The following is a 262,214-nucleotide window of genomic DNA, read 5'->3' as shown; positions in this document are numbered from 1 at the left end:
ACCAAATCGTGGCCCAAAGAGTGGAAAAGATCAGTCCATGTCCCGCTTCCAAAAAAGGGCGACACGCAAGAATGCTGCAACTATCGGACCATCGCACTTATACCGCACGTAAGCAAAATCCTGCTAAAGATTATTCAAAAACGCATGGCCTCATCTGTCGAGAGGGAACTCCCTGATGTGCAAGCTGGATTTCGAAAAGGACGTGGAACCAGAGATCAAATTTCAAACTTGCGGTGGATCATGGAGAAGACTCGCGAATATCAAAAGAACGTGTATATGTGTTTCATCGATTACAGCAAAGCATTCGATTGCGTTGACCATGGCAAGTTATGGAAATGTCTGAAGCAAATGGGCGTCCCAGAACATCTAGAACAACTGATAAGATCGCTCTACAAGAATCAAGAAGCCACGGTCAGGACGGCATTCGGCAACACGGACTGGTTTGAGATCAGAAAAGGCGTTAGACAAGGCTGCATTCTATCACCGGCCCTGTTCAACCTATATGCCGAAACGATCATGAGACGATGTAATCTGGAAGAATCACCGATCGGAGTGAAAATTGGAGGGAGGAACATCAACAATCTTCGATACGCCGACGACACGACTTTGCTCGCAGAGAGTGAAAAAGACCTAAAATATCTGGTCCGAAAGGTCAAAGAAGAAAGCGAGCGCATGGGTTTGTACCTCAACATCAAGAAAACAAAGGTAATGACAACAGCAGGCAATGGTACACTCCACTTGACAATTGACAATGAAGAAATCGAATCAGTCCAAGATTTCCTCTTCCTTGGATCCAAGATCGACCGAGGTGGCGAATCGGGACCAGAAATCAAACGCAGAATCGCACTTGGGCGCAGCGCAATGCAGGGAATGGCAAAAATATGGAAGAGCAATGACATCAGCATAGTAACAAAGACTCGCATAATCAATGCAATCGTTTTTCCAATTTCCACATACGCATGCGAAAGCTGGACGCTCAAGAAGGCCGACAGAAGGAGGATCGATGCTTTTGAACTTTGGTGTTGGAGACGATTGCTGCGAACACCATGGACGGCAATGGTCACAAACAAGACGATCCTTGAACGTGTCAAACCACAAACATCGTTAGAGGGAAAAATCACGAAACAGCGGCTCTCATATTTTGGACACATCATGCGAGCTAATTCCCTAGAAACAGCATTAATGCTCGGCACAGTCAGTGGGTCAAGAAGAAAAGGGCGTCAGAGAACCCGCTGGCTGGACACAATCAAGGCTGACACAAACATGCACATGAAAGATCTGAAAGAAGCGGTCAAAGACAGAAATGCGTGGAGAATGATGACCCATAAAGTGACCGAAAGTCGGCCTCGACTAAACGGATTTTAATAATAAAAATATATATATATATATATATATATATATATATATATATATATATATATATATATATATACTAGAAAGAAAAGAAAAATCACGGAACTTGTTTGGTTTACTTTGGGTTTTGACAGACAAGACTTACAAATCATGCTGAATTTCATAATCAACAGGTTTTGAATTGTACTGCGTATTTGGTTACTGTCTGGTTAATGTTTGTGTCATTTACAGTTGTATAGTTTACAGTTGTGTTTGGTATGCTATAATATCTATTTTATAATATATTTAGATGTTTTGTTATTGTATTTTGAATGTGAATCTTCAAGCGAGCTGTACAAGAACGATATGGATGTAACCCTGGTTCCCTGAAATAGAAGATGACCAATAATACGTTTGAGATATGCCTGCCACAGGTCAGGTATTTACTGAACATGTTATGTCAGAGCTGCCGATAGCCCCCTCCCGGGAGTGATGTCTTTGGCCCCGCCTACCAAGGGAATAAGTAGTCACTCTGCAAAGATCATGTTCTCCTTTGCATCGAACCCGCAAATGAGAATGATGCGACCTCGCAAGGTTTGTTGGTCTTCGTCTCTTTCAGGGAACAGGGGTTACACCCATAATCTTCAATCATTCCTTTTCAATTCGAAAACGACCAACAACAATACTTTTAGGAAAATATATCAAAGCTGTCACGAGGGAGCGTGAGCGGAGACAGCAGACAAGGGACGTCTCGCTACCACCAAACTAATGTTTGTGGTTCGAGTGTGCAACCTCAAGGAACCTTGTGCCTGAAAAAGGCACTGAAGAATCTACCACATTGAGTCAGTTGAACCTGATGAATGTATGCAGAGTTGCTCAGTTAGCCACAGTACAAATATCAGTCAATGAGGCTCCTCTAAAGAGGGCCCATGATGTAACCACCCCTCTGATAGAGTACCCGACCACTCTCCTAGGTGGAGGTAGACCGGCATTGGTATATGCAGTTGAGACTGTGTCCACAAGCCAGTGGGACAGTTGCTGCTTTGAGAGGGCTTGACCCAGGGTCTTTTCACCATGACAGATGAAGAGCTGGTCAGACTGACGCAGCGCTATCGTCCTATCAACATAACCTCTCAATGCCCGAACCAGGCAGAGGGAGTTCAATTTCCAATCCTCCTCCTCCAAAGAAAAGCCAGAGAGGAAAGCGGCGTTCGTGCTTAACGATACCCTGGTTCCATCATCCCAAATATGCATACAGGCACTGTGTACTGACAGAGCCTGTAGCGCACTAACTCGCTTAGTGGAGGTGATGGCAAGCAAAAAGGATGTCTTCATAGAGAGATATTTCAGCTCTAGAAGCGGTATTGGCAGGAAGGCGTACAAGAGCATCTCGGGCCACTTGTGGGCTAGGACGTCAACGCCTAGTGGACCGCCGCAGTGGTGGAAGGAGAACAACAGTGGCATTGAGTCGTCTCTGCCGTGGTAAAGAGATTGACTCTTGCCTTGCCGAACCATTGCCAATTGCACTGTACCACTTGAGGGTGGAGTCGCCGAAGCACCGAGGCTCTGGGGCACCGAGGGCGAAAGCACTGAGGGTACTGTGCTGGGTGTCTAGTCTGGATTGCATGCAGTCACACAACGAGGGTAGTGTATAGCTTGCAGCTGTGTGGAGCACAGCCTATAGACAGAATAGAGAGAAAAAGAAAGAGCGAGGCTTTTTTAAAAATGTTATTTTAAGACCCAGTGCACCGAGGTGGGTGGGTCAGTGTATCTATGGAATCTAGTGGGGCTGGAATCAGGCCCAGTGGCGGAAGCACACTTTCTTTTTGTTTTTTTTGTTTTTTTACTGCAAAGCAGTGGAGACTGCTCACACAGCAGAAGCTGAAGGGTAGGGGTTTTTCTTTGGGCCGCATACACTGAGTGGGCGGGCCGAGACAGCCCTGTGGCATCGACAACAGCTGGCATGGCAGAGCTGAGACCCAGCGGAGGAATACACGTCTCTCTTTTCTCTCTTTTTATTTATTTCGCTGCAAAAGGCAGAGAAAAAATACATACAAACAGCAGAGCTGTATGATTAGAAAAGCAGACTAAAGCTGTTAAACGATGTAGGCTGTTGAAAGAAAGATTGAGTTTCTGATTCCAGAAAAGTTATGCCGTGTTCAGTCAATGAATTGCAGAAAACTCTATTGAGAGCTCTTTCACACAGACTCATTCACTCAACTGGAGAGGTTAGTTTATACCTACCTTATCTACCTGATTGTGAGAAGAAAAAGATCTTCGCGGAGTGACTACTTATTCCCTCGGTAGGCAGGACCGAGGACGTCACTCCATGGAGGAGTCCATCCGCAGCTGTCACTTAAAATACTTGACCTGTGGCAGGCATATCCCAAAAGTATTGTTGCTCATCTTCGAATTGAAAGGGAACAACTTCAAAGCTGTCTTTAAAAAGGACCTGCACTTTAGCTAAGGCAGCACTCAGAATTTAGATTTAATCTACCCCCTGGTTGGTAAAGAAGCTTTTGAAGTTGTGGGGACAATTTCACACTTCAGGTGAAATTACCAAGAAAGTGCAACACCATCTGAAAACATGCTTTGCAAAGAGATGTATGGCCTTGTCTCACACACATGGTTCAGAAAATAAAAATAACATTTACATACAGTATTACACGTACTTTATTTAATACATTTTAATTTACATCTTTAAAAAAAGAAAGAAAGAAAGATTGCATTTAATTTTTTTTTTTTTTTTCAGGTCAGGCTGAATGTAAACAATGTGACAAGATGGAACATTCCACTGCTGGAAGTGAAAAATGTGTCCCAAAAAACATGGAGTACTTAAAATGGGATGACAGTTTTGTAATTGTACTGGTATTTTTTGATGTAGTTGGATTCATCACCACACTCATAGCAGCTGTTATCTTTACTGTTTATTTTAACACGCCTGTAGTGAAGTCTGCTGGGGGTTATCTTTGTTATATTATGTTTGCTTCGCTTTTGGTTAGTTTTGGTAGTATTTTTGCATTTATTGCGAAACCTACGACCACTTCATGTCTAATCAGCTATCCGCTTTTTGCCATCAGCTTTGCCCTTTGTGTGTCTTGCATTTTAGCAAACCTGATTCAAATATTTGTGGGCTTCACATTTGAAAAATCAAGGAATGAGAAATTGCAAAGGTTTAACAATCCACTGTTCGTTGTAATTGTTTGCACTGGCCTCCAGGTATTTTTTTGTACATTATGTCTTGTTGTAAGCCCACCTTACATTTACAATAATCTGGACACCTTTCAAAATTATATTTTAATAGAATGTAAGCTAGAATCTATGATCACTGTTTGGGCAGTAATTGGATATATGGCATTGCTTGCTACCGTTTGCTTTATTTTTGCTTTCAAAGGAAGACATCTACCAGATCTGTATAAAAATGCAAAATATATTTCATTAAGCATGCTTATTTACTTTGTAGTGTGGGCCATTTTTATTCCAGTACGTCTCACTGTGCATGGGATGTATATCCCTGCAGGTGAAGGTTTTGCAAGTTTACTGTCCAGCTATAGCATTCTGTGCTGTCATTTCTGTCCCAAATGTTATATCATTCTCTTCAACAAAGAACTAAATAATGAAAAGGCAATTGTGGACAATATCAGAAATCACTTTGAAAACAAGGGCAAATTACCCATTGCTTCCAAAAACTAAGCTCCAGAAATAGGAAGAAAAAAAATCGGCAAAGGTGATGTGCATTGTGAAGGAACAGCATTCCTCCCCACTTATATAATTCAGACAAATAATATAATTACTTTGGTCTGCAGTGGGGGGTATCCCATCAATTTCTCACTCACTTTTCATCAACAACAATTAATCACCAGCGACAATTCATCATGGACAATAACACACCGATTAAGACAACAATATATCATAAAATCTGTGCTAAAAACAAATAGAGATATAATAAATCATAAATAACAGGTACAGTATGTATTCACTTACAAATTACATAAATAAAACCCATAATGTACTAACTTTTACTAGTTCGTGACCACCCAACTAACAAACAAACAAGCAAAAAACAAGTTTGCTTTTCAAACACTAGAAGCGCCGAAATAGCGAACAACAAGCGCCACACCGGTCATTTTCACCGGTAGCGATTTAAGCAGCTGTGATATGATAATGTACTGTGATGAACTCGCTGGTGATGAATTGTTGCTGGTGATGAATTGTACCTGGTGATGAATTGTTGGTGATAAATTGTCATACACTTGCAGTGGGGAGGGGGGCAGTGGGTTAGGTCCTGTAAAGATAAATATACACAAGAAGTGAATAGTTTCTGAATGTTGTATTCATTAGGGAAAGCCACAAAGTAAGATGAAAAATAAAACCAGAAATATTGAAAAAAACTAAATAAATAAAGAGATAATTAAAATGAACTAAGATAGCAGATTATAATAATGCCTTCTACTTTATTTGCTAGACAGAGTGCCGTGTAAAAAAAAATTTAAAAGCGTCAATACGTTAACATATTTTTATTTTTCCCAGATTTAATTTAAATCTTATATTTTTTCCCCAGATGTATAAATGTTGTGAAAAAAAATAAATATATTTTTAAATGTGTACATTAGCTCTTGTAATGCATACTTTAGCTGGTCAGTTAAATATTTAGCTAAATGTTAAATCTTGTTAAGAGATTTAGCTGGCCAACTCCCAATTCATATCAGGAATGCTAGCACAATTTATTCTTTTAAATCCTGTTTGAACACGTATTGGTTTGTGTCTGTTTATTTGTAGCTGGATTATATAATAGAAACAAGCTTTTTTATATTGCTTTTGTAACGCAAACTGGAATGCTTGCATAAAGATCACTATGTAAGTGAAATTTGTATTGCATTGTTGTATTATTATTGCTATTATTATTATTTTTTCATTCAGATATTTTATCTTGTTGTTTAGTGGTGGAGGTGGAGTGCGTTCCTTTGAAAAAGTGGTGATGTAAATCAAGCACATGCCAGATGGAGGATAAGGATGTGTAAGGATGTGAGGGCAATAATTATATCTATTTTTGCTTCAGTGATGAGGTTTTAACCAATCACAGACAGGATTTTCAAGCATTTTTGTAAAGTTGATACGGTTCTGCCGCCAGAAGTGGGTGTGTATGTGTTGTGTATATAGTGTACATGTATATCCATGGACAATGACGATGGATGTCTCTTTTGTTATCTGGAAAGAGTTGCATGTTCTATGTCTCCCCTGATGATGGCAGTCTGCAGTTGCTTGTGTTCTCTGGTTCCTTTGGCTGCTTGTGTTGGGCTGGGAATGGCGAGTTAGGGTTAAAAACCCTAAGGTCACATTTCCTTGCTTTTGTGACGATGATTTCAACCCCAGCTGCTGCATTAACATTGATTTTGTACTAGCGTATGTGTGTGTGTGTGTGTGTGTGTATTGGATACATTTAAATGTTTGTGAGAAATAAAAATGAATTGTTCAAGTGCTGGTTTTTAAATTGACCTACTCTCAGTTTGGAATAGGGGGGGAGGGTTTACCTGGTTAAGGAGGTTATTAAAGGCAGCTTTGGGTCATTTTATAGTTAGAGGCTGAAGGGACTGGTTCTGTGCCTAGAGAAGAGGATGTTATTTTTTTGTTTGTAAGTGTAAATAGTATTTTCTTTGCAGAGTTATTGTTATTTTCTTATTTACTTGTTCATTTTAAATAAAATTTGTTGCAACCATAAATATCTGCTTCTGCCTGCTTCTTTCAAGTTAAATTTTTAAAAGTACATTTCTGTACGCCTAATCAGAAAAAGTTTCCATTGAAATCAATTTCTAAGGAAAAAACAACCTGAGGCTGTAGTTTCTCTAGTGCTCGTTACACATTCTCATCCCCTTGCATCTTGTTGCTTCATGAGTAAAAGAAATTCATTTTTTTTTTTATGGGTTGACTGTTGTTTTATTTGATGCCATTGGTATCAGAAAAAAAAAAAAAAAACATTATTTGATATACAGTATAAGCTACATTAACAAAAGCTTACTACTGCCCAACTGGTTTCGCTAGGATGTTTTTCTTTTTAGTCAGCTCAGAAACTTTAGTTATATTTAAATTCATGCCTTCTTTAAATCATTATATTTAATAAAATATCAAATTAAACATTCTATAAGCAACACAGTTAACAATATTGTATAATACAATGAAAAGTATTTTTTATTCAAGCCATGCAGAAATAAAACTAATTTCTGTTAATTTAATAAACAAAATACTTGGCTCCCAGTAAGTGTTTAGTACTCTTAAATAAAATGAAATCAGTTTAAACATTTTTTTTTTAATTATGCAGTTTTGTAGACTGAATATTTTAAACCTTTTATTGGGTCTGTGAAGAAGTGAGATATCTTGCTGATACACCAATTTCACTGTTTCATAGACACATGCTCTCCTATAATGTATTAGAAGTCATTAGAGTGTGTGCCATCATTGCAGGTCATTTCACTGGCAGCACAGGTCAGGGCAACACAGGTAAGACAGCAAAAGAAAGAAATGCTTGATGTCACATTTTTAACAAAGTATGACCAGAAGCAAACCATGGATCAAATCAAGTTAAAGTGAAACAATTTAAAGCAGAAAGCCACAAAATACAATACCCAAGCTAAATACCCCCAAACTTGAAACAAATCATATCAGCGTGGGGAGTTTATCAATCAATCAATCAATACTTTATATAGCTCATTTCATACAAAAAGCATATCAAAGCGCTGTACAGGAAAAAACTGAAGAAAACCAAACACCGAGGCAGGGGGGTTAGGTCGCCCAGGGTGTCCTCAGCTCACCACTCACCAGCGACCCCTGTAGTCTGGCCGGGCGCCTGTGGGCTTGTCTGTTAGCTGCCCAGGAGCTGTGTTGTCCTCCTACGCTGTAGCTCCTGGGTGGCTGCATGTTCAATCCGCAGTGTGTAAAGAAGAGGGCGGCTGACGGCACACGCTTCGGAGGACAGTGTGTGTTCATCTTCGCCGCTCCCGGGTCAGTGCAGGGGTGGTAGCGGTGAAATGAGCCTAAATAAAAATTGGGCATTTCATAGTGGGAGAAATTAACAAAAATAATTGGCGACTACTAAATACCTACCTAAAGCAGGCATATCCTAAAAGTACTGGTTGGTAGTTGTCTTCGAATTTGAAGGGAATTACAAAGCGGTATGTAATTCAATATGTTAATGTAACATTATTCAGCATGACTTTATGAAGTAAAATGAGTTTGTTCTATAGGGCGATGCAAAACATTTGGGCATAGCTGTAGATAATAATCAGACAAACAAAATGAGAAAATTGTTCGTCTGATCCCTGACTTGCGACATCCAGCTCTGAAGCAATCAGCACAAAAAGTGTTTTCAACAGTGAACACAGAAACAAGCTTACCAGTCAAGGAGCATCAAGGATACTTCAGCCCTCTCAATTTATATATTTTTTTTTTTTTTTTTTTGGTTTATTTCTGTGTTTATAAGTGTTTGGTAGCAACCTCTAATCAAGTTAAGAGTATATTTCTTGTGCACTCGACTTGATTAGAGGCAATCTGTTTTTATAGAACACATGGTTTTAAATAAACACTTGCTGTGAATAGGTTTGTGACTTAATTCATTTTAAAGATTAAAATATTTGCATACATTTGAAATGGAATGGCCCTTAAGTCATTCTTTTTTTTAAATGTTACTTGTCCAAAAAAGATTGATGACCATTGGATTAGAATGAGGTATTTCATACTGCAAATTAACCTGAGTTCTTATAGGAATAAAATCCCCCCATTGCACACTGTGCTTTTCATTTAGAATTACCAAGTAAATATTTTGATGGGGATTACAAATGTTTAGGTAGTCCTATTAAAGCAACAGATGGACAGCCATTAATATCATAATTTCATATGAAAAACATCTTGTTTCTGCAGTGTCAAAATTAAAATACATGACTTCTAAGTCAGCCCTGTAATAAATATGCTGCTGATGGTAGTGCCCTGCTATTACCTTCGGTCTTGCACTCTGCTTGAATAGCAAGTTTTCAGAAAAGCATCTGAATAAGAAAAGAAAGATGACAGACAGAAGACACTAATGAAACAAGACAGGAAGCTGCCTTGGAGAAAAAGGAAGATAAAAATGTGTTAATGGCTGGTGTAATTATAACATACCCTAGAGTGAATGTCTCTTATACAGTAACCCTCCCCGTTGCAGGGGGATGTTACCTGCGTGGGTTGTCACTGATAACAATGATTCAGACACAGCAGTGGATGTTGACATGCTGGATAGGCATGCAGATTTAATAACAACACAGGGCCGATACTAGTGTACCAACAATGGTAATCCTAGTGCCAGATTTAATAATAACAAAACAAAACAAAACAAAACAAAGATAATAAATACAAGTTTGCCCACAAATAGTGATCGCTAGTCCCACTAAAAAGAATGTCCAGAAACTGACTACATGAACTACATGCCCCCAGCCAATCAGGACCTTCCGATCAGACAAGGGCAAGCCTTCTTGTTTACTCGGCAGTGACGCAGATGAACCAGAGACAGGATCCTCCCTGCCACACGTCTATATTAACATGTCTACATTTATTACGTAACACATAGGGTTACATTTAAAAATCTTGTTATATATATAATATATATATATATATATATATATATATATATATTATATATATATCTATATTATAGACAAGAGATCTGTTCCCATTATATATATATATATATATATATATATATATATATATATATATATATATATATATATATATATATATATAATATATACTATATATAGCAATGCAATATCGTTTTTTTATACATAAAATCAATAATTTAGTTAATTAAGAGCGCTGTGGCTAGCTTCAAGATTAAATCCCTCTACTGTTATTTTCCCCGGTGCATTCCTTCTTGTGACGTCTATATCATTTATATAAAATTATTTATTACTGTCTTAAAATGGAACATTTGTCTGCAAAAAAATCTTTCTTTATATAAATATTAAAAAAATTAATAAGGTCAGGTATACGTGGGATTTGATCCTACAACCTTCAGTTTGCAAACGTATTATTTTAACTGTCAGTGATACACGATTAGTTGTGACAACCACCTCATTGTGGTCCCTATTGATGCAAGAAGTATGGTTTCCTCTCGATACTAGTTAATGAAAGTAATGCAATTTGTGGTCCCCACTGGACAAAAAGGAACATTTCTGAGAATTAGCTATGCTGAAGGATAGCCTATACAGTGCCTATAGAAAGTCTACACCCCCTTTCAAAATGTTCACCTATTGTTGCCTTACAGGCCTAAATGCAAAGTGTTATGTTTGGCGCAAACCCAACACAGTGCATCACCCAAAGAACACCATCCCTACTGTAAAGCATGGTGGTGGCAGTATCATGTTATGGGGATGTTTCTCATCGGTAGGGACTGCGGCATTTGTCAGGATAGAAGTGAAAATGAATGGAGCAAAGTACAAAGAAGTCCTTGAGGAAAACCTGCTGCCCTCTGCAAGAAAGCTGAAACTGGGACAAATGTTCACCTTTCAGCATGACAAAGACCCAAAGCACACAGCCAAAGCTACACTGGAGTGGCTAAGGAACAAAAAGGTAAATGTCCTTGAGTGGCACAGTCAGAGCTCTGACCTAAATCCAATCGAAAATGCGTGGCATGACAGAAGATTGCTGTCCATCAACACTCCCCAAGGAACTTGACGAGCTTGAACAGTTTTGTAAAGAAGAATGGTCAAATATTGCCAAATCTAGGTGTGCAAAGTTGGTAGAGACCTATCCCAACAGACTCACAGCTGTAATTGCTGCCAAAGGTGCTTCCACCAAATATTAACTCAGGGGGGTGGAGACTTATCCAATTATCATCTTTCAGTTTTGTATTTTTAATATATAATTTTTTTTATCCTTAACAGTGTGGAGTATGGTGTGTAGATAAGTGGAAACAAATCTTCATTTAAATGCACAAATCTCTGAGGCACTGACACAACAAAATGTGAAAAAAAGGTTAAGGTTATAGGCACTATATATTTGGTCAAAGTAAAACACAAATAAATACATGTATATAAATATTGAAATTAATACATAGACATGTATTTCTTTATCTTGATATTTATTTTTCACTATCATATAAATACTGCCATTTAATACTGTATGAAACTAAAATAAATATTTAACAGTTCTTGTTCAATTGTATATTAGTGAGGGTTTTTGTACATTGTTTGTCATGCTTTCATATATTTTTACTTTCAAATTAAAAAATATATTGTAACGACTCGTCAGACTTGTTGTCTGTTCAGTTTGTCTCGTCTGTCTTATATGTTTGTCACATGTATTGCAAAGGAAATGGGCCACGCCATTAGAATGGAAACAGGGAGTGAGTGAATGAGTTGTGCGAATGTGTGTTGTTTATAAGGGTTAGAGAGGATTTTGAGAATTCAACACCATCTCCCTGAGTTAGAGTTGCCACCTGTCCAGGTTTGACCAGACAGTCCAGGAATTGGTATCTGTGTCTGGGTGGCAGATGCCCTAATGTCCGTTTTTTAAGTTAAACGCAAAAGAAACACCAACCTTCCTAAAATATTTTCTTTGACATACATTAGTTGCTTAAATGATTTCCACTGCTTTATTAGAAATGTACTGTTTTGTACTGATCCGTACATTCTGTTTTGTCCCCAGCATCTGAGCAATATGTTCAGTTTTCAAGTTCACTAAAATTACAGGTAGATGGATGTTGTTTGCAATTATTGTACTTTTAAATATGTTATAAATGATGATGTTTCTGTGATTTCATATTAGTTCTGTAAAATAATACATGTATCATAATGCATTCTGTTAACGGTAAAGGCATATTTTATGTAAGTACTGGGAATTACCAACCTGCTTAATTGTCTTAAACTGTATTACAGTATACTGCAGTTTTGATAGACCAAGGCTGACTGAGAAATATGTCCGGGTTTGGTCTGTGTTAAAGGTGGCAACCCTACCCTGAGTACTACTTCCTAAACATGAACACATTACAATATACTAAATGAACAGATCAAGCATATTATGATAGTTTGCAAAATCAGATGAAAGCTTTCAATACAATCAGGATAATCATTATTTACACAATCAGGATAATCATTATTTACAAAATCTTGTTCATCTCGTTACTTGTTAAAATCTGTAACTTTACTGCAATACTACTTGCAAATGTTTTGAAATGGAAGTACAAACTTTGTGGCGTGAAAGCTACAGCATCTGAATTGCAAGCTACATCAGAAGCTTCGATTCCCACACAAGGTTTATTTGGCAAATAACTTTAACGTACATATGAAACACTTCTTAGATGTTGCTACCGCTGAAGAGACAAGATGGCAAATCCCAAGTGTCTCTCAATTATTCATGTTTTATTCATTAAAATAAGATAAAAAACAGGTCATTCAATGCACCCAGTACTCATTGTCATTTAACACCATTATCTGATTAATAGAAATAGTAAATCTAGCAATCAATGCATTCAATTCACATTCCATATACTTAACAAACTTATTAAACATGACTGTTTATTCAACATCATGCAATTGTCATATTACACTAATCCTCCCAGAAGACCTATTGTTGCAGGTATAGGTTCAGTTATTCAACCACTTTCAATATATAGACCTTTATTTACAACCCTTTGTCCATCAACTCCCTTCATTTGTTTCTGATACACGTCATGTTCTTAACTGTATTAATGAAATCAGGGTGGCACCCGATAATATTCTTCTGTCGTTTGAGGTCACTAGTTTGCACACCAACATCCCACATACAGGAGGCTTTGATGCTCTCACCTTCTATTTAAATTCCAGACCCACTGAGGTTATTCCACCCTCTCAAGTAATTATAGATTTACTTGATTGGTGCGTAAATTCCAATTATTTTGTGTTTGAGGGTCAATATTTTTCCACAGATAAAGGGTACAGAAATTTGGGTGCAGCATTTGCTCCGAATTATGCCAATTTGTATATGGGATTTTGGGAGGAGAAATCCATCTATAATAATGACAACATCTTTTTAACATGAATCTCTCTATGGCTTAGGTACATTGACAATGTCTTATTAATACAGTCGGGATAAAAGTCTCATCTTGATTATTTTGTGGATTATATAAATTCCGCAAATAGTCATTTAAAATTTAAATGTTAATCTGATCTTAATCTGAGCATACATTTTTTAGACTTAGAAATATCTAAAGGTAAGAATATCACCTTACAAGCTACTGTATTCAATAAACCAACGGATCAGAATTCGTTACTGGTAAAAAGATAACATCCTCGCTCACTGATAAGAAATATACCAAAAGGTCAATTCTTACAGGTAAGAAGGAACTGTAGCACAGTCAGAATTTGAAATTAAATCATTTGAAATCCACTCCAAATTTATTACCCAAGGATATGATGTATTCTTAAAGAAACAGTGTACAAAGCTAAAGACTGTGATCGCGAGATCTAAATAAGAAAGTTAAAAACACTACAAGTGATCTAACTGTGTTTTTTACATCTGAATTTAATTACTTGTCTAACAATATAAAGGGAATATTTGTCAAACATTGGCAGGTACTAAAAAGTGATCATTCCTTGAATTCAATAACAGATAAACTACCCCATATTGCTTTTAAACATGCAAAAAACATAAAAGACAAATTGGTTCATTCATTTATTCCAAAAGTGGACAAATTAATTACATGGTTATCTAATCCACTGGATGGTAATTTTAAATGTGGCCATTGTGTCCACTGCTCAAATACTGTAAATACTAAAATTATTAATCACCCACAATCGGGTAAAAAGATAAAACTTCAAGGATTCATTAACCGTAATGCCACAGGAGTAATTTACATGTTAACTTGTCCATGAGGACTGGTTTGCATAGGTCAAACAAAAAGAGCTTTAAAAATAAGGGTCTCTAAACATAAAGCAGCAACTAAAAACCGAAATCAAGAATATGCACGAGCCAAACACTATAAAAAAGCTGGTCACAGATCATCTCCACATTCACTATGATTTGTGGGGTGCAGACAGCATCTATTAGCTCGAGGTGGGAATTTGATACTTTTATTACTATGGAGAGAAGCATGCTGGATATTTGCCCTCCAAATATTAGAACCAATTGTTCTCAATGACAGAGTCAATTTCCATTCTTTAATATTGTAGTATTTCTGCCTGCAACGGATCGTTAAGCAAAAGAGCTCATTATTTAATTCTTGGCAACTCTTAAAAGGGCAGCAAGTCTTTACGAGAGAGAGAGAGCAAGAGAGAGAGAGAGAGAGAGAGAGAGAGAGAGAGAGAGAGAGACTGACTGACTGACTGACTGACTGACTAGGGAAACAAGCAGCACAGAGGGGAAGGGGCACACACGGACTTGACAGCGACATGACCGTGACTGACCTACATTTCAAAAACAGACACAGGGGGTCACAGGAATAATAACAGAAACAAAGCTCTTAAATTTAGCACAATAACATTCAGGAATTTTGATACAGAACCAGGGAAAGGGACCCTGCAACAGCGCAAGTACCTTCCCATAGTCCTTTGCTCCACTGCATGCAAATCAATCTCTTGCAAGTGTACCGAAGCAGTCCGATAGAGGACGGTAGCTATAACTTCAGGCCCAGCTCGTTACACTATGAAATCTCTGATTTTAAGTCAGTCTGTCTCTGTCTCGCTCTGAACCTCCGTTCCGTTCTCTCCGACTGGTTCTCGGTCGTGGACCAGTGCTTCCACATTCTCGGTGTGTTTAAAAGGGCAGACCTGAGGAAACAGCAGAGCATTATTTTATAGGGCTAGCAATCTCCCAAGACTCACCTCTCAGCCATTCAGAGAGGGGGAAAGTCCACACACCCACGTTCCCACCTCCCCGTGTCACTGCCATGACTCACAGGTGGTTGTTGGACGACTGCCGCCCTCTTCAGGCAGTACTGTGAACACGCCAGCAGAGTCAACACAGATCTCTCCCTGCTACAAGGGCATATATCTAGAATAAACAGTCATAAGAACATAAGAAAGTTTACAAACAAGAGGAGGCCATTCGGCCCATCTTTCTCATTTGGTTGTTAGTAGCTTATTGATCCCAAAATCTCATCAAGCAGTTTCTTGAAGGATTCCAGGGTGTCAGCTTCAACAACATCACTGGGGAGTTGATTCCAGACCCTCACAATTCTCTGTGTAAAAAAAGTACCTCCTATTTTCTGTTCTGAATGCCCCTTTGTCTAATCTCCATTTGTGACCCCTGGTCCTTGTTTCTTTTTTCAGGCTGAAAAAGTCCCTTGGGTTGACACTGTCCATACCTTTTAGAATTTTGAATGCTTGAATTAGGTCGCCGCGTAGTCGTCTTTGTTCAAGACTGAACAGATTCAATTCTTTTAGCCTGTCTGCATATGACATGCCTTTTAAGCCCGGAATAATTGGTCTGGTCGCTCTTCTTTGCACTCTTTCTAGAGCAGCAATAGCTTTTTTATAGCGAGGTGATCAGAACTGCACACAATATTCAAGATGAGGTCTTACAAGTGCATTGTACAGTTTTAACATTACTTCCCTTGATTTAAATTCAACACTTTTCACAATGTATCCGAATATCTTATTAGTCTTTTTTATAGCTTCCCCACATTGTCTAGATGAAGACATTTCTGAGTCAACAAAAACTCCTAGGTCTTTTTCATAGATTCCTTCTCCAATTTCAGTATCTCCCATATGATATTTATAATGTACATTTTTATTTCCTGCGTGCAGTACCTTACACTTTTCTCTATTAAATGTCATTTGCCATGTGTCTGCCCAGTTCTGAATCTTGTCTAGATCATTTTGAATGGCCTTTGCTGCTGCATGGCAAGCGATTTGCACTGCCCGTTAATTAAAACAATAACTAAACACAGAATTATAATTTAAAATTGAAGGGCAGTGCAGTATTGGTGTTAGTGCTAGTGTATTGTTGTGTGTGTGTGTGTGTGTGTGTGTGTGTGTGTGTGTGTGCTGTCCCAGCACTGCCTAGACACAAAATGCACTTCTACTCAGACTCAACCAGAGTGACACACAAATGGCAGGGAAGACAGGGGCCCATTTCATAAAGAATTTTGATTGCAAGCAGTACCAAGTGTGCTTGTTACGTCGCAGAAATTCTCGCTGTGAGCGTTTCACTGGTATTAAGTACTATCGCATGAGATCATCTTTTTTGCGATCTGCCATGAGTAAATCATGAACTCAACAATCGACTTTTAAAGCAACAAAGAAAATGGCAGCTACCAGAAAAACTAACTTTACGAAGGAGGAAATAACAACAATTATTGACCTTGTAGGGCAGAATAAAAATGTACTATTCGGCAAGTTTACAGGAACTCTAACGACGAAAAGAAAAAAAAAAGCGGCAGATGATCACAGAGTTATTGGTTATTGTGGGGTATAGCCTACTGTTGAAATGTTAAATTCTTGTTAAATTAATTTTGTTGTTGTTATTAAATCTATTCCCAAAAATGAGTACTAGGTGCATTTAATAGATCTAATCAGTCCTGCTTTCAATCCCCTCTGATGAAGACAACATGTTGAAAATTGTCAGTGTACCTGTTTTTAACTTGTTTTAATTAATAAAGTATGAATACGTGAGACACACGTTTGGGATATAGACTTTTATTTAGCGGGAGTTGCCATCTTTTCTCTTCGGCGGTGGCAACATCTAAAGCAGGGGTGTCAAACTCAATTTTACCAAGGGCCATATCTTAATTTAACGTTTGATTCATGGGCCACAAACTGCACACCTTTTACATATACACATGCATTTTAATAGGTGATATAGAAAACACATGTTTATATTCACAGTTTTTAATACATACACATGTATGTTATGTATTACTTATTAATTTAAAATACATGTTATCTATCTTACCTAGTTGCTGACCTGTGCATTCTCATTTACTGAAGAAATCTAGCATCTTTTTTGTGAGCCAAGCTTGTCAATATCGGGATTCATGTTTTGTGCTGAAGCGATCTTTAGCACGGAGTGTAGATGCTTGTCATTCAGACGAGATCTTTGAGCAGATTTATTAATCTTCATCAGCAGAAGTACTGTCAAACATTGAAATGACGCGTGTGGCCTGAATGCAGAGCTGTGGGAATGTGGCTGGAAGGAACGGGTAAAACTGCTCAGCCGAGACAGAATCAAACTTAGCCTTCAGTGCGCTATTGCACTGCAATTCAATAAATTCTTTCTGGATGTCTTCTGGTGCGGTTTCCACATCTACGCCAAATGTGTCTGGAACTGGAACTGCTACTTGAGAAAATCTGAAAAACGGCGTTCAAATTCCACACGCAACACGTTTAGTTTTGCAGCAAACGCACTACCAGGAAAAGTCAAATCCGCCACATAATCATACACAGCTTGGCACGTTAGGAAATGGGAAAGGTTTCCTTGCTGCTTGTGTTTTTCCCACACATGTAACTTTAGCTGAAGCACCTTAACACCGTCATACATTTCAGTTATGACTTGTTTACAGCCTTGCAGTTTCACATTTAAAATGTTGAGATGTTTGGTTATATTGCAGAGAAATCCCAAATCACACAACCACTTTGCATCTGAAAACTGTCTAATTTCTCTGCTTTTATTGTGCATGAAAATTTATATTTCTTGATGCAATTCAAAGAAACTTGTAAGTACTGCACTGCGGCTACACCAGCGAACTTCGGTGTGGTGCGGCAAATCACCATATTGAGCATAAAGCTCATCTAGCAACGTTTGGAATTGCCGGTGATTCAAACCTTTCGTCCTGATGAAATTTATCGTTTTCACAACCGTGACCATTATGTGATCCAGTACAGTGGTACATTATAAGTGTCGTTGGACAATTCACCTCCTGTAGTTTTTTGCACACCAAAGCAACAAGCCCATTCTTTTCACCACACATGGGAGGCGCTCCGTCTGTTGTCAATCCAGCTAATTTCTCCCACTGTAATTTCATGTTGCGCACACACTTCTCAAGCTGTTGAAATATATTGTTTGCTGTGGTAGTGAGGTGCATAGCTGCAACATCCAAACGCTCTTGGGTAATAGTGAAGTCTGCATCAACACCCCATATAAAAATAAATAACGCTGCGGTAATATCTGTGCTCTCATCAACAGCAAGAGAAAAGGCTATGAATTTGCTTGCTTTTTCAGTGAGCTCTCTGGAAGATCAGTAGCCAGGTCATCCACTCTTTCAGCCATGGTATTTCTTGAAAGACTGGATTGGGAAAACACGCTTTTCTCACAACAGACTATTTCTGTGACTTTAAGCATGCAGTCTTTTACAAAAGCACCCTCAGAAAAGTGATTTGACAACTTTGCGATTAGCTCTGAGGCAAGGTAACTTGCCTTTACTGCCACATCACCTTCACTTTTTGCCTTTTTAAACTTGTTCTACCTCTAAATCAAGGGTTCTTTTTAATTCAGCCAGATTTTCTTGCCTTTGCTTTCCTTCAAATTTGCCATATTTTTCCTTTTGTTTTGTTTCATAGTGTTCACTTACACTCAATTAAGGGGATAATTAGAATCAGGTGTTTAAATAATTAGGTAGATCTTCAGGGGTCAGTTTGGAAGGCCCCGCCCTATATAAAGATCAGAAACTTTGTGACTTTGGTCTTCACCATACAGGTGTGTGGAAACACGTCATGCCACGATCAAAAGAAATCTCTGAGGACCTCAGAAAAACAGTTATTAAGAAAAGGTTACAAAACTATTTCTAAGGATTTGTGGCTCCACTAGTCAACTGTCAGAAAGATAGTCTACAAATAGTGAAAGTTCAAGACCACAGCCATTCTACCCAGGAGCGGTCGTCCTACCAAAATCTCTCCAAGAACAAACTGGAAAATCATCAAGGAAGTCACAAAGAACTCCAAGTAACAACTAAGGATCTGCAGGCCACTCTCGCTTATGTGAGTGTTCATGACTCAACTATCAGAAAAATGGTGTTCATGGAAGGATAGTCAGAAGGAAACCACTGCTCTCTAAAAAGAACATTGCTGCCTGTCTGAAGTTCGCCAATGAGCACATGGATGATCCACAAGACTTCTGGAACAATGTACTCTGGACAGGCGGGTCGAAGGTAGAACTTTTTGGCCTCAATGAGAAACGTTATATTTGGTGAAAACCAAACACTGCGTTCGAACAGAAGAATCTCATCCCAACCGTCAAGCATGGTGGTGGGAGTGTGATGATTGGGGGCTGCTTTGCTGCCTCAGGACCAGGAAGGCTTGCCGTCATTGACAAAACCATGAATTCTGCATTGTATCAGAAGATTCTAGAGGAGAATATCAGGCCGAATGTCCGTGAGCTGAAGCTGAACCGAAAGTGGATCATGCAGCAAGACAATGATCCTAAGCATACAAGCAGATCTACAAAAGAATGGCTGCAGAAGAAGAAATTTTGAGTTTTAGAATGGCCTAGTCAAATTCCGGACCTAAACCTCATTGAAATGTTGTAGCAGGACCTGAAGCAAGCTGTCCATGCAAGGAAGCCCTCCGATGTCACCGAGTTGAAGCAGTTCTGTAAGGAGTAATGGACCAAAATTCCTCAAAACCGATGTGAGAGACTGACCAACAGTTACAGGAAACGCTTAGCTGAAGTCGTTGATGTTCAAGGGGGTGCCACCAGTTACTGAATCTAAAGGTTCACATACTTTTTCACACATGGATATTGAATGTTGAATTGTTTGTGGATAAATAAATGTTGAAAAAGTATAATGTTTTTGTGTCATTTGTTTAATCAGGTTATCTTTATTATTAGGACTTAGATTAAGATCTAATAACATTTTAGGTTTGAAATATGTGAAAATCCTAAGGGGTTCACAAACTTTATATATATATATATATATATATATATATATATATATATATATATATATATATATATATATAGTAACATGGCAGGGAAGGGGTTAAGTTTCCCTGCCCAGAAACATGTGCAAATGCACATTTGTGGTTAATTGTTTAATTTATTTGTATTGTTTAATTATTAGTTATCCCCTGCAGCTGGTGTTAATTGTAAATTAGAGCCAGGTGCAGGGTATTTAAAGAAAGCAGCCAGTCTGTTCAGGGCTGCTGGTGTGTGAAGAGCCTGATTGTACGTGTGCGCAATCGTAGAAAAAAAAAAAAAAAAAAAAAAAAAAAAAAAAAGGTAGTGTGAGAAAGCCTTTTTTGTGTGTTCTGTGTTGCCAATGGGTGTTACAGGTAAACAGCTTAGCTGTCCTGTGTGTAATAGTTAGTGCTCAAGAAAGAGCTAGATGTTTGTTTTGTTTATTTCTTTTTGTGTTTATTAATAGTGCGCGTAAGCACAAGAAAAAACAACTTCTGTGTCCTGGGTCCTGATTTAAAGGGGCAACAAACTGTGAGAGTTGCACAATCGTTTCACTATATATATATATATATATATATATATATATATATATATATATATATAGTAGATGCACAGAAGAAACTCAACACTCAGGTCTAATGGATTTAATCAATATTTTAAACATAGATATCAAACAAAATCACAAAAAATGTGAACAAAAATACAGATCAAAGAATCATGCAAAGTTTTCAGTATAAAACGTTACACACTGTCAAAATGAAAATATTATGACCTCCCTGAGCATTAATACAATCCTGTTAGCATTGACTCATAGACCTGATCAGCCTCTGGATGGACTGCTGTGGGATGTTCCACCACTCTTCCTGTGCAGCTGGTTGTGGTTGTCTTTAAGCGATTATGCAGATGGATCAGTTGGATGGTCACCACACTGTCCTGGGCCAGTGTGGTGACCTTCTACCTTCCAGGACGTGGACTGTCCCTCATAGAGCTGGTTTCCTGGTTTCTATGGACTAATCTACTGATTGTTGAAGCAAAACATCTCATTTACTGGGCAACTTCCCTCAGACAGGACGCCTTCAATCATACCCACAGCAACCAGGTGATCTTTATTACTCAAGCGGGGCATGGTCGCATCTTTTACTGTTCTTGTGCTAATTAAAATCATGTATTTTTGAATGGATATTTATACAGATTGTTAATCAACTCATTTTGGCAAATTTGACTCAACTCAAATAACAAACACTGAGCACCTGGCATTTTTATGAAATTACATGACTTGAGCTCAGTGTTTTGTTATCCCAAGGAACAGTACTACTCAAATAATCAACAAACCTATTTGCTCACTATTTAAAATGTAAATAACATAATGTATGAGCCAAATGAGCTATTGATGTAAAACGTAGACTGTTGTGTTTTCATTGTCCGATACAAAAACGGTTTTGAAGGGGTTAGATATGCCAGTAGAACATGATGTATTTGGAGTAAACATGGCTTGTAGTTCCCACCTGTACTCCGGAAGAAGCAGAAAATGTAAAAAAAACAGACACATACTGTACATGCCAGCTAGAGACTACACTTCCCAGCAGCCCTAGTAAACCCAATTACTGCATGATGAGTAACAGCGGCAACTTTAAAAAGCTGCCAGACTCAATGAACAGGGAGGGCAAGAAGGAGAAGCCAGCAGAGCCAGATCAATAGCGAACCTACCATTCAAGTTCAAAACGAAGTAGAATGGAGAGCATTTCTTGAGTCTGCAGCATGTCCCGTGATAGCGCAGAAGAATAATAGTGAATTTTTAATCTGGTTACAACCAATGATGGAATTGGAAAATCAAGGTAATAACGGAGCAAACACAACATTGCGACTAAAAGCTGTATGGGTGCAGGTTCTGTAAAAGGCAAGTTGGAATACATTACAGAAGGAAGGATTTACAAAGAGCTGCAAGGAGTCAAAGCAGCGGAGCAATATTGGACAACGGAACAACACCAATGAACGGCAAAACCTAATAGTGAATACAGAGCATTTATTTTACATTGTACTCACGGCAGCCATATAAGAGCAGGACTGTATAAAATTAAGAAGGAACCAGGCAATAGTTTTTAGTTTTGTGTGCACTGGAGGACTAAGGAGGATTGAACATCCAACACATTTTTTTTTTTAACTGTGTTTTATGCCTGGGTTTGCAACCAGGAACATAAATAAAAACTCAAAGAGACCAGCTGGATTTTGGAAGGAAAACTTTTATTTACTGTCCAGAAGAGCGTGGAATCTGTAAGAGAGAAGACTGGAATTACAAAACTCCTTTAGTGCACCTGAAACTTGAGCACATAACAGATAATAACCCGTACAGAAGTGTGAGGATGGCAACTTCGAGCCTAACCTATTGTATACTTATCTGATGGTCCTGACCTTGCAGTGACACCTGGTGGGGAACCTAAAAAGGTGACACAAGGACCACAGTACCAAACCAACTCAAGGTATAACTTACCAGGAAGACAGCAACAACTCACCTGAAATCTCTGACAGTGTGGATCCACTTGAAAAGGGGATACGAACCGGAAACCACTTCTGGAATTAATTATTATTAGTAGTAGTATTGTTTTTCTTTTGTCAACAAGAACTGTGTGTTTATTTATTTATTTGGAAAATATTTAAGCAATTATTATTTTCATTCCTGGTCGCTGGCACATCTTTCTGGGTTTGTGTTTTTCAGGCACAATAAAAGTGGATCGAATGCATGAAAAACACAGTTAGTAGAAACGTTTGGGGGAACCTTGGCCCCCATTGGTTTTACAGTTGTGCCTATTTGCTTTGTGCTGTGCAAGGATGCCCCTGTGGTTTCTTGAAACTTGGCTTGTGTTTTTTATATCTCCACTTTAAATAGCTGGGCACTTTTGATAGCTTGGCATTTTTTCACATTTCCAATGTGTTTTTATTTCCGATCAAAATGACCTGAATAAATGAACCTTTGAACAGAATGGGCTTCTTTACAATTGTTTACAAAGTCTAAATGCTGGCACAAATCACAAAGATCCTGTGCTTTTCAAAATATGCAGTGCATTTACCACAGATTGTCTTTGGGCATTTCGCACAGCTATCAACAATAACCAGGCTTCTGGCACCAAATGTTCCACAAGCATATACTAGTACAATGAAAGTGTCTAATTCCTCCAAGGGCATTGAACAGTGATCATGTTGGTTTGCAGTCTGCTTCAGAGCCAGATTAGTCATTGTCCATCTTTGTTGCATCAGTAATTCCAAACACTGCTTTGCTCTCCTGCGTCTTCAGCGATCCATTTGCAATGTGTATTAGGGTAACAATGAATTTCTTAGAAAAACAAGTGACTTATAGTAACAGTGCAGACAGACAGATTGGCACTATGAGCTGTCAATGCTGATTGATGGCTTATCAGGAGGTTCATTGAACGATGCATGAGGACTGCAGACTGAAATCAAACTTCAATACATGGCTGCAAGTCCCAACTGATAAATACAAATAATAATATGTTTTATATGTATCGATCAATTTGACAGCTCCTGGTCAGCATAGATGTGACCGTATTTTATCTCTGTAATTGTTGCAGCAATTCTTTCTTTGTCATGGTAGTTAGTACATATATTTAGGAAAAATCAGGAAAGAACCGCTCCATATCTTAAACACATGCACCACAATTTAAATTTAAATTCCAAAAACGGTCAAAATGACCGCCTTGGTTGTTCTAGTGGTAACAGGGGTCCCTCAGCTAGAGGCAACTCTAACAGCTTTTATCCTCACGAAGTGTGGGCTTTGTTGCTGCACCTAGGTAAACAGTTAATCACGGTTATCATTTTTTCAAATTAAAGGGCTACTACTGCATCACTGATTTCGGGCCCCTCAATTTTAACCTACACACAATGTTCCCTCTAAGCTGCGCGCATGCGCAGCTGAGCAACAATCTGGTAGGTGCTGTGCACCAAAAACATCAGGACAAGCAGCACCGCACATGCTCACTTCATAGAATCTCATGCACAGCAGTCCTCTATCTTTAGAACCGTAAAAAAAATGCTGCACCATCGCGGAAGTATCAATCACCTGTAACGCGTTAGATCAGTTTTGGTCCTCGAGGAAATCCTATTGGTTAAGATAAACAAATAGCTACCTAGCAATAGCACATCGATGTTCTTTACGAACACGTGGTAGGTCCACTGATTTCTCACATTGTTTATATATATATATATATATATATATATATATATATATATATATATATATATATATATACACAGTGCCTTGCAAAAGTATTCAGACCACTGACCAATTTTCTCATATTACTGAATTACAAATGGTACATTGAAATTTCGTACTGTTTGATATTTTTTTTTTAAACACTGAAACTCAGAATCAATTATTGTAAGGTGACATTGGTTTTATGTTGGGAAATATTTTTAAGAAAAATAAAAAACTGAAATATCTTGCTTGCATAAGTATTCAACCCCTGTGCTGTGGAAGCTCCCAGTTTGCACAGATGAAAGAAATTGCCCTAACAAGGACACAATTACCTTACCATTGTCCTCCACCTATGAACCATTAAAGTTGCTGTCACATTTTCTGGATAAAAACCCCACTGTTGAAGGATCATTGGTAAGGCTGTGAATCTGAAGGAAAATGAAGACCAAAGAGCATTCTACAGAAGTTAGAGATAAAGTAATACAAATGCATAGATTAGGCAAAGGGTGCAAAATAATATCCAAGTGTTTGGGTATCCCAGTGAGCACAGTGAACTCAGCGCTCAAACAAGAAGAAGACTTGTGAGAGAAGCCACAGAGAGGCCAACAATCACTTTGAAGGAACTACAGAGTTCAGTGGCTGGGAGTGGAGTAATGGTGCACCAGTCAACCATATCAAGAGCTCTGCATAACACTGGCCTGTATGGGAGGGTGGCAAGAAAGAAGCCGTTACTCAAAAAATACCATCTGAAAGCACGTCTGGAGTTTGCCAGAAAGTGTGAGAGTGACCCAGCTGCAATGTGGGAAAAGGTTTTGTGGTCAGATGAGACCAAGATAGAGCTTTTTGGCCAAAACTCAAAGCGCTATGTGTGGCGCAAACCTAACACTGGCCATGCCTCAAGACACACCATCCCTACAGTGAAGTACGGTGGTGGCAGCTTTATGCTGTGGGGATGCTTCTCATCAGCAGGAACTGGACATCTTGTTACAATTGAAGGAAGAATGGATGGAGCAAAATACAGGAAAATATTGCAAGAGAATCTGCTTCAGTCCGCTAAAAAACTGAAGCTTGGGAGGAAATTCACCTTTCAGCAGGACAATGATCCCACGCACAAAGCCAAAACAACATTGGAGTGGCTCAAGAACAAAAAGGTGAATGTCCTACAGTGGCCCAGTCAAAGTCCTTTGTGTACCATTTGTAATTCAGTAATATAAGAGAATTGGTCAGGGGTTTGAATACTTTTGCAAGGCACCGTGTGTGTGTGTGTGTGTGTGTGTGTATATATATATATATATATATATATATATATATATATATATATATATATATATATATATATATATATATAATTCATTTGAACTGCTTGTTAAGTTACAGAAATGAACACAAAAGAAGGAAGAAAAGGTAGGCGGGTACGACACTGTTTCAAGGTTAAGCTGTATTTTTTATATATATAAAAAACAAAACAAAACAACAACAAATGGGAATAAATTGTATATTTTTTTTAGTGCATAGAAACATAAATCCATACAACACACGTGACCTCACTATCTTAAAACTCAAAGAGATGGCAACATCTTTACAACACCATTTAAAATAAAAAAATATAAAAATGCAGAAAAGTTATAAGAACATAAGAACATAAGAAAGTTTACAAACGAGAGGAGGCCATTCGGCCCATCTTGCTCGTTTGGTTGTTAGTAGCTTATTGATCCCAAAATCTCATCAAGCAGCTTCTTGAAGGATCCCAGGGTGTCAGCTTCAACAACATTACTGGGGAGTTGATTCCAGACCCTCACAATTCTCTGTGTAAAAAAGTGTCTCCTATTTTCTGTTCTGAATGCCCCTTTTTCTAAACTCCATTTGTGACCCCTGGTCCTTGTTTCTTTTTTCAGGCTGAAAAAGTCCCTTGGGTCGACACTGTCAATACCTTTTAGAATTTTGAATGCTTGAATTAGGTCGCCACGTAGTCTTCTTTGTTCAAGACTGAACAGATTCAATTCTTTTAGCCTGTCTGCATATGACATGCCTTTTAAGCCCGGAATAATTCTGGTCGCTCTTCTTTGCACTCTTTCTAGAGCAGCAATATCTTTTTTATAGCGAGGTGACCAGAACTGCACACAATATTCAAGATGAGGTCTTACAAGTGCATTGTACAGTTTTAACATTACTTCCCTTGATTTAAATTCAACACTTTTCACAATGTATCCGAGCATCTTGTTAGCCTTTTTTATAGCTTCCCCACATTGCCTAGATGAAGACATTTCTGAGTCAACAAAAACTCCTAGGTCTTTTTCATAGATTCCTTCTCCAATTTCAATATCTCCCATATGATATTTATAATGTACATTTTTATTTCCTGCGTGCAGTACCTTACACTTTTCTCTATTAAATGTCATTTGCCATGTGTCTGCCCAGTTCTGAATCTTGTCTAGATCATTTTGAATGACCTTTGCTGCTGCAACAGTGTTTGCCACTCCTCCTACTTTTGTGTCGTCTGCAAATTTAACAAGTTTGCTTACTATACCAGAATCTAAATCATTAATGTAGATTAGGAATAGCAGAGGACCTAATACTGATCCCTGTGGTACACCGCTGGTTACCACACTCCATTCTGAGGTTTTTCCTCTAATCAGTACTTTCTGTTTTCTACATGTTAACCACTCCCTAATCCATGTACATGTGTTTCCTTGAATCCCAACTGCGTTCAGTTTGAGAATTAATCTTTTGTGCGGGACTTTGTCAAAAGCTTTCTGGAAATCTAAATAAACCATGTCATATGCTTTGCAATTATCCATTATCGATGTTGCATCCTCAAAAAAATCAAGCAAGTTAGTTAGGCACGATCTCCCTTTCCTAAAACCATGTTGACTGTCTCCCAGTACCCTGTTACCATATAGGTAATTTTCCATTTTGGATCTTATTATAGTTTCCATAAGTTTGCATATAATAGAAGTCAGGCTTACTGGTCTGTAGTTACCTGGTTCAGTTTTGTTTCCCTTTTTGTGGATCGGTATTACGTTTGCAATTTTCCAGTCTGTCGGTACCACCCCTGTGTCAAGAGACTGCTGCATGATCTTGGTTAGCGGTTTGTAAATTACTTCTTTCATTTCTTTGAGTACTACTGGGAGGATCTCGTCCGGCCCAGGGGATTTGTTTATTTTAAGAGCTCCTAGTCCCTTTAACACTTCTGCCTCAGTTATGCTAAAGTTATTTAAAACTGGATAGGAACTGGATGACATGTGGGGCATGTTGTCAGTATCTTCCTTTGTAAAAACTTGTGAAAAGTAATCATTTAACATATTTGCTATTTTTTTTTCTTCCTCTACGATTTTGCCATTTGTATCTCTTAAACATTTAATCTCCTCTTTGAATGTTCTCTTGCTGTTGTAATATTGGAAAAACATTTTGGAATTGGTTCTAGCTCCCTTCGCAATGTTCATTTCTATTTCTCTCTTGGCCTTTCTAACTTCCTTTTTGACTTGCGTTTGCAGTTCCGTGTACTCTTTCTGCGTACTTTCTTTTCGGTCCTACTATGTTATAGTAATACGTGGACTTTTTGCATTGGTGTGCACCTCCTGTGTTTCTCATAGATAGTTACTGTGTGTGAGTGTGATATGTTATTTCTTTGGTTTGGTAATTAATATGAAGGTGCTGAAAGGATGGAAAGTGTGGTCGAACGATGGTAAAACTTGTGTTTATTTAAAATCTTGAACATTTATAGTGCCTTGTTCTTGCTGATATTTTTGAGTTTGTTGTGTGTGTTGTATTTACTGACAATCGCGTTTGCTGGTGATCATTATTTAATTCGGCAGTTTATATTAACTATGACATCACTTAATTAGTATTCAGCAAAGCTACCCTTTGACAGGAAAGTAGTGCTCAGAGAAGTTTGTAGTCCGCTCAGTACAACAAGAAAAAATAAAATAAAATAAGGGAACATTGCCTGCACACATACTTTGTCTGCTTTAATGTGGAGTGGAACTTATACTTCCAAGGGAGCTGGCTGTGTACTGGTTTACCTTTGCATTTCTGTTGCTGTTTAACAGTTCAGTTTTTAGGGAGAGTTGCCCCCAAGGGGTCTTAGTGTGTGTAAGATTCTAAATACCAGCTTTCTAAATATTGGGTTTTGGTCCTTAACTAATTTTTCACAATTTTATTATTCTACATTTTCAAATATATCAAAAGAAATATGAACATAATAGAAAATAAATATGAGTCTAGTTATAAAAATATGCTTTTCAGTTTCAATGTCATGAGAGGTTAACCAGTCAAATAACCAACATTAAAAGTTCATAATATATATATATATATATATATATATATATATATATATATATATATATATATATATATATATATACCATATATTCAATTTGGCGCCTCCCTCGTATTGACGCCGCAGCAAAAAAAACAGAGTAGGATATAATGTAGTCTGTACAGAAATCACACTGATATTCTGAGGTAATTTTTGGTGCACAAAAACATCTACCTTACACTCTTGGATTTAACTGCCACACCACCATTGCCCCGCCCCTTAACAACCAATACACACTCCTGATTCACTGGTACAGTACTCCCCTGATCTTCTAACTCCCACCTAATAGGTTCTCGGTAACTGTCATCGATAAATGTACTGTAGTCAAAGTAGATTAGCCACACACGCTGCTACATACAGGTAGGCAACTGTATTACAGAAAATAAGCAACCGCGATACTTCTAAAATGTCATAAATCATGTAATAAAATATTGCAGCTTTTGAAAATCGTAGTATTATTAATAAAGGTCACCCTCGTATAATCGCTGCCCTCCTTTAAGCGCCACAGTCATTCTGATCAATTTAAAATAAACGCTGCGGCGCCAAATTGAAGTAATATGATATATATATATATATATATATATATATATATATATATATATATATATATAGGTTTAAGGATCTCAAATCAGTCATAAATGCTTACTTTAGTACTCATAACAGCCAAAAAGAAATTCAACATATAAAAATGATTAAGTTTATTAAGGCTCACATAAGTAAGAAGAATATAGAAGTTAAAAATCATGGTACCAGAATTATAAGAATAGACACATGCAGGAATAAAACATTTAAACAAACATTTTCATAAGCACACAGTGTTCCGTATGATTATGTACATGTGCTCACAGGATTCATGCACATTCCTTACAATAACAGTGTGAAGCAGCCTCTGTTGAAGGCTTTGTTATTTTTCAACAAATTCAGTTTGGAAGACATTTAAATTGCATTTAGTAATATCATCAGTTCAGTTAACCCTTTGCGGTCCTATGTTAGACCAGGTCCGACATTACAATTTTCCCTTTCCAATCCAATGTCTGACCTTGTCCGACATCATCAAAAAGACATAAAGCAAAGGTCTCTAGTCGTTTTTTCTCCGGAAAAAGCAGAGAAAACCTTTCAATGGCCAAGTGAGACCGATAGGAGCCAAATGAAGCTGAAGGGCCTATCTGATAGCCCCATGCACTCCAGAGATAACACGAACATAAACAAAGGAGATAGCTGCTTCTGCATCCAAGGCTCAAAGAATATCACAGACATTTGCAGAGCTTTTTGAGATGTTATACTAATAAAATAATGAGTTGGATCGCATTATTGAGGAGTTTGGTGATAAGACGAGTGATTAGGAGAGGATTTATCAGTATGCACGTCTATAAAGAGGTATGTACAAAATACAACGAAAAAAGGGTGGGGCTTGGTTGGAGATACAGTATTGAGTGTCCTTTTGCGATTCAGTGCCTTTTAAACCTGTTTTGCTCTGAAAAAATCATATTTTAAACAGCGCGTGTAAAATAAACAGCAAATGTGAAAATAAATTGGACCTGAAAAGCGCTGAATAAATGGAACACAAAGGGTTAAAGTCTTATCTTGTTCAATCGTTCATCAAAGTACCATTGTTTGTCTTTTTAAATCTTAGCAAAGCGTTACGCTGTATTAAACATTTTTATTGCTGGTTTCCATGTAGATATTTATTTTACTTGAATCTTAAAGTCTTTGAAATGTAATACTTATTCTGGAGATGTGGTCTTTGTGGAAAAACACATTTGAAATGCAGTTGGTCTTTTCCATAACATGTAGAGTTGCAGTTGGATGTTGAGTCGACATCTTGGGAGGATGATGGCATTACGGCGCTGAATTTAGTCTCTTAAAAGCATGATGATGTTTTTCAAGAACAAAAGAGTCCAGAAAAAGTTCAAGGGAACAAGTTTGTGCTTGTTTCTCTTTAAATATAGTGCCCAAGAGAAGTTTACTTTGTTGATCCAATCTCTTCTGAGTAAAACAGGAAGCTAATCCCTGACCGAACTCTGTCCTTTTATTGGCTCAAATAATTTGAATGACACTTCACTTTTACACAAGCAACATCTGTCATCTACATTAGCAGCGTCCTGTCTCCATGGAGAGACAATTCACTGAAACAGTAACCTTTATAGAAAAAAAACTTCATTTTGATATAAGTTTAGTTATAGTGGTCATAGAAGGATATATTCTGTTTTATTCTCCTAATTAAATTACCATTACAAACATGTTAAACACATTGTATAATAATTAAAGGAAAATAATTACTTCATTAAATAATAACTTAATTAAAACACAATAAGCATTTCAATGTTAATGGGAAAACATACTTAAACAGCTTACATTAGTTATTACAATGATTCTAAAACAAATATAATCAGCTAAATTGTTAATTCATTCGACAAACTAAGTTTGACTTTTTTTTAATCATTTCCTGGGAGAGAGTCACGACACCTCATATCCACCTCTATAGGAAGAAAGTTGTATATTGTCTTCCAGATAGACATTCTTAATTAAAAGATAAGAATCAGCTTAGTTTGTTTAGAAAAGACTGGCAGGTCAGCACAGCAAGTAATCTAAACCATTCCCCAATTTAAATCTTTACAACCCTGTACTAATATCTATTCCTTTGAAGTAGACTTAGACTGTTTTGAGGGAAAGAAAGGTTGGGGGAAGCATCTGGCATAGTTTGATTTGAAATGTCATATTATAAAGAACAATCAATTATAACTATGGATTTCTCCCACAAAGCTCTCTAGTTTCATTTTCTTTCTCCACTGCCTGAATACTACCTACCTCAGTCTCTGTCCTGTTTCCTGCACTACACTGTCTAACAGCATTAATTGAATGGGGGGCAACAGTTTCCCATACTAGTCAGGAGCAAGTATGTTATGCAAGTATGCCCTTTAGCACACTGATTCACTGTACCTTTTGGAGCAGCTAATGCAATTAAAGCATCTAACTTTTCAGTTAATCCCTCTTCTAAATCTTGGACATGAGTTTTCTTTGTTTAAATTATCTTTAAACTTGCCAAAGTACTTTCTTTTTTATTGTCTCCCTTATTCTGACAATATGGTATGTGGTCTTTGTTATTATAGGACTGTGAACTTTTATTTCCAGCATCACTATCCTGTTGTCTATCTCTATCTCTAGGCTGTAGAAACTGAGATTTCCCGTTCTGTTTCTGAGACTTTGGCTTAGCCGTGACTTTAGCTGCAGGTAATAATTTCCCTTCCATTTGTAGGGAAGGTTCTGAATCTTGTACAGTGTGAACTCTTTCTGCAGCCTTACGAAAATATATCTCATGTACTTTGTTCACAATAACCTCAATCTGCAATCCCGAGGTCACTACCAAGCTCACCAAGTCACCTACTGTGGGGGGTAAGTTTTTAAGTACAGTTGTTTAAAAGGCGTCAAATTGTCAGCCACTTCACTCTATACAGCTGCCTTATATGTACACTTGAGTTCATCAAAAAAATCTCTTGGATCTTCACTGCACTTACACCTCATATTATAAGCTCTGACAAGAGCCAGCCCTGGGTTGAGAAGTACTCAGCAAATGGTGAGTACTTCTTAAGTATCTCGACACATTTTCTGTGTCTGCAGGGAGATTATTCAACCATGTAGTGGGCACTAGCCTTTGCTTAATATAGTACATCTTGTGCTCTTCATTTTCAGTGATGCAGATGTAAGAAAATCCTTGGTTGAGGATATAAAATCCTTGGTTGGTTGGTTCTTTTTTGACAGGGTGAACTGTGGAACCTTGCCTCTGTGCGTGCTCTGAATCTAAGTCCTGTACTCGGCGAGTGGTGGTGCTGTGTTTAATTCAGTATGTATGCTTTCTCTTCTCTCACTGTTAAGATTGGCTCTCTGTAACTCATATTCTAAATTGGTACATTTGTGATTTAGTTGATCGTTTATATGCAACTCTTTTTATGGTGTCTTTCATAGTTTACCACCATCACAAATCACTTTACAAGATACGAGACTAGGGTGTGTGAACTATGCATCAGCTGCAGAGTCACTTACAACAATGTCTCACCTGAAAGATGGAGCACAAAGAGGTTAAGTGACTTGCTCAGGGTCACACAATGAGTCAGTAGCTGAGCTGTAATTTGAACTGGGGACTTCCTGGTTATAAGTATAAGTCTATTTCTTTAACCACTGGACCACACATAGGCCCAGTGCCACTGCACTAAATCAATCGAAATCACATCAGGGTCATCATTTAATGTCAGAACAATACATTATTTATGCAAAGTTGCATTTGATTAGTTCCAATCCAAGGAATTATAATGAACAATACAATCAAACAAGAGGGTTAAATGAATAGCAGCAGTTTATTGAAAACAGAAACTAAAAAGATAGTAATCATACAAAGTCAGAAATAAATCTTAAACTATGAAGTATAGATCAAATCTATTGATTATCAACCTTAAACATCACAGTCTAAATATAATTGTCTATAAAAATAGCATGAGTAAAATCTAATTGCTAGTTCCTTCAACAATGTCTATGCAAAGCTTAAATATAGCTTAATTAGTTATGCAATTTGTTTTAACACAGCTACATAGAAAACAATTAGGTTTCATGTGTAAAAGTGCAGATCATAGGCAATACTAACAATCCTTAACCCTTTACGGACTGTGAGAATCCTACCTTTTTGAGGGCTGAGTGACATGACAATTTTAGGGCTTGTATATCAGTCCAAATATCTGTTTTGAGTATTCCGTATTATACCTTTCTAAAAAGCTATTGTTCTGCATATTACTAAATAAATGATGGTTTCATTCTATGATCAAGTATACCCTAGAGTGATCTAATTTGAATGTGAAAATTAAGTAAAGAAATCAACTGGAAAAAAAAAAAATCTTTAGAAATGTCCTCATAAGTGTAATTTACTTATCTCCTATTTAAAACATGTAAAGCTATCAGTGGTAGCCACAAACCTCAGGAACTAGAATCTGAAAGATTTTTTTTTTTTTTTTTTAATAGCATTTATGGTCTTGATTTAACACATTGTTTAACAGGTGTGCGTTTTCACCTTTTTGGGACGTGATTGGCAGGGTTTTAGCTTCTTATGTGAGTTAGTGTGCATATCCGTTTAACCCTTTGCGGTCCTATGTCAGACCAAGTCCAACATTACAATTTTTCGTTTCCAGTCTGATGTTGGATCCTGTCTGACATCATCAGAAAGACTTAAAGCACAGGTCTCTAGTCAATTTTTCTCCGGAAAAAAAGCTGAGAAAGCCTTTCAATGGCCAAGTGAGACCGATAGGACCAAAATGAAAGGGTGTATCTGATAGCCCCATGCACCACAGAGATATAAACAATATATACATAAATCTCCTTAAACAAAGGCGATAGCTGCTTCTGCATCCAGCACTCAAAGAATATCATGGACATTTGCAGAGCTTTTTGAGATGTTATAGTGATAAAATAATGACATGGATTGCACTATAGTTTGGGGTTAAAACGAGGACTTATCAGTATGCATGTCTATACAGAGGTATGTGAAAAATACAGTGAACAAGGGGTGGGGCTTGACTGGAGATACAGTACTGAGTGTCCTTTTGCGATTCAGTGCATTTTAAACCTCTTCTAAACAGCGTGTGTGAAAATAAATTGGAGCTGACGTGTCTGACAAGCGCTGAATAAATGGACTGCAAAGGGTTAAAACATATAATGCAGTATTTTCAAAAAACAGCACTATTGTATTGAACTCGTGGTATAGTAACGAGAGCTTTAGTAGCAAGTGATTTTCAAATGAAATGTGTTAATTAAATCAATCCATTAATGCTTTGAAATTGAGTTGATGAAGTCATTAACAAGCGCATTTCTCGTTAAAAAGCTTAATTGTCGCAGGTCACCTACATCACTTCCTATCTCAATGGCTAGATAAGGGGAACTCGTTAATAAAAATACATGTTAATGAGATTGTGGCAGAGCAAAGCTCTGCCCTTTTTAAATTGGCAGGGATGGGGTTAATTTCCCCTACCTGCCTGAGTTTATTATGTTCAGGTGGCTGGGGTTGATTAGTTGATTAGGTTAATTAACGATCAATCAGCGCCCAGCCACCTGACATAAAAGAAGGCCTCTGCTTCTCATTTGGGGAGGAGGGAGCTGAGGAAGCAGGTTGGTGTTTTGTTGGTTGTGATTTTTCAATTTTCTAAATCCAGTGAAGGCATTGCCCAGCCTGGAAACCTTTATTTTGTACATTTTGTTTTTTTGTCTTTCTTTTTGTGTTTCAATCCCTTTGTTTTGGCCCTTGTGCCTTTTTATTTTTGTATCTATTTATAATAAAAGTATATTTTTTTGAACTGCAGTCTGTCTCTGGGCCTCTATCCACTCGCCAACCTGCCACATTTGGTGTAAGAAGTGGGATAGTGCCACCTAGAGGCTCAGAGCAGTATTTTTTTTTTTTTTTTTTTTTAATTTTTGGGATAATTTTTTTTTTTTTTTTGAAAAAAAAAAAAATGGGAAAGAAGAGCAGACAGCGGCAAAGGCAGGACAAGCAGCAGCTGAAGAAATGTAAGCTGCTGCAGCCACCGCTGGAGGACCTGGCCAGCCTCTTCCCTTGGTGTTCCTGGTGTGGGAAGGAGGACCATCGTTGGCGGTCCTGCCCAGATGTGCCACCGGCAAACTGGTGTGGCTGGTGTGAGGAGGACGGCCACAACTGGGCAGGATGCCCCTACAACCAGGCCCAGGAAGAGGTGCAGTATTCACCCTGGGCATCAGGGGCCACCCCACTACCTCCAGCACCACCACCTTCACCACCGTCCCAGGAGATCTGGGACTGGTTGATGCACCCTGAGGCAGACCTCGTCCACGTTCTCCCCATAGTTATCAACACGCTGTGGCATCGAGATGGGGAGAGGTGGGAACAGTGGCAGGAACAACACCACCCAGCGTCCTTCCCAGATGTTGCCCTCATGGTGGTTAATTACCTGGCGGTAGACATAGGAGATGCCCCGGTCACTCCAATAAAGAGGGGTGAGCCGCCTTCCCGGGAGCCAGAGAGGGAGGAGGAGCCGCCGTCCCCCAGAGCCAGAGAGGGAGGAGGAGGAGCCGCCGTCCCCAGAGCCAGAGAGGGAGGAGGAGCCGCCCAGAGAGGGAGAGGGAGGAGGAGCCGCCGCTCCCCAGAGCCAGAGGGGGGAGGAGGAGCCGCCGCTCCCAGAGCCAGAGGGGGAGGAGGAGCCGCCGTCCCCAGAGCCAGAGGGGGAGGAGGAGCCGCCGTCCCCAGAGCCAGAGGGGGAGGAGGAGCCGCCGTCCCCAGAGCCAGAGGGGGAGGAGGAGCCGCCGTCCCCAGAGCCAGAGGGGGAGGAGGAGCCGCCGTCCCCAGAGCCAGAGAGGAGGAGGAGCCGCCGTCCCCAGAGCCAGAGGGGGAGGAGCTATGGCCCAAGGATGCCTGTCTTGCAACGAGCCCAAGGATGCCTGCCTTGCACCCCCCAAGGATGCCTGCCTTGCACCGTCCAGGGATACCACGCCCGCTCCGCTCAGGAATGACACATTTGCATCACCTGGGGTTGCCTGCTGCTTCGCATCGCCTGAGGTTGCCTGCTGCTCCGCATCGCTTGGGACTGCTGGTGTCTCCTTTTTGTTTTCTAGGGTTGCCGAGGGTCCGCTGCCATCGCCGCCTCCGCCACCAGAGGGAACCGGGCCGCCGTCGCCGCCTCCGCCACAAGAGAGAGCCGGGCCGCCGTCGCCGTACTACCTTGGAGATCCGGGGCCCCCTTAACCAAAGAAGGCTTGGGGGCTCCGACATCAACCCCGCCCACCACCACCCACCATAACAGCCCACCCAAGGGACATAATTGGACTCTTGGGGGGGGGGGGGGGGGGGGGTGGGGGGAAGGGGGGAGTTGGCCGATTGCGGCCGGTGTACGTTGTACATGGGGGGAGGTGTGTGGCAGAGCAAAGCTCTGCCCTTTTTTAAATTGGCAGGGATGGGGTTAATTTCCCCTACCTGCCTGGGTTTATGTTCAGGTGGCTGGGCTTGATTAGGTTAATTAACGATCAATCAGCACCCAGCCACCTGACATAAAAGGAGGCCTCTGCTTCTCATTTGGGGAGGAGCGAGCTGAGGAAGCAGGTTGGTGTTTTGTTGGTTGTGATTTTTCAATTTTCTAAATCCAGTGAAGGCACTGCCCAGCCTGGAAACCTTCATTTTGTACATTTTGCTTTTTTCTCTTTCTTTTTGTGTTTCAATCCCTTTGTTTTGGCCCTTGTGCCTTTTTATTTTTGTATCTATTTATAATAAGTGTATTTTTTTTGAACTGCAGTCTGTCTCTGGGCCTCTATCAACTCGCCAGCCAGCCACAGAGATCAAGAAAAATTGAATGGAAGCAAAATTTGCTGTTATTGAAACTACTAGTGTACAGGGAGGTGGCTCTCCCACCAGTGAGCAGCAGCCAAATGGATATAAATAATGGGAATATTTATGTACAATTTGTAAACTTAATTTAAAATTATGCATTTTTTCATGCAGAGTGTATGTTTATTTAGAACACTTCACATATGAAATGGTGATTTGTGATTATCTGGCGAGTGGGTAAAAATTGGAAGGCAGAGATTTTATAAAATAATAAATAAAAATGAAGCCCCACTAGTTATTTACCCTCTTTCTAGGGGATTTTTTGCCACAGCATACTATATTCAACTCTTAATATGCATTTTGCAATTTTTTTTTGGTAAAAAAAATAAAGAAATACTGTAAACCATGTATATATATTGGTTGGTCTACTTTGTCTGTATTTTAGTATGTACAATTGTAGGCTACATTGTATATAATATATTTGAAGTGCCATTTCTGTGTGTAGTTGTTAGCTATATTATACATGTATACCATATATGTAACACTTCATATATTAAGCTTTTAAACAGTACAAGTCAAAACAGAATAATCAAAGCAAAACAGCATAAAAATTACTTGATATATGATAACAGCAACAAATAGTTCATTTTGTTAGCAGGGATGTGACCATTTAGAGCTAACCAGGTAAGGGAGGTTTATTTCCTCAGTGGAAAAATGCACACATTATGTTAAGGTGCTTTATATTTTTTAGTAGTTATTTATATAAGCTTTTGGAGAAGAATACTTCAAAAAAAACATTATTGCAGATATTTCAATGCTGTCCTTTTCTGTACTAATGCTGGTCAATTTTCTTAAATTGTATGAAGGAATTAAGTCGTCATTGAAAACACATGTACTCAAATGTAAGCCAATGCATCTAGCCTTGGGGAATGCTTTTAAAGAATAAAATGGCAAATGTTTAGAAATGTTCTCATAAGTGTAATTTAATGATCTCCTACCCAGTACCGCCCACAGTGGTGGGGTTTGGCCCGGGCATGTCTTTTTTTTTTTTTTTTTTTTTTTTTACAACAGAGGAAAAAATTAATATTGGCATACCGCACACAAAGCTATTATAGTTAATTACCCCTTGCATTTAAAAAAAATGTTGTTGTTGTGAACAGGCTTTTAAGTCAAAAGACCAGCAATAACATCTTGTCTCAGCAATCAGTTACTGATTTCTCCTGGGCCTGAACATTCTATGGGTGGCACTGTATATAAAACAAGCAGTCAATATGTGTAGGGGTAAATGTACTGTAATATTGTGCACAGATGTGTAGATGCGCCAGTTACGTAGATGCCGGCTCTTTGTACTGTCTGCAAAATGAAATCTGGAGTTGGGAAGTCCCGACTACTACAGAAAGTTATAATTTATTCAATTGGAGTAAAATAGAAATTATTGCTTTAAAGTACTTCAGGACAAGACCTCATGCAAGGCAAGCAAGCTGTAGTTTCTCTGTCATATATAAATAGACTTGTATAAATGCATTTGTAAAGGTCCAATTAATTGTCAGGCACTTTACACATCTTAAAATACAAACTTGACTTTATAATTCAGTATGCAACAGTATTGCCAGTAGACAACCAGGCACCAGTGGCAGGAGAGGGCACGTCTGGTCAGAAAATATCTATATGATAGGGAGGGAGACTGAGTTCTCCAAATTACAGCCATTGACAAGGTTTGGGGTATTTTAAATACACTAAGCTAGCTGTGTCGATTACAAGCTTAAACTTCAGCAGAATCAGTCATTTGTTTTGGCAACGTGTTGCTGTACCTCTGAACCCTTTATGATGTGCATTTCTCCCCACTGCTAGTGCAGGATCTCAATGAAAGTATCATTTCATTGGTCACACACACACGTACCCTTGATTTAGTTTCATTGCATATCACTGGCATGCTTACAGCAGAAGTCACTATCTGACTTTGGAAACCAATCTTATATATATATATATAATATATATATATATATATATATATATATATATATATATATATATATATAGAGAGAGAGAAGAGAGAGAGAGAAAGAGACAGAAACATATTTGTTTAATTGTTTGTTAATTGCTTTATTAGTTAATTATCACCTGCACCTGGCTACTATCAAGGCTGCTGTGTGAATAAGCCCGACTGTGCATGTACAGCTGTAGTTAAGAGAAAGTCAGTGTAAAGACTTTTGTTATCTGTGAAGAAACTCTGTGTTTTTGTTTGTTTGGTTTTGTTTAACAGGTAAACAGCTTAGCAATTTCAGATTTCAATTCACTGTAAATAAATTAAAAGGCATCTATAAAACCACATGTAAATATATTTGATTAGGTGGAACTATATGGCAATACAGTTCTATGGTAGAGAAATGTGTTCTACCAAGTAACAATATCTCTGGATTAAACATATAATTGATTTTATGAAAGGTTTAACAGACTAAAAACCATGGGTGATTTTTAGAGCTACCTCCATCCTCCACACGTACCTGAGAAAGTTCAATAGTTTTACTGCAATCAATGTTCAGCTTACTGCAGAACAAGGTTAAAGCATTACATTTTAGCAGTGAACAAATAGCAAAAGTGCCTCATGGTGCAGTACAGTTATTCAATTATTTTAACTAAACAGACAGGAGGCATAACAATCATTTTAGCAGCCCAATAACAAGATAATCAGAGCCTTTCAGGCATTTTGCTATACAGTAGAACCCCAGAGCATAACTGACTGGTCTACCGAACCCCCATTGCAACCAGTTAGGCGGTCCTACATAAGCGACATGCTGGTCATGGAGAAGGCAAAATTACTGTACCAACAAATGCATTCAGAAAGGTGAGGCAGATTTAAAAGTATGGACAATCTTACTGGGATCATTTTAGTTTTAAACAAAGCAAAGCTCCCCCCAATTACTTAACTAAACCCTTAATTGAACCAACTTGCTTAGACTGAATTGTTCTCTTCTCCTAAGAAGTTGCAGAAAGTTACTTATAAATTATAGCTAACTTGAAATCTGCAACTGTTTAAGGGTGGTAAACAAGTAAAAAAGGTCTAGTAATTGTGAGTTCAGTTGGAATGAAAACTGGAAGACACATGGGGTCCCCAGGACCAAGGTTGGGAACCCCTGATGTAGATGAAAACTACTGTTTACACAGGTTCAGCTAATACTTTTGCCATCAAGGCATATCCCAGGTGACCAGAATATAGGGGACAGGTGTGCACAACTGTCAGCGTTTTTATTTACAGAACACTAATGGCACTCAATCTAGGAGTATAAGGAGTGACTTCAAAATGTAAATGGAGATGAGGAATTCAAGTGGGGATAGGTATATTACATCTGTAATATTACAACATTACATTTTTATTACAAATTCTATGTATAGTAGGTGTTGATTGCAAGTTGTGTCTTAGTATAGTGGCAAGGTCAAGCAGCTTCCCATCCACACCCATGGAAATATCCTCGTCCTGGAAATTCTCTATATGTAGGACCAGTGGATTGAGGACTGGGTGTAACCCAGGCCTAATGTGTCCCATCAAAATTTGCCAGGATCTAGGAGGGAGATAGTTATTGCTTTACATTATTCATTAGGAATTCCTGTATAACAGGAAGTGCAACCAGATGGCAATCAATATGGTCAGGAAGAAAATGACATGATCATGGACCTTATGAGCCTGCAAGATTCTGTCGTGTCCAAGCAGCAGACATGTTACTTCTATCTGAAACAAAAACACTTTGGGAATGTGAAAAAACGGCAAATTATCAAAAGTGCCCAGCCATTTAAAGTGGAGATATCAAAAACACAAACATAACCCAATTACTAACTTGGCTTGTGTTTTTGACGCAAGTTCATTCCGCTTTTATTGTGCCTGATAAACACCAGCCAAGTTACAGTTGTGCCTATTTGCTTGGTGCTGGCCAAGGTAGCCCCAATGGTTTCTTGAAACTTGGCTTGTGTTTTTGATAACTTGGCGTATTTTCACATTTCCAATGTGTTTTTGTTTCAGATGTACTTATGCGTGGATAAAACTGCCTGGATTCTTAAAAAAAAAAATCTTTGCGTGTCATGCGTGCGACTAGTCCATTTTAAAATATCAATAAATCGCTTAATATAAATGATACAGACATCAAAATAAATGCATTCCCTAATATAGTTCCATGTTGACTAAACAAGTTAATTATCATTAAACTTGGAGGTCCTCTGATATACATATGTGTGGATAAAAGTGCCTGGGGTCTGCAAAGATCTGCAAAAAAAAAAAAAAAAAAAAAGGAGATACTTTTACCTTACTTTGACGACTTATTTCTCTTCCTGTATGACAGGTTATGCCAAAGTGGCTGAGTGGAAACAGGTGCAGGAGTGATGCAGTGCGGTAATGAAACAAAGGGCCTTATAATCCGGTTTGGAGAGTGCTTTTTATTTTGTATCCAGGTCTGGTGACCAGTAACAATAACCCCCGGCAATGCACAGCAATGTGTACTGAATGGGGCAAACAATAACAGGCTTGCAGACCCAAACAATAAATAATTAACAACACAAATCTATCCTACAATAACACCTACATGGTCACCAGTCCTGGGTGAGTACAGTAGTGCTTGTGGTGGGTGATACAGTTTATTTTTGTGACAGTAGTGCAGTGCTGTTCTGGCTTAGTGCTGGCCCTCGGCAACAGCTCCAGAATCGTGTTAGCCGTCTAGTGTTGTGTTACAAACAAGACGACTACTCACAGACAAACAAACCAAAAACACGCACAGTTTATGGGGTCTCTCACAGTCCTTCTCAGTTTAATGCTCAAAACCAATGCGAAGAAACAGATTACGATTCTCCGTCCCCTTTTATGCTGTCACACATGCCCCTTGGTAAACAAGTGCAACCACCTCTCCAATCTGTGGCTGCCACATCCTTTCCCTTCCGAGTCAATGTGTTATTGCAATGGAGTCTCGCCCCCTTCCTAGCTGGCCGACTTCCCTTGAACCCTGGGAAAGAACTGTCAGGCCAGCCCGTCCAGGGATCTGTTCTCGCTGCTTAGCACCCTCACAGGTCTGGAGGGAGATTTACAACCAAGAATCATTGTATTTCTGTCACACAGGTATTGACTTTTTTTTTTCGACACTTCACCTAAGAGTGTTGGGAACTACAAATTAAAAATGAAATGGTGCTTTTGGCTGATTTCCTTTTGCTTCGCCAATACCCTGAAAACACTATCCTTGCTGTATAGAACATCTCTGGCACTACCGTTATTCTCAATGCCATGAAGGCCCCTATTTTATAATGATATGGGTGTGCAGACATAACGCAGTCCCTCTGAGTTAGCTCACTGCACTCATGTAAAACTGTGCAGTCAGGCGAGTTATTAATTCAAGTTGATTCATTCCACAAGTTAAAGACAGAATAACAGCATAGCATCACTGACCTTATCCAAACAACTTATCCAATCCAAGCTCATTTCACATTCTCATGCTGAACTCTCAAAATGCACATGTAAACTTTTTTTCTTAACTAAAATATGACAAGCTATTAAAGGTCAATTCCTCATGACAACATTTTTTTTTTTCTATGACTTGAAATAAATTCTCCTTCGTTAACACAGAATCTTGAGAAATATCTTATTAAATTGTGTAAATAATTTGTTTACCAAACATTTTGGTAAAACTGAATTAAGCACTACAGCCTTACAGTGTAGGACTTGAAGTTGCTCCAGATGTATTCTATAATTTTGTATATGGTAATGTTTTATTACAAAAAAGTACATTTAATGTTTTTTATATGATATAATATATATATATACTATATACTATATATATATATATATATATATATATATATATATATATATATATATATATATATATGCCTTTATACGCGCGAAAAGACAGAACAGAATACTGTTCACAAAGAAATTTTAAAACAAGTTAATTTGCAAACTATTTAATTTTGAAGAGTCATGACCATTCCAAAGATTAAAACTGCTAGTGAAGATTGCTAGTTGAACCTATCATGTTTTCAGTCTTTTTTCTACACGCTAGAGACCTGCCTGATGCCTGATCTAACTCCCCCATTAGGTTGGTCATTATCGTTGTTACTGCCAGTAACTCCCCTGTGTCTGCCTCCTTTTCCCACTCCTGCAGCCTCTCAGCCAGCTGTGTCTGGTACAGAACCAGTATAGGCATGGCATTGGCCACTCTAGCTGACAGTGCTGTGGATGTGTATGCTTTTTTCTAGCTACAACATGGTACAACGAGTGTCTGTGAACAAGTTTTATGTTAAAGCTGATTTACAGGAACAGACTACTTTACTAAATACTTTAGCATGTAAGCATTTTGCTAAAAGTCATTTTATATCATGAATATAAAAAGTCATAAATATCCCCTTTCTACTTTAAACAAATTAGCTCTTGGAAATATTTACTTAAAAAAAAAAAGTGCTTATAATGAACGCCATGTTCCATTATCTAACAAACAGAAAGACAATCAAACAATCTGTATTCCTGGCAGAAGACACACAAAGCATTTTACAACTGTTCAATGATAAAATTTGAGTTCAATTAAAAAAAAAAAACAACAAAAAAAAAACACCTACATTTGTAACTTAAAAAAAAAATTCTGTATTCGCTCCACATGTCTGCATTTGTTGGATGAAATGCATGCCTTTTATTGATAATTGTTTTTTTTTTTGTTTTAAATTGGAACCTTATTTTAGTTTTTTCAAAAGCATATTTTGGACTCTTAATTTGGATTCGTTTCGGCATACTTATTGGAGTCTGGATTTTGAAATAATTTTACATTGCATTTTTAGTTGGTTTATTTGCACCATGGTTAACTAATTGTATTTTATTTGGTTAGTTTTTAACAGCAGTTTCCCATTTACAGTACTTAATCTATTAATTAGAAAAAACTGTATGTTGTCCTGTTTTCATAGGTACTGAAAACAAGACACATTTACGAGCAAGACATTTTTTGCGAATATCGCATTTATTAAAAATCCGTAAAATTAACGTGCAGTGAAATATATTCCCAGTATTCATAAAATCCATGTACAGTATATTAAAAGATAAAAGAAAAAAGCTTACTCCAGGTGGCGTGGCTTCATGGGTGTCTTCAGGGGAGGGGGGCCCTCTAGAATCCGAATTTCCAAAAATAAAGAAGTTAGATGAATGGTAGATGGAATCCTACCAGCACCAGGCAAGTAAATGACTCCTGAGAAGAATATCAAGTTCATTTAACTCTCTCAGTTACTGGTACGCAGTGGTACAGAGGAGTCATCTATTTGGGTGATAAAATAATGTTTTTCAAAGCACACCAAGCTGATTAAAAGGATAACAAGCTGGCTGTCCTGCTCAAAGGCAGAGTGGACTGTCCAGGGTTTTTTGCACGTTCAGTAGTACAGACTACAGGAAGAGAAAGGCAGTGTGATGTTAAAGAACTTCAGACAACTGGAGTGCAAAGAAATCAGGACCAGTAAGGCACCTTATTAGATAAAATAATCATACTGTATTTGTTGACCTTCTTTAGTCTTAATTTGATAATCGCAGTCAATATGGAGGCACATTTACAGTATTGGTTTCCATCAGATTCTGTTGTTTTATGTGCACATATATGTGCTTTACCTTTCTGCTGAATTTATAAAAATGTAAACTTTGATTTGCTGCACTTCTACTCACAGATTAAATGCTACTCTAAATACAACTGAGTGCGTTGGGTATACAATGTAAATTGAACTGTAAATTATAGTGGTGCGGTACCACCACAGTTAGAGCTGAGTAGGCTTTATTGTTAAACATCAATTTTTGCACTTTAATAATCTGAACCCGTTAAATGGACTGGCACGACATTTTGCATTAATTGTCTTGTAGGGTAAACCTCTCTTGATGTGGTTGAATTCGTTCCAGTCCGACGTGCAGTTTTTGAGATCCTTTTTTTTTGTTTTTTGCTTATTTTTTTTTAAACAATAGCGCTGAGAAAGTCTGGAGTTTTAGACTGAATTTTTTAAGGTAGGAAGGGAATGGCCCAAAGATGGTGCTTCTACTGGTAATACAAAAATATTAATATTTGGTGTTTTAAGAAAGCTGCCTTTATAGCGAATTTCTGTAAATGTAAAAGATGAAACGTCAGGCTACTCTCAGATATGCATTTCTGCGGGAGTCTTAAACAATGCAAGCTCTCAAGAGCTCACAGCACACAGCTCTTCAGGACGTTTGGTGTAGAAACGTATTACATTCCCCAGTTTATAAAGCACAGTTTTTATTCGCGATGTGAAATAATTAAATTAATCTTTTAAATTTGACAGCAGATAGTATGTTTTTTTTTTTTTTTTAAAGTTATTATTATATAACAGTAAACTAGGATTTTTGTGAATACTGGTGGTGTTTTTCTTGAAAATCAGATTGCTCTAGCTAAAGTGCATTTGCATTATGCAGTAATAAGAGGGGCTATTTTGTACTTGTGTTTGTTATTGTAGTGTCAGAGTGTGTCATGAAATCATTCTGTGTATGAAAGTAACAGAATTGAAATATACGGGAGGGGGGGGAGGGGGTTAAGCCATTCTCTGCTTGGTTCCTGTCACAAACTTCCCCACTGACAAAGAATGCTTTTAAAAAGAGTCATAAATTAACAGCTGAACAAATGTCTTATCTTCACAATCGCTGAATGAGTCTTTCGCCGCCACAAGCCAGACAGTTATGGATGCTTTGACATCTAAGACAGGAACCAGTCCATCACATAAATCCAGTGAACGGGGGGCAGAATAGAGGACCAATGGAGAACAAGGGGCTGCATCGTAACGAGAACAACCAATGAAAAACAGTCCACGTAGACTCAGGCACCGCCAAAAATAACCAAACTGTCCAATCACAGTGGTAAAGAGAACATTACAAAAGTATGAGCGAGACATTCAAACAGCACTCCCGTCACAAAATCTAAGATTCTAATACACAAACCAGTCTTTGAATTGTAACAATCTGGAGATCCAGCCTGGAACAGAGATAACATTTTTGGACACTCTCATATCAGATAACTATTCTAGTGTTTGCCTTGGTGTGGGAGTCGGCTGCGTAAGATCCTCAAAGTACTTGTAATCAAATCTCTAACTTAGCCCCGATTGATCACCAGAGAAAAAGTTAAATGAACATTGAAGTCGACCGAAATTAAAATATATTCAATCTATTAGGCTAGTAGTGCCGGAGTTTGCGGTGGAATATCCCAGACATAACATGACGAAGAGTGCACATATTGGTGGAGGAATTGCTTTTTCAGTGGAATACCTAAATAGTTAATGACTGTTGTTCTTTGCAAAAACACATCTTTATACCCTGAAGTGGAGATGAAATGCAAGGAAGGCAGACTCCGAAACCTGGACCTGTCTTTGCCAGCAGGAGAGCCTTTGAGCGCCTGTATTATTGAAGACATGGAACAGCTGGAGGAGGCAGTGCAAGTCCGTTAAGTATAATGAGAGAATAAACAGACCTTAATGAGCACTAGTATTTGTTTGTATGTGATTTTTACAAATTGATGTGGGTTTTACAAGATAAAAACAAGATTTTAATAGATAATTCTCGATAGATTATGTGGATGCAAAGAGTGAGAATTGCCTTCTGAACCAAACCTATATATATATATATATATATATATATATATATATATATATATATATATATATATATATATATATATATATACAACTGACTTAACAATGCTTTGATTATCAAATATTAACAAAAGTAAATATTTGTGTTACTAACGGTACTCCTGCTAAGACTAACCTTCATCTTAAATAGCTGTCAGGAATGCAGTTGTAACCTTAAGAGAATCTCCCACATATTGTGTTGGATCGCTAATCAACCAGTGGGAGTGGGTGTCATTGTTTATGTTTTCTTTTCTGTACTGTTTAGTTAATTCTTCCTTTCTGTATTATTTTAGTTTAGTTGTTGCACCTTAAATTTTTTGTTTATTTAGTTTTATTTTTAATAAAACTGTTCCTTTGTATTCACTAGAAACGTGGTCTAGTCTGATTATTATTAGGTCAGGTTCTACATGACTTGAATTCAAAACAAGGCATTTTATTATTACATTTTAAACTAGTCCAAATACAAATATACCATGCACACTATATTATTCTTCAATGAGTCTGCAAGCAACTTAAAGCATTCTTTCTTTCACAAAGGGCAACATACAGTATACAAAGGTAAATACATTTGTATTCATGCTGTATTTTACCAAAGATATATTTTGTGCATTGCATTTAAATCATCTAATTTTAGCATTTGCTTGAAGCCGTGTATTAACGCTTTACAGTTCATTTATTCAGTGCTTGTCAGGCACGTCAGGTCCAATTTATTTTGACGGGCTGTTTTTTTCCAGCGTAGAACAGGTTTAAAAGGCATTGAATCACAAAAGGAAACTCGGTACTGCATGTCCAGCCAAGCCCCACCCATTGTTCGCTGTATTTTTCACATACGTCTTTATAGATGTGCATACTGATAAATCCTCTCCTAATCACGCGTTTTATCACCAAACTCCTCAATAATGTGATCCAAGTCATTATTTTATTACTATAACATCTCAAAAAGCTCTTGAAATGTGATATTTTTTGAGCACTGGATGCAGAAGCAGCAATCTCCTTTGTTATGTCCGTGTAATTTCTGTAGTGCATGAGGCTATGAGATACAGCCTTTTTTCGGTTTCATTTGACTCCTTTCGGTTTCACTTGGCCATTGAAAGTTTTTCTCGGCTGGTGACCTCACCTTTACCTGCTTGTAGCAGAGTGGTGCTGAGCATTTTTGGCAGTTGAAGTGAGACTCACTGGTTGTTAACAGTTTAAATTCAAGATCTTTCTATAATGAGTGATCTTTTTAAAAAATACCTTTGATAACAGAATAAGGGAGTGTATTATGGCGTAATATCTGTTCTCTTTATTATATTATAGAAATTAACCTGGCAGCCCAAGCAAGCATTCCGTTTAAATTATAAAAGTTGTCTCCAATATAAGTTCTTATCAGGAAGGTAGCGACTTTAATTGGAATGATGTTTGTGTGGATTTTGTATTACAAAAGAAAAGGCAATTGTTGGAGAGAATTACATTTTAAATTACAAAAGCAAACAAATATTTTACTGCAGTAATAAACAGATGTATTTATTTACAGGGGGACTGTAAAGTTTACAAGTGAAAAAATGAAAAGTATGTCTCAGACACATAGTAGAATACTGCAAGGGCATTAGACTTTCAGAGATAAGGATTCGTTTTTGGCACTTAAAAGCAGGATTTATTGTTGGCTCTTAAAAGAGGGATTTGTACTTGCTATGTATCAATCTTGAATGATAACCAAAGGTGCTTTAAGAAAAACAGGAGTATGTAACTCATTATATTGTAAGACAATAATGACAGCTTAGTCATAAAAATTAGGATGTCAGCTTTTTTCTTATCTGAAAAGACACCAGTCCAGGCGTCTCTCAAATCCAGCCAAAAAATGACTTTATGCGGTGAATTTGGAAAAGCGCTTACAGTTGAGTTTCATATTAATTAAGACCAAACTTGGCAGGTAAACACGCTGTTTGAAACCTGCTTGCACAGGGGATTTTTTAGCCTGAATTTAAATAAAAATAATTTGATCAACAATTGCAGAATCAGAGGTTTGTCATGAACCTTTTAACAGTCATTATCCAATATTATTTTGTTGACACATCTATACATGAAGCAAATCCAACCTACTGAGGGGATATATTTTAAACCCAGGTTGGAATGATTAAACAGAGTGGGTGTTGTATATTGGAAAACATCTCTGTATGGATTCTCTCTCTCTGTCTATGATCCACTCACTTTTCACGTTCGTTGCCCCTTTAAGATAGACCCAGGACACAGAAATAGAATTGATTTAGCGCTGACATGCACTTTTAATAACACAAAATTAAACAAAGCAAACAAAAACCTAACTCCGTTTTGGAGCTCTCACTAAACACCAACAGGAACCTAACTAACATGCAGGATGGCTAAGCCGTTTACCTGCTACACAAACACAATACCTTACCGCACGCACGCACGCACGCACGCACGCACGCACAGGCTCTTCTCTCAGCAGCCTGGAACCAACTGGCTGCCTCTCTTAAATACCCTGCACCTGGCTCCAATTTACAATTAGCACCAGGTGCAGGGGATTATCTAAACAATAAAACAATTAAACAATTAGCCCGTTCACCCAAAAGTGCATTCGCATATGTTTTTAGCAGGGAAGGATTTTAACCCCCTCCCTGCTATCTTACAATATATATATACAGCGCCTATAGAAAGTCTACACCCCCTTTCAAAATGTGCAGAAAATGTCTTAAAAATAAAAACTGAAATAGCTTGGTTGGATAAGTGTCCACCCCCTTGTAATAGTAATCCTAAATTAGCTCAGGTGTAACCAATCACCTTCAAAATCACACACCAAGTTAAGTGGCCTCCACCTGTGTTAAATTGTAGAGATTCACTTGATTTCAGGATAAATTCAACAGTTCCTGTAGGTTCTCAACCATGAGCACCAAGGTGCTTTCAACAGAACTCCAGGACAAAGTTGTTGAAAGGCACAGATCAGTGGATGGGTATACAAAATATCAAAGGCCTTGAATATACCATGGAGCACGGTCAAGACGATTATTAAGAAGGTGTATGGCACCACCAAGACCCTGCCTAGATCAGGCCGTCCCTCCAAACTGGATGACTGAGCAAGAAGGAGACTGATCAGAGAGGCTACCAATGGCAACTTTGCAAGAATTACAGGCTTTTATGGCCAAGACTGGTCAAAGTGTGCATGTGACAAGAATATCCCAAGCACTCCACAAATCTGGCCTGTATGGTGGCAAGAAAGAAGCCATTACTCAAGAAAGCCCACCTTGAATCCCGTTTGAAGTATGCAAAAAAACTGCTCTGTATCCATGTGGCAAAAAGTTTTGTGGTCTGACGAAACTAAAATGGAACTTTTTGGCCTAAATGCAAAGTGCTATGTTGGTGCAAACCCAACGTAGCGCATCACCAAAAAAACACCATCCCTACTGTGAAGCATAGTGGTGGCAGCATCATTGTGTGGGGATGTTTCTCATCGGCAGGGACTGGGGCACTTGTCAGAATAGAAGGAAAAATGAATGGAGCAATGTACAGAGAAGTCTTTGAGGAAAACCTGCTGCCCTCTGAAAGAAAGCTGAAACTGGGACGGAAGTTCACCTTTCAGCATGACAACGACCCAAAGTACACAGCCAAAGGTACACTGGAGTGCCTAAGGAACAAAAAGGTAAATGTCCTTTATTGGTCCAGTCAGAGACCCGACCTAAATCCAATCGAAAATTTGTGGCATGACTTCAAGATTGCTGTCCATCAACGCTCCTCAAGGAACGACAAAGCTTGAACAGTTTTGTAAAGAGAATGGTCAAATATTGCCAAAACTAGGTGTGCAAAGTTGGTAGAGAACTATCCCAACAGATTCACAGCTGTAATTGCTGCCAAAGGTGCTTCCACCAAGTATTAACTCAGGGGGGTGGAGACTTATCCAATTATTATCTTTTGAATTTTTAATATATCATTTTTTTCTCAATAAAAACTTTTTTCCCCTTAACATAGTGGAGTATGGTGTGTAGATAAGTGGAAAAATCATCATTTAAATGTATGAAACTCTGAGGCCCTGACACAACAAAATGTGAAAAAAGTTCAAGGGGTTGTAAATTTTCTACAGGCACTTTACTCTGCATTTAAATAAAGTCAGGGGGGTGTTTGTGTTTTGGTGGTTGGCAGAGGCGAGGTTAATTCCTGTTCCTGCCAAAAACATGTGAGAATGTAACTGTTTCCAAATGAGATAATTGGTGTCAATTGGGAACAGCCACATACTATAAAAGAGAGCTTCCAGCTCCATTAGAGAGTGATCACCAGAGAGCTGAATTATGAAGAGAAGTGCTGTTTAAAACAAAGAAATGCATTGTATAAAGTGTTTGTAAAAGAGTTTGTCACTGGTGAACGGCTTAGCCATCCAGTCTGATAGTTAGGGACTGTTTCAAGTGCAGTTAGGCTCTACGTTTGAGCTAGGCTTTTGTTTTGTAGTGTTTATTTTGTATTGTAAAAATAAAAATGCACAAAAGTGCTTAATGTGCAATTCTTTGGGTAAATGTTCTAAAGGGAAAATGAGCCAACTGCAGAGAGGCTGCATATATATGGGGGCAGCGGTAAAAATAAGCCCTACTGACCCAGTGCAATAAATAAATAAATAAATGGAAGAGCTGCGAGAGATGATTCGGGCAATGAAAGATGCCACCGCTGCTCAGGAGGAGAACGGAACGGGGACTTCCACAGCCAGAACCACAAGAGCTGCAGCTAATGTGCCAGAGGTAGGTGAAGTCACCAATGCAACCAGAAGTACCAGCACCTGAGGGAGAAGTCCTGCTGTCTCCACTCCACAACCACTCGATCCATTATTAAGCAATTATTAAACCTGAAGGAGTACTAATACTGCTCTGATTGGTTAAAACTTCAAATTAAGTGAGTCTGATTTTCTTGGTTATTAAAATGTTGTCTGGACATATTTTAAGCCAAGTGCACAAACAATCCACTTACAGGAGTTTAAACATCTCTGGCCTCCTTAAACATCTCCCCTGAGTTTAAAAGTGTGCTCAGAGCAATAAAAGAAGTATGTGCAAATTTGACACTGTCAAAATAATATAAAATGCAGCACATAATATCTCTGCAAACCTATTCAAAATTTAGGAAATCTGCAATCTCATTTTTATGACAGGGGACTAATTTCACATTGATTAAATGGGAATCAGAGTTACAGTGCACTTTAAATATACTGTTTGTGTGCAAGTAAAGGGTAAGGCCTGACATTTAAATATTTACTTGTTTTCAAATAAAATAATACTTTTTTTTTGTCTTGCTGAAACAATATGTTTATAGTCTGTTTATATTATTGTTAAGTATAAACATTTTGTATAAACTTCTGTACTAAATTATATTTTAGCCTTGTGAACTTGTAGAGGGCAGCCAGGCACCTATGTTATTAATAAAGCCTTGCGTAAATTGTGATTTTACAGGCTGTGTGGAAATTGTTAAATTAGCCTAATACTGCAATGTTTACAATATTTAAGAAAAAATAATTTTCATAATTATTATTTATATTTCATACAAACAAAAATCACATCAACGAAACTGTACAGCCTACTTTCAAAGAAACAAAAAGACGAAGAATTCCATGTTTCAAAAGTTCACTGAAAACACAAAATGTTGACCTGTTTGCACAAATATGCGTAATAGTGTAGCAAATGGTGGAGTGATTCCTTCATCAGCCCAGCTGAGAGATGGATACTTACCTAAAGTTGCTGAGTATCACAAGCAGGAGATTATGGAAGTGGCAAAACAGTCTGGCTGCTTATCAGTGGTCACTGACCAGTCGTCTGATACCCAAGATCAGTATGGGTTACACATTGTATTTGCTTTGCAATACCTACATGGTGAACATGCTTCTGACATAGTAGAACTGAAAGCTTTCCTTGCAGACGCACTTTACCTACAGACTGTTAATTACAATGCCATTTCGCAAGCTATGTAAAGTGCTTGAATAACTTTGACGTTGATTTATCTCTATATTTGATGTTTAAAAGATGATGATAATCTGTACACAATTTATAAAATAGTTCTGTGCACATTCGCGAAATACAATATTTTACCTGTACACTGCCATGAATTTTAAAGAAAATTTTCAATGATTTTTACAGAGCCTTAGTTATGAATTCTATCAGTGCAGTGTTTTGTTTGTATGTCATTCAGGTTTGCATTGGAAGCTGAAAAGGGAAAGAAAGCCATGGGACGAGCAGTAAGCACAGCATACTCAACTGTAAAGGGAGCAATTATTGCAGAACTGAGATGTGTTTATTCTAATAGCCGGCCATAATCTTCAGCAGCTGCTTGAATTGAAGGTTCAACATCTATTATTACTATTTATCAAGGAAAGTTGGTTTATAGGGCTACAGTAAGGCTTGTGTAACTTATAGTACTAATTTTGTTTCTGTTTTGCAGAACCGCACATTGTTGGATCTAAGCATTCACTAATGCAAGGTGCAGGCATGTGTAATCATTCAGACTCAGTAAATGGTTTCTACAAAGCAGTAGCTAGGACTGTACAGGAAGGATTTACTCATGGAACTGGAAGCATCACCATGCAAGATGTGTTCTGTTCAACTTGATGAGGATACAGATGTATTGCATAAGAGCACTTTAATGATTTACATTCGATTTATTGATTCCAAAAAGCATATAGTCCAATTTCCTTGGTGTGTCTGAGCCCAGTAACTGTAAAGCTGAGAACATGTATAGCAGTGTCAAAGAAATGATTCAAGAAAAGAAATTGGAAGACTAAAAGTTGGCCGCTCTATCAACTGATGGTGCTTCAGTGACGACAGGCTGCAAAAAAGGTGTAACTACTTTAGGTAAAATGGATCTTCTACCATGTGCCTGGTTTCCACACATTTATCTCGCTCAAAGACTCAGCTTAGCTTCAGAAAAAGCAACAAGCACACTGCCATCCATACCTTGTATCTTACATAGCAACTATAAATCAATTTAGAAAATGGTTAAGTTCTCACCCAAATTCTGTCGCATGCTTGATCACAGCAAAGAGGTTCTTCAAGAGCTGCAAAAAAACTTAAGCAGGTTTTCTTTATTCATTGGCTGTTGTTTTCAGACACTGTGGAAGCCCTACAAGGTTGCACTGGGGCTATAATGCCTGTTCTTGCACAGATGAAAGAGGACAATTACCAGAAGACAGTTGCAACAAGTAGTCTGACAAAAATGTGAACATAAAAGTTTGTGGCTTCTACTGCCAGATGCAGTGGGAATCTTGGATTCTGTCTAAGCTTTTCCAGAAGCGTGATGTTTACAGAGGCTAGACAGCAACTGGATAGGACAGTAAAAGTACTCCTTGCACTTAGTTATTCCTGGACCATACCCTGAAGGATTTTTGGGACAGATGCCAAAAGAAGCACCTGAAGGGACCTGTGAATTGGTGAACACAAGGGAACAAAGAGCCATTTCTCAGCCTTCGGAGATCTTTTATTAATGCCATAGTTGAGCAGTTAACTAAGTACTTCCCTAAAGGTAGCTTCCTGGACAACTGGTCAATACTGGACTCCCGGAAAGCCACAGAAGAGGCGCTACTACGAGACAACTATGGTGACCAGGAACTTGACAACCTCATTGCATACTACGGTGTCGGTAAAGTGTTTGTGCACCCACAGCGGACCAAACTGGAGTGGTCAATCTTACGGAGATTTTTCAGAGCACAGCAAGACAGGAACACTGAAGATTCTTTTGCAAAGGTAGTTCTACCTCAGAAGGATTCATGGCCAAACATAAATACTCTAGGTGTAATTTGCCTTGCAACCCTATCTACATTTGTAGAGTGTGAGCAGGGATTCCATACTTACAAGAAGATCAAATCTGCAGAGCGAAACCATCTAAAAATTGGAAATGTAAACAGCATCATGACAATATTAGTTGAAGCTCCACCTGATCTTGGACAGTTACATTTTGAGACTGCTTTTCAACACATAACTACTGAAAAACACTGTGAAGAACAAGCCATTAACAGAAGTAGAAGGAATTCCAGATGAACTTCCTGAATAATTATAGTAAAAATAAAACCTGATCAAGAACACAAATCAGACTTTACTTTGACTAATCCACACCTCCTGTTTATGTTTAGGGAAACCTGTGATGAGTGTGGTGTTTAGGGTAGAGGGTTGTTAGACACAGCTATAGTCAATATGTTTATTGTATTGTGTACAATAAAATACATTTACCATTTTCTATACTTTGGTGTAGCTTAAGTTTTTCCAGTGTGGCTAAAAAATGTTAAGTTACTTTAGCCACAGTGGCAAACTAAATTAAAGTCTTAGATGGAAAGTAGGCTGAAAGGACTGTGTTTTGAAATAAGTAGGTTTCCATTTAGATGTACTGTATCGGTTTTGTTGGTACAGTAATATATTTTCTACAGAAGAAGTATTTTAATTCAGAACGATATGATTCTAAAAATACCAGTTGCCAAAAGAGATGACACATTGACTGCTAAATTTGGATGCTGTTTTAATTCTGGAAACTGTGTTTATTTTTTTCAAGTATTTTGCTAAATTGCATTTCCTTTTACATTTTGCCCAGTTCTGTACATGGGTGATTTCATTTTGCATTTTAGTCATTAATGGGGAATTTTACATGCTACTACTGGATTTAAAAGTATGTACTGTAATACAGTCTACATGCACAGTCTTTTGGCAAGTGATTTTCAGAATTGTATTTTTCTGAATAAAAATACTACTTCTCTTGAAAATGTAGTACTGTACCAACAAAACCAACCAGTACATCTAAATGGAAGCCTACTTCCATTTAGACAGTTCTTTCAGCTATGTATTTTTGACATTGTATCTTTTTTGTATTCTCTGAAAAATGGTTGGATCGGGCCAAAATGAAATAATCATATATGCATTTAACTGTCACTGAAGTCAACATTTTATAGGGTTGGATATGCGAGTGCTGACTATATATAGTCACCCTGAAAATAGAATGTGTAAAATTATTAAGCTTTTCAAGATTTGAGTTCTTCCATGTAGAAGGAAAACATTATCTACAAAACTCAGGAGCAAATATATGATAAACAGCACACATCTGTTGAATTTTTAGCACAGGGAACTGCTCATAAAAGGTACAAAAACATTGATGCTAAATTTTGAAGTTGCTTGATGCTGGCAAATTTGACTTGTACAGATTTGGTGGAACCATACAAAATCGCAATCAATTCAACAAGTTCATCACAAGTTTTAAAGAAACACTAGCTTTTATTGAAACAAAGATCCATCCATACGGCTAACTATCATTATACACGCACATTTCCTAGGGTGTGACTTGTAAAACTGCTGAAATCATATCATTTAGAATTACACAATTGTATTGGATTCTTTCGCAGGATTTTAGTTGCATATCTGCAAATAAGCTTGGAACATTTGTTCAGTTCTTTATTGAAATAGCAAAGAAGATACTTTTCCAGCAAGATCTTGAATTTTAAATTAGATGTTCAGTTGATACAAACTCCAGTTGGCATATTTACTGGCATACATGTCAAAAAAGAAAGTTTAGGGATTTTGACCATTGCACCACCTGATGTTAGCCCTGTGAGTAGAGATACCACTGGAACCAAGCTTTCTAGGAATACATTTTTAACTGGCATATTGAAAATTGGTATCTCTGCTTTTAGGACTGAGCAGTAATACACACTGAAAGCCTCAAACCTAAAAAAAAAATCTGTACTTGAGTGATCTCATTTCAAATGGCACAACTTACATGTTTCACTTAATTTCACTGTAGGATTTGTGTTTTGTGTTACGTGTGGGTGAGGAAAAGACTGGACTTTTGGTTTTGGGTCAAACCCGAGGATTACAAACAAAGTGATACATGCCTCACTTCTTTCATTTATTGTTTACAGGTGTTTGCCATAAGTCTCTGGATTAAATTACTCAATAAACACCCGTGCACCTGGATATCATTGTTTGTGTGTTTATTCCGCACTGCATTGCATCACCTGTGTTCACTCACCACTTCGTCACAATCCCATAGTTATTTACCTTACATATATAACACAGTACTTAAAACAACACCCTGAAAATAGAATGAAAATAGTTTTCTAGAACTGGCATTAAATTGTAGATCAAACCCACTTCAGGCAACATTCCATATTAATTGCTGCTAATATCATGCAATTTCCAAAAACAAAGCTGAAATACAAAATCATTAAAAACAATTTATCTTGCTGATGGAGTTATGGCATAATGTACAAGTGGTCGCAAGTGGCATCACATTATTTAGCACAGGTTTCTGATAGATATCCAAGGTTGAAAGAACTTGCTGCAGCCATTCTCAGATGGAGTCACATTGAAGACAGTGGAGTATGCAACCACTGAGCCATAAGCCACTCGATCTTGCCTTAAAACAATTTTTAATTTGGTTTTGGTGTCCATGGTGAACAGAACACAATTTGGTTGGTATACTGTATGATTGGCGACCATAGGTGACACGAACTGTGAAGTTCAGTCATGTGGGCTGGGAGTTTAGGATACAATTTATATTGGTACAAGGCAGGTGCAGGTGTGGCAGTTGGAAGAAGACAAACATCTCATGCTGTACTGGACTGAGTAAGCTCTGGTTGAGCCCGTCCACCATGTGGCCTTCAAACAAAGTGTATGGAACTAGACAGTTGCTCCAGATATTTGCTGTGAGTAGAGGTCCCACTCTGGAACCGTGCTTTGAAGAAATTTATTTTGTACTGACATATTAGTAATTGGTGAAAGTGATGTCCTGGTTAATGCTGGCTTGCGCTACAGCTCCAGATTGTGTTACTGACTACAAAGACAGTTACAGCCGACACTTAGCAACACAAAACAAACAGCACGGTATTTCTTCAAGGTCAAATCCAACCATTTACAAAGGAACAGATTATTTTGCTACACCCCTATTTTATTCCCTCGCTCATGACCCCTTGGTTAACGAGCTCATCCACTCCTGCAATGCGCGGATGCCACGGCATTTCCCATTTGGGTAATTGAGTTCGGGTACTGTAGCTCAGTCTCTTTTCTAGCTGTCCGACTTCCACCACCCATGGGAATAAAGTGTCATGCCTTTTACTCCAGGGTATTCTGCTCCCTTTATCTAGCACCCTCTCAGATCTGGAGGGAGATCTAACACCAAGCATCATTCAATTTCTGTCACAATGCAATATAATGTCGAAATTTTAACTACACACTTGTCACCTTTTTTTATTTGACCTCTTGTCCTGCCTAAATTGCATATGTTAATAATCTGATTGGTGGTTGTGTCTGTATTTGAAAATGACTTTTTATTATAATACAACAAATGCAAGACATGAAGATTTCATTGAATTTATTAAGTTTCTTTCCAAGTTTCTATCATACCAGCAGCAGCTTAAGCAGTGACTGCTACTTTCAGTGTTCTCTACTGAGACCTTCGAATTTGGAAGCACAGTCAGCAAGATACATATTCTGCTGAACGACCAGGTACTACTTTTGTGAGTTTGTTGAAAAAGGCATGCTACCCAGCACATATTCTACTTGAGGATTCCTGATAGCTAATGCATTTGCTGCTGGGTTGAATGTGTCTCAAAAGTCAATGCCAGCACAAATGATCTCTAAAAAAGCACTTTCTAGCTCAGAATTGTTAAACTACCAGTAAACAAACAAGCACGCTACAGCAAGCAAATTCAACAATTATATGCCACTGGTATCTGTGTATGCATGGCCTTATAATAAAAGCATTGCTGCAGTATTTAAAAGACAATGCATATACCAATGTCTAGTTTCTTCATATTTACTGGCAAATTCACCCAAATATTTAATTGTCATGTAAAACATGGCTTTTCCATTAATTCAGATTTTCAAAATTAAAAAGGCAGCAAGCTGTAATGGGGTTATAAAAAATGTTACATATTTTGGTCAAACCACATGAAAGATTCACAATGTAGGGCTCCCGAGTGGCACATCCAGTAAAGGTGCTCTGTGTGAGTGCAGGTTGCGCCCTATAGCTGAGTGTCGCTGGGGGGTGGGGGGTCGACCAGGGTGTCCTTTGCTTACCATTCACCAACGACCCCTGTAGTCTGGCCGGGAGACTGCAGGCTTGCCTGTTAGCTGCCTGGGAGCTGCGTTGTCCTCCGACGCTGTAGCTCCTGGATGGCTGCAGGGTGAATCCACAGTGTATAAAGAAGCGGTCAGCTGACAGCACATACTTTGCCATTCCCGAGTCAGCGCAGGGGTGGTAGCGGTGAGCTGCGTCTAAATAATAATAGGGCATTTCAAATTGGGAGAAAAATAACAAAAGTAATGGGCAATGACTAAATAAATAAAAATAAAAAAAGATTCACAATGTAATGTTTTTCATATTCATTTAACTTTTTTGACAATGGCATTATTGGAGTGCTAATTCCTGTGTGGTCCCAGCCAGGAAACCCTTGTGACCCACTCTGCACTCTCTTCTCTAATGCTTTCACTAAGTGAGCCACTAAGGACACTTTGATTAACCAGAATAAGATCCAATTGAAATCTGACTCTTGTTTCAAAGGGAATCCTGGAAGACAGCAGCAGATGAGCTGATAAAATCAGTCTATTGACAAAAGACTTCAGTGTCAGAATGTGCTGCCTCATGTAATTTTTCATACCATGTCTTCTTTTATTAAGGCAGCTTCATTCTTTTATCACCTCAAGCATTTTTAATAGCATCCTCAATACGTCAAATAAAGGTGATGAGTTGAGGCGCACATGTAATCCAGCGTTCACTACAGAACTGAAAGTTTTCCCCAGTCTTCATATGGAAGCAAGATATTAGAGGTCAAAATTGGACCACCTAAACATTCTGAAAGTAACTGTGAACAAGACACAGCCCAAACAGACACTCTGTTTCTTCCAACGCCCTTAACATTTACAAGCAATAAAAGATTTAAGGTGCAGTCTGCAGCTCTGAGAGCCACTTGTCTGCTATATGGAATGTTTTAGAAAAATCGATGCCCTCTAATTATATATAAACCTTTATCTGTCGAAAAATAGATTTCAGTGGAGACTGCAAAACCAAATAACTGAAAAGCAAAACAGATCTGTAAGGAGTTTCTATCTGTTCAACACCACACAATTTCAATAACAATGACAATATTTCTGACACAGTTGGAGATTAGAGGAGAAAGATAGGAAGGTCATAACAGATATACATTGAGTTTATACAAACTCCTGGCTCAGATGATAGCATGCCATGGAGAAGTGTGGTTTAAATTTACTGGGCTCTATTCATAAAAATCTCTCAAATATGTAGAAATATTTTAGAAATCCATATACTTCTACATTTACATTGAATTCATAAAATGTAGATTGTATAAATTATAGATTGTTTGTTTAGTTTATTCAGTTACCCCATTTTTAACCACAGGATGTATATTGTCTTGTCTAAAAGGCCAGACTATGGATCCCCAAACCAGTGGGCTATAGGCCAAATGTTTAATCTTGTACCATACATCAGATCATAGCAGAATATTCCTGCAGACACACCACCCGCCACTGGAACTTATGACTCCTGCAGTACCTGGTTGATGCCAGTGAACACTTAGATATTGTTAACACCACAAAAGCCTGGAGAGCACATAGGATAGCATTTGGGTATTCAGTCTACATTTGCTAATTTGATAGCTGCAATAGGTTTTAGTTACTGGTATTGATATATTGTTAAAAAAGGTGATTTAGAGATGTTCTAGTGGACTCAGCACTGCAAGACCTTGACATTGTCTTCTTAAAGTTGTGCAATTTTAATCCTAGCACTGTGTGGTCTTGCATTGTCCTGCTGGAAAATCGACACTTGAATTAACGGAAACTCGGTCAGTGTATCACTGAGGTTGCCCTCAATCAGCACTAAAGGCATTCTTGTGTTAAAGGAGATTTCTCCCCACCGGTTGGCTTGAACAATGCAACAGTCAGCATAACGCTCACCATGACATTTCCAGCCACGTTGTCTTCCGTCAGCGCAAAACAGCATTTATCAGTGAATAAAACACTCCACCACTCTCTCTTCCACCACCTAAGGTTCTCTGGCCCACAGAAGACAGCGATTTCATCTCTCATCTGTCAATATGTTACCCCTGAACAGCCTCCGAGCATGCAAATCATTTTCATGCAGATGGTGAGCTACAGTCATTCTGCTGATGCATGGGTTAATTCTTCCTAGAATTTCTCGTGCTGTAGCTACTGCTGTCTGAAAATGATGAATCAGTCAGATCTGACAGTCCTGGGACGGTGTGTTGACCCTCTGTCTTCCAGGACATTGCCCGACACCTGCTCTTTGGACCCATGTACCACAAATATATTGTTTTTGGATGTGAACATTCTTGTTTTCATGTCCATTGTTATTTGCAGATAGAGACATTTTTTTTTATTACTTCAAGGTTTGGGTCAGGGCCATCTCAATTTCACTAGCCCTGTGGACATGAACAAGCACCAATCCACTGTGTTATGATAAAGAAGACTCTCTTCTTTCCAAACTTCCAACTTTGGAGCTTGGTCTTTGAGCCACTTTGTTCCTTCTCCTGGAATTTGTTTCAAATTTTATTTATACTTTATCTCAGCTTTAAACTAAGATAAATATTTTCTGACAGGACCTGCATTTGGTGATATTGTACCTAGGCATTGCAAAATGTATTTGGAATACTATAGGAATATTTCAATGTACTGTATTGTAATGAATGAACCCATTTCAGGTGACACAGAAATCTGCACTGAAAAGAATTTCCATAAGGCATCTCAGAAACTGTAACATCTGCAGTTTATTACAGGCTCTTGTGGACATCATAACCCCTCAGGTGAAGTCTTAGTGGGATTTCAGACCCTACAAGATTTTTTTATTTTTTTGCACTGCTCAGTTTGACATTACTAAAAAACTTGAGGGCTTAGGATGTGCCAAGAATTGAATCTGAAGCTTTGGAACCAAACGCAATGAACTTGACTCTTTATTAACACTTCAGGACAGTCATCCATGTTTAAATGGCATCACACAAAAAATAAAATAATAATCTGTCATAACAACATTATATATATATATATATATATATATATATATATATATATATATATATATATATATATATATATATATATATATTTAATTTGGATTCATATGTTTTTTTACTTGCATGTACATTAATGTTGTATGTGTGGATCTTCTCTATATGATTATCTGCCAGATTTATATGTTCAAGCCAGTAAGTCAGTTTTAATGAAAATTAAAACCAACCATGCGTTTGTACTGCCGTTCAGATGCTTTGAAACCTGCACTGCGATTCTGACAAGGGGAGGGGCCCTCATAAATCCAGTACTTTGGTATGTTTTCATCAATTATCTGCTGTTCAGCTAGCTCCACCAATAAAGATGGTTGTGATAGAACATTATGTTCGTTGGATAGAAGTAATCCTGTTCAATTGGGATAGACCTAACCCGCTGTTTCAGTAGCTGGAGGCCTCGACCTCCGTTTTCGACTGGACTACCAAAGCTTCAATGATGGTAGCCGGACGTGACGACTGGACCTCTAAGGCAGGTAACGTCCCCATTTACAGCAATGATTGAAAACTTTTGCCCACTTTAGGCACATCCGTGACGACTCATAGAGAAACCCAGTCATTCCTTTTCTTGAATTAATTTTCTTTTGGGTGGAACCAAAATATATTATATATATATATATATATATATATATATATATATATATTATATATATATATATATAATATAAATTTTGTACTCTAGAAAAATTGAGATCTACTACCTAAATAACAGCCTGGATTTTGTCGGACGGAAAAACTACTTCATATAAAGTTTTGTCACAAGCTATACTTTCAATTTGTTTTGAAGTCTATGTTAAATTAACAACAAAAACATTTGTATAGCATTGTAAACGTATCGTCTTTGTGACACACACATATATATAGATATGGATTTGTATATATATATATATATATATATATATATATATATATATTATATATATATATATATATATATATATATAATATTGGGTGCCAAAGGGGGCATATTAAGGTATTTGGGGGCCCCCTTGGAGAACCCTCCCCCACATAACACTGTACAATCAGCTGATAGTCATCACTCCGTGCTCATGCACAATCTCATACAATACCAACACAACCATGTCATTCGAATAGGCAGTGGACATTGTTACCACTCACATCACAGTTGCTATGGCATGCAAAACAGTATGGTAGTTGGCACTACCACTAGCTCTCATTACCGACCGCATCATTTCAAATGAAATCAATGCTAGTTGTAGTTGGTGGGGCCACGTTAGCAATGCAGCATGATATGACATTAGACAAAAACATTGTGTAGTCGGCACTACAATAATCGTGTGGCCTACAGTAGGCAAGTAGTTGGCGCTACTCTCAAACCTCGTTGATATTGCAAAGTATAAAGACACATTTGACTTACCATTGCTAGATCTTATGCTTTTTTTATTTAAACCTAAGAACTCCTTAATAATCTGCAAAGTCCAGTTGGCTAAGCAGGTTATATTCAATCGACATGAGACTTAAATGATTGAGTCTCTGTTGCTCTATAGTGGACCTAAGCCGGTGCTTAATGAGTGCCAACTCTGAAAACTATCCCCCTGGTGGCATGCGCTCCTCCTCTTTTGACAGCCTTCAACAAGTTGTTATGGAAATCCACACCTTCAAAAGCACACAGAATATATGCTGATATTCTGGAAGACAAGATTCCCTTTGCAAAGCACATAGAAACAACCAATCAGCAGTGACAGTGCTTCGCAGCCTCATTTTGTCAAAATTATCTTTTTATATTTATTTTCTGTGAACATTAGTTTATGTATACTCTTACTTGATTTTAATCCAATTAAATTGTTACAAAACAATTACTATTATTTAGTCCATTCGTTTTAATTTCGTACATGGTCTTGTAGTAGTGCTAAAATATAAACTGCCTTTTTTCTTTATATATTTACCCGAAACCTTGCTTAATATAATTTTAGGAAATGACATGTCAGCACTGTACTTGCATCCAGAGCGTGTCTGCATATGAAAGCAAAAATACCGCTGAAAACAAAACAGTATTCGGTTCAACAGAGACAGTCAGAAAAGAATTGTGGGAAATGTTGTTTTAAAACCTTGAAATATACCTTTGCTACTATGACTCGATCCTCGCACTGAAGCCGGCAGACAGGTAGGTGATAGACAGAATGGAGGCACAGAGACACAGTGCAGTGAAACACGCGAGCATGTCCTTCAGTATTTATTAACAGATACAAACAAACAAACAAAAAAAAAAAAAAAAAAAAAAAAACAGCAATGGTAGCGCAGAGATGACAGTATAAGACTTTAAAAACACTAAAAATAAAACAATACAACAAACTATAAATCAAAGGTGCCGTGAAAACAGCAGGTCTTGCAGCAGCCCCGATCACAGTGGTCGCTTTTTTATACTGACACTCCGCTGAGACACGCCGACCTGCCTGCGCAGACAGGTAATCATCCCTGGCGGAGCTCCACAGCTGTGAAACAATTAAATTAATTTATTTACAACAATTAACCTTCCGCCCTGCCACCGATGCCTTAAACTAACATGTATTGATTGAAATAATATGATATACACTTTGTCAATAATAATATTAATATTGTCTGTACTCTTTTAGAATATATCTGTATGTCAAGTAGGACATATTGCAGGTACAATAGCTTTTGTGTGCAGTTTTTGTGAAGAAGCCTGCTGGAGAGGTCGAGCTGACTTACTCCTGGCAGGCTCTTATCAGATGAAAGCAACTCTTTGAATTAAGTGCCAAACCTTGTTAGTACATTCCAGTTTGATGAGAAAAAAAGGAATAACATAATCTAAACAACTACTTTTACTAGTGTAGGTGTTTAAAGTAGTAAAGAATACAAATCTTATAATAGGGAAACTAAAAAAAAAAAACACTTAGAAAACCAGTATACAGTTTAACTGGTTCAAGAACAGACTCGCAGTCAAGTGTCTTATTTAAAGACAGAAGTGAGTTTGATTTAAAGACAGTCTTTAATCTAAAAGAAAGTATTCTAAAGTAATGGAAACAGAATTCTTGATCAACAACTTAAGTCTTAATAGTGCTACTATACTTCTTACAGTTAAACAAACATATAGTTTAAATAGATTAGCAGTCATGTATCTTGTTTGGAATAAGTAGTAAGACTTGATCTAGAAGGAGCCCTTGACTTAAAAGCAAATATTCTAGACTGCAATAATACAGCTCTTACACTATTATGTTTGAAAAAGCAAGATAATAAGACAAAATAGTGTAAACTGTAACTTTAAACATACAGTGAACCAACTGAAGGAAAACAACTCATTTTGTGATCCGTTTTTGGCTGACGAAGCAGGAATTTCTGGTTATCAGCGATTTAAAAGCCAAGACCCTCTCTATAATGAGCGATCTTGTTAATATTAACAAACAAAATACCTTTAGGATAACAGAAAGCAGGAGTTTATATTAAAATAAGCATTTTTCTATATATCACATAAATTAATTAGAACCTGGCAAGAAGAGATGAGGGCAACAAGCATAGGATAGTTTACCGAGTTAAGCCAAAATGTGGTTTAAAAAATAATGAGTATTAGAAAATGCTTATGGTAGTGTTTCATATTAATCGCCAAGAGGATAAGTTGTTTTAACCCTCCTATTATGTTTAGAATTTATGTTATGTTTTGGGTCATATTGACCCGATGCAATTTCAAACTAATTTAAACAGCCTTAAATTGATTAACTGTCTTTATTTGCAAAGGTTTTATTCTTTAATGCTCCTTTAGTCCAGGAGCTGTGGTAAAACTTCTTTGACTGCCAACCTGGGAGCGTCTCATTTTGGAGTGTCTTTACCAGTGAAATGCTGTTGCAATACTGACAGTGAAAATTAAGCTCTGCCTTGTATATATATATATATATATATATATATATATATATATATATATATATATATATATATATATATATATATATATATATAATATATATATATATATATTATATATATATATATATATATATATATATATATATATATATATATATATATATATATATATATATATATATAGTTTGTTTTTTTGTTTATAAATATCTCCAGACAGGTGCAGCCATTTCCAGAGATAATAATACAAATATAATAATAATAAAATAACAAATTGAAGAAGTTTGTTTTATTCCTGCACACACATCTACATAGATAAATGCCACGGGTCACAGTGACCTGAAAACATCTTATTTGTATACATGTTTGTATACATGTATACAAATAAACATCTCAAAGGTTCTGTTTTCTGTGTATAAATTCATGACCCAACTTAGGAAAAGTCATAAAATATTATACAGAAAATGAAAAGAAAAATAGCATTTAAGCTAATTGGAAACTATTGTCGGGTCAAATAGACCCGAAACCTAATAGGAGGGTTAAAACCTGCTTCAACTGGATTTTGTATGAAGAGAGAAAGAGGTCAGACTTAGTTCAGTCACTGTAAGACTATTACATTCTAATATCTTAACAATAACCTGAATTTAAATGAAAATAAGTGGACCTTCCACTGAAAGCTTAAATAGCTTCATACGATATCAATGGAGTAAAATAAAATTACAATTTCTAGGAGAGACTGCTATATGGAAGTATCTGAATTAGAAATACATGTTATAAAGTCATTTAAAGTTAAAATGTTGAAAGAAAATATTAAAAATGTATTCTAACAGATGCTTGACATTGACAATGATGTAGACAAATTGCAATAATGTTCATTTAATTTAATCAATTTAAGAATTAGTTCAGTTTCTGTCTTCAACCAAACGAAATGTATTTTAGACATTACAATATAAATTAAACTAAAGAATATAAATGTTTAGTTCATATAAAGATTTTACTGCAATAAAACGTTTGAATATAAGACAATAAAGTGTAAACTGTATATAATAATTTTAGTACACAGTAGACATACTAAAGAAAAATAATTAATTTGGTGACCTTGCCTTTACCTGCTTATAGCAGAGCAGTGCCGGGCATGAAAAGTTATTTGTGGCAGTCGAAGTATATATAAAACAACATCTCTTTTTAAAAAAACTTGTATTGTACTTGTTAGCAAAGGATCCTGTGAACTTTAGTTCACCTAACTTTTTAAAGAAAAGAGGGGTTGAAAATGAGACCATGAGGTCATATTACAATATTTTGGAAAGGAGTTAAATCTAATTAATTTTGAATGTTTTTACATAACTTCAATTAATTTTAAAAATAGTTGACTGGATCCTTCTAGAATATATCATTAACTCAAAGATAAGAAATGTTGGGGCAGATTGATGATCAGATTTAATTGGGACTCCTGATGTATTCAATGGAGGGAAAATCCTATATAAGCCCAGAGCAAGACCCCATTCGATACCATTGAACTTGATCTTACAAGTTGATGTGGTCCATGCTCTGAGCGTCTCTGAAAAAGTGATAGCTGTTTGTTCAAAGTATCTGACTTACATACCACCAAACTCAATCAAGCAGGCCTCCCGCCAACAATGTGCAGTGTGCTGTTCTAAGAAAGATGAAACAGAAAAAGGTGTGCAAAGAAAACAGGATTTGGTGTAAGGAATGTGAAGTGGACTGTGTCTTGAATCATGCTTTGAACTCTATCACACCGAAAAAAATTCTAAAAAGTAATATGACTGCATAATAAGTTTTTGCTGCACTGTTATAACAATGCTGATTCCCAAAATTTTCCTTATGCACAAAAAGCTTATTTCTCTTAAATTTTGTGCACTAATTTGTTTACATCCCTGTTTGTGAGCATTTCTCCTTTGCCAAGATAATCCATCCACCTGACAGGTGTGGCATATCAAGAAGTGGATTAAACAGCATGATCATTACACAGGTGCACCTTGGGCTAGGGACAATAAAAGGTCACTCTAAAATGTGCAGTTCTGTCACACAACACAGTGCCACAGATGTCTCACGTTTTGAGGGAGCATGCAATTGGCATGCTGACTGCAGGAATGTCCACCAGAGCTGTTGCCATAGAATTGAATGTTCATTTCTCTACCATAAGCCGCCTCCAACGTCGTTTTAGAGAATTTGGCAGTACGTCCAACTGGCCTCACAACCACAGACCACGTGTAACCAAGCCAGTCCAGGACCTCCACATCCGCCGCCTTCACCTGCGGGATCGTCTGAGACCAGCCACTCGGACGGCTGAGGAAACTGTGGGTTTGCACAACAGAAGAATTTCTGCACAGACTGTCAGAAACTGTCTTGGGAAGCTCATCTGTGTGCTCGTCGTCCTCACCAGGGTCTTGACCTGACTGCAGTTCGGTGTCGTAACCGACTTCGGTGGGCAAATGCTCACCTTCGATGGCCGTTGGCATTCTGGAGAAGTGTGTTCTTCATGGATGAGTCCGGGTTTCAACTGTACCGGGCATAGGGCAGACAGCGTGTATGTTGTTGTGTGGGCGAGCGTTTGCTGATGTCAACGTTGTGAACAGAGTGCTCCATGGTAGCGGTGGGGTTATGGTATGGGCAGACATAAGCTACAGACAACGAACAGAATTGCACTTTATCGATGGCAATTTGAACGCACAGAGATACTGTGACGAGACTGTGAGGCCCATTGTCGTGCCATTCATCCATCACCATCACCTCATGTTTCAGCATGATAATGCACGGCCCCATGTCGCAAGGATATGTATACAATCCTTGGAAGCTGAAAATGTCCCAGTTCATCCATGGCCTGCATACTCACCAGACATGTCACCCATTGAGCATGTTTGGGATGCTCTGGATAGACGTGTACGACAGCGTGTTCCTGTTCCCGCCAATATCCAGCAACTTCGCACAGCCATTGAAGAGGAGTGGGACAGCATTCCACAGGCCACAATCAACAGCCTGATCAACTCTATGCGAAGGAGATGTGTCGCGCCGCATGAGGCAAATGGGGGTCACACCAGATACTGACTGGTTTACTGATCCACGCCAATACCTTTTTTTTTAAGGTATCTGTGACCAACAGATGCATATCTGTATTTCCAGTCATGTGAAATCCATAGATTAGGACCTAATGAATCTATTTCAATTGACTGATTTCCTTATATCAACTGTAACTAGCGTCTATATTTTTGTTCAGTGTAGTTATTTTTTACAAAAGTAGTAAAAAAATAAAGCAAAATTTACTTTGAAAACTGTCCCAGTGGATTTCTTATAGGCTTAGAATAGCAAATTAACAATAAAAAACAGGCATTTTTGACAGGGATATTGACAAAATAAATGGGCAGCTGGGTGGTTAATTGTTGTTTCACAGCAATGGTGCAGATTTCACACTGAAGTAAAGACATTTGGTAAACCCTTTTGGAAAAACTTCACTCAGCCTGTTTTTCTGTGTGTGTCTGGGCAAATATTTCATACAAAATCAATATACAAATACAAAATATACATATGCACCCAGGGGTGGGGTGTACCCCGTCACCTATAATAATTTATTTTCATAGTTTCTCTCTTCTTGCTCTGTTTACACTTCCCCAAGTCATCTATACTTTTGTCTAACCTTTCATTTGTCTCCTCTATTTCCCTGCATTATTGCTGTTTTTCAGACATCAATTTAGCAGTTTCATTCACCTTTGTTTCAAGTTGTACAGTTGTTTTGACTCTGTGCCTCATTTTTTAATTTACATTCCTGATATAAGTTTATCTGTAGCTTTATCTAGCTGTTTTTGTATTTTTTTTTTAAATTTAAGCTTCAGCATAATACAATTTAAGACCTGTTTCCTTACTGTCATCATAAATCATCTATTTTCTAGCTGATTACTCAGTGCATAGCAAAGCCATGTCTTTAACATATTTTTATTATCTTTCTAAAGTACAAATCAATGCATTTAAGTGGTCTACAGTATTTAGGTAATCAGATCCTGAGTTGTATCCATATTACTATTAGTAGGTCTGTGTGTGTCTGAACTGCAAGCAGTAAATCAAAATATGTGCCTTTTAAATGCATCCCGCATATTCTTACTGCAATTTTTCTGCACACTAAACCAAACCAAAGTTTCTTCTCTCATACGTCTCATCCACAGCATCCTCCCATGGCACTGTTAACTCTACCAGATGAACAAAGCGTGCTGATCCAGACCATAAGAGAATGTCTGGTCAAAGGTTAGTAGCGGCAATCTCAAGTGGAAAAATAAGCTGTTGAACAACATCTGCCAGCATTTTTCAGGCTGTAGCAGCTTCCAGTTGTCCTGGGCGAGGCTTGGTTTTAACAACTTTTCTTGGTTGTTGCTCTCCTGGACAGAGGAATATTGTCTTTTGGGTGTAATGCTTTGATGGAACTGGTGGCAACGTATTGGTCATGTTACGCTTGTCTTCCAATGTTAGTGCCAAACATCGCAGCACCTCTGGTGAGAGTGGAGACCTTGTGGGAAAGTTCAGGATTAATGGCTTGTGGCAGGCTGGCGAGTGGACAGAGGCCCAGAGACAGACTGCAGTTAAAAAAAAAAGATATACTTTTATTGTAAATTAATGCAAAATAAACATGCACAAGGGCAAAACAAAGATGTTTAAACACAAATACCTAAACAAAGAAAACAAAACTTACAAAAATAAGGTTTCCAGGCTGGGCAATGCCTTCACTGGAACCAAAAACCCACCAAAAACCCACCAAAAACCCACCAAAAACCCACCAAAAACCCACCAAAAACCCACCAAAAACCCACCAAAAACCCACCAAAAACCCACCAACCTCCTTCCTCAGCTCCCTCCTCCCAAATGAGGAAGCAGAGGCCTCCTTTTATGTCAGGTGGCTGGGAGCTGATTGATCGTTAATTAACCTAATCAACTAATCAACCCCAGCCACCTGAACATAATAAACCCAGGCAGGTAGGGGAAATTAACCCCATCCCTGCCAAAGAGCTTTGCTCTGCCACTTGGCTTCACAACAACTACAGCGCAAGCAAGTGCTGTGCACGTTTGTTCTTTCTTTTTGATTATGTGCTAGACTGTAACTTTGTGTACTCCTCAAATTCAGCGCTTGTCAGGCACGTCAGGTCCAATTTATTTTCACACGCCCTGTTTATTTTATACGCACTGTTTAAAATACTTGATTTTCAGAGTAAAACAAGTTTAAAAGACACTGCATAGCAAGGGACACTCAGTACTGCATCTCCAGCCAAGCCCAAACCCCTGTTCGCTGTATTTTTCATTATTGATCATTATTTTATTACTATAACATCTCAAAAAGCTCTGCAAATGTCCGCAATATTCTCTGAGTGCTGGATGCGGAAGCAGCTATCTTCTTTATTTGTGTCCGTGTTATCTGTGCTTTGTCTTTTTGATGATGTCGATCAGGGTCTGACATCAGACTGGAAGGGGAAAATTGTAATGTCGGACCTGGTCCAACATAGGATCGCAAAGCATTAATTCATCTCCAGAAACCATAAAAAAGGCTTACCCCATTGAAGTTGTATCAGCTTCTCATATCACAGTGTTACCTTTTAATAGACCCTGTGGAGTTTGTTATAATAACCTTATAAATATCCCAATGATTACAGGCCAAATAAAACTACTTCAGTCTAATAATCTTAGTTTGGCATTCTTTAATCTTAGATCACTGTCTAATAAAGCACCTTTAATTCATGACTTTATTGTAGATCAAAAGCTTAATATGTTGTCTCTCACCGAAACCTGGCTTGGGGTAGATGATAATGTCTCATTGATTGAGGCTTCCCCTCCAGACTACTCCTTTATCCAGAAGGCTTGTACCAGTGGGAGAGGAGGTGGACTTGCTACAATTTATAACTTTGATCTTAATATTAAACAAGGAACTATGGACAATTATTCATCATTATTTTACGTAATGAAGTATCTGTGTACATTGGTACTGTATATCGTGCACCAAAGCCATTTGGTGAGCTTCTTTTTTTCCTATCTTCCAACTATGATAGAATAATTCTGTTGGGTGATTTTAACATGTAGATATCGAATCAGACAAGTACTCAAAACATTTTTTTAATTTACTTGACTTTTTAGACTGTCCAGCACATTACAGGTCCTACTCATTTTCACCGGACACACGTTAGATTTAATAATTTCTCATGACCTAAACGCTATATAGTTTAAAATTACCAATATTCCATTTCAGATAATTTTGCTGTTATTTTTTAGGTTAATGTGCCAGTACAGTGATACACACTTTTACAACTCTGGAACTCAACTACTTTAAAGTTTTCAGAGGCACTTGGCTCTTTATTACCTTTGCACTCTGAAACTATGGATGAGCTTGTTGATAATTGTAATATCTTTGATTAAGTACCCTTGATGCTATTGCTCCAGCTAAAGTTCGAAATGTTTCGCTAAAAAAATACTCGCCATGGTTTAATGACGCCACTTGAAAACTTAAAGTGGATGGTCGAAAGTTGGAGCGTAAATTGAGCAGTACTAAACTACACGTGCATTATCTTACATGGAAGGACCATCAAGTAAAGTATAGAGAGGCTTTGGTAGGAGCCAGATCAACATACTACTCAAATTAATTGAAACTAACAAAGAAAATCCTAGATATCTTTTTTCTATTTTGAATTAACTAGTTAATCATCTGTGTAATCCTTCTGCTTCCAGTCTCTTGCAATGGCTTCATTGATTATTTCCATAGTAAAATTATAAACATCAGAAATCAAATTTCACAGATATCTTTGGTGATGAAAGACTTAACACCAGTAGAACCTACCAGACCTATTCTAGTTACTTTTGATTCCTTCTCTCTGGTGACTTTAATAGGTTTAAATGATATAGTCATACATATTATTTATTTTGTTCTCTTATTTCCTGTGTTCTTAATTTTATTAATGGTTCACTTTCTTCTGGGCTAGTTCCATTGACTCTTAAGGTAGCTGTCATAAAGCCAGTGATCAAGAAACATAACTTGGATCCAACAATTCTATATAATTTTATACCTATTTCAAACCTTCCTTTTCTTGCAAAGATATTAGAAAGGGTAGTTGCCAATCAACTACATCAATTTTTGACACAAAACAACATCTATGAAAAATTTCAGCCTGGTTTTCGCTATGCACATAGTACTGAGACAGCTCTTGTTAGAGTATTAAATGATCTATTAATTTGCACTGTCTCTGGTTATTTATAAGTTTTAATTTTATTAGATCTAAATGCTTCTTTTGATATCGTGGATCACTCTATCGTAATCAATTACCTGCAAAATTTTGTGGGTGTATCTGGAGTTGTTTTATCCTGGTTCAAGTCTTATCTTTCTGGTCTCTATTTGTTTTAATTGTGAATGAAAAATCTGCATTGTCTGAATTAGTTTGTGATGTTCCACAGGGCTCTATTTTAGGTCCTTTGTTATTTTCCATTTATATGCTACCTCTGGGTGACATTATAAGTAAACATGGAATAAATTTCCATTTTTATGCAGATGACACCTAGCTGTATTTGTCTCTAAAACCTGGTGATGCCTCTTTGGGGACCAATATAGTATCTTGTCTTACTGACTTTAAGGGCTGGATGTCTCAAAATTTCTTAATGTTGAATGCAGAAAAAAAAAAAAAAAAAAAAAAAAAAAAAAAACGGAGGTTTTGTTAGTGGGTTCATCAAACCAGCTAGATAAGCCTGAACCATTTGACCTAGATTTCAGCCGACTCCCTTCTGTACTAGAAATGAGAAATTTCGGTGTGATCTTCTACACTGCTCTTTTATTTGAGAAACATATCAAAAAGATTATAAAATCATCTTTTTTGCAAAAATTAGACCTATAATCTCTACATCTGACTCTGAAAGACTATACATGTATGTCTTCCTGCCACATACCACAAACCAATCATCTTTTTTTGGGGTGTCAGTATCATGGCTAAGGGTTCGCAATACCGCCCCCAAATATTTATTTTACTTTTTTTAAATGTTCAGATTGTCAAATTTAAATGCTGGTGGTATATAGAATTTGTACATTTTATTAAATGTATATTGTAATATAATTTGGATGAGGCTGGATCAAAATAAGAAGACAGTAATTGAAAATGGCTAAGCCATACACATGACTCGGCATCTAAGTCTCCAAATTCACTGAGCCACCTTAAAAAAAAAAACTTTTATACAATGAAATCTACAAAAACAAACAAACAAAAAAAACAGAATGCAACCTAGGTGAACTTTACAATCAAAATAATTATATTTTGTGAGATTGGTATTATATTTTGAGAAATTATCGTACGGTTAATATGACAGGTTTCATTGTCTTTTGCAATTTGTGGTGACTTTAGAGATCTGTAAACATAAATCCACCAAAACTTGCTTAAATATTTTCTGCAGCAATAATTTCATGAAATATATATCTCTTTCATTAAACCAAGCTACTTACAATGTGTTTATGATTAGAAAGCAAGCCCTTGAAGATGTGTGCAAGTATGAGTGTAACCACTTCCCAACGTGGCAAGGAGTCCGGCAGCATTGTAAGCTTTGCCCAGAGGGATACTCTCATGTGCACAAAATGCAAAGTCCATCTTTGCCTCAATCAAAATACCTTCAGTACCATGCAGAGCAAAATCCTGATTTGTTCCTCAGTGGACCTTGATTTCATATATGTTTCATCCACATAACATACAGTGATAATGTGCTCAGTGTTATTATTATTATTATTATTATTATTATGCTGTTACTTCTGTGGCTTGCTTCAATTTTTTTTTTTTTTTTGTGGACAGTAAATGGAGTGGATGTCCAGTTACTTCATTTCAAGGTCAGAATTGAACCAGGTTGAAAGGCAAATATTGTGCGTTTTCCTTAAAACAACTGTGAACATTTGTCCTCAATATATGATACAATTTATAAAAAAAGAAATTTATAAAAAAACGTTTTTTTGTAATGGGGTTCAAAATATTAGATTTTGGGCCCCATTCTTATCATGTGCATTTGCTTAAAAAGGCTTTTCTTGCATGTTACATTTGCAGCCTGGTTTTAAAATCCAAATCTAAACAGGGCTTTATCCCTCATTATAAATCACCTATAATGCAGCACAATGTCTAAATGTGCAGAAAGATATCTGCTAGGGGGCACTTTATACATTGGAAATTGGTCATAAGAGCTATTTTGATATAAATGAAATGCTGAAGAATATGTGTGTGTGATTGAACATTTTAATAACTTGTCTGTCACACAGAGAGAGTCACCAGGCAGATGGGATGTTAAGAGGTGGCATGAATTATAATCAGGATGCTCGTTTTTTAACAGCAGGCACTCCACTGTTGTAAGATGGATAAAACAATGGATAAAAGGCAAATACTAGATCTGCAGATAACGGTCCCAGAGAAAGCATCTGTTTTAAATGCAAATACAACATATAGAATGAAGTTCAGCATAATGATCACTACCCCTTGCAAGCCCTCTGGCTTTCACTTACTTTGTTTAATACTTGCAATAAGTAAGTATTTTGAGAAATTTTAAAGTGTAAGTATAATTAATACTTTTTTTTAGCAGTGCACTTCCTTTCTTTATCTATGTCCCAAATGTCTGATTTAAAATACACACACACACACACACACACACACACACACACACACACACACACACACACACACACACACACACACACACACACAATTGTAAACATTTGTTTGCATTTGATCTGGTACTACACTTGATAAAGAAACCTCTGTTTGATACCAGTGCATTCAGATTGTGTTGCATTTGCTTGACCATTTCACTGGGAGGGTGAAATTGTTCCCACCACTTCTAATGGTTTCTTTTCTGTTACAGTTTTTCTCATTCGCTAAAGCACAGTTACTGATATTATTAGAACAATTCTTTTAACACAAAACACCAAAAAACTGTTGCGCGATTTGCAAAACATCAAATACAATTGCAAAATGAAGCAAACGAGTCAATTCTATTCGTACATTTTGCAAAATATAATATTTACATAAATTCTTCAAACATTTAGGTTTATATTGTTTAACTCTTCAGCCAAAATAAAACACAACTTTCAATTGTAAACAGATCGTGTAACTCAAAGGCTTATACACCAGTATAAAAACAGTATACATAAAACCGGTAATGTTTTTGTCATTTCATGGGCATTATATTTAGCCATTCATTTATAATTTAAAAAATAATAAACTTGTGTGATTAATGTGTGGTATTACCATTACATTTTCATTCTGCATCACTAAGCCATACAGATCTGTCAGGCCTCATAATTACGTCTACGTGATAGAGGATGCTCTTGTTAGCCACCATGGGCAGCTCTTTTTTCAATCTGACAGTTTTTCTCAATGGCTTAAGCAAAATTCCAAAAACTGTTAGCGCAATTCTCGTAAGAGTTAACACAAACACCTAAACTGAGTTCTAATTTGCTAAACTAGTCACACATTTCACAGGTTTACATTCAAGATGCACAATTCTAAGCAATATATTCAACTACCTATATGCAACTGTTAAACTTTAATGTTTCACATGTGAATGTCTTCTTTGCAAGTTACATTAATCTCATTGCTGTTGCTAAAAATCAATACTTGTTACAGTTTTTCTCAATTGATTTGGCACATTTTTTAAAGAGTTCCGTGTTCTAAAAACAGTTAATCGAAACTCTTCATTTTTTTGCAAAACTATAAGTACGTTTTCATTGTTTTCACACATATTGCAAAACCAAAAATACATGTTTGCAAAACACAAAACTACATTAAGCTAAACATTCATGTGAGATTGCCTAGATGTCACATTTACAATTATTGTACATGTTCTCAGTCTCAAGTACAATTATGTCAGGTGGATACATTCACACAACACTTAAGCAAATGCAACTTGCTTAATTGTTCAATCATCAATCAACCCTCCATTATGTATAAAAGGAGTCACATGTGAACTAAACTTTGTTGGTAAGCAATGGAGCAGGACCAAATACAGCAAGAGAGAGCTGGAAGCAGAGGAGGAGGTAGAGGGCAATTCAGAAAAAGGACCTTGAATGAAGTGAGGGCGACTATAATTGATCATGTCATCAATTTTGGTCTAACCTTGAGAGAGACTGGGCAGAGGATCCAGCCAAATGTGAACAGATCTACAGTAGCTTCAATCATTTGTGAACATAGGTAAGTGGCAATTGCAATGTGTGAACCACTACTGTGAATTGCACATTGCTGTATATTACAGTAAACAATGGTTTTGAATCTTATGTATACTTTACAGTATTGCAGGAAAATTATACAGTAATTTGTTCAGTAATGATTTACATTAACTTCCTTCATAACACATTCGTAATGCATTCATAAGCATTACATTACAGGTACATAGAGCATTATGAATGCTTTATGGTAACAATTTATATTAACTCTACCACATAACTTTTTATGTGGCTATTATGTAATACACAAAAGAACATATTCAAGTATGTATCATGAACCATTCAGGATGGATTCAAAAGCCTATGAATGTAATATGAATGCGTTATGAAGGTAGAGTTAATGTAAATGATTTGAAAAAATGTGTTTTTGGTTTTGTAATTTGTGTGAGAACAATGAGAATGTGCTAACAGTTTTGCAAAAAAAATCAAGTTTCAATGGTTGTTTTAACTGTTTTGAGAACATGGAACATTGTTTTAAAAAATGTGCCAACTCAATTGAGAAAAACTGTAATGTTTGATTTTGTGAGTTTTGCAATTAGGTGAAATAGTTAGATTAAATAGAGATATTTTATTTTGCTTGAATACTTAAACACAAAAGCTGTTATTATTTCTTGATTTGGTGCAAGCATTTGGTTATGCAAGATGTATAATACAATTTGGTATGGAATCTTAGTTTTGTCACTGTGTAAAGCTTTTTCTAATTGAGTGGATGGTTTTAGTGTTTGTGTTAACTGTTTTGAGAATTTTGCTATAGAAATTTTGCTATATTTTGCTTGAGAAAAACGAAAAAAAAAAACAGGATATTGATATACTAATGTACAATCCATATGCACATATTTAATGCATGCAAGCTGCAAACTCTATAAATACATGTTAGGTTACATAAGATACTGCTATTCATACTTACCTATTCTCAGTTCGACATGTACGAATTGTAGATGCAACTGTTGATCGCCGCAGATTTGGTTGCACTGTCAGCCCTGCTTCCCTCATTGTCACACTGCGGTTGATGACATGGTCCACAACTGTTGCCCGGATTTCACTTGTTGCAGCAATACACTGTGCTCTCACCCAGGCTGGCTGTCTCCTGTGTCGAATACCACAACCATGAACACGATAAATCTTCTGTTCACGTCCACGTCAACTTCCACGTCCACGACCATGTCCACCAACTTGTCAACCTTCCCCTGACTACTCCATGTTTCAGCACAATTTGTAACATCAACCTTTTATGCATGTGGCATTTGGTTATAGATTGAAAAGTTGAGGAATGTTTATTTAAAGTAGTGAACATTCATTGTCAGCAACAGCACACAGATATATGTGTTTAGAAAATAAGACTACCTAATGAAACTTGCATTAAAGTGATGGAATTGCATTAAGTGAACCATACAGATGGTTTAGAATTTTGCATTGTGTGTGTTTTTCAGAGGCACGTGTTAGTAGGTTTTCAGATGAGGAGTCTGTTTTGGTGTTTGTGCTAACTGTTTTGAGAATTGTGAATTTTGCTTCAGCAATTGAGAAAAACTGTAATAAGCTGCTTCCCTGAAATAACCAATCAACACTTTAGCTTAAAGTTTTAAAGCAGAACTCCTCATGTACTGTCCTCTATTGCAAGTCACCGGATAATATCTGGCATAACTCGACTGCAGTTTTTTAAAATGTTCTTTATTTTTATTAAAAATTAAATAAATAAATAAAAAAATAAAAAAAATCATATTAATGATCTGACGACGAGAAACATGGCCAGTTACCACCAGTTATGCCAACAACAGACTGGCGTATGTTTGTATCATAGTGAAAATACAATTATGATAGAAAAACACATTATACATTCTAGGTAAGTAACACAAATCCTTATGCAAAGATGAATGAAACTACATGTGTCAGTTAGGTTCAATGAGTTGAAAAATGCTAATTTCAGCAACCAAACGAAAAAAGCAAACAAAATGAAAACAACCTATAATACGGGTTGTGCTGAGAAAGATGTAAATGAAAATAACCAGATACTAAGGGAATACAATGATACATGGGGTCCATCATGATTAGAAATGAAAATATATGTTTGCAATAACATGTGTTTCTTTCACTACTGCATGTTTAAGACCTATATAACAGATATGCAAAATAGATAAGTTTTATGGAATTGTTTTGTTAGCTACAATGACTTTGAAGTATTGCAACCTGTTATTCATGTCTGCATAGTTACCAAAGAAATGATTTTAGTGCCTCTGTTCTTGAATATTATTTACTGTTCAAGATTATGTTTTTTTTGTGCTGTGACTTTTTTTGAAAATGTTTACTTTGAGTGAGTGGATGATTTATAATGGCCACCTTCTTTCTTCATGCAGTATTTTTGTTTTCTATGCATCACAGGACATTTTCTGACATTTAAGTACAAACTTATACTATAGTAATTTCTTACTTGTACTATTTTCCTCTTCAGATTCGATTTGCAGGCTTCTTGTAGTTTCCCAACGATCTTGGCCTCCTCAAACTTACCTGCAAGCTGTCAATGACCAGGTTTCCATGCAGCACATACCAAGCAGCTCCCACACTATAGGAAGTGTGCTACTAAAACATTAAAGGGTAAGCAAATTGTCTTCTCACGCTAAAAAGCTGTACAATTGACCAATAGGAAATATGTCCGGAAGTCATACATTATGCTTATGAGACTTCAACAGTGAAAATCCCATTTGTGACCTAACCTCATGCAACTTTCAACTACACATAAAGGCCACACCACTAAGCAATCCTTTATTACCTGAGAACTGCTGGAAGTAGCCATGTCCAAGTTCTTTAACCAAATAGGAAAACATATGCATACAGTAGAAGGGGTTTAGATATCTCTGCATTCCGTATTTTGGAATTCTTTGGTGATCGGATAGCCGATTGCTTTAAGTTTAGACTTTTCTGTCCCATAGCTATAAGATTAAATACATTGTACACTAGCCTTAAGTAGGATCTATCATGGATACCTACCAAGGTTAAAAACAGTACTCCTATGTATTAAATTAGCATCAGCTGTATTGTATTTTGACATATTGTGTATACAGTGTACTCGGCAGTCTTGTGGTCACAAGATCGCCCAGCTTGACTTGTGGAGATCAAAAGTGTGTGTTCAGAGTTTTTTTGACCATTGCATATTAAAAAGAAAAAAATCTCAAACAAAAAAATTTAAACAAAGCCACAATGCTGAAATAACTGAAAAAAAAAAAAAAAACATCTCTCGCTTAAAAATAGTCTTCACACCCAAATAGGATCTCAAAGATTCTGAAAAACAGCAGAACTCTCAAGTGGCTTATAAAGTGCCCCCCATTTGTAAGGCAGTCCTTTATACTGTGGAACAGGTTATAAGGCGGTACAGTCATGGCTCCCATTTGCCACATAATACCATTACACTAACACTAGTATTTTCACTATAAGTGGCTGTGGAAGGGTGATGGGTAATTCACTGACATGGGAGACAGAACAGGTGTACTTGGCACACCACACAGGTGCCCAGTTTTATTTTCAGTACTTTTTCACTTTTCACTCGCAGAGGGCACTGTTGTCCGTGGGCTGCCTATCAACGATGATAGACAGCACCATAGAAATACCAAAGCTAGTAAGAGGATTACTGCGGGTGCACTCGCAGGTTCTCAAAGAAATAATAATGAAAACAGAAGGTGAAAAGAACAAGGAAAAATAACACAGTAATAAAACTACAAATAAAAGGTGCTGCACTAGACAGCTGCCCTCCTCCTGCAGCACTGTGAATACGCCAGCAGAGTCAGCACAGATCTCCCCCTGCTACATATCCTCCCCCTCAGAATGACACCACCGGTTCATTCGAAAGTCCTACACACCCATGCCTTTCCGAGATAAAAAGTCTGCGTTTTGATGCAGCTTTCCTGCTCGGTGGACTACCCTGAAGGCATAGGGCTGCAAGGCCAAGTACCATCGTGTGATTCTGGTGTTGCTGTCTTTCATTCAGTGAAGCCACGCCAAGGGGGCATGATCTGTAACAAGGGCGAAGTGTCGCCCCAGGAGGTAGTACAGGAGTGACTCGACTGCCCATTTTACTGCGAGACACTCCTTCTCGATGGTGCTATAATTTTTCTCGCGGGGGAGGAGCTTCCTGCTGATATACAGGACTGGGTGCTCGCTTCCCCGAACCTCCTGAGACAACACTGCCCCGAGACCTCTCTCTGACGCATCCGTCTGCAGGGTGAACCTCTTACCAAAATCCAGGCTGCATAGCACTGGCTTACTACACAGCCTCCGCTTCAAGGCGAGAAAGGCCCTCTGGCACAACTCCGTCCACTGAACCGTATTTGGGGCAGCCTTCCGGGTGAGGTCTGTCAAGGGAGCAGCGAGCATGGTGAAGCTCGGGATGAACTTCCTATAATAGCCCGCTAGTCCCAAGAAAGAGCGCACCTGGGTTTTGATTGTAGGAACCGGCCAGTCAGCCAAGGCTTTCACCTTAGCAACCAGCGGTCTGATCTGGCTGCCCCCTACTCGATACCCCAAATACTCTGACTCACTCTTCCCGGTGGCACACTTCTTTGGGTTAGCCGTGAGCCCCGCCTCCCGCAAGGACTGCAGCACCGCCACCACCTTACACAGATGACTCGGCCAATCCTCACTGTGGATAACCACGTCATCTGTGTAAGCAGTGGCGTACTGCTGATGGGGACGCAAGATGCGATCCATCATCCGCTGGAAAGTGGCTGGTGCTCCGTGCAACCCAAAGGGCATAGTCCTAAATTGGTATAACTCTAAGGGAGTCGAAAACGCCGTCCTCTCTCTAGATTCCGGGGTCAGGGGTATCTGCCAGTACCCCTTTGTTAAATCCAGTGTCATCATAAAATGAGCGGTTCCTAGACGCTCCAGCAACTCATCTGCCCGGGGCATTGGATAAGCGTCAAACTTTGATTTCTCATTGATTCATCTGAAGTCAATGCAAAATTGAGTTTACCCGTCTGGCTTATCGACTAAAACGACCGGACTGTTCCAGTCACTTTGGGACTCTTCTATTACCCCCAGTCTCAGCATTTCATCAATTTCCGCTTTTATGCTCAGGTATATGATACGGCCTCTGGCGAACTAGCGCCCTGGCTCAATATTAATGTGATGATGGGCTACTCAACTCTGCCCTGGGACGGAAGAGAACACGTCAGGAAACTTCACCACCAGACCGTGAGCCTGACATTTCTGCATTGGTGTCAGATTCTCTGCAATCTACTGATTCTTTTCTTGCCAACACAGAAAGATCAGGTCCCAGGTCTGTGACGTCATCTGCGTGCACCACTAGCAACACCTCTGGTTGCAACCAAGGCTTTAAGAGATTGATATGATAAATGTGTTTCTCTCTCCATCGCTCCGGCTGGCAGATCTCATACTCCACCTTTCCGACCTGGCGTGTAACCTCAAAGGGTCCTTGCCACTTAGCCAAGAGTTTCGACTCGGAACTGGGTAATAATAGAAAAGTAATAGTACTTTATCCCCCGGCTGAAATGTGCGCAACCGGGCTCCTCTGTTGTACTGTGTCTCCTGTCTGCGCTGAGCCTGCTGCAAATTGTCATGCACCCATTTCCCAACAGACTCAAGATGTTTGCGCAGGTCTAACACATACTGGACGGTATTGGTCGAATTGTCCTGCTGCTCCTCCCACATCTCTCGGACCAGATTGAGCACGCCCCGGGGTCTCCACCCATACAACAGCTCGAATGGTGAAAACCCCATAGGAGCCTGGGGTACCTCTCTGATCGCAAAGAGAAGGGGAGGAATCAGCTGGTCCCAGTAACGCACATCACTACAAATAAACCTGCGCAACATGTTCTTAAGGGTTTTATTAAAGCATTCCACCAGACCGTCGGTCTGAGGATGAAACACTGAGGTCCTAATGTTCTTAATTCCCAAAAGCTTACATGTTCCGCAGATTAGCCGGGACATAAAATCGGTGCCTTGATTGGTTAATATCTCCTTGGGGATCCCCACCCGGGAGAAAAACTTCACAAGCTTGTTTGCAACAGACTTAGCTGACATAGATCGGAGGGGAATAGCCTCTGGATAACGTGTAGTGTAATCCAAAATGACAAGTAGGTGGGTGTATACTGCCGCACTCCTCTCCAGAGGCCCAACTATGTTTATCGCAATGCGCTCAAACGGAGCTTCCACTATGGGCAAAGGCATCAGTGGTGCTTGTGGAATGGCTCTAGAGCTGGCCTTCTGACATTCCCCACACCGCTCACAAAACCGCTTAACATCGCCATCCAGCCCCAGACAGAAGAACCACAACACCAGCCTTGCTTTGGTTTTATCCCTTCCCAAATGACCAGACAGAGGAATAGTGTGCGCCAGCTGTAATAAATCCTCCTTAAAGGGCTGAGGAATGAGCAACTGATGACGCACTTCCCCGGTCTGGGGTAATTTATCAACACGGTACAGCAGGTCCCGATTAATTTCAAAGTGGGGGTACATGGCGGCGCATCTGGGCTCGACCACCTGACCATTAACTACAGCTGCTTGGTCAAAGAGCCTGCCCAGCACATCGTCACGCCCTTGCTCGAGTCGGAAGTCACGGGAGCAAGCTAAGAAATCAGCTCCCATGGCTTCCAACTTGGGGTCAGGTCGATCCCGAGCAGAGGCAGCCAAGCCAAACCCCTGCGCTGGCTCTGCGACCTCCCCCCCAGACTCTTCACCAACCGCCCCCACCTGAAATTTCTCCGACTCCGTCCTTTGCCAGCCCTCTTTCTTAGTGATCCGGCGCTCCCGTTTAGTTTTACATGGTTTAAATTTATGGCAAAACCATGCTGGATCACAAAAAGGGAAAATCTCTCCAATTACTTCCTCTTTCTTAGCCAATAAGGAGGACGGGGCTGTCAGGGCAGCCAACCAATCTTTAAACTGCTCACAGTCCCGTCCCAGAACTACCAATACTGGCAATTGAGGACATAATCTTACCTGCACCTGCGTCACCTGCTGGCCAATAATCATATTCACACTGATTTTGGGATAGGAGCATACATCCCCATGAATACATTTAATATGCACCTGTCCCAATATACGTTTATGCCCCGGTGAGATTAGGCTCTCCTGTGCATGAGACTGACAACACCCTGAATCCAGGAGAGCCTGGGTTTCTGTACCATCCACTGTCACAGGAATAACAAAATCTGTGTGCTGAAGTGACTGAGGTAATTGAACGCGCCTACCTGGTCGGCTGAGGTTACACTCCATCACAGGGCAATCCCGGGCGAGGTGGCCCACCTCTCTGCACGTCCAATGCCTCGGTGGGCTGGTTTCTCTCCCCGAGGCTTCGGCAAGGGGTGGAAAGACTGGAGCCATAAAAGGGGCTCTCCAATAAGGTGTCTGCGTGAGACCCCGGTCTGACACTGCAGCAGCCCGTGGGTATCCCACCCTGCCCCAGTTCCTGGGCCGGGAGCTCCCGCCGACACCCCCCGACCAAATCCTGGACTACTCCTTCCCCCCAGTCCCTTTGGCCTCTCCGGGGCCAGTTGAGGGGACGATCCGGTAGCTGCACTCCTCCCAGGCAGTCTCGCCGGCGTTGGCTCCGCTGCCTGGTACTGTTCTGCCAGTTCGACCGCTCGGTCCAGAGTATCTGGTCCATGTCGTTGGACCCATAGGCGAGGTCCCAGGGCCAGACACTCCAGAAACCACTCCACCACGATTAGCTCCACCAACCTGGCTTTAGTGACAGCATCCGGGTTCAGCCATCCCATGGCGTAATCCTTGAGGCAGTGGACAATAGCTCGGGGGTGCTCCCCCGCCGCAAACTGCTCCTCCCAGAATTTCTTCCGGTAGTCCTCCGATGTGGCCCCCACGCGATTCAGGATGGCTGAATTCAGCATGGGGTAATCCAGCATGCGCTCCGGGGACAGAGTCCTCGCCGCTGCTTGAGCCTCCCCGGTGAGCTGTGGCAACAAGTAGCTACCCCACTGTGCTTGGGACCACCCGGCTGAGGTCGCCATGGCCTCGAACACCTCCAAGTAGGCTTCTGGTCAATCCTCGGCCGTCATTTTTGTTGGGGGTTGCAAGTGGGGGTCTGGAGCTGCTGGTCTAGCCGCCCCCTGCATCGCAGCGGTGAGAGTCTGGTGCAGGAGATCCATCATCGCGGCAAACTGGGTGGCATCCATGGCTAGTCTGTACTGGTTCTGTGGGTGCACTGCTTTTATGGGCAATGCCAGTGAATCCCACTCTGACACCACGTGTGGAAGGGTGGTGGGTAATTCACTGACACGGGAGACAGAACAGGTGTACTTGGCACACCACACAGGTGCCCAGTTTTATTTTCAGTACTTTTTCACTTTTCACTCGCAGAGGGCACTGTTGTCCGTGGGCTGCCTATCAACGATGATAGACAGCACCACGGAAATACCAAAGCTGGCAAGAGGATTACTGCGGACGCACTCGCAGGTGCTCAAAGAAATAATAATGAAAACAGAACAAGGATATCGGTCTTGCGGGTATCGGTCGCCGATACCCGCAAGACCCGGATCACCGACCTACTCTAGCGGCTCCCTGCCTGCTCTAAACAATACTTCGGGGGTCTGCCCACGGGTTCCCCGCTGTCACTCTCTGGCTTGTTCGTTGCTGTATTTCTCTCAGCTTGTTTCTCGGTCCTCGACCAGCTCTTCCGCACACACAGCGCAACTAAAAGGGCAGCCCTACGGAGACAGTAGAGTATTATCTTATAGGGCTAATAATCTCCCCAAGACCCGCCTCCCAGCCATTCAGAGAGAGGGAAAGTCCACACACCCACTTTCCCACCTCCCCGTGTCACTGCCATGACTCACAGGTGATTGTTGGACGACTGCTTCCCTCCTCCTGCAGCACTGTGAATACGCCAGCAGAGTCAACACAGATCTCCCCCTGCTACGGTGGCACAAATAGCATGGTCTCTTAACTACTTAAGTTATTATTTAAAATCAATACTCTGCAAAATGTGCTTTGAATCTGACAGAGAGGCTTTTATTAAAAACAATAGCACATCCTCCATCCACTTGAGAAAAACCCAGATAGCCTGCTCATCTTGTTTTTAAGTTCTTCTTTATTTTACTATTATTTTGATTAATGTTTGGATGACGACCCTTTCTAATGAAATGCACTTGATGCTGAACTCACATAACACTAGAAATAAGAAATGTTACTTCATTATTTTGTTTTATTTATTTTTTCCTTGAGAAAGATTTTTAAATAAATAAATACATACATACATACATACATTATATAATACTATTGTAACTTTGCTCAGACTTGGTCATTCTAAAAAGTCATTTTGGACGTATAATGTGCTGCTTTCTTATGGTATGCCTTTAAACATAACCTTATCTGGAAGATAATCATGCATTTTGAACAATTAAAAACTGGTAATTAAAAAGCAGAACTTTAAGAGTGAGCTATCAATGTGAATATTTGTTATCTTTGTTAACTCTGAGAAGCCTTTATAAAACTGTTGAAACTTAATTACCCACAACTTTACTAATTGTATGTAAACACTGTCACATTCATTAAATGATAGGCCATTAAAAATGTATATACAAGGAAAGCAGCATGAAATGCACCATCTATTAAAGACACTTACCCTGATAAAAATAACTGACCAGTTAGACATAATAAATCAAAATACATCTCACCAATTACTGTATTTGACTAACTGATTTCCCATCTTCTAAGGTTTCCAAGATTTAGTGTATAGTGTTGTTATAATTCAACATTTCCATCTGCACTGCGAAACCAGTCTGTAAAACTATTTCATCTTGTTCCTCTATCACACTCTGTCTGCAGTCTACAATTTACAATCCAGTCTGCAACCAGACCTCAATGTAACACATTTTTTATATTTATAAATGAATACCCTAACCTCTAATGCTGTCTTGACAGTATAAAATACTTCAAAGATTTCTTATTCACCCAACATATATTTTCAGCAATTGGAGATTTTAATACCTCTCACATCTCATTGGGTAACTATCACCATCAATGCAAGTTGGAGAAATTCCCAATTGAAATCAACTTGATCTCAATCTGTAGCTAGCAGAATTGATCAAGTCTGATTTAAAATCACTTTCAAGTCAATCCCAGTTGCAGATGGATACGTGGATACAATTTGGTCAGAACAAGTGTTTTATAATACAGCACATTTAGAATACCTTTTTGAAGCGTAGTTATGCATCTATAAGCTTGATCACCTAAATCCTCTAGGGCCCCTTTTATACTGGCACATCTACTGTGTCACAATCCCATGTAGTGTGATACCACATACTTGGGTCAGACCCAGGTTAACCCGACCCAGCAACCCACCTCAGGATGTGGGTTGACATGCTTTGACCCAGGTTGAGTGAAAGAAAATGCTTGCCGACCGTTTGTGCGCCAGCGCAATAACAAACAGCCACGCCTGCTTAAAGGTTTCAATTCTGCGAGGAACATTTCAGTTTTTTCTGTTTAGCTATATTTGTGTTGATTGAAACACAGCATGAGCCAAATTGCAGCAGGGATGAAGAAACATTTTCTGTAATCAACATTTGGGTCAACAGTTCAATCCAGATAAACTTGGATGGAAGTGTCAGTAACAAGCTGCTTCCGGGGCATTGATAAGAGCATTGTTTACTTACGTATGTCACCCAGTTCAACCCTGCTTTATCAAAAGCAGTGTGAAATTGTGTACCCGACCCACATGACACCAGGTCCTGCCCGGTTAGATTCTGACCCGGGAAGATCATGCCAGTGTGAAAGGGGCTTAGTACATTTTGTATCCTTGGCTGTTATCTCTGAGGTACTACTCTATATATATATATATATATATATATATATATATATATATATATATATATATATATATATATATATATATATAATATATATATATATGACCCATGACAAGCTTCACACAAGTAACCTAAAATGCAACCTACTGTATCTAAAGCAATAAAGAGGATTAGCATTGTTTGCAGGAAAGTCATTCATAAATATTGGTTATCAACACAGAGGGGGATTTTCAAATCTTGTTTGAGTAAATCTCAGTATAGGAATTTCTGTAATTACCTACTTTCCATAATTATTACTTTAGGTTAATATCCAGCTATGTATTTCTTGTTTACTGTTCAGATGACAACAATGTTTTAATCAGCCTATCACTGTGTTTGTACTGGCTTTTCTGTGACCTGCTGTACTGTACGTAGCAGTTGAGACAGTCAGTGCTGTATTGTTTTGATTTAGGTTGCGAAAACCTAGTTTTCATCATTGGATGTAAAATACCAAAGATGGACGACAAAGCTAAACAAGCAAAAGCATAAATCGGCTGAGGATCGTGTCAAGACATTTCCCAAAGAAACTGTACATGCAGATGAGGTAATTGTTTTGCACATCTTGAAAATACGATTGATCGCTATAACACATATTAAACAAAAGGCTACTACAGAGGCTGCTGAACAGAACGAAAAACAAACAGCTTTCAGAAAACAAACTGGAAAGTCAGCGCAGACAAAAAAGTATTCCTGTGTTGGTTGTACCCAAGTTAAATCAACACTACAGATACAATCAAGCACAGCTACCTCGGTTCAAACAACCTGCTGTTTAATTTTTAAACACACTTAGAATTTTAGTCCCGAATAGGCACGCTTTCTTTGTTTTAACTCGGTACTGATAAAATAAATTCCTGAATGGGATAAATAACATGACAACGAACATGTCGCATATATGGACTTTATTAAATAATGCCAGATACCTTAGTGTAATATCAGGACGATCCCGATTTTATCGGGACGTCTGGTCACCCTACATACACTGTGCAGGGATGATATATATATTTTTTTATTTTATTTATTTTTTTAATTATTAACAAAGCTTCTAATTTAGCAATTAGTTTACATAAAATTTAAATTACATTCTTTTACATTTACTGTTTATTTTATTGATTTTGTAATCATTTCGAAATATTGTGGGTTATATTGCTCAGATATCCTATTACCTGGCGTTGAGCTTGCTTTGAGCTTGGCTATAGTATCCTAACTGCCAGTACTGACCAGCATTCCTCATAAACTCTCTTATACTCATATACATATAGCTGTCACATGTTTGTGTTACATCAGAACTGTATTGCTTGTTATTAACATTCATGTATCCGTCCTGTGACATGTGCCGGGTTAATAACAAACAGGAAGCAGCAGGAATATCATTTAATACATAACTGGTTCAGCATCATCTAGTGGACATTTTCATAAAACTGTCACTCTCATTTATCCGTCAGGGAAACCTGAAACGGGAGTAGTCTATATATATATATATATATATATATATATATATATATATATATATATATATATATATATATATATATATATATATATCCATTGCAAAAAAAAATATGTTAATACAACAGTTAGGGTTGAACTAATCACCACAAAAGCAAGGAAATGTGGCATTAGGGTTTTTAACCCTAACTCGCCATTCCCACCCCAACACAAGCAGCCAAAGGAACCAGAGAACACAAGCAACTGCAGACTGCCATCATCAGGTGAGACACAGAACATGCAACTCTTTTCAGATAACAAAAGAGACATCCATCGTCATTGTCCATGGATATACATGTACACTATATACACAACACATACACACCCACTTCAGGGAGCAGAATCATATTAGCTAAACAAAAATAGAACTATTCCAATCCAATTTTTGGAAATATACCCCATTCACAGGTTGCGTTTTAAGAACAGTTTTGTGAAGGAACCCTCAAAACATGCCAATACAATAAATCGATATTTTGACCAAATTAATCGATATTTGACCATTACATGCTTTTCTGGCAGTGGACATCAAACACTGGTACCCAGGAAAACATTATTGAAATCAGCTGGCTCACAAATCAGTATTTCAGCATTTGTTTTGCAAATGTTTTACAGACGATAGATGAGCAGGTCCTGGAGGTGCAGTAAGTGATTGAAAGTTAATCATTAAGTATTACCATCCCAAGTTAAATTGTTTGCCCATTGTGCAGTAACTCAGAATCACCTAAAGAAGACTTGTCTTGTGCAGATGAGCTCATTAAAAAAAGAAAAGATAAAGAAAACTTGAGGTAAAGAGACATCCACAAAAAAATTATTAGATAGTTATTACAGTTTTTTTTTTTTTTTTTTTTAATGTAGAAGAAAATTACCTCTCATAAAACAGTTTTTATCAGGTAAACGACTTTCATACAAATTAAGACTTTCAGTTAAACCAAATGGTAAGTCACAGGCATTTACTGTATTTTATTTATAGTGAATTTTAGCATCTATATCAAACTACAAATGCAGTAACAATGTACCCTTACATAAAGTGTAGTATTTCACCTTTTGAGGAACGTGACTAGAGTTCTGCACATGTCGCGGACAATTTAAGTTGGGCCAGTAAAAATGGTCTCACTCATGAGTTACACCAGACCTCAACCAAGAGATTTTCTTTTTGTCATTTCATGTAGCTCTGATTAGATCATTAATGGAATGTCCCATTTTCTACCACAGACCTCAATCAACAATTCCTCCGTGGCCAGCCCATTTGTGAGTCTCACGAACACGGATTTACAGCCAATCCAAGCTGATCCGTGTTCTCCCGTATTGTTCCTGAACTCCCATTGATAGTCTACCCGAGTTGAGTGAAAGAAACTCTGTTTCCAATCAATCAGAGTTTTCGAAGGATGCTGGCGGTTCTTTCCCATTAAGCCTTGTGGGTAAGGTTGCATTAATTAGTTTACAAAACGCTATTATGAGCGCTATTACTTTGCTTCCAACAATCAGTCTTTTAAGCTTTTAGTTGCTAAAAAAATGATATGAGAATACTAAAGCATGGAGAAACCTGCTCACCCCAGATGTGGATTCAATGTTTACCCCCACTTGTCACTTGATTGGTCAGTGTTGTGACATACTTCCACCCATCCCGCTTTGGGATAGGGTCAGAAAAAAAAAAAAAATCAGGGGCAGCTCGGATTGGCAGCCAATGAGGGTTTTCTAAATTAACAACGCAGTATCAGGGGCAGCAGGGTTTACAGCCTGGATGAGTGGTGCATGGAAACGAGGTATTTTTTAAGCATCAATGTACTTCACATCACGGTTTCCCTTTCCTCCTCCACCATTATAGTAGGCTTGTTGCCTTTGCAAGGTCCAGACAAGTTTTCTTGCTCTTCCTCTTTGACATACAGCTCCTGCCCTGAAGAAGGAACAGAGTTCTCTGAAACCGAGCCATTTTTGACATAACCGGGTAGGTTGCGGTGCCCATTTTTGAAGGCAGGTGCCAGGTGGGTGGTGTGATGCAGTGCTGAAGAGCCTCTTGCTGTTACATTTGTAATGCTGGTGTGTGACACCATGGGTCCATAGCTGTATGTGGTACTGCCACTCCGAGCCTTTCTTTTGAAATCCAGCGCCAACGTCCATCTGCTCCAGGACTTCTTAATCTCTGACTGGACCTATTTAAAAAAGAAAAAGGAGCTAAGTAAATGTAAAAAAAATAAATCTATGTCTGTGTTAAAATAATGTTTCCTTAAAAAATTCTAGCTGGATTGGGATAATTTGCCATCCCCTTTCCAGCCCACAAAGGATTGTTGCTGGCAATGACTTATGGAAAAGTATGTTTGATACAGCATGCCATTTATTTTCTTTTGTTACAAACTTTTAAATACAAACTGGAATAGAAATAGTATTTACCTCACCATTGCAGAAGCAATATATTATAGCAACAAAGAATCCCTATAAAACAACAAAGAAAACAATTAGCACAACAAAGAATTAAATCAAGAAAAACAACTGACATTAATTGCCTGAATAGCTTCATGTTTACACTTGACTTAATCAACAATATGCTAATTTATCAGTTGGATGGGGAAATGAGAATGACTAATTAGATTTGAGCACACTGTACCTGGAATGAATTAATAAGCATCTCATAGTGCATCTGGATCTGCCATGCAATCCCTGAAACTTCAGTGTATGGCATAGCCATGAAGACAATGTAGTGAACTCCAAAAAGAGGCATCAGGACCAGTGTGGACTTCAGCAGCTTTCTGTAGACAGTAAAATAATTTATTGTTCTCCCTTTTTTTTTACCAACTACATATAAAGAATAAGATAATGTATTTTATAATTTGTGCATATATTAGAAAGTGTTGTAACTATAACTTTTGAAGGGAATGTCAAATAAAGTTTGAAATGTACAGCAAGGTAAATGTTGTGTTCATCCTACACCAAAGCACAATACATGTGTATATGGGGAGCTGTGGCATGGTTAAAAAATAGTGAAGAAAAGTAAGGAAAAGTAAACTTACTTGGGAAGACATGCAAAATGGGTTTTAATCAACTTAATCTTTTGTGGCCACAGCAGCCCCTAAACCCACGTACAATCGGAAAAAAAACCTAAACGTCAAAAATTGTCATCCTGTTCATTCAATATTAGATAATAAGTCAAAGCCTCAAAGATACAATGTCTTAAAAAAGGAAAGCAAAATATTGAAACGATAAATACACCTATAAATTAAAGATATAACATTTTTTAAATTGACAAAGCCAATGTTTGCCAATTTCTAATTGCAAATATATATATATATATATATATATATATATATATATATATAAATATATATATATATATATATACACACACACACACACAAAAAAAAATCCTTTCAGACTTCAGAACTAATCAAAATGCAGTTAGTTTTTCTGGAAGATTCACCAATCAAGTACAAAGCTTACCAGAAATCAGACTAAATTAACCGAAATGTTAACCCAGAAATAAATTAACAACATATTTATTACAATTATGTTACCAAGAGTGCTTACCGACCTGTAAGACAGAAGATTTGTTTTACACCTGATGTTGATGGGATGACAGAAGGAGAAGATCATCTCCTGGATAACAAAACTCTTCACACCGATTCTAGTGAAGAATCTGAAGCAGGTGAGCCTGCGCACTGCCGAACCATTTAATGTCAAATCAAAACTATAGGTTGTATTATAGGTCTACTGTATGCAATAGTGGGGTTTTTGTGTCATTGCAATATGGTTGTGGCACGATTCTGTGTTTTGCAGCTGTTTTTATAATGCGAGATAACACTACTTTAAAGTGTGCGAATGTTGAATTTCATTGAGACGCTTGAAATATAAAAGGCTATTGGTCAGTTGTTGAGAGCACATTAATAAATAGCGTTGAAGTATGTTGCTTTTTATTTGTATTTTAACAATGCCCAGCACCAAAAACAATCACATTGTTGAGACTTATAAATTCAGATTTTTCCCAAGATCACTGACTTTGTTTTTTGCCCACTGATTTTCTCTCAGTTTTCAACTGTAAAAATAAAACACCAAAATAATCCCAGGAAATTCTGAACAAAAAAAAAAAAATATGAGCAACTGATACAAGCGTTAAAGTGAAGTCATGTCAGTCGGACCTCAAAGATAGAATTTTTCTTTTATCATAATTATTGATTTGTTAAACTTCAAAATGCTTATCAAGTTCTTTTGATGCCTTTCCTTTAAAATCTCTAATCTGTTTGGTCGCGGCAAGAGCACATGTGAAGCCTCAAACTTCAGTATGGTCAATCAGCAATTCTAAAACCAGGGTTAAGAGGGGTTGTGTTGTATAGATCAAATTAAACTTAATTTAAAGTTTAAAATTGAATGGTTTTTTTTTTGTGAGAATGTGCACTGATGTCTAATAATCACATTTCACAGGTAGTTCGAGAAATTATTAGATAGAAGGCTGTACATCCTGTCATGGCATATCACTTAGTCAACCTATTACTTCATTTAACATTTCCTTTAAAAGTTCATCGTATGACCATCCAACAAAGGCCTATTTTTTCAATGGTATGCAGCAAGCAATTTTCAGGCCCTATATTACCCTTAAATACACCCTTTACTTGAGGACACATCATTACTTACCTATATTGCTGTCTTGTGTCACATCTTCCGGCATTTGTCTCTCTTAATTTTGTTGCTAAGACTCTGATTATGTTTAGAAATAGAACAAAATTTACCTAAAAAAATGTACAAACAGAAATGTTTTGTCAATATATAGTAAAGCTGCATGTCACATTACAAAGTAATTATGTTTCTTATACATGTACTGTAAATGCCTTGCATGTTCTTATAACATTGCATTGCATCTATTTTATTAATACTAACTCTATAGTATTATTTAAGGTTGAATTATTGATTGTTTATAATGTATTCTTAAGCTGCAGTGTTGCCCATAAGGCCTAATGTGATAAAGGCTTAAAAGGGATTGTTAAATTTTGTATAATTTACTCAACGCTGCCAACAGTGCAGAACTGATTAAAACTACATAATCCCATATATCCATAAATGCTGTCAGAAACTAGAAATCAGACATGCAATTTAAATTCATAATTTTTTTTCAGATAACTACACATAATTTTCCGTCATTCAAAAGGAAATTGGTGAGGTTGCATAAAAAATAAAATTTAACTGGAATGCCCGTAACTACTGAATTGCTTCCATGTTTCTTAATCCATGGGTAGGTCAATTGATCCGTGACAAGCATTTATTTGAATATATTCATAATCCTACAGCATGTCATCTTGGTTCCAAAGAGACCCTTTTTTATGCCAGAGAGAGGAAGTGAGCTAAATTAGGATCATTTGGCTGGGAAAGTGACTTAGGCAATGCACTCTTTATCAAGCGACGTGCAACTTAATCCAGAGTTCAAGAATGGGGGTCAATGAAGCATAGTTTCTTGGCCCAGTACTAGCTTATAAAAATAAATTTCAGGAATACGTTTAGAGCAGAATGATTTTCACGTGTACTTTAAACACGGGCAGACAATTTCTGCTTCTATAACGTTGGTCACATTGCGAAAACAAGCTGCAATTTGAAGATTTGCTCCTAGGATTACTATGATGTGTTTTTTTTTTTTTTTTTTTTTTCAGTCCTTTTCTAACAGGCACTTGTACACAACAAGAAAATATATTCAAGTCAGTTGCTTTTTCCCCATAAACCAATGTTAAAGTTTGGTTATCTAGCTACATTTTATCAGCTTATTATAAGGGATATTGTCAGTGATCAATTGACCAAAAAAAAAAAAAAAAAAGTTATCCAAATACTGGCACACCCTACAACAGGATGCTCCTTTGAATCATCTTGTGGAACATCTCAAGTGAAAATAAAGCATTGAATTTCTAACCTCTTGAGGGCTTTCTGCTACCTACTGTTACAGAATGTGTTGTAACATCCCAATGCTCCTTGTATGACTGAGTAATTTCAGTTTTAAAGACCACAAATTTCTTGAGATAACTGAAGCTATATGTATAGCATTTATAAGTACAATGCAATGACATGTGTAATACAATGTGAAATAAAATGTTCGTTATTCACTTAAAATAATAACATTTACATTTTATTTAAATAAGTAGTTAGGCACCTTTTCTTTTCAAGCACTTAATATGTGGCCGTGTCACGTCTTCCCCTATTGACACTAATTGATTGATTGCAGATTGCTTTGTTTAGTTGGACAATTGTAGCTCCAGTTTAAGCGCACCTGAGGGTGTTACATTCAGTTGGCCATTTTAGAGTACACATTGTTGCTGGTCAGAGCTCTGTTTTTTAAATGTGGACCTATTTGATTGCATCTGTATTAAACAGAAGTATTAGCCTGGTATATATCTATGCTAGTCTATCAACTATAATATACTTGTGGGAGAAACATTGGCATGATTTGCCTATTTATTGGCTATTTAAGTAGTTTACTAAAAAATATATTTTAGATATCCAGTCTATATGATTGCTGCTACATTTATTTGAGAATTGCCTTGCCCATAAGTCTCAATATTTGTATACATCATATTGGTGCTGTAAATGTGTCTTTTCTTTTAATTGTACCTGTATTACTAAACTAGTTTTTTGTGTATTTGTCTACTATTGTAAACTTGTAAAACTTTTGAAATAGATATTTTTGGTCTAGTGCCTTTCTTGGGTATTCTGTTCCCTGTTTTTAAGTCAGATTTTCTGAATTATCTTTATTTATGTATTTATTTATTGCTGGGTCCCTTTTGTCCTGTTACATAAGCTTAAGCTATAACTGTTGTTCCCATCCCTATAATATCAGAGGTGAAAGTAAAGGAAATGGCATAAATATACAGGTATCACTGCTGACACAGTAATACTAGCCATATACATACTGTAGGAAACGTCTGGACATTTTGTCCAGTACCTTTTGTTACAATTTAACTTTTGTAGCAATTTAATTTAACTTTTAAAATGATACAAGAAACCACTAACACAAAAATAATAGCAGAGGTTGATATGTTTGATACTTCTGGTTGAATAATTTTGTGATAGAACAACCCAAAGTAATTACTTACCATTATTGCTGCCAGTATAGGGACTTGAACAATCCATTTTAAGTTGCCAGCACTGAGATCCCAGCATCTGTAGGGTTAATCAGAGGGGGCAAGAGTTGGTTACAGCTGGCTCTGTTCTTTTTTTCAATGGGTGTTTTTTTGTTTTTTTTGATGAAATGTAAACCGTAAAACAAAGATTAGAAAAGGCGTTTTTTTAGTATGGTTGAGTTTGGCGCAAGTCAACTGTATATAATTTAAACCAGAAAACCTTTGACAATGGCCAGAATGAGCAATAGTACATTGTACATTTCTGATTAAGCAGATTACTTTACAAAACATACACTATGACTTATAAAATGGATTAAACACATTTTAAAATCCCGCCACAACTGCACCTGAATTAATTTCCATTCCTTAACCATCTCAATCATTGTATAAATTTGAACCTCACACATCAGAGGCATTTTATACAATGACCACACCCTGTCATTGTTTCCTTAATTAGGACCCATGTATTTCAGATTCACTGTAGTCAACGATGTCTGAGTTGCTATTGGAAAGTAATTGGTTATTGAAGGTATTAATGCAGGCCATAGACATGGTAAGTTGTGATTTCTACCCTAAATACGTATGTTAAGACATAAAAAAACTCAGGTAGTCCCTGAAATATCCCCAACATAATGCAACTGCATTAATCTACTACTCATAACACAACATATCAACAACCAAACTATGTGGTTCCCAAGAACATTGTACTTGCTATAATCGATTGATAACATGTAACCAAATACTGCCATTTGCAAATACAATCACATTTTGCATTAAAAAAAAAAAAAAAAAAAAAGTGTTTGTATTTTTTTTAAATTGTCTGTTGGTATAGTTCACAGTATAAATATATATATTTTTGGCCCGAAGTAGTGGTCCATGGAAAAAACTTCCTAGGTGGCCACATTCTTTGAACAGTTTGAAAACCACTTTCCTATGATATAAAACAGTTTTTTGGCAGGTAAAAAATTGTAAATCATATGTCTTTGTTGGTACATACAACATTTATTGCATGTCAGAATAAAAACAACAATATCCAGTCCATTATATAGGCTTATTAAACTTATTTTTCTTTCTTTTTTTTGTAGTGAACTAAAATATACAACTCCTGGGCATGCTGTTGAGGTCCAGCATTTTAACCACCTGCCACTTTAAAAGAGAGTTATGGATTTCCAGAAAATACTTACTCTGTGTCTGCCAGAATTGCTCTCACACTCGCCCATACAGTGACAATCACAGCTGGGACACCTGCAGCACAGAAATAGAGTTCAATTTGAATTTCAATTTCAAAACATTTTGCCTTTTTACACAGTAACTATTGTAAGTGTAGCGTGCATGGGGGAAGGCAGCAGCAGGGCTGGTAGGTGATGTAATCACATACAAAGGCATAAACCTGATATACGCTCCTTGCAAAGGAGCCGGCTCTTTTGTACAGCGGTATCGGTGCTATGCTTCAGTGCAAAAGGTCCCAGGTTTATTGTGAATTTCTGCATGAAGTGAGTTTGTGAACTCATTATATGCAAGGCACACATATTCTAGTATGATTTCATCCCTTTGGATTTCAAAAGATGTTTTTGTTAGTTGTCGGACACCATCGCATCCAAGTCATGCTAGACTGTGTTGACGATTGAAGCAGATTTTACACACCAATCCGACTGCCTCAGTTTCCCTGCAGACACTTCAAATGCAAGTCAGTAATTCAGGGGGTGGTGTCTGGCCTTGTCTTTACCTGCGTTTCTAAGAGTTTTCTTGACTGACAGTTATACATTACTGCTAGTTTTAAACTCACTGTCAGCAGAGATGTTAAAACCCCTACTGTTAAAATATGTTTTTATGTCCAGCTCAGCGTTATAAAACTGGAGACTGAATACTGGTCCTCAGTTAAACTTCTTGCACTGGCATACAATTCCCTTAATGTTGAGATTTTTTAAACTTATTTCCAGAAAATGAATACATTAACCAGCCCGTGCTGTAGTTTTTTGTGTTTTTTTTTTTCAATCTTTGTTTTCTCCTATTTCATTTAGCTGTTCCTCATCTACTGTTGTGTGTCTACTCTTGCTGGTGTACTTATTATTTATTTATTTCAGATGGACTGCTGTCTTCACTCAAAGTTGGTGTTGTACCAGTTATGTGGAGTTTCATCCCCAAATAAAATAAAGGAAATAAGTTAAATTTCACTCATTTTTGGCTGTAGTTTTGTAACTGATAACAAATAAAATGGCAGTTTTCATGTTATTTAGAATGTAGTAGTGCACAGAGCTTTTTTTCAGTGTGAAGCGGCTCATTAGTATGCAAGCTGTGCTATATTTTGATCATTGGACCACATTCTACAACAAGGACTATCTGTATAGACGGGATGGACTGCACTTAAATAACAAGGGAACCAGTCTACTTGGAGAAAAGATCCTCGAGCAGGTTCAGAAGCATTTAAACTAGAAAGGAAGGGGGGAGAAATCAACAAAAAAACAGAAGGGAGACTGCATCAAAACAAGAACAACAACTCAGGTAAGACAACCATTAAATGTATTTATCTAAATGCTAGAAGTATCAGAAACAAAATTCTAGAACTTAAAGCTACTGCACTAACAGGTAACTATGATGTGATAGGTGTTACAGAAACGTGGTTGTCTGAGAGTGATGGGGATGAATATAATACTTGTGGGTATACACTGTATAGGAAAGACAGGCAGGACAGAAGAGGAGGAGGGGTAGCGCTATACATAAGAAACAGTCTTGAAGCCCAGGTGTTAAACCTGGACAAAGAAAATAAAACCGGATCAATATGGGTCAGAATAACGGACAAAAATTCAAAGGGCATAATAATAGGAGCATGCTATAGACCGCCAGATTCAGACGGTGAGCAAAATAATCTGTTATACAATGACATTAGAAATGCGTGTAGCAAAGGAGATGCCCCACTAATGGGGGATTTCAACTTCCCCCAAATAAAATGGGAAAACCCGGTGGGTAGCACGAAGGATGAAATAGAAATGGTGGAAATGACAAATGACTGCTTCCTAACACAATTTGTCAAGGCACTGACTAGATGGGAGGCATGCCTTGATTTAGTCTTTTCAAATAACGAAGATAGAATAACTAAAACAGAGGTCAGAGAACCACTGGCAAACTCAGACCACAACATGGTCTCATTTGAAGTGTTTTTTAAAACCCCAAAAGTATTGACTAAAGCTAAGGATTACAATTTCAGAAAAGCAAACTATGAAGGTATGAAACAGAGACTAACAGAAGTAGATTGGAGTAAAATAGAGAAAACAGATACTGACAACACGCCCCACATGTCATCCAGTTCCTATCCAGTTTTAAATAACTTTAGCATAACTGAGGCAGAAGTGTTAAAGGGACTAGGAGCTCTTAAAATAAACAAATCCCCTGAGCCGGATGAGATCCTCCCAGTAGTACTCAAAGAAATGAAAGAAGTAATTTACAAACCGCTAACCAAGATCATGCAGCAGTCTCTTGACACAGGGGTGGTAACGACAGACTGGAAAATTGCAAACGTAATACCGATCCACAAAAAGGGAAACAAAACTGAACCAGGTAACTACAGACCAGTAAGCCTGACTTCTATTATATGCAAACTTATGGAAACTATAATAAGATCCAAAATGGAAAATTACCTATATGGTAACAGGGTCCTGGGAGACAGTCAACATGGTTTTAGGAAAGGGAGATCGTGTCTAACTAACTTGCTTGATTTTTTTGAGGATGCAACATCGATAATGGATAATTGCAAAGCATATGACATGGTTTATTTAGATTTCCAGAAAGCTTTTGACAAAGTCCCGCACAAGAGATTAATTCTCAAACTGAACGCAGTTGGGATTCAAGGAAACACATGTACATGGATTAGGGAGTGGTTAACATGTAGAAAACATAAAGTACTTGTTAGAGGAAAAACCTCAGAATGGAGTGTGGTAACCAGCAGTGTACCACAGGGATCAGTATTAGGTCCTCTGCTATTCCTAATCTACATTAATGATTTAGAGTCTGGTATAGTAAGCAAACTTGTTAAATTTGCAGACGACACAAAAGTAGGAGGAGTGGCAAACACTGTTGCAGCAGCAAAGGTCATTCAAAATGATCTAGACAAGATTCAGAACTGGGCAGACACATGGCAAATGACATTTAATAGAGAAAAGTGTAAGGTACTGCACGCAGGAAATAAAAATGTACATTATAAATATCATATGGGATATACTGATACTGAAATTGGAGAAAGAATCTATGAAAAAGACCTAGGAGTTTTTGTTGACTCAGAAATGTCTTCATCTAGACAATGTGGGGAAGCTATAAAAAAGGCTAACAAGATGCTTGGATACATTGTGAAAAGTGTTGAATTTAAATCAAGGGAAGTAATGTTAAAACTGTACAATGCACTAGTAAGACCTCATCTTGAATATTGTGTGCAGTTCTGGTCACCTCGCTATAAAAAAGATATTGCTGCTCTAGAAAGAGTGCAAAGAAGAGCGACCAGAATTATTCTGGGCTTAAAAGGCATGTCATATGCAGACAGGCTAAAAGAATTGAATCTGTTCAGTCTTGAACAAAGAAGACTACGTGGCGACCTAATTCAAGCATTCAAAATTCTAAAAGGTATTGACAGTGTCGACCCAAGGGACTTTTTCAGCCTGAAAAAAGAAACAAGGACCAGGGGTCACAAATGGAGATTAGACAAAGGGGCATTCAGAACAGAAAATAGGAGGCACTTTTTTACACAGAGAATTGTGAGGGTCTGGAATCAACTCCCCAGTAATGTTGTTGAAGCTGACACCCTGGGATCCTTCAAGAAGCTGCATGATGAGATTTTGGGATCAATAAGCTACTAACAACCAAACGAGCAAGATGGGCCAAATGGCCTCCTCTCGTTTGTAAACTTTCTTATGTTCTTATATGCTATATATATATATATATATATATATATATATATATATATATATATATATATATATATATATATATATATATATATTTATCACCAATGGTCATGTGATGCTGTTTAACCAATCAGAGGTTGTTATTATTGTTTTATATATTATATATATATATATATATATATATATATATATATATATATATATATATATATATATATATATATGCTTTTGAATATTGGTTTGTAAATTGTGAAATGAAGGTGTCAGGCTTTGTGCCTTTAGATGGTTATACTGTAGCATTCCTGTTTCAACTGTCCGCATTGATTTTTTGGTGAAAAGGTTGTAAAGTATGAGACAGCTAAAGGTGCTGTGTCATAATGACCCCTTTAGCACTATATAATAAGCTGCAGAAAATATATTTTGCATTAAGATTAGAAATCATTAAGTTATTTTCAGCCAACTAAAATATAGCATTTATACACCTTTTTCTTGTCACATTTGACTTTTTATGCATCAATAACAATATATCACAGGAGACAAGAGGCTAAAAGTCTAAGCTCAATAAATATTACAATCTCACTTTCATTTTGACATTCAGTATATCCAGCAATTTTTGATCAAGAAGTTCCAGCCATGCCCTAAAGCCCTATAGAATGTCCCATGTATGGCAAATTTGCAACACATTGCCAAGAATGGTTCGACAAGATACAATACAGTATGTTCCTTGTGATGATGTAGATATTGGACACTACAGCATCCACATTGTATGCGCTGTGCATACATAATTAATACACACAGTGTGTACAATGCAGGAGGTGTAATGCCTGTCTTCCCCAAGTCTTTACTTCTTGACAGAGTTAATAAATGGCATTACACAAAGAACTACGTGTACCATTCATAAGCGATTAGTGAACTACGTGAGAACAGTTTCTGTAGTTTTTGTCTGTCTGTAAAGTTTAAGTAGTAATCCACGTGAGTATTTTCTGTTTTTAAGATTTTAAAGCTGCATTGTCCCACACAGCTATGGATATCTTCGTGACATTTTCCTAAGAGTAGCTTTTTCCTTGGTCTGTAACCAATACTAGACCTACAGTTGAAATGGAAACTCCAGTCCCACTTGTAGCCAATTCACTTTGAATATCTTTGGCAGTCAATCTCGGATGGTTAGTAACCTTCCTCACAATTCTTCTACTTGTTCTTGGTCTTCTTTCTTCCAGACCAAGGGAGTGTTGTGACAGTACCATGACTCTTGTATTCTTGATACTAGAAACAATAATTGAAATTGGGATAATAAAATGCTATTGCTAAAATAATTTTCTGCCTAAGATCTTCATATAGCTCTTTACTTTTTCCCATATTGACTTATTGGTAATGGCAGTAATCATCCTAAGCCTAACCCTTTTATATTCTCTGAAGAATATCACCAATCCAACATTTTCTAGGCTTTTCCAGAATTAGGTTCTGCATTATCATATTGACATTTTTAGCACCTTGTAGACAATAATAATAATACTATCATAGTATCAAAGGGTATGAATACTTTTGAATTAGTATTTTTGGAGTTTTTGAATTAGTGAAATAATTAATTGTAGACATTATTTCTTGTAACTTTGTTCCCTCATCCACAAAAGCAAAATGTTTGTTACACAATATTTTTCCTATAATTCTTTGTTTTTAAGAAATTTCTAGAAATAATAAATTTCCATTGGGGTATGTAAACTTTTGACTACAACTGTATACAAGACTGAACTTTTAAAAATATTTTCAATAATAAATGTTCAGTAATTTCGACTGGATGTATGAAATTGGAGAAAAAATGGAAAGAATATTCACCAAAAAACTCCAGTTAAAGTAGAAACAGCACTTAACTACACTGTAACAGCAATTTCAGACCGCTATATACTGCAATTACTGTAGTTCGAAGATATAACCTGAAATGCAGCTGTACCAATTTATTGCACTTTCACAAATGATTTACTGTATTGCAATACATGAATAAGTACAGTAATTCAAATCATTGTCAAGAGTCCCAGAAGACTGAAATGCATAGTGTGAAGAAAAGAGAAAAACAGCATAACAAGACAATAAACCTGTTGGGCAGTTTGTAATGATGGCAGCTTCATTTTGCAAATGCAAATAGTTATCATGTACTCAGATTGACAGAGGCATAAGCAGAAACAGTAACACTTATTTCCAGGAAATATATTACACAGTATGCACGCTGCAATGACAGTTTAATAAATGTACATTATGTGTTTACATTCTTTAATACTTTCTGTGGATTATGCATATACACAAGATAACATGTATTTATCTAATCAGTAACACACTTTTGAAGGAGGGCAGTTAATCTGTGTCAGAAGTTTTTGGCAAATCACCAAAATTCTGAAGGATGTGGTCCCTGAAAGAATGTATGTTACTATGAAAATGCTGCCTCTGGCATTTGTAATATCGACAATATTTCTATTCTCAAAAACAAACAGTGCCCACATTGAGCAGTCAATGCAATAAAATGTATAGGAGTCAAAGCTACATGAACATTTAAATTAAGATCTGATTTAAAAATTCCATTATAGGGTACAAATCAAGCTATATGGAGTAAAAAATAAAAAAAAAAAAAAAAACCTGAAATAAGAACAACCAATTACAAAGATTTATTGAAATAAAAGGATCTGCAAAACTTGACAATAGTTTCCTACTGGCAAATTGTTATTTTTAAATGAAAAAATATATATCTCTTTGAAAAATAGTGAACTTTACAGTACCGTACCACAGAAGGTTATTTGTTCCAAGAATAATGTAACCTTGGTGATATTTATATACTTTAATTTGAAAAGACATTTGAACTGATCTGGTACAAAAACAGAGCTAACATTAAAGGTTTTAATATAAGATGTCTTGAGGTTGCATTTGACACTTACTGCCTGAAGATATACTTTATAAGAACTGATTTAACCTGCACTGTTCTTTTTTGTTTTATTCTAGCATATACAAATATAATCAAGAATTTAATTGATTTGACAACTGCACTTAACAGCCATTGCATTTGAAACTCAACTGATTAATTCATTACTGACGTCTCCTTCCCCAAGAGTAACCTGTACAAGAATCCCAGATTTTTTTTTTCTGATACTAAAAAAAGAAACTTAGTTACACTCCTAGGTTACGTTCCACCAATCCATTACTTTTTAAATAATATTTCAATGCGTACAACTGATTTATCGTTGGATATGTATAAATGTGTAAATTGAACCCTGTGTTTCTATTTTCTAACTACTTAAGAAACACAAACATGACAATTAAATAGGGGGACGGTCTAAAAACCATTATCAATAGGGGGGGGGGGGGTTTGTGAGATTGTTTGGAAAGTTTGAATCCAGTGAAGGCATTGCCCAGCCTGGAAATTGTTATTTTTGTAAGTTTTGCTTTTTGTCTTTCTTTTTGTGTTTAAATTGCTTTGTTCTGGCCCTTGTGCCCTTTCATTTTTGTGTTTATTTATAATAAGTTATTTTTTTGACCTACAGACTGTCTCTGGGCCTCTATCCACTTGCCAGCCTGCCACAATGGGACACCATGTCTTCACCAGCCATCTGCCGGCAGTGAGTGGAAATGATACAGCCCCCCATGTGACCATTCCCTCATGGCAGCCTGCTTGTGAAACACGTTGTGTGTAAATGAGTTGAGTTTGTTTGATTTTTGCAGGGTCTACTATAGGAAGATGGGTCTGCAAATGTAGTGTCTGTGTCTATAAATAGTGAGAGAATATGATAAAAACTATTTTTTAGGGATTACAAACAAGTTAATAAATAGTGCTAGGGTGGTGTTTGGGCTTAGGTTTACACAGTTGCGTAGCAGCATCTGTTGGACTACAACGACATGGGAATGGATTCAAACGGGATATAGGTATACTGTGTTACTCACACGCAGTGGTGCAGCAAACGCTGATGCAGCAGGTGCAACTGCATATATATTTAACAGTGGTAATATCCTTCAAACTTATATGTGCAGATGTTGCACATTTGTATCATTGTAGCTGCTGATGGGTGTGCTGGTGTGGACAGTGACAACTACCAATTCACTTGTGAACTGCTTGTAGACTAAGCCTAGAATGGCCTTAAGCCTTCAGCATACTACTTTTGTTTTCATTTTTTTTGTCACTTTCCTGTAGCTATACCTACAAATAAAGGTTATGCATTGTTGTTCATTAACATGTGTATCCCATTTTACCTCAGTGGAGTATTTCATTTTACCAACATAGTGTGGGTAAAATGGGAAATTTCAAGGGTTTGAAAAAGTTTTCCCCACTTAATACTTTAATTTTTTATTTTGCAATTTTCTTATGATGGTACAACATATGAGCAATTTTAAAGTGATTGGTGTTCTAGGCTGACCTACAAACCTTAACCCAACCTTCCCTATATATAGGTATACGTAATTATAATAGCACAGTAATTGGTAAAGCATTAAGTTTAAAATGTTTGTTTACATTTTTTGATGTGTACAACGGTTAAGCAATCTTATCAATTAACTTAATTTCACAGTTGTGAGCACCAATTGACCACTGAACTATAATGTTTTTCAACAGATCAGTAGCATGTGAAATCCATGGAATTGCCCGGAATATGATTGACTGAATAGATTAACTGAAGTTCATGCCACATCATGGAAAGACTGTGATTGGGACCAGCCTAACAGTAGGTACAAGCCCTAAGTGCAGTGCAAATGTCAACTTCTGAGAGTGATAATCCATAGTGCAGTTCTCAAAATAAGACCCACGGAAATGTATGTTATTTGTTAGATTGTGTGTTTGGTGCAACACTGGTGAACTTACCCCAACCAACGAGAGTGAATCCCCAAAGATACTTTCTGTAGGAAAAGAATGTCATGAAAATGAGGCTGTGGAGATAAAGTCCTTCCACCAGAATCCAGTAGTAGTTTGTTGCCAAGAAATATAGGAAGAGTGTTACAGCTACCTTGCAGCCAACCTAAAATAAAAAAAAGGATTTAAGAATATTACAATGACAGTGACAGAAAATGTATCTTTCCCATTAAGTCTGCTTTTGCTCACAAAGGCACAAATGTCAAGGTTGTTTAGACAATTAATTTTGATACCAGCATTTCTTTATAAAAACAATTTTGACTTACACTAGGCAAGCTCTGAAACTTCAGTTCCATACACTATTCTGCTGTATAACCTACAAAAAATACTCTAATTGTTAACTGTAGCACTTGATTTGTTTGAACATTGATTGAATGTCTTTGGTGTTTTTAAACCTAGACCTTTCTACCATAATCCAATCGACAAATTTACAGTTACAAGACCTTGAGTTACTTACAAACTGAGTCTTGTCTGCAGGGGGGGCCTCTGTGATGGATTTAAGGTCCTTCACACTAACTTGCTCCATGTCTTCCAGCGCCGACCCAGAATACAACACGGCATCTTTCACAAATATACTGATGGCCCTCAGCATAAACGAAGCAAAGAGGTGCATGTGGATGTAGTTCCTGGTACAGTGCAGTCGCCTGCATGGAGTCAAGACAGTGATTTCATTCTTGTGATTTCTGTATTTATTAGCTTAAGGATGGCTGCTGTAGATGTCTTATTACTCAAACAGATATAGGTCTCTAACTGAAACAATTTTAACATATACTAAACAGTGTAACGTGGGCGTTTAAGCGATTGGAATTGGTCACCAGGAATATCTGGTTTCCAAAAGATGAAAAGTGATTGATGTACAGAAGTTCAAGATGAGATCTAAAATGGCATTCTGGGAAGCATATGGTCTGCCCTGCAAGTTAAAATAAAATCTCTGTGAATGTTGCACGCAATATATATTTGTGACAACTGTGCAATTACTGTATTAGAAAAGTACTTAGAAATGCACCAGCCACCAACCTGCCCTTTTCTTTCACTAGCTGCATCTGACCACTCGCAGACCATTTATTAGTTGTCTTAGGGACATTTACCATTCCTTAGTCCAAGCTATCTGTTTTGCTCCATTGAATAACATTGCCTCAAAATAACCCTACATTTCTACTATGCAGTACTCAAACAGTTCTTGTTCTTGGATATGCCATGTTCATTGCATACACTATATGGTTTTGATAATGGCCATCAAGATCATTATAATTTGTGCACCAAGGTTATGAAAATCAAATGTAACAGTGAATGTCATTTTTTTTTTTTAAGGGAAGATTAAAATGGCCCAAACTATTTTAAGACAGTAAAATATATGTATCTCAGATGGAAAGCATTTTCACATGAAACAAGTTAGGCATTCAATATAAAAAGTTAAACTGTGGTTGAAACCCACTGAATGAAATGTTAAAGATGTGGGATAGTAGAATTTGATGTCATTACTTTTACATGCGTGGGGGTGGATGGGATAAACTACAGTATTTTGCTCAAAACATTTTATTAACTTTTACCGCATTGGGGGGAGGGGGGCAACGATTGAGCAGATGTTTTAATTTTGGGTGTGGCTCTCATTTAGTTTATTAAATATATCTAGCAGATGCTTTGGCATATCCCACCGATATGAATGCTTCTGTGAAATATCCCTACAAAGCAGATACTGTGATTGTACATTATGACAACAGCTTTTTCTGTTTAAAAAGGATGCCCAGAAAAACCCTTTAATCTCTTTTCAATATGAAAGTTTTCTGCCCTTAGAATGACTTAAGCAGTATGTAGTTGTCTTGGGAAGATTGAATCTTTGCATTCATATCATAAGAAATCAATCTATACTAATGAGATTAAGGATATCCTGCATCCTCCACCTTAACTCTTCTATATTACAGGTCACATTGTCTCATACAGTGGACTGAACTTTCAATTAAAATACCTGAAAGTAAAGGCCTTATGATTAAAACATACCTATTAAACCCATAAACATAATCATATACAGTATATGACTTAAAAGCTGTCTTCTGTTACCCAGTTAATCTGCAGAGTATCCATCGTTATTCTGTCATTGTGTTTTTGACTTATTGTAATCGTTATAAATAAAAATAATTTAATTGGTTTAAAATAGTTTGGGACTGTTATCCACTGACAGACAGAGAAAGATACAGAGTGATGCTGACATGCTACTTAGGCCTGCAGGGTTAATCTACAGCAAATACCTAGTAGGTGGACATGTCCCAGTATCGTGACTTGTGATAAAAGGGGTCCAGCTGATACACCTCAAGGCTGCTGAAAGGCCATGATTCAAGGACCAAGACCATTCTTGCTACCAGAACAACAAAACATAAAAGCTGGTTTTCAACCACCATGTGTAGGAGGTGGTTAAAGAAAGGACTTGTTATCAGGAGGTTCCTGTTTCAATCCCAGCTCAGCCACTGATTCATTGTGTGTGACCCTGAACAAGTCAATTAACCTTTATACCTTACTCAGGAAAAAGGTATAGAGAGGAATAGAGAAATGGCATTGTACAGAATTACTGTCTTTCTTGTTAAAGGTTACATTTAACTAGAATAAATAGGAAAATCAAACATGAACTGCCAATAGACACATTAAACGGCTAAATTGATGCTTCATCCAAGATCTTCCCATTAGACAGAATGATAGCACAATGGGCATTCAACAACACCACTCAGAACTTCAATTTAGAAGCAATCAGATATGTCACAAGTACAAAAGGATGAATAAATTGTTGCATTCTAAACATACCCTGTACACATAATCTTGTAGATATAAGCAACCAGGCTAGCTTTTACTGTATAATCTGAACTCCACAGAAAAATCTTACACACAAACATCTGTGTCCATATTTTTGTCAGTATAAGACACTGAAACTATTTAATTTGTTATATTAAGGCTGTATTTCAGTGAAGAAAGTTAACATCCCACTACTATTCTGAAACTACATATATTGGATATGGTATGCTACTGACATATGCAGCTGCAGAAATATGCAGCTACAATCTCCAAATATATTTTGCAGTAATTTTCCAATGAAAATATAGCATAGATCATTTGGTGTATGGGTATCTACAATGGTGCTACAGTGGTTATGTTTTCATATTTTGAAATAACAATGGTATAGCACACTGGTAATCGATATGGTTATTCAATTGAAATACAGTACAGTTGTATCATATCAGTACCATACAATGTGGTGCTATATCAGTTCACTCCCCATTAATGCAGCCTGATCAAAACAACATAAGTAGAACCTTGGTGTGTCATCCCCTGTATCATCCCGCTAAAATATCTGCCAGCCAACCTTTAATTATCTGTCTGTCACCTTATTTAAATCTTAGCCAGCTGTCTAATTCCCATCCCGCTTTTCAGTTTGTGGTTACCAAGCAGACTTGCAGACCGAATCTTAAAACGAAAACTGTTTTTAATCAGTATAAAATGACTACTCATCCGAGGCAGCTTTGGTTTTCATCTGACTCAGATCTGGCTGTCTTTCTTCAACAAATAATCCACTGAAAAAACTTTCAAAGAAATCTGCCCGTCCTGTTTCTCCTCCATATGACAACGCTGCTTCTTCAATCCCTGAACCTGATGACATTTTTTTTACAAGGATTGGCTCATCCACAAACTCATGAAAGCCTTTTCAAAAAGGATTGCTCATTGAAGCAGGGTGCGATTGGGCTGTTTGATTTGTTTCATATTGCAATTCTATATCAGATGAGTCTGTCTGCCCTCCTCAAAGGACTCATCAGACATCCAAACTAGTGAGTTCACGCACCGCCCCCACTACCTTGCAAGCTTCACTTGCCTCCGATTCAGCATCTACAACCCCTCAGCTTTTTCATCTGATCCTTCCTCTAATTTGATTTTCAGATTTTTAACGATATCAACCAATTCATTTATCCTTTATCCACCTCCATTCCTACAGTATCTGATCACTTGATGACAGGATCAGTCACTTTAATCGGCAGCCATTACATCCTCATCAGTAGAGCACCAGTAGCAGCACTCACCTCTCCTGCTGCTTCAGCCACGCCCACACCTGCTGCTTCAGCCACATCCACACCTGTACTCGAGCAGCCAATCTTGACTTTAGCGACCGCCTCTACTTCAGGATCCTCTGCTGTTTCAGTTGTTAATTCTCCTCAACTGAGATGCAATATTATTGAAGGTAAAAACATTAATTTAGTCTCGATTTTTATTGCAAACTCAGAATTTCTGGATCACAGGGTAGGTGACTGTAGAGTTCTGTCTGTTACTCTCGGACTCTCGGGATTCTCCTTATATCTTACATCAGCCTCTCCAGCTGAAGCACTCTTGGAACCCATGTCTCTCTTCTCAGCAGTTGACGTCCCCCTCTTAGGGGGGAAGACTATCGCTCCAGTTCACACTCTTGAGTTTCTAGCAATAAGTCTGGATACTATTCGATTTGAAGCCCAGCTGCTTCCCGATAAATCCTTTCAGATCTTTCTTCTAGAGCACTGGAACAGGCTTTTTCTGTTTTATGATGACTTGAGTGCTGACCCCATAAAATCTCATTCCATACGGATGCTTCTTCTATCGGTGGTATTCTTTTAATCAGTGGTTCTCAGATGTCTGGCACCCAGAAATAAAAAAAAATAATCTTCCCCCTCAGCAAAAATCCACATCTTATTTGAAGAATTCTCTATTGCTGTTGCAGCCTATCTTTGGGGCTCATTTTTGGAAAAAAAATAAAATCTCTCTTAGTCCTTCATGATAATCAATCTACTGTTCATATTATTAATAAAGGCTATTCCTCTTCCCCTCTAATTAAGCAACTTCTCTGCCGGCTAGTCTGGATTTCAGTTACCAATAATTTTATGTTGAAAGCCCAGTACCTTCCAGGTATCACTAATAACACTGCTGATGCTCTTTCCCGTTTTCAGATCACGCAATTCAAACATCTGGCTCCCTCAGCTCAACCTTGCCCTCTACCCATTCCTCCATTCAGTGAATTGGTTTGCAATCTTTTCTCTTCAGCTCATTCTAAAATGCTCTTCCTCCCCAATCACATTGTCCCATTTATCCGTATAGGTGCAGCAACATCAGCAGCCAATGTTAAAATCAACCAGTTCTTCCTCAGGCCAAATATCTTTAACTGTATTTTCCATTCTCCTGCTAATCTATTCAACTTATCAAAGGTGGCTCTTACAGTTGGGGGGGGGGGGGGGGGGGGGAACTACCCCTGGCCTGCTGGCCTGCTGGCCTGCTTTATGTGTTTATTTCTTACTCTTTTCCAGCGCTTTTGTTCTCCCTGCATAGATTGTGAGGCTCTCCATGCAGTCTCAGAGCGTCAGCCGAGTCTGATCTCTCTCAAATAGATGAACCAGTTTGTCTTCCTATCCTTCCTTAGCGGATGTCCGTTGCTTCATGGCCTTCTAGATCGATTGGTTCAGCCTTACCTCAGCTAGGGCAGTTCTCCGCGTAGTCAAGGGGAAACCCCTATTCTACTACTAAATCACAAGCACTTTGTCTTTATTCTAATAGTCCCTTTACGCAGACCTGGCTCCTGCCTCATGAAATACAATTTTAAACCCTTTTTTATTTAATCTTATGAAATTCAGGCCAATGCTCTGTCTAAACCAATACTAGCTTTGTGCTGAATGGAGTGAATGTTGATAATCAAACCTAAGCAAATGAATAATTATTATACACACAGGCAGACACTGTTCTGAATTACCATTCTCACCCTACATCTAGTATGGTGTATTCAGGATAATACATTCCAATTGTACTAAAGGTGTTTTCATTTTGGAAATTGCAAATGAGGAATCCCATTTGTTATCCTAATATAAAAGGTAATTTTACTCACTAGTACTGGGACTGTACTAAGTGTGTGGGAAACAAACTCATTCTCACTCAATTCAACATAAATTAACATACTACACTTTTTTATATGTACTGTAACAGGGGAGATCTGTGCTGACTGTTTGTGCATGCCTGTCGGTCATGCCAGTGACACGGAGAGGTGGGGAAGAGGGTGCATTGGCTTTCCCTCTCTCTGAGTGGCTAAGAGACGGCCCTTGGGGGATTGCTGACCCTATAAGATAGCGCTCTGTTGTTCCCACAGCCTGCCCCTCTAAGGCAGAACGAGCCAGCTGGAGGAAGCTCTGTGGCCGGATCGTGCAAGGCCGGTGAAGAACAAGCACAACAACAAATTAATAAAAAAAAAAATCATTTTTAATAGCAGGGAAACCTTGGGCAGACCCCATGCATGTATAGGAAGCAGGCTGAGGGAGCGAGTGTAGGACAGGGACCCGGGCCGTGTGGGTAGTGACGGTCGGGGTAATGCTGCTGAGTGCAGCACCTTTTCTTTGTAGTTTTTGATTAGTGTGTTTCATTTTCTCTTTTTGATTTTGCATTTTGTTATTATTATTTTAAAGCACCTGTGAATGCTCCAGTGTGCCTGTTTACCTGTGGGTATTTCTGTGGACCTGTCTACCATTGCTGATATTCAGGTCACGGACAACTGCACCCTCAGCGGGCTAAAATAAATTACTTGGGGAAAAAAAAGATAAATAAAACTGGGCACCTGTGCGGTGTTTGCAAATATACTTTATCCCATGTCAGTGAATACCCACACCCTTCCACATGTGAATATTGTGAAGAAGTGTTGCTTGTAATAATCAAACAAAACCAAAATGAATAAACTGAAAACACTGTAGTATATGTTTATTTACAAACAAAATAAGATAGACCAAACAAACACCTGATCCATTTCTGAGGACATAACTCAACACATTGTCCGCTCTCTACCAACAGGACAAGCTAAGCTCGTTCCACTGTAAAAACCAAATAACCGTAACCAAATTGCAAATCTGAACTTTGTCAATAACACAGGTCAGTTTACTGGTAAACCTGCGTTTTTATTGAATTGCTCTCCTTACACATGCTTTACACAGAGTTAACTCACTCTCCTTCCAAACACTCAACTACACAACCCACATCAAACATTCATCCTTTGTTCTACCTCAATCACTCAATTAAACAATTAAACACAATTTTCATCACCCACCACACATGTGCACCCAAGTGCAGACCTTCCCTCTTCTATGTCACAATATGTACACTTTTGAAAAAGAAAATTTCTCTCATATTTCATAAATTTAGGTCCAGAAGTACTGAGATCAATAACATGGACTTGCTTCAGTTGTGTCACATATGTAAGTATCATGGACACCAAATCACTAGAAATCCTAATTCAAAAGCCCTGGCAACCTTTATAGCACTCTAACAGTGCCCAAGGGAACAAATATACGTCACCTTCACTTGGATACTGCCGGTAGAGATTACAGCCCCAGTAAACTGAGGACCTTAAAGCCTTCATCTCCATGGAGCTTTAACTAGCAAAATTAAAATGTCCTGTAAGTGGTCCCTGAGACTAACTGAAATTTAATTATTGGCTGATTAGTTATAAATCTTCTCCTAGACAACAACAGCTACTGCAGATTAGACTTACCTAAAATAGCCCAGGATGACAACAGCAACCATTAACGATCCCAACGAGACAGAGTAACCCACAGTGTAAATCAAATACAGGCGGTCAAAGACTTCCTACAGGGGAAGAGAGAGAAAGAAAATAACCAACACAAAATAACAGGTACAATAGAAACTGAAAAAAGAGAGTCTATGGGAGCCTAAACACCCAAAAACCCCAGAAGAATATTCCTGTGACTATATCACTTATACTCTAATTGTAAAAATAATCAAATTCTATGATAGTTGTAAAATGTTTGGAGTTAATTGATTGCTATTCCCCACAAACGGTAGTGTTGATTTTTAACATGTGTGAGTGAATGACCAGCTGAAATGTATTATGATTGCTCTTGATGCTGTTTAGAGGGAGATGGCTCCTTTGTTCAGAATATCTATTGTGCTCTGAGGCAGACCTACGGGTCGAAACGCGTAAGCCATTGTTGTGGTTTTAATATGTTTAAATAAAGACTATTGCTTTGATTGAGAATTCCTTTGTGATGTGGACTTAATTATAACGGGAGTTGCTGTCTTCATTTTTCCTTCGATGGGATTTCTCACTGGAGGAGACTTGTAATATATATATATATATATATATATATATATATATATATATATATATATATATATATATATATATATATATATATATATTATATATATTATATATATATATATATATATTGTGAGATAGCAGGGAGGGGGTTAAAATCCTTCCCTGCTAAAAACCTTGTGAGAATGCACATTTGGGTGTTATGGGGTTTAATTGTGTAATTGTTTTATTGTTTAGTAATCCCCTGCACCTGGTGGTAATTGTAAATTAGAGCCAGGTGCAGGGTATTTAAGAGAGGCAGCCAGTCTGTTCCAGGCTGCTGCTGAGAGAAGAGCCCGACTGTGTGAGTGAGCAGTCGTATTGAGGTATTGTGTGAGGGTGTGTTTTTGAATGTTTGTGGCAGGTAAACGGTTTAGCCGTCCTGCGTGATAGTTAGGTTCCTGTTTATGTTTAGTGAGTGCTCCAAATAGGAGCTAGGTGTTTGTTTTGTGTTTTTTTCATTTTGTGTTTATTAAAAGTGTGCGTGAGCGCTGTTTCAGTACAATCCTGTGTGTTGGGTCGTGATTCAGAAGGGAGAAGAACCCGTGAGAGCCTCTGTGGCGAGCAAAAGGTTACTATATATATATATATATATATATATATATATATATATATATATATATATATATATATATATATATATATATGAAAACAATCTCAAACAAAGCTTTGTTTTTAATTGTATTTTATTTATTTATTTATTTTAACAATACTTGGCTGAGCTCTAATCCCTTCTCTGTGTGCGTTTGTGCCAGCCAATTGAGAAGTCTTGTTTTTTGCAATTACCCGATTATTGGTTCATTTCAGAATACAGACTGCATGGCCAAAAAGAATGCCTTGCAGACTACTTTGCCTCATTTTTACAAGCTGCTACGCACTGTAGGCCTAGTGTGAAAGAGTTTAAGACTTTTTGTTTTCAGTTCAGAGAAAAAATATGGATCGTTGGCTAAAGTCTGGTAAATTAGGAAAGGGTGGAATACATAGGGATCAGCAGGAGTCCAGTGCAGCCACAGTTTCAGCTGATTCAACTACAACTGCTGATTGTAGCGGTGTGAATGCAGAGGAGGCCTTGCACGATCTACAAGTTCAACCTGGGAAGTGTGAGACAGAGCAGGACAAAGAAAGGGTGTCAAAAAAACACAAGTATGATGAAAGTTACATTGAACTTGGATTTACATGGACTGGGGACGCTGGATATCCTCAACAACAGTGTGTCCTATGCTGTGAAGTTTTATCAAATAGCAGACTTAAACCATTTCTTCTTCACTGGTATCTGGAGACTAAACACAACCAAATGAAAGACAAATTGGCTCAGTTTTTTAAACGCAAATTGGAAGAGCTAAAAACCAGCAAAAAAATTATGCAACTGAATTCTTGCATTGGAAATATAAATGCACTTCAAGCTGCATACCTAGTGAGTTGCAGAATGGCTAAAACAGGGAAACCACACACTGTTGCAGAAGATTTAATTATATCTGCTGCAAAAGACATGGTGAGATGCATGCTCGGTGAAAAAGCAAAAAAAAAAAAAAAAAAAAAAAAAAAAAAAAAAACTTGATACCATACCCCTCTCCGATAATACTGTGTTGCGATATGGCTGAAAATGTATTTTCTCAGCTTGTGAATCGCATTAGAAACAGAGTCTATTATTTTCTGCAGATAGATGAGTCCATGGATCTAGGTAGCCTAGCTAATCTTTTGGTTTATGTTCGTTACATGCACGAAAGTACCATGCATGAAGATTTTTTGCTTTGTTGTCCTGTGCCTACCCGAACAACAGGAGAAGACATTTACTTATTGTTTGATAACTTCTTGTGTGAGCACAGAATTGACTGGTCCCGCTGTGTAGGGATTTGCACCGATGGGGCCAAATCAATGACGGGTAAACACAGTGGAGTCATGGTATGCATCCAGGCTGTAGCAACAGAATCCACAGAGAGGCCCTTGCTGCCAAAAAAATGCACGACAACTTAACGTCCGCGTTAAACAATGCGGTAAAAATATTTAACTTCATCAAGACTGCTTCTAAATTCAAGAATCTTTGTTACTCTGTGTGATGAAATGGGAAGTGACCATTCAATGCTACTATTGCACACTGATATTCGCTGGCTGTCCATTTGAGGTGTCTGAATCTCTCCAAATTCCTCATCTGTCGGTGCGTGAGCAGGAGAAACTTTTAGCTCTCTCTTCTGACGGTGGCCTTAAATTACAGTTTGCACGCAAACCCTTGGCAGACTTTTGGGTGCAAAGGATGGAAGATTACCCGGACCTGTCAAAATGAGCTGTCAAGTTTCTGATGCCCTTCTCCACAATGTACCTTTGCGAGACTGGACTCTCTGCCCTCACATTGATCAAGACCAAGTACCAACAGAGATTAAACGTCGAAAATGACTTGAGACTAAAGCTATCTCCAACTTTCCCTGCCATCAGTGATTTGTGTGATAACAAGCAGGGACATCCATCACACTGTAGGTAAGCATTTTACTATTATTTTTAATTACCATCAATAGGCCTGCATGACTCAATGTAAAATGTATTTTCGTATTACAAAGGTTAGCTAGAAATGCATGAATAGTATACTTTTCTTTGCATCCTTTTTCTGTACATATTTTTTATTAACAAAAATACATGACTGCCATTTTAAAACTAGGTTGTGTGTTAATTGATTGAGACCAGCACGCAGGATTCAATTTATTGTTTCTAATAATAATGTCATAATAATTGTATTGTATATGTGATTGTGCGCTTTGTATCGAGTTATTGTACCGTATGTGTGTGTGTGTGTATATGATATAATCATTATATAATATATATATATATTCTTATATATCGAGATATATATAGATATATATATATCTATATATATATATATAATATGACCCTATCTCAGTTGGGGGTACGCGGTGGACTATGTTATCTGGAATGGGGTATGCAGCTTAAGTTTGGAAACCCCTGCTTTAGACGATTGCAAGCTACAACATGGTAGCACTGAGCACTGCACTGTACAACACCTCTGCAAGCTATTTAATGTCCACCACTATATCACATTACATCTAAGTTAAATTAGCTCCAGTACACTGTCTGATGAGATACAGTGTGTGTGTGTGTGTGTGTGTGTGTATATATATATATATATATATATATATATACACACACACACACACAGATAGATTCTCATGTAACTCGTGATCATATGGGTAGAATTTGTTTATAAAACGGATTGTTAGAATGCTGCATGATGATTGGTCCATCAGGGATATAAGCCATTACAATATCCAGCACAATGTCATGAATACAAACTACTTAGGAACTGTACATGTGTAAACCACGTACCACTGCACGCCAAAATCAAAGAAAACACCTGCCAAAATACCTGCTGTCATGGAAGATACTGAAGACATCAAGGGGTCTTGTCATGTCTTCCAGTTTATATGTTTATAGGTGATATAGTGGTGGACATTAAATAGCTTGCAGAGGTGTTGCTGTAGTGCAGTGCTCAGTGCTACCATGTTGTGGCTTGCAATCATCTAAAGTAATGTCCAATACTTTGGACTTCCTGTGGTGTGATTTATTTTAATGAGTTTGTGGTATTCCCAGCAGTGCCTTTTTTGTTTTTGTCTATTCCTAAGCATTCATGTAAAAAACCAAACATTTGATTTAGTTTTCTTTTACAATTATACAATGTAGCTACATTTTATTAGACCATTAATAATAATATATGTTCCAATGATGTCAACAGCAGTTAAATGAATGCAATTACAATGTAATACTGCCATAAACTGTGTTGGCTGCAAAGTAGCTTATAACGACCACTTTTTTTTTTTCAGTTTCTTCATTTTTCTGTGCTTATTTTTAGATATTTTTGAGTTATATGTAAATTGTTTGGGTTTTTTTTGTTTGTTTTTTGGGCATTTTGCTTTTTATATACTGTATAAAATTGTTGTTTTGGGTTTTTTTTTATAGTACTTGCACACTTCAATTGTACCTTCTTTCTTTTGTTGTCTTCCACAAAGAAATCCTTATGATCACAGGTATATTCTTTGGGGTATTTGCTCTGTGGTGAATACATTTTCCACAGCAACATAGTGTTCTGGTGACTGTAAACACCAAGTACTGTAATATTATCTCCATGTACAAAATAATGTTATACAACAGTAAAAAGTCAGGTCTAGTTTGTCTCTTGACAGACTGGACACATGTGAAGTTACTCAATCATGTTGGCACCATAAATTTTACCTTCTCATGGTTCTGGTTGTAGTGCGTGAGGAACTTGGCACACTCTGTATAATTTGCCCAAGTCCTGTTGTTGCTTGGAGCAAGCTCCCAGCTACCATTCATGTCACACCGCCGATAGGCACGACCTGATAGAAAAATCAGAATGAGAAAACAACTTTTATGTATTCTGTAAATTTGTGAATCTGGATCACACTCATCCAAAGCACAATCAGGAGTTATTCTAATCTGTCATGGCTAAAGCGACAAATTTTCCGAAGATTAAAACCTGGATATGTTATCATTTGCAATAGAGGTTACCCAGTGTTCTTTCAATGAAAACCCTTTCTCACCTCAGCTTAATGATATATTTTTTTTTGTGCGAAGCTTGTCTACAAGAGCCACTGCCAGGAACTGATAGTTGAAATTATTATTTTTTTTTTCTTTTTTTTCTTCAGAGCTGTGCTGTGTGCTGAAGTCAACTAATATTTACTCTCTGTAATTGTTGTTCTGCATTTTATTTTATATCTGAGCTCCGATATAAAAATACATAATGGAAATAAAAATATTCAAGATACATTTTGCTTTTTTGAATTTGGTAAAAGACAATTATATCATCAGGCTACTGCACGATAATTAAACACTATCAATTTAGAAAATGTTTACACTTCATTTACAAATTCATTTCTTTCAGTTTAGGGGCAATTTTAAAAACCTGTCCTGTCGCAAAGTGTCTTGGGATTTCAGTAGTTTTAGATTTACCTCAGTCCATTAGGATGGTGCTTAATTAAAGGTGTTCAATAAAAACTGGACAAAAATGGGACAACTAGCCAAAAGTGGGACAAAAGTAAGATTGTAGGAAACTTGTGTGGACACCGGGACATGCTACCTAAAAAAGGGGGCTATCCCAAAAAAATCGTGACGGTTGGTAGCTTTAGTCATTGTAGTGCATAAAACAGTAGAATCACAATGTGCCGGACCGCTTTAATTTCAGTGCGGGTTTGGTAAAAGAAAGTTAATAATACAAATTTTACATTGATAGGCATTGGAGTAAACGCAGGGCCGGCCATAGTCTGTGTGGGGCCCTAGGCAGGAGCCTGTCGGACAGCTAACCCTTACATGTTGCATTTTTAAAAATACATTTTGGTAACGCTTTATATGGTGTGGTATAAATTAATATTAAATATTAAATAGATATGCAATTGCATTTTAAAAATGTTATAGATATGCAATAGCTGGTTTCTTGCTAAATGTTAACAAAATGTAGATTGAAAATGTAATTGCATATCGCAGCCATACATATCCTTATTGAAAATACAGTTAATCTGACTTGCAGTGGCTCTCAAAAGGATTCACCCCCCTTGGACTTTTCCACATTTTACTGTGTTACAACATGGAAACAAAAGGGATATAATTAGGAGTTTTTGCCACTGATCAACACAAAAAAGTCCATAATGTCAAATTGAAAAATAAAATCTACAAATTGTTCTAAATTAAAATATAAAACAGAAAATAATTGATTGCATAAGTATTCACTCCCTTTGCCATGTCACCCCTAAATAAGCTCTGGTGCAACCAATTGTCTTTAGAAGTCACATAATTAGTTGAATGGAGTCCACCTGTGTGCAGTTAAGGTATTTCACATGATTTCAGGTTAACTACACCTGTCTATGGGAGGTCCCACAGTTGGTTAGTACATTTCCTAACAAAAACTACATTATGAAGATGAAAGAACATTCAAAGCAAATCCAGAATAAGGTACTTCAAAAGCACCAATCAGGGGTAGGATGTAAGAACATTTCCAAGGCATTGAATATCCCCTAGAGCACTATAAAATCCATTATTAAGAAATGGAGAGAATATGGCAAAATGTGGAAAAATCCAAGGGGGGGGAATACTTTTGAGAGCCACTGTAAATGTTAATGGAAAGTAACAAGGAATAATCTTATGTAAATTTAATATGCAATTACATATATATTAAATATTAATTTAGCATGCAATTGCATATTTATTAAATATTACTTCAACATTAATTTAATATGCAATTACATATCTAGTTACTATTAATTTATGCCACACAATATAAAGCGTTACCTAAATTTCTTACGATCGAGTACACTCACGATCAGTTTGCCAGTCAGAAAGTGCAAATGTGGTAATGCTATGTTGGTTAGCAGAACTCAATATTTTGGAGATGCTTATTGTGAAGTTTGAATCGGATTTTTATTGGGCGGTTTGTCTAGATACAGCAGCAGAGCTCCTTGTTGCTGCTTGACTGGAATTTCTTTATATTTTTAATTTTCCTTTTACAATGGACCAACACATACTTGCGATGGGCCGACATAATACTTGTGCGAGACTGTTTCGACTCTGAAGACGACATACAATTTATGACATGCGCAAGGCCCCCTTAGGTGGGGGGCCCTAGGTCGCCGCCTTCCACTAAGCCAGCCCTGGGTAAACGTTACTTCAATGGAGACGTGCACATCTCCTACGAAATGCGTTTCCTAGTTACCCAAACGATTACATCTTCTAAATCGCTATTTATTAACTTCTGAAGACACATTTATTAAGAGGAAAGAATGGAATTGGGGTTATTGAGGGAAATGATTTCTTAACTTAGTTTGTTTTCTGAAATGTTCATGCCTGTTGTTTTAAAAAGCAAACTGACTGCATTAGGGAGACGCCATCTTGGATAGAGTGATTGTTAGATGACTGTATTACTGAGCACCTTTGGTAAGGGGCAGTTCATTGTTGGACAGAAGGGGTGTAACATGAAATAAACTAAGGTAAATCCTTTTTACTAATTATTCTGGTGCAATTAAATTAAAGATATTTGTCTTTTAATGTCAAAATGAAAATATTGAAATTGTAATTTAATAAGGCAGAAATTTTAGACATGTCTAAATTATTTTGGTACTTGTTGGTATATCCTGGATATCCTAGTACCAGCTATATAAGGGGAGAAATTTGTTATTTAGAAGAACGGCTAGAGGGCTGAGTTAGGCGCGCTGCATTGACCTAGATATTGAGGGACTGCGATTTTTTTGTAGTTTTTTTTTTCTTTAAGGAAAAAAAAAGCAAAACTGTCCATGCAATATTTTGCTGGAAGATATTTTTGTAAATATTTTTTTCTTTCTTTATTTGTTTGCATTTCAACACTTAATAAAACATTTGATTACAATACCCTTCTGCTCCCTGATGACCTCCTGCAAACATCACAACCTACACCTACATGATGCGATCTCTCTTCCAGGATGTCTCACGGCAATAATATGCCATGGGGCAATCAAATCAGTCTTTCTGAGCCTTCTCATTGAATAAGGCTTGGCACTAGCAATAAAACAAATGGTATCCCGACATGCCAATTTTGATGATATGCTTCAAAAACACCACATACAGGAAACACATCTATCAGCATGTATTTTGGAGTAGAACAGGACAAGACTGAAATAAAGGAGACATACACCACACCACTTGTATTAATGTGTTTGGTGGCCAGATTTATTGCATCACCCCATTATTTTTACATTTACTGCTTTAACATTAAATAGTTTGTTTTTCTATGAACTTTTTTTTGTTTGTTTTTGTTGATTAACCGTGGTTACATTTAATTCTATATGTGTAATTTTCTTTTCATAATGCAAAAATATTGAAAGTCAAGAAATAAACAGTATATTATGTTTATATGCCAAAAATGAAATGCATTTATTTATTTGTTTGTTTGGTTACAGTGGTGGCCACACTTATTGCAGTACCCCAGTATAGCTTTACTGCTTTATTACCACCTGTAGAGTTTTTTGTGTTATAGTTTGTTCTTTTATAGACTTTTTTGTGGTTGTTGTTATTTTGCTATAGTGGTTTGGGCAGGGTCGAAGAGCCCTGCTGATTTAATGTTTGTTTGTTTGTTTGTTTGTTCTAGATCGGGGTACCCTCCGGCCCCTGTGTATAGTTTGTATTTTGTATTACTGTTATGATTTATGTATTTTTATATAGGATGAGCGAGGTGCCGTCCATCATTATTTGTTATTATTTAGTTTGGTTTTTAAATACCTTGTGAGGATGCGTGACTTATCCTTCTTAAACCTGTGCAAAATTTGATAATCCGATAACTGATAGCTGGTCAATCCCTTGGTCACGGATATAAAAAACCTGCAGTATAGCTGTACTGGGCAGTGTTTTTGGGGGAAGGATTGAGAGTGAGTGAGTGTTTTCTTTTTGTGTTGCCGGAGTTATTAAAGTTCAGTGAAGGCTCTGCCCAGCCTGAACAGTTTTTCTTTGTACTTTGTTTCAAACTTTTATTTTGGCCAACGTGCCCTTTTGTTTTTGTAAAAGTGTTTGGTTTTGTCAAAATCTTTTTATTTGTGTTTGTTTAAATAAAAATACAGCGGGCGTGTTTCACCTAAGTTCCTGTCTATGGTCTGCATTCTTTCCTAGCCTGATGTCACCATTCAATAATCCCTGTCACCTGGTTATATTGAATGGTATAGCTGTTGTATATAAATATGATTTTGTCTTCATAATGCAATATTATTGAAGATGTAATAAAAACAACTGTATAAATGACTTGTATTTATTGACACAGTTCAAGGTTAAAAGGATTTACATAAGATTTGGCAATGTACTTTCTGATATTTTGCTCAATCTGGACTAAAAAAAGCTGACAGTGTTGCAAACAGGGCAGTTTTCGTGCATTTTACCATACATGGTAGCTCAAAAAACATTTGAAATCTAATTTTTTTTTTTTTTTAAGTCTCATAAATCTTTTCAACTTTAACATCCTATTTTTTTTGTGTCAAATTGGCAGTTTTTACAAATATTATTTATTATTAATGTTTTTTTATGATTTGGGAAGCAGAGCTTATATATAAAAACATATATACATTCCACAACACAATACATTTCATCATTGGAAACACATACTTATGGCCTTTCTGTGGATATATTTAATTTCTGATTTAAGTTTGCCAAATTACAAGCACTAAAACACAAAGTGGTCATATTCGTGCCCATTCATGGTCATTCTATTCCGGCAGGAAAGGGTTAAAGCTCAGGGCATTGATTGTGCCACTCATTGAAACACAGCCTCAGAATAACTGGGACATTCTGAATTTACTAGCATATCAGGTTAGAGAAAGAAGACACGTCAACATAAAGTATAGACTGCTTACCACGAATAATGTGTTAGAACAGGATACAGTTCAATAAACAAAATGGAAGGCATAAAGCAAGTCAATTATACAAAATAAATACATAAATAGAAATGTCTGCACACGGTAATAATAATTAAATATCCTAAACACCATCATTTACAGTGTAAACAAGTCTGTTAAAATAGTGCAAACTGTACATTCATAAAAATTCAAAAAGTAGTTTTGATAAAAACCATCTTTAATGAAAACCATCCCTGGTCAGTAGCCATGTGTGATTATAGCCCCTCCCCCGACCACCCCTTTGAGTCTCAGGTATTAACTTTCACATTCACCATCTGCAAATTTTACATGATCTCTTGTATCATGCTTCTTTTGACCTCATTTTAATTTGTACATGCTGAGTTATATCGTTCTATTGCAAGATGGTATTTGGAAGGTCAGGGGTGTTAAAGTGTGAACATTACATGTATCCTCCATTATTTTGATAGGAGGCAGGAAGTAAACCAACTAAGGGTCGCTGTATGTGAAAAGGTTAATGTAAACCACTTGTGGTCAGATAACACCGTGTAACAATTTTTTTTTTTTTTTTTTTGGTTCCTGGGTAGTAAGTGTTATTTCCTAATTGCTTATGCCTCAAAAGTATAGAAAATGGCTATTATTCCCCACAAACTTTGCTTTTGTGACCAGGACAGTGATATTTTGAAATGTACCTGTTTCCAATGAGAAAACAGTCTTTTCGTTCACATAAAGTCAGAAAAAAACAACATATGAATCCAAATTAACATGTATTTATACTAAAGTAATACAAAAATGACTACAAAAGATTTAGAAGTGAGTAGTTTTTCGAGATTTACAATTATACTGTAAATCACTTTCACGAATTAGCCCCCAAATGTAGTCTCCCATCATGTTCTCGTTATACTGTCCTTGGTAGCGGCATTCAAAGTCCAGTATATCCTGGTGGAAGCGCTCGCCTTACTCCTCCGAGTACGCTCCCATGTTCTCCTTGAATTTATCAAGATGAGCATCAAGGATATGGACTTTGAGGGACATCCTACAGCCCATTGTGCCGTAGTTCTTCACCAGAGTCTCAACCAGCTCCACAGTTTCCGGCCTTGTGATTGCCCAGGAAGCCCTGAACCACTGCAACAAAGCTGTTCCAAGCCGCTTTCTCCTTACTAGTGAGCTTCTTGGGGAATTCATTGCACTCCAGGATCTTTTTTATCTGTGGTCCGACGAAGACACCGGCTTTGACCTTTGCCTCAGACAGCTTAGGGAAGAAGTCTTGAAGGTACTTGAAGGCTGCTGACTTCTTATCTAGAGCTCTGACAAATTGTTTCATAAGGCCCAATTTGATGTGCATTGGTGGCATCAGCACCTTCCAGGGGTCCACCAATGGCTCCCACTTGACGTTGTTCCTCCCCACAGAGAACTTGGTCTGCTGTGGCCAGTCCCGCCTGTGGTAGTGTGCCTTGGTGTCCCTGCTGTCCCAAAGGCAAAGATAGCAGGGAAACTCAGCCTCATTGCAGACTCTTGCTGCCATCTCAGAAAAATGCAGATATGTATCCACTTAGGCAGCTGGAACTAAACTGAACTGATGGGCTTCAGGCCCTTGTATTTATACTACTATTTATATTACTGGAAAGTTCTAGAAGTTACTCCAAGTTTACTCAGCAGTGAGTCTATCTGGAATGTTCTGGAAAATAGGTACATTTCAAAATATCACTGTCCTGGTCACAAAAGCAAAGTTTGTGAGGAATAATAGCCATTTTCTATACTTTTGGGGCATAAGCAATTAGGAAATAACACTTACTACCCAGGAACAAAAATTGTGTTACATAGTGTAATTGAAGGCACCTGACACCAGTGCAAGTGCATGTGATTTACAGATGAGGTATGGCTATTTTAAGAGTCTGTAAATCCAATAAATATTAATGGATCCTTAAATGAACTGCAGGTCGACAAATTGCAGTTTTCAAGAGATATTCCCCCTGAAAAAAAAATATAGTGTAGGATTTAACAAGATCTAATCGTGGTCACTGCACACAGCACTCACCATAGCTGCTTTCCTTTGAAAACTGTTCCTGTGCAGAAAATAATCTCTGGAAGTGTCATATCATACAAACAGGAGAGCATGTAATTAAAGTACCAGTAAAAAGAAAACTTGAAACAATAATGAAAACACACAACACACTGTGCCAGCAGTTTTCAGACTTGCTACATTATAATTGATTGGGTTATGGAGGAAGTGCACAGCTGGTAATTTGTCAGTGTGGAAATGCAGCAATAACTAGTAACCGGGGCAACAAGAACACAAATGGTATGTCTTTTTTATTATAAATAAATTACAACTATTGTTTTGTGTGATATCATATACATGGGGTGTGTGTGTGTGTGTGAATTTGAGCAGAATTCAAATGAGATGGCCTGTCGACAATTGCAATGTACTGTACAATTTATTTTGATGCTTGAAAGAGATGACAGAAGAAATCAGATACAAATCGTACTGAAGCCTGCAACCAGCTATTCTAAGTATTTTAAGAAAAAAAAAAAAAGATAATTTGTAAAAAGCTGTTGTGATTATCTATAACCTAGTTGGGTAATAAAGTTTCAAAAGAAAAATAAACAATTTCTTAGTCATACCACTCATACAAATTCACAAATTACATTAACTGTTATGTTTCATTTTAGTGTAAAGATTTATCATGGTGAGCTAGTCAGTGTCTAATGAAGTGTTTTTTGTTCTTATTTAATAGATACAATGTTAAGCTCATAAATTAATCAAAGGATACTATTTTCATTATGCAATCTGTGGTTTGTGGAAATCTGTTTGGAGCCACACACTATGGACTCACTTGTTGCACCAGCACAATAAATAATTTTGTGTTTTGCGATTTTATAATGTAAGCATTGTCTTTTTAAAACAAAACTAAAGGGTAAACAGGTGAGTCATAAAATAATTTAAAAAAAAAATTTGATCTGTCTGTCAGTGCAGCCAACCTTACCTTTGTGATTGAAGTCATAAATGTACTCAGGACATGGAGCTGAGACAGTCTTGCCAGCCAGGCCTTCAGGCCAACAAACAATGCCATCCCACTCAGGCAGACAGAGGCCATCTGAAAAAAAAAAAAAAGAAAGAGTCCATTGAGATTGGGAAACAGGTATGAAATCACTCTTAGCATTTAAAGCAGCAGAAAGCAATCTTGAAGAAAATAAGATTTCCAAGAAACAGGTTAGTCCATTGAGGATAACTGCTCAAATCAGCTTGTGAACGAACTCCCTTATATTGTTACCTGATTAGACCACTCACTTTTTTTGTTTGCAGTCAGTATTGTTGTTCTATTCTCCACCTCCTCAAGTACTATAGTACAGGGAGTGGGAATGCTTTAAACAACCAGGGCTCAATGCTTACAAGTTCACAAGCGTCCTAAACTGTTTTAAGCAACATGATGAAGTCCACATTTGAGGGGGAAAGGGCATAATAAGGGAAGGTACCCACACTTATTGTGTGAAAGTACAGCTATTGTCAAGAAGAAACAAGTAGATGTTGATGGTAACAGTTTGGAAAATACATAATGTGTTATCTTAAGAGTAAGAGAAGGCAGCAGGACAAAATAAAACCCATTGGCTCTATTGCATTTCCTTTTTTGATAATTGTTTTACACCTTTAGATTCCACTCCATTGACTCACATGTAAAATAGCTCCAGGATGATGTGCTTACTGTATTAGTTGACAGAGTACATAGGGTCTTGTTGAATGAGTTGGCAATTTTATTTTTATTTTTTTAAGATACATTAGATATCATTGAGGGGGATTTCTTTTTTGTGTCAGATGCAAGTGTATATGGGGCAGCAGGTGCACCTGAATTTAAATTATTTAAATGGACTCCTTTATGTTATTTTCTAATCAAAATTAACATGCTGTCAATTTAAATCAAATACTGTACAGCTATAATAATAATAATAATAATAATATAAAGCTATAGCACAAAACATTGTATGCACTATTTTAAACTGTATAATTAAAAAGAAACAGTAGATGAGAAGCATGCAAGAGCGCAACAGCTTTATAAAGTGCCTTTTTTTATAGCATAGGTAAAAAAGAAAAGTCATAAGGAATATCTTTGACCAAATGAACTCTTGTCACTATTTTGAATGGTGCTGTGGTTCACCGATCCCTAAAAGTCTATTACTGTATTGATCTCCTGCTGAATTCATTATTCACAGACTTCAGTAGTTGAAAAAAAAAAAAACACATATAGTTAATATACTGAGCTTGCCTTGGTAAACTGGATTTTGATGAAGTGTAAGATTACAAGTATTATCATATGGTTTTCTGCCATTGTTCATATGAGTTTGTCAAAGTCTATTAGTTTTATTGTTTTGTTTGTTTCTTTTTACAGATTTCTATGTGAGAATCTGACATATTGACTTATGACAAATATATTTTGCAATAGCCGGGAACAAACAATCAACTATCAGCTGCATAATCAGAAACCCATACATACACTAGTACCACCTTTTCATTCCATTTGCAATGTTTGAATACTGTATGTCACAGAAACCTCAAAGCTGTCATCGTCCTGTTGATCTCAAACCAGCGTCAGAAGTGTCTATAGATAAAATACCTTTAATTATCCACCTTTAATCATCTAAGTGATTGTCAGGTGTAGCCATAACTGTCCCTAAAATAAATGGAGGATTTTGGCTTCAGTGCTGATATTGATGTTGGAGTGCTGGAATGAACTCATGTTCCACAGAGGCATTTAAGTTGATCCATGGCACACTGACAATCATCCCGAACAAATGGTACATCATGCCATATCAGGGCAACCGGTGGCTCTGCAATATTGCCGTAGTGTGCTACATAGCACAACCAAGATGTCTATCAAATAGCTTATGGAATTTTTGCAAACGATAAAGTAATTGTTTCGGATCCTGTGCAAGATTAGCAGTTTCAGTTATTGAACATTACTTAAGACTGCAATGGAATTTTCTTTAAGTGCAACCCAGTTGTGTTCAGGGGCGTCCACTTCAGGGTGGGAAGGAATGGGTGTGTCCATTCTAGTCAGTCCTGGATGGCATATTATGTATAGATAGATAGATAGATAGATAAAAGCAGCTTAGTCCGACCAAATAGAAAAATGTATCTCAAGCTCTCTTTATATCCCATAACCCTTTGAGCGCAGCGTGATGGAAGGCCCCACTGATCCAATGGAGTTGAGTATCTTGGTTATATAGAATACCTTTGGTACTTTGGCAAGGGCAACTGGAAGGTATACACAGAATTTCACTATTTCAGAATGAAGAAAAAAGACATGAACTTGCAACATTTGCCTGCAACTATACTACAAGTTTATCATATCATCTTAGACACAAGTATTTTTAAACTGTTAAATTACATATAAGCAAATATATACAACTGTGTGAGAGAGAGGACCATATGTAAAAAAGATGGCGTAACCATATAGGAAGAACAGGCAGCCGTCTATGGTGGCAAATTGAAGGGGGAGGCAAAATCTGTACATAATTACATTTTATACTTCACATTTCTTTAGTTGTAAAATTTTCAACATCTTAGATAACTGTTTCTTATTCTGCAAAACTTATTGCTGATGTTTCGGAGCCATATCATGAGCAGTGGTATAGTCCAAAATCTGGAATTATGGGAAGGCTGGGCATTAGGCTTCACTACAATGTTTACAATCTGAAAACATGCCGGTACACACCACTACATACCATTAAGACACATCTTATTCTTCGCCTGGTCTGAGGCATATGTTAATTATGATGCCATTAAGGGTCAATTAACATCACAACATTGATTTATGAATCAGACAAATTATATGCTAATGATAAAATGGGTCTCTAAGGACATGTTTTCTAACATCGCAATGAGTGATATTTTTTGACAGTTGACTTGATTTTCATCACCCAATGAAATCAAGTTAAACACTATTACTGGCACGACAAAGGAGACGGTAAGTTTTATGAATGAGAGAGAGAGCAAGAGAGCAAGAGCGAGCGAATGAGTGAGTGAGCTTTCAGCCAGGGTTGGTTACAAGTATGGCCTTTTCACTTGTCATTACAAATTTAAATGACCACAGTAATAAAAGGAGATGTATTTCCGGGCATGCAGCCAGGTCTGATGCCCTTTTCTTAAAATTTCATTTTGTCTATGTCAACATTTTTTAAAAAAAATGAAGGGATATTTTTGTAGTCTGTTTCAGTTTAAGTGTTAGCAAAGTTCTTGAAAAAACATTTGTATGTTGTTCTTCTTTGAAGTGGATACACTTACAGTACAAATGGCAATCAGTTACTTTGCTACCACACTACCCATTGCAAATATTTCATTTATTTCTTCTGACAGTACAGAGCAGTTTTAACTGGAGTTTAATTTAATAAGGAGAACATTATCCACACTGACTATCTAATTTCTCCAACAACTTTGTATTATTCACTCCATGTTCAGAGTATGAGTATTGCAAAGTTGTGTATTACTGGTACTCAGAAACATTGCCAAAAAGAATAATACAAAACACAAATGTATACTAAGCCTTGATGCAAGGCTTAGTATACATATTTTTATGTATTATTCTTTTTGCATCATGGAGACATGGGTTGACTGAAGCAAATGGTGTCCAGATAAAGAGATCACATTGCAATCTGCTCCCGAAGAGTCCCACTGCTGACAAGCACTGTTTAGTATACATTTGATATTTCAAAGGTAAGGTGTGTCTCTGAGAAATGTCCTGAGATAAGAGAACTGGACATGTACTGATAGGCCAGATGGGCTCCTCTTGTTTGTAATTATTCTTATATTTTTATGTTTAGATGCTCTTTAAACACCAGTGTGAGAGATTTCATCTTGACATTGGGTATAGCTGTTGTGTTTCCAGCAGGGTTCTCTCTTTCTTGGCAGAAATGAAGGTAAGGTAGAGAATATTCACTTGTGGTCTAGACAATCAGTATCATTTATGACGGTGATTACAATATACATACATCTGTATAAACTCAGACCATCTACAAGTTTGTTTCAAAAGAAATTATAGCCTGAGTGTAACTTAATTATACAGTGCAGGGAGGCATTTAAAAAACAAAGATTTCAAGTGAAGGTTGTTTTAGTGCGACTATTTTTATTTTCTTGATCACATTTGTGTATGTTCATTTCATTATGGTTTATACAAGAATTCAAGCTGATTGCTAGTATATTTTTACATTTAACCACAGCTTTGAATGCCTATTTGTCTTTGCAGGGTCCTAGGTCTAAACTCTAAACCCACATCCCATTCACTGTCCTCTGCAGTCTAACCTCAGCACCTGATTTTATGCAATAACCTTATCAAGGGAGTTATTCAACTTGCTGTTTGTCAGATGTGCAAATGCAGAAACAAAGACACACCACATTGCATGCAGGTTTTTTTTTTCCCCCTGGCATTAAATGCAATACCAGCTTTCCAAAATAACCAAAGGTTTCTAAGTCGTGCAATTTGAATACTTTATATGACTCATATCCATCCTAATAATAACTTGGTTAACCATCTATACACAGTGGCACTTTCACTATACGAGTGGGCCCGTAAACCACTGATAAATATAGAGGTGGATGAGCTTAAAATAAATAAATAAACATAAGTCTTATAGTGATGTGCTAGTTTATTTTACAATGGGGACTGTATCATCTGTTGGAGGCACTAATTCCATGTTTCATTCGTGTGGGGGGGGGGGGGGGGGGGGGGGGTAGTTCTGCACAGACCTCTCCCTAGACAGTGCCGACCTACCCCACCACACACAATCCATTCATTACTGTTAAATCGAGGGCATTCAACTTTCTGAGGGTTTACATAAAGAAAAGTATAACAGTGGGTCAACACAAAAGCAGCACTTTTTCGGAACTGTCATATCAATACGTTCAACCACCCCGTCCCCAGCCTTTGCTCCTTATATTACACGACAGTAGGATGTCATTAGTCACCCAAAACAAAGATGAATGTTAAGACACCTCAGCACAAAGTCATGTCCAAGAAACAAAATGTTGATTACTAATTTATGTGGGCTTGCCATGCCATTGGGATTTATTATTGTCAACCCATAAAATATTCTAGTATATCTTACCTAATATTAACTTATTTTGTAAGGCTCATATTTTTCTAAATTTAAGATACTGAAAGTGAATTTTACAGATATTTAGGAACAAAATGTATTGATTGCTCTTTGAATTTATTTATTGCTGCATTTTAGACAAATCCCTGTATTTTACTGTATGTCCTTGTGATCTTCATGACCATTTGAAATGGAATGTTCAGGAAGTCAGCAATGAGATATCGTCGAGGATCAAGAAGTACTTTTGCTTATGTATAGTTTTGAAATAAGAAATGCCAACAACATACTATTATGCCTGCTTTTTTCTAATAGAATTTTGTATCTGAAATTATGACTATACATATTAGGAACAATTTACTGGAACCATGATTTAATTTAATTAATTTATTGCATTTATATAGCGCTTTTTATACAAAAGTATCGCAAAACAATGTACAATACATAACAGAAAAAACAAACAAACCACAATACATTTATATAGCATATCACACATACAACTGCCATAATCAGACCATTTAAATAACATTGCTTAAGTAACAAACAAATCTACAAGCAATTCCCATTACTGTACTCATTGTTTTTTTACTCTTTAGTAATATTAAGTGGCTTTAATCAATGTACGATTAATTAACCTAATTAGCTTTAAGGGGGGGGGGGGGGGGGGGGGGGTCATCAGCTTCTCATCATAGTTGCTGTTTACTGTGATTATCCCTATATCACTATTCATGGATTTCATCAATTCCAGCTAGGATGTGGACTAACTGAGATGAGACGAGAGCAGTGGGTGCTGGAAACTTGCAGCCAAAATTGCCAAATTGTAGCTGATTAAAAAGTGTAAAGAAATACATACATACAGTACCTTTAAAAAGTATGCAGTATAGCCTTGATACGCAAATGACTTATTATTTATTTTCTGTTGCCTACTCAGATATGATACAAACAGTCTTTCAGAATTCACATCATATTTGTCTCTGGGATCTTTTTTTAAATATGGTGACTAAATTAAGTCTCTATCTGACATTCTTTCCAGGACCTATTAAATTCAGTTCTAGAAGAACACATTTTCGAATCACTAATTTAAAGCTGTGAGGTACTTACCAGACACCTTGTACAGCTTTGATTTGATGGCCCTCTCACATTTCCGTTTGGCATTGAACAAAAGGTATATCTGCTCTTCTTTGGTGATAACATCATCAACATCTACCTGTAAGAAAATATATTCCAGTGTCAATAAACCAGTCTTTACAATAATTGCTTATTCAACCAGGACATGTTGTTGCTCGAAAAACATAAATACATTCAGAGAACGTAATAACTATTTTCAGGACCAGCTGAACAATACAAGAACTCAGGCCCTTATCGTGTTTGGCAACACAGTTCATTGAGTTAAGGAGGCACAAGTAGTAAAGGGATCTGAAATTAAGAGGGTCAGAATATTTAGAACATATAGATAAAAAACATTGAAAAATATGGAATCCATGTTTGACTATATACCCAAATAAATATGGAAACTGGGCTTTAAAAAGAACACCCTGAAAGTTTGGATTCTTGATTCAAGGCTCCCCTATTTACTAGCATTAGGACCAAATTTCCCTCCGATATCACTAAAGGTGGAATGATATTTATAGTACATGAGTAACAATTCAATTATATGAATATTCCATCAAAAGAGGTGTGTGTAAAATGCTCAAAAGAATAACATATTATGAGCAGTAACTGTGTGCATAGCATATACAATATACTGTACAAACTATCCGATTATAATGCATTTTGACAGAATGTAAAAAAAAAAAAAAAAAAAAAAAAAAAAAACACAACACAAGTTTCTGTGTAAAAGTAAATAAGTAGAAATCTCTCAAAGCCTCTATAAAATATAAAATCAGTAGATAGAATCAAATATGTTTTGGATCCCATCTCAATGACTCAAGAGAGGATACATGTAAAAGAGACAGCTTAAAGGAAGTTGTCAAAGATGAAAGACAACCATTACTCACATTTATGTGACTATGGAGTGAAATTCTGTGATTGAGCCTTTATCTTAGGATAATAAAAAAGCATCCCTAAGCTACAGTCAGTGCAGTGGTGGAGTTCTTGTAAACTGCACATTGCTATGGCAAGCTGTTTTAACATGTAATCCTTAATTGCTAATAACAACACAACTATTTATCAAAAAATTGAATTGTTGATATAAAAGAATTTGAAATCTTAATATCAACCATCTGAATTTTAAAAATGTATATTAATTAGGTGACAACATCCGGTCTGTACTTCTTCGCTTGTATAATAGAATATCAAAAACTGTGCAATGTATGCTGTGCATACAACTGGTGATAAAATATAACTAATAAAAAAATAATAAAAAAGTAGTTCCATAAACTTGAAAAAGATATATCTACAAAAACAAACAAAAATTACAGTGACAGATAGATTTTGATGATAACATTGTGTGCTTTATGCAACTTATATTACAGCTAATGATCTGAGCAAGGTTACTTGAATCCTTACAAGTGTCATCAATTGCGTTAAAACCTGAAATCCTATTTGGTTTGATGTTGCTTCTGGCTTGTCCAGGGGAAATGCACATATTACATTGCTTGCTTGATTAGTGTTGCTGGCACCGGACAATGGGTTACCTGGACCTGACATATTGCCCTCTGCCAAAAATGTCCCTGGTGTTTTCATATGTTTATATATCAGTAAAGCCTAAAGCCACAGTGACAGTTATATTTACTTAATTACACTTTTTTTTTTTTTTTTTTTCTCTATATGCGCTTTGTAAACAGAACTTGCAGAAAAGCTGGATTTTTGTAAGTTCCCATGCCTTTTGAAGTACCCAGAGCAGCTTGGCGATTATCATTCAGCACTGCAACAGTGTACAGATTTTTTTTTTTTTTTTTTTAAACCATAGCTGTTTAAAGTCAACCTCCTTTGCACTAGTATATAACATACAATATAGAGACTATTTGTATTAGCTCTAAGTGAATTCACCTATGTAAGATATTGTTTAATTCAATTAGTTTTCTGCTGGGTAAATTACTATTGCCTTAGAGCCCCTAACTCAGCTGAGCTAAGCGGTTTGCAATGAAACCTCAAGGAATTTGGCAAGGTTTGAACAAATAACAACTTTTTGGGGGAAAGCTACAAACTGTTCAAGCAGGGATTTGTTGTTTACTAATTCTACCAAGATGTGTTTCCACTTTCCTCTGAATTCTTTATTATATTATATGTGTCCTTATGTGACAGTCATGATCGTGCTTACAGTCTTTATAGGAGCACAAAGAAGCTGAAATGTCAGTGACAAATTGATGATTGTATAATGGTGTGCTGACTTGTTGTCATTTTTTCCAGTTGCTCTGGATTGTTCTTGTTCCAGTTTTACATGTGCAAGCTTTCCAGAGTGAAAGGCGATGCCACAATTCTTCTATTAAGGTTGGCAAGAGCCATCCATTAAATAGACTCAAATAGATTCAAATTCAGATTAAATTTTAGTAGTTGCTATGCCATCAAGATCAAATAATTACCTCCACTGTTTGTTTTCAAATACTTGCTCCCTTGAGAAAGAAACTTTATTTGGAACTGAACCAATATGGGTAGGGCTGTCATTCACTCTGATCATAGCCTTTACTTGTGACATAGGCACCACAACCATCTGGAAGTTCAGTCATTGTTATTGCATGCAAGTGGTGCATTATTCACATTTATACAAACATGCTCAGTTGGATTGAGATCCATAGCTTGCGGTGGCCAAAGAAGATGCCTAAAGTCTCTTACAAACTATTCATACAAATTTCTGAACGTCTAATGGGTGCATTATCATCTTAAAAGTGGCCATCAGTACAACACTGTTGGGTGGACTTGATCTGCAACAATGCTTAAGTAAACTTTGGCAGTTTATTATGGCAAGCCAAATTATCATTTAGAGATATCTCAAATTGCATTTTAAGATGTCTTGAATTATTTTGAGATATCTGTAAATCATTTACAGATATCTCTAAATCAATATGAGATCTCTGTAAATACACCCTTTTGAAGAGATCTTAATTTCATTTTGACATATCTAAAAATGAAATGCAGATATCTCAAATTGATTTACATATATAATGTTTTGCTAGCAAGGTACCCCAAACTGTAATTTACAGATATTTCTGTTCATTTAGAAATGTCTCCAAATCATTTAAAGGTATCTCAGAATAATCAGGAAGTAATTAAAAGATACCTCTAAATGACTTCCTGTGAAACATTGTTAAAAAAAAATAAAATAAAATAAAAACTCTACATTTAGCATTCACATAAATGCACTGCTTATTAATCTGGTCATGCTACTGCTTGTGTTCATTGAACTTCAGGAAAAAAAAAAAAAAAATCCATCAAAGTAAAGACACAGTAGTTTAAGCAATTTTGCTTTAACTGTCAGTATGAAATACCATCAGCAGCGTGACAAATGAATCAGGGATCAGAACTGTGCAAAAAATAGACAATGCCAGTAACTGCATAAAACAAAAACAGTTGAGAGATTTATATTAAATTGATCTAAACAGCGTTGGGTCATAACAATGCCAGCTTTAATGCCATGGTGTGATTAATATTCAATTGAAATTATCAATTCAGTTGAAATGATCAGGCTTAAATTGATCTGCTAACTTAGACAAACAAGAAGGTTGTAAAAAACAAACAAACAAAAATCTCAAGACAGTTCCAACCCAGTTCATTGCATTAATTGAAATGACAGTCCCCTTGCGAACGCAGGACAGCGATTTGCCTCTCAGGCTTTGTCTGAATGAAGTAAATTTTAAAATTCTCATCTTAGGTTTTGGAAGCAATACTATTTTAATGCTTAAGGACTTTCTAGCATTTTTATTTTTCATTTGGAAATATGGTGTGTGTAGTCATTAAATGCCATTAGTTGACACTTGTTACAAAGTGTTGTAAAATAATTTCGATCTAAGCCAAGGCTGACTTGCTCTGCCAGGGACTCTTAACCCTTTGAGGTCCATTTATTCAGACGCATCAGGTCTAATTTATTTTCACACATGCTGTTTAAAGGTAATTTTAAGCACAATGTTTATACTGAGTTTGCTGAAATGCACCTGCAGCTCCGTTCTTATTCGGGTGGATATAAAATATTTTTTAATCAAAAATGAAATAATGTGCTTCACATTGTTTTTTTTTTAGTGGATAGTGCGGGTCGTTCTTTATCTATTTTATTTTTTTTTTGTCCCTGCACCCCCAAGTGAAACAAAATAACTATCTGGATGTAGCGGTCCCTTTCTCTTTGAATTCAGTTTTATTCACATTAAACAGGTCTAAAAGGCGCTGCATACCACCATGACGCTCTGTACTGCATTTCCAGCCCTGCCCCACCGTTGTTCGCTGTATTTATCACATATCTCTTCCTAGTTGTGCAGACTGATAAGTCATCTCCTCCTCACTCAATTTGTCACCAAACTCCTCAATAATGCTATCCAAGTCATTATTTTTACTATAACATCTCAAAAAGCTTGGCAAATGTCCACGATTTTCTTTATGTCTTCTTTAGGACTATGTGTTTATTGCTCAGATTCGCCTCAATTTTTTCCCCAGCTTCTCTCAGCCATTGAAAGCCTTTCTCTGCTTTTTCCGGAGAAAAAAAAAAAAAAAAAAAAAAAAAAACGCTAGGGACCTGTTATTGATGCCTTTTTGTTGATGTCAGACAAGGTGCGACATTGGACAAGAAAAGAAAAATTTTAATGTCAGACCGCAAAGGGTTAATAGACAGCCACCGTCCCAATCAGACCACAACCTCCTGGTGTGGTTTAACACCTGCAAAACTAGGAGCTGAGGGCCACCCCATCAATCCTCTTGCTCTAGCATTTCACTTGCTATATTAGCTTTTCAGAATGCTTGATCAACATTTTCTGCTTAGCTGCACATCGATTTAGCTTGCTGTGACACCTTCCCCTTTAAATACATTTTAAATTATTTAGTACATATAACATAGCAGTGTTACATTAATAACTATAAAACTGTTCCAATACTGATAACATGTGAACAGTGCAAATAGTGTTGTAATTCTCAAGTGCGGAGATTCTGAAACCATCACATACAACCAGGGGGCTAGAGAAATGACCAGCTGTTTAGAAGCAGTAAATAACTCTTCCTCTCATAGGCACTCAAGTCATCCTGATTAAAACAGTACTTTATTTAGTAAACCAAATCTACCCTATGAGTTACAAGTAAAGAAGTGTGTTCATGGTGTTAATAGACATGTCACACTAGCTGCACTGTTTATGTTGGTTTTAAAAAAAAAAAAAACTCAAAAGCCCCACTATCATAAAATTTACTAATTATATAAAATATAACTGCAATTTACCTTGCCAGTACTACGGGCAACCACTGAAAAGAAAGAGTTATATAATGACCAAAAACCAACGGTCATGACCAAGGTTGCACATTGACTGATGGAGTGGCATGTTAAATGGACAGTCAAAGGGAAAATAACATGCAATCTATAAAAAAATGAGAAGGACTTGCAATAATGCTGTTCTGCCAATGTGAGATTAAAAAGTGCCTTGGTTTTTCTTGCAGCCAAAACGTATGCTTGTGATATAGTGTCATGATCCTATGCATCGGGACGGGGGAGATTTGCTAGGAAATCGTTATTGTCCTGACCATATAGGAACTGTTAGCATGTGGGTTGTTGGTAGCCAACAGGCCTTGTTATTATAGTCTTTTATTTTTATTTATATATATATATATATATATATATATATATATATATATATATATATATATATTATAATATCAAGATATAATTAATATATATATATATATATATATATATTATATATAAATGTATTTACTAACATTTGAAATATTCTTTTTATTATCTTTTTTATGCTATTTTAATACTTTATTATTAAATCGCAAAGTGAATGGATATTTGTTGGTATTTTGTCATCACCATCTTCAAATGGGCAAAATTTATGAGCTGGTTGTCTCTAAATTTTTTTTTTAAATCTTGATTTAGAGAACTGACAGTGGGATATTGTGACCGAAAGTGATTCAATGATCAGATTTAAAAAAAAAAAAAAAAAAAAAACAAAGTGTAAAAACCGTTCTGTGTATGTTAACAGGATTTGTATTTATGGGTAGAATCAAATAATACCTACGTTGTTTTCAAAAGGTTCTACAAAAATATTTCTTTTGAGTAGTCCTGCTTTTATTTTGGTGTTGAAAGACGCAGCAACCAGGGCTAGAATGTTTAAATATGCTAATGAGGCAAACTTCTTTTTTTATGAGGGAACTTGGCATTTGCAGTTTACAAGTTTTCTCCTAAGAAATACATCCAGATAAGACATTGTTGTTAACTGTGTGGGGCACTTCAATTTATTAAATATGCTTTTGTGTAGAAGCATTATTAAAAGATTTCATAGGCTTTCTGTCACCAGATAAAAAGGCTAAACTCTACAAAGCACCAATATTAAAATCGCTAACAAAGAAGTGATATCTGTGTTTTATCATAGCATCGACTATGTTAACACATGTTTATGACACTTTCACCAATTCAATGATTCCAAAGGTGTCCTACTGTGTCTAGAAGTTTAAATAGAAAGCATCAGAAAACAGGGAAATAAAACTTGTCAAAAAACAGCCTTTTATTTTTTTCATTGAATCCATCCCTCATTTAGTTTCAACAAAACACCGAGGATAGAAGGTGCCCACTTGAAGACCCCAGAGAGTTGATCCCTGGAGCTAGCATTACACTTCAGCAATCAACACCAGACATAAGGATATCTATATCATCAAATTGAAAACAACACAAATGGATGGAGAAGCAGATGGATCATATTAGTTTACTGCAAAGCTACGTCTTAGTTGGTGCTTAGCTCGTCGAGAGCAGAGTTCAAGTCAGCATGAAGTTCAACATCTACTCTCATGTAATGGAAATCAAATCACACAGCAACATGAGAAACTCTAGCTACCCCACTGTATGTATTGTACTCTATTAAGGCTGATGTACTTTGGGGAAAAAAAAAAAAAGGCAACTTAAGGAGTCATTTTACAAGACCGAACAGAACTGGACATCTGATTGGGTGAAACTGTTCCACCTTCTTGCCGTGGAACGTGTTCTGCTTGTTCAGTTGAACAGCCCGGACTGGAGCTCTAAGAGCAGTTCCATGCGGTGAAACATGGCGGAGCCCAGCAAGTACAGCTATAGACAAAGGTTTTGCATCACCTACATTTTTTGGGGGATTAACATAATTTATTTAACATCTTGCAATCAAAGAAACTACAGAACGATATCACAAAGGTCTACCAAAAACCACAATGGTAGTACAGTATTTAATGCTGGTTTACGAAATGTCACATTTTTTAACTGTTGTCAGTTTTTTGTTAAGTATGGAAAATGACAAACAGTATACAATTCAATATGTTCACAAAACATTATTCAGTAGGCTTCATTCGACTCTATGAAGCAAAATTACTGAATTCTAGAGGGAGATACAAAACTTTTGGCCATAGCTGTACTGCTAATTCACTGTACTCTAACAGATCAATTACAACTGTACAAAAATAAAATAAACGTAACCTCTATTTACGATGGTCTGTACTATAAAGCAAGATTTGTTATATATTTTACCTATACTATTAATGCTATAATTTATTACACATGATATTGTAGCATGCTAAGCCCCTCAAGGAGGAAACTGATAAAAGAAAGGGGGTACACAGCTCTCTCTCTCTCTGCCCGCCTGACTAGCAAACATAGAGCCCTGGTTTGTACTCTCCTAAGTTTAAATAAAGATAGTGTTTGTTGTTTCCTACGATGTGGTCCCTGAGTCTTATTAAGAGTAACCCGAGGAGTGCTTCAATGGTGTAAGAGTGTGATTTATAAAAGGAGTTAATAAATAGCTCAAGATTGCTACTTGATGATCTCTTTTTCACTGCAAACCTGCAAAGTGGTCCCTGTGAGTCTTATGGAAACCAGATGACCCTAGGTACTCTACAGCCAAAAAGTAATTACCCAATGAGTGAACAGAGCTTGAACAAAGGGTTTAACCCACAAAGTGCTGATGAGGAAACCAAGATGACCATGGTCGGAGTGATGGGACAAATGGCAGAGGCCTCCCAGAAAACTTTGTGAGGAACTGCCCTAATAAACAAAGGTGTGTGCCTAGAGGGCCGCAGGGAAACTAGGCAGAACCAGGATTGTAGGTCGGAGCCTGACTCAGGAACCCAAGAAATACAGCCTAACAGTGGCCCCAAAACGTTCAAGCAAGCTCGTCAATTCTTTGCTTGAACCTTTAAGCTCAAGTACAAAACTGTCTCAGCCTAGTTCCCCCTAGACAACCAGCTCTGCATGTCAGTGTAACAATAACCTGGCTAATCCGAGTAAGAAGTTCAGTAAACGGAAATATCCAAAAAGGCCTGTAGTGGCCCAAATAGGGCGAAGCAACCACCTTTATGTCGGTCACACTATTGAAGACATGTACGTCAAAGGATTGATTGGACAGTGGTAACTGCCGATCCTGTGCCATTCTGATGTGATGGACCATGGGGGGAAGGCATGGAGGAAGTACTTGCGGCCAGCTGCGAACTGCTACAGGGGAGATGGCTCCTGTGCTGGGAGAAGCACTGTTGAGAATTAGGCTAGCGGAGGTTGAAGTTAGACCAGACACGTGGGTGGCTACCATCCATAACGACCTTATCATCGGTCTAGACAGCATTTGCTTCCTATAATGTTGTCCCTGAGTCTCATTAAGAATAACCCAATGAGTGCTACAATATAAATCCTGCTTGGAAAAATAATCAGCACAATGCACAAATAGCATCCCCAAATCGCTGTCAGCCATTATGCTAGAACTGAAATGGAACAAAATTATTTTGCAAAAAGGCTAAAACCTGTTCCTGTTCCACATCGAAAAAGTTGAACATATCCGAGTCTGTCCGCCTCACAAAATTCTGTTTATAGTACACTTACATCAATTGATGATTTCTTGCTGTCAGAGTGGTCAGAAACAGCAATGTTACTGCTGTGAAATCCATTTTTTGTATTCTACCACCAAGATATCATAACCAATTACTGCAATGCAGAAAATAACCACTTATCCTTTGACACTTATCCACTATGGTTTTTACTATTCCTAACACACTAGTGTCATAATTGTAATGAAAAATAAAACAAGTGGATTTTGTATAGGTGTGACAGTGTGGCAGGACAAAAGGCCTGCTGTTGCATGTGTGTGTGTGTTGGAGTGGGGACTAATGGGTTAGCAGGGAGAGGGTTAAACGGTGGATATTATTTTTTTATTCTGCATACTCCCATAAAATCAACAGAATTGTAAAAACAAAACCAAACAAACAAAAAAAAACACTTTAATAAAACATAATTTTGTATATTTCTCTTACTTGGCACAATGTACTTGAATTTTTACGTCATTGGTTCATTGACCACCTGCATAAGTTAATAGCCAATTAGACAAAATGCAGTAATTGCATTCGTCCACTGGTGACACCAATGTTGTGCAAAAGCACTAATAAAGATAAATGTAAATACATACATATAATAAAATATCAAGGCATAATATTCTGTTTTTCTGTGAACACTATTTTTGTGGCTTAAAAATAAACAAACAACAACAAGTTTATACTGGTTCATTTTTTGGGGTAAACTAGTTGGCATGTCCTGAATTCCCAGTCTTATTAATTTTTATAGCTGAGGTTTGTGGACTGCTGATTAGGCTATAAAATTGTGTTGCTCAAGAGTCAGCTTAAACTTCAAAGCCATGTTTTGCTTGTCTCAAAAACTATATATATATATATGGTTTTATTTCCCAATATTTTTTTTTTTGCGTTTAAGCTTAGAATAAACAAATCCATTCCACATTCTGAATGGAGTTAGAGAAGGAAGGCATTGAAGGTTTAGTAAACAACCACAGATGGAACAAAAATCACCCACAAGTAAACCAGGATAGATACAACCTGTTTTCTGCACACGTTTTGCTTCTGTAGAATATTCCATCACTGTCATTATCTACTCCAAAAATGGAAGGATAAATAACAACAGCAACAAAAATGCTTTGAGTACCACGTCTCGAACCAAGTGGAGACATTGCAACTCTACTTTTCAGTGAGATGTTCGTTATGCTAAAATTATTTTGGATTTCCAATGTTTCCAGTTGTGGTGTGATGTATATTTTGGTCCTCTTTTATGATTTGTGCTGGAGCAAGCATACATTTTTAAAGCAATAATTGGTGCAAATAAATATAATTTTGTTGTGTGTGTGTGGATTTGGGTTTTTATGCACATATAGCTTTCTGTACTATCAGTAAATGGCAACATTGTTTCACATTTTAGTATACAAGTATATTCACAATCAGTGAACTTTGCGGTGTACTATATTTGAAGTAGTTAAATAGTATATAACAAAGAGGGAATTAAAAAAAAAAAAAAAAAAAAAACGTTTCTGATACACATACAGTATTTCTATACAGTATTTCCACCAACTCGATGTTGTACGATACCAAGTGTTCTCAGCAAACACAGCTGTTTAGATTGTTTGAATTTAGCACTGCAATTTAGAGATACATATATTTTAATTCTAGCTAGCCATAAAAAAGAATCACAAAGTAAGCACACATAACTTGTTCATTTCAAAAGTAAAGTTCAGTGAAGAGGCGTGAGTGGTGTTTTGAACATGAGCCTTATGGGCAGGCAATAAGTAAATTACAGCTTACTATGAAAATATAAACAATGTACATCTAGATCAGGGGTCTCTAAACCTGGTTCAGGAGTTACAGGGTCTTCTGGTTTTTGTTTCAACAGAGCTCTCAGTTACTTAATTGCACCAATTACTGGCTTAATTAATCAAGATAACAGGTGTTCCAGATCTTTAGCCATTGATGACATAGGCACCTATAAAACCTGAGGATTTAGGGTTCTCAAGGGCCAGGGTTGGATACCCCTGATCTAGATGAATCACATTAATGCTATTGATCAAGATTAAAAGTGCAGATTTCCACTAGTTCATGGACATTTATCATCCCTATAAAGCAATTTATCTATTTAGGACATTAGTGAGTAGCACTGTTTTTAACCGTTTAACTCATCACAAACTGTTGTCCATAAAGTAATCAATACAATTTATTTTTATAACATTTGAATGGATTTGTTTGAAAGTTTAAATGTTTAAAAAAAAAAGTGAATTAAAAACATATGGTTTCGAGTACCTTAAGTCTAAGACAAGATGTGTGTGTGTGCGTGTGTATGTATATATATATATATATATATATATATATATATATATATATATATATATATATATATATATATATATATATATATATATATATATATACATATATATATATATATATATATATATATATATATATATATATATATATATATAGTAATGGATGTAGCAGGACAGGGGGCCTGCAAATCATAAAGATGTTTGTTTTATGACAGGGATGGGGTTAAAAAGCCTCCCTGCCAAGCTAATTGTTTAATTCAATTGTTAATTGGTTATTTATCACCTGCAACTAGCAATTATTGAAAATTAGAGCCAGTTGCAAGATATAAAATAGAAGCTCCAGTCTACTCGAGGCTGCTGCTGCTGTGGAGTGAAGAGCCCGACTGAAAGTCATTAAGGTCAGTTTAAAACCTACGTTTGCTTTTATAAAAAAGTGTATTAAAGTGTTTTGCTTTGGTGTTGTATGTCAGGTAAACAGCTTAGCTGTCCTACATGTTAGACAGGGACCTGCATAAGTGTAGTGAGTGCTCAGTGAGAGCTAGGTTTTTGTTTTGTTTGTATTGTGAATAAAAGTGTGCATAAGCACTGAAAATTCAAAGTTTTATCACGTTCTTAAAGGGGCACGAATCCAAACTACAGCCAAGCCTGTTCATATATATATATATATATATATATATATATATATATATATATATATATATATATATATATATATATATATATATTGTAAACGATCCTCGCACTCACGGAGTTCGTTGCCCCTTTAAGATAGACCCAGGACACAAAAATTGATCTTTTACGGCGCTGACGCGCACTTTTTAATAAACACAGAAATGAAAACAAAACAAATGCCTAGCTCCCTCTTGGAGCTCTGACTAAACATAGACTGGTTCCTCACTAAACCACAGGACGGCTAAGCCGTTTACCTGACAAACACCAAAACGGGCTTCTCTCAGCACTCTCTTCAATACGACTGGACACACACGCAGTCGGGCTCTTCACTCAGCAGCCCCGATCAGTCTGGCTGCCTCTTTTAAATACCCTGCACCTGTCTCTAATTTATAATTACGATCAGGTGCCGAGGATTAACTAAATCATTAAAACAATTACACAATTAAACCCCATAACACCCAAATGTGCATTCTCACAAGGTTTTTAGCAGGGAAGGATTTTAACCCCCTCCCTGGTACCTTACACATCCTCCCCCTCAAGTGTGAAACACTGATCGGCCATACCAAGGCCACCCCCTCCCCTAAAACACAACCACCCACACTCAAGTCCCGAAATGTCCATTTCCGCCCTCTTCCACGGGCGGACTTGAGGGTGGGTCGAACCTTCCGGCACTTCCGGGAAGGGACCCTGAACCGGCGACAAGGGACCCCACCGGGATGACAGGGCCGACCGAAGTGACGACCGGGGAACAGGAGGATGCAGCAGTGGACAGAGATCTTCCACTGGGGACCGGCGCAGCGATGTCCGATCACCCAGGGGGAGCGAAGCAGCGAACAGGGGGAGCAACAGCGACGTCTGGCAGCAGCCCAGCGACGTCTGGGTGCTCGGGAAGAGCGGAGCAGGGAACCAGGGGAAAAGCTGTGGCCAATGTTGCAGACTCCTGGGCTCCAGGTCCAGCGCAGGAAGGTCTAGGAAGACCGGCAGGGTGTCCAGGAGCAAGGGGCAAGGGACCGCAACTGGCAGTGCCGGACTGGTTCGCTGGGGTGATGGAGGTGGGCACCTCACCTCCTCCTCTTTGTTCATCGCTTCTCCCTCTCTGGGCTCTGGGAGCGGCGGCTCCTCTTCTCTGGGCTCTGGGAGCGGCGGCTCCTCTTCTCTGGGCTCTGGGAGCGGCGGCTCCTCTTCTCTGGGCTCTGGGAGCGGCGGCTCCTCCCTCTCTGGGCTCTGGGAGCGGCGGCTCCTCCTCTCTGGGCTCTGGGAGCGGCGGCTCCTCCTCTCTGGGCTCTGGGAGCGGCGGCTGGGCTTGTCTTGCCTGCTCCCATTTTTGGAGCAGCAGATCCAGCTCCGTCGGCTCTGGCTCTGGCAATCCAAGTTCCAATCTCCATCTCTTATTCTGCTCAATCTGAGCAGCAGTGTTTCTCTTCATCAAAGCGACCAAATCCTCTAGGGTTTCCATTTTACTGGGTCATAGGGGCGCCCACACACACTTCTGGTACCATATGTAAAAGATCCTCGCACTCACGGAGTTCGTTGCCCCTTTAAGATAGACCCAGGACACAAAAAATTGATCTTTTACGGCGCTGACGCGCACTTTTTAATAAACACAGAAATGAAAACAAAACAAATGCCTAGCTCCCTCTTGGAGCTCTGACTAAACATAGACTGGTTCCTCACTAAACCACAGGACGGCTAAGCCGTTTACCTGACAAACACCAAAACGGGCTTCTCTCAGCACTCTCTTCAATACGACTGGACACACACGCAGTCGGGCTCTTCACTCAGCAGCCCCGATCAGTCTGGCTGCCTCTTTTAAATACCCTGCACCTGTCTCTAATTTATAATTACGATCAGGTGCCGAGGATTAACTAAATCATTAAAACAATTACAATTAAACCCCATAACACCCAAATGTGCATTCTCACAAGGTTTTTAGCAGGGAAGGATTTTACCCCCCTCCCTGGTACCTTACAATATATATATATATATATATATATATATATATATATATAGATATATATATATATAGGCAGAATATGAGTAAAATGTATTTTGGGTGAGTAAAATGCAACATTAACTTGAAGTCACAAGTACTTTCAATAAATTTTGTACTTACTTTAATGCCTACTTATGGGCTATTCATTAACTACAGCCTTACATTTTAACTGTAATGTTACTTTGAACTACTGTACAAAAACTTGTTTTTACAAATAAAAATAAAAACCACAATTATTCTTATTATGTCTCTGAGGTGACCCGACATACGAAGAGACTTGCATACCAGAAAGAAAACAAAAGCCTCTTCAAAAGCCCAACATAATAGAAGGGGGGTTCCGTCCATCGCTGAGGAGACCCGACAAACAGGAGAGGGGTTAGCATCTTTCAGGAGACCCGAGAAACAGGAGAGGGGTTACCATCTTTCAGGAGACCCGAGAAATGGGGCCCTCACATGAACAGAGGCATTAGAGCCTGAAAGAGAAGTAGACAAAGGATCATACATGCTAAAGGAGAGGTTTGGAGGGGGTCCCCTCTGACTCATGGAGAACCCTCCTCCATGACGTAAATAAAGCGACGCTTAACAAAGGGTTGGAGAAAGTGGAATCACTAACCCCTCAAAAGATGGTCTCCCAGTTCCCCGCTGAAAACATTTATAGGACGAAAAAAGAGAACCGCCAATGCATATAAAAAGAAAAGAAAACATTTAACATAAAAGAAACAAGCTTAATGACACACAGGGGTTAGTAACTGTACCCTGCTGACTATGTGAAGACCCTCTGCATAGTGGGAAGGAAAAAAAAAAACCTTTATTTTATTTAATATTATTTTATTTTAAAGGAGGAAACCTTCAGCAGCCCAGGCAGAAAGGTTGTTCCTGTTAACATACTAGCAATGGACTAATGGGCAGATGCTATTTCGGCTGGTGAAGAATGAATGTAAGCTTCGACTGCTGATGAAGTCCAGCGACCCATATTTTTGATTAGATGCTGGTTGATATTTGCTTTTGCAGCTGAAGTGGCTGCAAAGATTCTGAATGAATGTGTAGAATTACAGAGGAAGACCTGCTCTGGAAACCAAAGTGGACAGCTGAGAAGAAAATCAATGCCTTGACACAACAGACCCGCTTGCATTGATGAACAGGGGATCAGAAGGAGATTTGGGTTTACGTTCTGTAATGTATTTCAGCATGGAAGAAAATGGGCATAGAGGAGAGTCAATTTTTGAAAGTTGAAAACATTGTCCTTGCCGAAGCTGATCTGTTTTTGAAATGCGAAGAAAAAGAATAAAATGAGAATCCAGAATATGAGTAAGGTAAATGCAGTGAATACCCAGAGTGGGAAAACTGGAAATAGAAGGGACTGTATATTTAGAGCATTTCAAAAAACCAAAAAATGCAGAAAGACATAATCCTTCCATTGTTAGGTCATCAATTGGAGAAAAAAAGCCTTGACGGAGAATTGAAATCATGCTGCCAAGAATGTCAACAGAGATAGGTAAACAAATGGTAGAAGCAGCCGGCGAGCTCTTGGAAATTCCTCGCAGGAAGAGATGAATGGCTGCGATTGATAGTAAGGTTGGAGAAAAAATAGACATCAAGCGAAATTGGTTTTGAATTCCTGACAAATAGGATTTAACTGTAACTGGGCCAGGTGCAGAGAATCCTTTGCATGAACTATAAAAACCATGAGCCAATTCTGATTAAAAGAAGTAGGATTGATCCTATTTTGAGAGCAGAAGGTTACAAAACAAGCCCAACCTGTAGAGTAAGAAGATCAGAGAAAGTGCTGAAGCCATGTAATCTTGAGTTGAATTAAGCAGCTTATTGATGGTTGGATTCAGTTGAAAATTAGCTGGTTGAACTGACGAGTTGCTGCTGGGAATCAATCAGTGAAATTTGACTATCTATAAACAACAGAGAGCATCAGCTGCATTATTACATATGCCCTGTAGATGGCGAGCTTGTATTAGAAAATTGTTGGATACTGAAATCCATGCTAGCCGCTGCAGTAATTGCATGGTAAGAGGGGAACTGGAATGTCCTTTATTTATAATATGAACTGTAGCTACATTATCACAATAAAATAAGATTGATTTCTTGGACCAGAGATGACCCCATAGCTGGGCTGCTGCAACTATTGGATAAATCTCAAGAAGAGCTGTGGACTTTAGCTGTAGCGATAGAGTTTCAATTTCCAAGGGCCATATACTGGAAAACCTTTCATTCTTTAAAAGACCTCCGAATCCAAGAGATGATGCGTCGGTAAACAAAGCCATGTCGTGATGTGCTGAGATGAAATCGTCATAAAACATGGATTAGCTGTTCCAATGCTGAATGAGAGCAGACCACATTTTAATATCTTTCCTAGCTTCTGATGAAATATTAATGTAAAAGTCCAAATTTTTTGCTGTTGATGCAAGAGCACGTAGATGAGATATAAACGTCCTCCCTTGGGGAATAATGCGAACTGCAAAATTGAAGTGACCCAGCAATGAAAGCAGAGCACGTTTTCTGATTGTTTTACTAAACTGAAAGTTGTGAATAAGAAATCGAATGTGATTGAGTTTGGAGTCTGGCTCTGAATTTTCCATGTCCAGGATGATTCCAAGAAATTCCAGAGAATGAAGGAGGCCGATTGTTTTTTCCTCTGAGAGCAGGACGCCAACTTCTGAAAACAAACTCTTGAGTTTAGTAATTGCTTCTGCTGGCGGATCAAATGGAGGGGAGATCAATAAAAAATCATCAAGCAGGTGAAGCAGAAATGGAACATGGGAGGCATTGAGCAGTATCCAGCATAATGTTTCAGACAGAGTGTCAAATATCATAGTTAATTGAGTGACAAAGTAAAACTTTCCTTCCCAGTATATACCAAACAGGTGGCGAAGAGAAGGATGGACTGGCATTACCTTAAATGCATCGTATATATCTGCTTTAGCAAGCCAGGAACCACAACCTGCTAATTTAATTGAATGAGTTGCATCTGAAATAGTAATGTAATGAAGAGAAAATTAATCTTGAGTAATAAGCGAGTTGATGCTGCTGATGCTTGAACCCTACAGAGCTGATAAATCAATGATAAGATGTTTTTTCCCCCAACATTTTCCGAGTTGCTATGCCAATAGGATTCATTCTATAGACTGGAAAAGAAGGAGCTGAAAAAGGGCCGACTATAAATCCTTTTTAAATTTTATTTTCAATGAGAAATTGAACTGACTCTGGATCTTGATTAGCAGAGTGAAGATTTTTACTTTGAAACAAGGAAGAAGGAATTTGGGTGAGACAGGTTGAAAACATGTTTGTTAATCTGTCAATTAAGTAATTGGTGAAATTGATATCAGGATGATTTTTTAATTATATAAAGCCGGAATGTTAATGGGAGTGGAGACTATGAGCATCGGAGAAAGTAATTTGCGATTTAAAGGGTAGACTGAGTTGTCGTGAGCATCTCCACAATTGCTGCACATATGAATGAAATTACATTGCCTGTTTGATCAGAAACTGGTGTTGAAGTTGTTACAAATTTGTCTTCCTCCTGCAAATTTAATTCTGTGCTCATGTTTGTCTTGTGGATTGATCAGGTAGAGCTGAGGAAAGTATTGGATTGGGAAAGGAAGTTTTTTTGAATAATTAGCGGTGGCACCAGGTGCTGCTTTAGAAGTAGACGCTACAGCTGTCTCAGGGCAGAGGGATGTTGAATGACCCGTGGAAGCACAGACCCCACATGCGTTAGCCAGCGAAAATCCGGTTAAATAAATCTGGATCAGGTTTAGCCCAATTGATTAAATGGTTGTCTAGCCAATGTGGCTGCTGCTTTGGCTAAGAACGCTTTGATATTCAAAGAACATAGTCCTTCCGTATCTGACAGACAATTCCACGACATAATACTCGTAGGAGTCTAATTCAGCTCTGCAGTTAGGATAAACAGAGCATAACACATCTCTAAATATGGAGAAAGCGAGGACGAATTCCCGCAATGTTAGATTTTTAAGTAATCTGGGATCTCTGGGTTTTAATGTAACTGACAGATCTCCACAATCCACTACACTGTGATCTAGGAATTCTGATGTTGCCATAAGTAAAGAAACAAGATTAATGTCCTTACCTTCAATTATACTGTGCTGGATTTGCAGATATTGAATACCGCCTAGCTTTGGATGGGGAGGAGGAACCAAAAGCTAGAGCAGTGGAGGATCTACCGAAGGTGCTAATGATAGACTGGAACCGGAAGTAACTGTAGCTAAGACTGGAGTAATTGTAGGAATAGAGGTTTGCTTCTCTTGTTCAATATTAGACACCCTTTTAACTAAATCACTCAGTTGGGTATTGACCGAGGATAATGAGTCAGCAAATGGCTGCATGAAAGATTTAACCTCCTGAAAAATCAAAAAGTGCTCTTGTTGGATTGAAGCAGGATCCTGCTGTTTTGAAGTGCAGGCTGTTGGGATGAGTTGTTCCGATGCAGACTGCCTTCTCTTTGGTTGGAGCTGCTGAATGGCTGAGCATAGCTGGGGAGCTTTTTTAGTGGGAAAAATTGGTTCTGCAGAAATGAATTTGCAATAGATAATTAATAGAGATTCTCGATCACTACCTGCTGGAATCGCATTTCCGTTTGTAAGAAGGGACTTTATAAGTTCATTTAAAGTCCAGTTCTTCCAGTATAGATGCTCTGGAGGTGCATCATGAGCCTGGAGTCATTTAGAACGATGAAGATTAGCTCCTTGGGAAGCTGGAGTACTCAGAAGATCTTGGTTGGGAGGCAGCTGATCGGATCTCACAGAGCCACTGAAATGGAGGAGTGATTTGACCCTTGTCGGAAGATGCAGGGGAATGATCTGCTCCATTGTGTTTTTCTTTTGTTTTACATTTCTGCCACTGTCGTTTCCTTCACAAAAAACAAAGTGTCAAAAGACACAGTTTTATTAACTAATAGCATTACTGAGGTTTACTTATTATGCCTTGCGGTTACAATTTAACTCTAAAAACTTTTAAATTTGGAAGGAGGTGCTTTTTCTTCCATGTATATATATATATATATATATATATATATATATATATATATATATATATATATATATATATATATATATATATATATATGGTGTATTGTTGTCTTTATCCTAGTGTTTTATAAAAAAATAAACAAGACGTTGATCAGACACTATACATAACATCGCCTGCAAAATTTTGTGGGTGTATCTGGAGTTCAAGTCTTACCTTTCTGATAGGTCTCAATTTGTTTTAATTGGAAATAAAAAAAAAATCTGCATTGTCTGAATAACTATTTTAGGTCTTTTATTATTTTCCATTTCTATGCTCCCTCTGGGTAATATTATAAGCAAACATGGAGTAAATTTCCATTTTTATGCAGATGTATCTAAAACTTGGTGATGCCTCTTTTGGGACCAATATAGTATCTTGTTTTACTGACATTAAGGGCTGGATGTCTCAAAATGTCTTATTGTTGAATTCAGAAAAAAAAAAAAAACTGAGGTTTTGTTAGTGGATTCATCAAACCAGCTAGATAAGCCTGAATCATTTGGCCTGGGTTTCAGCAGACTACCTTCTGAACCTGTACTAGAAATTAGAAATTTAGGTATGATCTTTGACCCTACTCCTTTACTTGAGAAACATATAAAAAAGATTACAAAATCGTCTTTTTATCATTTTAAAAATACTGCAAATTTTAGACCAATTTCGCTGAAAGATTAGAACATGCCTTGTATCCTCCAGAACTGATTATTGTAATGTGTTATTTTCTGGCATCCTAAAATGTTTATTGTTTCGTTTGCAACTGGTTCAAAATTCTGCTGCTAGAATCTTGACTAAAACCAGAAAAAGGGAACATATCACCCAGTGTTGGCATCTTTGCACTGGATTCATGTAAACTTTAGAGTTGATTTTAAAATACTGTTATTAACTTATAAGACGCGAAATAATTTGGCAGAACTGCTTACCCCATATATCCCCAATCGTAACCTTTGATCCCGGAATATGGGATTGCAGGCAAACCCTAAAATAAATTATGTTAAATGGGGAGGAAGGGCTGTTTTGTTATAGAGCCCCCAAACTTTGGAATGAGCTACCAGCACATATGAGGGAAGCTGAGACTCTTCTCTGTTTTTAAAACAAGACTAAAAACATAATTGTTTGAGATGGCATTTTTATAATATGTATATGTATGTACTGTATATCTGTGTTAGTTTTTATTGTTTTATCTGTTTGTATTTTATCTGCATATATATATATATATATATATATATATATATATATATATATATATATATATATATATATATATAATGTTGGTGTTTACATTTTATATTTCTTAAACTTTTTTCATCTGACATGCATGTTTTGTTTGTTTGTTTGTTTTGTTTTTATAAATGTGACTATTTTTGTCCTGTAAAGTTCTTTGAGATACACCTGTATGAAGGGTGCTATATAAATAAACTTTGATTTGATTTGATTTCCCTTGCAAGCTGGGCCGAAGTTAGAATGCATGAGGCATTTTGTTTTTACAGGGTGGTCAAATGTATTTTTAGATTTAAACAATTTTAAATTAACTTAAAGATATCTGAAACAAAAACTTAAACGTAAGTTCATCTTGGATTTACTGTGACACGCCAAACTAACTTTATTAAAATAACATCATAATTCAAATAAAAACCAAAAGTGTACTGCATTGTTTTGTTTTTTTGTTTGTTTTTTTTTTGTTTGTTTGTTTTTGTTTTTTTAATAGCAAATCGCTGACTTGGTTGTACAACACATGCCTCTAAAAACACCATCTTTCACTGTAAACCTCTAAAAACACCATCTATCACTGTAAACCTCTAAAAACACCATCCCTCACTGTAAACCTCTAAAAACACCATCCCTCACTGTAAACCTCTACAAACACCATCCCTCACTGTAAACCTCTAAAAACACCATCCCTCACTGTAAACCTCTAAAAACACCATCTCTCACTGTAAATTGCTTATTGAAAGTGGAAGGCAAGGACAGCTGCCCAGTACACTGCCTGTACTGCAATTCAATGCATAGGAGTCATTTTTAAAAAGGTTAATGTTTTGTTTTCAGAATATCAAAATATGATCAGTAAAATGCTAATGTAAATTAAATGTAAATTAACACAGCAGCCCAATTTACTTTTTTTCCTCCTTAATTTGCGTAACAGTAAGTTTAATAAGATTAGAGATAACAATTGTTTTTTTTTACATATTGAACTGAAGTTGTTATATATTTGTTATTATACAATTCTAAGCTTTTTATAACAACATTTTTAGAAACAAGTCAAATATGAAATGTGACATTTATAGTGTAGTGGTGGGGCGACTGCAACTAACTATTTACCTCACATGGACTGTGTTATGAACTGGGGAAGGGGTTGGGACTTTCTACTGTACCCATAATGTGCCCTGTATTGTGCCTGCCTGCCTGTCAATTTCTCTGTGCGTGTGAATGCGACTGGATATCGATGGGCCAATGGGTGATGAGTGGGCTGGTCAGCGTCCATGAAAATGACTGCTGCACACCAATTGAGGAGATTTGAGCAGGGAGTATGCTATGAGAGAGAGCAAAAGAGAAAACAACAAGAAAAAGGAGCTAAATAAAACAGCAGTTTACACTGTTGTCTGCTTATTCATTGACTACCAGAACCCCTGCACATAGTCGGCCACTACAATACTTATTACTTAATTGTTATCATTTTTAGTTTCAGATGTACATAGCTTTGATTAATGTATGATTGTTTATCTCTGCTGTACAACATTTAAAAAAAACTAAACTGCTACAGAGCTTGTGTGGTGCGGTCAGATCCTGCTTGCTCTGCTGCTTTTGATACACTGGCTGCTCAGAAGTTTGTGATGATTTATACTTTACTACATATAGACTTGAAATAGGCTGTTTTACAAGGCATGCATTAGAAGTTGCATGATAATAAATAACTGATACTATTTTTTTTTTCTTCAGAAAAAGAGGATTTCCACTTGTGAATTACAGAAAAGCTGCATTTACTCCATGGGATTAAAGATGAATTAAAGTGTGATTCAATTACTAAACACACACACACACACACGTTTGTTTATAGTGTTTATGAGGACTATGCATTGACTCCCCCCCCACACACACACACAAACACACACACACACATCAAATGGTTGACAAGAACTGGTTTACAAAGAATGTGTCTGATTTAGTTTTCATCCTAAACCAACACTCAAATACCAGCTCAACAAAGTCTTGCCTATACTAACCCTCACAGTCGCAGCTATTCCACAATCCTAACGTGCTTCTCAGAAACTGTAAGGATATATTATTTTTGACACACTTTGGTGAGAGCTTTCATTTAAGAGTTCCTGTATATTATGTACTAAAAATAGCATGATATATGACTCAGTGCCATTCTCCTTAACAGTTCAATTTGCATTTGATGACAAAAACCACAAACCACAAGACTAGCTGGCCTTTGGAAATGCCTGAAAACCACACGTTGAGTGAATTAGTTCCTAATTATATATCCTCCTAGCCAAGTTTGTCAGCACAGCACAGTATTTCTCATGGGTGTGTGTGTGACTTAATCATCTTTTACTTGTTTGCATTACAATTATAGCAATGCAACTGTGATTTTTAGTTTCCTCCACACTAATCTTTGACATTTTCTGTACTGAGTACATAAATTAAAGTTTAGCTCTGTGCAAAGACAGAAATGTTGATTTACAGAAACCAGTCAACTTAATAAACAATGGTTATTTAAAACCAATACGCTAATACTTGTAGTGTACTTGGGATTGCTTGTGGGCTGTCTAAGTGTGTCTTCTAATTGTCTTTGAATAATGCAGCTATATTCTGGGCTATTTTAAAAATATGGGATACATATTATATATATATGATATAATATATTATGTAACTACTTCCGATACATACTAGGAACCAATTTTTGGTTAAAAAAACAAACTGTACCACTTGGCTGACTTGGAGTCAGAAGAAATATAATCGTGCAGTCACCCATGGTATACATATTTTTAAAAAAAAAATACCTGGAGAATGGACCTCTTACAGGAGTTACAGGTAAAACAATTCCAATCTTGGGTTACTGTGACAGTTTTATAAATTACTCGACCTTTCTTGTAACTCACTGAAGGCCCATCTTTATATATATATATATATATATATATATATATATATATATATATATATATATATATATATATATATATATACACACACACACACACACACACACACACACACACACACAAAAAGTCAATCTATAATTTACAATAGCATTTGTGCCAAACAGGGGTTTTCTTTGCCACGTCTCCTAGTGTAACAAGAGGAGTCTGAACCATAAAATATATGACAAAACAGGACTCTGCAATACATATAGAACTATATTAGAATCTTGGGATACACATGTATAAAGAAGATATATATTATTGCTTTATTGCTTAGTGCTTTCATGTAAAAAAAGATTACAGGCCAATTCTTTTGAGAAATGCGTGTTTAAAGTATAAGCAGCTTGCGGTTGAAAAGAACAGTCAATTAACCCAAGCCACAGTTTGTACAGTGATTATATAGTGGTACAGCCTGTGTCTCCAATTGCAGGTCATTATTTTGTGACATTAAAAATCCCTGATCCCTGCTTCTGGTTTTTGATTTCCGACTGCCGATCGTTGGGTTCTAACTTCTTGTTTTCAAAACTAAACTATGAGACGCCAATCGCCATGAACAATGTTTCCACCTAGCTTTTAGAATCTCCATTATTGGCTGGTTTTTGGTTGAAAAGAAATACGACATGCATTTATTTTCAGATATAAACTAATGAAAAAGTTGAAGATTAATATTGTCACATTGTCACTGCTGTCCCATTACAACTTCAGCAAATCGATAGCTCACTCTAAAATCACGTCTGTACTTTTAGATGTAATCCTTTCCTCAGTTGAACATTTTAGCTGTTTTGATGGCAGTATCCATTGAAAAATATCATTATGAGGTTTTCCATATCCATTTCAAATGAAAAACCACTGTCTGCCATGTCAATTCGTAATGTCTATTGTTAATGTATTTTAAGTTATTGTTTGTTTTTTTGTTTGGTCTCTGATGTATAATGAGTTGAGTCACTAGGGTTTTGAGGTTTTTTGTAATTTATGCTAGCTGGATTTCCCCTTTTTAGTACAGTTGCTTGTTTAGTGAAGGTGAGGGGCAGTTTAACTACAGTACTTTGTTTTGATGTTTGTTACAGAGATTGATTCTTTTATATCCTGGCTCCTGTTTGCAGCTGCCTTCCCTATAGCAATGCTCTTCTAAAAAAAAAAAAAAGTCTATAAAATACTATGACCCATTTGGAATTCAGCAGTGTCTGAGTTCTTCCAGGTACACTTTTGACTGAGAACTGGTGAGGCTGCTTTATGGACTATAGCCTCGCACAGCTGGGCAACTTATAACTATAGCTCGATACTGTATAACGCGTGATACATACATCCACTTTTCCATGACCTGTTATTCCTAAGATTCCCATTTTCTAGGATATGCCCTGTTTCTTTATGTTTTTTTTTTTCTTCAGCCAAGTGGTTTTGAAACCTGCTGTATGTATTTCATGGTCTAATACCAAGGATAATATTCCAGAACACTTATGCATATCTTATGATTGGTTGTTTAAAGTTCTGGAGGAACTGTAACTGAAATAGAAAATATGCAGCCAGAGACTTTACAGTAAGGCAAATTGAGGAAAGTGAAGTCTGGACATATTCATTTGATTGGCCTTTTTTTCCCAGTAGCCTATCTCTGCTCCAGACTCATTTGTATTGCTAAAAAAAACTGTGTCCAAACATTTATTTAAAATCTTTTTTTTTTTTTTTTTTAGCTTTGTTAATAATTACCCTTCACAGGGCCAAATGTTTCGACAAGAAGCCATTGTCAATGTCTAGAACAGGGAAATGAGATTATATTCACATACTTGTATCACAGGGTGGATTCTTCCCCTGATTGATAAAGTGTGAATTAACATTATTATTTTAAATTTCCACATCTTTAATTATTTTCCTTTGCAAGGTTAGTGTCCCATCCATGGATAATTATCCCACAAAGAAATATCACAGTCAAGCAGTCGTCGTGATTAAGGATATGATATAGTCACAGCAAAAATATATAAAAATCATGGCACAGCCACAGGTAAAAATAGACCATTTCACAGAATGATCACTACTGATTATTGAACTAGCTGACAGTCACGCATCCTTATTAAACTTGTCCAGACTATGGACCTGGAAAGCAGAGCGACTCTGTTGTAAGACCGTATTGATTTGAAAGGTAAACGAGAGGCAGCTGCAAGTAATAAGGCAGCTGCAACCATTTACCTAGATATCATGTGGGATTACATATAGGGGCCAGGGTAACGCTGATCTTTTCTTTCGTCTGGGTAAAAGTTCAGCAGAGAGAAAGACCGAGAGAGGAGCTCTCGTGCAGAAAGAGAAAAGCGTATTGTGTATTGTGTATTGTGTTTTGTGTTTTGTCTGTTTTGTAATTGTCTGCGTTTTGCACCACCAGACAGTTAACTCACCTATCCGGAGCTGTCGACCAGGGTCAGCACAATCCGGATCACCACTGCACAGAACAGTCACAACATTCCCGTGTCTTCACGCACCACAAGCACGTCTGCACTCACCCAGGACTGGTGACCGTGTGTTCGTTTTTGTTCGGGACTGTGCCCTGTTTTTGTTATCCCCGCGCTTTACACATTGTTGTGTTAGCCGGGGATTTTATTATTTGACGGTCACCAGACCTGGATTACAAATAAAAGCACTTTTTTTCACTGAATCACTGTTGTCTGTTCATCACTCCTGCACCGCATCACCGCGACATCTGTTCCCCTTACCAACCACTTTGCCATACAGGGCAAGAGCGGTCAGGGCTTTTTTATATATATATATATATATATATATATATATATATATATATATAAATATATTGAAAAATGTACTTTAACCAGGACTATGATACTGTTGCACCAGCTGATGCTATGACAACCGTGTTACTGAAACTAGGTATATTTACAACAAAGCCTCCACTGCACATCAGCGCTCTGAAATATGATATTAACAAATCCAGTGTGCAATTAACGCACTTTTTTTACTTTTTTGGATGATGAATTCTAAATGACGGAACGGATCCAGTGTGTAAAGGCCTTAAGACTATGTTAAAAAAATAAACAATTGGTGTGTTGTAATTGAACTGTATCCCATTAAGACCGCCCATACAGCAATTGACAGGCTGCACAAAATGTCAGTTTATCAGCCAAGATAATTATTGGTTGTTAGTTGTTAGTTAGTGTTGGAAATTAATTCTATCCTGTGGTTACTTAGTAAAGTCCAGCCACCCAACATTGGACGGGTAGCACAAAACATGACAATAAGCCGGTTTGTGAGATGATATTAAGAGAGGTAATTTCTCAAAGTGGTTTTTGAAAAATCATGATAATAAACAGCGCATGATATTAAGCAAGATGATAAAAACAAGTTCATCTGTATTTATTAATATAATATATTGCAATATTTAATATGTTTGCTAAAGTAAACATCTGTTTAATGTATAACGTGTACTTTAACACATGCTCCTAATTAAAAGTAAACATTGCCACCATTTTTTAACAGTACCCTTTCAAATAAACTTAAAAGGAATATGTTTACCTTTTAATTTTAATATGTATTCCTTGTCCGATGTAAAAAAGAAACTGAACACTGAAATGTAATTGTCCAATGCAATTGTGAGTTTAAACTTGATCCTTACCATAATATTAGCAAAGCTACAGTAGAGCATATTGAAATGCACCCTGCTTTAGAAAAAGCTGTAATGTGGTACCTCAGCATGTTACAAATGCACCCTGCTTTTCAAATTTCGTGAGAAATAGCAATTGCCGCAAACCGTCCATTTCCACTCAAATATGACATGCTCATGTGTTACTGATACTGATATGTGGTTCACTTTCTTCCGGGTTAATTAATTCAGCTCTTAAGATCACTGTGGTAAAGCAGTTGGTTAAGAAAATTAACTTGGACCCAACAGTCCTTATTAACTATAGGCCAATTTCCAATCTTTTATTTCTAGCTATGGTTCTAGAAAGAATTGTGGCTAATCAGCTGTTCAAATTTATATCACTGAACAGTTTTTATGAAAAATGTCAGTCTGGAAATTGGCTCTGCACATAGCACTGAGACAGCCCTTGTCAGAGTATTATATTATTTGTTGATTAGCTTTGACTTTGGCTGTATGTTAGTTTTAATTCTATCTGACTTTTGCTGTATGTCAGTTTTAATTCTGTTGGATTTAAGTGCTGCCTTTGATACTGTGGTCCACTATTTTATTGAATCGCCTCCAAAGTTTGGTAAGGTTGTCTGGAGTTGTATCTTGTTTTAGGTTTTATCTTTCAGCAGGTATCAATTTGTCTTTATTTTCCTTATATATGCTTCCTTTGGGAGAGATTATTAAGTTATGTCATCATTCACCAGGTTACTATATTACTTTGCGTGGACCCTGGGCAACAGTTAGAAAAAAACCAACAGGATTAGCTTTCTGTAGAAATTATTTACAAGCCCTCTGTCGCTGAATGGTTTTACTTGAAATAAAACAAGGTGAATGAATGACATTTTGAATGGATTCAAGAATTAATGTAAAGCTACATTCATATATCCCAAGAGATAACACAATAGAAAAGGCAAATGACAAGGTAAAAAGCAGAGCTTGTTAAGTATGAATGAAGTTGCTTTGTACTTTAAAACCTGAGAGAGAAATAAATACGAGAATAGGCCACCCCCAACTCACATCTTTCCAGTCTCCAAAGGACCAATTCACCTTTCATTCATTTTTGCTTCAGGTAAACTTACCAGTCCTGCATCCCTGAATTCATGTTTAAAACTAGAACTGCCATGGCAGTTTAACTTTTAAAATTTAAATTACTCTGCATGTGTGAAAGATACGCGTTTGTCCTTTCTTGACTTTTCCTAAGTATGCGTGTTAAATACCCTGATGGCATTTGAAAGGCAAGATCGCAAAAAAAAGTCATAATCCCCTCTATCTAGAACTGCCAGAGCAGTTATTTTGAATATAAACTACAATATTAGTTTGTATCAGTAGGAGAGATTTCATCTTGAAGCTAGCCACAGTGCTTCAGCAGAAACATTTCAATCAGAAAACTGCAAAGCAGCAGACTGCAGCAGGTCAACCTGGACCTGTGTTTAATCAGTTCTAAGACCAAAGTACATGTGACATTCAACAGCGGCAGCAATTATTTAAACAAAATGTTGGTATTTTAGTGAGACACTATATTTGTGTCAAATGGGGTACCCTGGTGTCCAGTGTAATGCATAAAAAATATAACAATTTTTCTTCTTTATAATACACGTTTTAGTATTCAGATAGGGCTGTTTCCTCTTCTTTAAGTTAAGTTGTACATCACTTCAGTATTCTGTTCTCAACTGATTGGATTATAGACTGATCTCCAAACCATTGTCATTTTTCTATATGCTTTTGAAATTCTGACTTATTATGTAATAAATGACAATGAAATCAGAAATCATCATTTTTATTTTATTAATGTTGATATAGCACACAATATTCCTTGTCCATCACCATCTTAAATAGCTGCATACACAGATTCAGAAACAGTAACATAATAAGAGTATGGCATGTCAAACTGTGTTATTAACATACGAGTAACACTCCACATAACAGATGAAAAACACAGAGGAAAAAAAAAGCGTACCAACACTAAATTCAATGAAAAACAACAGGCTGTATTTATTAATGACAGGCTAAAACACAATGAGCATACTGTGCAAAAAAGTGCAAAGTGCAGATGTTTTGGTCAAACATTGACCATCATCCGTACTAGGAATTAAACAGGATGTTATACATTTACATAGCATCGGCCTCCTTAAGTCACAGTGCTCTTAGCTCAACTGTGTCTGATCAGCTTTGTATTTTGGTCTTTGCTCTTTTGTATTAAATTATAACTTTTTATCTACCAAAAATATATCCGGTTGCATCCTCTTAGAAAAGGTAGTTTTGTGGTGGATAGTGGAAAGGACAACGTCACTGGCAAGGTGTGTTATTGTCAGCAAGCAGTCCCAGGGACAGAAGCTGCAATTTTCAGCGTCAGTGTGCATGTTTATTCAAAATAAACAAATGGTTTGACAGTGGCCAAAATAAACAGGTGAAATATACAACAAAGTTTAGTTTCTTATAAATTTCCCAACACAGCGTCCCTCTCCCGTGCCTCCATTCTCCTAAACACCAACTGAAAACATTAATATTAATAAGCGTCATTACCCTTTTTATACACCTGTAGCTGGAGCTTAATTAATCATTAATCATGTATTCAATTTATATTCACATTCCCAGGGAGGAATTTAACCCCCTCCCTGCCAACCCAATATTCCCCACACACACACACACACCAGTGCACTGGAAGGTATTTCACCCCGCCACAGAGATTCATCTGCATTGTAATATTAATATAAAAAAGTGATATATTTCAAAATTTCTAGTGAGGTTAACAGAGAATTATATTGTTATAGCTTTAATAAATATTTATTAAAGCTCTGTTTTAGCAATGTTCAGTGCCTTTAGAAAGTATTGGGACAGCAATGTCTAACCTGTTATTTTTGCTTTACAGTCAAGCAATTTGTATTTGTGGTCATGAGATTTTAATATGATTAATACGTACAATAATATATGTTATATGTTTGGGTAATTCCATGCATACATTTGATCATATTAGAACAAAAACATACTTTGTGTTCAACCCATTTATTTCAAGTGACCATAACTATTGAGTCACATTCACTTTACGTAAATTTCAGGGTGTAAAAGTCACTATTTGGTTGCGTATCCCTTTGAGGCAATAACTACATGAAGTCTGCGACCCATTGAGCTCACCAAACTCTTTATGTAATCATTTGAGATGCTTTGCCAAGCCTTTGCTGCAGCCATTTTGAGTTCTTGTTTATTCTTAGGGTGTTCTGACTTCAATTTTTTCTTCAGCATGTAAAATGCATGCTCAATTGGATTCAAGTCTGGAGAGTGACTTGGCCAGTCTAAGATTTTCCACTTTTTTGTCCTGATGAACTCCTTCGTTGCATTGGCCGTATGTTTTGGGTCATTGTCATGCTGCATGGTGAAGCGCCGCCAAATAAGTATGGAAGCATTTTCTTCTACATAAGCAGACAAAATGTTTCTGTAAACTTCAGAATTCATTCTGCTGCTGCCATCATTAGTTACATTATCAATAAAGATGAGTGAGCCAGTTCCAGAGGAGACCAGCCATGCAGCTCATTTCTTTCTCCACATTTTAACCTTTCCATCACTTTGGTAAAGGTTTTTCTTGGTCTCATCAGTCCATAAAACTCTCCTGGCTTATCTTTGTACTTACGAGCAAATTCTAATCACGCTTTTCTGTTCTTGGTGCTGATGACAGGTTTACATCTTGCGGTGTAGCCTTTGCACTTCTGTTGTCTCAGTCTTCTGTGAACTGTGGATTTTGATACCTTCACCCCTGCACTCTGGAAGTTGTTGGTGATTTCACTGGCAGTTGTTTTAATGTTTCCTTGACAGCTTTGATAATTTTTCTGTCATCAGCTGCAGATGTTGTTCTTGGCTGACCCGATCTTGGCTGATTGGTAAGACTAGTATATTGGTAATCCAATATATTCCAAATTGTTGATTTTGGTATGCCCAATTTCTCTGCTATGGTACTGATTGAGTTTTTCTTTTTTTTCAGCTTCAAAATTGCCTGCTTTTCTTTAACAGAAAGTTCTTTGGTTCTCATATTGATTTTCGACTAAGGACACCAAACACTGATGTCAAAGTAAAACAGGTTGATAGGATGTTCACAGCTCTTTTATTAGTGCCTAATTACCCAACAACAAACACCTGACCAACAAGAGACACCTGTCAGCCAGTTGCCCCAATACTTTTGCTCCTTCAAAATAAAGAGGTTCAACACTATCAATTTGTTTAATTGACCCAAGAGGGTAGAACTGAATTGACTATATTAAAAAATAAAACAGTTAGGAGTTGTAGTCACAGTCATTTTTATTTTTTATTTTTTTCAGGAGAAATGATTATTATTAGAGATCATAGTGAAAATCTCAGTTTAGACTTCACTGTCTAATACTTTTGGAAGGCACTGCGCATAAGAATAGCATTGCATGAATGCAAAACTGGGATTACCTGTGCCACAGGTCTGACCAAGATGTATTATTCCATGTTCAAAATAATCAGTTTTTGACACAGAAGTATTCCATGAAAATGTCAACTGTTTATGTGGATTACAGTCAATTATTATGACCACTATACCTCATCTTCATATGAGAAATATTACATTTTAGGATTAACTTTATAGAAGGTCACTGTACCCTACTAAAAGCATAATGCACATTATAAATCCCAGTAAAAGCATAGCGTTACAAGCACGATAAACTGAGCATAATAGATGGATACAAATTGCTTTTGCCTTTTGCACTTGTTTGAAAATAGTGGCTTTCGATTCAGAGGGAAGGATATGTCAATGATGTATCAGAATGGTTTAGTTCAGGACATACATAATGTCAAGAGTCTTTTACCTCTGATTTTCACTTCAATTTCAACTAAGTGATAAAAGGTCATCTCTACCTGATGAGTCTATGACTTTGTACAATTACATCTAGTTGTACCTGTTTGCTTTGGGCAAAAGTCTTGTGCCATAAAAACATAATCCCTATTGCTGGAACCCTTTCTAATAATAAAAAAGAAGCCTGAATAGGCAGAACAGGTTGTTGACCACAAGATACTGTTTTGCATTACATTGGCCTTAAAGCTGTCTGTGTCTTACCTGCACATTGTTGTTTCGTCAGGAGGTAAATGCTCCAGGAAAATTCATGCCTCCAATAGCATCCACCAGAGTGGATGAAGCCAGGACATTTAGCACCATAGAAATTAACAAGCTCTTTGAAAACAGAATTCCACTGATGTGCAAGACAATCAGCAACTGCCAAGTCATTCATTTGCATGTTGTGGTGCTAAACAATGCAGTATTTTTCAGGGTTACTGGAGACATTTGTGTTTCTTGTAAAAATGTTGTCTGTTATTTTTTTTTTTATAAAAAGAAGCTACTGTGTTGTTGAAAGATAATCAATAGTATATATATCAAATTAGCCTATTTATATATATATATATATATATATATATATATATATATATATATATATGATCATACTGATACGCATCAATATAGCTCTAATATATATATATATATATAATATATATATATATATCATATGACCATGGTAGTTATATCTGAACTTAGGTTTCTTTTTTAAATCTTAAAAGAAACAGACAGACCACTGATGCAGCTTTTTAATGCCCTCCGTGACACACTAACAGTATCTGTTTGGGCCAGGACCACACCATCAAAACCCACTAAAAACCCCCAATCCTATCCTGCAGCTGTCTCTTGTCTCTTTTGTACCTCGCTCCTGTATTCCTGCATGCAGTAACACACAGTTACCAGACAGGGCAGACATTTTAATTTTAAGATCAAGTTTTTGTACAGTAGTTCAAAATAAATTACTCAATGACCCAAACGCCTTATCTGGTGCGCTGTGTGGATATATATATATAAAGTTAAGATAAGAAAAATTATATATCAATATCGTGCATCTATTTCAATGTCAATAATATTGAAGTCTTCCAAAACAAAGACATATAATAACACAATTGCAATATGAAACATATATAGATGGTAACAGATACTTACATATGAAAAGCAATAACTTTAACTTAGTGGTGCTTTGCTTAACAATATCCAAAGAGAAAAACCAGGTATTGTTATATGTTATATTGTTTTACTATTCCATCAGCCACCTCAAAGCTGAAATATTTTTTAACGTTAATGCGCACAAAGTTTCTAACCAATCCGGAATTAGTCTTCAGCCGTGCATGTAAATGCTGACTCACGACAACTCGAAAAGTTTTAAGTATGGTGTTTTTTATAATACTGAAAGTTTACATTTTAAAAATACATTAATAACAGCATAAGTAATCACATGGACAAAATGCAATGGCCCGCTGACGCAGGCACATATCTCAAAATAATGCCAATAGTGCATAATTCAGCATGCAAATAGTATTTGATATCTAAACACCAATCAATGGAATAAAATGGTTAAATAATACTTTAGTGGGTGGTGTTTGCCTATGAGACTGACAATGATTGATATGTAAAGGGTTTGTTGTGTCTTAATAGAAAAGAAACTTCATTATACTGCATTTGTATTTTTAGCAGTGCAAATGCACTTCCCTTATAATGGACTCCAAGGGACAATGGAAATCAGTACTTTATAAACGAAGTACATAGTGAACACAATTCAAAATGCTGTATGTAACTGTGAATATAACAAATGTACCTTAAATATAAACAATACAAGAAAGCTTAACTGCCAAAGAAGGGGCGTTTATTATTTGTACAAGACATGTCCCCATGGGCTGTACAGTGCAATAAGTAGTACCATTTTACTTTCCATTATTTTTGCTAAATGTAATTAAAATTGTATACGTTACATATTTAAACTGTACAATGGCTGTGCCAAAAAAAAAAAATAGAAGAATAAAAGTAAACAGTCACTGTCTTTCCTGCCTGCAGTCACAAATACCACCATGAGGGTCATTTACTGTCCGGCATGTACCTGTAGAACAGGAAAATTATACGTATTAAATCGTGCTGTATATATTAAATGGTATGTATTAAATGGTACTGTATATATTAAACAGTATGTATTAAACGGTGCTGTATGTATTAAACGGTACTTATTATATGCGCTATATATATAAAACGGTACATACTAAACAGTACTGTAAATATTAAACTGTACGTATGAAATGGTACTGTATATATTACATGGCGCTGTATATATATATTACATGGTGCTGTATATATTAAACGGTACGTATTAAACAACCTGCCTTTAAAACATTGTAAACGGAACTCCGTTCTAACAGGATCTGTTATAAGTGGACTGCATCTGTATTAGGAATAAAAAGTAAGTCTCTGCGAGTGTATGTGAATTTGTTTTTTAATCCCACGATATCGCAACATGGAAATTATTATCCATATCAACAAAAGGTAAAAGACAATGTAAACAAACAGGTTGGTAAACAAAGTATTTAATGTGAAGTGTTTGAGATTAAAACTAAAGATGGGTTAATTAATTGATAATACTGTGAAATAAGGGAAACTAGATGTAATTAAGCCTGGTTTAAAATAAATAAGTTGTGTTTAGTAGTGACCATACGATGGGAGGGAGGGAGGGAGGGAGGGGGGGGGGGGGCATCAGGACTCAGTAGTGGTTACAGGAGTCGGAACTAACTACAGGTTAATTCAATTAACTAATTTATTATGTTTAAAAGGGTGTGAGTGTGTGTTTGATGGGAGAGGAGTAGGAGTTTGGTTGGAGAGTTGGAGAGAAAGAGAAAGAGATCTGGTTATTGGGAGTGAAACGGGAAAACAAACTATTGGAAAGGTATTTGGGATTATGATTTGGATTGTGAATTGGTTTTGATAACGATGGAACAGGCTTAGCCTGCCTCGTTATTAGCTAGAGAAATAAATGTGCAGATAGGGCCCGAGATCGGGTTAGGTTTTGTTTATTTTTCTGTTTGTTGTACAAAATAAACACATGCTACAGTGTTTCCTGGCATTCTGTGTCTAAAAGTGTTTATTTGGAGAAGGAAAATGTGTGACCAGAGGGCAATCCGTCACAATATATAAAGAGAAGACTGAGAAAATAAGCACACGGGCACTATTTCGAGCAAATACGGTACATAATAATTCAGATTTCACTTTGCAAACATATTCTACTATCTGTACAGTTGAAATGCAGTAGGTTTTAAAAAGACAGATTCTATATTTCTATTTTGTCAAAGATATAACAACGATACACAAGTTGTGTGCTCTGTTTAACAGGGCAACACTATGTATTATACCAAGCCTTTTTTTCAGACATACAGTAGTACAGTGGTCCGTCGCGTGTCCGACTGCAGTGGAACCAGAATAAGGCAAACACTGTTGCAGCAGCAAAGGTCATTCAAAATGATCTAGACAAGATGCAGACACATGTCAAATAGAGAAAAGTATAAGGTACTGCACACAGGCAATACAAATGTGCATTATAAATATCATATGGGAGATACTGAAATTGAAGAAGGAATCTATGAAAAAACCTAAGAGTTTATGCTGACTCAGAAATGTGTTCATCTAGACAATGTGGGGAAGTTATTAAAAAGGCCAACAAGATGATTGGAGATATTGTGAAAAGTGTTGAAATTGAATCAAGGTAATTAATGTTAAAACTGTACAATGCATTAGTAAGACCTTGTCTTGAATATTGTGTTCATTTCTGGTCACCTCGCTACAAAAACGATATTGCTGCTCTAGAAAGAGTGCAAAGAAGAGCGAACAGAATTATTCCGGGTTTAAAAGGCAGATGCAGACAGACTGAAAGAATTGAATCTATTCAGTCTTGAACAAAGAAGACTACGCATCGACCTGATTCAAGCATTCAAAATTCTAAAAGGTATGGACACTGTCGACCCAAGGGACTTTTTCTACCTGAAAAAAAGAAACAAGGACCAGGGGTCACAAATAGAGATTAGACAAAGGGGCATTCAGAACAGAAAAAAGGAGGCACTTTTTTACACAGAGAATTGTGAGGGTCTGGAACCAACTCCCCAATAATTTTGTTGAAGCTGATACCCTGGGATCCTTCAAGAAGCTGCTTGATGAGATTCTGGGATCAATAAGCTACTAACACCCAAACGAGCAAGATGGGCCGAATGGCCTCCTCTTGTTTATAAACTTTCTTATGTTCTGATATTCTTTAAGGAGGATATATAAGAAATCAGAAAAATGAATCCTGTTTTAAATACCATTATACACAGCTTTAACAATTACTATACTGTATTCACATAATTTTTTTTTTGAGATTCAGATTTCATTAGGGAGCTCTATTTCCCTTGTTTAGAAAGATTACACAGGGTATTGATGCTTGTGTCATGGTAGCTGTCTGCCGTGTGGGTGTGTGCATTTGTTGCTGCGTGATAGGCAGGAGATCAAGATGGAGTTTGAAGTTGATAAGCCCTGAACCCACTGAATAGCTCACGTGACACTACAGGCAATGGTAGTGCACAGAGTACATAATCTGAACTAAACTTCTCTGTTCAATAATAAAAAAACTGGTTACTCACCCAGCTGTCGACGGTTTGGACTTGCTTACTCACACTTTGGTATCCAACCCTGGTTCTGGTTCTTTCTCACTCACTCACTCACTCACTCACACACACACTGTGCTGAAGAGCCTGATTATGGCGGATAAACGGTTAGGGCGTACATGTGACGGGCTCATACACGATGGATTGCTGTATCACTTTTCAAAGTAAGTTTTTGAAAAACTTGTGTAAATCAACGAGACTGTATAAGAACTACTGCAGCCAATGATATAGAACAGTGGCTTTCAACATTTTTTAAACTATGTCTATCTGAGTGTCTCAGCTTAAGTATCCAGCACTGAATGGTACCACAGTTACAATAAATCAATCTTTATCTTTTCCTATTTATTTAATATATAATGTATGTCAAAGCAGTCTGTGACTGACAAATGGTTAAGGACAGAACATTAAACAGTCATTAGAATCTAATCAGAAACACACATTTCTATCGGCAAAGTCATTATAAATTAACCAAAATAATCTGCACTTTAAATGTTTCATATTACCAATTACTTTCAATCTCAGCATAATTGTGTGTCATTTAAAATGTTTACAACATCAAAAAAATAAATCTCAAGATACAATTACTGTATGATATCTAACAATAATAAACTTTTTATTAAAGACAACATAAAAATGATCCAGGTGAAGTCGATATAACTTTCTGTTGCTTTGCTCTTTCAAGTAGACTCTTTTGTGTTTTCTTCCTTCATTTTTCTTTGTAAGAAATGTATACATTTTTTATCTGGATGAAAACAAATTCAACATGCCTCTATTATAAAATATAATAAAATGTAGCTGCACATTGCATAAATATTTTGTTTAATTTACAACCCAATTACCAGCACCAGTACTTTCCAAGTGTGATTGTAATTATGAATTTGAGTAATGGTTTCTGTGCATACTTCAACAGAAAACCTTCAGTAAACCCTCACATAGGCTTCATTGAAATCACCCTGTGTCAATATCCATGGAAAGTTCAAGCTGAAAATACCAAGATTTTCTATTTGTAGAATACATTTTAAACTACCATGATTAGACACTCACTACAGAGCACAAAACATGTTATTATGTCACTTATCTGTTTGTCATTTTAGCTATAAATAAACTGTTTCATCTGACTATGTTTATGGAAATCTACACCACTGCTGTAATTGAGTACAGTATGCTTCTTATTACTGGCCCCAGCTGCAAATTAATATGCTTTGAGGAACAGTTGGGTCAAATTCTGCTTAAACCTCTCTAAATGAAATACAAATGCAGCACAAGTATATATATATATATATATATATATATATATATATATATATATATATATATATATATATATTTTTTTTTTTTACCTTACTATTTATTTTTATTTTGAATACATTACAATTACAACTGCATCTGAAGTACCTTGACAAACAGCATGTAGGAATTCTGCCATTCATAGTGTTCATAAACTGAAGCCTTTGGGCAAAACCCAGTACAACTGTCATACAAGTAGAACATTCTGAAATAACCTTGTCTTTGATGGCAGAAATAGAGGAAACAAAAAAATATATATTGACCTCCTTAGTTTTATTGAACACATTGGTATATAGCAGACTTGTAGGACTCGAGTCCGGGACTCGGACTCGACTTGGACTCAACCTTGTGTGACTCGGACTTGGACTCGGACTTTTGCACTAAGTGACTCTGAGATATTAATGACTATTATTAAGCACTAGACTAAGTAATTCTACCTTTCAAGTCCCGCTTCTCCTAAAACTTTCACCAACAACTAAGGGTGTTATTCATAAAACGTACCCCCTGTTGTTCCGTGGTGGTAGAGGCTGTTATTGTCCCATTGCACTTTTTTCCTACTCATAAATAGGGTTTACTGTCATGGTAGTTACATTATCGTGACGGAAGACAGTGCCCTAAAAAACACCTCTTTTTCCTAAAACTCTTTCATAAAGAAAGAGTCATAAAACTACTTGATGACAGTAAATGGCTTTTACTGGCATGAAAAATACCACATACTCAATGGCTGGCAGTAATAATACAGGCTTATCAATGGGAAAAGTTTAATGTTGTTTTATTCAATTTTCACTGATGTGTTGGTGTCTGACGTGACAATTTTGTTGATCGATGTTAATTTAATGTGTATGTGTTGTTGTGTCAGCGATGTATTATAATGAAAACTGAGGGTAATTTTTATTTCTGACAGTAACCTGGGTATGTATATATAGCACATGACTGAGTTAGTTAAGCTTGTTGTACCACCAGTACCAATAGCTTCTTGAAGCAGATGTGCTGCTTTTTTTTTTTTACTGTACGTCTTATTGACAGTAATTTTCCGTCACCTATAATATACTGGTACAGCATGACTGTCACTTTATTTATCCTGATGGTGGTTTTATAAATCAGGTAAAAAAAAAAAGATCACGTTGAATTAAAGGGACATTCTGGAAATGCTGTCTATTTTTATGAATAACCCCCTAAGTCTCTCAGAGTACAAGTCTTCTATTACTTGCTAGTAGGAAACTGCACAATAAAAACCCACAAAACAAAACATTATAATTTTTTTTCTCTTTTGCAATAAGAAATTAATAAGAAATAACGAAGTAATTATTTGACTTTTAACAAGCCTTCCTCTTTACTACTTTAAACCGTGTTCTAGGTTTTTTAAGCACTGTAGAAATGCATTTCTAAAACTGCATTCTTGAAAAATGAGTAATTTGATTTTGCTGAGCTCCCTGAATCTCCTTGAATATAATTAAACGATAGTGCCCGTCGATAATGGCTCTACCATGTGATAGTTGACCGCAACAGGAATTATGCATCCTGAGCTGAAGGCGAGGGCGCTAACGAAAGTCAATGACAAAAATCACCATTGTTGAGGGTCGCCCGTGTAGAGTAATCCATGGTTCACCACACACCAGCGACCCCTGTGACTGATAGGACGCCTGCGGGTCTACAGTGGAGTCATTCAGATCTGTGTTGTCCTCCGGCACTATAGGTCTGGTGGCTTCACTGTGGATCCGCAGTGTGAAAAATGAAGGATTGGCAGGAACACGTTTCGGAGGAAGCATGTTTTAGCCTCCATTCCTCGAGTCGCCAAGGGGTTGCAGCGGTGAACCGGGATAAAAATAATAATTGGGCATTCCAAACTGGGGAGAAAACTGGGGTAAAAACCAATGGCAATGACTAAATAAAAAATAAATAAAAACACACCTTAAAAATTAGATTTACCTTGAACTTGTACTGATTCGTCGGGTACCTTTCCACTGAGTAAAGACGTTTTGAAAATAGTCCCGAACATATTTTAAATTAAAAAAAACAAGGATGACATACATATAAAGAAAAAACAATTCATTTTTATTTAGTAAATAAATGTAATAAACGTTTTACCAGTACACAATAACGGCCCGTATCTACAGTCCAGATCACAACTTCTATCAAAGTGAAAAACAATGTCCAGAAACATGAACTTGAAGCTTAGCTATAAACTTCAGGTAAATTAAAACAGTATTCCAATTCCAATTCCAATTCCAAAATGTGTAGAATAATCTAGCTAGAAAAAAATAAATCTTTTTTGTATTTTAATTTTTATGTATTTGTGCATTTTTCCTGAGGGATATCAGACAACTTCTGTTAGGTAAACTGTTCCCCCACTTCTACCAGTAGTTTAATGAAAATTGATTTGAGTTTGTTTCAAGGACTTGGATGTGAGACTGGAAGTCAAGGACTTGTGACGTGGACTTGGACTCGAATGATAGTGACTCAGTCTCGGACACTGATGACTTGGACTCGGGACTCAGACACAAGGTTTGAGGACTCAACTACAAGTCTAGTATATAGTATATAATACTTGCGGAGCTGAGCCCACTATGAAATATGTGTTTATAAGGCAAACTCATCAACAAAAGCATCAAACTCAGATTTTGTCAAACATAAATTACAACTTTTCAGAACAAAAGGCAGTACAGAGGTTAATGGTTGATGTGATGAAGAGTTTCAAGCATTTAAATGAGGATTTTTTTTACATTTATCTACACACCATACTCCACACTGTTAAGGGGAAAAAAGTTTTTATTGAGAAAAAAATGATATATTAAATACAAAACTGAAAGATCATAATTGGATAAGTCTCCACCCCCCCAAGTTAATACCTGGTGGAAGCACCTTTGGCAGCAATTACAGCCGTGAGTCTGTTGGGATAGGTCTCTATCAACTTTGCACACCTAGATTTGACAATATTTGACCATTCTTCTTTATAAAACTGTTCAAGCTCTGTCGTTCCTTGGGCACCGTTGATGGACAGCAATCTTCAAATCATGTCATAAATTTTTGTTTGGTTTTAGGTCGGGGCTCTGACTGGACCACTCAAGGACATTTACCTTTTTGTTCCTTAGTCACTCCAGAGTAGCTTTGGATGTGTGCTTTGGGTTGTTGTCATGCTGAAAGGTGAATTCCATTCCAGTTTCAGCTTTCTTGCAGAGGGCAGCAGGTTTTCCTCAAGGACTTCTCTGTACTTTGCTCCATTCATTTTCCCTTCTATCTTAACAAGTGCCCCAGTCCTTGCCGATTAGAAACATGCCCATAACATGATGCTGCCATCATCATGCTTCACATTAGGGATGGTGTTCTTTGGGTGATTCGCTGTGTTGAGTTTGCGCCAAACATAACTCTTTGCATTTAGGCCAAAAAGTTCCATTTTAGTTTCGTCAGACCACAAAACTTTTTTGCCACATAGCTACAGAATCTCCTGCGTGTTTTTTTGCATATTCAAATAGGATTCAAGATGGGCTTTCTTGAGTAATGGCTTCCTTCTTGCCACCCAACCATACAAGCCAAATTTGTGGAGTGCTTGGGATATTCTTGTCACATGCACACTTTGACCAGTCTTGGCCATAAAAGCCTGTATCTCTTGCAAAGTTGCCATTGGCCTCTTGGTAGCCTGATCAGTCTCCTTCTTGCTCGGTCATCCAGTTGGAGGGATGGCCTGATCTAGGCAGGGTCTTGGTGGTGCCATACACCTGTCACTTCTTAATAATTGTCTTGACCGTGCTCCAAGGGATATTCAAGTCCTTTGATATTTTTTTATACCCAGCAGGCCTGATGTGTGCCTTTCAACAACTTTGTCCCGGAGTTCTTTTGAAAGCGCCTTGGTGCTCATGGTTGAGTCTTTGCTTTGAAATGCACTACCCAGCAGAGGGAACCTACAGGAATGCCCAATTTATCCTGAAAACATGTGGATCACTACCATTTAACACAGGTAGAGGCCACTTAACTATGTGTGATTTTGAAGGCGATTGGTTACACCTGAGCTAATTTAGGATTCCTATTACAAGGGTGGTGGACACTTATCCAACCAAACTATTTATTTTTATTTTTAATTAATTTTCTACAAATTTCTAGAATATTTTTTTTCACTTGGAAGTAGTGGGGTAGAATGTGTAGATAAATGAAAAATATATATTTTAAGGCATTTTAATTCCAGGCTATAAGGCAACAAAGGGTGAAAATCTTGAAAGGGGGTGTAGACTTTATATAGGCACTGTATACATTGTGTGTATATATATTTCATTCAGGCAATAAAGCATATAGAGGATCAGGTGATGCTGCGTTTACTACCCTGGCTTAGAAGCCCTGCCTGTCCAGTTGGCTGATAGCTGCTGAGGAAGCATTCAACACCACGCTTGGGCAAATACGAGTAGTGGGCACTTGAAAGGGAGGTGGCGGATACTGATGAAATGGACTGAAGTGCAGCATTAGTTCGTTCCCAAAATTGGTACTGCCTGCTGTGAGACAGACGAGGAAAGTTACCAGTGTTGCCAAGTCTTACGAGAAAAAAAAGTGGCACTGCCTTTCAAAACAAGTAAACCCATGTTAAAGTATGAGTGTTTATGCAAGTTCGAATCAGCGACTCTCAAAAACAAGCCCAATTCTGCTTATTATAAGCAGACTTGGCAACTGTGAAAGTTACCTGAGCTGCCAGTTTCAATTGAACAGGAGCGATCTGAGGAGGCTCGTGCTGTCATTCTCTCCTTTCTTTTAAGTTGTGTTGGATTTACTGTTGTGTCAAATATTAATGATGAAAACAAATAAAACACAGTCAATACGTTCATTTGCAATTTTATTTGGTCAGTTCTGAGAGAGCATCAACAGCTTGCTGGATGTTGTTGCACTGTTTTGGCCGATCGAGCTGGCTCATGACATCCAGTTCACCAACTATATTTACTAACGTGGAGTGCAGACACGCATTGTCTTTGGACATAGCTGGGAACAGAAAAGGACGGGCATTAATTCAGTTAGACATTTAAGCAGCAAAGGTATTCTCAAACAGCATTAATACTATAACACAGGCATAACGCAGTTCATGGTAAGTGGTTTTATACAGAACTGTAAACCTACAAAGGATATACAACATGACAGACCAGACACAGCAAAACACAATAATAATAAAAGGCCACCTGCATTATCATTAAGGTGAACTACACCACTGCTAACCATAAAAGCACCCATCAGCCACTACTTTTTGCCATCTTGGAATCCACAATAACAACTGACCTGCTCCCTAGCAATATTAATAATTAAGAATAAAGACGCTAATTAACATTTACACGTGAAATGCGGGTTTCCATGTGAAACTGGGCATGTATTTTCCATGTGTTTCGTCATTTACAAGAGTAAATGAAATTTACCCTATCCCACTCTTTGGCACAAAACTGATTTACTTCCCCAAACATGTACACGCATCGCCATTTCACATGTAAATTGTCCCCCACGGAAACCCCATGAATGTCGATGATCTGTAGAGTTACATCACACACCACCTGAACACTGATTGAATGTAAATGTTTACGATTTATATGAGCATTACCGTTTAAGGATGGGGCATGTAATTTAATATGTGTGTAATCTACAGCACTCATGATGTTTGGAGATCCTGCAATGTCATAGAATTGTTTTTTTTTTGTTGTTTAGTTTCTGTGGCGTTGCAGGAAAACATATATATTGACCTGCTCTCCTGACAAGGCATCGGTGAACTTAGTCACTATTTTCTGGAGGTGGCTTATACCACAGATCTCCCCGATCAGCCTCTGAAAACCTCCCGAGGCATCAAATCCTAGGGCAGCGGTAAGCTTCACTGCCACAGGAACAGCGTGGCTCTCCAAATCTGAAGCTTAACTCTTCACTCAAATCTGAAATTGTTTGCTTATTGAGATAAAAATGACTGATGATTTCGTCTTCTGGTAAGCTCAGAAATGTCAGATTGTGATGGTAGATCCTTTCACTATATGCCCTTGTTCTTCTACTAGCTCTTCTTCATGCAGCTCGTATGGCAACCACTTCTAGTAATAAATCCGTTATTGTGCCTTTAACCTTATAGGAGTTGGAGGCAACTATTTATGTTTTATTGACTCGGATGTTAGTTACACTGATTTTAAGCAGGTGTACTTTTGACGTCTAAACTGCTCATTTTAGACATATACATACACTGAAAATCACACATGAAAATGTAAAGAGGTCTACCCTTCCCCTGCGTACGTTAAAGAAATAGAAGCCAACAGATGCCCAAGTGCTTAAGGTGCAAATACATGGTGCTTTAGAAAATCGCTCTACACTAGACTTCAGTCCAAACATCTAAAAGCCCCAGTCATTACCTTTGAAATTGTACCCTCATAGGTCCAATTAACAGAATGTTTTGTTAGTACAATTTCTGTTTTAATATCTGTGCTAATACCCTTCATGAATTGATCTAATCCACAAAGGTCAGTCTATGTGCTTGAATTAGTGAAATCTTAATGGTGCTTTGTGAACGCATTTACCTACATTTTTTGGACACTTTCCTAGATTTTTCAATATATACATGTATTCTTTATAAAAAACGCTGATATTTGGATGTCCCAGTTAAGCATTACATAAGCTGCTTATCCTAATATGCTTTGAAAAGATTAAATGGATTGAGGAAGGTTTTCAAAGTGTTCCTATAGTTTGAGTTAATGAGTATAAAAGATGTCTAGGTGAGAGATTCGCCTCACATAATATAGTACAGAACACTTTCTCCTTGTGAAAGTCAGACTTGATGGGATAACTTTTTTATCATCTACTTCGATTTTTCACAACCTGCTGCACAGAAATTAGTTTTTGTTTGTGCGGTGGCAGGATAATTTAGTGAAATGTTTTACAGCAAAATCAGAAAGTACTTGTGAGACAGTTAACTTGTGATTAACTTCACCTTTGATACAATGGTAGATTAAGTGCTCTATGACACCTACCAAAACCTCCTCTGGACACAGAAAACATTTGGGTCTACCTAAGATCTAAGTGATTTTTTTGTTTATGTTTTGGCTCCATAAATTACATGTTGCAAAAATAATTAATGTATACAACTCAATGTGTCAACAGTAACCACACACACACACATACGATGACTAAGACTATGACTACGACCAATAATAAAAAATAAAAAAATAAAGCAAAAAATAGTTAAAGCTGCCTAACCAATAATTATGTTCAGTTTTCCACATCACTATAATGCTTTGGTGTATGATTAATGCACTCTACTGCAGTTCATATATATATAATAATCGTCAATTATTTTTTATTGTTTTTGCCCCAATTTAGTAATGTCCAATTATTTTTAGACCACCGCTACCACCCCTGCGCTGACTCGGGAGGGGCAAAGGCGAACACGTGCTGTCCTCTGAAGTGTGTGCCATCAAACGCCCACTTCTTTACACACTGAAGGATCACCATGCAGCTACCCAGAGCTACAGCGTCGGAGGACAATGTAACCCTGGGCAGCTTACAGGAAGCCCACAGGCTCCTTGCCAGACCACAGAGGTCGCTGGTGCGTGGTAAGCCAACCTCTGGTCGACCTAGTGCTCCCTCCTCCCGGGTGGCCCCTATATCCAGTATATATAACCAGTTTATTTATATTACTTGAACGTAGTCTTATTTTATTTGTCGGCGTATGGGGTCATACGTATTTCATTGTCACAAGTTTGTTAGTCCTTCAGGAAAGTGATTTAAAATTTTTTAAAAATTTTTTTTCCAACAAGGTTTGTCACACACAATTATTTGATTGTAAGAATGATCTTTATTTTGATAGGTCAACACTCTTCAACGTGAGGAATTTTGTTCCATTTGGGGTATATCATACATTCTGTATATTAAATTACCAAACAAAGCTTTCTTGCGAAAGGTAGGTTCCATCCATGTAGGTTATGAGGCCATCATACGTTAAACAAACTTTTTACAAAGATACTTTAAAGACGTCCCAGCGAAAACTAATTTTGTTAATGATAACACTTTCTTCGATGTTGTTCTAGTTCTATTTTAATTGAGAATTGTCTCCAAATAATTAACTCTACCAATTTTATCGAGTGGTACTGTTTTAAAAAGTTGTAACCATTATTTATGCAACATTGTACGTACCAAGACTTAAAGAATGCATGTGGAATACCTTTATTAAAATAAGGTTTATCATTTTCACATAGATTAACTAATATTTATTATTATTATTATTATTATTATTATTATTATTATTATTATTATTATTATTATTTATTTATTTATTTATTTATTTATTTATTTATTTATTTATTTTTTTAAAAAAGGATTTTCCTAAACGTTCGCATAACTTGTTGCACCTTTAAAATCAAATAATGTAATCTATGCATATGTGGGCCTTTCATTATGTTTTATAATGTAAAAATAATGTATTTTAGCACATTATAGTAAATAAATAAATAAATAAATAAATTGTATTTTAGCATACTATTACTCAAGTTGATTTAATTAAACTGCTGAATCAACTTGCCCAAAGACAATTCAGTATGAGACTTTAGCAACTGATGCATTCCAGCAAGATTTTCTCTGACTGTAATCAAGGATTGCTGTTTGAGATTTTCTGACTTTTTTTTTTCTTGAAAATCTGGAGCTGTGAATTGCATGCTTACAAACCAGAAACCCCAAGGGTTCCAATGAAACTAATAAAGGTTTCTTTAAGAAAGCTCTTGCACTGTACTTTTAGCATATGTGTAGTATTGAGTACAACATACACTCTGGGATCACATAAACAGCTCCAAAACATAACAATATTGAGCCAGTTAAGGTATCCAGTAAGAAAAAAAAAAGTTGAACTTTCAAAGGCCCTTTGTTGTATAAAATCCATCCAAATGCTAGGCCACAACTCATTCACAGACGGGCCCTGTTTGTTCTCAGGGTTATAGCTGGGTAAGATGCGAGACTAGGAATTAACAAGCCACATGACATTCAGTAAGTCAGTGACTGTCGACTACCACGAGTATTATATATATATATATATATATATATATATATATATATATATATATATATATATATATATATATATATATATATATATATATATATATATATAATTAAACCACTAAAGAAAAAAAAAAACAACACTGACCTTTTACAAAGGGGTACTGATGAAGACAGAAGCAGCATATTGACTAACAACAACAACAAACTTACACTGTCTGGTTACTTTATCAGGAATTGTACTTAATATCGGGTTGGTCCTGCTAACAGCTTTGACACAAGTTGGCATAGACTACTATCATAAATATAATAACATGAAAAATTAATATAAAATGTGTATCTGACAAATAAAAAGCATGACTATTGGTGTTTTTGCATAGGTATATGAACAAATATGATAGTATTACATTGAAATAGCTTATTTTTACCATGGAAGAAACTAATAAGATAATAATTAGGGTGATACAAATGGACAAGATTTTTTTTTAAAAAGCTCATTTAGAATCCTATATAGTTGGCACTTGGTGCACAAAGTGGAGAGTGCTGTCTAAAATATATAATACATCTATTCTATTTATAAAAAAATGGTATATCTTTGATTTTTTTATGTATTTATTGTCCATTAGGTACAGAATCTCATTCTATGAAGGTATATTTCAAGATATGTACAGCAGCACTCTCAGCACAACTTTACAACAATAACCAGCCCAGCTACCAAACAGAAATACACAATTATTATGATAGCACAGTAGGATATGATTGACCTTAAAGCAGGGCAGATGATGACACTCAATTTGCTTTGTTTATTAGGTCTTAGTCAGGTCAATATTGGTCCCAATTATAAGATTCTGCTCAGAAGCTAATGTTATCTAATATTATCTTGTTTGTTACCTTGTTAAAAAAAGTGGATGTTTTATGTGTTTTGCAGAAACCAGACTGCACTGTATAATTGATTTGCAAGCCAGAGCTGCTAACAGTTTCCATGGATTTGTACAACTGTACAGCACTGAACATCACCTGTAATGAGTTAACTAATGTTTAAAGAAGATTTCTGTAGTTCCACAATGTTCTATATTCTGCTTCAGGTTTCTTGAAAACCACTAAAAAGAAAATGCTGTTGAAATCTTTATGTTGCTTTTACGCCCAAATACAAAAAAGAGTTTTCTTTGTAATGTCATACTTTGCACTTTTTTGGCAAGGGATAAGCTATAATTTGTAACCAAAAGACAGGACACAGAATGTCATTAACTAAAGTATCCTGGTGAGATTTCTCTGAACCGTCTTAGATCTCCAAATGGGCTGGATACATGCAGGACTGTTTTAAAGTGTACCTCAAACAGAGTATGTTTTATTCAGTCCAGTTCGAGAGCCTTTTTTTTGCAAAGTAATTTTTTTTGAAAAGTACATTAATTATATATTTTTTAAAAGTACATTTTTGTTTCATCGTTTACTTTCATATATATATAATATATATTAATATATATATATATATATATATATATATATATATATATATATATATATATATATATATATATATATATATCTCCAATGGCCTGATGGCAAACAGTAGTAAACAGTAAACAATGATAAGCAATACAGTGGCGTGTATTGCTTTATTTATAATCCGCAGGTTGGCCCTAAAATAATAACAGTCCCCTTTTAATTCACCCACACGTAACACATGCAGAAACACAAACATCAGTCCACAGTGCATGCTCTAGTGCTTGTGGTGAATACAGTTCTTTGTGAAATAAAGTGAGTGATGTTGATCCGGGTTTAGTGCTGGCCTTTGGTGACAGCTCTGGATTGTGTTAACCATCTAAATAACAATACAGCAGTATTTTAAATAACAACAAACAAAACACTCACGGTTCACAATACAGGTTCTCCTTTTGCTCATACAATTTAACTATTCACAAAGGAACAGATCACGTCACTTTGTCCCCTTAAATACATTCAACCATGACTCCTTAGTGAATGAGTGCAGCCTCTCCTCCAATCCGTGGATACCACATTGTTTCCCTTCCGGGTCGATGATTTAATGTAATGTAGTTCAGCCCCCTTTCTAGATGGCCGACTTCCACCTAACCCTGGGAATGACCATCCAGTCCAGGGTACCCTGTTCCCTTTACACAGCGCTCTTGCAGGGCGGGAGGGAGATCTAAAACCAAGAATCATTCAGTCTCTGTCACAGGGCCATACTGTTTTTATTTTGGCAACAGAAAAAAAAAAAATCAATCAATTTAGATTTGAAAGTAACAAATAAAATCTAATCACTGCTTGACACTGCACATATTATTTTCACACAACAGCAGTAGAAAGAAAATGCAGTAACATTAAAATATACCATGTCTACATCACAGTGTATTCTACTTTTATGTTTAGAATCACTTTGTACATTTTTTTTTCTATTTTATTCATCACATCTTGGTGACATTTTATAACTAAGAAGTTAAAAGCACCCCTAAAGCCTCAAACAACTTCTCAAAAAAGTCTTCTCTGTTAAGTTCAGCTGGTACACCAGTGTGTAACTATTAAACTGAACCCCTGCAACACTCTGCCCCCTTTCTGATATTTCTTACATGCAACTGGGGAACAGTGTTGCAGGGTGACAGGTTAATGGTTAAACTCTGATGTATCAACCAAATGGGTTCTTTAATCTTCTAGCTTTATAAACTTTCCACAGTGTGATGACTGAAACAGATTATGATATGTAAGGTATACACCACTTTGGTCCGTGCCCTTCCCATGAATTATACACATGCCTGGGTGGTGATTAGTCCCGAGGCGAAGCCAAGGACCGTTAACCACCCAGGTGTATGTATACTTCATGGGAACCGCACGCCCAAAGTGGATTATACTGCTTATAAAATGGCTATTTCCAAGTTAATTCATTTGGGGGAATAAAAATAATAAAAAACATTTTTTAAATGAATGAACAACCCATGTTTTTTAGTGTTTATTTATGTTTGTTTTCATCTATTTTATTTAGCTGTGCCTCATTTACTCTTTTGTGTCTACTGTTGACAGTTGTTGTAGAACTTATCTGTACTTTTTTCTTTTCAGGTGGACTACTGTCATAACTGTGATAGTTGGTGCTGAACCAGTTTTCCAGAGTCTCACCATGTGTATATGCTATTTTTCCAGCATGGTCATATGATGCTGTTTAACCAATCAGAGGTTGCTGTTTTTTGGAGCAATTTTATAACAAAGTGATTCAAAGCAACAATAAGAATACATTGGCTAATGTAACTGTAACATTTTGGACTTGTACCGAGTGGCTCTTTAATTTGAGCTATTTACCTAGTTTGAAGTTGTTAGAGAAAATGTGTTTGTGTCCTTAATTGATTTTGGTTTACTATTGCTGTAACACATTACTGATAAAAAGGCATTTTTAATTTTACATGCATATTTTAAGCAATGTGTTTTAATTTATAGCCCATTTTATTTAATAAGGATTACTTTTTTATATTGCAACTGCTTACTTTTAGTTTCAAACTCTACCTGTATTTATTTATTTATTTATTTTTATATTGTGCAGCTGTGGACATTTAGTTGTTTTGAGCAATACTGTCATTAAAGTCCAAACTTAGTACATTAAAGAAATCCTTTTGGTTAAAAGGATTGTTTACAACATTGATGTTTTTTTTTTTTTTTCTCTGTGTGCACCTTTCTTTTAATCAGTACTCATTTTGAGAGCTCTGACATAACAAAAACAGACTCACTGGAAAACAATATTTGTTCCAGGACATAAAATTAAGCATTCATTAAACTTAAAAGCTTTGTTTAAAGCAGGGGTACTCAATAGATGGACCGCAATCTGAATCCGGACCACCAGAACATTTTGACTGGACCATGCCAATCTATGTTTTTACTTGCATTCAAATTGGAAATGCTATGAATTTTTCAGGCAGCATAGTTCTTATGAGAGTGTGGTGCGCGAGAGTACAGTAGGTGTCACTGTAAGTAGCAGATACTCAGTGCGAGCTATGAATGAAACAAAATGTACAAGAACCCAACACAAATGAAGTGAAAACTGTTTTGTAAGCATCAACATATCTCTCCTCTATGGCTAGCAAAACAACGGTCATTAGTAATTTTTTTTGAAAATACACAATTAAGATAATGTTTTCATACCTTTATGATACAAGTTCAGAAAATAGCACTTCATAAACTCCTAGAAAACAATGACGAGTACCAGTGCCACAGAGGCCATTTTTGTTAAGTAGCTTTTCCATGCTGGTTAAAAAATATTACTGGTAAAATATATATTTTTAAAAACACAAACAAGTCAAAGAGCATGTGTGTTACTGCTGGTACTCCTGACTCAGGGAAAGCACACAATATGGTACCATACTGTACTACTTGTGCGTACGAAACTTCACTCTGCAAGCGGTAGCGCAACGGACACAACCCCGGCCACAACAGATATCTATCCACCAAAACGTTATTACCGTAACCCTGGTTCCCTGAAAGGGAAGACAACCACCACTACATTAGGTATAGGATATTCCTGCCCTTTGGGTAGGTATTGCTGAGCTCTCTATACCACAGCTGCCGAAAGGCCCCTTCTTGGGATGATGCACTCTGTCCCGCCCACCTAAGGAATAAAACAATCAGTCACAGGAAGATTCTCCTCTTTTTCCATCAAACCCGTGCTGGCGTCCGAAGCGACCTCAGGGGTGGTGGTCGTCTTCTCTTTAAGGGTACCAGGGTTACAGTAAGTAACCTAACGCTCCCTTTCAATTCGAGGACAACCACCACTATATTAGGTATTGGATAATCTATACCAAAGCCGTTGTGAGGGAGAAGGAACGGCAGCATATGAGGAACGCACCCAGAAGTTAGCAGTGTGAACTTACACCCTCAAGGACCCTTGTGCCTATATAAGGCAAGGCAGGGTCTACCACATTAATATGGTAGAACCTGGAGAAAGTATGCGGCGTAACCCAGCTAGGTGCAAAAAGGGTCCAAGATGTAGCCATCCCTCTAGTGGAGTATGCGGCTACCCTACCAGGTGCTGGCAAGCCCTCACCATTATATGCAGTTGAGACTGTGTTCAAAATCCAGTGCGACAGACGCTGCTTAGAGAGGGTCTGTGTCCCGTGACAGACAAAGACCTGGTCAGATTGACGCAGAGCTTTTGTCCTATGTACATAGCATCTCAATGCCCGCACTGGGCAGAGGAAATTCAATCTCTCCACCTCCATTGATGCAAACAGAGGTGGATGAAAGGACTCCAGTTCCACAGACTAGTTAATGTGGAAGGCTGTAATCACCTTGGGGAGAAAAGCAGGGTTGGTATGCAGTGACACCCTGCTGCCATCTTCCCAAACAAAAAGCATGCAGAACTGTGCACAGACGGCGCCTGCAGCTCACTGACCCGCTTAGCGGAAGTGATAGCCAAGAGGAAGGCTGTCTTCATAGGCAGCTACTTTAGCTGTATGGAGTGTAAGGGCTCAAAAAGGGCCTCCGTGAGAGCCTCTAGAACAATACTAAAGCTCCATTCGGGGAAAACAGTCCTCCTAGGAGGGCGTAATTGCCGAGTGCCTTTAAGGAAATGGGTAGCCAAAAAATGTGCACCCGGAGACACAGAATCTACGGGGGCATGGCAAGCAGAAATAGCCGCTAAATACACCTTTAAGGTGGAAGGTGACCTTCCAGCATCGAGCAGTTCTTGCAGAAACTGAAAAATGACTGGCATAGGGCAAAGAGATGAGGTTATGGTTCCTAGCCAGACACCAAGCTTGAAAATACTTCCAATTATAGGTATACAAAGACCTAGCAGACAATAAAACACGGTAGAAAAATAGGAAAGGGAGAGAAAGTACACAGTTTGTTACAAGGCCCGACTCACCGAAGTGGCGGGCCTGTGCGGCCAGCAGGGTCTACTCGACAGCGGGGCAGCGGGGAAACTGTAAGGCCTAGCCCCGAGGAGGACATGTGTACTTCAGGAAGAAAGACAACCATTCGCGGATGACTGCATAGGCAACCTTCCCTATCAGTAATAATGTTGTGCAAGACACAAGCTGCAATAATAACTTTTGGAATCATGTCCGTCTTTGACATGTCTAAATATTACAAGACAAAATGTTCCTTTTAATTGTGAAAAGCACCTCTCAATCACTGAACAGGCAAAGCTATACAAATAATTGTATTTGATTTGTTGTCTGGCAAGACGCCCATTGTCCCTATAAGGGGTGATGAGAAAGGTCTCTAAAGGGTAAGCTGAGTCTCCCAGAATGTGTCTATTTGGAGGGAGCAGTTGGTCGCTCTCCATCGTTGGCCTAATTGCACTATTTCTGAACTGCATCATGTACAGACCCTGGCCAGCCCTCATTAGCATCAATTAATTGCATGTTGCTGTCGCAAACCCCTTGAAGTAAAATGGAAGGAAACCCCTTTCTGTTGAAATAGCTGTCCTTTTCATTTTGTGATGTCTTAATGGCTATATGACAGCCATCAATTGCACCAACATCTCCAGGAAACCCCCACTTTTCTTCAAATGCTGCCATGTTTAACACAGCATTATCAATGCTAGGCCAGCGTCAGTAAGACTTTGGTTTCTCAGGGTACAGCTGAATGTTTTAGCTCACTAGCTCCTTTTATCAGCTGAACAATGTACTGTAAAAAAAAAAAATGAAAATATGGAAATATAATATACATTTAAACTACAACTGTATATATATATATATATATATATATATATATATATATATATATTTATAGATAATTATATATATAAATATGAAAATATTTTTAAATTTATTAAAACATATTTTTATTATTCTTTTTTACATTGATTTTGGATAATCACTTGTTTCATTGAGTTGTGGGGGAAAAAAATAAATACTACAATCGTTCATTTTAAAATATATATTGAAAAGTCATATAATAATGTGTAATGTGTAATATGGGTCAAGCGAGATTGTAGAATGGGACTGTGTGTGTTCGGTGCAGGAGGAATGGGATTACCATTATAACTTGTAATGTGTTTTACCGCTGTCTGTGTTAGCAGCACTCAACCAGGTGCGCGTTGTTTGAAAGGGGCGGGGTATGGGTGGGGACAACTAGGCTAAATAAATGGTGGCGGTACGCTGTTTCAGTGAATGGGTTAAACTTTAGGGAGTGTTGTGTGTATATTGCTATTTGAGAGCACAACACAAGAAGTGTAAATTGCTAACGTTAATCTGACTGCTTATAGAATATACATGTAGGCTACCATAGGGTGCATTACAATACCTGAAATGTGTCCCTCTGCATTCAGAAATGTGATTTGAATTCAACAGGGCACAATCTCGTTGACGAAATTCTCAACAGCAGCATTGCTGGTTGCTGGTCCAGCACACTCTCTTAGGGCTGCTGGTAAAATATTTTCGATGTTGTTATCATTTATCTTTAAAGATATCTGAATTTAGTAAATGACATTTCGTCCACAATAATATCGCCAATTGCAAGAATTATTAATCGCCATTTTTAAAAGTCGCTGAGCGCTCTCGTGTAGCAGTGTTAGGTCATTTAAATTCAGTATGCTTTCTGAGCGTTCTCACTCTGAGCAGCTCACTTAACGCACCCTATGTGTGCGGATATTCATTCTCCAAGACAAACATTATTGATATTAATATCAGCGTTCTGTCTTCACTGATGCAAATCTTTGCAGCTCTGTATTGCTCTTGCTGAGCTTACCTGTAACTCAAGGCCCTTGAGGACCTGCCACTTCTCCCACTTACTCTGAGTATTAGCCGATTATAAATGCACTGAATGTAAAACTACTGTATTGTTTATTATTTGTCAGGTGTTTTTATTTTTAATTCACTTGAAAGAGAAAGCACAGTCATTTTTTTCAGTTAATTTGTTTTCTTTTCTAGAATTTTGAAATGCACGTTCCAAGTGTTTAACACCTGGAGGGGGTAGTGCCAGTTTGGTACGATTAACATAATTCCATGGTTACAGAGATTCCGCCTTCAGAAGTATTTTGGAATCTCTGGAACCTATCTCTCCTGGATGTCCTCTTACCTAGCCGGACGCATGCAGTCTGTTTTCTATGCTGGACGTAGTGGTGTTGCAACTCTGGTCACTTGTGGTGTCCTGTAAGGATCTACTTGCTTCCCTTGGGTCACCTCATCCGCCAACACAGTCTCATGTTTCACTCCTATGCTGACGACACCCAGCTTTACTTAAAACTTGACCCTGGAAGCCCCTCTGCCATGGTCTGGCTCTCAGCTTGCATTCAAAACATAGAGGCCTGGATGTCTGCCAATTTTCTTCAGCTGAACACTAACAAATCTGAACTCCTTCTAGTAAGCAAGCAGGATCTAAAACTGAACTGAAGAATCTCAATATAGCTGCCCTGAACCTCGGAAACTGTCTGCTGTTGCCTACCCCCACAGTACAAAGCCTTGGTGTACTGCTTGACAGCAACCTCTTCTTTGATGCTCAAATATCCTCCGTGATCAAATCTTCCTTCTACCATCTTCAAAACATCTCCAAAGTCTGTCCCTACCTTTCCCTCCCGGATGCAGAGATAGTTTGTCATGCATTTGTCTCCTTTCGACTCGACTACTGCATCTCTCTATAATGTGATCTCCCGGCACGCACCATAAACCGACTGGAGCTAGTTCAGAATGCTGCTGCCAGGATCCTTACCAGATGAAAAAAACGTGATCACATCATCCCCATCTTGCCCAGCTGCACTGGCTACCTGTAAAGTTCAGAATTATTTTCAATACTCTCCTGCTCATCTACAATGCCCTTCATCACACAGGTTCCGAGTACCTCCTCAACCTGCTGACCTGTTATGTCCCATCCCGCAAGCTGAGGTCCTCAGACTCTGGCCTGCTTGTTATCCCCAAGCAAGAGTGCACCACATTTGGAGAAAGCTTGTTTAGCTTCATGGCACCGACTCTTTGGAACTCTCTTCCACTTTCGGTGCGTGATGCTCCCACCGTTGCAAGCACATATAGAGGGTCCTCATAATGTATGCAGAACAAACAAATAAATAATATCCAACTGCATTGTTCCTCACTAGAGTTGCATATACTGTTTTTTCAATGTGAACTTGTGTAAACATATTATATAAAAAAAAGTAAATTAATATAAATACGATTTATAATATACACATACCTACCTTCTCTAAAATAAAATATTTTGAAACACCAAGAACGTAGAACCACAAATGTTTGTAAGAATGGGATTTAATAAAGGTGTTCACGTCATTTTAACTTCTAGCATCTGAACTGAAATCCCTGTCAGTGCCAACAAAGAGTGGTGCAGTGTCTCGTTCTAAAACTCTGCATTGGAACCCATCATAAATACACACCACTTACATCATTACCTGCTATGGAACTGTTGGTTCATAATTTATTGTGTTACTGGGCAGCAATGTAAATCAGTGTGTAAGTACTTTGTCTAAAGGATTGTTAATTATTCAAATATTTAATCCTGAAGAAAATTAGTGAATATATTTTATCAATAAGCTTTCAATTTCAAAGGATTGGGCTATATCTTTTACTCCTGCGAACCAAATACAGGATAACATACTCTAATAACCAAAATCACAAGTTTACAAAAAATAAAAAAATAATAATCTGTCTTGTTCAGTGTTATACAACACCTATCTTGAAACGATTGTTGGCAGACAAAGTTTCACTTTGTGTATTTACCCTTTAAGACCAAACGTTTTTCAGCAGGATGCTCCCACAGGACCTCTTTTTTTTTGGCTGTTGTTGACTCTCTTCCTATAAAAATCACTAACAATATATTTTTTACAGTAGCATCTTGGAACTGGTGTGTTTTTTTTCAGAACACTCTGGGGAACTTTCTAAAGTACTTCACACAACATACAAATTTTTCACACTTTTTTTCAATACGCTACTTTATTATTATTATTTTTATTATTATTATTATTATTATTATTATTATTATTATTATTATTATTATTATTAATGTTAAATATTGTTGGAGATACGGGTATAAAAATGTGTTATTCTATGGCCCCAGGGAGCTTGATACCTCCTGAAAGTTTTGTTGAAAAATGTTGTTTCACCTGAGTGATTGCAATGACATGTTTATGCTCAGGGTCTTTATAAACAACAGTGGACACTTCTCTCGCTTATTTACTCAAAATAAATGTTTATAAATGACAAAGTTATTAATTACAATATTATCAGTACTGTACTAAGGGAAATAAAATGTACCATACATTAAGTTCATGAAATAGTATCTGCTTATATCCACTCATTTCTTGATATTTATAAATGTTGCAGAAACTTTTATATTAAAACACATGAGATAAAATAAATGTTCTAATATAACTATACTTATATAACTATAACAACAGGCACAGCTATGAAAATAATTGTATTTGATTTGTTGTCTGGCAAGACGCCCATTGTCCCTGTAAGGGGTGATGAGAAAGGTCTCTAAAGGGTAAGCTGAGTCTTCCAGAATGTGTCTATTTGGAGGGAGCAGTTGGTCGCTCTCCATCGTTGGCCTAATTGCACTATTTCTGAACTGCATCATGTACAGACCCTGGCCAGCCTCCATTAGCATCAATTAATTACATATTGCTGTCGCAAACCCCTTGAAGTAAAATGGAAGGAAACCCCTTTCTGTTGAAATAGCTGTCCTTTTCATTTTGTGATGCCTTAATGGCTATATAACAGCCATCAATTGCACCAACAACTCCAGGAAACCCCCACTTTTCTTCAAATGCTGCCATGTTTAACACAACATTATACCAGTGTCAGTAAGAGGGTACAGCTGAATGTTTTAGCTCACTAGCTCTGTGTACTATACAATGCACTGTAAAAAAAGAGTGGAGATATGTTTTATAATATATATATATATGATATATATATATTATAATATCTATATATAATAGATATAATATATATATATATAAATATTTTGCTCCAAACGAGCAAGTCGTTCGTTTCATATAAACTTGGGTTCCCAAATCTTAAACAGCTGAGTTAAAGCCAGCTTCCCCAAAAGTATTAAAAAATATATATATTAAAATCAGATTGATAAATACATTTAACATGCAGTTAAATCAAGAGAAATTAATAATCATAATCATGAAATAGAGGCAGTTCATTATTTAATCATGTAGGACTAGGACTAAATCAAAATATAAAAATGGGTGAATGGGCTTTATTTTATCTTCAGACACAAATGTAATGTCTCTGCATACACAGAAAGAAACCAGAACTGATGGAAATACTGTCTATGTGTTTTCAATTAAGACCCTGTGTAATATTAAAAAGAAAGTTTGGCATTCGGTTTGGGGCATGCCTGGAAGATGTGATTGAGTCCACCCCTCAGATAAGTTTTGCTTCAGGCTGAAATGACAGAACAATACTAATACAGAAGGCTGTGTGGTCCAGTGGTTAAAGAAAAGGGCTTGTAACCGATCCCAGTTCAAATTCTGCTGCTACCTGCCGTGTTGTGCCATTGAGCTCTCATGTTGTATGCACAATGACTGCAGTGTTAAATAAAACAGGAAAGCTCCACAGAACACTCAGATACAAGTGTGGAGCCTTGAACTATGACCACACCAGCTTCTTTCATCCAATTTGTTTCCCTTCTCATGAATTCAGCCAGTCAAGCCTAGAATCATTCGTGGTGATTTAATGTTTTTCAAGGGGCTATTTATTATATGCAAGCAAGACACTATTTTGTTTCCCTTTAATATGCATTCTCTCATTTTTGTTTGTTTTACTTTAAATGGGGGTATGATTATTTTTCAAATTCCACTCTACAGCTTTGGAATGTTTACGGTCCATTCATATTGGAGCACATATGGTACCATAGGTTTGGGCACCACTCAGAATATACTGTGAGAAAAAAAAAGGGACAACAATACAGCCAATTCCCTTTTATAACTGTTTATTTTTCATGTATACAATGTGATCAATATGTGTATAGACCTGACAGAAAATACCCTGACTGCACACCAATAAACATAACGGCTTGCTTTTAAAACAGAAAGCTTAATGATTATACCCTCAAGCTTTCATTATGTCCTGATATTGGGGAAAAAGCAATCTTATTTGAGCCCATTTAAAATCATTAATGATTTATTAGTTAGGTCTGTCAATTTATGTCTTGATAGACATGTAGGAAAGGTCACTTCATGCCTGAAAGCACCTGGGTACTCACAGAGGAATTAAAAATATCCATTCCCATATGGTAATGAGGGCAAGCTGCCAACTGCTCAGAAAACTGTGTGCTGCCAGTCCAGCAAGGCATTCATAAACATTTCTCATCATTCTGGCCCTGTTTAAACTGTTACCAATTTAGGCCAGCAAAAGTGGCAGTAACATAAAGGAAAAACAGTCAAGGTTCACCTTTTCAACTTGTTCTACATACATGCTTGACATGGAGAACTTTCTTACACGTTCACTACGAGGACAGCTGTTTAACAACTGATCCTGTTGTTTATGCTCTCAGAAAATTCACAGATCAGGGCATCAATGTGCTAAAAACAAACCATGGAGAGCAGCATAACAGGACAAGGGGCCCGATTTTGATGAAATGCCGGAAAAAGTCAAACAAAAGGGCAAAGTGCTGTTAGCAGTGACCAGTGAATAACAAGTTGGAGGCAAAAGCTGCAAGCAATTCAGGAGCAACTGACCTTTACATTAAGAAATGATAACCTTTGTGATTGCCTTTGCTGTGATCTAGATGAGGAAAAAGTTGCTTGTTATGTCCTTTTTTGACAGTGTTGTTGTATTTATAAACATGAATTGCTTATAAATGTATCATTATTTTGCACAGCTTGTTTTTTTGCCATCAGAAGGGCATTGGAAGTAATATTATAAATGTACAATAGAGTTGAAATCTAGTTTGTATTTATTACATTCAAAATACAGTAACCCATGAACTTAACAGCAGCAACAATTTGCAAAGAAATTGATTCCATTGCCTGATGAACATTGCGTTGTCAGAAATAAGAAATTTATTCCCTAGAATCCTACCTTGGGTACCACATCAAATCCCCAATAATGTTGTTGTAGCTGACGCCCTGGGATCCTTCAAGAAGCTGCTTGATGAGATTTTGGGATCAATAAGCTACAAACAACCAAATGAGCAAGATAGGCCAAATGGCCTCCTCTCATTTGTAAACTTTCTTATCTCTAATGCACATAAGTCTGGCATTACATTTCTAGATGCTGACTGGCTATATGACACATTTTGATTTGCACCATGAAACCTGTCTGCTAATCCTAATCATATCTTGTTCCAGTATCATACTCGGGGCTTCAGCTGGTACCAATTGCATTCTACAGTCTACAATCCAGGCTGCAACTGGACATTACATTACCATGTTGTATAATTATTATTTATTTACCAACCTCCAATATTTCCCTGACAGTATATTATATTCACAGCCATTATGTTCCGCCTACATTTGTTTCTGAAGATTTAAAAAAAAGCACTATCAGCAGGAGTTGGAGAGATCTGAATTCTGCCAACACGCAAATCTAGCTAGCACTGACAATGTCCCATCTCTACACTAACCCTGATGCATGTTATTGTTTCTTTTCGCCTAGTGGTTAATGAAAAAAAAAATATATATATATATATATATATATATATATATATATATATATATATATATATATATATAAATAAATGAAAAAATGTCACTGATGTCCTTGTAAAATACAATTTTGGAATACACTTTTGTTTCAGATAAATGAGAGACACATTATGTGGTGAATGTCCTATTAGGCTTCTAATAAATTCCACTCATTATTTAAGACGGAGTCTGTATTTTTGGGATCTATGTCACTGTCTTGTTATTGACTCATCAAATTATACAAGACTGTCAGTAGGATGTTTGGTAAGCTGGATTTGTTAAAAAATAAAATTTAAATAAAAAAAATAGCATCTCTCCCTCTGAGGTAGGACTTGTATCTGAATTGTATTTCCTTAAGCCATCATATATTTCATAAGAAAGATGTTGCACTGTTAAAACTGGTAATATGATTAATTTACTTCTGATTCAGTTTTCCTTATTATATTGGACAAACACTGTATAAATGATGACAAAAATCAACTTTAATAAAATATCTGGAATTGTATTGTCCAACTATTTTAATATAGGAAAAATGCATATATTTTTATTTTACTTAATTTTTACTTTTTTAAATTAATATTTGCGAAAGGTGAGAAAATAACACCCACCACCAATTAGTGTTTTATTGTAATGAGATTTTGATCAATTTCCAGCATGCTGGTTTGTTTACTTGAAATAATAAAAACCTTATGCATCATTAACTTTTCCCCTTAGCAAACCACTATAGTGTGGTGTCAATTATTACCAGTCAGCCTATTATAGTTGATTCTGTGACTTTATTACAAGCATAGGCGATGTGTATAAGAGGCTTGGGGAGGCTAAGCCTTTCCAAAATAAATTGCTCAAGCTCTCACAAGAAATTGTTCTGACCAACACAAAAAATATCTTGGGAGATTGATTTTTTTTTTTTTTTTCCTGGAAACGTGCAAAGCAGGTCTAAGGAACATATTTCTCCTTTTCCTACTGTACAACCGCCAGACCGCAAGGGCAGTTGGGATATCAAAATCAACACTGTAGTACATTTAGTTGGTATTTCAATGTCATTTGAGGAGACAATGCTTTGCTGACTTACTTCCTGCCGATATCAGCCCCCAATACCACTGCAGGAGGCAGCCTACGAAAACTCTGAATCCTTTTCGCTCATTCCCTTGCCTGGAACACCCTCTTCACAATTTCTACATTTATTTGCTTTGCTGTTATCTATTGTAGCAAAATATTTTCATGGCATACTGTCTGTTTTCACACACCACCGTTTTGTGAGAATTTGATAACTGTGGCACTACAGTCAGAACCTACTTTCTTCGACCGTTTGAACAAATGCTACCTTTCAGAACAATGTTTGTTTGTGGTGCCACATTATGAATGTTTCAGAAGTTTTTTCTTTAGATTTTTCTAGTCCATCACTCCATTTTCAGTGAAAGCTGGGTCTTTTGAACTTCTGAAAAAGTGTCTGCAAGGAAAGCAGAAAACCACATCTGTACTCAAAATATGAAAACGCATTTTAATATTCTGATGAAAATGAACGGTTTTGCTTAGCAAAGACAGTTTTCCGATACACAGGTAAACAAAGCAGAAACGGTCCTGTGGAAGTGTCAACAAGGTCCAAAATACAGGATTTATTTGGCATTTCAATGTCATTTGAGGAGACAATGCTTGTCAGGTTTAACGTCCATTCTTCCCACTGACCTGATCCCCATACAGATATTCGAAAGTTTATGGTAAGAGTGCAGTTTTTTTTTTTTTTTTACAAATATATCTTATGAATTACGTTAAATGCCCCTTGATTATAAGTACGATAGTAAGTGTGTGTTTAGAAAATTAATAGTCAGTGTTAATAATTGATTTAAATTGGTGTGAAGTGATGGAAATGATGTTCGAAATTGGTATAGATACTGTAGGACTGCAGAACAGGTTAACGGATTTAAAGATTTTAAAAAACAGTTCACCTTGCTGTCCTTACTGTTTTTCTATTTTGCTTAAATAGGCATAACACGTTTTAAAGTACAAGCTAGTGCTATGTTAAACTTCATTTATTTGGCCGCCTTATGTTGGAAAAAAAAAACACGAAAGACCCCTGCACCTATGATTACAAGCCTAATAGTAAGAAAGTCACGGGGCACAGGTAAAAAGGAACAAATCCTTGAGCCAGTCATTACCAGCATACCCTCTGTTTCTGGACTCTACTGAATAGATTCAGAAGTCTGCACTCTTGGACTAAACAGCACCAGGAAATCTTGGTAACCAACACACTGTGCAATGTTTGAACAAGCTGTGTCACCTCCTCCCAGCTACAAAACTTTGCAAGAAAAATATCATTATGCATTGTGCAGCTGGATAAAGGGTGCAATTCTGCCGGTACTCACTAGTACTCCATACTGGCACTTATAGTAATGCCAGTGTAATGCATCCCTTAGAGAAACGCATGCCTTGGTCATATGGGCATGCACAACACCTGTTTCTATAATCCACTCCTCGCTCTTTTGTCTCGCCTTATTTTTTGCAACCCAACCTCTCAAATCAGTTAACTAGTGAGATTCAATTGAAATAGGTGTAATTGTACAGGATTTTTATTCTGCTTTCCTGCTATGTTAACTATCTTAAGAAAGTTTATATATTTCAGGAAATAAAACAACAAATGAGCTGTTACAATATACATTTAATAAATACATTTTAAGTACAGATCTCTGTGCTAAAGAATTTGAAATATAGTTTTGTTTTTTTAATTTTACAGACAGAATATATTTTAAAGTGTACTTTTGTGTCTTTCTATCTATGCATTTTCACATTAGTCTTTTTTGTTCTTCCTGTAGATCTTATAAATCTTATAATGTGTGTATGTACAGTATGTATGTGTCTGTACATATATATGCTAGTTGAGTCATTTTTAGCAATAATAACCTCTTTTAAACACCTTTTAGCAATATTTTTTAAAATTGATTTGTCTTTTGACATGATTCTTTAGTGATGATTTTTGACCATTCTTCAACGAAAAATTGTTCCAGTTCATTCAAATTCCGAGGACTCTCTTGTGCACAGCCTTCTTCAACTCATACCAAGACTCTCAATCAGATTTAGAGCAGGACTTTGACTAGGCCATTCAAGAACCTTGATATTCTGAAGTAATTTTGATGTGTGCTTTGGATTGCTGTCATGTTGGAAAGTCCAGTTGTGCTTTTATGCAAAAAAGATTTAGAAGTGAATAGTTTTTCGAGATTTATGATTATACTGTAAATTTACAGTATAATCGTTAATCTCGAAAAACTACTCACTTCTAAATCTTTTGTAGTCATGTTTGTATTACTTTAGTATAAATACATGTTAATTTGGATTCATATGCTGTTTTTTTCTGACTTTATGTGAACAAAAAGACACAAAAGCGCCCGTTTTCTCATTGGAAATAGTGATATTTTGAAATTTACCTGTCCTGGTCACAAAAGCAAAGTTTGTGGGGAATAATAACCATTTTCGATACTTTTGAGGCATAAGCAACTAGGAAATAACACTTACTACCCAGGAACGAAAAAAAAAAATTGTTACACTGTGTAATAAGTCAGAATTTCAAAAGCATATAGAAAAATGACAGTGGTTTGGAGATCAGTCTATAATCCAATCAGTTGAGAACAGAATACTGAGGTGATGTGCAACTAAACTTAAAGAAGAGGAAACAGCCCTATCTGAATACTAAAACATGTATTATAAGGAAGAAAAATTGTCATATTTTTTATGCATTACACTGGACACCAGGGTACCCCATTTGACATAAATATAGTGTCTCACTAAAATACCAACATTTTGTTTAAATAATTGCTGCCGCTGTTGAATGTCACATGCACTTTGGTCTTAGAACTTGATACAACTGAGTGAGCACAGGTCCAGGATGACCTGCAAAAGCAAAGTTTGTGGGGAATAATAGCCATTTTCTATACTTTTGAGGCATAAGCAATTAGGAAATAACACTTACTACCCATGGAACGAAAAAAAAAAAAAAATTGTTACACAGTGTAATACTATCACATCATCAAACGGTATGGATACTTTTCAATTAGCATTTTTGAAATTTCTGCAAAAAAAAAATGCTGAAATAAATAATTATAGACATCTATTTCTTGCTTCCTCATCCACAAAAAGCAACAATTTTGCTGCCAAAGATTTTTCCTAAAATTTTTTGTTTTTGAGAAATTTCTAGAAAGTATACATTTCCATTGGGGTATGTAAACATTTGACTACAACTGTATATGTGTATACACACACACACACACACACACACACACACACACACACACACACACACACACATATACATACATACAGATTTGTATAATATTTTATTCATAAACAGCTATGGATTTTGAGTTCCACGGTTATGGTTCACACCATAAACCTAACTAGGGGGCAAGACCACCTGTCACAAGACAAGAGCTTAGTTCCTGGGGATGCTGGAAAGAAGAAAAAAGTTTTTCAATATATTATTGTATTGTGTAGTACTGTTCCTTTTTCAAATTACATCCAATATGTGATGTAGCCAGATGGTACAATTTACAGAGTTTGTGTAATGAAAGAGGAGTATAATTGTGTGAGCTGTATAATTGAGAACACCTACAACATTGTATATTTTCTATTGAACTATATACATGCAGTAAGGTTAACCTTGAGAATTATATTTTACATATTTTTTTCTTTTTTTTTCTTTGCAGTTTGTGATGGTATTTGATGATTCATATCTGAGGAGCTTGGTAGAGTTGTGAATGTGCCAAGTGGACACCTGGCATTTGGATTTAGTTCCACTCAAGGTGCAAGTGCAGCAATTCTGCAGAAGGGAGCTCGGTTGGCCACCATACTTGTAGAGCCTGACTTAGTGAATATTTTACCTGTAGAGCCTGACTTAGTGAATATTTTAACTCCTGGTAACAACCTTACCATGTGCAGCACCACTGAGCAAGCTAGCAAGGAATTCATAGACCTTATTTGCTCTGTGCAGCATAGATGTAGCAAGGTATTACACACCAGAACATTTGAGTGGTAAACAGATGCACAGACAGTACCTTCACTCAGTAACAATGTCTGCAATACTAAAATAAATAAATAAATAACATCTCAACTTCTGTCTTTTAATTATTTTGCTGAAATTGTTTTTTTCTTGCTAAAGGTAGTAGTGATCGACTTACCAACCTGCGTGACTGTTCACTTTGATATCCAAGAGCTGCTGAATCAGGAATACCATCACTGTTTAATGAGCATGAAGGTACGATATCTTTCGACCGCAGACCACTTCCCTGTCAGCTCTTCAGATCTGCGGTGTATTGATAGGATTTATCTAAGCGATGGCCACGGTGTGCCTGTCCTTGTCCAGCTGATTTGATGTGCAGTTTACTTACATCAACAATTGGAATCCTAAAGAGGAATCATGGCATCATGCCACGTATTGTTGTGAGAGGAACAGCCTGAGCATTGCAAAAAACTGTGTTTGCTGGGCAGAGGTGAAACATGGCACGGCGCAGAGGACGGTCAAATCATACTAAAAGCCCAGAAACATTTACAATTATGTAAATCTGATAAAAAAAAAAAAAAAAAAAAAAAAAAAAACATTCATTTCTATTGCTTCTATGTCTCTAGTGCACATTTCACCCCTCTTTTATTGAATTTTGTATGCTTTGCATTTTAAACACATTTTATTCAGGGAGATATTTGTGATATATTTAAGAAAATGTAATTATTTTTACTATTTCTGAGCAGATGAAAAAGTATTTTTAAAAATTTCATTTGATATTCATAAGCCTAAGCTTTGTATGTATTTTATTATTTACTGTATGTACATTTGATTTCCACAGGGGACTTTTATTTTAAAGTAAATGTGCGCTGCTCCTACTGGAAGTTGCTTATTGTTGCCAGCAATTGTTGCTAGCTTCACACAGCCGATGCACAGGCTGAGGTCATAATTCTGGGACACTTTAAGACAGGTCAGGTTTTTCAACTCACCTCTCTAAACTTTTGTTTACTAGTTACCTAAAGCACGGCAATTACAACCATTCCCATCAATCAGACTTCTGCAACTAGCTGATTTGCTGATTTTCGTCTGATTAGGGCAGGACTGTGTTAAGCATGAAGAAGTACTAAATAAACAGAAATTTAACCACAAGGTTAAACGAGAAAAATTCTCTATAACTATGGAATTACACTATTTTGATAGATACTGTTTACCATATACAATTTCAAGTACAGTAATCTGTCGCGTATCCACCCCTCACATATCCGCCCTAATCGTTTATCCACCATGATAAACCTCTTCAGCAACTGTAGTTTATTAATAATAATAATAATAATAATAATAATAATAATAATAATAATAATAATAATAATAATAATAATAACAACATCTCCAGTCATTAGATTGGAAGCAAGGAAGGACATAAAAATGCAGACAACTACTGCAGCACTGGAATGGGCTATCTATGATCCAGGAGGACTGCATAGCGGCTGCAGATCTCGCTCTGTTCATGGACGGTTCTCATCTAGGCTATAGCAATCCTGGCCAATCAATGGTTTTTTGGCCAATGGCCCCCTGAAATAGCATTTCTATCACCGGAGCAGAAATCCACTGCATTATTGGAATTATACCCAATAGTTACTGCTGCTTTCATGTGGGGCAGATCATAGCCTATAAAATCAGTTCTGTTCTATAGTGACAATTCAGCCACAATCCAAAGAATCAATAAAGGACGATCTTCAGTACCATTCATCATGAAATTACTACAAAAGCTCATGTGGCTATCTGTGTCAAACTTTTTCTTAATTCTAGCCAGGAATGTGCCAAGGTTCATCTAATAACATTGCCGATGCTCTCCCCCGTTTGAAGATCTCCAAATTCCACCAGATCATACCAGCAACATCGCCTCTACCTCTGCAGCCTCCTCCCTTCCATCACCTCATTATGGAATAAATTCATCCCTTTCCAGTTTACACTTCACTGCTCAGGGCTACATGACAGCAGCTCTGGCTCCAGCAATCAACACATTATACAGAACAGCATGGAATACATACTCCAAATTCTGCACCCAGCACTGAATCATCATACAGAACAGCATGGAATTCCTACTCCCGATTCTGCACCCAGCACTGAATGATCATACAGAACAGCATGGAATACATACTCCCGATTCTGCACCCAGCACCAAATCATCATACAGAACAGCATGGAATTCATACTCCCAATTCTGTGCCCAACACCGAATCATCACACAGAACAGCATGGAATACATACTCCCGATTCTGCACCCAGCACATCATCCTGGCACAGTTCAACCACAACGGGATCCTGGCATTCATCGTACACCTCCAGGACATCCTCCAGCTATCACACACTACCATTATATCATATCTGTCTGGGATTCAACACCATTACTGACTCCAGGGCATCCCAGCACCCACCCTCCTTCCACTGCCTGCAGTCAGCACGACTCTCCGTGGAATCGACAAGTCTCTCCCATCTACTTCTCCTATCAGGATGCCAATCATGATGGATGTCTTTCTTAAGATGATTTCTATCCTCCGTAACGGATGTTTCAATCCAGCAGACAACATCATAATGGAAAGTAATCTGTATAACTGCCTTCTGGTTTCTAAGATGTGCGGAGTTCACGGTTGCATCCTTTTCCAGCTTCAGGAATCAGAGCAAGCGACCTCTCCAGCAAAAAAGACCAGCACTTCCTGCTGTTTTTGAGGACACCAAAAACGATCAACTTTGTTCTGGACATTGTATTCAATTATCAAAGATTAACTCTCCCCTTTGCTGTTACAGTTGTCTGGCATCTTCATTACTCTCAAGAAACCCAGTCACTCAGATCCACTGCTTATCGACTGCTCAAGTGAATTGGTTTTCATCTCATCTGTTCTGTCATAACTAAAGCAGGTCTGCCACAGTAATTCTTCACTCCTCACTCCTTTAAAATCAGAGCTGCAACTTCAGCTGCCAGAGCAGGACTAAATCAACATATTATTAAAACTCTAGGTCACTGGACTTCATCAGCAGTTGAGACGTACATTCGTACATCAGCATCAGACATTATTTCAGCCCAGCAATCCCTGGCTAGCTTGCCCGGAGTAGGGGTGCCCTCTCCGCCAGGACTACCAGAGGTTTCCACCTTAAAAAAGTAAAATGAAAAAAGAAAGATGGTTTTTCCTCTCCGCTGCACGGATGGCTTTCTTCTCGATTGTCTTACTAATCTTGCTATGTCGTGTTTGTCTTGTATTCTAAAGTGTTGTGCAGGGCACAGTCTCCTTTCCCTTCACAGGTGTGGGACTTTCTAGCAGGGATCTGGGGGTCCATTCTCTGGGGGGGAGGGGTGGGTGGGTATTGATCACTTCCTCTAGCTTCTCAGGCATCCACCATTCAAGCTCTCTAGCCAGCGGGATCCCCGGTCACAATCGTTTTACCTTTCACCTTATGTGCACTATTCTGCTATGTTTCCATCTATACTGGACCTTTAGTTCCTCTACTCTCTCAAACTTTGTAATTATACAAACATCTGTTTCCTTAGAGCCTCCTTTAGGTGTCATTGCTGCATAATCTTTATCTTGTGATCAAATCCTTAAAAGAATAAAACAAGTCCTCGAACGAAGAATATGTTTTCCAGGTCTTCAGTCACCAAGGCTCCCGATCAATTAAATAGCGCTCATTGAGCCTACTGTAAATCACTCTCTATAAAAAAGGCACTCTCTATACACAATACTCAGTGAATAATGATATAAGGAATACACTCTTGTGGCAAGACAAATGATGAGACCGAAGGTGGAGGATCCATGTCACCAGAAGCACGAGATACAATTACAGCCTTTTTTATTACACACCTTGGTGTACTTTATTTGTTGTAATTAGTTGTAGCCATTTACAATAGCTTGAAAAAGCTGCACAAATCTGGTCGTTGTTTTTGTTTTCAAACCGCTAGTTTGTGTGCTGTGGTGAAGTCAGTTAAGATGTCAACGCGACCTCTACATAATAAACTTTATAATCTTACAGCTGTACACCATGGGGTAGATTTTCAAAGGCAACTAAGGGCTTCAGACAGTGTAACTCAGCTTTTTAGATGTTTGGATGGGGGTCTAATATAAGAGTGATTTTCTAAAGCATCTAAATTCCTTCTTTCATGTCCTTAGATGCCCTGCCCCGTCTATTTGTGTCAAGTGGGGTTTTAGCTCATTACCCTATTTATGTGTGTTTTTCAAATACTTAGATTTAGGCGTCTAAAGTTAGACCTGCTCCAGTGGTGTGTGGAGCACGTCTACAAAAAAGTGCCTGCTGATGTCACTTGCAAGAACACAGTGGAAAGCTGAGAGTGGAGCTGAGAGTTGATGAGAGGGAGACGGGTGTGTTGTAATGGTTGTAATGTTTGAGAACATTATTTACATTTATCAAGGCAGAATCATGTATTGATTGCAGAAAAAGAATTAGGTTTGTGTGCATATAGTTCATCCCTTATCAGTATTACTATAAGATCCTACAGGATTTCTATAGTGCCCTATAGTATTCCTATAATATCCTATAGTATTTGTATAGTATTTTTGTTTGCACTACTTTGTTCTGTAGTGTTTAGTATAATATTTACTATAGAATCCTATAGTATTTATCGATAGTATGTCCCAGTTAACTAAATTTTACTATAAGATTCCTATAGTAAAACTATAGAATTCTTGTCATAAGGGATTATATGTTAATCTATGTTCCCCAAATTGACAATTTCTGTGTTTTCTCAACACTTCATCACATTTTTTTGGAGTTTACCCAAAATTACATTGATGTTTTTATTACAGGAAATAAACATGGAAAAATCAGAACGGTACCATGTTGATAATGCAATCAATAAGTATGAAAAAATTCCTCAGGAAAAGTCTGAGCAATAACAAACATTCAAAAGATTTAAAGTAAATTATCAAGAAGTATTTATATATTGCTATGGGGTACAGCATAACGTTTTCATTCAAATTAAGTTGCACTAGACACAAATTTATTTTCTCTGTCCCTTTTGCATGGAGGAAAAAAATACTGTACTTTCAAATTCAATAGTGTTCCAATGCAAGGTCTGGAGAGTATCATGAATGAAAAGGTGAGATATTTATCTAATAACAAAACAAAGTCGCCTCAGTTAAGAGAGTCGTTACTAAATGAAAAACAAATTCCATATTGTGGCAAAGTGCCCACCCCTTGGTATTTATTTATGTATGTTTTCATTTGTTGTTGTTATTATTATTATTATTATTATTATTATTATTATTATTATTATTATTATATAAATAAATTATGTCTATGTGAAGACGAACGAAAGCCATCCAACATGATTATTTATTATTTGAGATGACGGCGAAAAGCCTTGCGTTTGTGTTTTGTTTATTTATTTAAAAAAACCTTGCGTAGATGGTGACCATCGCCGAGTTAATTCATTGATTAATTGTTGCTAAGCGGGAGATGGTCGCCTGTATAAAAACCAGCAGCTTTCTGCGCTCATTGGAGAGTCGTGAGGCAAGTGTCAGAGGCAAGACAGGTGAGTGTAAGTTTGTGAATCAGAAATAACAATTGCTAGACATGCTGGTGTATTAACCAGCCCGATACTTGTTAGTGTTTTTTTGTTTGTTTGGCCAATGTGCCCTTTTGTTTGGTGTTTTGTTGAAATCTTTTCTTTTATTATTTAATAAACACGCTGAGCGCTGTTGTGCTTCAGGTTTGCCCAGCCCTTCTTTGTTCAATTCAGTACAGGACTCACATTCAAAGTTGCCAACCTATTTTCGCCGCTTCAAACTCCACCACCGTTAATGCCAGAAACAGACAGTTTGGTGCTTTTACTAATTTTTTCTCTCTGACATTCTGTGTCATCAGAAGAAAGATTTTTGCTCTTTTTCAAGGCTTCAACCAAACTACTTATCTGCTTCTGTTTGCTCATTACTCATTATCTTTTTTTCTGATAACAAGCTGAAACTCAGGCCAGCTGATTACTTTCAGATTCAAACTCCATTTTGAGACAAGTTGGCAGAACTAACAAAGCACACAAAAAAGCAAGGCAGTCCAAACAGCGGCAGCATAGGAGGGTTACATGACATAACAGCGAGTCCAAAGCCACGGCGACATCACCGCAAAAGACATTACAGAGCCATCCATTACAGTGACTGCCCATAAAAGTGCTACGACAACACTGCGAAAGAAATTACAGAGCCAACCATTACAGTGACTGCCCATAACAGTGCTACAACATCACTGTGAAAGACATTACAGAGCCAACCATTACAGTGACTACCCATAACAGCGCTACAACATCACTGCGAAAGACATTACAGAGCCAACCATTACAGTGACTGCCCATAACAGCGCTACGACATCACTGTGAAAGACATTACAGAGCCAACCATTACAGTGACTGCCCATAACAGCGCTACAACATCACTGCGAAAGACATTACAGAGCCAACCATTACAGTGACTGCCCATAACAGCGCTACAACATCACTGCGAAAGACATTACAGAGCCAACCATTACAGTGACTGCCCATAACAGCGCTTCGACATCACTGTGAAAGACATTACAGAGCCAACCATTACAGTGACTACCCATAACAGCGCTACAACATCACTGCGAAAGACATTACAGAGCCAACCATTACAGTGACTGCCCATAACAGCGCTACGACATCACTGCGAAAGACATTACAGAGCCAACCATTACAGTGACTGCCCATAACAGCGCTTCGACATCACTGCGAAAGACATTACAGAGCCAACCATTACAGTGACTGCCCATAACAGCGCTTCGACATCACTGCGAAAGACATTACAGAGCCAACCATTACAGTGACTGCCCATAACAGCACTATATATATATATATATATATATATATATAATATATTATATATATATATATATATATACATAAATGTATATGATTACACCTCCACAGCGCATCCGGGATTGGCGACTGATACAAGGACATGACGTGTTTGAATTTTTTTTGTAAATGTATATTTTGTACAGATTTAAATAAAGAGTTTAACTTTACATTGTTGTCCTTGCTTCTCTGCCCTGTCGTATCCCTACTGAACCCACTGTTCTCTTTCTAGCATGACGCTTTTATCCAGAGCGAGTTCACTTTTGTTGTTTGAAATTAATTTCTTGTTTCTTTGAAAATATATTTATTCAGGGCTACAAAAGCACAACACAAACAAAGCAGTACATAACTTTAACAAGCTGAACTGACAGTCTTTGTTTTGGAACCTTCTTTTATATTAGAAAATAGAATAGGGGGATTTTAGGAATGTACCATCTACATATATTTACCATAAATAAATAGGGGTGTTTATAGGAATGTGCTATATACATGTATTCAACATTAATTGTAGGGTGTTACACTTCCATAAATTAGGGTTTATAAACTTTGGATGACAACTGTATACGCACAGACATATACGATATAAATCTATTCTCTAGCAGCTTACAGGATTCATCTGGGAATTGAATTGTAGTCTGGCGCAGTGATGTCTTAATGCTGTTATGGGCAGTCCCTGTAATGGTCGGCTCTGTAATGTCCGTCACGGTGATGTCATAGCGATGTAATGGTCGGCGTGGTAATGTCCCTCGCTGTGATATCTGCGCAGTCTTGGACTCGCGGTGATGTTGTGAGTGGGAGAAGTAGTTCGTGGAAAAGTGCAGAGTAGTTTTAAAAACAGTTTGAAAGCAGGTTGGCAGCTGCAGAAACTAAACTTAAACTTATAAAATTATTATTTTTTTAAATAACATAGCCTTCAAGCCAGTAATCCTTGACACCTGCATGATGTAGGAAATCTGAGAGAACCCAACAGAGCTAAACCAAGTGTGTGTAAAGTGCTGCAAGATCCAGAATTTGCTTCAGTGAGTACAGTAAGTATGCTAGAAATGGAGCTCGAGGAAATGACAGAGCAACAGGAGTTTGAGGAGCTGATACACCACAAATTCTTGGAAAGCCACCAGATAGGTCAAAAAATCTGGGTTCAGACAGTCAGAGACAGGGAAAAAAATAAACATAGTAAAACACAACCACCAGAAATCAAAACATCAAACAAATTTGACCCACTTCAAAATGTAGATAATGAAAACCAGAATCAAGAGAACAAAAGGAACAACATCCAGGACCCCATAAACAGTGCTGGCCAGGTAGCAAAAAAAAAGTAAGGTCATGTTTATCGGGGACTCCGTATTGAGAAACACAGCAAGTTCAGTGTGGAGTGTGGACTCCCTTACAATAACAGTGTGCTGCCTTCAGGGAGTCTTTGTCATGCACATCATTGAGAATGTGCACAGGCTCCTAGAACGAACAGGAGATGACCCGGTAGTAGTCATCCACATCGGTACAAACAACATTGGAAGAGACAGGCCAAAATCCCTGCAAAACAAATTCAGAGAGCTAGGAAGGAAATTAAAAGACAAGACTAAAAGTGGTATTTTCTGGGATACTGCCAGCACCTTGCACATGACCATAGGACAGCTGGAAATAAATAATCTAATGTATGGCTGAAATCGTGGTGCACACAAGAAGGTTTCACCTTCCTTGAACATAGTCCACATTCCACAATAAGGACTATCTATATAGGCAGGACAAACTGCACTTAAATAAAAAGGAAACCAATCTACTCAGAGAAAGGATCCTCGAGGAGTTTCAGAAGCATTTAAAAACATTAAATCAACACCAAAACAGAAGGAAGACTATCAAAACAATGACAACAACTCAGGTAAGATAGCCATTAAATGTATTTATCTAAATGCTAGAAGTCTCAAAAACAAAATGTTAGAACTTGAAGCTACTGCACTAACAAGTAACTGCGATGTGATAGGTGTTACAGAAACTTGGTTATCTGAGAGTGATGGAGACAAATATAATATTAGTGGGTCTACACTGTATAGGAAAGACAAGCAGAATAAAAGAGGCAGAGGGGTAGCACTATACATCAGAAATAGTCTTGAAGCCCAGGTGTTAAATCTAGAAGAAAAAAAAAAACAACGCAGAATCAATATGGGTCAGAATAATGGACACAGATTAAAAGGGCATAATAACAGGGACATGCTATAGACTGCCAAATTCAGATACAGAGCTAAATAATCTGTGTGTAGCAAAGGAGATGCAATACTAATGGGGGATTTTAACTTGACCCATATAAAATGGGAAACCCGGTGGGGAGCACGACAGCCAAAATTTAAATGGTAGAAATGACAAATGACAGCTTGCTAACGCAATTTATCAAGGCACCAACTGGGGGGTGGGGTGGTATGCCTTGATTTAGTCTTTTCAAATAACGAAGACAAAATAACTAAAACAGAGGTCAGAAAACTGTTGGGAAACTCAGATCAGAACATGGTCTCACTTGAAGTGCTTTTTAACTACAAAAGCTAAAATTTTTAAAAGGCAAACTATGAAGGAATGAAACAGAGACTAACAGAAGTTGATTGGAGTAAAATTGAAAACATCCCACAGAGAAAGGATGGCTATTTTTTTTTAAAATGTAGTACTAAAGGTGCAAAACAAATACATCTCAAAAGTAGACAAATAAAAATCTAAAACAAAATGGTCAACATGGTTTAATAGATAATTGAAAAAAAAATCAGTGAAAAAAGGCACTTCACAGAGCAGTTAAAAGGGACCAAGAACAAGGTACACAGAAAGAGGACTTGAAACTGCAAGAACAAGTCAAAAAGGAAGTTAGAAAGGCCAAGAGATAGAAGTGAGCATTGCCAATGAGGTTAAAACAAATTCCATAAAGTTTTACCAAAATTATAACAGCAAAAGAACATTCAAGGAGGAAGTACAGGGATACACATGGCAAGAGAAAGAGATGACATGCTTCTCCTTTCTTATTTAATTTTTAAAGATGACTGTGGCAGAGCAAAGCTCTGCCCTTTTTAAATTGGCAGGGATGGGATTATTTTCCCCTACCTGCCTGGGTTTATTATATTCAGGTGGCTGGGTTTGATTAGTTGATTAGATGATTAGTTTAATTAACGATCAATCAGCGCCCAGCCACCTGACATAAAAGGAGGCCTCTGCTTCCCATTAGGAAGAGGGAGTTGTGGAAGCAGGTTGGTGGTTTGTTGTTTGTATTTTTGAAAGTTTGAATCCAGTGAAGGCATTGCCCAGCCTGGAAATCTTTATTTTTGTAAGTTTTGTTGTCTTTCTATTTGTGTTTAAAGATCTTTGTTTTGCTCTTGTGCACTTTATTTTTGTGTTTATTTATAATAAAATTGTTATTTTTTTGAACTGCAGTCTGTCTCTGGGCCTCTATCCACTCGCCAGCCTGCCACAATGACCTATAGGTTTATACAAGAGGAGGTGAACCCTTGTCTCTAATAACATAGGTTTCATTGTTGAGGACGAAGAGCTGTGCCCTCAAGTTACCAGAAGCAGCTACAGATTTTGAAGATTATGATTTATAGTGAACAGATCAATACTGGTTCACTTTATTGTCCAGAATTGATATTGATTGTTTTCAATAAACTGTTTAAATGCCACTGGGGAGGAAAAATGTTGTGGCCTTTCTCATTGTTTGTGTATGTGATTTTGTTTGGTTATAATCTCATTATACATGAAAAAACAACAACATTTTTTTTTCAGTATCATAACATAATCACTTTGACAGGTTAAAGTGTCCCACCAAGGTATTTTGTTCTTGAAATTATCAAGCACAAACCAGTATAAACAAAGGATTGGCCAAGATGAAGTAACACAAATCTTTGGAGGATAACAACTTCCAATAGGAAACACCAATGTATGTTAAATACTGAAACATAAATTGCTATTCCATTGGAAAATGTAAGTACCCACACAATGTTTAAGTCTGTTGTTTCAAGTTCTTTACTGTGCTGACACGTGAAAAACAAACACATATAAAGTATCATTTATAATTTATGATTAATTCAGTATTGAGGAAAAAAAAAACAGGAGCGCCTTGAGTAAAAGGACATTACAAGATTTGCAAACTTCATGGTATATTATGGACTAGACCTGATTGACTGTTCAAAAGTGTGCTGATGTCACAACATTTAGTCAGGCAGACGGAGTAAATGGAGATGTTTGAGTGAAGGTTATAGTATTTGTTGGTTGTTGAAGATGAAATCGAACATTATCCTTGACAGTTTGTAACAGAGGTAATTCCATGTTGGGGGTCAGCTCTATACCACCCTGTCTTGGAAATCCAATCATAGCTGGGCCTCACCTCTCTGAGATTCCCTGGTCCAAACCTCTTGGTCTGTTTCTAACCCTTTTGAAACATTAACCTTGCTCTTGAATAAGCAATTATCTCTTGCATTCTTTCTGAACCAGTTTGTTTATTTATGTTTGTACTTGTTTTGGGGATGTTTTCTCTGATTTTATTATAACGTTAAAATAGTTCAATAGAAATAAATATTGAAACTGTTTCAATCTATAATATGCTATAATACTGCATGTGGAGTGTGTGTATATTTACTTTAAATATAACATTTATTGAAGGAATGAAAGATTACTTTGAGATTGTTTTTTTTTTCAAGCTTTAGTGAAAGTTTCCATTCCCCCAAAAAAGAAAAGTACACAAAACTTACAAACTAGCTATAGAACCTGGAAATGAAATGTCAATAGTGAAATATATACTTTTCAATAGAGAACTTCCTTGCTAGGAACACTGTTCAATGTAATATTCATCCACATCATAATTAAGGCCTAATTTATGCTTTCTTGCCTCTCTCCAACAGTGCTGCTTTGCTGCTCACATATGAGCACACTGCATAGCACCTTAGAAGTTACACAGCATAGCATAGCAGTGATATTACAGCTAAAAGCTGTATAAGAGAATGTATAAGGGTGGTGGGCAATTCACTGACAGACAGGGGACAGAACTGTATTTGAAATGCCACTCAGGTGCACTGATTTATTTTAGCCCGCAGGGAGCATGCTGTTGTCCGTAGCCTGAATACCGGCAATGGTTAAGGTTAAGGTTAGGGTGTAGGGTTAGTTTCTAATGTGTACTGTAACCAAACAGAGCCCATGTCTCTCAAATGAAATGAAAAAAGTGGCTAAGTAAAGCCTTTCAATATATGTTATTTCATTATTTCAGCCATTTAAAATGCACACATTGCCATGCAAACCCACAACCGAGCTGTTACCATATCGTCACAGCAACACTAAAAGGTTAAATGATTTATACTAACCCTAACAATAAACACTATTAAAGCAATAATCATAATAAAAAAAAATCCTTCTCAGAGCGTTGTCGCTTGTACAGCCTTCTTTCAAGTCAGCACCAATCTTACTGCTGATACCAATGAGTCCTGGAAAGATTGGGAATGGCATTTCTGACCTAAATCAAAGTACCCCAATCAAGAGGTACCCCAACCAGTACCCCAATCAAAAAGTTTGACAATTCGATCCCGTTGTCCAGCTTCCAGGCGGTGTATCTGGGTATCCATCGGTGCATCTTTTCTTCACTCCAGTCACAGCAGACAAACACCTGCTATCTTGCAAACTACTACTGTGAGACTGGATATGATGTAATCTATATGGGGGGGGAGGGGTTTATGTTTTTAAAAAAATGGGTTTGTAAATTAGTTTTTTCAACTTTTTGTCCCACTTTCCTTGGTTCGTGAAACCAAGCTGCAATCTATACCAGCCCTGGGCCACCGGTGCATGGCTAATGCCGTTTTTACTATTAGGAAGTCTGGCGGCTTAAGTATAAAGTCATTTAGAAAGCATTCAAATAAAATAAAAAAATGCCTAAAACATTCTTAAAGTTTACACTCGCTTTGACCTGAGGCAGGCGTCATATCTCCATAAACAGTAAATGGTGTTAATCGGTGTGACTAGTCATACAGTAAAATGTGTTTGTTTGTAAATTATACTTTAAATTTGATATGTCCTAAATGTGACCTACTTGAGCCAACAAGTGCAAACTAGGTGGCAGCACACCATATCAGTCTTTGTTTGAGATGCAAATAAAAAACTTAAAGGTGACTTGGCCTTTAGAAACTGTTGATTGGCTGCATTCAGTACTAAAGACTGAGGCTTTAAAGGCATTCTGGATGTGGCCAACCAAATTGCAATTATGTGATTTTAAAGAAAAGACATCCAAGGAGATTGACATTTTAAATTTGTACAATTCCATTTAATTTCTTTCTAAAGAACAATTATCAAAAAAGATCAATATCTATGTGGCCTGTAGCTTTTAATAACCATGTAATGGAAGGCAATCTCACTTTAAAAAGCTGTTGACCCAGACACACTTTGATCTTAATGCATGGAATGAAATGAGGTCTGAACCATTGATTTTTACTATTTTGACCGTACAGCTATGGAATGTCAGCCTGCTAATCACAATGCAATTTTTTTCCAAGTAATTTTTATAAATAAATATTCACAGGACAGGAGCAAGGACTGCATGGAGGAAGAACCTCAAGAATAGGAGAGAAACGCTTTGAGAAAGGAGGACAGGGTTTCCCCTGGGTTCACAGAGAGCTGCCCTTGTGGAGATGAAACTGAACCAATCAGCCTCCATGGCTGGGAAGCAATCATTACATCCCCCAAGGGGAACATATTGGGTAGAGAATTGGAATCCAGGAGAGAAAGAATAGATTTGATCAGGGGTCCCCTCTGGCTCATGGAGAATCTTCCTGGTGGAGGATGAGGCCAGCGTGGCTGGTCCTCTAAGGTTGGGAGGTGAGCTTCACTTCCCCCCAGAGGGAGACCGTTGCAGAGGTGGAGCAACATATTGGAGGAGGAGGGAAAGATGGTGGAAAACAAAAAAACACAAGAAGAGAACAAGGGCATGACTTGGGGTTTAAATAGTAAGGTTGGCAGACATTATTCGCGGGACAGAACAGGGGTGGAGCCCTAGCTCTTAATCCCTGATAACACCCAAGGTTACAATAAATAGCACGCAATAGATTATTCACTATAGTCATTCTAAGGTGAATCGTTCCAAGTCTAAGTATAAGTATATAAATATGAAGGGGATCTTCATCTATATGAGCTGAAGTTAAAAAGTAATTTCTTAGCTACATCAATATGGTAAAATCCTAAGGCCGCCATGCACCTGATTTTTCATTGGGCGACAAGACACTTTCGGAGTGACATGACTATACACACTAGAAGTGATATTTCAACACATATGGCAATAAATCATACATACAAGGCTTATCCAGTGCCTTCGAAATGGACTACCATATATTACCTTTCAAATCTGTATCTTTATAATTGTGATGAGCTTTGTCATAAAACTGGGTATTTTTTCCACTGCAAGTATTATTTTCTTCTCCATGGAGGTGGCTTCACCCTGCTTAACCACTTGCATTGAAACTGTTATTTGATTGGTCAATTCCCTATTTGTCGCACGACAAATCACAAAGAATAGGATACAATGCTACTTATTTTGCATTGCTCCAGTGTTAACCTTATGTCACCCCCACGTCGCCTATCATGTCGCCTGGTTGGAACCAAAACCAGCAGTCCTCCAGAACAAGGGTTGAGATCTACTGGTTTAACAAAACTTTCATTCTAAGATTTTTTTTTTTTTTTTTTTGCCTTAATGTATGATTTATAATTTACATTTGTTGAACAAGATGTCTACTTTAAACTTAATGTTAAAACTCTGTATTTTTTTAAGGTGCTGAAAAGGTTGAGTTTCAGAAAAATATTTGTTGTTAGAATTTACATTTGTAATTAGTACCAGCACAAAATCAAGAGTTTGACCCACCAGCTAATTGCAAATTACAAACCTGGTACTGATGGCATCTTTTTTGTTTGTCAGAAAGTTATTCCTTCTAACCCAGAGGGAACCCGCCATCATTACCAGGTTTGTAATTTGCAATTGGCAGGTGAGTCAAACTTTTGTTATGTAACAGAATAAAATAACTTGGTAAAATGTGAGCTAACCATACAAGACAAACAGTTTTTAATGTTCACATGGTTAAAACTTGAGACAAGAAAATAACTGAAAACTAAGCTGTTTAGTGAAATGTTTTTTGGTTTGTTTTCAATAAATGACAGTAGACTGTATTTTGTAGTCTTCAAAATAACAACAAAAATAAAGTTGAAACAACTACCTCTTTACAACAACTGTCTGTTCTTTGTCATTTGTTTTATCTTTATAATCAGGGGGGAAAAATACACTGAAGGTTTCCCTTTTGATATGTCACCTATAGATTTATAGCTGACCAGTTGCAGAACATTATAAAACAGACTGTATTGCACTTAACGAAGAATATGCCCATATTCTCTGAGTTAATGAATTTCTTTTTTTTTTTTTGTAATTCACATGAGGAAATATATATATATATATATATATATATATATATATATATATATATATATATATATATATATATATATATATATATATATGTGATATATGTGAGTAAATTCAATTTGTTTTAACTAATTATAATGGTGTCGTCTTAAAGGAAAATTAGCTGCCATATTTAAACATAGGGCATTATGCACCAAGACTCCTGCTCTGTTATTAAAAGTAATTGGGGGACCTACTGGCTGCAGTATCCTGTGTTCTGTTAAATCAGCCTGTTGCAACCAAGTGCAGGGTACCACTTCTTTTTCTAATTTAGAGAAACAAGAACATAAGAACAACACAAACGAGAGGAGGCCATTCGGCCCATCTTGCTCGTTTGGTTGTTAGTAGCTTATTGATCCCAAAATCTCATCAAGCAGCTTCTTGAAGGATCCCAGGGTGTCAGCTTCAACAACATTACTGGGGAGTTGATTCCAGACCCTCACAATTCTCTGTGTAAAAAAGTGCCTCCTATTTTCTGTTCTGAATGCCCCTTTGTCTAATCTCCATTTGTGACTCCTGATCCTTGTTTCTTTTTTCAGGCTGAAAAAGTCCCTTGGGTCGACACTGTCAATACCTTTTAGAATTTTGAATGCTTGAATTAGGTCGCCACGTAGTCTTCTTTATTCAAGACTGAACAGATTCAATTCTTTTAGCCTGTCTGCATATGACATGCCTTTTAAGCCTGGAATAATTCTGGTCGCTCTTCTTTGCACTCTTTCTAGAGCAGCAATATCTTTTTTATAGCGAGGTGACCAGAACTGCACACAATATTCAAGATGAGGTCTTACTAGTGCATTGTACAGTTTTAACATTACTTCCCTTGATTTAAATTCAACACTTTTCACAATGTGTCCGAGCATCTTGTTAGCCTTTTTTATAGCTTCCCCACATTGTCTAGATGAAGACATTTCTGAGTCAACAAAAACTCCTAGGTTTTTTTCATAGATTCCTTCTCCAATTTCAGTATGTCCCATATGATATTTATAATGTACATTTTTATTTCCTGCGTGCAGTACCTTACACTTTTCTCTATTAAATGTCATTTGCCATGTGTCTGCCCAGTTTTGAATCTTGTCTAGATCATTCTGAATGACATTTGCTGCTGCAACAGTGTTTGTCACTCCTCCTACTTTTGTGTCATCTGCAAATTTAACAAATTTGCTTACTATACCAGAATCTAAATCATTAATGTAGATTAGGAATAGCAGAGGACCTAATACTGATCCCTGTGGTACACCACTGGTTACCACCCTCCATTCTGAGGTTTTTCCTCTAATAAGTACTTTCTGTTTTCTACATGTTAACCATTCCCTATTCCATGTACATGTGTTTCCTTGAATCCCAACTGTGTTCAGTTTGAGAATTAATCTTCTCAAACGATGTAGCCCACAGCATGTTGCAATCATGTATGGTCTAAAGGTGAAGTGAAAGTCAGTTCTTTTTATTAGAATTCTCCATCTGGCTTTTCCGCCTTCCAAATGCTATTTCAACACAAATTATAGCCAAACTCAAATTCACATGGAATGATTCCTGTTGGGGTGTGGTTCTTAATGTGGATGGATATGGTTTCATCAGCCATTCAAGGAGTAGATAGGTTGGATCCCCCAGAATCTGCAGGTTCACTTCCTGACCATTTATCTGTCTTGTGCACCGAATGAAAGTAAATCTACTTACCCACAACATATCATGCATTTTGACTAAATAAATTATTTACAAGACATGGAAATGTAGTGCTTAGCTAATCCGTAATAATCAGGATACTAACTTATAATGAAGCTCACTCATATTTATGAGAATTCAAACCATGATAGCTATGTTATAGTCTGAGAATGGACACAAACCAGTGACCTTGCAGTTCCCAAGAGAGTGTCTAAACCTCTACAAGGACTGCTCCCAAAGGACTAAAGGTGTTTTCTAACACATGTGTCTTTAAAACATCAAACATGGGAGTGTCAATATTTTCTAGAAATGGATTTCTTCACACAAAACTGACCATTGTTTGTAATATGAAAACTGCACTACCATAAAACATTATGAGGGTTAAAGAGTGATGTTTTTTTCTTTATTTCAAATACATAAAATATACGTATTTTCATGTATTCAAACACATAGCTTTTTAATTTGTTTAGTAGCCTGAATGTATTAGGATGAGTGTTTGACAAAAAGAGCTGGCTGTTCATTGAAAACCCTCAAAGTCCAAACTAACTAATATAATGAGCTCTACAGTTTCAAAGTAACTTTCTTCATCCTTTGTAATAAATTAGACACATTTGATATATTAATTGTTCAAGTATAAAGTATTTTATCAGGCTTTACCCATGACTTATCAATGTTTTTAATGACACATGAAAAACAAAAATTCTGTTTAATGTAGCAGCAGTACAAAAGGGAATCATGAAGTATTGTGACAGCTCAAAAAAGAAGAATGTTCCTGGTTTTAAAGCAGCTAGGTATCCATTTATGGCTCAATAGACTGGGGGGTTGAATTGAGCAGAGCGTGCATCACTCCTCAAACCAAATAACTTTTACCCTGCAGTCAATAGATTTGAATCATTAATCAAACCGCATACACATTCTGAAAAGAATCAGTTGAGAGCTAGTGCAAGTTGTAAAGGTGCAGTGATTACAATAAAAACCTCATCACATTTTAGTTTCCAGCAGTTCTTAACAAATGTCCTATGGTAAGTTTCACCTCCTAAAAAGGGTAAAGCACAAAGTGAATCCATGTGTTCATTCTTATAATCCCCTGATGGGGATGAAATTCCCAGTAACAAAGCATGGAGGCGGTTGTACAAATATACATATCACACTTTCCCATACATCTGGAAAACTGTTTATTCAACTGTGATGACATCTGATATTAGGATTATTAACCATAGGTTATTGAGAATATTTTATTTTGAGGATATATAGGGGTGTTCATCTCTATGTCACACTTAAATTTGCCCAAAAGTTTGGACACAACAAATCATTTACATCAAGTCAGTGGATATTGTATTGCCCATATTTCCTCAATCCGACCCCTTACTTATTAAATAACCTGGTATCTCTGAATAAATAGTTGTCTCCTCCTTACAAATATGTTAAGGATTTTAATGAACAATCCATCTCACAAATTCAGTGGTACCCTATAATTAATTTACTAACAATGTTGAATGACAGGGTGAAGCATGAGTTCTCTATTATACCCCAAAAAGAAATTAATGACTGATGACTGCCAAGACTGCTACAATATTCAATGTAGTGTTGTCCTTGGCAGCCCTTAGCCAGAAACCTATTTGTGAAGGTAAAATGAAGAGAAAAATGTGATACCCAGTCCTTCCACATTGGCAGTTAGTGGATCATATTTGGGGTGGCATAGCACTTGTGGGATTGACTGTTTATTAAAATCTCTTCATTTTTTTTAAAGAGGAGACACTTTTCTGTTCATGGATCCCAAGACATTTAGTGATAAAGTAGTCTGAGGGAAGTTATCGGACAACAAACTCCCCATCCCCAGTTATACTGCTTTCCTAGAAAAAGGAGAACATTTTGGGGTACCATTCTACTTGTGACATGTTTTGCTCATTAAAATATTTAGCACAGTTGAAAGGAGGAGACAGTTATATATATTTAGTAAGTCTTACTGTAAATAATGTGTTGTTTCCAAAGTTTTGAACGCTACTGTATATTTAGAAATCTGCTTATTAAATTGTGATTAAACTTGGTATTAACACTGTTTAGTTAGTAAGTATACTTATTATAGGTCTTAAATGTAATTTATCCAATGTTGATTAAACAATACATTTCGTGTATTATTCTATAATACTCTGTATATACTTTCGTCAACTTTTTAGTTTTAGATAGCACTGATTTTGAATTTGCAGATGGGGTGCATGTTACAGAAATTAAATATGTAATTACAAAAACTTTAAAAAAAAAAAAAACTTTCATTACTGTAACATTGTCACCTGAAGTTCTTTATTGTTTTGTAGTTGATTTTTTTGTTTGTTTTGTTATTCAGACTTTATTTATTTAATTATGTTTTACTTTGAATCAGTATTTACGCAAAAGCAATTCTATGGATGGGACTGATAGGTATACCGCATAGCACACCTCCTTTCATACCACACGCTGCTATGAATTTCATGGAAACAACACAAATCACCTGAACCTTAAAATAAGGGAGGTGATAAAATACTTTTTAAAATCAGTTACCATTCTGTAATTCTGGAATAACCACGTACAAAGGTGGCTGATGGAATTAAATGAAATTATCTAAAACAACAACAACAATAAAACCCGGTGGAGTATATTTTACACTCTAGTTACCAAACGCGTCTATATCAACCACCCACAACCTTACTTTCCGCCCAACAGCCTGATATATCATCAAAACCCGTTATGTATTATAGGATAAACTTACCAAAGCGTTCACCCAGCTGAGCATCGAGCAGAAGATGATGACCAAACTGTGATACAATAGAGTTGATCCCATAACTAAACAAGCTTGGTCCAGCCTCCAAGAGTCACTGACAAAAATCAAGTTTAGAGCAATTGATGCCCTTTTAAAATATGTTTTCACTGCTGTTTTCATCCGCTGCTTAGGTCGGTGCCATGGGACTGTTCATTCTTAAAAATGCTGCCTGATTTCCTATATCACAGCGAAGCGTGGTTTACACAATTTCAAAAAAAAAAAATAATCTGCAAAACATTCAGTCTGCGTCGAGTCTCTTCATTTCTTTGTATATCTGTCTGTTAAGCAAAAATCACATCCATATGCCAAAACTGCTATTTATTTCCTCCTCGTTCTGCAGTGGGAAGTTCAAATGATTCTTTGCGGAGAAGAAACCAGTACTTTATTTTTAGATCTTTTAATGTTCCTTCTGCAGCACTTTCGTTTCAATTAATGCAACATTTAAAATCGTTTACGCTTTAAAGAAGGGAGAACAAACTGTCCAGGTCTTTTCGAAAATGAAATAAACGTTTTGTTTTGTTTTTGTTAGTTTTTTTTTTAAAAGAAATGACAGGGTTCAGAGATGCATCTACATTCTTTAAAGTATCAAATTTGCTCTCATGATGGGAATACATGTATCTCTGTGTGTGTACCTGTAAATTTCTTACAGTAATGTCCATTTCTTATATATATCTATAAATACTTATATATATATATATATATATATATATATATATATATATATATAATATTCTTAGATATATAGATACTGACCTTTTTTTTTTAAGTATATGTTCCGTAGGGCATGGACAAGTTGCACGTTTTTCTATACATTAATAATTAATTTGTTTAAACATGATGTAAAAAAAGTCTCCGCATTGAAATCGGTAACATTTATTTAAACGGCTACATATATAATATATAGTTATATATTATATATATTTTTTTGGACCTAGTATCATCACGCTTGCACAGAATTTTTACTTGGTTCTAACACCACGTAGAAAAACTTCACAGTTTTGAAAAAAAAAAAAAAAAAAAAAAAAAAAAAAATCCAATTTTACATTTTCGATAAAATTTCAAGCTGTCAGAACAGGCTGGCCACTAAAGAGTCTCGAATCCTTGACCATCGTAAGAGGCACTTCCACTTCAGGTAGATTGTACATGTCAAGTACATTTGTAAGTTTTGATTTGAGTATGAAAAGCACAAAAATATATTCCAAATCTCACTGGGTGATGTAGAAGTACCCTATGTATCTCGGCTTGTCTGTGTGTCTACATTTTATGTGCGGTCACTGTTTGTTTCACAGTCCCTCTTTCAGTTATTTAAAAAATAAATAAACAAATAAAATAACCCATTTTCCAAGGCAGAGGAAGAATGTTCAGTTTTCTTCAGATTAAGAGAAAAACTAACTATTTCCAGCTTTCATCGCCTTGCTCTGAGCAGAGCTGTGTGTGTGGCTTTTTGAGCTGGGATGAAAAGAGGCAGGTATTAAGTTGGGCATTGGCAGTAGCCGATTGGTTGACAGTGTCTTACACGTGACAGAGCAGGGTCTGAAAATGTAATGCTTTCCACCCTCCCCGCCTCACACACGCATTTATTCGCTTGAACAGTAAAAACTGACACTCTTCAGACCAGCTGGACAGTGTTGCCTTCTCGCATTTGCAACGTGTAATCAGTCAGCTTTAGCCTTGCTGTTTATTAGGCTAATATTTAATATACTATATGTATTTTTTTTTTTTTTTTTTTTTTTTTTTTTTTTTTTTTTTTTCTCATTCAAATAGGTTTAAATGACACAAATTAAACCAAACTTAAATGTAACCATAGCAAATGCAGTATCCTCTGCAGGTAAGTAAAGCCCAAGGAACGGGAATACAATGTATCTTATGTACTTGTCACACATAACGATTTGCTTGTAACAAGAAAACCGCTTATAAAACTGGGATTCCACTTGGTATTAACATGATTTACTATATTTCAGAATGGGTTCCGGAAACATTCGATGTCTGTTTGTAGGGGAGACCGGGGCTGGTTGTCACACTTTTTAGTTTTTATTATTTTCCTCAATCTGGTGACATGGAACGAGGCTCTATTCCTCGTTATAGTGAAGAATAACTCTTCCCATACAAATTGATGTTTTTTTTTTTTTTTTTTTTTTTTTTTTTTTTATTTCAGCATAACTTTATTTCACATATGATATTTAGACGGTTGAAAATGCGCCGGTCATCTGTGACAACCTGCCCCATACTGTGGTTGGTTGTCACAGCAACATGTTGCTTGCTTTTACAGTAGACAATAATGCAGCATTTTTAGTTTAGTTTTTTTTTTTTTTTTTTTTTTTTTGAAATAAATAAAGTTTCTACGTTTCTACTGTGTGCAATGACTTGAACATAAATATTTTTAACTTTTTATGTAAACATAAATACAATATATATATATATATATATATATATATATATATATATATATATATATATATATATATATATATATATATATATATATACATTAAATAATTTAAATAAGCATTATATGGTGACATATCCCACATTTTGGTGTAAAACAAGTAGCAAGAAAAAATATAAGACTTCATCCTATAGGATTTACATGTGACAACCACCCCCAAGATTTTACGTGATAAGAAAACCTACTGGTTTTGTTTTTACACCAAAAGCCAGTATCTGTTTCTATTTAACATAGCCACCAGTTATAACATATTAACAAGACATGCATTTTATACTTTGGGTATGAAAAAAAAAAAAAAAGAAATATGTGCTAACCTTTATGTTAGATGCAATTGACCTCAAATTACATGATAGTTGACTTCCAGACAATAGAACACATATTCAGTGTTAGTATCACCTGTCTGCGCCATCTAGTTATAGCTATAAGCATTGTGACAACCAACCCGTGTGACAACCGACCCCAGTCTCCCCTTCATATCTCCGTATGTATGTTACACTCACATTTCTGCATTTCTGGAAAACCAAGTATTAAATCGTTATAACACAGTAAATAAACAGTTTAATGAAAATAACTTACAGGTTATTGCCTTAGGTAAGCAAACAAGGTGTTCTGGTAAGTTGTTGAAGCGGATGGATGGTGCAATAACACAACATTAGTCTCATTTTAGAGACAAGATAATTTTTTAAAGGCTGCCCAACACAGCAAGGAACTGGCCAGGACAAGTTTGACTTAAAAATATTATTCCCCCATTCCCCCTCACTCATTCTTACATATTTTGAGAGAGAGAGAGAGAGAGAGAGAGAGAGAGAGACTTTGACTTTTAAGATCCTTTATTTAAATATTCCAAATAAAATCCATTAAAATTCAAATAAAGGTAAAACACAACAAAAGTTAAGATTCCTACTGCCTGAGCAAAATTTAAAAAATCCTAAAATATATCGTGTTCTCCTTAAAAACAGATTTTAAACAAAATAAAAGGATCATTAAAAAATCAATATTAAACAGTGTTTTTTTCTTTGTTGAAAACAGATAAAAGCCAAAATAAAACACTGTAAAACAAAAATTAAATAAAATTAGAACAAAAACTGGAGCTCCCCCTCCTCACTCACAGCACACAAGGCGTCTCCCACACACCACCTCTCCTGAAAGTCCTCCAGGTTACTGACCAGTTTAAAATACTCAAACTCTACTCTGATCTGGCTGACCACGAGCACCCTGAACTGAACCACTAAACTGGTCAGTCCAGAACCAGAGAGTTGATTTTTCCTTGTCTTTAAAATAGCCAATTTTGCCTGTCCAATTAAAAAATTAATAAGAACACACCTGTTTTTCATTTTAAAACTGTATAGAACCCCAAAAATAAAAAGCTCCTTACTAAAAACGACCCCTAAATTATTCAGGATTCCCTGCAGTAAATTAAAAAGTGGCCGCAGCCTCTCACACTCACTGTAGGCATGAAAGAGAGTTTCCTCTGCTGAGCAAAAAGCGCACTGCTCACTGATGCTGGGGTCCACTCTATGGAGAAACCTGCCTGTGGACACAATGCAGTGTAGAATCTTCCACTGCAGGTCCCCCACTCTCTTGGCGAGAGGCGGCTTGTACAGCACCCTCCACACCGGCCTGTGCCCCTCCTCTACAGCCAAGTAAGCTCGCCACTTAGAGTCTACCAGACCCCTTAGCCTACTATACTCTGTGGCTTTAACACACAATTTGTATATCTGTTTTCCATTCATTGTGTGAAAGATAATTTCCTCCACATTCTGCAATTTAAGCAAAGTCCCTCCATTCTCTCCACCGCCCTCACCTTCCTCACCTACTGCTGGTGACACGATCATCCCTGGAAATAAGGAAAGCTGTCTCTGCTCTGTGCCTCTGGACAACTCCTCCCTCAGGACTGCCTTGAGCCGCGGGGAGAGGCAGCCCCTCAACTCACCCATCAGTCTTTCTGCAAGCCTCTCTGAGTGCCAGCCTAGCTGTGCAGTTAGCTGGGAGGCAGTTAGCCAGCAGGAGAGCTCAAGGTTTAACAGGTGGACCATCCTGGTTACACCTGCTTTTAAAAAACTGGCACAGAGCGTCATCGACTGGAGGAACTTAACTGGAAAGAGTGGATTAAAAAATAGGGGCTCCTCAAACAGGTCCTGCCCTGTCAAGGACTCCACATCCCTTTCCACCCTCACCAGCTGCCAGGCTTTTAAAATACTTTGATAAAAAGGAGGAAGTCCTGCTTTACTAAAACTGGTGTTCTCAATTAAAAACAGGTGTTTTCCTAACCCCAGCCCCCCAAATCTATTGAGAAGGAAACAGGCCAGCCTCTTCCAATGAGCCTCCTCCTCAGTGTACAGGAGTCTCTGAACCGCCTGCAGTCTGAAGGCTGCCACCCTGCTGGCAATGCTGACTAGCCCCTGCCCCCCCTCATCACTAGGGAGGTAGAGGACTGCCGGCCTCAAACTGTGTCTCCCGCTCCAAAAGAACTCCAGCAACACTCTCTGGATCTCCTTCACCAGGCCCTGGGGTGGGTCCAGGCATACCAGCTTGTGCCACAAGCTAGAGGCCACCAGATTATTAATAACAAGCACCCGGCCCTTGAAGGACAGTTGAGCCAGCAGTCCCTTCCACCTCTGCAGCCGCCCCCTCACCCTATCCAACAAACCCTCCCAGTTCTTTTTCATGTAGTTTTCTGTTCCGAGGTGCACCCCCAACACTTTAATACCTGTTCTGTTCCATTTCAGCCCCTCAGGCAGGAAAGGAGGGGTGCCCTCATCCCAGCTGCCTGACAGGAAAGTGTCACATTTTGCCCAGTTTACTCTGGCAGAAGATGCTCTCTGGAACTCATTTAGAGTCTGCTGCAGCGCTTGAACATCTGCATCCCCCCTCACAAACATCATCGTCTGCGTAGGCAGACACCTTCACTGTGGCAGAGGAGGGTGTGGAGGGCGAGGAGGGCACTGTCCATCCAGCTAGCCTGACCCTCAGCAGGTGCAGCAGGGGCTCTATAACCAGTGAATACAGCATACCAGACAGGGCACAGCCCTGCCTTATACCCCTGCACACTGGGAAGGGCTGACTCAGCCCATTGTTGATCTTTAAAATACTAAAAATGTTGGAATATAAAAGCCGAATATAAGAAATAAAACCAGGACCGAACCCGAAGGCTTCCAGTGTATGAAAGAGGTAGGTGTGGTCGACTCTGTCGAAAGCCTTCTCTTGATCCAGGGAGACCATTCCTACATTAAAATCACAAATATCACTTACAGTTAAAAAATCTCGAATAAAAAACAAGTTATCAAAAATAGAGCGACCCGGTATACAATATGTTTGATCCATATGTATTACAGTTCCAATAACACTTTTTAATCTATTAGCGATTGTTTTGGATAAAATCTTTAAATCAGAACATAAAATTGACACAGGTCTCCAATTTTTAAGCTGGCATAGGTCTCCCTTCTTGGGCAGCAGTGTAACCACTGCCCTACGGCAGCTAAGAGGCAGTTCCTTGTGGCTGAGGCTCTCTCTCAGAACCTGGAGCAAATCCTCCCCCATTATATCCCAGAAATTATTATAAAATTCTGCTGGCAGTCCATCGATCCCGGGAACCTTTCCGCTGGAGAGCTGCTTGACAGCGGCGGTCATCTCCTGGTGGGTCAGCGGTGCGTCCAGCTGAATCTGCTCCTTCTCACTGAGGCTGGGTAACCCCTGGAGCAGCCGCTCAGTGTCCTCTATGTTGCACAGTTCTTTATTATAAAGTTCCTTGTAAAAACGCACCGCCTCTCTGCTGATTTCCTCCCGGGTGTGCAGTTCTTTCCCACCAGGAGTCCTGATACAACACAGCTGTCCTGCTGTCCGCTCTCTTCCTCTCCAGGTTGAAGAAGAAACTAGTGGGGGCATCCATGTCTCTCAACTCCATGAATCTGGAACGCACAATCGCCCCCTTCACTCTTTCCTTCAGCAAGCTCCCCAGCGCGATTTTCTGCTCTTTTAGGTTCTCCAGGGTCTGTTCTTTAAATTCTGAATTTAAACTTTCCTCTAGGAGGAGGATTTTGGACTCCAGTTCTCTCACGGCTGTGTTCAGTGACCTGGTTGCATTTATAGTATATTGTTGACAAAAACATTTGATTTGTATTTTGCCAATGTCCCACCACTGTCTTAAATCTTTATATTGTGCTTTTTCTTTTTTCCAAATTTTTTTTTTCCAAATTTTCCAAAAAAGTTTGAATTGTTGCTTAAATTTTACATTTTGTAATAATTTTACATTGAAATGCCAGTAAGATGCTCTGTGGGGTTCTGATTGAATTATTACTGTAATTAATAGACAGTGGTGGCCAGAGAGACTACTGGGGATGATTCTTGCTTTGATAAATTTATTTAAATCGTTTTTTAGAAGTATAAAACCGGTCTAGTCTTGCTCTATATACACAGTCTGTGTGATACTGAGACCAGGTGTATTGTCTTGAACTGGGGTGCAGGCATCTCCATATGTCAACCAGGTCACTGGACTCTAACAATGCAGCCAACTCTCTGGAGGACTGAGGGTGTGGTTCATCATTATTTCTATCAATATTAAAATTAACAGTACAATTAAAATCTCCTCCTACTACCACCACATCATTATTATTAATATTAAAAAGAGCTTGCTTTAATTTCTTAAAAAATAAAATTCGTTCGCCCCCTCTATTGGGGGCATAAATATTAATAAAAACATACACTGTACTGCCCAGCCTAGCTCTTACTTTTAAAATCCTCCCTTTCTCGATTTCATCTATATCTAGTACTCCTGCACTAGTACTAGCGCCGTGACTCATCCTGCCCTGTCTCCGCTCTAGCCTCCTTTCTCGGGCAGGCTTTCCTCTGGTGTCCCTGTTCTCCACAGTAAAAATATCTCATCGTTTCGGAACTGACAAAAAAAAACACAATTCATCCCTTCCACGTTAGAATTCCAGGCAACATTAATGACTTGATTAGGATCATTTAGTAAGACAAACGCCTGCCTTCTAAACGACATGACGTGCCTAACACTGTTATTTTTGCACCCCAGCGGGATTCCCTTAATCGGGGACACCAGTTTACCAAAACGACCTAAATTCTTTTCTAATTGCTCATTTTTTAAAAACGGAGGCACACTTTCGTAACAGGGGTTACTAGAGGGGAAACCTGAACAAATTCACCTTTTCACTGTAAATCCTTCCTCTACCAGCTTGTGTACCAGAGACACCTCCACTAAAAATATTACTAGCGCTTTATTCATTCTTGACGCCGACATAATATTTTCAAACCCCACCACCTCTCCTACTGCCAGCAGGCACTCCTCCACCGAAACCCCGGGGTCAGGCAGGCAACGGACCCCGTGTCGGCGGGTGAGAGCCCCCAGCCCTCCTGAACGAGACCCCATAACGGGATCTCCAAACACCCTACAAACAAACAAACAAACAAACACACCTGTTTGTGTATTGATTGATGCTTTGTTGTTTGTGTGTTTTTTCCTGTTGTTCTAAACTATCAAACAAACAAAACTAAAAAAACAAACAAAATAAATAAATAAAAATAAATAAAGTTTTAAATTTCCCGGTCCTACCGCACCGGCGTTCCACCTCTCTGCAAGCCCTTCCCACAATCCTCCACGAGAGCGAGAGAGAGAGAGAGAGAGAGAGAGAGAGGAGAGAGAGAGAGAGGAGAGAGAGAGAGAGAGAGAGAGAGAGGAGAGAGAGAGAGAGAGAGAGAGAGAGAGAGAGAGAGAGAGAGAGAGAGAGAGAGAGAGAGAGAGAGAGAGAGAGAGAGAGAGAGAGAGAGAGAGAGAGAGAGAGAGAGAGAGAGAGAGACACCTCCACTAAAACAACTTGAAGCTGTGTGGTCCAGTGGTTAAAGAAACAGGCCTGTAACCAGGAGATCACAGTTCAAATCCTAGTTCAGCCATTGACTTGTTGTGTGACCACAAGCAAGTGAATGAGTTGTATCTTATTGCTAAGGGACAGAAAAGCCTAGGCTTAAAGCAGTCAGCTATCTGATAACCAATCACAAAAATAACAAAACATAAGTGTAAGGGCTTTGTTATTTATGTATTTACTTTTTATTTGTAGTAGCTTCAGTATTTTTTATAACCTTGTTTATAAAACAACTTAACTATGAAGCACTTAGTCCCTCATACTGTATTATTATGTTTTTCCTAGGTGGTCAAAGAAGGTTCCCAATAGGATTGCTTGGTACAGCCTTTACAATAACTTTTAGTTTTAATGTACCCTGAAAATCATTACAGCTAATCATTCAGCTATAATGTCGATGAGTTCTATATATTATATATATATATATATATATATATATATATATATATATATATATATATATATATATATATATATATATATATATATATATATATATTTGTGTGTGTATTGTATACAGCACCTGCAGTAAAGTAAACGGCACCATTTAAATGACAGACGGGCCTTTTCAAGAAATAATATTTGTGTGAGAAGAAGGAAAGACTTCTTTTTATTTTTCCAGTTATAGATATAAACATGAAAAATATTACAATAAAATAAACTAAAATTGTCAGTTCAGATTAGAAACATATCTCCTTGGGATAATTAAATTTCAATATTCACATATAAAATTACTGGTAAACATAAAGTAATTAGCATACATTTGACCTTATGATAGTTTATAAGGTTTGTGGAATCTGACCTGAAGTATATTAATTGGCACATTGGAATGACAGGGCATATTATAAAATATGCACAGAACTAACCTTTATGAAGAAAAGGCATAATGCTGCAGGCAAGTTTAGTTTGGCATGTGGTTCATCAGCTATGATTCGTTTACTCAACTAAATTTACTCCCAAAGACAGTCAAAGTGATTTACAAAAGCTGTACTATGCTACTGCAGAGATAAGAAAAGAAAAATTTGTTCACAAAAAAATCTTTTTGTTCACAAACCACAAAACTATCTTTTATCTGTACAACATTAAAGTGCTCTTTCAAAACATTTCATTTTCCCATAACCATTCAGTCTCACATGGACTTTATGCTGACCCTGCAATGTAAGTAGTAATGTGGATGGGATCTTGGCCCTTTCACCTGTGTACGTTTGTAATTGTACTGAGTAACCAGTGAAAGTTGACCCAGTACATTTCCTTTCACACAAGCCATATACCGAGTTTCCTTTCCAAAGTCTTCTGGCCCTGAGACCATCTGCCTTTCACACAACACATTTGCATTGGTACAGAGTCTACAAAACTACATGGTAATCTAATTGAATTCCATGCTGGGGTAACAAAAAAAAAAGTAACCTACAGTACCATGGAGAATTTATTGTTTTGTGGACAACATCTATATACTATGTACACAGCTGTACAGTAGGTGACGAATATTGGGACTGCAATGTATTATAATGCCACATATCTACTACCCCTATTGGTCATATGAGGTTATTACATATCACGATTCAGAAAAACAAAACAAAAAAATTGCAACCAAAAATTAGGTACTGTGCTATGAACAAATATCACAGCACTGTTTTTACATGCATTTTTGAGGTTCATTTTTTTAATTGTGCCTTGTCATGTGTAATTTACCGTGTCTACCAAAATTACCGTTGGTGGTGCTAGTGTACCATGGTCGCTACCAATCTTCCACCCGGAGTGACACCATAACTGGTACCTCATGGTGGCACATGGAATGGCAGACAATCCCTGCAGCAAAGAAAAACATTATTATCGTTGGTACTCCCACCCTGTTACAAGGTGTATCTAAGATATGTACTGCTATTGCATAATACATCAAATCTACCCTGAATGCATCTATTCCATCTAGTTACTGCATTGTCGCTCACTGGCAATTTGTGATGCAGTAATGAATGTATGTGCAAAGGTGGAACACAAATTGCATGTGAATACATGTTAAAATTTCTGTTATGGATTTCATGTTTACATTTTATTTATCAGGTAATACAAATGCTGGAAAAGATAGTTGACAATTAATTTTAAAGGTTATTACTGAATGTGGCATTTTTTTTAGATCAACATCATTTCTATCTGTACTTAGCCTGTGATACCAGCTGCCTTTTAGATAAGTTTCACTATAAGAGAGGAAAAAAAAGAAAAAGATAATCAATTTCAGTCTTAGGAGTGTTAATAACAGCTGTGTCAAGGAGATCATAAACGAGACACAATTGATTTGCAATCTCTTGCTGTTCACCGAAACTTTCTGTTGAAGATGCAAGGAATTCTCAAAGCTTTGTCTTTCTTTGATTGCATTTTCCACATGGGACACTGGAGTAGGCAGCCAGACAAAAACAAGAGTGTACTGAGGACTGAGTAGGTGTGAAGCTAAATCTAAACGGTTTTAAAAATGAATAATTCCTTTTTTATGGCGCAATCTATCTAAGTATCCATCTCCCTTACCACTGACACTGCCAGTCATCACTGCACAGCTGTGTCCAGATATAAATGATAAAATGCATTTTGTTAATAGAAAAGTAATGTACATGTAACACGTAACAGTCTCTGTGGAAAACTTGTTTATTTCTATACCAACAAAGTATCCAGTGCTTTTTCTCATGGACTTATAAGATCAATAATTGTAACATATTGCAAAGGGCCCTTATATCTTCTTGTGAATGGCTTATTGAAATGTATAACATTCAGACATTTATGCTTGAGGGGTATATTTTGTAGATTGTAACAGATATTTAGAAAACCAAAAATGGTATGGCATGAGTAATAACAGTTTGGATTAATGGAGTCTCATAAGGATCTTTAAGGGGTTGCTAATATTTTCATAATTATGTGTCTTTGGGGCAAATTTAGGTCAAATTCGTACCAATTTTTGTGCCCTAATAAAAAATGCCTGTGACTTATCCCAGCAGGATATATGTTGATCTAATCACCCCCTAAGTTAATTGCATTGCCTCTCCACTGCTACTTGTTTTGTGATTATCAAAAAAAAAAAAAAAAAAAAAAAATAAGTGCTGCATAATTTCTCTTTTAAAAGCTACCAAAGTGAAGTCATGGTAAAGTATAATAAAGCATAGTGGAAGCATGATAAAGCATATGTAAGAATTGTAAAGCCCAGATATGTAAGGTAAGGCTTATTAAATAACATGGTACACTGTTGTAAAAATACATTGTATAACCATGGTAAAAGCATGGAAAAATTGCAACATTAAACTTGAAAATGGTTAGCGAAGAAACAGTCAAATAATCAGTAAAATAACTGTGTTACAAATATAAATACCGATAGTCTAAATTTAGCAGACATATAATCTTTTCTATTTTACAAGCTATTTTGGAATCAACTGTAGCTGTAGCCTTGTTACTATCAATTGGCTTATTAAATTGCAGTGATTTAAGAATTTTATATTTAGGTGTAAAACCCAGCTGATCAGATATATATAATATATCATAGTAGTATATATATATATATATATATATATTATATATAAGATATATATAATATTATATATATATATAGGGGAAATCTCCAAGTGCTCACGATTGAAGCTTCCTAAAAATTCGAATATTTAGGTACACTATGTCTACTAATCCACGTGATACAGGTGATAAAGTGTTTGATTATGTGTAGTGTTATTGACCTGTGTGTGGGTGTTTTCAGGAACAAACTATGTATATATCTTTCCCACAAAAGTCCTTTGTTATACATTATACAAATAAAATGCCATTATACGGAGTTTGTCTCGAGTGTGGTCCCAGAGGAGTCAGATAAATAAATAAATAAATAAATAAAATAATAATAATAATTATTATAAATTAATATTAAAATTATCTAATAAACACGTAATGGGACCCCTGTACATGTTACAGAATAACAAAAAAAAAAAAAAAAAAAAAACACAACAAAGATTTTTTTTTTAAAATCTGCCCTCTAGTGGATACTTTGGTAAACAAACCTCTATAGATAAATGAAAATGTCTCATGACCAGACAAACATCTTTGTGTCAGCTGCCACTCATTCATGTGTCCCTTAACAAACCAATTAGTTATTTAAAATGGCAATTCTCGTTTCTGTTTACTGTTCTTTACTCTAAAGCCAGAAAAACATCTGTATTCCATGTTTTCTTTTTCATACCAAGCTGGTTAAAAGTGTTTTTAATTGTACATTTCAATACATCTTTTTGGTAGGCAATATGAAAGCTTAGGGCAGTCCTTATAACCTCAAAATATATACTGAAATAAATAGATAATACAATTATACATTTTATATATAAAAGTAAAATTTACAAATGTAGATGTATGCAAATGCCACTGTGCTTTGGTGGTATCAATACGTTTCTGTTAAAATCCTTTAGATTGTACATTAGTCTGGGATTAATATACAAGGGCAACAATTGGTTTTGTAAAATAATAAAATCTAAAAAAGGCTAAAATCAACATTGAGAGTCATGTAATTGCAACAGGGTATTGGCTGATAAAACACAGCTAAAATAAGTCTTATTATAATCTACTTGCAATCTGTCACATCCAGTATTACATACAGCAATACATTACAAATTGTTCTTTATTTAGTTTACATGTTTACATGTTTACGGGATTTTATTTCCCAATTCTTTAAGAATTACTTTTGTCTTCATTAAAGTGTTCCATTCATATTATAGTTGTGCACAGCAAGGACAGCAAATTGATCAGGAAGTAATATGAGGAAATGATATTACTGTAGCAGTTTGCCCACAGGGTAATAACATTTGAGAAATGAGAAAAAAGTGAGAGCAAAAGAAATTATAAGCAATTTTCCTGAATAAAAAATAACAAGTTCTAAGAAGTGACCAATATTCCTAGAGCAATTTTGAGGAAAGATACAAGTAAAATAATGTAAAACACTTTCAGAAAACTTTGAACACATTTTGCACAGAACCCATGGGAGTGGATTTTTCAGTTTTACCATTTTCCTAACCATGTATAGAAACAAAAACCCAGTATCAAAATAGTCAAGTGTCTGAACCAGCACGTGCGCTAATAGTTTACAGTAATTGTAGGAATTTTGCAAGAATGTAAACTGCTTAGAGATCATTTTCACTGGATAGAATGGGGTCATTGCTAAGGTAGTTAATTATATGTTGTCACCTGATGTTACACTTCAGGAATGCTAAAAGTGTGAACTGATGATCATGAACAGCAGAAGAGAGCAGAGTGCCTTCTCTATGGATCAGATCAGTAACACTGCCCATGATGCAGATCTTACTGAACCACCATCATTATTGAAAAAGGGGAGAGTCCTACTCTCTAGAGATTTTAAATTATTGGTAGGTTGAAAAAAAGAGTGGCACATCTGCTGTAATTTTTACATGGAGGAACACAGTCAAAAATGCAGAGAACTTGACTGGTGAGAATGTATGTGTTCCCTTTTTTCAGACAATACAGTCAATGTTGGTTTTACTTTTCTGATGAATATCTAGGTCTACTCTAAATACAGCCTCTATTTTTGTAACAAAATAAACATTTCGTAAACTGTATTGTGAATGTGTCCTTCCCTCCAATTTCTTATAAAAATTCTATCACCTTTAACATTATGAGCTGGTTTGTAATTTCTTTACTGCTTTAACACTTTTGATTTGGCTCAAAATGACTGTAAAATGTCATTGCCTATCCAATTAACTGGGAGATGTCTATTTACATCACTGCAGGAGTAAAAAGTGAGAAAATATGCCTTATTTACACCACTGCTGTGTAAATAATAAGAAAACACATTATACAGTGCATAGCAGTGATGTTAATATGGTATCATCCCTTATCCTTTAGAACAGTAATGTTATGTGGCTGTGCTCTCCACTTCTCCTTGGTCTCATCATATCCAAGTTTATTTTATTTTTTGCTATCACACTGTATTACTCAAAAGTGCAGTAAAAGTTAATGACAAGTTTTTAAAAGTTAAGAAACCAAGCACACTGAAGACTATTTTTCTCTTCATAGTGCTACAGATTACATTGCACAACTAGGCATAATGCCAGCCCTCACGTGGCTCTATGTTACCCTTCAAATGCAGCAGCACACAGTAATGTATCTGTTTTCAAGTTCTAAATTGGGGGATAGCAGGATATGGGTCATGGGGTAAAGCATCTCATATTTTAAATATCTACAATGTTGGCATTCACTCTGAGATTAACTTTTTTTTCCTAAACTTTTTTTTTTTTTCTAAGCTTGTGTTGCTTAAATGTGTCCTGTGAAATCACCCCTACAAAAACACTAATTGCATAGTGTAAGTTAGTTACTCAGAAATTTCTAGTTTTCTTAAGGTACTTATCCTTGATTTTTTAAACACTATTTGACTTAATAAACTTTTTTTTTTGTAGTGTGCATGACCCCTGTTCACAAGGTTTTAAGGAATGAGTTATAAAAATATGGTTTGTTTGTTTTTTATCAAGTCTTTTGAAGAAATACATTTTCATATTCATGGCACTGTTGTTGGTCTCTTATAGGCAGTCTTGAACAGTTTTATGGATATCAAAAACTAAACTAAATTCTTAGATGTCCTTTGAAAAAAGGTAAAAGTGTTTAAGATGAATAACATACGCTAAGACAAAATTATACGTACAAATCACATATGAGAAATCACAGTTAAGGATTTGTAAAAAAAAAAATCCTATTTCATTTTTTTTTTTTTTTTTAATTCTTGGAAAATGTCAATTAATAGGAATTCTACTGAATTAACATTTGCAGTGCCTTTGGTGAGAAGTCTTTTTACTGTGGCACAACAGAAAAGGCACCTCTCTTTTTTGTATATTTGTCAGACATTGTTTGTCCATTTTTTGGGAAAGGGGAATATCCTTAATCCTGCTAAGCTTGTTCTGGGTGGCTTGATGTTATGAGCCGCCTTTAATAAAGCACCCTGGGTGCTTAAATCTGGCCTCAGTGTATTATTGCATCACCAGCATGCAACAGTACAGATTACATTTATCTGACACTCACTCATAATGTAAGACTAATATAAGTAGTATTAAGATTAATGACAAATAATAGCTTGTTTATGAAAATGATTTATGTAATGTAACATTTGGCTGTAAATAAATAATTAAATAGAACATGTAGGATCACACAAGAGATGAACATCATTTTAATTATAATTGTTTTTAATTGACACCTTAATTATAGCATAAATAATAGTATATGTGAGTGGACACAGACTATATATGTAATAATGCTGTATTTCTCTGTTGACAATCCTGATGAAGATGCATGTTGCACTGAAACGTTGAAACAATGAAACGTCTCTTTTAACTTTGATGATGAACTAATAAATAAAATAAATTGGCAAGCAATATTCTGGGTGCGCAAACTTCTGTTTTTATTCATCTATTTAATTTATCCAGCACCAGATTATAGTGTGTTGCGTGTTCATGCTTTTAATTATGAAATAGATTAAAAGCAATTAAAAAGGTGAATAATAAGACCACAATCCGAGTGCTATTATAATGTTTTTAGTAATATTAGAGGTTGTTTTAAATAAAGGAAGCAGTCATAATTGAAAAAAGGAAGCATAAAGGAAAAGCAGTGATGGAAAGATGCAGTCTCTTCAAAATACAGGAAGCTAAACCATTTTTAACACCTTTCTCCTGTATGTATTCTCACAGACAAAGTTTGGTACAACAGCATCAGTTTCTCTAGCAGAATAACCCGATATGGAAGCAGGCAGCTTACAGAAGGAAGTTATTTTGCTGCCTTAGGCTGGCTTTTATTTCTGGTGGAGGCTAGAACAGGAGCCGCTCAAACTTAAAGTGCTACTTACTATCTAAACGCAGTACAGCTGTGCAAACAGTGTGCCCCTTATACTCTTCCATACTTATTTGCTGATGTCCAAGCAGCAACTTAGTCGTATTGCTCCACCCCAAAATTTCTCTTAATAAGACTACATATGGAGTTTGCCATTACTGCTAATGCGTGCTCGGACTCTGCTACTGACCCCTGCAAAGACAGCCTTCTGGGTGGTGCTTCCTGCCCATCTGCCTTATCCTGCCCTGACCCAGGTAAGTGAAAGGGATTACTGTGTTTATCTCTTGTGGCCCATTGGGGTTGGCGCAAAACTGGAGGGCAGGGAGTTCCCGCCCTTAGGAGCACTGTGTTCCCGTTGAAGGTGGAGGCAGAGGACAGTCTTCCATCTCTGAGGGTTTCTGGAGATCTTCACTGGAGGTTTGTGTTTTCAATCTAACCCAGGCAGCTCCTACCGGCAGTCTCTGATGGTGGGGGGGCGTGAAAGGACGTGTGTTCACCTTGCTCCCTCAGGATCCATCCCTCATAGTCCCTGGCTGACATAGTGGAGTCCTGGCTTAGTTGGGCCTAGTGGGAAGATGGTGGCACTTGTTTGTCTGCAGAAGTACAAGCCATATTCCTATGGCACCTAAGGATGTCAGTCGGATGCACATTCTTTGGAGGTTCTGTCCCATTGAGTGCCCTCACAGTGTACACTTCAAAAGGGGTATCGGGATAGTGCTACTTTTACTTATCCCATATAGCTGACAGAGATTGTTAATCACTTCGCTCTTGAAATTCCTATCCTGGCCAGAGTGAATTCGGTCTGGGACACCATAATGGGAAATCTACTCTCTGTACTGTACTTGACTGCCTTCAGGTCCTTTGCAGGTACTGCACATGTGAATTTAAAAAAAAAAAAATGTCTGCCATAACTAAGACATTTTCTTGTTCTCTTCCTGCAGGATCCAACATTGTGGAGTCCACTGTTAACACTTCTAGAGGTATAAATGCAAGTCTGGGGATGGACAGCCTTAGCTACACACCACCCACAGTTCTTGCATCACCCTTCAACATATCTTCCCATCTGAGGCCAGTAACATCTATCCTGCGAAAGATACATCGATCTCTCCACTCCCTGGTCATGAAGTTGTTTTAAAACTTCATCCTTCGCACCAAAGGCAACATTTGCCACTGCTTCTCTCTCTGCTTTTCCTTCTGTCACTTGGTACAAAACTCCCAGGAGTGGATGTATTTTATGTCACTGCTTCTGCATCTGAACCATCTGGTTTGACTCAGCATGGTATTATGAGGAGATGAGAGGCCGGTCCAGCTTCCAATATTTAAAAAATCCCTAATCCTAAATTGGAAAATGCCACGTTTAAGTGGTGACTCCTGAATCATTGTATTACTGAGTTGCACAGGCAGCACTTTTTTTTTCCATAACTTAAATCTGTCACTGACAGCACAAAACATTACTTCTAGAATAGTGTACACTTAGCTGAACTTTTCAAAAAAACCCAGAAACTATGTAGTCAGCACTTAATTTTGTGGTCAGGGCCACACTCGTTCAGCTCTGCATTTTCTTTATGAACCATAGGTTCACATCTGGAGTTATTTTAGCTCTTTCTTTTGTAAATTGGTTATACTCAATTTGCCACAAGTGACCCTCAAACCCCTTCTCTCCTTTATATGGTATTTGTTCCTTTTGAATGGAAGGCCTATGCAGCCAAAGTAATTGGTCCTTCAATCAAACCAACTTCATTTCTTTGGGGGTTCCCCACTGATGATGGAAATGATAATGAGGCTTGGGAACCCTCTGATATGGAAAATAGTGAATTCTGGCAAACTCAGATATTTTGGAGGGAAAGAATACCTAATATTATAGCCCTCTGTGATCAAATTGAAATGTATGAACTAGTCCAGAACCATTACTCCCTGTGGGAAACTCTGAAAAGGGTGTGTGACAGAAATACAATGAGTTCTTGTTGTAAATCCCCCTCTCGACCTGTGAGGGTGCTAAATAGCGAAAGGAAAAGTATGTAGCCGGGCTGGCCTGACAGTTCATTTCCGAGGTCAGGAAGTCAGGCAGCCTGGATGGAAGCGAAACTCTGTTGCAAGAACATATTAACCCGGAAGGTAAACAAGGTAGCAGCTGCAAGCAATAGACACAGCTGGAATCGTTTACCAAGGGATCATACGGGGTAGCATAAAAGGGGCTAGTGAAACGCTAATCTTTTCCTTCGCATGGGTTGTATACAAAAACCTGGAAGGACTGAGAGCTTCAGTAGGAACTGCTGAAGAATATTCATGAGTGTTTGTTTGTTTGTGCATATTAGTAATTGTCTAAACACATCACGGATCTGTCGCTTTTGGGCCAGCACAAGTCGGAACTGCACTGCATGAACTGTCACCAAATAGCTTCTCTAGCACACTATCTCTCTCTGAACTATGCATGCAGTTACTGCTGGACAGCTGAGATTTTAAGCTTAAAGGCTGTTGCCCACTGCGTCTGTTCCGTCATTTATCATCTGTTATCCGTAAAAGCCGTGTGTCAATCCATTGCACACTAATGTGTCAATATCGTACTTCAGAGTGCTGGTATGCAGTGGAGGCTTTGTAGTAAATATACCTAGTGTCAGTATTTTAATAAAAAAATAATGGCGTTCTGTTAATTCTTACATAACTTTGAACACAAACATGTTAAATGTAATATAAACTTGATGATCAACAAACACTGATCATAAACCACTTTATTATTTAATGCACTAAGATGTAAGTTAAAATGTTTCCTAATTATTACATTTCTAATAGATCTATAATAACGTTGTTACGCAATACATAAAAAAAATAAATAAATAAAAAAACACAATATTACACAACTGCATACAGTTGCCATAGTATAAGAAACCATATGACCAATATTTTATTTCAAACACTCGTGCTTGTTATAAATATATCTAAAGGTTATATATCTAGTAATGAGCTACTGAAAAAATACTTTACCATAAGGACATTCTACTCTCTGTGTATGGAGCCACAAATTCCAACATGTACTGCTACTCTTTTGTGACTGTTAAGCCCTGACCACTCTTGGTTGTCCGGTCACGCTTCTTTCTTTGACATTTGTCTTGCAGGTTACGCCATCGTTTCTTTACTTCCTCGACACAATTGAAATAAAGACTATGTTTGTTAGAACCAATACTGCACAAAATCCACTTGTTTATATATGCTGTTAGTTAATAATTTCATGTTTTATAGTACATATCATACATGCCCAAGTCCATGGCAATGTCTTTCCATATGTTTCCTTTATAATCTTTGTTGGATTTATCATAAAGTAATTTTTGTTTGGCAATACACAATCAGTTTTTTTTTTTTTTAATTTTGTTCAGGGAACTGCAACAATCCACCTTGTTATATTAACCCTGTGTGGTTCAAGGGGTGGAACTAGGCCCCCTGTGCCCTATCATCTTCCCTCAATTAAATGTACTCTATTGAACCCGTATCCCCCTTCACGTAGTTGTCTTTCTTTTTTCGTTCCAAATAATCAAATTGATTATTTGGAATACAGAAGAACACTCACCCGCAGCAATTTTCTTTCTAGAATCAGAAAATCTGATGGCGCCCCCTCTATCCAAATCCAGAAGATGAAATGGCTAAAGATTTCCGCCTGGTATCCTGTTTTATCCTATCAACTTCGACTACGCTCAACGCTGACCTTCCACATCAGCCACTGCGATGGTAATGAACTCGATCATGCAGCTACTGTATCCAGTATTCGGACAGCTATAGAAATCTTCCTTGGCAAGCATTTCCAGTGTGTCTTTATTAGATTGACACATTCACAGAATCCAGAATGCTCTGTTGGTAAAGGCATTTTCTTTTCTGTTGCAATCTAGTACTCAAGCAGTGACTCTCCCATAGCTGGTTCAAGCCGTCAATATTTTTGCTCTTAGACTATGTAACAAGATCCAGTAGCACAGATTATCTTTCTGTACTTTTATAATATCTAAAGACAGCAAGCTTTTATTCAACTCTCAATGATGCCCTTCAGTGCACAATCGCCTGGAATCACTCAATATCAGCATTACCAATTCTGTTTACTTTCTCGCCATTGCAGGAGCCGTTACACAATATCAGAATGGGTAGGTGTGGCAAAGTGGTTAACTATGTGCAGGTGAAGGTAATGCAGCAGTGATTAATAAACAGATAGACAAGGATAATCAGGTGCAATGTTGTTTAATGGTTTTTTAATCCCAATGGCCTGATGACAAAACAACAGCATATAATAACAATGAAAATGAAGCAATAGAACAGCATATATTGCTTATTTGTAACCCGCGGGCTGGCCCTAAAATAAAACCAGTTCATCCACACATAACACACACACAAACACAAACACCAGTCCACAGTGAGTGATTCAGCCCAGGATACATGACATCTACTCTCATCCTTCAACTAGATGATCCTAAACCACCGGCTAGAGGACTTTTCTCAACAATTTATGAACTAAAATGGATTTCCTTAACCCCTTTCAATCAAGATTGGATTCTCGCTTTTTATTGTTACCAAGGACTTTTTCACCATCAAAGCCTACTTATCTGGAATCCAGCATCAGTATTATACGATATCCGTTCCTTCAACACTGCATACCATTCCAGCTGTTCGTCTTCTCCTGCATGGGATCTTTAAGAGCTATTCACTATCTTTCCTTGTTTGCCATTTTTACTGTTCTCAAATATTGGAAATTATCTGTTTAACCACTGAACGTTTCAAGCAAGCCCTTTGTATCTAAACTTGAATATATTCATTCCCCCTATTCAGAACTTTCAGATCAAGAAACACACACTGCTCTCTTTGGACCATTTTAATTTGTAATTCACATTTTCCCCAAGGTCAGACATTTTACATTTCAATTTACTTGCTCTTTCATCAACAGCAAAAAAATTTGATTCCTACATTAATATTTAATCAGAAGCTAGAAAAGCCATTAAAATGTTGTCAGCTCTCAATCAGCATTGGAATGGCCTGTCTATATTCTATGATGATTTCATTTCAACACCTCACAACCTGACCTCACAACCTGGTTTTATTTACAAATGCTTCATTTAAGAGATTTTGAGGTTTTTTAACAATCAATGGATTTCTTGTACTTGGTCAGTAAAACCTATCACAGCATCTAAAATCCTCAGCTCTTCTTGAAATACACCCATCAGTCACAGCAACACATACATGGGGCCATCTTTGATCAAAGAAATGAATACTTTTCTTGTGCAAAAACAAATATACAGTTCACATTATCAATAAAGGCCATTCCAGTTCACCTGCTATTATGCAATTACTGAGGCAGTTAACATGGATTTCACTATCAAATTATTTTCTAATCCAAGCAAGCTATCTACCGGACATTTATAAAAATGCTGCTGTCACTCTTTCTCATTTACAGATTTCCAGATTTTAGTCTGGTTCCTACAGCCCTCCAGCAGTGACATCCCAGTTCAGCCAAATAATTTTCAACTGAACCTATCTATCAGCAGACTACTCAACACAGTACAAGCATACATGTCTGCAACACTTGCTACTTCCATCACCCCTCTAATTTTACTGGCTGGACCACCTATTGATTTTCTGTTCCCAAAACAGGATTAATCTGACTTCATTTAACTAGAATTGCAGATGGCTTTAATAGTTCATGCCAAGAACTTTCTACATCTGACACCAGCTACTATCAAATCCAACACCAATTTTGCTTGATGTCTATCGCTTCTCCAACTATACTATCAATCCCAGTTGTTCGTCTCGTTTTGCGAGGAATTTCCAAGTGCTCTCTGGCTCCATCTCCTGATCGCCTGCCTATCTCTATAGACAAGGCTGCTTTTCTCCATTTGACGATTTGACAGTGGAAACCATATGCCTAACAGTATTTTGGGTTTTTTGAGATACTCCAAATATACAGTTGCTTCTATTTCCAGCTTTCCTATTCTAGGTATCCGCTGCAGTGACCTGAACCTCATTCAGGATTCCTATTTCATCCTATTCCTTTGGATTTCAAAAATCTATCAGCTGTTGCAAGAACAATGTATTCAGCTTTCAAAAATTCTCCTCTATGCCCATATGCTTCCATGCTGAAATACATTACAGAATGTAAACCCAAATCTCCTGCTGACCCCCTGTTCATCAATGCAAGCGGGTCTGTTTACTCAAGGCACTGGTTTTCTTCTCAGCTCTCCACTTTTCACACCAGAGTCTTCAACCGCAATTCTACATTCTACGCATTTCTACTGCATACGTCATTGGAAAGCGCCGGGTCTGTACTTTTAAACAAGCAACATGTAGGTGAATTTTACAGTGCCTGAGTATTATACACATAATGTTTGGTGTGCTGGTGCACCAAAATGAATGGGGCTGAGTTTAGAGAGATAATATCATTGTTGGTAGCCATACTGGGACTGTCTCACAAGCATTACCGTTGTCGGTATTTCAACCATGGCACAAAGGCACCCTCTTGTGCTTCAAATAAATCACTCACACTTTTCACAGGGACCCTGCATTATCTTGGCCAGAAGTGTATGCTGAATGTCCACCCTGTCTGTGATTTTTTTGAACCCAGTACATACAGGCAGGAAATTAATGACAAGTCCTCCGCTGTACAGATTAGAAACCGGTATGAGACAACCATCCAAGTTGATATCCCTCAGATAGAAAACTACTGTGCAGAATCATTTAATATAATACATTTTGAGATACCAAAAGGAGAGATAAGAAGTTTCATCTTTCTGGGGGATTTTGTGTTTTAAATTTATAATTGTACTGAATCTTGCATGTTTGTAACCAGGACATGAGAATGGAATGAGGCTGGCTTGGAAACTTTAGCTACACTGATAAGCAAGCTGGCTGGATGACCAACTTTGACTCCCTTGGTGCAGGTGTAGTGGAGGCTAATTTGGTATAGTTATTGTGAGCATGAAGAGATATTGTAAGCTTGAAAAAAAAAAGTCAAGGTCTGGAGAGCCTGTCTTGGTTTCAGTGAGTCTATACAGTTGGTCATGTTTGTTTTTTGGTAACATAGTTAAAAAAAAAAAAAAAAAAAAGACAAACTTTTAGCAACTTGAAGTTTATTTTTCATCTGGGTGATGTATTAATTATAACAGCGATAGCTGTTTGTGATAAGACTCACTCGCACTTATATCTCAATAGAGATCTTGAAAGTGAATAGTCTATATCAGCGGTCGACAAGCCTTTTTGTGCAAGAAAGCCAAACTGAATGGTAATTTAGAGCAAGTGGTCTGTAAAGAGCCAATCATAAATGCAAAATGTATGTACTTTAAAGTGTAAAAAAATAATAATAATTAATTATTGCACTTACAGTGCGATTCTTTAATGTGACTTTTGCTGCTGCATAATTTTGCTCATTTCTTTGAAGATTTATATTCATGCAAACATTCATGCTTTCTCCTGTTAATCTTGAGCGCACATTGTTTTTGAGGTGATTCAAGTCACCTTTCTCCTCCGTGCACCGAGTGCTAACTCTATACTTCTTTCAGTCGGTCAGCTGTTATAATTCATGACTCCCCATACAACCCACCCCAGCTGTTAACCATAGACTAAGATATGACAATGTTAGGTCTCACAGGAGTTAAATACTAATAGCATGACCAACACAAAGCCAGTGTGGAAAAGGTTATTTATGATTTGAGGGGTAACCTTTGTTGAATTTAGACACCTTTAATTATGAAGCACATACATTACAGGAAATGAGGGAAAACTGTGCTATCACAGTAGAAAAATAAAACATGGAAATTGGCAATAAGTACTATACCCTAATTCCAATGTCCTATGCACATCCTTTTCTGGTGACACTTTATTTGCCACAACATTTTAAGGATATGTACAAGCTTAGAATCATGTTCTAAAGTAATTTACACAGATCGTTTGATAATAGTACGCATGATGTTTTTGGCAATAATAATCAAGCTCAATATATATCCAGTCAAACCTCAGAGAGGTAAATTTATTTATTTTTTTCTCTCTAGATACAGCAGTTGTATATATTTAGCAGGGCTGACTTGAAACCAAGAACATGTCCAAAGTAAGTTTTTATCTTTCATCATACTTATAGCGTGTATATATATATTAGATATAATATATATATATATATATATATATATATATATATATATATATATATATATATATATATATATATATATATATACACACTTTATTTAGTAAACATAAACTACACTCACAAACTCTTGATGTAGACAGGCTTCTGTAATGAAGATGAGGGTTTCTTGTTGTTTACTGTCTCTGCCTAACCTGTGGCTATTTATTTCAAACTCGCATTATCACGAGAGTGAGTGAGCTTCTCGTTAAGTCATTTCTGGTGTCACCATCCTCTTCCTCACTTCCCATCTACCACCAAAATCTACAGTGTCTCTAAACGGCCAAAATACTACATATATAATTAAGCACAAATGAATTGAAATATACTGCGTACATTTTTCTAGTTATAACAATAAGTCCTGCGTTAAACTAAAGTTTATTACATTGTTAATTCCCAACTTATATACAGCCCTAATACAAACGTAGAATATAATTCTGCTGCTATTTAATTCTACATTTGTATTAGGGCTGTCAATTGATTAACATTTTTCATCGGTTAATCTATGGGCATTAGTTGATTAAATCGGTAGATTAATGTGTCCACATTTTTGATAAAGGTAATGGCTGTCCTGCATAGTAATACTTCTAAATCAATAGAATCTAAAAAAAGATAATCCCAATGGGAATTTAGTCTTTTCAAAACCATTTTTTATTTTTTTTTTTTTAGTAAATGTAACAAATGTTCACAGAACAACTGTTCATTCGGACCACCGTCAACACATACCTGAAAACACAAGAGAGCTGAGCTGCGTTTACTGTTACAGCTAAATATTTGGCTTCCTGGATTTCTCCTTTTTATTGCATCTAGCAAACCCTTAGACACCAAAGCGACGAAGTTGTTCTGAATCTTGTCAGAGAACACTGTGGCTATTGACAAGTGATTGCTTAACATGCTGTCATAGAAAGTATCAGAGAAAGTCATTCCACAGAGTGACCTCTATTTGAGGAATTGGTGCCTTCATCTTCCTTTCTGAAAGACAGTTCTTGCTTTCTCATTGTGATGTGTTGTATTCCTACTCTTCTGCTTATCCATTAGAACATAAATCCAGGGTTGTTCAAAAGTTTTGAGTGTAACTTGGCTTGGAAATGACTTTGGGAACGTTCATGTTTTTGTGCTGACTTCTAGATATTTTAGATTGCTGTAGCCAGTGCTGTTCCATATCACCTTTTCTGAATTGAACAAAAGACAGTTCCAGCAGTATCATATTCTTAATTGACAGCTACTGGTAAGCCATGGATACCTTTAGTCATTTGAATGTTGGAAGTGGTGAGTAGATCCCTTCACTTCCTGTGTCAGTTTAAATTTTTATGGTGTGTATACCTCTCTTTTTTAACAATATCCAATTTTTTCTGAGAAAGTTATTTTTGAAAATTGATTCATGACCAAATCGACTACCATGACTCTGTTGTCTGATGACACATTTTTTTTATTCATAAAAACTAAATCTAAATATTACTTTGACATTCTCAATAACGCTCTATAATAAGATCTGTTAATAATTAATAAGAACACTGTAAAGAATACAACTTTTTGCTTTAATATATTTAAACATCTTTAACACTAGAACCTCTGCGTTTCCTTACTACCTAGAACAGCCAGATATGTCAATTTGATGTTAATGAAAGAGAAATACAAACTATTGGATACAACTAATATATTTTATTCATAAACATCAAATATAACATTTGCATAGGAGATACTCTGTATTTAAAGTAAAAATTAAACAATTTTTTTTTTTTCAATATTAGTGCATATAATGGAAGACAAAAAAAAAATAAAACTATAACACAGTAAATATTTCTAAAGAAATTATTTTCTAAACAGCTGTGAACTTGTATATTTACACACAATAGTGTACAAATGAAAAAATTTTTTGTCAAGCAAAAAGCAACTTTTTAATTAATACAACACAGAAAATATGCTTCTCAACTTTTCCTGTGCATTTACCACAAGCTGGTCTTTCACAAACAATGCAGACATCAACAGTTCCATTTCTATTTTACTTAGCTTCCTGACAATTTTTTCTCTTGAGTATGGCAGCGGGTGCAGCACTGGGTGAAGGCTGAGAGGCATTTGTAAGCTGCCTTGCCCATCTCTCGTTGAAATGCTTCTGCCGAAGCTCAGTGGCTATCTGCAAGATGAAGTCTCATCTGCTCATATTGTTGCCGGTACAGAACAAAAGCATTGATGGATGTCATGTCCAAAACATTGTAAAAGACAGCCACAGGCCATCGACAAGAATACATCCGTGCCATCTGGTCCAGAATGTTCTCTCCAAACTTCATGGAACTGTAGTACTCAACAGTCTCCGGTTTTCTTTTTGCAGCGGTCCCGATGGGACACTGTGCTGTGCAGATGACTGAGAATCAGTACCTTTTTCCTTGGCTTGCACCTGTAAACACTCAGAGTGGCACAGTCATTCTGCCTGAGGAGTATAGTGGAGTGCAATGGTGCGTGCAAGACTTGAGCTGATGGTGGTAGCTCGCGTCTTGCCTTGTTGACAGTTCAAACCAAGGTGTTTCTTTTTTTTCTCTTCAATTCCCTGGCCAAATTGATTAACGTGAATAAGTTGTCAGTTGTTACGTTAAAGCACAACATTGTCTCCCAGTCTCTGGTGAGCAAGCCTAGTTTCATTCTTTCCCAGGCACAGGAAACATTTACCAGGTACTTGGAATCCACGTCTGCTGCCAACCAGAATTTGATTCCAAACTTGTCAGGTTTCTGGTTAGGTTCTGGTTTGTGTAGGCAATGCTGTTTTTGATGAAGCTGTTCCAAACCTTGGAAACCAGGGTAAAATCTATCGGTCTCAAGGCCGGCGCTCTTGTTGCTTTCAAAACAAATTGGAGGAATCACAAGACATCTCGAAAACGAATACCCCACTGTTCAGACCAGTAGCTTTTTGCCCTCACACACGCCGTGAACATAGATGATTGCAATAATTTATTCTAATTTCTCAAAAGACAGTTTCCAGGAATCACTTTTTGGGTCTCAGTGTGCCTCCGCTACTAGACATTTTTTTTTATTGTGCAGCAGCAGTGGCCTATCAATCAATAAATTTAATGCACTCAGTGGGTTATTGATGCTGCATTTTGGAAATAATGTTGGACCAGAGGTTTCAGTAAAAATGTTTTCAGCAGTACATCTTCCCAAAGCCATACCACTAGGATTTAAAATTTCCCAAATATTACTGTCTTTCACCATCTCCCAACTGCCACTTCGCAAATACGATGCAGCTGGTGTCACTGTCCTTGGTGCTGCTGAAGCCTGCTCACCAACAGCTGCCGCTGGAGACTTCACACGTTCGATTGATGATTCCCTGATAAAGCCTCTGCCATGACCACGACTTGTACCACGACCTCTACCATGACCTCTCTGCCTGACCTGTGAACTGTGATAAGTGTGAGTGGTGTGTTGAATAAAGCAATTGTCCAAATATTTCCATTCCCAAACACATCTGTGTTTTTAATAAATAAACTAAAAGAACCACCCTTCTACCAGCAATGGTATCGGGGGGAACACTGCTGGTTGCAGACCAAAACAAAATAACACTACAGAATAATCCCCACTCCAACAGTCCCATGCATAAAAGTGTGCTTTTAATTCATAGGGTGGTGCTGGTGTCCTGTGTTGAGGGTAGTGATCTGGTGATGCAGGTTGGCTCCGTGGCTGCAGACGCTGGCTCCATGCTCCTCCTCTGCAACAAAAAAAAACAAACAGCACGTAACAAAAGAGAACACAATACTCTGGCTGGTGATTACATTCTTAGTGTAAGGCAGCGTACTGACATAGCTGCTTCCCCTTTGTACCCATACACTCCTCCCTGCAAACAACCTGTCGCCATGGTTTCTCCAATAGAGGGCCGTCCCGCAGCTGCTTGCAATGGAGTCTTTCCGGGTACTTGCAACTACGCGCCCCTCCTAATATGGTTACCTTCCGGTTTCCACCTACCATCAAGGCAGTCCATCTAGGAGGCAGTATACCACTGTCCTTACACGAGAGATTTACAACATCGATTCTTTCTCTTGCTATCACAAACCTCCTTTGAGTCATTTTGTTGTTTGTTATAATGTCTTAATAATACGCATATGAATGAAGTGAGTGCTACACACAGCATAGTATAATGATGCCTGTTGTTTTCCCCCTCTTCAAAGGCTTGAGCTCATGTTATGTTGTGATTATATGTTTTGTAATATTTGTTAAAATGACGCGCCCGGTGATTTTAGGTATACATTTTTATAGCATCCTTATTTTTGTGGTTCAGACACTCATATGCCGTCACAATGTTTACTTCATATATTTAGAAAAAGTCAAGGAAGGACAACTGCATGGCATGCACCAACACAGAGTCATTTAAAATTTAAATCCCAAAATGTCAAATTGATGCGTATGGTGGTTCTAGTATTAACTCCTGTTGTTAAACTGTATTTTAATGCTCTAATGAGTGCATTATATCTAAATACTGCCACATTTAAATTCTTTATATTAATGGTTAGACACTCAGCCATAGATTGGGTTTATACATTTGGGGGCCTTTAGAGTATAGACTTCAATGTTTCAAAATGGAAAATACATATGAACCTGATATATAATATATATATATATATATATAATATATAAGCTTATATATATATATAGTATAATATATTATATATATATGATACTTTCTTTTCTACCATGCTAGAATAAATGAATGTACAGTAGAGCAATCTAGCAAGTTCATGGAATTTATATTGGCAACAAAATGAGTTTCCATTTTATAGTAAAGCTGAAAAAATACCCACCGTTTGATCTTGAAAACAAACCACATCAGAGAGTCTGAAAGAAATTCAAGAAATATGTTGGGGTTTTCCAAACTCATTTTTATCCTCCATCTGTTCCAACCAACTGTGTTATTTGATTTTGGGAATAGCCAACTAAAAGGCTATAAAGTATCTAATGCAGTACCAAGTCACCCCTAAAATACAATGTAAATGTTTTGTTGTCACTTTACATGGTGTCTCTAACTACACTGTAATAGTATAGTAAATCCACGTATTGCTGTGTAGTTACAATGTAATAATTTACAATGTAATTTACAAATGTAATTTACAAAATGAAACATTTCAGTTGCAAGCATCTTTTACTACTATACAATCACTCATTCTATGACAGTGTAAGTAGAATGTATTTAGAGACACCATGTAAAGTGTTAAAAAAATTACGGATAGCATATTCTGCATTTTCTCAAAGCAGTACTTTTTGTCTCTACAAATTCCTTGTGCACTGCGGACAAAGAAGTTACTATAGTTTTTATTTATATCCACATATACTGGGACATTTTCTCTGAAGCAGTTTTGTTCTCCATTTTCTCTTCTGAAGGGAGTATTACTCCCTACTGTAAATAAAACTCATCCTTAAAAAAAGGGTAGAGGGAGGGATGATGACATTTGTGGCAATATAAAGTTGAGAAACCCAGTCATTCGGATATATATATATATATATATACACAGTGCCTTGCAAAAGTATTCTGACCCCTGACCAATTCTCTCATATTACTGAATTACAAATGGTACGTTGTCTTGTGCTTGGGATCATTGTCCTGCTGAAAGGTGAATTTCTTCCCAAGTTTCAGTTTTTTAGTGGACTGAAGCAGATTCTCTTGCAATATTTTCCTGTATTTTGCCCCATCCATTCTTCCTTCCATTGTAACAAGATGCCTAGTCCCTGCTGATGAGAAGCATCCCCACAGCATGATGCTGCCACCACCATACTTCACTGTAGGGATAGTGTGTCTTGAGGCATGGGCAGTGTTAGGTTTGCCCCACACATAGCGCTTTGAGTTTTGTCCAAAAAGCTCTATCTTGGTCTCATCTGACCACAAAACTTTTTCCCACATCGCAGCTGGGTCACTCTCATGCTTTCTGGCAAACTCCAGTCGTGCTTTCAGATGGTACTTTTTGAGTAACGGCTTCTTTCTTGCCACCCTCCCATATAGGCCAGTGTTATGCAGAGCTCTTGATATGGTTGACTGGTGCACCATTACTCCACTCCCAGCCACTGAACTCTGTAGCTCCTTCAAAGTGATTGTTGGCCTCTCTGTGGCTTCTCTCACAAGTCTCCTTCTTGTTTGTTTGAGTTTTGAGGGACGGCCTTTTCTTGGCAGTGCCTGGGTGGTGTGATGCAGCTTCCACTTCTTGATTATTGATCCAACTGTGCTCACTGGGATATCCAAACACTTGGATATTATTTTGTACCCTTTCCCTAATCTATGCATTTGATTACTTTATCTCTAACTTTTGTAGAATGCTCTTTGGTCTTCATTTTCCTTCAGATTCACAGCCTTACCAATGATACTTCAACAGTGGGGTTTTTATCCAGAAAATGTGACAGCAACTTTAATGGTTCACAGGTGGAGGCCAATGGTAAGGTAATTTTGTCCTCGTTAGGGCAATTTCTTTCATCGGTGCAAACTGGGAGCTTCCACAGCACAGGGGTTGAATACTTATGCAAGCAAGATATTTCAGTTTTTTATTTTTCTTAAAAATATTTCCCAACATAAAACCAATGTCACCTTACAATAATTGATTCTGAGTTTCAGTGTTTAAAAATAAAATATCAAACCGAATAAAATTTCAATGTACCATTTGTAATTTAGTAATATGAGAGAATTGGTCAGGGGTCTGAATACTTTTGCAAGGCACTGTATATAAACAAATACAAAAAACAAAGCATACTACAAAGGAGGTAACAACATAACTTTGCCAAATACAGTAATATTACATATTTGCCATTATATGTTGTGCTTTGCAGACTGGCAAAGTTTGTTTTCAATGGTTTCCCACTAGCAAAATATGATGAGGAAAAGCTGTTGTGGTTGGACTCCTATAGTTCTCATTTGTTTTCAAATAGTTTGTTTTCCTGAAATAAACTGGTCCTCTTTTGGCCTCATTTTATTATAACAATGTGTGGTTGGGTTCAATTAGTAACTTAAATCAAAGTTGGTTTTAAATGATAAAAAAGCCTGACAATTTCTTTGTTGTCAAGTGGAATATCATATAAGTATAATACAATATGAGGTATACAGTATTTAAATGACCTTAATGCCACAGCTCTACAGTGGACCCCTGTATGTTAACATAGGGGTCTATAAATTACCCTTGAGCAAATATACCAATGTGATTAATACACAGCTAAAAGTTAACAACATTAAAATCCACCACTGTTTAAAAATAAAATAAGTCTCTATGTCATATAATAATATAGTTATATGACGTTATAAACTTCATGTCTAGTCATAATACAGCCTCATCATTCTATAGTTTATGCAAATTTGGAAAGCTCCAAGATTAGGCAACAGCAAAACAGATTATAAATATAAATCATAGACACGGTTATATATTATATACAGAGCTTCTTGGACGTTTTCACAGTTTGTTGTGTTACAACCTGAAATCTTGATGCATTTTTGATTTACACAACCTACTCAACACTTTCAATGTGTGGAAAAAATGGGGTGGGACAAATCAATTAAAAATAAAAACCTGAAAAGTCTTCATTAGATAAATATTCACCCCCTTTGCTATGACACTCCTCAATAAGCTCAGGTGCAACCAACTGCCTTTGGAATTCGCATAGTAAGTTAAATGGAGTCCATCTGTGTGCAATAAAAGTGGTTCACATGATTTCAGATTGAATACACCTGTCTCTGTAAGGTCCCACAGTTGGGTAGTGCATTCAAAGCAAAGATATTACCATGAAGACCAAGGAACTTACAAAACAACTCCATGATAAAGTTGTGGAAAGGCACAGATCAGGGGAGGGGTGTAAAAAGATTTCAAAGGCACTGAATATCCTTTGGAGCACAGTCAAGTCAATCATTAAGAAGTGGAAGGTATACGGCACCACCCAGAATCTGCTTAGAGCAGGCTGTCCTCCCAAACTGAGCAACCAGGTAAGAAGGGCATTGGTCAGAGAAGCCACCAAGAGGCCAAAGACAACTCTGAAGGACCTACAGTGTTCCATGGCTGAGATGGGAGAAACTGTATGTGTCAACAATAGCTGAGGTTTCCACAAATATGGCCTGTATGGAAGAGTGGCAAGAAGGAAGCCATTTCTGAAAAAAAGCCCATGTAAAATCCAGCTTGGAACATGCAAAAAGGCACGTGGGAGTCTGTAAAGATGTGGCAAAAGATTTTGTTTTCTGATGAAACAAAAATTGAACTATTTGGCCTAAATGCAAAGTGCTATGTCTGGCGCAAACCCAACACAGCACATCACTCAGGTAACACCATCCCTACTGTGAAGCATGGTGGTGGCAGCATCATGCTATGGGGATGCTTTTCATCGTCAGGGACTAGGAAGCTTGTCAGGGTAGAGGGCAAAATGGATGGAGCTAAATACAGGCAAATCCTTGAGGAAAACCTGTTTCAGTTCGCAAAAGACCTACGTCTGGGACAGAGATTCACCTTTCATTAGGACAATGACCCTAAGCACACAGACAAAGCAACACTGAAGTGGCTTAAAAACAAGAAAGTGAATGTCTTAAAGTGGCCCAGTCAAAACCTGGACTTGAATCCAACTGAGAATCTGTGGCAAGACTTGAAGATTGCTGTCCACCAACAATCCCCATCCAACTTGACAGAGCTTGAACAATTTTGCCAAGAAGAATAGGTGAATATTGCATGATCCAGATGTACAAACCTGGTAGAGACTTACCCCGAAAGACTCACAGCTGTAATTGCTGCCAAAGGTGGTTCTACAAAGTATTGACTCGGGGGGGGGGGGGGGGGGGGGGTGAATACTTATCTAACCAAGAAATTTCAGTTTTTTTTTTTCATTAACTGTTGTTTCACAATGAAAATTCTGTTGTCTCTTCAAAGTGTTGAGTAGGTTGTGTAAATCAAAGGAAAAAAAATTCAATTTAAAAGCATCAAAATTTCAGGTTGTAACACAACAAACTGTGAAAACGTGCAAGGGGGTGAATACTTACTATAGGCACTGTATGCTACAGTATAAATAGGCTTTGCATATTAGATAACATGTTAGCAAGTTGTGCTGAAGGTCAGTTGTAAATGGGCATTGACAGGTCCACTCAACACTGACAAAGGAGGTTAGAGTGCATCAAGTTAGCAGTATGCATTCGTAATTGTCGAAATGTAAGGGCATTACTGAAGCTGCTGTTGAGTAAATAAAGAAGGACATCTCAGTAATACGACTAGACAAACAAGTTCTTTCATTTCAAGACTGTCAGGCTTTGCTTTTTGTTTGCAAGGTCCTTTTGAACATCTATCACTAGTCTAATTATACTGCCTATTTTACAACAGTACGGAAATAGAAAAAACCAAAAACCAAAAACAAATAAGCAGTCATTTTTATTCCACTTTATTCTGAATGACAGTCCCTCCTGTACATTTTTTTTTTTTTTGAGATGTCTAAGGAATTTAATTAAAAGGCTATGGCTATTCTTTTTGTCAGCTGCTATTCATTCAAATCTTTTCATGTAAGAGTAAGTTTAGAAAAGTAATTCTGCTCTTCTTAATCCGGTCCCGGGCCATGATATATATATATATATATATATATATATATATATATATATATATATATATATATATATATATATATATATATATATATATGCATTTTTAATTTGTAGTGAGCAATTATTTTACCTCCAATTAGAAATTCCATCTGTTTTGAGTAAACTATTATCAGATGTACCTCATTAAAGCCTGACAAAGTGTGATACAATTAATTTGTTAAATGTCAAACAAAAATGACTTTTTTGTATTTGTGGTTGACCTAACATTTCCTCAGTCCTTGAATATCACAAGTTACGATTTCTTTTTTTAAAGATTAGTGTCCAAAGTAACTTTTTTTTTCTATCACATTCATATAATTGATATTTACTGCATTTATGCATTAAGATCAAAGAGTGTCTGGTTCAACAACTTCTGAACGTGAATTCTGTCACTGGTACGTGTAGTGTAAGAACCACTGGGCACTTTCATATTAGCTGAGAGAAATAAACGGAACGGTATAAAAGTTAAATGTTAATCAATTTCCTTGATGTCTATTTATTAATCTCGAAACTGTTGCATAGCGAGCCTTCAAAGCGTGCACTTTTTCACGACAATGCACAACCTGTTTTGGCATATTGTTTAATTATGCTCTTGGTGGTTAATTTTGGTAGGTTTTTTTTTACATCTCATTGCATCAGGCTTATCAGGTATATCAGATCAAATTCTCTCATCTATTCCTCATTACCCGTTCAACACAGTCATATGAAATTTCCTACAAATAAATTAGAAATGGGAGGCTGTGTATGGATGAAAGCTTTGGAATATTGTAGAACATTTAATGTTGGCTGTTCGCTGCACTGCATATGCATCCTGTTGTGCAAAGTAAAGAAGAATACCATAGGTATTAAATATATATTAAGTTATATTAAGTTCCAATGTATCCTTTCCATGCTGGTGCCAACCCCACAAATACCTTAGGTGTGCATACACATATTTTCCCTCACCAGTTAGAAAACAAACTTTTTTTTTTTTTTTACTGATCCTTACAGACTTATCTCCTTTATGTAGCTGAAATATTAACAACACAAAACTAAATGCATTTTTGTGATTTTTAAATTACTGAGATGTGGGATCAGAGGACCTTTAGAACTTCAATTCTTGCTGTGTCCATATTTTAGTGTTTGTCACTCAACATATTCACCTTGACAACATGGCTAATTAATTAATTGGCATAAAAATTAAAAAAAAAAAAAATCCTAGCATAATTGGTGATGTGACAGCCACATCCTGCATACAATTATTTTAATTGTATGCAGACCAGATTGTTTTGTACAGCATATTATATTTCTATCATCTAATTGGTGCCAAATTTAGTAATTTCTGCTCAGCTGGGACAAAAAAACAAAACAAAAACAGCAAAGGCAACATGTTTTATGGATGAGCTGAAAGTCATTATCTTAATAATATAGTGTTGACTGTAATATTATGAAGGGTTTTATTTTAATGCAACTAAAATGAATCATCTTTAATTGCAATATCCATGAAAGCTAATAACTTAAGGTGATTTAATAGTTTTGATTGGTTGATCTTGTATGCAGTTTTCCAATGCACCATGATATTATGTTATTGTCTTTCACATTTATGGAGAATAAACATACACCATTTCAACCGCAGTACACACATATATGCCAGGATGCCTCAGCTGTGGCTAAGCACTGACTGAATTGCAATCAGCTAAACGGACACACAAGTCAGTAGTTTAATGAGCTCAGGCCTGTATAAAAGGACAGGCTACACAGCCAGTCAGGGACTATGCTGAGGTGAAGAGCTGTGGGTACATACTTTGAGGTTTACTGAATTCTTGGAATGCAAATTAATCTTTCTTTTTTGTGGATTGTGTTTACAATCAGTGAAACAACTTAGCCAGCTGACTGTTCATAAGAAACTATATCAAATATTTTGTGTACAAGTTTAGATAGTAAGTGTTAGGATCTATGTTGCATGTTTTTTCATAAAGAGACACTATCCTTATTGGGAAAGGACATTGCTTGCAAGTATATATACAGGTACCGTTCTGTTTAAAACTATTCTTTGTTGTATCGACCAACATGGGTAGCAGGACCTCCAGAACTTTGACCAGAACCTATACCATTTCAGAAGGCTTTATCACTATCTATCCATCTATCTAGCCATTTTTTCTCATTTAGACCCCTTACTAACTAAAAATCCTGGTGTCCCTGAATAGACAATCTCTCCTCTTAAATATATGCTAAATATTTTAAAGAGCAAGGCATCTCACAAGTCAAATGGTACCTGGAAATGTTTGCCTTTTTCTAGGAAAGATGTACAACTAGGGATAGGGAGTTTATTGGTCAGACAACTTTCTCATTAAATATCTTGGTATCCCTGAATATAAAATCATCTCCTCTTTAAAAAAAATGTGAAAGACATTTTAATGAACAGTCTCTCCTATAAGTGCGGTGGTACCCCAAATATGAGCCACTTGCTACCATTTTCTCTTCATTTTACCCTCAAAAATAGATTTCTGGCTAAAGACTGCCAAGGACAACATTACATTTAACAGTTATTATTGGTAGTCACCCACAGGAAAATTATTTTATGTGACAGGTAGGACCCTGTCGCTGGTTCAATTGTGCTGCTGCTAACTAAACAGGAAGGCTTGCCTGGCCTTCACAACCACACTCTATACTTAAGGCATGCTCCATCTTGGTCAGTTTTTACCTCTAATGCCTCCATCTGTCAGGAGGCCAGATTTAACTCCTTTTACCATTCTTCACCCTGTGAAGTGAACAGGGTGAACAGAGTGAAGGTCCATCCCAAGAGGTAGTAATGAAGGGCATGCACAGTCCATTTAATTGCAAAGCACTCTTTCTATAACTGCATAATTTATCTCTCTGGGCAACAGCTTACGGCTGATGTAAATTACAGATGCTCTTTCCCTTCCACCTCCTTGGACAGCACAGCCCCAGATCAACTTCCGATGCGCCAGTCTTTAAGATAAAATGCAGGAGCCTGAATCAAGCACTTCTTTAACACATCGAAGACCCCCTGACATTCCGTGGTCCATTTTACCTTCTCGGGTGCACTTTTCTTTGTCAGGTTAGTGAGGGGGCCAGCCACTGATGCAAAGTCGTGAATAAAGTGTCTATAATACCCCACCAACACTAATAGTGACCTGACCCGATGTTTTGTCTTGGGAATGGGGGCTTCCAGTAATGCTTGCACTTTAGTTACAACTGGCTTATCTATCCCCCTTCCCAAGATATATCCCAAATACTTTGTATCCTCTTTTCCAAAGGCGAACTTACCCAGATTAGTCGTAAACCCTGCTTTCCTTATAGATGTCAGTACTGCTGACAGCCTCTGTAGGTTCTCCACCCATGTTGAGCTATAGATGACTACATCATCTATGTACACATCCACATACTCCCTATAAGGCTAGAGAATCTTTTCCATAAGCCACTGAAAGGTTGCTTGTGCTCCATGTAGACCAAAGGGCATTTTGCGGAATTAGAAAAGACCCAGCGGAGTGGTAAAAGCTGGAAGTTAATATTAAAGGTATCTGCCAGTAACCCTTAGTCAGATCAAGTGTGGGTATAAACTGTGCCGAACCAAGTCCATCCAGCAGATCATCTTCCCGGGGCAAGGGATATGCATCGAACTTGGAGTGGGAATTTACCTTTCTAAAATCGATGCAGAAGTGAATGGTTCTGTACGTTTTATTTATTTACACCACCTTGAGTACACCACTCGTTCCACGACAGCTTGATTACACCAAGCTCTAGCATAGCTTCCACTTCCTCCCTTACGATGTCCTGCTGTCATTCTGGTGCCAGATACATTCTTTCTCTCACCCTTACCACTGTTTTTTGTGATTATGGCAAGTTCAGTTGGATTAATTTGATCAGTTTACCATCAGCAAATTGATCTATTAACTTTTTCAGATCTCTTTTCTGCCCATGGTTTAGGTTCTCTCCCAACGGGATGTCTATTTGCTGTTTGGTGGACGTGCAGGGACCCAAATCAGCCTCTGGAGGGAAAGGGGAGGCGAACAATGTCTCTAGGTCTCTCCATGCTTTTAGTAAATTGACATGGTATATTTTGTGTGCCTGTCATCACCCCGGCTGCTGAACTTCTTAAATTGCTGTTAATTAGAAGTTCCATCAAGAAAAACATATTTTAAAGGAAATACTTTTTTCAGCAACTCTGAATTTAAAGTTATTATTATTTTTATTTTTTGGTTGAGTAGAAATAATACTGTACCTTTCAGGAGCAATCTTTTTTATGCTGTGGTGATATTGCCACCTTTGAATTAGTGACACTCAGAAAGCAGACATGGACCCCATGCGCACGACACATGGGCAATATGTTTATACAGAGCACATGGGTTTACTGCTAATACTTGTGGAAACACATCCAATGAACTCTCTGCATTTCCCACAACACAACCTCAGCACCTGAGGTTTTAGGAAATTGCCAGAGTGTTGTATTTATGTTACCATTTCATCTGTTCTTGTCAGGTTAAAAACACAACCCACACAATTTTTCGAACCTTCATTGCTGTGAAATTACTGTTGACTCCACTACTACTACCACACTTTTTTCAATGTACATTTGAAGACTACTACTAGGAACACTAATATGGTCTGACAGAAATCCGTCTTCCCATATAATCTGTACCTCTGAAAAGTTTTAATGAATCTCACCAGGACAAGGAAATATTGCAGTACAAGAGCAGCCCCCATTATTTCTTAGTGGAACTTTTCCTTTTTAAAGGTGTGTTGCAAATGTTCTTACCTGTGTCATTTTCAATGCTCCCCTTATCATTGAATGCTACCCTGCCCAACACATCAGGGTCTATGTTAAAAGTCTAACCTGGATGCAGGAGAGTTGTGGGTGGTATAGCATTTCTTGACTTCTGTGACTTCAAGCTGCACCACTGACGTTAATTTAATTGTATTTTTTTTTTTTTTGTAAGGAACCTCCTGTTTTTGTGGTTTCAAGCTTAAACTATAACTATTTTTTAATGTACCCTCATAGCAAATAAACAGCTTATTTTTCTTTTCTTGTTTCTGATTCTATATAAATGTTATCCTCCTTCTAAAATTAGACTTACAGAATACAATACAAGAAAACTGATTGCTCTTTTGGAAAGTTATTCAAGGCATTCCAGCATTAAAAGACTGTGTCTAGAGAGTTTGCAAACGGATGGGACCACTTCTCTGCTCTTGAGGTTATGGGGCCTTTTTAAGTAAGTCTTAATAAATCTATCTGTAAATAGACCAGAGGCTTAGCTCAACAAATCATGTGACTCAGCATAACAATGCTCATAAATATATAATAACGTGCCATAACATGCCTAGAAATTCCTTGAATGCATGCAGACTGAACTCTGCATGGTGACCATTTATGTCAAAATGGAAATTTGCTTTCATCACTATTGTAGATTATGATCCTGAGAGATTATATTAATTTATTGTATGCTAAATTGATTTTAATTATAGGTCAGCTGCTCTTTTATAGCTTGGTTTTGTTGCTCTCACATTAGATCTAATTTATTAAACTATTAATGTGGGTGTGGGTGTCTGTGTGTGTAGGAAGCATTGAACTTATGTCTGGCCTTGTAAGTTACTGAGAGAAGAGACATTGTTGGAAGGAACAACATGGATGACTAAACCTTTTTTTATTGACTCACAGACATGCTTAATGTTCCTTTGTAAGGTATTATTAAATAATTACAGCAATTTTTGTAGTGTAACACATCCTACATTTAGGCATAATATTATATTGGTTGCATATTATCAGCAAGATAATAAAAACATTATTCCTACTTTTTTTAAATAAAGAAATTAAAACATTCATATTTTTCAGTGCAAGATTTCTTGCAAGACTAAAGAACACTTTAGCATTTAATTTGGCCAGCCCCATATTTAACAATGTTTGACAAGTAAAACCACCAAGCTAATTTTCATTCATTTGTCTTTCAGTCTCAGGTTATACATATCTGCTTTAATAATTACTGTACACTATAATGTATCATTGTAGTTTATTGTGATTTTTTTACACCAATTACAACTAAACATTTCTGTTGCATGCATATGGTGAACCAAAATAGAACAGAAAAGTACCTTTTCTTACTTCTCCCATTAGATTTTAAGGAGGGATTTTCCTTATTCGACAGAACTCCCAACTGTGGCACGAAAATCACATATGCTCAGTGCAGTGATATCATGCATGCTGTTGGTCAAAACCCAACCAATGCTAAGGTCCACAAAGTCCTAGGCAGGCCAAAAGCAGAGTGTAGATAGACCACTTAAATTATTTCCTCATTTTTATTGACCTTGTGTACAACTTCTTGTTTTTTTCAGAAATAAACATCAAGATGTTAGATTTCGAGACCTTCCTTCGCTTGCACCAACACATCTACAGATTGAAGAGCAAATGAACATTTGGGGACTTTGTGGAGGGCCTGAGGGTGTTTGACAAGGAAGGAAACGGAACCAACATGGGGGCTGAGCTTCGCCATGTATTGGCCACACTGGGTATTGGCCATATTTTTTAAAACTTATTAGGTTGTGCAAATTGTGAGGATCCACACAAGAGTTACATTGGCTAGAATAATAGTTTTCCAAGCATGACACTTTCCGTTCCACTCTCTTCACATTTGGTTACATAAGGTATAGATGGTCATTACATTATAATATGCACAGAGGAAATCACCAGCCGGTGTGCCGATTGATGGGTCACCATAGGACTCTAAGGGAAGTGATGAGCAGAGACACAGGACTGCTTCAGGTGGTTGGTCAGAGAGAAGCTACTACTACTACACTACTGTACTTGCTTGGTTGTGTTCATTTTTTCTAATCATGCTTCTCTGCTGGCTAAAGTTTAAAAACAACCCAGGAACTCCTGTCTCAAATGCAGAACAAAATCCATCTAAAGCAAGAGCAGTAGCATCTGCCAATGAAAATGTTATTGAAGCCACAGAACGACCAAAAAGAAAACCTTATCACGTACGTGACGCTTCAACACAAGCCAAAATAGCCAGCTACCCTACAATCAATGGAAATGCTGGCGTCGTTGATAAGTTTTCCATTGAACTGGGACATAGCCTTAATGAGTCTACTGTAAAACATTTTAAAAAACTATATGTTGAAAACTTGAAGAAAGGCGATGATGTGTCTGAGTTGCCTTTTCAACGCCGTGCCTGTCCTGTCATGCTAGGTGAATATGACAAAAACGTATAAAATTACTTGCTTAAACATAGAGCAGCTGGAGGCGTAGTCAATCGATCAATTGCAATAGCGCCAGCAACTGGAATTTTAAAACACAAGAAACCAAGCCGCTTATTTTTTGCACAGTCATCAAAACATGTTTGGCCTAACGCATTTTTTGAGATTAATACAAAAAATACCACAAGCAAAAAGAAATTACATCGCACATGGTATGTCTTCTTCAATTACTATACTACACTTAAATATGTGTTTTAGATTTTAATTTAATATTTTTATTAATTTTTTTTACCAGTTTGAATATGCTTGAGGCAATGGTCGTGTTTTTTTTTTTTTTTTTGGCACTTTTTAAAGGGAAATAAAACAAAAAGTGTCAAAGTATGAGTATTGTGATTATTATTTAGGTTTACCAGAGCATTTATACATCTACCAAATACAGAAAGACAATGCTTCACTGTTGTGTATTTAATTTTACAATAAGTTGAAAACTGCAGCGTTCATGAGTACCACAGGATGTTTTGACAGGAGTTCTCCATAAAGGCAGAATCGCCAGGCGCCTGCTTCACCCACCAGTGAAGTTGATATTAGTTGTGCCTGGGCCATGTCTCTCATGCTATGAAGGAAGGGTTTCTTACAAGAATCAAGGAGACAGTAACAAGGGAATCTATTCCTAAGGAACTGATCATCCACTGGGACAAAAGTTGTGTTTTCTTTTCCCCCTTGGTTGGGACCCAACAAAAAAAACAAAAAAAAAAAAAACCCCAAAAAAAAAAAAGGGGGGGGTGGTTTTGGGTTTTCGGGTTTTGGGGTTTTTTTTTTTCTAACAAAACAAACAATAAAAAAAAAAAAAAAACCCACACAAAAAAAAAAAACACCCCCAAAAAAACGTTTTGTTGGTGGTTATTTTTTGGGGGGGGGGGTTGTGGAGTGGGTTTTGGGTTTCCCCCCCCAAAAAACAAAAAAAAAAAAAAACCCCCACCCCCCCCACCAAAAAAAAAAAAAAAAAAAACAAAAAAAAAAAAAACCATTTTATTATTTGGGTTGTTTTTTTTGGGGGCGGGGGTTTGGGGGGTTGGTGGGGGGGGTTTGTCCGACACACATTAAGAACAAAAACAGTTGTGTTTTCTTTTCCATTTTAATTTTGAAAGTGTTAGTGGTAGCTTTTTCACTGTATAGCCAGTGTTTATAATTTTAGTTACAATCTTTAATACAGTAAATTATGAGTTTAATTTAAGCTATCAATTATAGCTACCCCGCTGCACTGTAGCAGTAGAAAGCTTACATTTTATTATTCAGTGCTAAATCTACAGGCCCAAACCGCAAACTTTTCTTGCTGTGAAAATGTACCTTGAAGGTCATTAGCGAAATTAAGTTGCCTCAAAAATGTATAGTTTAACAGTAAACTAATAACCAACTGCACAATTCCAATAACTGTATTAGCACACCTGCAATGCATTTCTCTCCTTTGGAACGTGGGGTCTCCAAAAATCCTAAACCCTCAAGGTTCTTACATAAATTAAAAGATAATGTGAAACTGTTTAGGTTCAGTGTAGAATATGTTTCCAGTAGGAATCGTGCATCTTTAATGAAGATTGTTCTGACACAGGAGAGAAAATGTCAGAAAATGAGATTGAGCAGCTCATGGAAGATGCCAATAGATGCATTAACTATGAGGGTACATTATATGAGGGTCATGCGAATCACATGCTTTTTTTCAAATATATAACATTTTAAGTATATTGTCTAATATTGGTATTTCCTCCACTATGATTTCAAGTTTGCAAAAGTGTAATACATTGTGACTCCTAGATAACATGTTAGCAAAATAAAACAAATTGATGGAAAAAGAAATGTAAACTCTATGAATTTTATATAAGTGTAACCTCTTACCTGGGTTTTAAGATGCTGTTTATTTAATAGAAGCAGTATGTGTGTGTGTGTGTGTGTGTGTGTGTGTGTGTGTGTGTGTGTGTGTGTGTGTGTGTGTGTACAATGAATACTTAGAAATAACTACATTTTTGTTATTTATTTTCAGCTTTTATCAAACATATCATGGTTGGTTAAGGTAATTTGGTTGGCCAGTTCAGGTAATTTCATTTTTTGTATATATTAACCTTTATGTGGAGTCTGTGTATTTCCTCATATATTTCTCTATTTTCTGAAATCAAGACATCTGCAGACCTCCTCATTTGAGAATGTCTACAATTCATTCAAGACTGGGATAGTCTGTTTCCTTTTGTGGTTTTTATAATGATTTTACTCCCAGGCATTGTTTTCTTATGTGAACTTTGTTTTCAAAGTGAACAATGAAAACCACGCTCCTCTGAAAAGAAGATAAATCATATACCGCAATAGAAATTAAATTTGTATTTAGGTAACCTTAATGTTGTAAATCAAGACTGCCCAAAACTGTATTACATTGCTTTCTTTCAATATATTCCTGGAAATGTTCCAATGGTACATTAAAGCTATTCACACTGCTGCACACCAAACAAGGATTGCATATTTATTGAATAATTGAATATCAATGGTGTTACTTGCTTTATTAAATACAGACTTTAGACCGAATGTAAATATGTTCTTTGGCTCATATTTCTAGTTTGTCATCTCCACAGATATGTCAACACAAGGAATACTTAGATTACATGGGTGGAATTGCAGTGGTGACAATATATTGTATACAGTTCTACAGACTCACTTAATGGTAGTCTGGCCTACAGTTCAAATCATGCTATCCTACTGAAATACATACCAAACTAATTTATTATTTATTTAGAATGTAAGGCATTTGTCTCTGTATTTTTATTCAAATGGGTATTACTTTTTTTTTTATATAAATTACACTGTGTAACAGATTTTTTTTTTTTTTTTTTTTTGTTCCTGGGTAGTAAGTGTTATTTCCTAATTGCTTATGCCTCAAAAAATAGAAAATGACTATTATTCCCCACAAACTTTGCTTTTGTGACCAGGACAGTGATATTTCAAAATTTTACAGTATAATCGTAAATCTCGAAAAACTACTCACTTCTACATTTTTTGTAGTCATTTTTGTATTACTTTAGTATACATACATGTTAATTTGGATTCATATGTTGTTTTTTTCTGACTTTATGTGAACGAAAAGACACACATTTGCTCATTTTCCAATTGGAAATAGTGATATTTTGAAATATCACTGTCCTGGTCACAAAAACATTTGTGGGGAATAATAGCCATTTTCTATACTTTTGAGGCATAAGCAATTAGGAAAAAACACTTACTACCCAGGAACAAAAATTGTGTTACATAGTGTTATTTAACTATGAAAAACTAAAACTAAAGAAGTCATTTTTAGTATGGTACAGATTGCAATCATATTCCGAAGAAATCATTAAACTGACAATGGTGTGGTGCCAACTGGTTCAGACTAGAGATGGTATACGGTACATCTTTCTACACAAAGCTTGGATGTAGGGTATCCTTTTTGCAATAAATATAAATGGGGGGGGGGGGTATCCATAGGCCAATCATAGCTTATCTCATGCCACTACATTCATCCAGTCTTTGTCCTACCTAGTGAATTAATGCTAAGGCCTCATAAAAATATAATGTTTTATTTCTTTTTTTCAAACTATAAGATATAGTTTTCTGGTTGTTCCCATTTTCTGTTTTACTATTACAAATTATGTTGTTTTAAATTACTCCAGACTTCATCACTTGGTTTCAATTTATTTTAATAACAGGTTTGTGTGGGTTGTGGTAGAATTACTCGACAGAAAGCTAATGTCTATGACTTCTACTTAAATCCAGACGTGTTTATTGTTTGCTAATTTTAAATTACTGGTAATGTGCAATACATATAAAAGCAACTGGT

The 262,214-nt window shown here is 37.1% G+C and overlaps 2 protein-coding genes and 1 pseudogene across 2 annotated transcripts; 2 read left to right on the top strand and 1 right to left on the bottom strand.

The window, feature by feature from the left end:
• Positions 1–4,090: 4,090 nt before the first annotated feature.
• LOC121314307 (G-protein coupled receptor family C group 6 member A-like) lies at positions 4,091–5,303 on the top strand. Its single transcript, XM_041247418.1, has one exon. The coding sequence runs from the start codon at positions 4,114–4,116 to the stop codon at positions 5,023–5,025; it is 912 nt and encodes a 303-aa protein (XP_041103352.1). The 5' UTR covers positions 4,091–4,113; the 3' UTR covers positions 5,026–5,303.
• Positions 5,304–89,187: 83,884 nt separating this feature from the next.
• LOC121313813 (parathyroid hormone/parathyroid hormone-related peptide receptor-like) lies at positions 89,188–217,708 on the bottom strand. The gene is made up of 13 exons (XM_041246608.1): positions 217,257–217,708; positions 132,586–132,691; positions 126,390–126,500; positions 118,256–118,380; positions 113,414–113,508; positions 106,346–106,532; positions 105,841–105,994; positions 97,302–97,362; positions 96,091–96,157; positions 93,653–93,747; positions 91,635–91,776; positions 91,421–91,462; positions 89,188–91,182 (listed from the first exon to the last, which is right to left on the bottom strand). The coding sequence occupies exons 1-13, from the start codon at positions 217,425–217,427 to the stop codon at positions 90,820–90,822; spliced, it is 1,719 nt and encodes a 572-aa protein (XP_041102542.1). The 5' UTR covers positions 217,428–217,708; the 3' UTR covers positions 89,188–90,819.
• Positions 217,709–233,607: 15,899 nt separating this feature from the next.
• LOC121313898 lies at positions 233,608–260,425 on the top strand (annotated as a pseudogene).
• Positions 260,426–262,214: the final 1,789 nt, after the last annotated feature.

This window comes from Polyodon spathula, chromosome 4 (genome assembly GCF_017654505.1).
Source record: "Polyodon spathula isolate WHYD16114869_AA chromosome 4, ASM1765450v1, whole genome shotgun sequence".
In the NCBI taxonomy this organism is placed as follows: domain Eukaryota; kingdom Metazoa; phylum Chordata; class Actinopteri; order Acipenseriformes; family Polyodontidae; genus Polyodon; species Polyodon spathula.
This window is presented reverse-complemented; position numbering and strand designations above follow the sequence as displayed.

Excerpts from the sequence above, each read along its gene's own strand:
- LOC121314307 (XM_041247418.1), top strand. The coding sequence starts at position 4,114 with ATGGAACATTCCACTGCTGGAAGTGAAAAATGTGTCCCAAAAAACATG.
- LOC121313813 (XM_041246608.1), bottom strand. The coding sequence starts at position 217,427 with ATGAAAACAGCAGTGAAAACATATTTTAAAAGGGCATCAATTGCTCTA. Across the intron at positions 126,501-132,585 it reads AAAGCTGTACAAGGTGTCTG|ATGGCCTCTGTCTGCCTGAG; the intron begins GTAAGTACCTCA and ends TTTTTTTTTCAG. Across the intron at positions 105,995-106,345 it reads CTGCAGACAAGACTCAGTTT|GTTGGCTGCAAGGTAGCTGT; the intron begins GTAAGTAACTCA and ends TTTTTATTTTAG.